We start from the raw sequence: 286,443 nt of genomic DNA, 5'->3' as shown, positions 1-286,443 counted from the left end.
GAAGGAGGATTGCCAGCAGATCAAGGGAAGTGATCAGCACTGATGAGGCCACATTTGGAGTATTGCGTCCAGTTTTGGTCCCCCCACTACAGAAGGGATGTGGACAAATTGGAGAGTCCAGCGGAGGGCAATGAAAATGATTAGCGGGCTGGGGCACATGACTTATGAGAAGAGGCTGAGGGATCTGAGGTTGTTTAGTCTGCAGAAAAGAAGAGTGCGGGGTGGATTTGATAACAGCCTTCAACTACCTGAAGGGGGGTTCCAAAGAGGATGGAGCTAGGCTGTTCTCAGTGGTGGCAGATGACAGAACAAGGAGTGATGTTCTCAAGTTGCAGTGGGGGAGGTCTAGGTTGGATATTAGGAAACACTGTTTCACTAAGAGGGTGGTGAAGCACTGGAGTGGGTTACCTAGAGAGGTGGTGGAATTTCCATCCTTACAGGTTTTTAAGGCCCAGCTTGACAAAGCCCTGACTCGGATGATTTAGTTGGTGTTGGTCCTGCTTTGAGCAGGGAATTGAGCTAGATGACCTCCTGATGTCTCTTCCAGCCTTAATATTCTATGAATACAGGGGAATAATCACTTCCCCCAAGCTGAATCATAGAATATCAGGGTTGGAAGGGACCTCAGGAGGTCATCTAGTCCAATTCCCTGCTCAAAGCAGGACCAATCGCTAATTTTTGCCCCCAGATCCCTAAATGGCCCCCTCAAGGATTGAGCTCACAGCCCTGGGTTTAGCAGGCCAATGAGCTATCCCTCCCCCTCTGCTGGCAATGCTCCTACTAATGCAGCCCAATATGCCGTTAGCCTTCTTGGCAACAAGGGCACACAGCTGACTCATATCCAGCTTCTCGTCCACTGTAATCCCCAGGTCCTTTTCTGCAGAACTGGCGCTTAGCCAATCAGTCCCCAGCCTGTAGCAGTGCATGGAATTCTTCTGTCCTAAGTACAGGACTCTGCACTTGCCCTTGTTAAACCGCCTCAGATTTTTTTGGTCCAATCCTCCAATTTGTCTAGGTCACTCTGAACCCTATCCCTAGCTTCCATATTATCTACCTCTCCCCCCACTTTAGTGTCCTCTGTAAACTTGCTGAGGGTGCAATCCATCCCATCATCCAGATCATTAATGAAGATGTTGAACAAAACTGGCCCCAGGACAGACCCCTAGGGCACTGCCGCTGCCAATTAGACATTGAGCCATTGATCACTACCCGTTGAGCCCGATGATCTAGCCAGCTTTCTATCTACCTTATAGTCCATTCTGCCAATCCATACTTTTTTTAACTTGCTGGCAAGAATTCTGTGGGAGACCGTATCAAAAGCTTTGCTAAAGTCAAGATATATCACATTCACTGCTTTCTCCATTTCTACAGAGCCAGTTATCATAGAAGGCAATCAGGTTGGTCAGGCATGACTTGCTGTCAAGGCTGGTTCCCCATTCTGGCAATTTGAGCGCAGAAGATGGGGACCTGCAAGGATTCTAAAAATTAATACTGGCCACTCCAGGTTGGTATTAAACTCCCAAGCTTACAGCTTCTCTCTGACCTTGGATGGGTAGATGCTGCCAGCACCTAAGTGCAAAAACCCCTTTGAACTCAGGAAGGCACACTTGGGAATTCCTCCCTGTGGGGTACCCTAAAGCCCTTTCACACACACACACCCCTCTGGGGAACAGCTGAGAAAGAAAACAAAGGAAATCAGCTGTTGCCACCAGCTAATTAAACAACATGCACAAACCTCTTAGGACACACAAATTCTATCCTGTTCTTAAAAAAAAGGTACACTTTATTAAAAACAAAAGAGAGAAAATACATCTGGAATTTAGGCTTTTTTCTAGATTTTTTTTAAACCAATTACAAGGATTAAGCATCAAGATAACTCTCTTGAGGTCCAGTTTAAAGGTTAGAAGCAAAACAAAAGCATTTGGGCATTAGCACAGAGGAGTCCAGGAGCCATAAAGAAAGTAAAAGAGAGAATAAATAATAAAAGAGAATAAAATAAAATCGAGTCTTTCGAGAGAATTCCAAATCTACCTACATATCTAGGGTTTCAAATTGAGCAGTTTCTAAGTATGGTGATTTTCATTCCTGGTTCACAGCTTTTTACAGCATAGCTCCAGCCCTGTTTCTGCTCTCTCCCTCTCTCAGGAGAACAACAGACAGACAAAGGGAAAGTTTTTTCCCAATTTTAAAAAGTTCTAGCCCTCCCATTGGCTCTTTTGGTCGGGTGTCCACTCCCTTCCTTTTACTTATGGGCATTTTTAACCCTTTACAGGTAAAGCAAGTGCAGAATAGCTACCAACAGGGATTTTGTAGCTAACTGGCTGGCTGGGTGCCCATAAAAGGGAGATCCCCTGGCCTTCATTTATCGCACTTGCCCTTGGTGAATCCATGTTGACTGTTCCTGATCACCTTCCACTCCTCCAACTGCTTCAAAATGGATTCCTTGAGGACCTGCTCCATGATTTTTCCAGGGACTGGGGTGAGACTAGGGACCGGTCTGTAGTTCCCCATATTATCCTTCTTCTCTTTTTTTAAAGATGGGCACTATATTTACTCTGTAAAGCATTATAGTTGCAGCTTACCTGTTTCCACGCTGGGACTACAACTACTCACAGGAAGAGAAGTACAAGAACAAGTCAGAGGAAGAAGCAATGGTCTCAAGTTGCAGTGGGGGAGGTCTAGGTTGGATATTAGGAAACACTATTTCACTAGGAGGGTGGTGAAGCACTGGAATGGGTTGCCTAGGGAGGTGCTGAAATCTCCATCCTTAGAGGTGTTTAAGGCCCAGCTTGACAAAGCCCTGGCTGGGATGATTTAGTTGGTGTTGGTCCTGCTTTGAGCAGGGGATTGGACTAGATGACCTCCTGAGGTCTCTTCCAACCCTAATCTTCTATGATTCTAAGTAAGGGTACATCTACACTAGCAATGCTACAGGAGCACAGCTGCAGCTGCAGCTGTAGACACTCACTCCAGCGACAGAACTGGTTCTTCTGTCACTGCAGTAACTTCACCTTGCCGAGAGGCCATAGATAGGTCAAGGGAAGAATTCTTCCGTCAACCTAGCATGGTCTACTCCAGCGCTTAGATCCATGGTCAAGGGGACCCACCACAGGTCCCCACACAATTGTCATAGGAGGGCGCCCCTCCGCATTTACTACATCTGATTTTCCCTTTACATATATTTGCCACATGTCCAAACCTTTGGTATCTGTAGCACCTCACTGGGAGGCGGGGGTAGATGGTTTTGTCTAAACCATCTGGTATCCTATTGTTACCCTATCTGGAAGGGGTTCTCCTTCGAATGCAGCTAGCACAGCTGTTGACAGCTTTCTTTCCCCTCCTCCCTCTTGCTAGTTAGCTGGTTAGCATACCTGATCACGCCCTGTGCCTTGCTTTACTTCATTCTTAGTCATTTTGATTGGCATCCCATATGTAACTCCTCTTTTCTCCATCAAATCCTTAAGCAGTTGGCAGCTTACTTTCCATTTTCCTAGCATTTAATCTATAATACTTTCCTCACTTGTTCCTTGCTTTTACATTCAATTGATAAATTTCTTCCTTGTAGCTTTCTAGCTCTTTCTATGTCACCAGCACTTTCTTAATCCACTCTGCCACTTTCAGAGGGTCAATGTCCTCATCTTCTCATCCTTGATTAGTGAGTTCATTATTCTAACACTTAAGAGTTTCCTCTTTACTCTTTCCTGTCTTTCTCTCTGCTGTTTCTCCTAGTTCTACAATGTCCTCCCTTTTCTTTTTCCTAAGCTGTTAACTGTCTTCCTCTCTGTCATCTTCTTCATCATTTTCCAGACTAGTTTCAGTATTCTCCATTACATCTTCTATCACCCCCGAAAGTATAGTTCAGCCAGAGCAGCTCAGCTGCCTAACCAACCTTCCTCCAGCCCAGCCTGACTGGAGCCTTCACCCCTCCACTTTCCATCATCTCCTCCTTGCTTACAAACATGGCTTGATCTCCTTCACTCAGCCCCTTCAATCTTCCCATCACTTTTCTTTTCTTTTCTTTTTCATGGCCAAGCAGACTTGACTCAGTAGTCTGTAGGCACCAGCAACTGTAATTCCTCAATCCTTAGCAGTTGATGTCCTCACGCTCTGCCCTGTATCTTTCAGGTAATGTAACAGGTAACATAACAGGACCTGTTTAATAATACTCCATTTCCCCAATGTTTTTATAAAATAACTGTCATTTTTTTGACTATAAGATATTTGAATTTCTCAGAAAACTTTTCCCTTTCTTTATCAAAGCTCTTACATACCCATCAAAGGGGATCAATTTTTTATTCCACCTCACACAGTGCAGAATCCATCTTTGTGTCTACGTATTTGAAAAAGATTTTTGTTTAAGCCACAATGGCCAGTGAATACTCTAAACAAAAGCACTTCACTAGTCCTGTCCAGGCCCTGAAGTATGTTGCAATGCTGATCTCTCGGGCACAATTCAAAAAATCTTCTTCCTCTTTTTCCATTAATTCAAGTGTTTGGCCATTCCTCCTTTCAATGTTTGTGTGCTAGGCTTGTGATTCCTCTGTACTCAAAGGTATGTCTATGCTAATCCTTCCTTACAGCGGATTTAGCTGCTGTGTCCGCCATTTCATTTCCAGTTACCCCCGGATGTGCTGGGATCCAAGCTAACGCAACATGTATCCCCATCTGTACTATCTCCGTTATTAGAAATATAATTCCATTAATTAAATCACGTCTCCAGCCCAAGACACCCTTTTTTAATCAAGATAAGGCCTGAGACTGAATGCAAAAAATGACTGCTGCCGCTGGGGGTACATCCCAGCTCCAGTTTAATGCTTGCATTACTGCTACTAGGTCAGCTGTCATGGCAGCTACACAGTCAGATATTCTTTTCAATTTACTAATTCCCAATTTTGGTATTAAATATGCCACCCCTGCTCTCCGTTTTTTTGTTTTTGGACCCATCTGTATTGTGACGGGGCAAGGCCAGATGGCGATAGAAAAGTAGTGGGAGATAGATATCTTAGCTCCAGGCTAAACAAATCCCTGGTACGAGGTGAAATGGAAGCTGCTCCAGGTCAATTAAGACACCTGGGGCCAGTTTAAGAACTTTCCAGAAGGCAGGGAGAATGCTAGGTTGATTGGGACACCTGAAGCCAATCAGGGGCTGGCTGAAACTAGTTAAAAGCCTCCCAGTCAGTCAGGTGGGTGTGCATGTCAGGAGCTGTGGAAGGAAGTTGCGCTGTTGGAGAGGCTGAGCAGTACACACCATATCAGGCACAAGGAAGGAGGCCCTGGGGTAAGGGTGAAGTGGAGCTTGAGGAAGTGAGGGCTGCTGTGAGGGAAGTAGCCCAGGGAATTGTATGTGTCATGTTTCTAAAAGGTCAGCTACCATAGCTGATACTATTAGGGTCCCTGGGCTGGAGCCCGGAGTAGAGGGTGGGTCCAGGTTCCCCCCTCAACCCCCCACCTTTGCCCCCTGATTAATCACTGAGACTGGGAGACAACAGAGACTGTGCAAGGAAGGATAACTTCTCCTCACCTCCCTTGCTGGCTTATGATGAAAATGGCTCAGTAGACTGATCCTTGTCCCTAGAGAAAGAAGGGTTACGTGGAGGGTCACAGTGAGCCTCTGAGGCTAGCGAAATCGGCCAGAAAACGCGGGACCCACGGAGGCAAGGACAGAGCTTTGTCACAGTATATATTTGACAAAACTTACTCCACTTTTCATCTATATACTGGTAATGCTACATTTTTAATACCTACTGCCTCTTTTTTACCCTTACATTTATAAAATAAATCTAAATCCACACTTGGACATGTGACTTTCCATCCATAACTAATTGTCACATGACTAAAACTTTGCTCAGCTTTTCCATGTCTTTCAACTCCTGCAACCACACTTCAACTCAGATGGCATGTGAAGTTCTAACATCAGGTGCCATAGTTCGCCTCTTACATTCCCAACAACCCTCATAGATGTGTTTTGATTCTTTCATCATTGCAGTGCCATTAACTTTGGCTCAGAAAATTAGGTTCGGTAACTTAATTCATAGTGTAACTGGCATTTCACTAGCATACAGGTGTTGTAATAAATGCACTGCATGCAATTCGTAGTGCTTGGGCTTGTACTAAATCTAATTATTTGTGCTATATTTTTGTTGTATTTTTCCACTGCCCTTGCTATAATTTTCATTTTTTCTCCCAGTTTGTGGTGTACAATTTATCACCTCAATCATAAATGCAATAAACGTTTTTTATTCATTACGAGTATATCATCACCTATTCCTTCCATGGTGTTTAGCATATTCTTTATAGAATGAGGCTGTCTGCGGTTCCCCTTTTCCTGTGATAATTCACTCCTTCCCTCATCACCTAATGTTTTGAGAGTCTCCTTACAGTTTTGGCATAAGATATGTTAACAATTTTTGTCCTTTGTATCTCTTTAGCTTGCCTTGCCACAGTACACTCTCTATATGCTGGACTATGATTACCACCACAGTTACTACATTTCCCATCTATACAGTTTTTATAGGAATGCTCTCCTCCCCACTCACTGTGTCCTGTTTTCCCTTTACAAACAACTGCTATACGCCCGTGCCTTTGGCACTCATAATACGTTAGGGGAGGAGGGATATATGGCTGTAAGCGTGTATTTGGGTAAGATCTGGAGGATTCATTAACCTGGGAGATAATGTGCTTGATCCTTTGGGATTGGTAGAACTTTTTCATATGATGAATAAGATTTTCAGTAATCCTCATCATATTTGACTTGGGTGTCTGGGTGGTGGCCTGAGTCTGGGTTGCTTTAAGGGAACTGTGTTGTTGGCTTCTGGGTGACCAGTGAGGTATTGTAGAAGCTGTTTTATGCTGGTTTGGTAAACCTAAGTATAGAAATATCCACCAACTTTGGGGATTGTCATCCCCATTCTTTGTAGTTCTTTGTAGTTTGAGCTCAGCTGGCTCCCCTGGGACTCCGGTCACCAGGGCCAGCTCCAGGCACCAGCGAGCCAAGCAGGTGCCTGGGGCAGCAAATGTAAAGGGGCAGCAGGATGTCAGGCTCTGGGGCGGCAATGCACCCTCGGCGGCAGCAGGAGTTCAGCGGCCACTCAGTGGCAATTCGGCGGCGGGGACGCGACTCTTCTTTGGTCGCCAGCAGCAATTCGGCAGCCGCACCATCACTCCGCCTCCGTGTTCGGTGGGCAGGATTCCACCTCCCCGTTCGGCAGCAAGTTGGGTTTTTTTGCCACTTGGGGTGGCAAAAACGCTGGAGCCGGCCCTGCCAGTTACAGCCTGTGAAAATGGTACCAGCTCAGTCAGCAGTGGGAGTCTCTGCTGCCCCCTGGGCTGGACAAAGGTGCCCCTCCATATCACACTCCTGACATGGCCAGTTACCGACCCTACACCTTGGACATCCCCATCCCGTCACATCGTCTCTATTTTAGTCAGGTCAGTGTGTTCCTATACGATCTCCCAGGAATGTGTTTACATGAATATCAAGTGCCTGTTTTTGCCATACCTTTGCCAAGTTCATGTACCAGGCAACGAACGTGTAAGCAGGTGTGAGCTTCATGACAGGGCCTGACTTTTGCTGACTTTGGTTCAGGCCTCAAACCTTGCACAGAGCCCCATGCTCCAGGCTTGCTCTCCCTACACAGAGGGGACTGAAAATCTTCAAAACTTTCCATGGACAAGAGTAAAACATTGGCAAAATTTGTCACAGAATAATTTTAATGGACCATCCTCAAAGAAACTAACTCTCTTGAGGAAGGAGAGTTCAGTCTCCTTGACCTTGGAAACAAATTCTGGATCCTGGAGACACTGATCAGAATTCCTTCCTGGAGGCAGAGTCAAGCGAAAATTGGACATGTGTAGAGAGCAGGCTATTGACAGGCTGGTGTGGCCTCCTTGCAAGGGCTTGAGTGAGCCTGCAGTGGCCAGCCAGTTCCTAGCAAGGAGCAGTGCAGTCACACAACCTGGGGAGGGGGGCGGAGAAGCAGAGCGGGGCGGTGCGTTCAGGGGCAGAGGCGGAGCGGAGGTGAGCTGCCGGTGGGTGCTCTGCACCCACCAAATTTTCCCCATGGGTGCTCCAGCCCTGGAGCACCCATGGAGTCGGTGCCTAAAGTACCACTTTTGATGTGATCAGTGGGGGGAGCGGCCGCTCCCCTTGCTCCCCCCCTAGCTACACTCCCCCGCCCCTTGGAGCCAAAGGGACCTGCCAGATGCTTCCTGGGAGTCGCCCCAGGTAAGCACCCTCGGGACTCCCCACCTTGCCCCTGGCAGGTCCCTCTGGCTCTTAGGGGCGGGGTGGGCACCCACTACGGTGGCCCACAAGACCCTCCTGCCCAGTTCCGGGGCAGTCAGGGGATAGGGGAGGGGGGTGGATAGGGCAGGGGTCCCGGGGGAGAGGGGGCAGGCCACGACCCCCTCATGGGGTGAGGAGGGAACCGATTGTTAAGATTTTGGCAGCTCATCACTCCCACCCTTGCTAGCACCTGTGGCAGGTTTTATGAAAAATTCCCATGCATCCAACGTCCTGTGTCTGCACTGGGGAAGTTAGGACATGTCATTAGCCACCAGAGCAACCCCACAGGTAGGAGCAACAGGGGGAGTGGTCGCTAGGGCGGGAAGAGACATGCTTTTCCCATCCTGCAAGAATTTTCACCATTTTGAAATGTTCTCCCTCCATGCCCAATTGGAACAAAAAGTTGAAATCTAAAAAAATTTTACAAACTGAAAAAAAAAATCAGTTCAAGTCACTTGAAATGTTTAATTTCAACTTTTATCTTTTAAAAAAAATCCTTATTCGTGAATATTTACTAATTTTTTTTTAATTGTTTTGACTTGAAAAACCAAAACTTTCCAGGTCACCAATGTCAGAATGGTGAAATTTCAACAATTACAAACCAAAACTGTTCTGAGCTGGGGTTCAGTCAAACCCAACAGTTTTGTGAACGGTTTGGGTTTTCATAAATCAGCATTTTCTGACCCAAAAAGCATGTTCATTGGAAACTTCCTGAGCAGCTCTAGATCGCATAGAGAGGACCCACTGGCGAGCCACTCACACCCTGTTTGCCATACTGCATACTGCCCCAGCCCGTCTCAACCCCTGGTATGGAGTAAGAATAGCAACAAGCTACAGACAGAATAAGCCACTTTCATATTTATCTGTTCCCAGAGACTGCTCCCTTTTGTTGAATTCCATGATGAAGTGGGCTGAAGCTCATGAAAGCTTATGCTCAAATAAATTTGATAGTCTCTAAGGTGCCACAAATCCTCCTTTTCTTTTTGCGAATACAGACTAACACAGCTGCTACTCTGATACACCATAGAGACACCTACTGGCCAATTAGCAGAACTTCAAGGGCATATCACTTTGTCTACAGTACAGCTTTCCCCACCTCTGCAACCAGTAGGGCTGCAGCAGCAGAGAATTACACACTGAATTTTCCCCGTCTAGACAAGCCCTTACAGTGCAGCAGCAGAGGTAGGAAGTGCTTATGCCACAGCAATGGGTAACTTTCATTATTCACTTGCTGCCAACATTCCCTGAAACTGGCTTAAAATTTGCTATACTGCCAGCAAACTTGTCAGCTGGACTATCAGCAGCAGCTACAGGTGGACACAGGGCCACAAACAGCAGGAAATGTGTTCTCCATAGGCTGGGGGCTTTCCAAGCCCATATATGTGGGAAAGTTTTTGAGAAATTAGCCTGGCTCTCCTAGGTCCCCACCAAACAGAAGCTGACACACTTGGGGACCATTGTTTACACCAAGTAGTAGCTTACTCCCCGAGTAAGTAGGTGGGGTGATTTCTGGATTCAAAGCATTAACAGAGTGTTTCTCGACCTTTTCCAATTGGCCACCCTTTGCTCAAAGTCAAAAACATAGCAGGATATGCACCACTCTTGCCTTCTTGCACCACAGAAACCAGCTCACACGCCATTGGTTGTGTACCTACAGCATGCTGTTCATTTATGGACCCTCCACCAACACCTTTACAGTTCCATGCAGTGATGCAGTTTACAGTGTCCCCTGGGCTTTCAGCCCTTTCCCCAGCGCCTGAGAGGAGCAGAGGTCTCCCTTCTCTGAGAGGGGGCTCAGCTACCCCTCTTCTTCTCACTTCCTTCCTGTGCCCTTCTTATCAGCCATGAACTAATGGGCTAACTGGGTCATTAGCTCACCCAGCCCCACCACACCTGATTAGGCTCCTATTTGCTATATCCCCCATAATAGCTCCTAGCCATAATCTTCATACAAGCCTTTTCTGAAAACCCACTAGACTGTTGGTCTCCATGATAGATTGTGTCAGTGAGTTCCACAGGTTAATTGTGTGCAGCGTGAAAAAGCATTTCCTTTTATACCACCTGTAAACATGCTGTCTTTCAGCTTCATTCCCTACCCCTTTGTTCTTGCGCAGGAGCGGAGAAACAGACAGGTCCCGTCTCCCTTCTCTGCACCACACGTTATTTTGTATCCCTTTACCGTGTCCCCTTCACCCATCTCGTCCCTCAGGCAGCTGTCCCAGTCATCAGCCTCTCTCTACACTGATGACTTTCCAGGGCGCTGCCATTCTCCTCCTGGGCTTGATACGGGAACAGACGAGGGTGGGGGTGAGAGACAGAAGTGGCTTTAAGCCCCCTTTGTGGTCCCCATTTTCCCAGGGCAGCTGGGAGCCAGCACATGGGAGCTCTACCTGTGGCCGATGACCATGTAAGGAACAGGAGGAAGCAGAGACTAGCCCTGTTTAGATTTCCCTTCCCCTCCCCCTTGAGCCTTGTCTTGCCCCTGCAGGAACCGCTCCTCCTTTCCACTGCCATGAATGGCCCCACTGCCATGACCACTGCCATGACATTTGGAACATTTGGTCATGACATGGTCAGCTTCACTCTGACCTTGGATGGGTAGATGCTGCCACCATTCAAGTGCAAAAAACCCCTTTAGACCCAGGAAGATGCACTTGGGAATTCCTCCCTGGGGGGTACCCTCAAGCCCTTTCATCTCCTCTCCCGGGAAGAGCTGAGAAAGAAAAAGCAAATCAGCTGATGCCACCAGCTAATTAAACAACATATGCACAAACCACTTAGGACACAAAAAACCCAATCCTGTTCTTAAAAAAGGTAAATTTTATTAAAAACAAAAACAAAGAATGAATCTGAGAAAATAGTCACATCGTAGGCTACTGCAAATTCCCCAGATCCAGCCAGAAGGTTATCTACCAGTCTCTAGAAGGGGGCGGATACATTTCACAGTCCGAAAGGGAGCACATGAAATTCACACAGCCCTACATGGGTGATGAAGGCTGACCTTTCCTTGGCTGGGTCATCTAGTGGCACTTGCCAGTACCCCTTGGTTAAGTCTAAGGTGGAGATGAATTGGGCACGTCCCAGTTTTTCCAATAGCTCATCTGTGTGTGGCATTGGATAGTTCTCTGGGCGAGTTACAGCATTTAGCTTATGGTAGTCCACAGAAAAGCCGATTTCCCCATCTGGTTTGAGAACCAGAACCAATGGAGAGGCCCATGCACTCAGAGGGACAGATTACACCCATCTGTAACATGTCCTTGATCTCCCTTTCTATTTCAATTTTGGCTTGAGGAGCCACCCAGTAGGGTTGGGCTCTAATTGGGCAAGCATTACCTGTGTCAATGAAGTGGTACGCCCATTCTGTCTGTCCTGGAGTGGCTGAAAACATTGGTGCGAAGCTGGTGCACAGCTCCTGGATTTGCTGTTGCTGCTTATGCCCAAGGGTGATGCAAAGGCTCACCTCTTCCATGCCACCACTGCTTTTTCCTTCATAGTAGACTCCTTCAGGCCACTTAGAGTCATCTCTCTCCTGGGCTATAAACTGGAGAATTTCTCAAGAATTGATTTCTCAGGAATAAAAGGGCTTTAGAGAATTAACATGGTATACTCTAGGTTTTAGGGTAGGGTCTGGGAACTCTATGAGGTAATTAACAGCTCCCAGGCACTCTTGGACCATAAATGGCCGCTCCCATGATGCTTCCATCTTATTGGCCTGGAGCACTTTCAGGACCATGACTTGGTCACCTACTTCGAAGGAACCCTCTTTGGCATGTTTATCATACCAGGCCTTTTGCTCTTGTTGAGCATCCTGTAGGTTTTCTTGAGCAAGGGCTAGAGAGTCCTTGAGGATGTTTTGCAGGTTGGTTACAAAGTCCAAAATGTTAGTTCCTGGAGACGATGTAAATCAACTGGACTTTTAGAGGCCCGGTCAGGAGTGCTGACCAGAGCTGCCAGGGTCCCTTTTCAAATGGGCATTCTGGTTGAAAACCGGACACCTGGGAACCCTAGTGATGGGCCACGCTGAGCCCAGGACAGGCTGGCAGAGTCAGGTGAGGGAGCCAGAAGTGTGTTAATGCCCCCCCCCACCCCAGCTGAGCTGTCTTATTTTGCTGAGGCTGTCTCTTGGTGGTTAGGCGTTTGGCCAGGCTCCTAGGTGCCCCTGGTTAGTCTCGGGAGCACTGGGGTAGCTACAAAGCAGTCAGTAGTTAGAGCGAAGATGGCTGTGAGTGATGGACATAGCGCAGATAGGGCTGACATAGATGTTGCTGCTCAGGAGAGTTAGGCTGAAGCTACAGAGACTGGCAGCCTGTCTGAGGGACTGGATCGTAATGGTCCCTTCGGGCCTTAGAATCCATGACTCTGGTGCAGGCCTCCCTACCCGGCACTCAGAGCTAACATCATTCCCCCTGGGGAGAGCACTTCCCTTTGGGGCTGCCAGCCGGCAGAATTCAAGGACTCTTCAGCCCTTAACAACAACCTGTCACCGCAGGAGCTGGGAAGAGTGGAAGTGGCTAGGGCCCAGCTGTGAGGGGAGGGCTGAGGCTGGGACTATTACTTAGCCATCCTGCGGGTTTTGCCGAATACACTTACTGTATCAGCCAAGTTTATTCCATTGTCCTCCCTTCTTCTCCCCCTCCACCCCCAGGGAATTTCTTGGTTTGAAATCCCAGACTTAGTGCTTGTGCATGGGGATTTGTTGCCCATCAAGGGTGCCATAGGGGTATTTCACTAGGAGGGTGGTAAAGCACTGGAATGGGTTACCTAGGGAGGTGGTAGAATATCCATCCTTAGAGGTTTTTAAGGCCCAGCTTGACAAAGCCCTGGCTGGGATGATTTAGTTGGTGTTGGTCCTGCTTTGAGCAGGAGATTGGACTAGATGACCTCCTGAGGTCTCTTCCAACCTTAATTTTCTATTATTAGTTTTCCAGGTTTCTGGGGAGGGTTTGAGCCAGTATTGTCATCAGAAGGAACAGCTCAAAATCAAACCCAGCCCTTTGGGCTGTTGAGAGCACCTGGCAGAAGATTCCAAAAGGACAGGTCTTCTTAGTAAGTCTGTTCCTGCCAGTCCAGACTCTGACTCCCAAGAGGCTGGCAATCTGTGGAGACCCCGTCATGGCCTGCAGTGTAGCCAGCAGCCTAACCACCCGCAGACAGACTCCAAATGAAGTGTGCAATTTGCTTTAAACTCATGAGATTGATGAATATAACCTCCTGATTGGGGATCTAGCTCCAAATTCTCTGCTCCTCCCTGAACCATCCTCACTCTTCCCCCCCCAAAAAATGCACGCGACACAGGAACCTCCCTCCCCTCAAGCAAGTGTACACGTGACACAGAAACTGCCCTCTCCCGAGGCAAGTGCACGCATGACACAGGATACAAACAACCTAAAATAGACAAGATGCGCTCATGCAAATGGGGCAAGGGGCCCCTAGCTTCCTCCTGATGTGGACTTTCCCGCTCCCTTTTAAACACCTGTGGTGGGCCCTTTCTTTTGCAGGACCCTTCACCAGGCTTTCCTGGAGCTCCCCTCAGTTTTAGGGCTGGCCTATACCACGTTAGGTCAGTGTAACTATCACCCAGAGCTGTGAAAATGTCATACCCCAAGCGACGTAGTTAAGCCAAGCTAGGCACTGGACTAGACAACGCTAGGTTGATGGAAGAATTCTTCCCTTGACCTAGCTACAGCCTCTCGGCGTGGTGAAGTTACCGCAGTGACAGAAGAGCCCGTTCTGTCACTGGAGTAAGTACCTACACTGTCATGCTACATGCTGCAGCTGTGCTCCTGTAGCATTGCTAGTGTAGACATACCCTTACTTCCCTTCCTGTGAGCAGTGCAGATACTCACACCTCCCTTGCCAGCCCCAGCTCCAAAGGTACCCACATCCTCAGCCAACTCCACTTCCCCCAGCCCCCTCCCAGCAGGCTGCTCCAGCCCCCATTACCTGCTCCAACCCCTACTCCTCCCACAGCTGGCTCTAGCAGCTGCCCTTGTTTCCATTCTGCAGGGCCTGCCCATGTTCTTTCCTAGGTGCCCACCTCCTTCACTTCACTGTGACAGGGTGGGGTGGCTGCAGCCCAAGGCCAGGAGAGGGGGTAGGGAGAGAAGGAGTTCCAGGGCTCTGCCCTGTTCAGGGTGCACAGGGCCTTTAGCAGCCAAACCGAGCTCTTGCAGGCAGCTCAGGCAGGATTCCAGACCTGCCGTTGCAGGTCCCAAGGTTGTGATTATCCACCAAACGCAGGCCCATCTGGCAAGAGTGGGGATGTTTCCCTGCGTTTGCATGATGCTGTGTCCATTCACACAGCACATCCCTGGTGGGGCAGCAGTTCTGTGAGCCCAGCCGCCTCCAGGAAGGAACCCAGACCTCCCACAGCTGTGGAGGACACCTAAATTGCTCTGACTGGAGCCACTGTTGTTCGCAGCCTGGATCATTGCTCGTGGGCTGCAAGAACGTCTTTTGCACCAGCACTGCAGTCAATTTAATAACAGACAGTTCAGGGCCACGGAAACCAAACAAAGCAAAGGCCAGGCTCCATGCCGGAAATGTAGCTTTATAATCAGGGGACAATTGCCCTAGGCACAGCTGTAATTGGTACCAGAGTTCAAGGTGAACAATGCAGCTTTTCAAAGGTAGCATCTAGTACCCTAGAGCACTAGCAAGATGATCTGGGCAGTCCAAAAGGGTCTGAGTAGCAGCGGACCCTGGAAGTCCTACAGCAAACAGCTGCACCCTTCATTCCTAAACAGAACCCACGATCAGCACAGACATGCCAGTGTCACCTCTTGTGGGACACCCAGGCATTTTACTGGCTTATCACACATTCCTGAACAACTCGTGAGATGCCCCACCCATGGTCCCTGCCTGGCGCAGGACCTTGGAACAGAGGGAAAGGTGCACTGAGCTACTGGCCATGCTTTTCTGCTGACTGTCCTTAATACTGCAGTGCCCTTTACTACTCTAAATAGGCCTCATACCCCTCCCTAGCCAGGAGGCAACTATCATTCACTCATCATTAGCACTGGCTGCAAAATGTTGTTCCTCCTCCCCCCTATTGAAAATTTTGACTTTGTGCCTCACCCTCCAACCAGATCACTTAAGTCCTCCCCTTCTGGGGAAATCACAGTCTTTCCAGACCCTGCTGTCTATCTAACATCTCCCACACCCTTAGCCACACCCCCAGTGGCTGGTGGGGGGACCCTGGCCTGCCCAGGGACCCTCCAAACCACAGTCACCTACTGCATTCCTTTGCCTCACCTACTGCTGCCTGGCACCCTGGACCACTTCCCCACAGCCCCAGCACCCTACTCAGTCCCAGCAGCCCATCTGTTACCTGCACAAAATTCTCTGTTAGTCACACTCTAGGGCACCAACCCTTTCCCAGTTCCTAGGGCTCCAGGCAAAAGGCACCTAACTTTACCCCTCCACAGGCTGTGGGCAAACACCCTTTCCCTGTGGAGTCTGGGCTCTTTTGTGAGTTTACAGGGTCTTTTACCAGGGAAAGAGCCTTACTTAGTAATATCCTACATAACCTCGATTTATTATCGCCAAAAACCAGAATGGACATGCTACACATAAAATGCTCACCACTTCCAATGAGACAGACTAACTTTTCTGGATGGCCAGTCAGGATCAGGTCCATGTGGGGGACTCCAGTTTCTGCACAGCGTCAGTGTTGATGTTTGGCAACTCTGTTTAAGGCTGTGTCCTGGAGTTGGTTCCCATAGAACTTTCTTTTGGACCCATTTATACAGTGAAACTTGAGCCCTGCTTAGCTATACCTTAACCAATCATTATACTAAAATTTTTACTAACTAAGCCTAGTAAAATTCTCTAACCAATTATATCCCATCCCCTTAATTAATTTACACCTAGCAAAATTACATAATAGGCAGAAACAATCAAAGAACCAGACAGAGCTCATACAAACAACAGAGAAGTGGGGACCGTAATGACAAGCCAATAAGGAAATGAGGGTTTCACAACCACAACTATTGATAAGTGATTTCTTGACAGACAGAATGCTATCAAACTAAGTTTTCTTTAACCATCTTAAGATCTGTTTCTTTATCCGGTGATAGTGGGTGCCATTTGGACGGGGTCTCCTTCGTAACAGCCGGATATTACATTGTTTTAATGTAATTTAGATAGAATGTGAGGATGTGACTTCCTGCTTCTCAGCTAATGGCTGCTGCTCTTTTAATCTGGCCACAGACAAAGGCTTTAAGCTTACACATCCAGAGCTCCTAGTCTACTCCCTGGGTCCCTGCCTGCCCAAGATACTACAAAGGGAGGGGTATCACCTACTAAAAACACCATCTTCTCTCCTCCAGCAGCCACTGACCCTACTCTGTCCTGCGGCTCTTCTTATATGGGCCTGCTGGGCCCAGACTGGCTGCTCCTCACAGCCTCTCTCCTATTGGCTGTTTTCCTGTGCAGCCTCCTTAAGCCGCTTTTAACTCCTTACACAACAGTGTGGGGCAGTTGCCCCATCACACATGCCAAAGGGATCTTAGTCATCTGGGGAAATTTCCTCCTGGTCAGGGTCTGTGCTTGCCTGTGTAGTTCTGAAGCTGTGTCTGCCCCATTATGGATCATGGCCAAACTGTCTACAGTGCTCTGGGGTGGCCTCTCAGTGAAAAACCCAGCCCACCTCCTCCTAGCACACACAGCTAGCTCTGCTAGCTGCTGGTAGATTCTTGCACTCTAACGACTACTAGGAGTAAACTGAATCTGCTCATCTCCCCAGGGGACAAGGAAGTCCAGGATCTCCTGGCACAACCATGTGGAAGTGTAACCCACAGGCCTAATAGGGAGATATCTCTTTAGGACATCTCTTGGGTGGGCTGGGTAGGAGTGAGTTGTGTCTGAGTCACTGTTGCTAGGTGGATTGAGCACTCCACATACAGAAGCTTCTGGAATTGGGTGTGGTAGATTTGAGTCTGCTCCAATAGGTTCCCTGTTGCTGGGGTCAGAGTCCTGGAGGGCAAGCAGTCAGGGTAGCTGCTTTACTAAGAGCCATGTGCCCTGTGTGAGTTGGGAGAAGCTGCCCAGGAGCAGAAAGCGGGCTGTTGTCCCTAACTCTGAAGCATTTTGCAGCAGTGATTTCAGCAGAGGAAGAGTCTGCATGGATTCCAGTTGAAGATTCCTACAAGCAAGTGGAGGGAAGATGTTTTAGACTCAGCAAACTGTATAGATTTGGTGATCAAAGACTTTAACTGATACTTAGGTGAACTAAACCTAAGCTTTTGGGAACTCTGAATTTCTTCTCACTGTGTTTCTGTGGGGACTGAACTGTTCAGATTTTAATTTGTTTTCTTTATTTGTGTTTCTGTATAACTGTGAAGGTAATGTCTGGGGGTTATAAAATAGCCATGTTATGCTGTAAAAATTAAATTATTATTTGTTTCTCTCTCATAAGATTTTATAAAGTTATTTAATTAAATTCATTCCTTTAGTTCCTTTTGGGACTTGGAAGTAGGGAGGTTGACCCTGTGCAATCCTAGCTGAAACTCCTCAGAAGCTGAATTCTGGGTCTCCAGCTGCTTTTCTATGGGAGCTGGGGGTTTTTAGGCACTAAATAAGGGCAATGAAGCATTCTCTTGCCCACCCAAAGGCTACAGAAGCACTGGAGATGGTGGCTGTAGTGGGCCCACGGTCTGTGAATTTGCCACGTGCTGGAGTCACAAACAGCTATGCTTGAATATGTGCCAGCATTGGGTGTGTTACAGACAGGAAGCATGGTATAGTGGTTAGGATAACCTGGACCTTTGGAAATCTGTATGTTGGTCCCCAGTGTGCTAGAGACTAAGGCTGCCCCTACACTAGGAGCCAGGGGGTGTTTCCCAGCTGGTGTAGACATACACCCAGGGGTGAGCTGGAGCTGGTTGTTAAATTTAGAAGCCCTTTTACAACTGGTTGTTCCGCGAGGGACAGCCAGTTCTAAAAGGGCTTCTAAATTTAATCTGCCAAAAGTGGTGCCTTAGGCGCCGACTCCATGGGTGCAGCACCCAAGGGGAAAATTTGGTGGGTGCAGAGCACCCACCGGCAGCTCCCCGCCCCACCCCTGGCAAGGTCCCAGCCACAGCTCACCTGCGCTCCGCCTCCTCCCCTGTATGCGCCGCCCCGCTCTGCTTCTCCGCCCCCCCCCCAGACTTCCCGCGAATCAGCTGTTCGTGCGGGAAACCGGGGCGAGCTGAGAAGCAAGCGGTGGCTTCCCGCTCAGGCCCAGGGAGGCGGAGGTGAGCTTGTGCCGGGGGGGCGGCGCGAGGAGGGCTGCCCACGCTGCAGCAGGTAACCCGGGCGGGGGCGCATGCAGGGGAACTGCTCCCCGCCCCAGCTCACCTCTGCCACCCTGGGCCTGCGCAGGAAGCCGCCATTTGCTTCTCAGCCCTCCCCGGCTTCCCGCCGAACAGCTGATTCGCGGGAAGCCGGAGGGCAGAGAAGCAGAGCAGGTGGTGCGTTCAGGGGAGGAGGCGGAGCGGAGGTGAGATGAGCTGGGGCCGGGCATGGGGTGGGGAGCTGCTGGTGGGGGCTCTGCACCCACCAAATTCTCCCCGTGGGTGCTCCAGCCCCGGAGCACCCAGGGAGTCAGCGCCTAAGGCGCCACTTTTGACATGATCAGTGGGGGAGCAGCCGCTCCCCCTGCTCCCCCCAAGCTACGCTTCCCCACCCCTAGGAGCCAGAGGGACCTGCCAGATGCTTCCTGGGAGCTGCCCCAGGTAAGCACCTCCGGGACGCCCCACCTCGCCCCCGGCAGGTTCTTCTGGCTCTTAGGGGTGGGCACCCACTATGGTGGCCCAAGAGACTCTCCTGCCTGGTTCTGGGGGCAGACAGGGGAGGGGGTGGATGGGGCTGGGGAGGGCATCAAGGAACGCGGGGGGGTGGATGGGGCAGGAGTCCCGAGGGGCGGGGGTGGGCAACGACCCCCTCGTGGGGTGAGGAGGGAACCCGTTGTTAAGATTTTGGCAGCTCATCACTGCATACACCTTTCAGCTGAGCTAGGATGCTAAACAAACAATGTACCTGTGGTAGCACAAGCAATGGTGGGATGGGCTAGCAGCTATAAGTACGTTACCCTGGGGCCCAAGTGGGTTGCTACATCGGGTGGCTAACCCATGCTACCATGGCTACACTATTAGTTTTAGCATGCTAGCTTGCTGAAAGCTAGAATGAGTTTGTGTGTGCAAGCTGCAAATCACACCCCTAGCTTGTAGTGTAGGCAGAGCCGAACCATGCTTCAGGCAAATCACTTAATCTCTCTGTGCCTCAGTTCCCCATCTGCACAATGGAGCTATAGCCCTGCCTCCCAGGGGTGTTTTGGGGATGGGTCGTGGAAGATTGTGAGGTGCCCAGAGACTATGGTGATAGGGGCCAAATAAGTACCGAGGGGAGCATTTAAACAGTGAAAACGTGGTCAAGATGAACCCAGATCAGAGGAGAGCACATGGGTACCCAGACAGGCCAGGCTAGATGTGAAGAAGGGCAGTGTGGGTAGTGGAGGGAGGAATACCTGAAGCAGTATAGCTCATTTGAAACCACACACCTCTTATAGCACTATACCACCTTCTGACACAGAGTGATGTTACAGCTGGCTAATTACAGTGGACGGGTATCGTGTGTAGGCACGAGGCAGTGTAAGCAGAAAACCCTGTCCTGGGCAGGGATGGCCTGAGACATCTAGCACCCTTGGCCCCAGGCTGTTCTGAGCCATATGATTCCAAAGCTCTTAGCACACACATTGGTGCAAGTACTTGGGCTGTGCAAACTGCTCAGGAAGGGGCTGCCATGGCTTTTATGCTCCATGAAATGGAGGCAGGAAGTGATCCGAAATCAACCTGATTTATCACAGTTTCAATAATAATAATGAGCAGCGAGGAAGGGGCACCTATTAGTTTTGGTGCCAGGCAATTATCTGAGTTCCGATTATACACTAATTGCTGCATGTAGCCATCACACTTCTCGCACTGACAAATAATTGCCGCGTCCTGGACGCTTAGCGCAAGATGAAAATGCAGCTCACTGCTCTCAAGACATCTTATTGCTCAGCTCTTAAAACACAAGGAGGGGGACGGGGGTGAGACATTATTTCCCGCACTCTCTCTCAAGTGAAACGCTGTAGCTAATTGGAATCACTATTGATATGTCTGTAATTTGCCAAGGCTTATTTGCTGTATAATCAGACACATAACCCTGTCCTTTAATTGCCTTGTAAACTGACAGCCTGATTCATTCTGACTTCTGAATATTTGCTGCAGGGTGAAATGTGGTGGCTTCTCGTGGCATCGTGCTGAGATGTCCGAAGAAGCCCAGCTGAGAAAGGGCACGTGGTCCGCACTCAAGACTGGGAGCCAGGCTGTTGAGAAATATCTGGTTTCAGAGTAACAGCCGTGTTAGTCTGTCTTCGCAAAAAGAAAAGGAGTACTTGTGGCACCTTAGAGACTAACCAATTTATTTGAGCATGAGCTTTCGTGAGCTACAGCTCACTTCATCGGATGCATACCGTGGAAACTGCAGCAGACTTTATATACACACAGAGAATATGAAACAATACCTCCTCCCACCCCACTGTCCTGCTGGTAATAGCTTATCTAAAGGACAGTGGGGTGGGAGGAGGTATTGTTTCATATTCTCTGTGTATATATAAAGTCTGCTGCAGTTTCCACGGTATGCATCCGATGAAGTGAGCTGTAGCTCACGAAAGCTCATGCTCAAATAAATTGGTTAGTCTCTAAGGTGCCACAAGTACTCCTTTTCTTTTTGAGAAATATCTGCTCCAACCTCCATTGGGGCTGGGCCGCTAAAGATGAGGGAGCTGCAATTAGTTCCCTGCAGCTGTCCCCTCCAGGGCAGCTCAGATGTGGTGGAGAATCAGGGCCGGTAGCTGTACATTGGTTCTCCCTCAGCACAGGCAGCTGGACTAGGTGACCTCTTGAAGTCCCTCCAGCCCAACGTTTCTCTGGCGGTATGACTCTAAGCAGCCCAGGCACAGCCCAGGCACACGTGGCTCCGAGAGTGTCTTTTGCCCTTTGTGTGAATATGTTACTGTGAGCTTTGTTAAACATCGAATCATCCTCAGCCCCTGCTTTTGGATTTCCCTTACCAATGCTTAGAAGCAAAGAGATGCTTGCAGGAGGGAGAAAAGGAGCAGGAGTGGTGCTGCTGCTTTCAGGCTCCTCACAGGGCCCATCACTGCCTAGGGCACAGGCTGCCATTGAATCAGACATTCTCTCATCAGGGCTCAGTGTGACCCTCGCACTCTGTCAGGGAAGACAATTGGGCTCATGCCCTTTTGTGTTTTTATGGGCTACAGAGAGAGCCCGAAGGGGGTTTCAAACCACCTTGTTTTTTCCATTAGAAATAACAGACCTTGACTTCTCTGTTGTTGAAGGAGGACTCCATGGAGGAGTGGAGAGCTGGAGCAGGAGCTCTCTCAGCTTTAGTGCAAGATGCAATGGAGGGCTGGGGAAGAGTGGGCGTGGAATCTCACTCCAAGAGCTTTTCTCTCTAGGGTTACTAAGGAAACATGAGAACAAAAATCTTGTAAACAGTCTCACTAAAATCTCTCTATTGCTTCAGTGTCTTGCAATGACATCCTAGCCCTGGACCCTCTCCTAGCAGTTTGTGGGCACATTCTGTTGAATTTTGGGTTATTTTTAACACAGATCTCATTAATCAAGATGTTGAATCTGATTCCCTCATATTCCTCACCCATGTGATAAATACACATGAGATAATGAACAAAAAGAGAAAGAATGTTGTAAGAAGACACAACAACGAAACGGTGGGAGAACCTGAGGCTTGGATTAGCATAAAGGGTGTTTCCTGGCACCGCACTATACCCCAGATATCTGAGAAGATACCATGGTGACAGGCACATAAAAAAATCTCTGCAGGCAATTTAAACTGCACATGCTGCCCATCCCACTGGTGCAGGGAATTTTCCTATTTTTAAATAGAATTTGGAAAAACAAAAACAAGTGCTAAGGCAGGATGAGTGGTTGAGCCTCCAGGGATCACAGACGCTGTAAATGTCTGCAGCAGCAGAAGCATCTAAAGTGCCTGAAATCTTTGCAGGGGACAGGCAGGTGTACAGGCAATATTTAGGCGCCCTATATTGCAAGATGCAGAGTGCTTCCTGGGAGCTGCTGACGTCAGTGGAAAATGTGGGTGCATGGGGCATGCTGCACAGCACTCAGTGCCTTGCCAGAGGAGCCCATGGGGAAGCATAACATTTAAGCTGCCTCAGATTCCAGAGCCATAAAACCCAGCATGCTAGGTGGGGGGCTGCCTAAGTCAGCCAATGGGGGATTCATAGATGCATAGATTCCAAGGCCAGAAGGGACCATTGTGATCTTCTAGTCTTAGCTCCTGTATAGCACCCGCCAGAGAACTGTCCCAAATAATTCCTAGACCCGATCGGTTAGAAAAACAACCAGTCTTGATTTTAAAATTGTCAGTGACGGCGAATCCACCACAACCCTTGGTAAATTGGTCCAGTGGTTAATACTCTCACCATTAAAAATGCATGCCTTATTTCCAGTCTGAATTTGTCTAGCTTCAGCTTCCAGCCAATTGGACTGTGTTAGAACTTTCTCTGCTAGAGTGTAGAGCCATTTATCAAATATTTGTTCCCCATGCAGGTGCTTACAGACTGATCAAGTCACCTCTTATCCTTATCTTTGTTCAGCTAAATACACTGAGCTTCTTGAGTCTATCACTATAAGGCAGATTTTCTAATCCTTTCATCATTCTCATGACTCTTCTCTGAACCCTCTCCAATTTATCAACATTCTTGAATTGTGGGCACCAGAACTGTGCACAGGATTCCAGCAGCACTTTCATCAGAGCCACGTACAGAGGTAAAAATCACCTCTCTGCTCCTACTCAAGATTCCCCTGTTTCTGCATCCCAGGATCACATTTGCTCTTTTGGCCACAGCGTCGCATTGGGAGCTCATGTTCAGCTGATTATCCACCCTGACCCCCAAATCTTTTTTAGAATCACTGCTTCCCAGAGTCACCCATCCTCTAAGCATGGCCTACATGCTTTGTTCCCGGATGTATACATTTACATGTAGTCATGTTAAAATGCATATTGTTTGCTTGCCCCCAGTTTACAAAGGGATCCCGATTGCTCTGAACAGTGACCTGTCTGCTTCATTATTTACCACTCTAATTTTTGTGTTATCAGCAAACTTTATCATCCGAAAAATCATCATCTGCAAACTTTATCATCTGAAAAATACAGTAACTCCTCACTTAACATTGTAGTTATGTTCCTGAAAAATGCAACTTTAAGCAAAACGATGTTAAGTGAATCCAATTTCCACATAAGAATTAATGTAAATAGGCGAGATTAGGTTACAGGGAATTTTTTTTTTGCCAGACAAAAGACATATATATATAAACACACATACATATATATACACACACACACTATAAGTTTTAAACAAACAATTTAATACTGTACACAGCAATGATGATTGTGAAGCTTGGTTGAGGTGGTAGAGTCAGAGGGTGGGATATTTCCCAGGGAATGCCTTACTACTAAATGATGAACTAGCAATTGGCTGAGCCCTCAAGGGTTAACTCATTGTTGTTAATGTAGCCTCACACTCTACAAAGCAGCACGAATGGAGGGAGTGGAGACGGCATGACAGACGGAGACAGTGTGTGAGAGAGAGATGAGCATTTCCCTTTTAAGTACGCAGACACCACTCTTAGGTAAACTACCTGGTTAAGTTAATCAGCAAGCTGAAACCCCAGCAGCAGCTGCCAGGAAGCTCCCTCCAACCTGAGCCCTGTCGTGTGTTCCCCCCTGCTCTATGGAGATGGGGTAAGCAGGGTGCAGGAGCGGGGGAAGGGGGACACCCTGACATTAGCCCCTCTTTTCTTCCCCCCCACCAGCAAGCAGGAGGTTCTGGAGAACAGCTCCAAGCAGAGGGCAGGAGCAGCACATGGCAGTGGGGGGAGGGACAGCTGAACTGCTGGCAATTGATAGCTTGCTGGGCAGCTGCTGCACAGAGAACTTAGGGCAGCGGGGAGCTATTGGGGGGCTGCTGGTCCACCCTGGTTCCAAGCCCCCACCAGCTGCAATGGGATGCTCTTCCTGCAAGCAGTGGACAAAGCAGGCAGCTGCCAAACGACGTTATAAGGGAGTGTGGCAGGTTTTGTACCTCATCAACCCCTTTGATTCCGGGGCGGGGCGGGCGAGGTTAACCCCGCCTCCTGGCTTCTACACCGGTTCTACAACCTCCCCGGTAGTCAGGGCTGTATGCCCCAATGGCCTGAGTCCCTCTAAATCTTTTTCCCCTGATGAGATAGCACGGCCTAGCGGCCAGAGTACCTATAGTGCACTCCTCAAGCAGTGTGGCCTGAGGGCCAGAATCCCTCTAAGTCCTCTTCCCCTCGTAGGCTAGTGCGGCGTAGTGGCCGGAGTTCATCTATCTCCTTTGAGGTAAGAGAGGGGTCAGTGAACTATGTCATCACAAAAAGGGGTGGGGGGGGGTTAGAGACCCCCTGTAGGGGAGCCCGGGCCCACCTGCTTTCACCGGGCTCCAACCCAGGACCCTGTCATTGACGGCGTGATCCGCCCAGGGTCAGTGGGGAATCCTACTGCAACACACTGCCCTCAGATTGGTGGGAGATACCACTCCCTTCCCTTTCCTGGGTCACTTCCTACCAGTTCTCCAAACATAGCAGTCCCTGTGGCAGGTTCCTCAGCCCCTGGGTCTCCCTGGGGTTCCCACAGCTGCCAGTTTCTGGTCCCACTTCCTGGCCCCTCAGCTCCCTCCTGTATGAGTCGCCACTGCTCCTGGGCTGGAGCCTCCACTCGGTGTCCTCCTTCCTCAGCTGCCAGCCCTGACTGAGCAGCTCTGCAGGCTTTTATACTTCACTCTCTGTTGGAGCATGCCCAGCAGAGCCTCAGGGGCGTGGCTTCCTCTGCCAGCAGGGAAGGGTTGACCCTCTCATTCCCAGTGCGGGGCCAGTCTGTCCCATCAACGGGAGCATTGCACAACTTTAAACGAGCATGTTCCCTAATTGATCAGCAACATAACAATGAAACAACGTTAACCAGGACGACTTTAAGTGAGGAGTTACTATATTATGTTTTCATCCAGGTGTGATGGGTTGAGTCACAGAAAGCCCTTTGGGACTGCCACCTGATGTGCTGAGACTACCTCTGAGCCCGTTTTCCCTGCCAGCGTGGGACTTCAATACCTTGCCTGGTTGTGCCAGACACACTAGCCTGCTACAAACACAGACCCAGGTCTGAACCACATCCCCCAAAAGATCCAGGATTAACTGAAAACAGCTAAAGAAGTGCTCCTGTCTCCAACACACAGATGTCCAGTTCCCAATGGGATCCAAACTGCAAATAAATCCGTTTTACTCTGTATAAAGCTTATAAAGGGTAAACTCATAAATTGTTCGCCCTCTATAACAATGATAAAGAGATATGCACAGCTGTTTGCTCCCCCAGGTATTAATACTTGCTCTGGGTTAATTAATAAGTAAAAACTGATTTTATTAAATATAAAAAGTAGGATTTAAGTAGTTCCAAGTAATAACAGACAGAACAAAGTAAATTACCAAGCAAAATAAAACAAAAACATGCAAGTCTAAGCCTAATACAGTAGGAAACTAAATGCAGGTAAATCTCACCCTCAAAGATATCCCAATAAGCTTCTTTGACAGACTAAACTCCTTCCTAGTCTGGGTCCAGCAATCACTCACATCCCTATAATTAGTGTCCTTTGTTCCAGTTTCTTTCAGGCATCTCTTTGGGGTGGAGAGGCTATCTCTTGAGCCAGCTGAAGACAAAACTGAAGGGTTTCCAAGAGCCTTATATAGTCTATCTCTTGTGGAGAATCATAGCTACAAGATGGAGTTTTGGACTCACATGGGCAAATCACATGTCCATGCATGACTCAGTTCTTTACAGGCCGATGCCATTGTATACATGTTAGTTTGAACGTTCCCAGGAAAGCTCAGATGTGGATTGGCGTCTCTCAAGGTCCATTGTTAGCTAAGAGCTCCCAATTACTTGAATAACCCCTTCAGACTATGTTGACTAAATCTGCCTTATGTGCTTCCTACAGCAAACACTTTACATACAAGCATAGAGCCAATGCTCATAACTTCAGATATAAAAATGATACATGCATACGAATAGGATGAATACACCTTTGCAAAGATACGTTACATGGCATATCTAGCATAAAACATATTCCAGGTATGGCATATTTACACTCATAAGCATATTTCTATAAAGCATTATCGGGTGCAATGTCACACCAGGTCATTCATAAAAATGTTAAATAACATAGGGCAAAGACCCCACTAGAAACACACCTTCTTGATGATGATTCCCTATTTACAGTTGCATTTTGAGACTTCGGTTAGCCAGCTTTTAATCCATTTAATATGTACTTTGTTAATTTTATATCATTCTAGGTTTTTTAATCAAAATGCTATGCAGTACCAAGTCAAATGCCTTACAGAAGCCTAAGTATATTACACCAATACTATTAAATTTATCAACCAAACTTATCGCCTCATCAGAAAAGGATATCAAATTAGTTTGACAGGATCTATTTTACATAAACCCATGTTGATTTGCATTAACTACATTACCCTCCTTTAGTTAATTATTAAACGAGTCCCATATCAGCTACACCATTATCTTGCCCAAGATTGATGTCAGACTGCTAGGCCTATAATTCCTTGGGTCATCCCCTTTACCCTTTTAAAATATTGGGACAAAATTAGTTTCCTTCAAGTCTACAGGAACTTCCGCACTGTTCCAAGACTTACTCACAATCAATATTTATGGTCCAGCAAGCTCCTCAGCTGGCTCTTAAAACTCTTGGGTGCAAATTATCTGTACCTGCTGATTTCAAAATGTCTAATAACTTCTGTTTAACATCCTCTAGAGATACTAGTGGAATGGAAAAAGTGTTACCATCACCATATGATGAGACTATATCCTCTGTTTTTCCCCCAAATACTGAAAAGAATTATCTATGGAACATGTTTGCTTTTTTACATTATTATTGATAATTCTACAATTTCCATCTAATAATGAACCAATCATAGAATCATAGAAATGGAAGGGACCTTGAGAGGTCATCTAGTCTAGTTCCCTGCAGGACTAATTATCTAGGCCATTCCTGACAGGTGTTTGTCTAACCTACTCTTAAAAATCTCCAATGATGGAGATTTCACAATCTCCCTAGGCAATTTATTCCAGTGCTTAACCACCCTGACAGTTAGGAATTTTTTCCTAATATCCAACCTAAACCTCCGTTGCTCCAATTTAAGCCCATTGCTTCTTGTCCTATTCTCAGAGGTTAAGAAAAACAGTTTTTCTTCCTTCTCCTTGTAACAACCATTTACATACTTGAAAACTCTTATTGTGTCCCCTGTCAGTCTTCTCTTTTCCAGACTAAACAAACCCAATTTTTTCAATCTTCCCTCACAGGTCATGTTTTCTAGACCTTTAATCATTTTTGTTGCTCTTTCTCTGGACTCTCTCCAATTTGTCCACATCCTTCCTGAAATGTGCCGTCCAGAACTGGACACAATACTCCAGTTGAGGCCTAATCAGAGTGGAGTAGAGCAGAAGAATTACTTCTCGTGTCTTGCTTACAACACTCCTGCTAATACCATATCATGGTCAGGATTCTTTTTGTTCCCAATGTATTTTAAAAAGACTCCTTATTGTTCTTAACTCTGCTGGCCATAGAGTTCTTCTTTTGTCCCTTTGCTTCCCTTATCAGTTTTCTACAATTTCTAACTTCTGATTTGTATTCATTACTGTCAACTTCCTTTTCCTTCCATTTGTTATATAGTTCTTATTTTTTTATAGCTGCCTTCAATTCCCCTCTAAAACGGGTAATTTTTTTTAACCAATACAACCTTCTTCCTCAGTTGTGGCTTTTGGGGCATCCAGTAAGGTATTCTCAAATGGTTCGTAATTGTCATTCATATTTTTCTGATTTGGCTCACTATTGTTTTCAGCTTTGTAAAATTGGCCCTCTTGAAGTACCAAGTATATATATTACTGATCTGTACTTTATTCTGCTTGCACATTATAAATGTGACCAAATCATAATCACTTGTACCTAACCTACTATTAATTTTTAGTTCTGTGATCAATTCCTTTTTATGTGTTAGGGCAAGGTCTTATAAAGATTTCCCCCGTGTTGGATGCAACACTTTTTGAGTTAGGAAATTGTCATCTACAATGTTTAGAAATTCCAAGGATGTTTTAGTACCGGCAGCATGAGACTTCCAGTGTATGTCACTCAGATTGAAGTCCCCCATAGTCACACAGGTGTTTTTTTTCCTGCATGTTAGTGACAGGTGCATAAGAAGGAGGTCATCCTGTTCCTAACGTGATTTGGTGGATGGTAGCAGACACCAACATGTAGTACCCCATGTGCTTTATCTGATAGGACACTGATCCAGAAGCATTCAAAACCATTTTCTTCTGAGTTTTCAGTGCCTCAGAAACCGTTGATGCCACTCACCCTCCACTTTTGCACACTCAATCCTTCCTAAATAGGAACCATTGATATTAACATTCCAGTCATGTGAATCATCCCACCATGTTTCAGTAATACCATCTTGATCACATTTATGTTCCTAAATGAACAATTACAATTCCTCTTGTTTGTTACCCACAAGTCTAGCATTAGTGTATAGGCAATTAAAGAATTTTTTCTCTTCATGTCTGTGGTGTGGTGTACCGGGACACTGGATAAGAAGGAGTTAACCCCAGTCTGGGCTGACCACTGAGGAAGGAAGACACACAATGCAGGCTGCTGGAGCCCGAGACGCTGGAAGCCAGGTGTGCCGAGACCCAGGCAGATACATGGCTGCCCACCGAAGCCCAAGAGGAGTCAGAGCCATCAGGAGTTTCACCAGCCAATGACCCCAGAAACCCAAGAGAGCTGTGGATGGCAGATCTGGAAAACAGGGTAGGATCCTGTTGTGGAACCAGGAAAAAGGCAGCATGTTTTTGACGGATCTCTGCCAACCTAGTGGCAAATCCATTCACTGCTACCAGGGCCCTGGGTTGGGACCGGTTCAGGTGGCAGCCCACTTCCCCCTGGCCACAGCCCTCCAGAGGAGGGCAGCCATTTTGACCCTGGCCGCTAAGCCTCACAGCCCTGTTGAGGAGGACTGCCTTATTGACACGGGTCATTAGGCCATGAAGCCCTGCGGAGGAGAGCAGCCATATTGACGCCAGTCATTAGGCCATACTGCCCTGAGGCTAAGGGCGGTCATTTGGACAGTTGGAGAACTCTTTGCAGGCAAGCCTGATTTTCTTACAGTTTGGGTTGAGCTGCCCTCCACACATGTGTCCCATACATCTCTCCTTTCCTTTGGAGCTGCTGGATCTTTGGAGGTCTCTTTCATAGTTTCCGTGTTGAGGACTTTGTACTGATTTGACGGTTCTAGTTGTGTGGAATTCCTCTGCTTCTTCTCTCTCTGGGGGCCACAGCCTGCCCATCCTCATCTGTATCTAGCTGTGTAGAATGCTGCCGTGATATCTTGCAGTTTCAAGCCAACGGCCTTCTCTCTGACTTTGTCTGACTCTGATACCTTCGTGGCAAGCTCCATTCTTCCTTGAACCTGGGGTACTTGTGTTTTCTGAACCTGGTTGTCTAGGAACTCCTCAACTTCTCTGATTCTCAGTAGCAACTCAATTGCCTCTCCAATCCAAGAATCTTTCCCTCCAGCATAGCCACCAGTTCGCGCATGGAATCCCTTCTGGCTTTAAGCAGGAAAGAGAACAGGACACGTCCATTGCAGGTCCCTACCACTGCTGTAAACGCTCATGTTCCATAATCTTAACTTCCTCACTCTCCTGTCCCACCCCGACACCAAGTGGCAGGATCTCCTATCCCCTGAGGAGGGTGAGAAGCCCCGGCGGGCCAGTCTGTATTCCACCCTGGGCTTGCGGCCTGCCGGGGATATTAGCTGGCGGCTCCTTCACTAAGCCGTGAGCATGGGCATGTGTCTGGCGTGGGTCACTCCCCTCCCTGACACCTGCCATGTCTGCAGCGAGAGGGAGACCCTGGTGCACATCTACCTGGAGTGCACCAGGCTGCAGCCCCTTTTCCATCTCCTCTAGAATCTTCTCCTCAGGTTCTGGCTGCACTTCTCCCTGCACCTCCTGCTCTATGCACACCCCATCCATAGCCCCACGAAGTCACGAGACCTCCTTGCCAACTACCTCCTGGCGCTGGCCAAGGTGGCCGTCCATTGCACCAGGAGGAGGCTGTTGGATGAGGAGGTGCTCTGCACCTGTGGAGCCTATTTCCGATCCTCTCTCTCAGCTCACATCTCCGGGCAGAGTTTCTCTGGGCCACGTCCACTGGCTCCCTGGATGCCTTTGAGGAGCAGTGGGCTCTGTCCAGGATTCTCTACTCTGTGTCCCCCTCTGGCTCCCTGCTTATCATCTTGTGACCCTCGCTCCCATCATTGTTTTTCATTAGTTGTCCCTCGCATTCACTTGAGTCCTGGATTCAGTAGCTCCTCTCCTTAGGCTGGGGGCGGGTGGTCTTTAGATTCAATAGGAACAATGGCTCACTCCTGCAGTGATGCATTTCTCAGGCATGCTGCAGCAACTCAGCTGCACTGGCTCACCTCTCCAGCAGAGCCTGCAGTGGCTCAGCCCTCAGGCCTACTGCAGCAGCCTGTCCTTGGGCAGGGCCTGGATCAGATGACCCCAGGCACGGATTTCACTCTTACCACCAGAGCCACAAGTTAGCCTGTGTTGCTGCACCGCTCTGCTAGGAACCCTCCTGCTGCCTTACAGTGGTACAGATGTGCTAGGCTTCCAGCCTGCCCTCAATCCTGGCTCTGTCCTGCCTGTGCCCCAGCCTTGCCAAAGTCTTGTTCCAGCCCACTGCGGCCTGTTCCATGCCATATTCTGACCTGACTCCAGCCTTGCATCCACCTCCTGACTCCTTGACCCTTGGACTGACTCAAACCCCACTTTGGCTTTTGGCCTGCTTCCAGACTCCTACTATGATCCTGATTTGGCTTGTCCAAAGACTTTGATCCTGGTTCTGACCCACAGCCTGTCCCTGGACCTTGGTTTCAGTGCTACCCTTGGCTCAGTCCTGACTGTACATCCAGCTTTGACCCTTGGTGCTTGTTCTTGACCACTGCTCTAACCATTGGGCATGACCAGTATAACCCAGAGCCTGACACCCCATGTTCTGAGTAACTAACATTTCTTTATTACCCACTGTACTCTCCTGCCTAGTGGAGTGTGACTATCAAAAATCAGTAACTCAGAATATCAAGAGGAGGATTAAAATACCATTATGAACTGTTTGGTCTTTCATAATTAAAGAGACTGTGTATTGTAATATTTCCCCCATGATTAAATGTCAGTACAACAATGGAAATGTCACCTAGGCAGAAGCCCAGGAACCAATGGCAGTTTCTGACACTCAGCTCTCTCCATAACACTAGGTATGGCTTGAAGTTTTTTATCTGTTCTTGAGGACAGTGTGAATCCTGAGTCTCTCTGTGACAAGGAAGTCACTAGATTGACACCTGTCAAAATTGAGCCCTCTGTCTCTCTTCTCTGCAGACAGCTCTGGTTTCTTTTTCCTCCTCACATAGCTCCCCTTTTGCTTGGTGTGCTGTGGCCATTGGCAGGCTATGTACGTTTCCTTTGCTGGTATGACATGACAGGCATATTCCCACATGGATCCTGCTCCCTTTGAAGTCAATGGCAAAGCTCCCATTTGGTTCCACGGGAATGGGATGAGGTCTGATCTAAGCAGGGATCCAGGTGGGCCAGAAGGTGGCATTTTCGAAAGCACCAGGGTGACTTGGAGCAGGAGTCTCATTGACAGTCACTAGGACACAGGCTCCTGAGTCAGTTAGCGGCTTCTGAATCCCAACCAGAAGCTTTAGCTGCCCCCTTAATACAAGCACAACACCTGCAAACATCATGACCCAGTTCTGTCATGCTCCTCTCTGTCAGCGGGGTGCGTTGTGACCATTGGGGGGGTGGGCATGGTCCGGTGGTCTATAGCAGACTCAATGCTTTTTTTGCCTCTGTCTTCACGAACAAGGTCAGCTCCCAGACTACTGCACTGGACAGCACAGCATGGGGAGGAGGTGACCAGCTCTCTGTGGAGAAAAAAGTGGTTCGGGACTATTTAGAAAAGCTGGATGAGCACAAGTCCATGGGGCCGGATGCGCTGCATCCAAGAGTGCTAAAGGAGTTGGCGGATGTGGTTGCAGAGCCATTGGCCATTATCTTTGAAAACTCATGGCACTCGGGGGAGGTCCCAGATGACTGGAAAAAGGCTAATGTAGTGCCCATCTTCAAAAAAGGGAAGAAGGGGAATCCTGGGAACTACAGGCCAGTCAGCCTCACCTCAGTCCCTGGAAAAATCACGGAGCAGGTCCTCAAGGAATCAATTCTGAAGCACTTAGAGGAGAGGAAAGTGATCAGGAACAGTCAACATGGATTCACCAAGGGCAAGTCATGCCTGACTGATCTAATTGCCTTCTATGATGAGATAACTGGCTCTGTGGATGAGGGGAAAACAGTGGATGTGTTGTTCCTTGACTTTAGCAAAGCTTTTGACACAGTCTCCCACAGTATTCTTGCCAGCAAGTTAAAGAAGTAAGGGCTGGATGAATGGACTATAAGGTGTATAGAAAGTTGGCTAGATTGTCGGGCTCAATGGGTAGTGATCAATGGCTCCATGTCTAGTTGGCAGCCGGTATCAAGTGGAGTGCCCCAAGGGTCGGTCCTGGGGCCGGTTTTGTTGAATATCTTCATTAATGAGCTGGAGGATGGTGTGGGGTGTGGATTGCACCCTCAGCAAGTTTGCAGATGACACTAAACTGGGAGGAGAGGTAGATACACTGGCGGGTAGGGATAGGATACAGAGGGACCTAGACAAATTAGAGGATTGGGCCAAAAGAAATCTGATGAGGTTCAACAAGGACAAGTGCAGAGTCCTGCACTTAAGACAGAAGAATCCCATGCACCGCTACAGACTAGGGACCAAATGGCTTGGCAGCAGTTCTGCAGAAAAGGATCTAGGGGTTACAGTGGACGAGAAGCTGGATATGAGTCAACAGTGTGCTGTTGTTGCCAAGAAGGCCAATGGCATTTTGGGATGTATACGTAGGGGCATTGCCAGCAGATCGAGGGACGTGATCGTTCCACTCTATTCGACATTGGTGAGGCCTCATCTGGAGTACTGTGTGCAGTTTTGTGCCCCACACTACAAGAAGGACGTGGAAAAATTGGAAAACGTCCAGCGGAGGGCAACAAAAATTATTAGGGGACTGGAACACATGACTTATGAGGAGAAGCTGAGGGAACTGGGATTGTTATAGTCTGCAGAAGAGAAGAATGAGGGGGGATTTGATAGCTGCTTTCAACTACCTGAAAGGGGGTTCCAAAGAGGATGGATCTAGACTGTTCTCAGTGGTAGCAGATGACAGAACGAGGAGTAATGGTCTCAAGTTGCTGTGGGGGAGGTTTAGGTTGGATATTAGGGAAAACTTTTTCACTAGGAGGGTGGTGAAACACTGGAATGCATTACCTAGGGAGGTGGTGGAATCTCCTTCCTTAGAAGTTTTTAAGGTCAGGCTTGACAAAGCCCTGGCTGAGATGATTTAGTTGGGGATTAAACTTTGAGCAGGGGGTTGGACTAGATGACCTCGTGAGGTCCCTTCCAACCCTGATATTCTATGATTCTATTCTATGAAAGGCAATGGTGGGAGGGGGCACAAGGCACTAAAAATGTTGGATTAATCTAAATCAAAGAAAATCTTCTCTATGCTGCCTGGCCCTTCAAGGTGATGCTCTGTCAGCCTCCGAAGCACACCGGCGTCAGCTGTCTCAGCTTAGCGCTGTTAGCAGTGAGACTCTTTGACTTGTAGAGCGCAACTGTGACAGAGTGCAGCAAGTTAAGAGATGAGCCTGCACTCTGACCACTCTGACGTTCATTAGCCCCCCTATTATGATATAGCTAGTAGCTAATAATAAGGAGCTGCCCCCCACCATGATTAGGAATGTAAATTCTCCTGCTTCAGGGAATAAGCCAGCCAGGACCTGCCTTGGGAATTCAGCATCTCAGCAGCTCAGGCCGACAGGATGCTGTGGTAGATGGTGAACTGGCATTCAGTGTTCTTACATCATTCTTGCTGGTGAACCAGAGGGGCTGCTTAACAGTTGGTAACAGCCCATTATGGGGGTTGTGATAGCGTGCTGAGAGCACACCCCATCTCCACCCTCAGTCTCTCTCTCAGGGGGTGGGCAGTGGGACCTAATTCCTGACTCCAGGCCAGGAGTGTTTAGGCATCCCCTCTACATCTGGGCCTTTGCCTGAAGTGGGGCATGGAGCGGACTCAGGCCCTCCCTCTCCACCTGGGCCCTGTGGGAAATAGCACCAGCAGACTCCTCCCTGTTGAGGTTCCAAATCTGCCCCCTTGGCTACTTCCTACCTCTGTGCTCCCTCATTTAACATCTTTATTAATGACCTGGATGTAGAACTAGGGAGCATATTGATAAAATTTGCAGATGACCCTAAAATTCAGAGGGATCTTGATAAATTGGAGAACTGGGCTATAGACAACAAAATGAAATTCAACAAAGACAAATGTAAAGTGCTTCACTTCAGGAAGAAAAACCAAATGCACATATACAGAATGGGGGATAACTGGCTTTGCAGCAGCACTGCTGAGAAGGATCTGGGAGTTGTGGTGGAACATGACCTCAGTATGAGTCGTCAATGCAATGGTCTTGCAAAAAAAGCTAATGCAATTTTGGGTTACATTAACAGAAGCATAGCATGCAAGTCATGGGAGGTGACAGTATCACTCTACTCAGCGATGGCTAGGTCTCAGCAGGAGTACTGTGTCCAATTTTGGTCACCAATGTATAGAAAGGATGTGGGGAAACTAGAAAGGATCCAGCAGTAAGTGACAAAGATGATTCAAGGGATAGAATGCAAGCCATATGAGCAAAGGCTGAAGGAACTGGATATGTTTAGTTTGGAAAAGAAGAGATGCGGGGGGGGGGGGGGGGAAGGGACATGACAGCAGTCTTCAAATGCTTGAAAGGCTGCCATAAAAAAAGATGGAAAAAAGTTGTTCTCTCTTACCAAAAGGCAGGACAAGAGTCAATGGGTTCAAAGTACAGCACAGATTTAGCTTAAATCTCAGGAAAAACTTCCTAATTGTAAAAACAGTAGGACAATGGAACAGACTGCCTAGGGAGGTTGTGGAAATGCCTTCACTGGCGGTTTTCAAAAGGAGGCTGGACAGCCATCTGTCTTGGATGGTTTAGACACAACAAATCCTCCATCTTGGCAGGGGGTTAGACTATCTGACCCGTGCGGTCCCCACAACCCTGGATGAACCAGATGATTTAGTTTGGGGCATGGCCCCTATGTCCAAATAGTCAATAGCTTCACAGAAAGTCTAAAGGAGCAGGGCCAGACCTGCTGGATCTCAGACGGGTGCTGGTTGGAGAAGGCCCTGCCTGAGGACCTGATGTGCTCTGTGGTCCCTTCTGAGGCTCCACCTTCTGTCTGGCTTCCTGAAGAGGGATTCCTCTCCTGCAACCTGGTCACCACACTTTGCCTGGGCTTCTGAGTTCCTTTTAACCCAATCCTCCAGCTACAGCATGCTCAGCGGGTCCAGAGGGGTAGGGCTTCCTGGCCCAGTATTGCCCACTGCGGAGTTGTGTATCCCTCCACACACCATCCCCTCAACCCTTGAGTCAGTGTGCCTGGGGCTGCTCCAGGTCTCCTCCTTCCTGTGAAATAAAGGAATAAAGGATGTCCGATGAAGTGGGTATTCACCCACGAAAGCTCATGCTCCAATACGTCTGTTAGTCTATAAGGTGCCACAGGACTCTTTGCCGCTTTTACAGATCCAGACTAACACGGCTACCCCTCTGATGCTATTCACCTTATGGAAATCGATACAGAACTGCCCTGACCCATCCTGCTTTGGCACAAGCCCAGCGGGGCTCCTCTAGTCACTGTGCAATTCTTCCACAACCCCTAGATTTAACACGGCCTGGTGGTCCTCGTGCACTGTCTCCCACATCTTCTTCTGAAGTGGCTGCTGGCTCTTGCCCCCCATTCCAGCCCTGTTAGAATGACCTCAGTCAGGAGAATATTTGCATTGATTTCCATGGGTGGCGAGTTCTATAGGCCTGTGGTGCCTGGGCACCAGCACTGTCTGAGGCCGGGTCTCTCCATCGGCCCCGCCCTCCACCCCGGGAGCCCCCAACCCGCACCATTTAAAACAGCCCGGGGCCCCCCACTCACCACTATAGCGCAGCAGAGCTGAGCGGCTTCCTGCCTACTCGCTCCCCTTGGATGCCGGCCCCTCCCTGCAGCCCCTGGGCAGGGTAGGTCTGTGTCCCTCCCCAAGCACCCCTGCGGCCAGTGGGAAGCTGTGGGGGTAGTGCCTGGGGGTAGCAGTACATGGAGACTCGCGGCCCACCCTGCCTAGGAGCCCCAGGTAAGCGCCGCACCCCCCAACCCCTCCCAGAGCCTGCATTCCCCCCTTTGGCCCCCAAACTCCCTCCCAGAGCTTGCACCCCCTCCTTCCACACCCCCTCCCATCCCCAGACTCCCTCCCAGAGCCTGCACCCCCCACCCCCAGCCCAGAGCCAGCACCCAAACTCTGTCCCAGAGCCTGCACCCCTCACCCCCTGCCCTAGCCTGGAGCCTCCACTCAGCACCCAGACTCCCTCCCAGAGCCTGCACCCCCACCCCCACCCCTTGCCCAAGCCCAGAGCCGACACCTTCTCCAGCCTGAACTACAACCAGTATTTTGCTCCCACACCTATAAGCTGCTTTGATGGATGTGGGGCAAGCGCCTCCAGAGGAAGCAGCAGCAGGGTTTGGGGAGGCAGAACATCACTACCTGGAGCTGGAGTCTGGCCAAGCTATCGGGGCAATCACTCCCACACTTGCAAAAAATGCCACCGGCTATTTCAAGAGCCATGACCTGACCTGCTCCACCCCGCAGTTCACCCGTGCTCCGAGGTACAGCACCTCCAGAAGCACAGTGCCCCTAGTACTCCCCTGAGACCACCAGAGGAAGAGTGTCCCCTACCACAGTGTTTCCCAGTGGGCAGTCCTGACCCACCAGCAGGTCGTGGGAAGGTTCTAGATAGGTCACCACATCCAGGGCCAGATTAGCCCATCACTGACCCTGGCCTAGGCAAACACCACTTCTTCCAGCGCAGCGTGGAGGAGAGGCTGCGGGGGATCGGGATGCTGGAGAGCAAGCCTACCCACCTCACACTCATCTCACAATGGCAGCTCCTGTCCTTGGCAATCTGATGCATGGATCACATGAATCCGGTGCTGGGGCAGAGAGTACACATGTAATGGTGGGTTGCAAAAAAGGACAAAAGCCTTAGCAAAAAGTTTGGGGACCACTACCCAACCAGTACTCGTCCTGCAGTGTTCGTGCTCCAGGGACGTCTCCTGGGCAGGTTCTGATCGCTCCCAGCCCCACTTTGCACCGGAGCCCAAGAGACTTACAAGGTTTAGCTATTTGTAAATCAGGCTGATGATGAAAAGCCCTTTACTTACCAGTGGTAAATATTAATTGTTATTAATAATTTATCATCGTTGCTATTTAACAAGCCAGTGGGATCAGAACAGGATCAATAAACGAACATCTGTGTCACAAAGTGTTCTCCAGACTGACCCAGCAACTTCCTTTTCCCCAGGAACCTTCTGGCCTCTGCAAACTACTTTGAAAATGGACCCTCACCATGTGTCTACAAAAAATAATAACTTGAACAAAACAAGAGCAAATTGACCCTGGCTGAGCTTCTTTGTCTCAGCAGAATACTGTAAATTAGAAAATGCCAGCAAATTCCTGATTCAACCCAGCTCAACTCGCCACTGTCTTATTCCTGGGGCTTTTGCTTCTTGTCTGACATTTTCTAGTTAGTCACTAAACATGAGCTTTTATTAGATAGAACAGGCACTGGCTTACCGATGCCTGGCTAATTATCTTGCATTAGGCCCTTGTAGGTGACTGGGGTAGATGGCATTCACTGCCCCGCTACATTAATAAATGCTGAGGAGATTACTTTGAAAGGAAACAATTTTCATAGAGACATTAAGACTTTGGTTGCCACTTTCCTACCAGACCCCTGTAATAGATCAGGATACGGTGTGCTCTTTAATTTCAGTCTGTGGAAGTATAACATTATATAAGTACAGGTTTCAGAGTAACAGCCGTGTTAGTCTGTATTCGCAAAAAGAAAAGGAGTACTTGTGGCACCTTAGAGACTAACCAATTTATTTGAGCATGAGCTTTCGTGAGCTACAGCTCACTTCATCGGATGCATACCGTGGAAACTGCAGCAGACTTTATATACACACAGAGAATATGAAACAATACCTCCTCCCACCCCACTGTCCTGCTGGTAATAGCTTCACTTTAGATAAGCTATTACCAGCAGGACAGTGGGGTGGGAGGAGGTATTGTTTCATATTCTCTGTGTGTATATAAAGTCTGCTGCAGTTTCCACGGTATGCATCCGATGAAGTGAGCTGTAGCTCACGAAAGCTCATGCTCAAATAAATTGGTTAGTCTCTAAGGTGCCACAAGTACTCCTTTTCTTATTATATAAGTATAACGTTGTATAAGGGGACATGCTGGATACATTGTATATGAGAGGGCATGCCAAAACATGTTACAAAGTATCTGAGGGATCACACATAGGGACAATTAGCTTTTGAATGGAGAAGCAATTAAGATAGAGCCAGCACGTCTAAGAAGCAGGCATCAGAATGGAAGGTGTGAAGGGCAATTAGTTAAGTTAACTGGAAGCTGTTAAAGAAGATTGTTAAGGGTGGCAGGTAATTGAAGATACGTGACTGGTCTCAGGGATCTCGAAGGGTGGTGACTAAAATCTTTTTCTTCTTTTGTCTGTAACTTCTCTGTAACTTGTTCTCCAAAAAATTGTATAAATTAAAAGACACAAGCCCCACTCGGGGGGCTCACTTCTAAATGTATTAGCAGAGCAGCTTTGCTAATAAAACAGAGTGGTCTGATAAATTGTGAGTCTGAGTCAAACTTTGACAAGTCCTTAGACTCCTGCCACCCTGTCAGGCACCATCAAAGGGCTCATTGCTATTAGAAAAAATGTCAAGTATTTACAGCAAAGAATGGTAATTGGCTCGCATCTTTCCCATCTCAGGGCTGGAGCGAGAATCAATTTGCTTTACAATTTATTACTTAGAACTGTAAAATCACCCATCTGTTCATTTCCTTGCACAATTGTGGTCTAACATGTTTCACACATGCACCAATATCATAAAAATGTTTCCATCCCTGTATGAAAGCCTTCTTTTTATTCTTGCTTTTTGGAGCATTAGACCTTCAGAGTACATGAAATCTGCAATGTGTTTTCACATAACTATTTGTACCATGCTATTGTGTATATGTGGCAAGTATATTAGAGATGCACTGGGAAATAACTAACTGTGGATAATTTGGATGATTTGCTTTGAGTGCCTTAGCATTAGGAAGAGAGGGTTATTGGTTTCATTGTCTGATGGTAAGCAATTACTGTTGTTTCATTTATGGATCCTGATGAAAATAAATCTAATGTAGCACTTTCTCTCCCACTGCAGATTGTGTGTTGTAAGAGGAATCGGTATCAGATGGAGCAGTGCTTCTCAGAATAATTAATACTTTGAGATCCCTGCATGAAAGGTGCAAGAAGTACAAAATGCTACACAAACATGAGGGGCTAGATTCACAAAGGGACTTAGGCCCTGTTGTGACGGGTTCGGTCACAGAGACTCCCTTGGTACTGTCACCTGATGTGCTAAAATTACCTCTGAGCCTGTTTTCCCTGCCAGCTTGGGACTTCCAGACTTGTTGAGCCAGACATGCTAGCCTGCTGCAACACAGACCCAGGGTCAGGTCCACGTCCCCAAAGCTGCAGACTTAACTGAAAACAGCTCAGCAGGTTACCTCTCCAGCACGCAGACACCCGGTTCTCAATGGGATCCAAACCCCTAAATAAATCCGTTTTACTCTGTATAAAGCTTATACGGGATACATTCATAAATGGTCCACTCTCTATAACACTGATAGAGAGATATGCACAGCTGTTTTCTCCCCCAGGTATTAATCCCTTACTCTGGGTTCAATAATAAATAAAAGTGATTTTATTAAGTATAAAAAGTAGGATTTAAGTGGTTTCAAGTAATAACAGACAGAACAAAGTAAGTCACCAAGCAAAATAAAGTAAAAACACGCAAGTCTAAGCCTAATACATTAAGAAACTGTTTACAGGTAATATATCACCCCCAGAGATGTTCCAATACACTTCTTTCACAGACTAGACTCCTTCCTAGTCTGGGCCCAGCCCTTTTCCCGGTACAGTCCTTGTTAGCTCCAGCAGACATCTCAGGTGGTAAGCAGGGGTTTTCTCATGACTGGCCACCTCTTTGTCCTGTTTCATTCCCTTTTATAGCTTTGGCACAAGGTGGGAATCTTTTGTCTCTCTGGTCCCCACCCCTCCTTCTAAATGGAAAAGTACCAGATTTAAGATGGATTCCAGTGTCATGTGACATGATCACATGTCCTGTGAGACCCCAGCCTCCATTCTTCCTGGGCTGGCCCACACGTACACAGGAAGGTTTGCAAGTAAACAGAGCCATTTACTGTTCATTGATTCTAAAGCACACTTAATGGCTTCCATTTAATGTTTACATCAATAATACAAGTGTATATCTTATTCTCTTAACTCCGGACATAGAAATAATACATGCAAACAAATAGGATGAACACACTCAGGAGAGTATAAGCTTTGTAATGATACCTTACAAGAGACCTTTTACATAAAGTATATTCCAGTTACATCATATTCACATTCATAAGCATATTTTCATAAAGCATATGGAGTGCAACGTCACACCTGTGTCCCAGACTTAGGCTATGTCTACACTACCGTGGTAAGTCGACTAAGTTATGCAACTCAGCTACATGAATAACGATGTAGCTTAGGTCGACTTACCACAGTGTCTACACTGCGCTGGATTGATGGGAGATGCTCTCCTGTCGACTTAGCTTACTTTTCTCATTCCCAGTGGAATACCGGGGTCGACCAGAGAGCACTCTGCCGTCGATTTAGCGGGTCTTCACTCGACGCGCTAAATCGACCCTTGCTGCATCGATCGTTGATCCGGCAGTAGTGTAGACATAGCCTCAGCTGTTGCTGGTATTCACAAAACCCCTGCTCTGCTGCAGTCAAACCCTGTAGGTGCATTAATTAAATAAAGAGTCATTGGGCCAGAGAGAGAGAATGACTCTGTAACCTTTCTAGGTAGGACTTCCACCTGGAAGGCCCAGGAATCAATCCCCCTGCTCCAATGACTCTTTCATTTAAATATCCACAATGGAACAGGTTCCACAGGAGAGACTGAGGGAGCCCCCTCCTCCCCCCATCAGAATGTCCCATAGCCCAGTGGTTAGGGCACTCTCTGAAGAGATGGCAGATCCCTGTTGAAATCCCTTCTCCTCATCAGGCAGATGGGGGACTAGAAGCAGGCATCTCCTACATCCTGAGTGTGTCACCTTGCCACTTGGCTGTACGTTAACTGCTACAGCTGTGCTGCTTCTTGCAAGCAATGCCTTAGACACCTGATTGCAGGAGTGGGTTCACAGCTGTGGATTGCAAACAGATTTAGGCACCCCACTCACTCCTATGGCTTGAGTAGGCCAAAGGACAGTGTGGGAAACTGAGGCAGACTTGCTGCATCAGTATATCTGGCCACAAGGGGGTGTGCTGAAGAGGCAACTTTGTTACAGAGAGTTTTGCTATTGACTAGATAGGCCAAAGCCAAACACTTTTAAACCCCCACTCCCTGTGCCCAGGAAAAGTGGGATTTCTTGGTAACTGTTTATTACAGCTAGAAGGAAACCCATTCTTTTCTTTGGAGATGTGTCCAGGATTTTGTTGCACCAACTTGTGGTTTGAGATGCATTCTGGGCTTAAAGCGCAAGCTGTCTGGGGCACAGAGTGTATTTGGTTCCTCATGCATGCAGCACCCAGCACCATAGGCCCCAATTCCTGTTTGGCGCCTGTCATAAATATAAAGGGAAGGATAAACCCCTTTGAAATCCCTCCTGGCCAGGGGAAAGCTCCTCTCACCTGTAAAGGGTTAAGAAGCTAAAGGTAACCTCGCTGGCACCTGACCAAAATGACCAATGAGAAGACAAGATACTTTCAAAAGCTGGGAGGAGGGAGAGAAACAAAGGGTCTGTGTATCTGTCTATATTCTGTCTTTGCTGGGGATAGACCAGGAATGGAGTCTTAGAACTTTTAGTAAGTAATCTAGCTAGGTACGTGTTAGATTATGATTTCTTTAAATGGCTGAGAAAAGAACTGTGCTGAATAGAATAACTATTTCTGTCTGTGTATCTTTTTTGTAACTTAAGGTTTTGCCTAGAGGGGTTCTCTATGTTTTGAATCTAATTACCCTGTAAGGTATCTACCATCCTGATTTTACAGGGGGATTTCTTTATTTCTATTTACTTCTATTTTTATTAAAAGTCTTCTTGTAAGAAAACTGAATGCTTTTTCGTTGTTCTCAGATCCAAGGGTTTGGGTCTGTGGTCACCTATGCAAATTGGTGAGGCTTTTTTATCCAACATTTCCCAGGAAAGGGGGGGTGCAAGTGTTGGGAGGATTGTTCATTGTTCTTAAGATCCAAGGGTCTGGGTCTGTAGTCACCTAGGCAAATTGGTGAGGCTTTTTACCAAACCTTGCCCAGGAAGTGGGGTGCAAGGTTTTGGGAAGTATTTTGGGGGGAAAGATGTGTCCAAACAGCTCTTACCCAGTAACCAGTATTAGTTTGGTGGTGGTAGCAGCCAATCCAAGGACAAAGGGTGGAATATTTTGTACCTTGGGGAAGTTTTGACCTAAGCTGGTAAAGATAAGCTTAGGAGGTTTTTCATGCAGGTCCCCACATCTGTACCCTAGAGTTCAGAGTGGGGGAGGAACCTTGACAGCGCCTATGGGTGCTCCTGCAATACAGATATTACAAGGTGATAAATAACAATTAGAAATGAGTCCCACTGTCTCTGCTCCTTTTGCGGTGTTTCTTCAGCCATTTGAGTAGTGAGGCTCAGTAGCCACATCTAGACGTCATTTAAACAAGGCTTTAGAGGAGAGTCACAGCTTCCCACAAGCCCACCTGTTTCCCACTCTCCATTGCTTTCCCCTTTTACAATGGGATACCCTGCTCTCTGCAGCACAGGTGGCCTGGTCCAGCTAGCCTGCCATGAAGGCAATGCTGATGGCAAGCATCATTCTTGTATTAGCCCCACACAGTCGTTTTTCCTTCTCCGCCATCTCTTCCTTTCACCTTCTGCCCTGGAGGCAGCAGGTGCAGAGGTAACTGGGGTGGTGTCCTCTACATCCTCAGACTTACCAGGTCATGCATTGCTTTGGTTCTCTTCCAAACTTGCTAAAAGGAAAAGGAAAATTGATTGTTTCATAAAGATTTGATCCTCTCTGCTTCCTGGGCATCAGTAAATAACACTGGTGCTGACAGGATCCCACAATGGGCTTGTCCCAGAGGAACTAGCCCACTAAAAGAGCTAGGACCAGCCCCACCTTTGGCACACTTAGCTCCCTCTCCCAGGGGGACACAATGAGCAGTGTTGAATGACAGGAAGGTCATGTCTCAGGGGTGGAGACAAGAGAAGCCTGTAGCCAGGCAGATGGAGGTTCAGGTAGGAAGCTGCAGAAATTGCTGCTTGATGGAGGCCAGGAAGATGCTCAGCAGAGTGGAGGCTGCGTGAGATGTGCTCCCCAGCGAGACTCCCAGGCAGAGGGTCGGGGGGTGCAAGCCTGTAGGAACCTGGTAGGAAGGCTGGAATGTGGGGAAAGCCTCAGCAGGACATGGCTTAGAACCCTGGCCCAAGGGCTGGTAGCCAGCTAGGATGGCTGGTGGGGAGTGCGTGTGTCCCTGTGAACTTTGTGAATAAACCCAGCCCCCAAGAAGGGGTGTCACTCAACACTGGAAAGTCTACATCACTGAGCTGTTGGGGGACCCAAGAGGAAGAGGCTGAGCCAGCGGCTAGCCCAAAGCCAGACTGCTTAGGCAGCACTGCTATAGGGATGCATTACCTGGGGGGAACATTTATGTGCACAGGGGCCTCGCATCTCAATGTGACCTAGCAGCCGGAGAAGAGTCGAAGGGGACAGCACCACCTGCCCCTCCAGCTCTCCACACACCACCCATAAGTGCTTGAGAGGGCACAGCTTGGGAACCTCGGGAATAAAGGACACATCCATGCTGCTGCCCATCCAGCCTGGACACTGGGATAGTGTTCAGTGCCTGGCCAAAAGGTGAGTGTCTCTGGCAGAAGCAAAGACCTTGCTCCCATGATCTATGCCTTTGTCACCTCGAGACTGGATAACTGCAGTGCCCTCTGCATGGGGCGGCCCCTGAACCCTATCTGGGGCAGAGCGCTGGGCCTGCTCGGTAAAAGGTTCTCTTTGCGGGGAGAACATGGCTCTAGGATCTGCTGTGGCTGCCTCTTAGTTTCTGGGTGCAGTTGAAGGAGTTGGGTTTGACCTCTGAAGCTCTAAAGGGCCCTGCACATTGGTCAGACCCCTTCTGTCCCTGGCTGATGCTACCACAGCTGTGCTCAGCTATGGCCCTCAGCTGGATTCTCCTTGATGTGACGGAGAGGGAACTGGTGGCAGAGTGTTCTCCATGGGGGCCCTCCACTGCAAAGCCAGCTACTGCCCTTGGCCTCTGATATCCTGGGACTGCTGGCCTTCAGGGTGGGCTGCCCAAGTGGCAGAATTGGCTGGGCCTTGGCATGCGTGGATCTTCAGGAGTGGGAGGAGGTTTGGTGGGGAAAGGCCCCTCAGTGGGGCTGTGGTGAGGGTGAAGTTTGCTGCTTGGTTTGTTCTTTGAATAATGGCTAAAGCAGACAGGGTGCCAGCTGGGACCTGGGGATATGCTGTTAGAAACCATATTAAACAACAAAGTGGTTATCTCAGCAGGAGATCTGCTCTGGATCTGACAGGGATCTGCCTCTCTTGCTCTGGTAAGTTCCTCCCTCCAGGATCAAAGAGTGGGATCTGATGCTGACTTCAGGCTTCCCCTGCTGTTTGCTAGAGGCAGACAGTGATAGGCTAGAGAAGTAGCTATCAGCTACTGATCAGTCATGGCTAGGCCCCTAGCCCAGGGGAGATGGCCTAAGCCCTGGGATAGTAACCAGCTCTCCACAGCAGGATTGTGCCCTCAGATCTTGCACCCTGCTCTGCTGCCTGGTCCAACAAGGTTTGTCTGTCATCTGGGGGTTCTGTCTTTCAGCTGGGAATGTGCTAGTCTCCATGGCAAGAGAAAGGGTGGAACCCCCACATGAAGGTGACCCCCACTACACTGGCTTCGCCGCTGTGTTGGGTAGGACTCCCAAGCAATGCTGGGTTTTGGCACACGTCCTGCACTTCAGCTGATGTGAGCTCCCTGTTCCACCGGGTCAGGCAAACTTCTGTGAGCATGAGGAAGAGGCTCCCTATCAAATATATTGAAGCCAGTGGGATGTTGCTCGGGGTTTGGAGCCAGGAGGCCATGAGTTCTGGCCTCACCTCTGCTCATGCTGTTTGCATTGCTGTGCACTTCAGCCCTTGCCACTGAGCATGGTCTCATACCTCAGCAGCAGACAGGTGAGTTAACTGAGAGGTTGCACAAGGTCACTTCAGACAGAGCTGAGAAGAGAACCCCAGTGTCTAAGTCTTATCCATGCTGCCTTTCAGAATAAATGTACCAGCTCTATGTGCTTTGCAACCCTGACTTCAACAACCTGCTCCACCACACTTCTCTCCAGGAGCCGAGAACAGAACCCAGGAAAGCTGCTTTCCAATGTGCTCTCCAGCTGTCTAAGAAACTGCGGTGCAGCCCACTGGAACAACATGTGTTGCGTTCCCTTACAGTGGCTTGCCCAAAGGAAGGCTACCAGGTAGCCCTTTAGCTCCAGTGACAGAGGTCTATCCTGGGAAGCTGAAGGCCCTGGATTCAGCTGCTGCTGCTGAGTCCTGTAGGCTTGTTAGGGTTTGCATAGGGTGGAATTTTGTTTCATTTCCTTTTTTGAATTCACACCATGAGAAAGCACCCTTAAAACACTGCACCATTAAAAAAAAATATTCAAATCTCCAAATTACTATGCGACACTCGACAAAGCACTGGTGTCCTATCTTGTAGTCATTTGCCGCACATTTCATCTTTGGCTCTTTTTTCTATGGATTCGCAGTTCTGACTTTGGGGGTTCTGTTTCAGGTTCAGAATGCACTGCAGACTCCCTGACCACAACAAATCTTCTGGGCTCAGATGGGGGCAATTTTAAAAGCCTCTTCAGGCTTTTGGAGTGCTGGAGAAGGGAGATAGCCATAGCTATTTTCAGGAAGCAGATTTTGAGTTCTTTTCTATGCTGCGTTTGGTTCAATTCCCAGCAGGTGGTGCTGATGTATCACAAACACATTTCCAAATCCGTAGCTAACAAGAGGTGCACCTCTGCCAAAAAACGCTGGAGGTGTTAGCCGGAGGTGGGTTATGTGGGTTAGGATGACTAGATAGAAAATGTGAAAAATCAGGATGAGGATGTGTTAGAGGGAAAAGACTGGAAGGCAAAGGAGGAGTGTGTGTGGGGGGGATAAGGCAAGAAACCCCCATACTTTCTGTCTCCCTAGGCTCGGCCTCCCTGTCCAACGTCTGTCATCTGGTGGGTTCCCTTCTCCTGCAAGGAGGGCCCCTCCCACCCCAAATAATGAGGAGTCAATCAGTAAAGGTAAAATCAAATAAAAGGTATTGAAGGGTTTACAACAAAGAATGAGACAAATAAGGAGGGAATAAACGGCAAAATTGTGCAATACAGTGATTACCCCCAAACTCAACCCTATAAAAACAGATATAAAAACCTTCTTCATAGATCAAAGTGACAGCGGGTGCTTGGGACCTCAATCCTCTGGCTAATGGCAAGCCTTTGGAGAGGAGCTCCAAGGAGTCCCTTGATGTTCCTTTGGGACCATGGGAATAAAACTCTCAGGAGAACAGCAACAGATGATGACAAGAGTAAGTGTTGTCTCTTCTCCTTCTCCCTTTTCTTTACAGGTGAGGAAGCTGTTGGAGGAAAATCTCTAGCTCTTCTATCTCTAGAATGGATAGATGTCTGCAAGTAAGACCTGTGATCGTCCCTGGCTGCCACACAAATGGACAGCCCTGAGGCCATGTTTGCGTCAGCTTTTTATACACTCGCCTGGGAAACTCCTCAGAAAGGGCGTGAAACTCCTTCTGGGAAACCCCATAGGAAAGAAAAAAAACAGTTCTGACTGGAAGTTGTTTACAACTCCAGGAGAAATTAAAGAGCGGGAAAATTAACCTATAGCTCACGTGGGCACAAAACTCCATTTTGAAACCAACATGGATTCCTGTAGTCACAAAACATACATGAAAGTGGACCCAACCTAACAATCCCCTTCTTGGGGATGTTATAGCCTAATAAGGCATAGCAGCTCTAAATAACGTCACTATTGAGCTATTAAAATATCAAACTAGTAACCCTAGAGCATTAATATCAAAAGGTAACACCTTCTTTTTCTTACTCTTATGCTTCAGTCAATACAGGCTAACGTTAAGGCCTATTACATAGATTAGCAAAATACCCTCAATGATTAACAAAACCACAATTGGATGTAAAAGGATGTACCATGCTGACCTTATGTTTCCCATGTCAGTGCTGAAAATTGTTCCCACCAATAGGCAGGGGTAGTCTCATCCCTAATTCTCTGAGATACGTTTTATCTCCGAGATAGAATGTTGAACTGTGAGAAGGGTTTTTTCCCTTCAATCTTCAGGTTATTTAGGTACTGAGCTACCTTTTGGTGATGTAAAAGCTCGCAAATGGCTTCTAAATTTGCCCCAATATGAATTGGTGTTAACACATTATACAGTTTATATACATCATACATGTTATCGATATATACATTATGTACCATTACAGTGATGTCACAACCAGTAATCTGCATAGCTTGACATATACACAAAAGTTTCCTATCCCTAGGTTACTGACTATATAGAAACCATTCACCAAAAAGTGTGAACACAAACTTCGAATACAAAAACAATGAGTGTCTGGACTATTTCTGAGGCTTTGCTGAGGGAATAATGAAATACCTCATAATGACAGGCTCCCTCAATGGGATTTAGACAAGTAGAGTCTTCTTCCCACACCTGAGTAGTACAGGTGTATCCCAAATTGGGTTGATCTACACACGCTTGGAGGTTAATGGGGACATAGAAATTGTTGGCATTTACATGCACCCATTTGTGTTCCTCCACAGGAACCAATAGAGATTGATTGGTATATATCCCTAAAGCAACCAAAGGATGTATCATTTCCTGGTTGGCTGATTTTAAGGTAAGTACCAATGCCATGATGGTATCATTATGCTGGTAGTAGGTAAATGTTAGTAACTGCCACCATTGATGATGAGCTCTCTCAAAGTCATTGGCATCTTCATAGATAATCTTGTTCAATTCCAAAGGCAATTGCTGATTAAAGCCATCCCTAATGATAGATTTAGCTACTGTAATTAACCACTGTTGGGCTTCTGTACAGGCCAGAGCTTTGGAAAGATTTGACTGAAGAATACCCAATGCACCTACTATCTGCATATGATCCTGTTCTTGGACCTGGAGCCAATAGGGAAGGATCTTGGTGATGTTGAATGTAGTAGTCCCCAGGGCTTGAAATGCAGATGTTAATGGCTCAGAAAGAAAGAGAGGTAGCATCATGTCCTAAATGTCCAATTCGCTGTGCCAAGAGCTGTTGATCCACTGCATTCAATATACCTAGCCTGGCTCCGACCCCTCCTACGATCTTTGCGGCTAAGTCGCATTTTTCCCTTTGGGAGGAACTGGAGGAAGGAGGTAGCACTCCTTGCACCCATGCCCTCCACTCCACTAACAGTGGCTCAGTATATTGTGCACATTGGTGTAATTGATAACTGCAAGGGCATGATGATTCTTGTGCTAGAGTACTGAGGGCCTATCGTTAAGATTCTTGCCACATCCCTTTTCACTGTCAGTGGTCCCACGCAATGAATAGAAGGTGGTGTCACCACTTGTATCTCTATGTTCAAATTCTAGTGGGCCTCGTATAGTCCATAGTCCAGAGTGTATCAAGGTAACATTTATGGTAAAAACACTCATACACAATTCTTTAAACTCATTATTTTCATTATCTGAGATACAAAAATTTGAATTAATGTGATCCTTCAAGGAGATATTATAACCAGATGTGAGAGAGTTACAGGTCAACCTTCGCACAATGTCATTGCAATTAGGAGGTTTTATATAGCTATCTACAAAATTCGTGTGAGTTTGTTGATGATACATTCGAATGCATAAGCTCATTTCTCCAGGCATTACCATGGAGGGAGAGGAGATATTTAATAAAGTGCACCTAGTGAGGTCCCTAAAACTGTTCGAAAAAGTCTTTGTGGGGACCTGCCATATACGTTCTGGGAGAGATTTGCATATAGGGCCAAAAACCTGGGTTGAATTCTGCAGCTGTTTGGTGACAGCTAGATAGCACACTCCCTTTGATTTATATGCGGATAACGTGGCCCATTGCCTTTCCTCATCTCTTATTTCTCTTTCAAATCTCATCTCTTTTCTTAGCCCTATATCCTCTATTTTTCTTGGTTTTGCTGTAGCTTTCCATCCACGTCTCCAATCCCTTAGGGGTGTGGTAGTAGGAGGGGAATTTGTTGCGATGGAGATGCTTTCTTCCATGGTTTTTCCAGATTTTGGAGTCCTGCTTCATTATAATTGATCTGACACATCCAATCTTCATTTTCCCTAATCGAAAAGTGCATCTCTTCAAGGAGTATAATGGGAATTCTTAAAAGAACTATGTACACTGTTACGGTTGAGAGGGTCATTCTTCTTCTTTATAACCTTAGCCTGAAAGAAGAAGAAGAAGAAAAAAATATATCAATCACCTCCTCTTATGGAGGCTTCAGATCATTCGCTTTTCCTGCTTCCAGGCGCTTTACTCCTTTCCAAACTTTTAACTGAGAACTATGGAACCATTTAGTTGGCTTGCTCTTTTTCCTATTATTGATCTCAATTTGGTACACAGTGGGTCCAGCCTTTTGCACAATGACTCAGAGCATGGTCCTTTTCCGAATAAGATTTTAAAAGTACATAGTCTCCTCTGTTCCACTCCTGGAATTTCAAGTTATTGTTTAAACAGTCATCTACTGCCTTAATGTTGCCTTTTAAGTGAACTGCAGCCACCTTTTGAGTTTCGGTGATAGTTTTAAGGAGGTCTTTGATATATTCATCTGTTGTCTGTCTTGGCTTAAACTCATCTGGGGGAACCCCTCCTGGCATCCACCATGCCTCTGGAGTTCTCATTGGCCTTCCAAAAAGCACTTCATGGGGTGTAAATCCATGAGCCCCTATGGTCGATCTTATAGCCATTAAAATCATGGGCAGATGCCTGTCCCAATCTCATCTGGATGATTCTATCACCTTTCAAGTAGGGCAGTTTTCAGGGTTCAGTTTGTTCATTCAACAAGCCCAGATGACTGTGGGTAGCCTGCAATGTGAAATCTTTGCTTGATCCCAAGGCCTATACATGGTTGTTTCATTACCTCTCTGGTGAAGTAACTCTCTTGGTCCGAATCAACAATGTTGGGAATCCCGAACCGACTGAAAGCATGTTCTACCAGCAACTTAACATTATTTAATGCAGTACACCTTCTGGTGGGATACGCCTCTCTCCATTTACTAAACGAATCCACCACAACTAGGCAATGAATATTTCCGTTTCTTATGCGAGGAAGAGACCCTATGTAATCTATTTGAATACAGTGCCAAGGACCTCCTGTAGTTTGATGTAGCAGAGGGCCTTTTCTGATACAGGGGTGGGCGTTATTTGTGGCACATTGAAGACAGTTATTAATATGATATTCTGTGTCCCGTATGATACTAGGCCACCATGCTACTGAAGATAGATGATGTAGGGTCTTCTGTAACCTGAAATGTCCCTGGGCGTGCGCCAGTTGAATCAATTCTCCCCTCTGTACTGATGGGATGACCAATACAGGAAGTTGCATTTCATTATCTTTATCGACTCCTTTTTCTGCCATCACTAGACCTGAACTATGTTGATTAATAGTCCACAGCTTACTTTTGCCATTCTTGAGGAGTTGTTCTATGTTTGGGTCCTTTTGTTGCAGCTTGATAATGTCGCTACAGTCTGGTGGAATGGAATTCGTCAAGGCCTGAATGGTAGATCCTACTTTGTCCCATAGCGATTCAGGGCCCATTTTAGCAGCTTGCTTGGCTAATTTGTCTACTTGGTTGTTAAGTATGGCTATCTCCGCCAAGTTTCTCCAATGTGCTCGAACCTTGAACAGGTAAGTATCTCCTGATCTTTGCTCCGCCAATTGCCAGGCATAGTGAAGACACCTGGCACAGACCACTGCGTGATCATTGCTAGTCTTCATGTCCCTTGTTTTCCATACAGGCATCCAGTCGACGAACACTCTGGTAACCCAATCCGAGTCTGTACAGATGGTAATGTTGACAGAGGGATCTGCATTTTCCAGTGCTGATATTAGTGCCACCACTTCTGCAGCTTGAGGTGAATGTTGTTTGATGGTGCCTTAAAACACCTTGCCTGATGCAACATGCATGGCTGTGAATCCCGTGGCTGCCAAGTGCAATACAGTGATTACTCCCAAACTCAACCCTATAAAACAGATATAAAAACCTTCTTCATAGATCAAAGTGACAGCGGGTGCTTGGGACCTCAATCCTCCGGCTAATGGCAAGCCTTTAGAGAGGAACTCCAAGGAGTCCCTTGATGTTCCTTCGGGACCATGGGAATAAGATGCTCAGGAGAACAGCAACAGATGATGACAAGAGTAAGTGTTGTCTCTTCTCCTTCCCCCTTTTCTCTCGGGTGAGGAAGTGGTTGGAGGAAAATCCCTAGCCCTTCTAACACTAGGATGGATAGATGTCTGCAAGTAAAACCCATGACTGTCTCTGGCTGCTGCTCAAATGGACAGCCCTGAGGCCGTGTTTGGGACAGCTTTTTATACACTCGCCCGGGAAACCCCTTAGAAAGGGTGGGAAACCCCTTCTGAGAAACCCCATAGGAAAGAAAAATAACAGTTCTGACTGGAAGTTGTTTACAACTCCAGGAGAAATTAAAGAGCAGGAAAATTAACCTATAGCTCACATGGGCACAAAACTCCATTTTGGAACCAACATGGATTCCTGTATATGAAAGGCACAAAGCTCACCTGGGCACAAAACATATATGAAAGTGGACCCAACCTAACAGATGTGGGGTAATAGGCACCTATAAAAGACAAAGCCCTGAATATCGAGGCTGTCCCAATAAAATCGGGACATCTGATCACCCTAATGTGGGTTGACATGTGGAACATTACCATGGACAAGCTTGGCCCGTTGATACCATTCAGGTTGCTAAAAAGTCTCATCTTTTATGGAACATCCTTCAAGAACGTCCTTGTAGTTCTTTTAGGGTTGCACAGGCCATTTCTTAATCTCTTGTGCATGGGGATATCTGGACATAGCAGGCCTTTGGCTCTGCATGCAGCAGACAGGTGAGGCAGCCCAATGTTCATACAGCATCATACCCTAGTGTTTACGCCAGAGTAAACTATATGGAGTTAAAACCAATGAGACCAGATGTATGGAGTTAAAAACCAGTCAGATTGGTTACACCACTTCAAAGCAGCCCTGCTAGTGCTTTGAAGTATTGATTATAGGGACAAAAGGCTTCTGATCTGAAATGAAAGGTCTGAGTATAAGAAGCCAAATTTCTCCTGGAGGAATGGTGGATTTGCTAGAAGCCCTGCAGCAAGCAAGAAGAGACAGGCATGAGTCACCTGTGGGGCCTGGGCTATGCTAGGAAAATTAACAGTGATTTGGGTTCATGAAAATCCACCTCATGTCTGGATTTCAGCCTGATTGCTGCCTGCTAGACCATCTCCAGAAGCAGGCTGGGTAAGCTGCCTGCAGTACTACCTGTGGCCCCTGCAGGCTGCTCTTCCTCATGCTGAGCTTGTAGCAGCTGCTGAAACATTGGAGTCATGCACCTAAGAGATCAAAAGTCAATCTAAAAAGGTGACTCGGGTTAGTTATTTAGTTAAACAACATCATTTTAAAGTCAGTCTCGCTATTTGCCATCTCATAGAATCATAGAATATCAGGGTTGGAAGGGACCCCAGAAGGTCATCTAGTCCAACCCCCTGCTCGAAGCAGGACCAATTCCCAGTTAAATCATCCCAGCCAGGGCTTTGTCAAGCCTGACCTTAAAAACCTCTAAGGAAGGAGATTCTACCACCTCCCTAGGTAACGCATTCCAGTGTTTCACCACCCTCTTAGTGAAAAAGTTTTTCCTAATATCCAATCTAAACCTCCCCCACTGCAACTTGAGACCATTACTCCTCGTTCTGTCATCTGCTACCATAGAGAACAGTCTAGAGCCATCCTCTTTGGAACCCCCTTTCAGATAGTTGAAAGCAGCTATCAAATCCCCTCTCATTCTTCTCTTCTGCAGGCTAAACAATCCCAGCTCCCTCAGCCTCTCCTCATAAGTCTCATGGTTTTTGAGTTCAGCTTGGAAACCACTGAGCAGTGCTGGGTTAATGAGAACACCCACCATCACAGTCGTGAGGAGCCAAAGGAGCAGACTAAGAATCCTCATGCCTCCAGGCATCAGCTGACCCTGAAAGCTGGGGTCAGGAAGAAACTTCCCCATGACCAGGCTAGTCCATAATTACCCACTGAGGGGCTATCATAGCATCTTCTGACACAGCCAGCCTCAGGCCTACTGCAGCAGCCTGTCTCTGGGCAGGGCCTGGATCAGATGACCCCAGGCACAGATTTCACTCTCACCACCAGAGCCACAAGTTATTCTGTGTAACAGCACTGCTCAGCTAGGAACCCTCCTGCTGCCTTATGGTGTTACAGATGCGCTAGGCTTCCAGCCTACCTTCGACGCTGCCCTGCGTTCGATCGGTCCATGCTTGGAGTCTACTGGGCAAGGATGCAACCCCATGCTCTAAAGAGTCACTAGCCTCTGTTTGCCAGAAGCTGGGAAATGGGCGACAGGGGGTGGATGACTTGATGATACCCGTTCTGTTCTTTCCCTCTGGGACACCTGGCATTGGCCAGGTGTCCCAGAGGGAAAGACAGAATACTGGGCTAGATGGACCATGGGTCTGATCCAGTATGGCTGTTCTTGTGTTCCTTATAGGTCTGATTTGCGCTGGCAGGTCCTGGGTTTGTCACTAGGGGCTTCGTTGGTTTGCTGGACACCACAAACCAGGGAATTCTCTTTATTAAAGACACACCAAGAAAGTCAAGAAAAAAGTAAAACAGGCACAGACATTTGAAAACTCATGAGTCACATCAACTCATGCCATAAACTCCCTCTCCTTCCTGCACCCCTGGGCTATCAGTTTAGATGGCAGCTCTCAGCTGCTCAGATCCCTCTGTTCCTTGAGGAAAAGGAGCTGAGAGACTGGAAAATGCAACGTCTATCTCTGCCACTGGCAGTTCAGTTGCTAGAAGGTCCCAGGCACGGCAATGGCACGCAACCCAGTTAGCCCCTCCTGGACCCCAGCCTCTCTCACCTTGCCTCAGCAAAACATCTCAACCCCCAAACTTACTCTGATTTTTCGTCATGGTCACGGCAAATCTCTCCTCAGCGTTGCCCTTAGCTTGCCATGAATGGTCACAGTTGGCAAGGTTCAGTCTGTGCTGGCTGGCTAAGCTGGACACTTACTAAACCAGGGGTCTCAAACTCAAATGACCACAAGGGCCACATGAGGACTAGTACATTAGCCCGAGGGCCACATCACTGACCCCCCAGCTGCCCCAGCCTCACCCCCACTCCACCCCTTCCATGAGGCCCCACCTCTTCCCACCAATCCCAACCTTTTCCCCCGGTGCGCCCCGGGCCAGGCCAGAGCCCCTCTAGGTAAATGCTGGGGGGGGTGAGGCGGGGGGGGCGGAGAAAATAATCCCACAGGCTGCCCCATGTGTTTGAGACCCCTGTACTAAACAGAGGGAGTTTGGGAAGGGCAGGATGGGATGTAGGCATCCAGCTGAGAACACAGCGAGGTCACCTGGTTCCCTCTCTGGTCATACAGTATCAGGGTTGGAAGGGACCTTATCTAGTCCAATCCCCTGCTCAAAGCAGGGCCAATCCCCAATTTTTAGCCCAGATCCCTAAATGGTCCCCTTAAGGATTGAACTCACAACCCTGGGTTTAACAGGCCAATGCTCAAACCAGTGAGCTCTCTCTCCCACCATGGTCTGTTTGGAGCATCCTTGAAGATCAGGAAGAAGGAGCCAGGTGGAGATGGGTGTGAATCCCCATCATGTGATCATTGTAGTAAGTTGGTCGGTGGGATGAAACGGTGGCATGGCCTCTGCAGAAGTACCTAATCCTTACTCGCTCAAGACTGAGACACTTAGGAAGGAGCCAGTCAGCCCCTCTGGGATGGTGCCCAGTGCCGTGTGTCTGTGTGTTGACAGACCTTCAGCCTGAGGAGATAAGGTGAGGACAAGAGCAGGATGCCTGCTCAGAACAGGGACAGAAATTTGCTTGTCCGTGCCTGCTGCATTCATCTCCACATTGAGCTCCACAGCACAAATGTTCATGGGAACCTAAGGTGAAACTCTCAAAGCAGCTCAGATTAGAGGAGTTCTGCTCCTCCACTATCCAACCAGCCCCAGGCCTGGAGCCATGAGCTGGCACCAGGGGAACCTGCACAAGTGATTTCCCCTGAGGAGCCACCTCAGTCGAAACAAGATGGCTAATCCAAGCCACCATCCTGTACTGTGCAGAACTGTCTCGACTCACCACCCCCACCATTACTGTCAACTCCTTGGGGACTGCTGCTCTCTGCCCTGCCCTGAACTGGAGATCCCTCTGAGCTGGGACAACTCCACACAGAACTGGGGGAGATGGGGAGGGACTTGCCACTGCCATTCAGCCTGGACACAGAGTATCTTGGATACACAAGCCCCCTGCACCCCAGCTGTAACCACCCTGTGACACATAGTGGGCCTGTACCCAGCTGGCCCCTGCAGCATCCCATTGACTCTGGGCACTGTGACCTCTCTGGAGCTCTCATTCACTTAAAAGTGTCTACAATCTTCTTCCACTTGGGAGAGCTGTTCCCAAACAAAGCCGTATGTTAGACTGGAATGTCCTAGGAAGCGGCCCCATTTGTACCAATATCCCTGTTCCGTAGCCAAGGAATGGTGCCTTCAGTATTCCAAACCGGCTCTTTCAGTGGAGCTCCCACAGCTGAGAATCCAGCCACAAAAGCCAGTGAGGCTGTGGGAACATCAGGTAGACATGGCATGGCTCAGACAGGTAGACATGGCATGGCTCTTTGCAGCTTTCTCTTCAGAAAGGAAGTTTCCATCTTTTCTCCTGGTGTAGATCCTTGAAAATGTCACAAAAATGCCATGGGTGTGAGGGCTGAAAGCAAACACTCCTGGGCTAGTCCCAGTTCCCAACTGGCACCCACATCTGGTCTTTGGGACCCAGGACACTCACAGAAAGGGTTTCTCATTTGGGGGAGAAAAGGATGCTTCCTGAGCTCCTGCTCCTGACATTCAGTAAGATCAGCCTGGCCTTTGGCCATACAGCAGGCTAGTTTAACAGCATGAGAAACAGCATCGTCAGCGGACTAAGCCCAGCACAGAGAACAAGGGATTCCTGTTTGCTACTGCCAGATGAGTCACTTAATTCCAGAGCAGCCCTGATCGTGTTGATTAATCTTTCTGTTCTAGTTTCCTCGTCTGTAAAAGGGGGGACAATACTATTGAGCCTCTGGCCTCTCCCTCCTATGTGGGTTTTGATGAGTAGCTGAGGTTTGGAAAATGCTAGTGTGATGTTATTGACATAAACTGTGACCATATAGATCATTGTTGCAACCACTGTTATATATTTGCTGCAACTATTGTACAAAGGTTGTCATGTGATGAGTCTATAAAAAGGTTATGATTTGCTGGTTATGATTACGCTATCTGTATGTGTATCATTTTGTATTTGAAGTTATAAATATTGGTTATGTACTTGTATCTCAATATGTTTGATGTGTTTTGATTCTAAGTAGCCTCAGTGAAGCATTTGATCAGCTTCTTGAGAAAGGACTATTCTCAATAAGAGCCCAATCAAGAAACATTTAACTGACAATGAACTTTGGGAGACACCAATCCACATCTGAGCTTTCCTGGGAACTTTCAAACTAACATGTAAACAATGGCATTGACCTGTAAAGAACTGAATCATGCATGGACATGTGACTTGCCCATGTGACTCCAAACTCCATCTTGTTGCTGTGATTTTGCACAGGAGAACCAAAAGGTTTCTGCCCACAAGAGTATAAAAGGCCCTGAAAACCCCTCCATTTTGTCTTCAATCCTACTTCTTACTTCTGGAGGAACCTTGCTACAAACTGAAGCTCTGAACAAAGGACTGAATGACCCATCCCAGCTGTGGATGTACTCCAGAGACTTGATTTGAACCTGCAGTTTATTCTATCACTGCTACTAGCCTGAACCAAGAACTTTGCCATTACTGTATGTAATTGATTCCATTTAACCAATTCTAGCTCTCATCCGTATTTCTTTCTTTTTATGAATAAACCTTTAGATTTTAAAGGATTGGCAACAGCGTGATTTGTGAGTAAGATCTAAGTTGTATATTGACCTGGGTCTGGGGCTTGGTCCTTTGGGATCGGGAGAACCTTTTTTCTTTTACTGGGGTATTGGTTTTCATAACCATTCATCCCCATAATGAGTGGCACTGGTGGTAATACTGGGAAACTGGAGTGTCTGAGGGAATTGCTTGTATGACTTATGGTTAGCCAGTGGGGTGAGACCAAAGTCCTCTCTTTTTGGCTGGTTTGGTGTGCAAGAGACCCCAGTCTTGGGCTGTGACTGCCCTGCTTTAAGCAATTTGTCCTGAATTGATTCTCTCTGTTGTGTTCCACCAGAGGCAGCATCATTACAGCTAGTAGATGGGCTAAGACTCCCAGAATGCCATACAACCCTTCAGTGGTGGGGTCCCAGCAACCCACGACTCCCTGTTTTATATTTGAAAATTGTCTCTTGAAAATGCTACCACAAGCCAGTGCAAGCAACTGGGCTCCAATTCTCTGCACTGGGATGTCATCAAATCCAGCACTCTGTGCTGAGGCAGGACCAAATAAACCTAAATTACCCCAACAGGTGTTTGTTAACCTGTTCTTAAAAACCTCTAGTGATAGGGATTCCACCACGTCCATTGGAAGCCTGATCCAGAGCTTAACTACCCTCATCGTTAAAAAGTTTGTCCTAATATCTAACCTAAATCTCCCTTGCTGCAGATTAAGCCCATTACTTCTTGTCCTTGCCTACATTTAATGGATAGGAGAACAATTGATCACCTGTCCCAGATACCCTCTTTACATAACTGAAGACTTATCAGGTCACCTCTCAGTCTTCTTTTCTCAAGACTAAACATTCCAGTTTTTTTAAACCTTTCCTCAGAGGTCAGGTTTTTTAACTCTTATCATTTTTGTTCCCCTCCTCTGGGCTCTCTCCAATTTGTCCACATCTTTCCTAAAGTGCAACATGCAGAACTGGACACAGTACTCCAGCAGGGGCCTCAGCAGGCCCAAGCAGATTGGGACAATTACCTCTCATGTCTTACATATGACCCTCCTGTTAACACACCCCAGATTTACATTTGTGACAAAGCTCTGTCCTTGTCTCCATGGGTCCCACATTTCCTGGCAGATTTCACTAGCCTCAGAGGCTCACTGGACTCTCCACATAACTCTTCTCTCTCTAGGGACAAGGGTCAGTCTACTGAGCAATTTTCATCATAAGCCAGCAAGAGAGGTGAGGAGAAGCTATCCTCCCTTGCACAGTCTCTGTTGTCTCCCAGTCTCAGTGATTAATCAAGGGGGGGGGGGCAAAGGGGGAGCTCAGGCCCACCCCCTACTCCAGGTTCCAGCCCAGGGACCCTAATAGTATCAGCTATGGTAGCTGACCTTTTAGAAACATGACACATACAATTCCCTGGGCTACTTCCCCACAGCAGCCCCCACTTCCTCAAGCTCCACATCACCCTTACCTCAGGGCCTCCTTCCTTGTGCCTGATATGGTGTGTCTTGCCTAATCTCTTCAACAGCCCAACTTCCTCCCACAGCTCCTGACCTCCACACCCAGCTGACTAACTGGGAGGCTTTTAACTAGTTTCAGCCAGTCCCTGATTGGCTTCAGGTGTCCCAATCAACCTAGCATTCTCCCTGCCTTCTGGAAAGTTGTTAATTGGCCCCAGCTGTCTTAACTGAACTGGAGCAGCTGCCATTTAACTTATCCTGGTACCAGGGATTTGTTTAGCCTGGAGCTAAGATATCTATCTCCCACTACTTTTCTATAGCCATCTGACCTTGCCCCGTCACACATTGTTGACTCATATGCAGTTTGTGATCTTCTATAACCCCAGGTCCTTTTCAGCTGTACCACCTAGCCAGTTATTCCCCATTTTGTAGCTGTGCATTTGATTTTTCCATTGTAAGTGAAGGACTTTTCACTTGTCTTTATTGAATTGAATCTTCCTGATTTTGGACCAATTCTCCAATTTGTCAAGGACCAGCCTGGTACCTGAGAGACAATATTTTGCTAAGTAGTATTCAAGCTATTTATAAAACTTCATTCCTGGGGCATAGAAAAAATTGTGGCTTTTTTCTGGTAGATGGGGTACCCAAATATAATATGTAACAGGATCCAATGAGGAGCCAATCGGAAATGTATGACTTGTAGAGAGATTAAGGAGCATTATGGCCTGGGAAAGACTCATTGAAGATGCTACAGACACATTAAGCAGTCAGCAACAATCATGAGAGCCTTGCCTTGCTTTGCCCTGGCACCTCAGTGACATTACAATTTAAAAAGAAAAGAATAGTCTATTTTGTATCCTAGTTTTACTCCTATGGTGGAGCCCCTGCAGTTGTTAAACACTGTGGGAAGGAGGGTAGAGTGGAGGAACAATACATGAATATTGGTGAGCTATGGAGTCCAATAACTCCCTTATCCTACAACTGGATCAATGCAAATAGATTCCATCACGTGTGGGAATCCTAATGGGGCTCTGACTACATGGACTGGGTCTAACAACAGAATAAAAGCCCCCATCCCTAGTGCATGACTGAGATCTGGCCAGTTCAAAATCTTCAGCACAGGTTACTTTTCCCTTTGCAGACTGTCAAGGCAAAAATCATGAATTTTCACAAATACTGGAGATGTAATAACAGTTCTGGAATCTGAATCATTGGTTTTAAGGCCAAAAGGGACTATTACAATTATCTAGTCCGATCTCCTACATAACACAGGCCAGAGATTTTCATCCAGGAATTCTTGCATTAAGTCTATAACTTCTGGTTGCGCTTGAGCATCTATTTTAGAAAAATATCTAATCTTGATTTAAAGACTTCAAGCAATAGAAAATCCACTATCTACCTATGTAAATTGTTCCTTTGGTTAATCACCTCCACTATTAAAAAAATGCACTTTATTTCTCATCTGAATTTGTCTAGATTCAACTTCCAACCACTGGAAATGGTTAGAGTACTTTAGAGTTCTCTACCATGAAAAATTTTCTCCCCAAGAAGAAGATACTAATAGACCATGACCAAGTTGCCTCTTAGGCTTCTCTTTAATAAACTAAATGGATTGTGCTCCTTTAGTCTCTCACTGTAAGGCAGGTTCCTCTTTGAGTGCTTGCTCATGTTGATTCCAAGTAGGCATGTGTGTGCCGCGTGCACAATCGTCAGTCGTCAGGTCGGCTCTGGAGTCCCCTGGAGTCACTCCTTCATGGCGATGTATATAGGTCCCTGCTGATCCGCCAACTCTTCAGTTCCTTCTTACCACTTGTGATGTTCGTTGGAGCTGCTTCTTCTCTCCCTTGCTACAGCAAGCAATCCCCTAGTGGACTTTTCCTATTTGTACCTGTAAAGAGTTTTTACTTAGAATTAGTGTTTAAGTATTTTTATAGTTAGGTAAGTTTCTGTTGGGGTTTCTCCCTACCACGTTCTTCCCCTCCCAGGGACCGGGGCATGCCTTGGTCTCAAGGCTTCAAACTGTGTGGGTCCTGGCAGAAGCCTATGCCCAGGGGAGACCCTCATAACTCCTTTTTAAAGTGTTTGGGAGAAGCCCACCAGACTGACAAGTGTAAGATCTGCAGAGACTTCCACCCAAGAACCAAGGAGAGGGACTTTAGGTTAAAACGTCCCCCAGTTTGCACAGCCCGTGTTGGGCCCAAAGCCCAACACTTCGATGCGGCGCACGCTGGCCTCAGTGAGGGAGGCTGCAGCGCTGACAAAGGACTCGGGGTCCAGAGACCCGCAGCACCGCCACTCTCCGGCAGCGAAGATGAGCTCTGCAGCTTCCCGGCACTGCTTCCACTCACCAGTGCCACACAAGGAGCAGAAGGGAGCTGAAAGGGGGTGTTTGCCCGCAGTTAGAGCAGTGGAGCGTGAATACACCCATTGAGTGCATCCCGTGCTGGGACACTCAGCCCCTGCTCCAGCAAAACTGGCACCGTTGACTCCGGCCTCGCAGGGAGGTCTGTTGAATTTGGTCCCATTGGACTCCCCTGAGCGGGAGTCACTTCCATCCACTCTGGACACATTTGAGGTGGCCAGGGACCCCATAGCAATGATATCTCTGTAGTCCCTGGCACAGGCAGTACCAGCATAGGCAGCACCAGCACCATGCAGAGGAGCCGTGCTTTCTAAGGGCAAACCAGCCATGATGCAGTACTGGTCGCCCTCCCCTTGGCACCGCTCTCCGGCACCGTCCCATTCGGCACTACCATAGTCACCAAGGTCGGACTTGTCTTCGGGGTCAGAACCAGAGTCATACATCTCAAGGCAGAGCTGACACCACTCTTACCGCCATTCGAGGCAAGAGGAGAGGCAGCAAATCCCCATGATGCCCTGGCCACCACAATGGCAGGTGCCAATGCAGTGACCCTTCTGGGCCTGTGGGCATATCACCAAGCCCAGGAGCCGAGCTCCAGATCTCTACCTATTACCTTGAATAGGTGGGGGCCCCCCTGTCTTCCTCCAGGGTGAAGGAACCTCCAGGAGGCTCAGAGCCCAGCGAGTTGGGAGGGATCTATATACACCACCATGAAGGCATGACTCCAGGGGGCTCCACAGCCGACCCGATGGGTACCGCTAGGGGAAAAACCTTCCGATGACTGTGCATGCGGTAAGCACCCACCTACTTGGAATGGACATGAGCAACACATCTCAAAAAAACAACAGTTACGAGAGATAGGTAACAGGTTTTTTTTCCAGACCTCAAATTATTTTTGTGGCTCTTTACTGAACCTTTTCTAATTTTGTAACATGTTTTTTAAATGCTGACACTAGAACTGGACACAATATTCCAGTAATGGTCTCATGAATGCCATATAAATACCACCACCTCCCTAGTTTTACTTATTATCTCCTGGCTTATACATCCAAAGGATCACATTTGCTTTCTCAGACACAGCATAGTGCTGGGAGCTCTTTTTCAGTCAAGGTTCATGGTGGAAACCTTTCACTGCTTTCCAGGATTGAGTCCTCCAACCTGTAAGCATGACCAGCGTTCTTGATTCCTCGATGCCTGACCTTGTATTTGGCTGTATTAAAATATGTGTTGTTTGAATGAACACAGTTTACCAAGTTTCAGAGTAGCAGTCGTGTTACTCTGTATTAGCAAAAAGAAAAGGAGTACTTGTGGCACCTTAGAGACTAACAAATTTATTTGAGCATAAGCTTTCGTGAGCTACAGCTCACTTCATCGGATGCATTACCAAGTGATCCAAATTGCTCTGGATAGCTGAGCTGTCTTTATCATTATTTACTAGTTCACTAATCAATGTGTCACCTGCAAATTTTATCAGCAATATTTTATATTTTCTTCCAGATCATTGATAAATATATTGACTAGTATTCATCCAAGAACAGATCCCTGTGGGATCTCATTAGAAATGCCCCATTGGATGATGACTCTCCATTCCATCTAACATGTGCCACCGTAAGTTTGTAAAATGTTTATTTTTTAACAAACATGTTGTATGGTACTAAGTCAATGCCTTACAGAAGTCAAAATATATTTGGTCAACAGTTACCTTTATCAACCAAACTTGAAATTTTATCATAAATGATACCAAGTGCATTTGACAAGACCTATTTTCTGTAAAACCATGTTGTGAATGGAGTTGTCCATGCACTGGGAGATACTGCAATACATATCTCATGTATCTTAATAATATACAAGTTATAAGTAGTTATATTATCCCTTCACAGAGGTCAGTCTCATTGGGCTATAAATGGGTGTGGTACCAATGTGCCAGTGCTTCTGTAGCTGGTTGGGAGAATGAGTTATTCAGTACAGTGGCTGCCTGTTACAGAATCATAGAATCTCAGGGTTGGAAGGGACCCCTGAAGGTCATCTAGTCCAAGCCCCTGCTCAAAGCAGGACCAATCCCCAACTAAATCATCCCAGCCAGGGCTTTGTCAAGCCTGACCTTAAAAATATCTAAGGAAGGAGATTCCACCACCTCCCTAGCTAACACATTCCAGTGCTTCACCACCCTCCTAGTGAAAAAGTTTTTCCTAATATCCAACCTAAACCTCCCCTGTGCAACTTGAGACCATTACTCCTTGTTCTGTCATCTGCTACCACTGAGAAAAGTCTAGATCCATCCTCTTTGGAACCCCCTTTCAGGTAGTTGAAAGCAGCTATCAAATCCCCTCTCATTCTTCTCTTCCATAGACTAAACAATCCCAGTTCCCTCAGCCTCTCCTCATAAGTCATGTGTTCCAGTCCCCTAATCATTTTTGTTGCCCTCCGCTGGATGTTTTCCAATTTTTCCACATCCTTCTTGTACTGTGGGGCCCAAAACTGCACACAGTACTCCAGATGAGGCCTCACCAATGTCGAATAGAGGGGAACGATCACGTCCCTCGATCTGCTGGCAATGCCGCTACTTATACATCCCAAAATGCCATTGGCCTTCTTGGCAACAACAGCACACTGTTGACTCATATCCAGCTTCTCATCCACTGTAACCCCTAGGTCCTTTTCTGCAGAACAGCTGCCGAGCCATTCGGTCCCTAGTCTGTAGCGGAGCATGGGATTCTTCCGTCCTAAGTGCAGGACTCTGCACTTGTCCTTGTTGAACCTCATCAGATTTCTTTTGGCCCAATCCTCCAATTTGTCTAGGTCCCTCTGTATCCTATCCCTACCCTCCAGCGTATCTACCTCTCATCCCACTTTAGTGTCATCTGCAAACTTGCTGAGGGTGCAATCCACACCATCCTCCAGATCATTTATGAAGATATTGAACAAAACCGGCCCCAGGACTGACCCTTGGGGCACTCCACTTGATACCAGCTGCCAACTAGACATGGAGCCATTGATCACTACCCGTTGAGCCCGACAATCTAGTCAACTTTCTATCCACCTTATAGTCCATTCATCTAGCCCATACTTCAACTTGCTGGCAAGAATACTGTGGGAGACCATGTCAAAAGCTTTGCTAAAGTCAAGGAACAACACATCCACTGCTTTCCCCTCATCCACAGAGCCAGTTATCTCGTCATAGAAGGCGATTAGATTAGTCAGGCATGACTTGCCCTTGGTGAATCCATGCTGACTGTTCCTGATCACTTTCCTCTCCTCTAAGTGCTTCAGCATTGATTCCTTGAGGACCTGCTCCATGATTTTTCCAGGGACTGAGGTGAGGCTGACTGGCCTGTAGTTCCCAGGATCCCCCTTCTTCCCTTTTTAAAAGATGGGCACTACATTAGCCTTTTTCCAGTTGTCTGGGACTTCCCTGGATCGCCATGAGTTTTCAAAGATAATGGCCAATGGCTCTGCAATCACATCCGTCAACTCCTTTAGCACTCTCAGATGCAGCGCATCCGGCCCCATGGACTTGTGCTCGTCCAGCTTTTCTAAATAGTCCTGAACCACTTCTTTCTCCACAGAGGGCTGATCACCTCCTCCCCATGCTGTGCTGTCCAGTGCAGTAGTCTGGGAGCTGACCTTGTTCGTGAAGACAGAGGCAAAAAAAGCATTGAGTACATTAGCTTTTTCCACATCCTCTGTCACTAGGTTGCCTCCCTCATTCAGTAAGGGGCCCACGCTTTCCTTGACTTTCTTCTTGTTGCTAACATACCTGAAGAAACCCTTCTTGTTACTCTTAACATCTCTTGCTAGCTGCAACTTCAGGTGTGATTTGGCCTTCCTGATTTCACTCCTGCATGTCCGAGCAATATCTTTATACTCTTCCCTGGTCATTTGTCCAATCTTCCAATTCTCGTAAGCTTCTTTTTTGTGCTGTTTAGCCAGAAATGTCAAAAGCTTTCTCAAGAGAAATAGACAGTTTGGGTGGCTGAAAGGGAGAGGTTGATGACTCTGTCCAGACATATGATACTGCCAGAATCAAGCGTTCAAAAGCACAAGTTGGGATCATGAGACTGGCTTAAAAATCAAGAGATTTTAAAAAAACAGATGTAGGGTTCCTTTTATTTGCCTGCTGTTTTCTGACCCTGTAGGAATCACTTGGATCATATTTTCTAACTTCTTATGTAACCCCATGGGCTAGAAAGTCACATTTTTTACATGAAAGCTGAGATTCTCTCATAATCACAGGGTCCTCAACTTGTCATAAAATCATGAGTTGCCAAAACTGTAGGCAGCATTTTCAGCAAGTGGGTGTAAGTGGTATAAAGGTGCCAGGTGAGAGAGAGCAGAAGGGCAGAGTAGTTAAAAGAATGACAGGGTCAGGTGAAAGCAGAGGTACTCTTTTTCCATGCCTAGAGCCCCAGCTCCTGGAGTCATGTAATCACAGCTTTAATTGAAAGTAAGTGTGTAACCATGGCTGAGCCTATGCGTTTTGTTGCTCAGGTTTCGGGTGACCCCTGAACGGCCAAAGGGTGCACAGGCAAGACGGGACTAAACCACTCCTCAACTCTGATCTGATGCCTCCCGAGGGTGATGTGGTGCTTCGAGGCTGGGGGGGCAGCGTGGCTGCCCCAAGGCTGACTCTGTTTCTGGCCTTAAGAGGCGCTGAGAGTGTCACTGGTCCCGGTTCATTCACTGGGAGATACTGGGAGCCCCACGCATCGCAGTGGGGGCTAAGCCTAACTCCCTGCTCTGGGCCCCCCTCCCCGTCCGGAGAGGATTCTGGGCATTCCCTGGCTGCTGGGGGGCGCTCCTGCCCCGCGGGGCTGGGGAGAGGCGATCGCTGCCGCCGCCCGCACCAACGCTCCGCTCCGGGGCCAGAGAGCCGGCTGGGGCGGGCCTTAGGCTGCTTTCCACTCCCCGCGCGGGGCCCGCCATGCACCCCCCGGCCCCAGGGCCCGGGGGAGCCGGCAGCGCCTCGCAGCGCCCGGCCCCGGCTGACCGCAACGGAACGGGCCGGTAGCAGCCTTGCCGGGACAAGCGGCTCGCCACTGCCCGCTGGGCCCATTGCCATGGCAACCGCCACCCCAGCAACACCAGTGACGCAGTCCCGTGGGGGAAGGGGCTTCCTGGCCGATCCTGCAACGGCCCCTCCCCACGTTCCGGCCCAGGTGCCCGTCCGGCCGGGCTGGTACTGCGCATGCGCCCCGCCCCAGCCCTCCGCCGCCGGCCACTGGCTGCTGGGGCCGGGCGGGGGCTGCGGTCGCCCCGCCCGGGGGAGGAGGGAGCGCGGCGCCGGGCGCGCTGAACAGGGAGCCGGGCGCTCCCGGCCCCACCGCCGCCACTATGCCCGGCAAGTCTCGCTACAACCTGGTCGACGACAGGCACGACCTGCGCGTGCCGCTGCACAATGAAGACGCTTTCCAGCACGGCATCTGCTTCGAGGCCAAGGTGAGGGGCTGTGCGGTGCCTGGAGCGGCTCGGCTCGGGGCGGGCTGATGCACGTCCAGAACCTAGCTGAGGGAAAAGCCCGTTTCCTGGTCCCGTGCCACTGCGCCTCCCCAGGCGGGGCCGGGAGCCGCCCTCAGGTGGCGGGGTGCTGCGGCGGCGGCGCCCTGTCCGGAGCCGTGTGCGGCCCGCACCCTTCCCGGCAGGCTGGCGGGTTGCCTTCCCTCCAGCGCAGAGCGCGGCTGTGGGCCGAGCCCGCAGCGCCCTGCGCCTTTCTCCTGGAACGGGCTGGTGCCGCGGGCCGGGGGTCGGCAGGCGGGGAGCGGCGGGCCGGGCACGGCGAACTTCAGCAGGTCGCCAGCGCAGCCATGATCGTAGGACTCGGGCTCTGGCTTATGGTTGATATCAGGTGGAAATGTGCCCTGCTTTGCCTCTCCTAAGCCAGGAGCTCGGCTTGCATTAGGGGCTCGTAGCGCGGTGTGACCTGCCACTTCCACTAAAACGTAAAAGGCATTAGAGGACAAGGCTATCTCGGGAAAGGTCAACACCCCCAACCCCCTGGCTAGGCCAGGATGGTTTGCTATGGAACATTATTAGTCTACTTTTTTAAAAAAGAAAAGGAGTACTTTGTGGCACCTTAGAGACTAACCAATTTGTTTGTCTCTAAGATGCCACAAGTACTCCTTTTCTTTTTACTCTGAAATCTACTTTTTAAGTGACTCAAGAAGCTGGGCTTCCACCACTTCTCTCCGGAGTTTATTCCTCAGTCTAGCTCACACCTTAGGGTAACTTGTACTTCCCTTTGTCCTTGTATCTAGACACTGAAATGTGTTAATATTCCTCTTTCTTATTAAGCTGTTGGCCCAGAACATCTATGGTCTGGCTCAGGTTTGGAGTAGGTGCAAAGTAACAGCTGAATTGGACAGTGACCATAGAAAGATCAGTTTTGCTGCCCCTGTTTAGACTATTGGTTCATTTAGTTTTGGATGCTGTTTCTGGCAATGGCCAGTGCTTGATCTGAATGTTTTCAGAGGAAACCAAACTTTCCCTATGCTCCATTATGTACCTGGCCAATTTGTATTAACTTTATACAAGGTTGAATGGGGGTGGGGGTTGAAAGATTTCAGAGGAACAGCCGTGTTAGTCTGTATTCGCAAAAAGAAAAGGAGTACTTGTGGCACCTTAGAGACTAACCAATTTATTTGAGCATGAGCTTTCGTGAGCCACAGCTCACTTCATCAGATTATCATTTCAGCCCTGTTTTTTGCCTCAGTGGCCAGTGACACTGCCCTCCGCATCACGGGAAGGACTGGCCATTTAAAAAATATAATGCATTTATATAGTGTCTTTTCTTCTCAAGGAATCCCAAAGTGCCTTGCAAACTTAACCCAAACATGTAGGAATTGTTCCTTCCACCTCTGGCTTAGAACATGGCAGGAGTACATAGTAAAGCATACTGTATCGACTTGGAGCTGCAAGGTGGATTCTTGAGAAGGCAGAATGGAACTGCCTGGATTGAAATTTTACTAAAACAACTAGGTGAAAATGGCAACAGGAGATTTCACAAGTGATCAGGATCTCTGCTGTCTCTCTTATCTAGATGACCCTGCTGAGGACAGGACAGTTGTTCCTCACCACACACACTGTTGGCATTTGTTCCATCTGGACTCGGAGCAGAGTGCTTCCTGCAGCATCCATGCCTGCTTCTAGATCAGGGGTGGCCAACCTGACCCTGAGAAGGAGCCAGAATTTACCAATGTACATTGCCAAAGAGTAAAAGTAATATGTCAGCAGCCCCCCATCCACTCCCCAGCGCCTCCCGCCTGCTGGCAGCCCCCACCAATCAGCGCCTACTCCCCCCTCCCCACCACAATCTGCTGTTTCACCTGCACAGGAGGCTATGGGGGGGGGGGGGGGGAAGGAGCATGGGCATGCAAGGCTTGGGGGAAGGGGTGGAGTGGGAGCAGGGCTTGGAGCAGAGCAAGGGGTTGAGTAGTGAGCACATTGGAAAGTTAGCATCTATAACTCCAGCCCCGGAATCAGTGCCTAGGTAAGGAGCTGTATATTAACCTCTGAAGAGCTGCATGCAGCTCTGGAGCCACAGGTTGGCCACCCCTGTTCTAAATACTCCGTCCAAGTGCTGCTGACCAACTTGGCTCAAGAGCTGGCAACAACACCACAGCTCTTCATGATTCTGAACTTCTCTGCCCCATTTCCACTCTCTCCCACTCTGAACAGGCCTATGGCAATTTGTAACTTATATCTATCCTGATCTAACTACTTTCATTGCCCTCTTCTGGATTAATTCTGTCTCTGCTACACTCATGGAACTAAAGCTTAAGCCTGTTCTTCAAATAAAGGTGCACAATTGGTTTGCAGCAATGTGGTTACAACAGTTTTAGTTCTTCTCCCTTTTTCATGCATCACTTTATGCTCTTTGGTTTTTAATTGCTGCTGCATTGTAAGTGTATGTTTTCACTGATAAAGGACTTGCCTCCATATGCATAGCTCCTGCTGACAGTGGGCTTTGGATCAGGACCCATATATTTTTCCCATGGGTTCCTTCAAGTTCCAAGCCCCTTGGTGCATAAGGGAAATTTAGTTTGTTTTGGCAAATGAGCTCTGCCCTAATTTCATCTTCTGTCCTGCTCTTTTAACATCCATAGCTGCCTAATCAAAACTGCTCAGTGAAATCTGCCATGGATACTGCCTTGTTCATTCTCTTAATCAATAAAATGTCCCATCGTGCTGAGTGCTGTACAAACTCAGAGTAAGACTTTTCAAAAACACCCAAGTTCCATTTACAAAATCATGTAGGTGCTCAGTCTAAGCCCTGTGGAAATTAGGAGCCTAAGGACATAAGTGGTTTTCACTGTAGAATTTAGGCTCCTATGTCACTTAAGTGCTTTTGCAAATTGAACTTCCATCCCTGTCTCAAAGCTGAGATTCTAACACTCTTGCAGTCTAATTTCTAAGACAAGGCATAAGTGGATTTAAAAATAGAGAGGATGAGGGTAAACAGTGATAAGTGGTTACACAGGTTGCCTAATACACAATTTAAGGAGTCTGATTCAGTTTCTCTACCTTTCACTGGTCCCCATTTTTAAACGCTTTATTTAGTAGTGAATTAATCCCCTGCCTATTTCCACTGTTACTAACTTCCTCCTTTGCTTAACTTTACTGATTTTTAAACCTTTCTGCTCTCCATTTTTAAAACACTTCTTATAAAAATATTTTCATGTCTTTCATTTAAAAAAATATTGCCTCTACCTTTTTTCCCCTGTTCTCACCCATCCCAAAGTCCAGCTGCATCCCTCTGCGATTTCAAGTCCCTTTTACCAGATACAGTTTCCCACTGTAACATAGTGATGTCGGTGGGGCTTTTGAGACGCTGAAACTGGGTACGCAGGGCTCAGGGCTGGATTAAGGCATAGTGACTGCAGTCCCATGATATGCTGGGACCTGTGTTGTGGTGTATCTAGGACACTGAATTGCCTTAATCTGATGGTGGGAGAATTCTTCTGGCCTTAACTCACTCTCCCTCCTGGGCAGAACTGGGAGCTGTTATAGACCACTCTTTGGAAGGGGTAGGGTCCTGGTCCCATGTGATTGGAGGCAGAGGAGTGCTTTAGTCCTGCTCCCCCACCCCATATTCCCTCTTTGTTGAGGCACCTTTTCTGCTGCCACTGGACAGCCCAGAGGAGAGGTGGGGCCTTCTGCCAGCCTCCTCTGTTCCCAGGGAGGGGCCTAGTGGACTCCTCCCAGGAAGTGTGGGGAACAGTGGGAGCCTTTCTGGCTGGGACTCCTTGCTACTGGTGATAAGATCCTTGCTGTTTCTTCAGAGTGGTGCATATTAACCTTGCTCTCTACAGATATTCTCATTTGCTTCTCTTTCCTTGAAGTATTTTGTGTGCTGTGATTTGCATTTACACCAAGGAGCATCCATTTGACCCTGTCTTCCCAAATTTGTGTGCTGCTCAAGAAACTCCTACTGCCATATTGCCTGAGCCATCTGTGTTCTGCATTTCTCCATCCTCTTATTAGATTGGCAGAGATTAAGTACTTATGCTCCTCTAATTGTTATCCTGAAGGATCCCAAAGCACTTAAATAGCATGGCTCATCCACCTCTTAGGGGAATGCAGAAGGTGTTCTGCAGTAGCTTCCCTGCCCAGGAGGGGTGAGAATATCTCTGAATAGTACGGCAGGGGGAATATTAGTGTGCTGGAATGTAATTACCCATGTAGGAGTTTAGCCTGGAGGCCAGGGTTAACATGCCTCTCTTTCTGAGGAGTGTCCGGGGGTTGTTAATAACTGCTAGCAGTCAGGATCTGTGATTTACAGCCCCTAGGAGGGCAGAAATGGCTCTCTGTGCTTCTGTAGATTAGAATTCTTAACCAGCTTGCTTGGGACTTTGTAGGAGGTGAGCGCAGGCCTGAGTCTGTATTAATTGATTTTTACACTCAGACTAGTGCTATCTGCAGCTGCCTGCAAACAGCACTTGTGTTAAGATACATCTCTTACCTGAAGTAATCAGTACTCTGTTGTACGCTGTTACACTCTATTTTTAATACTGATCAGTAAGCTCTGCCTGAGCGAGGGCCTAGCTGGGCCATTGGGGTGGGGGATTTGAACCCCGGCCTTAGGTCACCATTGAAAACCAGTTTTTTTCGCTCATCCAAGTCCCAATTTGTCTCCTTTGTGAGCCCACTGCAGGGCCTGATGTATCGGCTGCTGGGGGTCCCACAGCTGGACCAGCAAGAGGTGCCGCAGGCCGCTCTGGCTGCTGGTATTGACTGGCCAATGGGCAGAGCCCCACCTTGCCTTTCTTTAATAGTACTGCTTAGCTCTGGTGTAGCACTCTTTGTCACGAAGGCCATCAGTAGACCGCTTCCGCCCCCCCCCCCCTTTGAGATGGGGCATTTCTTTTCCCCTTCTCTCCAGCAGCACCCTGGGGAGAGCAGCAGGCGGTGGGTGAGGAAAGGAGAAGGGCTGGCAGATTGCAGCACCATGGGGCACATATATGGGCCTCTAGCTCCTGGGGGGAAAAAATGAGGAGTACTTGTGGCACCTTCAAGACTAACAAATTTATTTGGGCATAAGCTTTCGTGGGCTAAAACCCACTTCATCAGATGCATGCAGTGGAAAATACAGTAGGAAATTATATATACACAGAGAACATGAAAAAATGGTGTTGCCATACCGACCGTAACAAGACTAATCAATTAAGGTGGGCTATTATCAGCAGGAGAAAAAATAACCTTTTGTAGTGATAATCAGGATGGTCGATTTCAAACAGTTGACAAGAAGGTGTGAGTAACAATGGGGGGAAAAATTAGCATGGGGAAATAGTTTTTACTTTGAGAGTGGATGGGTCATTACACAGTCTTTATCCAAGCTTAATTTAAAGGTGTCCAGTTTGCAAATTAATTCCAATTCTGCAGTTTCTCATTGGAGTCTGTTTTTGAAGTTTTTTTTGTTGGAGAATAGCAACTTTTAGGTCTGAAATTGTGTGACCAGGGAGGTTGAAGTGTTCTCAGACTGGTTTTTGAATGTTATAATTCTTGGTGCCTGATTTGGTCCATTTATTCTTTTGCATAGAGATTGTCCAGTTTGGCCAATGTACGTGGCAGAGGGGCATTGTTGGACATGATGGCATATATCACATTGGTAGATGTGCAGGTGAATGAGCCTCTGATGGTGTGGCTGATGTGATTAGGTCCTATGATGGTGTCCCTTGAATAGATATGTGGACAGAGTTGGCAACGGGCTTTGTTGCAAGGATAGGTTCCTGGGTTTCCGTCCTACCATCAACCTCAGCCTGGACCAGTCCACAGAAGAGATCCACTTCCTGGACATTACAGTGCTAATAAGCAATGGCCACATAAAAGCCACCCTATACCGGAAACCTACTGACCGCTGTACTTACCTACATGCCTCCAGCTTTCATCCAGACCACATCACATGATCCATTGTCTACAGCCAAGCTCTAAGATACAACTGCATTTGCTCCAATCCCTCAGACAAACACCTACAAGATCTCTATCAAGCGTTCTTAAAACTACAATCCCCCCTGCGGAAGTGAAGAAACAGATTGACAGGGCCAGAAGAATACCCAGAAGTCACCTACTCCAGGACCAGCCCAACAAAGAAAGTAATAGAACGCCACTAACCATCACCTTCAGCCCCCAACATAAACCTCTCCAGAGCATCATCAAGTATCTACAACCTATCCTGAAGGATGATCCCTTACCCTCACAGATCTTGGGAGACAGGCCAGTCCTTGCTTACAGACAGCCCCCCAACCTGAAGCAAATACTCATCAGCAACCACACGACAAAAACACTAACCCAGGAACCTATCCTTGCAACAAAGCCCATTGCCAACTCTGGAATTAATTTGCAAACTGGACACCATTAAATTAGGCTTGAATAAAGACTGGGAGTGGATGTGTCATTACATGAAGTAAAAACTATTTCCACATGCTAACTCCCCCCCCTCCCCCACTGTTACTCACACCTTCTTGTCAACTGCTGGAAATGGACCATCCTGATTATCACTACAAAAGGTGTTTTTGTTTTTCTCCTGCAGCCCACCTTAATTAATTGGTCTCGTTACAGCTGGTATGGTAACAGCCATTTTTTCGTGTTGGGGGTGTGTGTGTGTGTATAATCTTCCTACTGTATTTTCCACTGCATGCATCCGATGAAGTGGGTTTTAGCCCACGAAAGTTTATGCCCAAATAAATTTGTTAGTCTCTAAGGTGCCACAAGTACTCCTGTGTGTGGTGTGGGGTTTTTTTTTTTTCTGATACAGACTAACACAGCTACCCTCTGAAACCTAGCTCCTGGGAGAGCTGCTCCCTCCTTTGCCAGTGTGCAGTAGTGCTGAGAACTGCACGTGCTCACAGGGTGCCCTTTCAGTCCTCCTGGGGGCAGAATCAGGCTGGCCCCAGAGCTAGTGCACCGGTGTGGAATTCACCCCCACCTCCCAAGCAGTACTGGGGCCTAAGCAGGGAAGAGGAGGTGGAGGGAGTGAGGAGCTGGCCATCCTGTGATTGCCATGAGGCAGCAGGTGGCCTGGGAGGGCAGGGGCTGCTGGTGCTGGTTGTCAGAATGAGCAGTGGTGGGAGAGCAGTGGGTTCACAGGAGCTGTTGGGAGAGGGAGAAGAGCCTCAAACTCATTGAGTAGTTGATCTTACTTGGGAGAGCAGAAGTATGTGGGGCGTCCCCAACTGCCAGCTGTAGCTCCACCACTTATTCTGGGCACCAGCTGCTACTGATAGGCAAAACTGTGGGCGGGGGGAGCAGGCTGGAATATCAGCAGGTCAGGACTGAGTTGCATTGGCACAATGATGAGAATGCCTGCCTGCATTTCAGCCCCTTACTATTGTTCTGTTTGTCAGAAGCACCCACAGATTGATCCACCGATTGTGATGACTTGCTGCTCCCACCCAAAACCAAACACAGTACTAGTACACCAGCTCCAAAGCAAACTGCAGCGTCGGAATGTGGCATAGTCAGGGCAGAGCTAAAGAGATTTAATTTGAGTTCCTTGCATCTTCTGAAGCTGCTTGCAACCATATGGTCTGGTTTGGGAAGTCAAACTAGAGTTAAGTATCTTCCAGGGATTATGCTAATCTATTTTCTAGAGATAAATCCAATAGTTGACTAATCCTGCTCCATCTTCTCAAGGACAGCAATACATTTCACACCTTTTGATATGTTTTTATTGTCCATGTCCCCTAGCATCACAGCTCTTAGTGCCTCTGAATTTTTCTTGATCAGGCTGATGGGAAGCAGAAAAGTTGGCTCCAGGGAAAACCTTGTGAGTTTTTAGTTTTGATCTGCACACCGTGGTTTGCATTCTTAGCATGAAATCAAAAGCCAGACCTTTTAAACTGCTGAAGCCTTGAGATAAAAGAACCCTGACCTGCACTTTGTCATGGGGGAGCTGGCGCAGATTCCCCACTCTTAAAGATTCCTTGTTACTCTTTAAATATCCATTTATTTATTTAACAGTGTCTTCTCTGCTTCTCCTTCCTCTTTCTAGCTCCCACAGTTCCTCTAGAGCAGTGGTTTTCAAACTTTTTTGCCTCCAGGCAAAAGGCTCTGTGTCTCAAGGCATCAAACCCACCTATATGTGACAGTGTGACATCTTTCGGAGGGAGGCTACTTTCTGGAAAGAGATGTTTATTAAATCCAGTTCTGACCTTTGTGGAGCTGACACAGACAGGATCTCGACCCTTTCTGCACATGCTGCTGGGAGTGGCAAAATATCCCCCTCCAATGCGCCTCTCAGTCTGGCAAGCCCTTGATTAAATGGACAATTCCCGTTAAAGAAATACAAGTGAATATGCAATAGTAAAACAGATGCCTTCTAAATTGGTGGTCTGCAATGTAAAGTCCTTGTAATAATACTCCAAGGCTCCTGTGCTAACTTGTATACCTAGATGTAATTTTTTTCATTCTCACGTGGGTTATTAGCAGGGTTTGAACCAACAGCCTTTAGATGCCCAGCCCTCTTCTACTCTAGCCACAGCAGGGGGAGCATGCTTTTATCCTCTATCCAGGCAGCCCATACAGGGAGACCCAGTATGGACAATGCCAAGTGGATAACACCAGTGCATAACAGCAGTGAGACACTGGGTAGCAGGGTTCTTGATTTTTCTTCCTGGCTCTGGGAGCATTTTGTGGTCTTGTGGTGACAGGCAGCATAGCCAGTGTAACAATGCCCCTCTTTGGGACAGCTGTGGGGTCTGAACCTAGAACCTCTGGATATAAAAGCAAAGACCTGTATCACCTGAGCTAAAGAACCAGCTTCCTAGTATGATTATGGGCTGACCACAGTTTGTAGGGACTAATTGCTGTTGATGTTTGGTGGCCTGTGTTTTGTGTAGACCGTTGTGTGAGGAAACCACATACTGCCAGTGCTGAGCCTGTTCTGCAGAGAGGACTGCAGGCTTCAGTGCTGCCACCGAGAGGGATGGAGGCTTCCTACTGGCAGGAAGGAGATGCCTGGCTGAGAAGCAGCAGTACAGTTGGCAAAAGGCATGCCAAGTTGGGCCCCAGGTTACCAGGTGAATGGTGGAAATGGCTTTTTGGAGTAGGACATGAATTTATTCAGAGGTTAGTATTATTTATTGTGAGGCTGGAGTGCATAGGAGTCCTAGTGCCCTGCTGGACCAAGGCCCTGTTGTGCTAGGTGCTGTACGAACACATAAGTTGATGGTCACTGTCCTAGAGAGCTTAGATTTGTGAGAGTGGTGTTGGCTGGGCAGCGGGAGAGGGATTCGTGTGATAAGGGGACCTGGTAGCATCTCTGTGTGGCAGTGAGCAGGTCTGCCTAGTATGTGGGACTTTCAGAGACATCGAACATGGGTGTCGGCTGTATGTTCTCAGCCGTGGCTCTTTGGTTAGCAAGGGTCTTTGGCTACACGACTCAAGTAAAATGTGTTTTTTAAAGCCACCCCCAAGGTTTATGTGGGACTTCCATGCCCCCCGCCTCCCCAAGACTTAGCTCCCCCCCCACTAAAGTGAGCGGATCTGGGGGTGGGATGGTTATACTGCATGGGCTATGGGGTGGTGGAGGAGAAAGGGAGGGGTTTTTTGTATGGGAGATGTTAAGCTCTCTGTCTCCCCAGGTGACATGCACGCTCCTTGTAAGCATGACCCACTTCCCTGCTGTCTCCTCCTGGCCCCCATTCTAGGTACACTTCTTGCTCCTGGGGTTCCCTGCACTCTCCATGCTTTGCTTTGGTGTCCTGCCACCCCTAGAAACCTCAACTTTCTGAGAGTGCTGCTCTTTCATCTGCCCCTGTCTCTCCCATGCCCCATTCCTCGCTGCAGATTCCTCCCTCTCAAATCTCTGGGCTGAGCCCAGAAGCCAGGTTACAAACATACAGAAATACATAATGAGGAGACAGGACAAGAAGAAATGTTATCTCTTAGCCCCCTCATTAACTCTGCCTCAAGTACTGAGATATCTGCTCCAGGAGTCCTATGGAACATAGCAAGTGTGGGGCTTCAGGCCTGGCTGCTAGAGACCAGGAGCCCAAAGCGTGTAACGTTTGGAAGATGGAGCTGTAGTTTACACATCTGTATCTTCCCAGGAAGACTCAGGCCTGGGAGGAGATGCAACAGGCAAAACCTCCAGAAAGCTGGATTATTTTTGGAGCGGATGCAGGGAGGGGGGTTTGAAAAATCGGGCTTATAAAGGAGAGCTAACTGCTATCTCAGCTGTGGGGGGAGAGCTCTACACCTAATGCAGGCATTGTGCTTCAGCACTAATCAAAATAGAGTGCAAACCCCTAGAAGCTGCTCCATGCCGGTACAGAGAAGTGCATAGACATGTCCTACTTTAGCGTGTGCCCTTCCTGTGCCCCTTTGTAGGTTTCTCTCTTTTCCCCACCTCTCGGCTCAGCCATGAAGCAAGGGTCAGAAGGGGTCCGAGGAACCCAGGAAGGGAAGGGGAATGGAGCGGGACCTGGGAGGGGCAGGTGAGTAGATAGGTACCTTCGAGACCGAGTCTATTACAGTCTAATGAACAGGGATTAAACTCATATTGAACTCGGGGACTCCTTTGTCTACCTAGGTTTGTTCGGGCTCTTGTATTATGCCTATCTCTGTGTATAGCGAGACATAGTGACCGAGGGAGCCTCTGCCACTTCTGGTCCTCGTTTCTTTTTCTTCTTCGCCCTTCCACTCCCAGGGGGAAAACAGGGTGTGGATTTACAAACCAGCCCTGTTTGTATTAGAGGAGGTAGATGGAAGAAGTGTGATGTGCTAAGGGCAACTCATGTTGCCGAGGAGATGCAATGCTAGTTGGAGTTTCCTTAGATGTGATGGTTGTACGCCCAGATACATTGCAGTGGTGTAGTCCAGGTGTGCGGGGACCAAGGCCTGTATCACTGAGGCCAGCCAGGATAGCACATGCTCTCCTAGCCAACCAGAGATGACCCAGCGCATTGCTCATGGATGCTGCTATGTGGGAGTCTTGCATCAGCAGGGAGTCTGGGAGCTGCCTAAATTGCAGACTGGCTTGTCCATGTGTGACTGTCTTAACTCAGCAACCGGACCATGGCCACAAGCTGCTCCAAGTGCTTTCCTCTGACACCCAGCATCTCCTCTAACTCCAGCCAACTGTTCTTCATCTATGAGCTGACGTGGCCAAGTTTGAGACCAGCTTGTGGTGGGTGGTGTCACAGGACGGGAAGGATAGATAGACTGGTGGGCATTTGAGCCTCTGATGTCTCCCGAGTTCTCACAGCTGGCGCATATAGGCGGTGGATAAGACCAGAGAGAATTTATCCTTGTCGGATTCTGCAAGTGAGGGCTCCTTTAGCAAACTCTGCATCCATTGTAAGGACCCTCCCCACCCTTAAAATGGGCACTATAGAGCAGTCTAATGTAACTTGGCAAGTAGTATGTGACTGAAACCCTTCTCTATTTTGTACTGGGTGTGCACAGATAATGGGATGCCCTAATATTAAGCCGTTAACAATCTTTCAGCCATCGCTCTATTTTCCTTGGGGAATGTTTTTGTATCATCCTTGATATTGGGATGTTTTGGTACCACTTGATATCGGGATGTGTTTGCGTGAGTACTCTGTGCTTAGCACTTCTTAGGAATATATATTTCTGCAATATGAGCCCTGTTCTTGCCAGATTCTCTGAGCAGATCCTGCCTCACACCAGGCCTCTGATACAAGGACTTATGTCTCAGGCTCTCTTCCTACTACAAGGGGGGAAAGTATTTTGAGTAGCTTGAAGTCCCAGTGATCCATGCTGCTTCTGGGAGTCGTTGGCAAGTCTACCCATCTTCCAAATGGTGGTGTCAGGAGACCTACCTGGGCCTGGCTTGCCCTGTGGAGCAACGCAAGGGGGTTGTGCTTTGAATGTGTGGGTTGCTAATTGGCAGCCGTCCATCTCTGGGATCTAGGAGCTGTGTTGTCTGTTCTCTCCAGCTGCTGTACCTCTCCTTCTCTGGCACTCTCTATGGCCTAATGGACCACCTCAAGAGCCAGACTGTAGGAGAAGGCCCACCCACTCACTTGGCTGGGAGGAGGACATGCTTTGTTTCTAGCATCAGGGAATGGGGTTTGCCAGATGGGCATGTGTGATGAAGTGGGACTGTTCTTAATGTTTTCTCTGAATACTGTAGGGGTGCCTCAGTTTCCCCTATGCATTTCCTAAGTCTCTAGGTGGTGGGATAAGGGAGTGTAATTGTTGCAGAGCAAAGGGCCAGTGTACATAAATGGCAGATACTCTATCTCTTGGCAACTGATGGCCTGGGTTCTTCCCCCCTGCAAGGTGATAGCTAAAGGTGTTGGAAAACAAAGGAATCAGGTGACCTCCTGGCCCGGGAAAGGGACAAAGCCCAGAGGAGGAGGGGCTAGAGGGTGAGTCAGTTTGGGCTGTCTGGGTATGTGGAGTGCAATGCAGAGGTGGTTGTCTGGCTCACTGCCCCCCAAAATGGACCCAACTGAGGGGTCCTGTTCTCTGTACATACAAGCTCTGTTCTAGACAGTGTTCCTGTCATCTAATAAACCTCTGTTTTACTGGCTGGCTGAGAGTCACGTCTGACTGCGAAGTTGGGGTGCAGGACCCTCTGGCTTCCCCAGGACCTCGGCTGGGCGGACTCACTATGGGAAGCACACAGGGGGCAAAGGATGCTGAGTGCTCCAAGGTCAGACCCAGGAAGGTGGAAGCCATGTGACCTTCTTGCCCTGAGAACAGTCTGCTCACAGAGAGGAGACTTCACCAGAGTCCTGACTGGCTTCACAGGGAGCAGTTCCAGAGCATCGCCCGGGGACTCCGTGACAGCATGTGCCTACACTTCACTAAGCTAGCTGCATTCTTCCCCGCTGCGAATATGTACACTCTGCTGTTAGTCCAATTTAATTCCTCTGAGGCCTGGAGACCTGCCCTTGGCTGGACATCAGCAAGGGGTGCAGCAGGGGTACTCAGCCAGGCCATTCTGGTAGCAAGCACAGTGGTGATGTCAGCAGCGAGTGGGGCTGCAAGTACACCCTGCAGAATTGGTGCTTTGTGTTTGCTTGTCCGTGTCTCTCGGTGATATAGCCCAAAGCAGCTCCTGGGGTTTGCAATGTGACTGCTGCCTTTGTAGCATTGCCAGAGTGCCTCATTATAGAAAAGATTCCCCCCACGGCCCATTCATATGGGGCTTCCTTCTAATTGGAATGAGGGGACGGCTGAACCAGGCGAGGCCTGTGTGGAGAATGTCGCTGCTGGAGACCGAACAGGAGTGCTTGAACATGCCTGGCACTGTGCAGATGAACCCATTGATGCGGCCTCTCTTGGCAGCGCAGGCTGCCAGCTAAATGTGCCTGGTGGCCCTGGCTGCTGTTTTGGTCCAGCAGAATTGCTGCCTGGGGAAAAGCCAAGTACTGCAATAGCAGGTGTGACTCTGGGTTGGGATTGAGCATTGTTGGCAAAGCTGTGTGCAAAGAGTCCTGCCATGCCAGAGTGCCCCAAACTCCCTGCCAACATTTTGAGTGCCTTTTCTGCCTTTTCACTTCCTGTCTCCCACAGCGAGCAGCTTAGAGCTTGGCCTCTGCGCCATGCTCCTGGGCAGGGATTAAATTTCAAAGCCTGGTGTCTGTGCTGACTGACAGGAGGTGCCACGCTCTGGGAGCATTGCATGGGCACAGACCTGCCCCATAGTGTGCTGGAGGTAGAGTAGGCCTAGGGGGCAGGGACGCTACTTGGATGCCCCAGCATTGTCCAAGTGACAGCTGCTGCCTGGAGAGATGAGCATGAGGAGTGCTGATGGAGAAGGAGATGCCCCAGCATTGTCCAAGTGACAGCTGCTGCCTGGAGAGATGAGCGTGAGGAGTGCTGATGGAGAAGGAGATGCCCCAGCATTGTCCAAGTGGCAGCTGCTGCCTGGAGAGATGAGCGTGAGGAGTGCTGATGGAGAAGGAGGTGCCCCAGCATTGTCCGAGTGGCAGCTGCTGCCTGGAGAGATGAGCGTGAGGAGTGCTGATGGAGAAGGAGATGCCCCAGCATTGTCCGAGTGGCAGCTGCTGCCTGGAGAGATGAGCGTGAGGAGTGCTGATGGAGGAGGAGATGCCCCAGCATTGTCCGAGTGGCAGCTGCTGCCTGGAGAGATGAGCGTGAGGAGTGCTGATGGAGGAGGAGATGCCCCAGCATTGTCCGAGTGGCAGCTGCTGCCTGGAGAGATGAGCGTGAGGAGTGCTGATGGAGAAGGAGATGCCCCAGCATTGTCCGAGTGGCAGCTGCTGCCTGGAGAGATGAGCGTGAGGAGTGCTGATGGAGAAGGAGATGCCCCAGCATTGTCCGAGTGACAGCTGCTGCCTGGAGAGATGAGCGTGAGGAGTGCTGATGGAGAAGGAGATGCCCCAGCATTGTCCGAGTGACAGCTGCTGCCTGGAGAGATGAGCGTGAGGAGTGCTGATGGAGGAGGAGATGCCCCAGCATTGTCCGAGTGGCAGCTGCTGCCTGGAGAGATGAGCGTGAGGAGTGCTGATGGAGGAGGAGATGCCCCAGCATTGTCCGAGTGGCAGCTGCTGCCTGGAGAGATGAGCGTGAGGAGTGCTGATGGAGGAGGAGATGCCCCAGCATTGTCCGAGTGGCAGCTGCTGCCTGGAGAGATGAGCGTGAGGAGTGCTGATGGAGGAGGAGATGCCCCAGCATTGTCCGAGTGGCAGCTGCTGCCTGGAGAGATGAGCGTGAGGAGTGCTGATGGAGGAGGAGATGCCCCAGCATTGTCCGAGTGGCAGCTGCTGCCTGGAGAGATGAGCGTGAGGAGTGCTGATGGAGAAGGAGATGCCCCAGCATTGTCCGAGTGGCAGCTGCTGCCTGGAGAGATGAGCGTGAGGAGTGCTGATGGAGGAGGAGATGCCCCAGCATTGTCCGAGTGGCAGCTGCTGCCTGGAGAGATGAGCGTGAGGAGTGCTGATGGAGAAGGAGATGCCCCAGCATTGTCCGAGTGGCAGCTGCTGCCTGGAGAGATGAGCGTGAGGAGTGCTGATGGAGGAGGAGATGCCCCAGCATTGTCCGAGTGGCAGCTGCTGCCTGGAGAGATGAGCGTGAGGAGTGCTGATGGAGGAGGAGAGTCGGTAGGCTGCCAGCTGGAGGTGAAGCTCATCCAGCCATCTCTGTCCTCCCAGCACCTGGGTACCTGCTTGTCTTGCCGTAGCCACAGGGGCTGCTCTGACCGAACGGGGAAGGCTTGTGTTTGCCCTCCGCTCTCCTCACGCGGGGCTGAGATGTCACCGTGAAGGATCATTTGTTCACAACACATGAAAGGCGTGCCGCCACTTGGCTTTTGCTCCCTCCTGAAATGGGGCTGCGGATTTGAAGGTGATTATTACTAAAAGCCCAGATGTTGGCAAGCCACATCCTGAACCTTCTCTGTGTGCTGTGCACATATGGCTCCTCTTAATGCCCTGCAGGCTTTGCAGAGGGCTGGTTCTTTGCTGGTTCGCTTTGTCAAACCACTTACACACAGAGCTTTATGGTCCTACCTTTTTTCCTGAGCTGCTCCTCTCCTCCTCCTCCCCCAGCCCACTGAGTCCCAGTTCTTCACAGCTCCCTATCTAGCCAGGTCCCTGAAGTCTACAGCTCCAACACTCTGCACACAGTGCTGACGGAGTCCAACCAGAAGAGGATCAGGGTCACTGTGAGCTTGTTGAGCCCATTCTTGTCCTGTGTTTACATAACTGAAAGCAACAAGGCATCCCTGGGAGCTCCAGAACCCCGGGCCAAGGTTCATGAGTGTCAAAGGGCAGGGGCCTCCCATCTTGTAATCTAGCACTAAGATAGAGTGAGCTCTTCACCGGCCCAACCCCACTTTCCGTGGTGGGGCCAGCTAAACCTGCATCCCAGGTGCACCTGTGGCTAGGATATGGACTTTCCTGCATGATCTGGAGCAATGGTTTCTTTTATGGCAGAAGGCAACTGAGAAATTAAGACTGCTACTTTGATTGTCCCATATGGTACTCTGCGTGCCACCAACCCAAAGTCAAAGCGTTGTACAAACACTAGTGTTCTGTCTCAAGCACCCTGTGTGGTAGATGAATTAGCAACAAAAAATGTCGACCATAGTTACAGGACAGAGGATTCTATCCTGAGAAGCAGGGACTCTGACAAAGATTTGGGCATCGTGGTGCATAATGAACTGAAGACAAGCTCCCAGTGTGACATTGTGGCCAAAAGAGCTAATGCAATCCTGGGATGCATCAACAGGGAATTTCGAGTAGGAGCAGAGAGGTTGTTTTACATCTTTGGTTCTGGTGCTGCTGCTGCTGGGAATCCTGTGTCCAGCTCTGGTTTCCACAATTCAAGAAGAATGTTGATAAACGTGGGGAAGGCTCAGAGAAGAGCCATGAGAATGATTAAAGGATTAGAATACCTGCCTTATAGTGATAGGCTCAAAGAGCTCAATCTATTTAGTTTATAGAGAAAGCTAAGGGGTGACTTGTTCACAGTCTACAAATACCTGCCTGGGGGACAAATATTAAATAACTGGCTCTCCAGTCTAGCAGAAAAGGGTATAACAATCTGATGGCTGGAAGTTGAAGCTAGACAAATTCAGACTGGAAAAAAGGCATACATTTTTAATAGTGAGAGTAATTAACCACTGGAACAATTTACCAAGGGTTGTGGTGGATTCTCCATCACTGACAATGCTTAAATCAAGAAGGGATGTTTGTCCACAAGATCTGCTCTAGGAATTATTTTGGGCAGTTGTCTAGCCTGTTCAATACAGGAGCTCAGACTAGGTAATCGGAATGGTCCCTTCTGGCCTTGGAATCTATGAATCGGTGAATTACACATTACAGATGGGGAGGAAAGTGTCAATCACTCAGTATGAACATGAACAAATCAGAGCTGGGAATAGAACTGGAGAGTCCTGACTTGCAGTCCTGTGTTTCAACCACTAGACAGGCGGTATTGCTATGTATGTACATCTCCTGCTTTGGGACATCTGTCTCCAATTTCAGGGAGGGAGATCAGATTTAAAAATGAGAAGCCTCGTTTTATTTTTTTTGCTGCTCATGATGTTCCCATGTCTCTCCTTTCTGCCCCAGCCACGTTCCTGGCTCCTCACTTCAGTCCTTATGCTTGTGTCTTCCACACCACTTGCTCCCTCTGTGCTGCCACACCTCTTTCCAGCTTTGAGATTCACTGTGGCCAGCGTGAAACCTAAGGGAGCAAAGAGCTGGAGCAGCTGTGTGTATATGATTATCAAATGCAATTTGCTAGTAAACATAGGTGGTTCCTCAGGTGCCCCTTCCCCTTCTCCCAATGATATCTTTTGTGAGTAAATATCAGTTTGGATCTCCCCTTGTTGCATTTCTCACCTTGTGCATTTCTCTGGTCCTTGCTTATGATGAGGCATCCATGGCCAATAAGAAGTAGCCCATGTTTGTAAGCCTATTAACACCCATCCTCGTTGTAGCTCTAGCTTGCTGGTGGAGGCGAGAGAAGAGGTCACAGAACACTTTCCATTCTAAGCTTCTGTTTTCAGAGGACTCCTAACTTTCTGAAACATTCTTTATCGGAGATGAAATTTCTGTGTGTGTTCTCTGTCCTAAAGGCCTTTTCTTTGTTTAAAAATACTTGGGAAATTGAGTTCAGTAGCTGGAGTTTATGGAGCGCAAAAGATAACCTCTTCTTATTTTCTAAGTTCTAACATGATTGTGTACAGGTGTTCTGGGCCATGGGGGCAGAGGAAGAGGCATAGGTAGGCTTGCAGGCAGGTGGTGATGCTGCCTCGCTGTAAGTTAATTCCCAGGATGACGGGGGGGGGGGGTCTGTGAGCAAGAATCATAGAATCTTAGACTTTAAGGTCAGAAGGGGACCATTATGATCATCTAGTCTGACCTTCTGCATAGCGCAGACCAGAGAATCTCACCCGCCCACTCCTGTAACAAACTCCTAACCTATGTCTGAGCTACTGAAGTCCTCAAGTTGTGGTTTAAAGACGTCAGAGTACAGAGAATCCTCCAGCAAGTGACCCGTGCCCCACGCTGCAGGGGAAGGCGAAAAACCCCCAGGGCCTCTGCCAATCTGCCCTGGAGGAAAATTCCTTCCCGACCCCAAATATGGCGATCTGCTAAACCCTGCGCATGTGGGCAAGACTCATCAGCCAGACACCTGGGAAAGAATTCTCTGTAGTAACTCAGATCCCACCCCATCTAACATCCCACCACAGGCCATTGGGCATATCTACTGCTAATAGTTGAAGATGAATTAATTGCCAAAATTAGGCTATCCCATCATATCATATCCCTTCCATAAATTTATCAAGCTTGGTCTTGAAGCCAGATATGCCTTTTGCCCCCACTGCTTCCCTTGGAAGGCTGTGCCAGAACTTCACTCCTCTGATGGTTAGAAACCTTCGTCTAATTTCATGTCTAAACTTCCTGATGGCCAGTTTATATCCATTTGTTCTTGTGTCCATGTTGGTACTAAGCTTAAATAATTCTTCTCCCTCCATGGTATTTATCCCTCTGATTGATATTGATATATGTATATATATAATCAGAGGGATAAATAGCATGGAGGGAGAAGATATGGTTGCGTGCACTGTCTCTCTGTCTCTCATTTGTATTAGAGAGTGCGCACGCAATCATATCTCCTCTCAGCCTTCTTTTGGTTAGGCTAAACAAGCCAAGCTCTTTGAGTCTCCTTTCATAAGACAGGTTTTCCATTCCTCGGATCATCCTAGTAGCCCTTCTCTGTACCTGTTCCAGTTTGAATTCATCTTTCTTAAGCATGGGAGACCAGAACTGCACAGAATATTCCAGATGAAGTCTCACGGTACTAACACCTCCTTATCTCTACTGGAAATACCTCGCCTGATGCATCCCAACACCACATTAGCTTTCTTCATGGCCATATCACATTGGCGGCTCATAGTCATCCTTTGATCAACCAATGCTCCGAGGTCCTTCTCCTCCTCTGTTACTTCCAAGTGATGCGTCCCCAGTTTATAACAAAAATTCTTGTTGTTAATCCCTAAAAATGCATGACCTTGCACTTTTCACTATTAATTTTCATCCTATTACTAATTTACAAGGTCATCCAGATCTTCCTGTATGATATCCTGGTCCTTCTCTGTATTGGCAATACCTCCCAGCTTTGTGTCCTCCACAAACTTTATTATCACATTCCCACTTCTTGTGCCAAGGTCAGTAATAAAAAGATTAAAGAAGATTTGGTCCCAAAACAGATCCCTGAGGAACTCTACTAGTAACCTCCTTCTAGCCTGACAGTTCACCTTTCAGTGTGACCTGTTGCAGTCACCTCTTTAACCAGTTCCTTATCCACTTTTCAATTTTCATATTGATCCCCATCTTTTCCAATTTAGCTAATAATTCCCCATGTGGAACCGTATCAAATGCCTTACTGAAATTGAGGTAAATTAGATCCACTACATTTCCTTTGTCTAAAAAATCTGTTACCTTCTCAAAGAGGGAGATCAGGTTGGTTTGACTCCAGGCCTCCTCCGCCTTTAGATCCACAAGTTCTTCAGTCCAATCCACTTCCCTAACTAATTTCCTTTAATTTTTTTAAGTTAGCCCTTTTGAAATCAAAAACCCTAGACAAGGATCCATTTTTGTTTATCCTTCCATTTAGTTTGAACTGAATTAGCTCATGATTGCTCGAACCAAGGTTGTCCCCTACAACCATTTCTTCTATGAGGTCCTTATTGCTCACCAAACCCAAATCTAAAATGGCATCCCCTCTTGTTGGTTCAGCAACTACTTGGTGAAGAAATCCATCAGCTATCGCATCCAGGAAAATCTGAGCCCTATTATTATTACGGGCTCCTGTCCTTCAGTCTATATCTGGGAAGTTAGACTCCCATAATCACACAATTCCCATTAGTATTTACTTAATTAAAAACATTACAGAGGACTCTATCCATATCCAAATCAGATCCCGATGGTCTATAGAACACCCCAAGCACTATCCCAGGGGAGACTCTAGTAGCTTTCTTTCCCAATGTGATATTTGCCCAGACAGACTGTCTTATCCATTCCATCACTTCTTATTTCTTTACAGTCTACCTCACCATTGATATACAATGCTACTCCACCACCTTTGCTTCTATTTCTGTCTTTCCTAAACAGCACATACCCTTCAATACCTGTAGTCCAGTTATGACTATTCCACCATGTTTCTGTCATCCCTATAATACCTGGTTTCACTTCCTGCACCAGTAGCTCTAGTTCCTCCATTTTGTTACCCAGACTCCTTGCATTAGTGTACAAACATCTTAATTTTTGCTGTTTGGCCTTGCTCACATTCTTTACCTAATTAGGCACAGACATTCTACCACCGGTATCATCTATTAGACTGGTATGTACACTACCCTTCCTCCTTATGTCCATTCTCCTACCCACAGCTGTATCCTTTCTTACTTCGTTTTCTTCCCTCTCAATGTTAAAATCTGGCGTGGAGATTACCTGGACATCTCCCAACTATCTCCCGCAGATTCCTAGTTTAAAACTCTCTTGATGAGTTGTGCCATCCTAGAAGTCTTTTTCCCTCTTTACTCAGGTGAAGTCCATCCCGAGAGAACAGTCCTCTGTCCATGAATGCCTCCCAGTGGCCATACATCCCAAAGCCCTCCTTACAGCACCAGTGCCTGAGCCATCTGTTGAGCATCATAATCTTGTCACACCTTTGTTGCCCTTCTCTAGGAACAGGCAGAATCCCACTGAAGATCACCTGAGCCTCGATTTCCTTAAGCGTCTTCCCCAGCCTGGCATAGTCTCCCTTGATATGTTCCAGCGAGAATCTAGCCGTATCATTTGTTCCCACATGAAGGATAATTAGGGGATTCTTTCCTGCTCCCTTTAGGATCTTTTCAACCTCAGGTCTACATCCTGTATCTTAGCACCTGGAAGACAGCATACCCTTCTATTCTCTGGATCAGCTCTGGTTACAGTCCTGTCTATTCTTCTTAGTAAGGAGTTCCCAATCACGTAGACTTGCCTTTTCCTGGTGATGGTGTGATTCTCCAGTCTATCCCCTATTCCCTCTGGCTGCAAGTCCTCCGATTCCTATTGTCCCTTGCAATCCTCTGCAACCCATCCCGTATCCTCCTGGGGCTCATATTTGGTGTTATCTCCATTGACTCTTGCCCTCTTCCTATAGGACTAGCTGCTCTTCTCTTCTTCCTTGCCCTCTCACCTTCAGTGACCACCTACTGTGCCACTTCATTTTCCAACTCTGCAAACCTGTTCCTGAGCTTTTTCTCCTTCACTAGCCCGTCTTTTCCTCTGCCTGGTTCTCTTAGTCACATGCTTCCACTGTCCACATTCCTCACCCAGCAGTCTCCACTCAGAGTTCTTTGGTCCTGCTTCCATCTGCAAATCTGAGCTTTTCCCTTCAACCTCCTCATGTCTTTGCTCCATCATCTGCTCAAGCCCCCTTCTAAACCAACTAGAGTTTCCACCTGTATCTCCAATCCTCAGATCTTTTCTTCCATCAGCTCTATCAGGCGGCACTTCATGCAGACGAAACTCTTTTCAGGCACCCCCTCCAGGATCGTGTAAATGCCGCAGCTTCTACATCCAGTATCTTCCACTACTTGAGTTGCTACCACTGTTGTCTTTGTATCTGTCACAGCCTTCCCACCGAAGTCCTGTTAGTCTGGGAAACACAAACCAAACCAAACCCCAAACGAGCACCAAAACGCTGCTAGACCACCACACACTCCCTTCACTAGCGTGTCTGTTCCTGTGCCTGGCTCTCTTAGTCTTCCCCCAAAATCCCCTTACAAACTCCCACTCAAACTCCCACGTTTACAGCTCTGTGTGCTGGCTCCTGTGCCGCTGCAGCTGTCCTCCTCTTTGGTCCACGCTGGTTAATGCAAGGTTGGTCTTTAACAGAATATCTACCACCCAGGATCTGGTTAAGGGGGAGACCCGGACTTGCATATATAGCTGCAAATCTGATTGGATGGCCCTGCTGACCTACCTTGGTGTAACCATGTCCAGTTTGGGATTCAATGCAGCTTGAGCAAAGGTGGGACAGAATGGGCAGTGGTGTGGCTGTGCTGCTCACATCCACCCTGAAGTGGAGGAGACCTCCTGTTCCAAAGCTAAATCTTATTGTGTCTGTGGTGCATTGGAATTCAGGCCTGGGGTTGAGAGTGATGAAGTTTTACGAGTTCTGGTGCACAGTTCTCCCGGCTGTGCTGCACTGCACAGTCCCAAGCCTGTTGTTTAAGTTCCTCTCCACGATGGCTTTTGAGTCACCAAGATGATCTGCACTTGGTGATGTAATGGTCACGCTGCTGGCAGTAGTTTTAAGTGAGCTTCTGCTTCCATGGTTGCCATGGGATATCCCATATGGTTGCAGGTTCAGCTCCTATAGCAGCTCGTGCATGAGGTAGGTATCAGGAACTGTACTGCTGTCATGGCCTGATCTCTCCCACCTCTGTTCTGAGGTCAGGGCATCCTTCCCTTGGTTGGGTGAGAGACCTGTTCTGGATGGCTTTGAGAAGAGTGGTGTTCTCCCGCTAGGTTGCTCAGAGGCTTGGATGAAGCTTTCCAACAATCTTTTATCTATCACTACTGATAGTATGGTCGCTAGAGGCCCTTATCCCTGGCTCCATCCTCACCAGGCGCTGTAACTCAGGGATGGCCTATGACAGAGGAAGCAGAGGGGAGGAGGTGGTGGCACAACCAGGGTGGAAGACTGTTACTGAAGCAGACAGAGTGTACCATAGTGATATTCCACGTTCTGTGCCATGGCTGTGTGGGAGGCATAGGAGAGACTGAAACAGGCAGGGCCATCGGAGTGACCTGTGAGCTGGGAATGCCAGTCTCTGAGGCTCTGTGTCTTTTCCCAGCACAACATTCACTCAGCAAAAGGAGAGACGGTTCAAATATTACAAAGATCCTTCTTAAAGCCAACCGTGGGAAATGATGTGGGCCAGGCATCGTGGGAGGAGGTGGATTCTCAGGGCCATGTTCTGCCCCTAATCCATGCTTGCATGTGCACCTGCTGTCAGTATCAAAGGCAGACTATGGCCCTACAGGTCACACTGTCACATGTTAGAAGCAACACAAGCGGCTTCTGTGCATAAGAACTGACTGTGTTAAAACCTCCAGGACTTGGATTCTAGCAGGGTGGATTTGATTTAAATCACTAGTCAGGAAGGCTTGATTTCATCATGGATTTCTACATTAGTGCATTCTTGTTATAACCTTAATACATATTCTTCACAACTCAGAGGTAGATGTAGGTTTCATTTTTAGAAGGTACACTATACATTTTTAAGTGATTTATTTAAAACTTTTCAGATTAGTTTTACAGCTATATCAGAAAATGAAGAACTGATTATTTCATTTACCAAAGGTAATTGAAGCAGATATTTATGAAGTCTTTGGGAGGTGAACTATCTCCAATTCAACAGGTTAATCATTAATATTTGGGGGATTTTCTGGCCATGCTGTATTAGGAGGAGAACATCACCAGGCAGACATTTACATTGTTTTATTTAACTAAAACAACAACGTTGTGTATTCTGGATATTTTTCTTCAACAGCAAACATAGAATATTTTAACAAAACAAGCATATGAATTTTTGAATTAAGTTAAATGTTCAAGTTTTTTTAAATCAGGTTTGTTTTTGTTAAAATTGTTTTTGCCTAAAATAGTTAAATGAAATATTTAAAAAAAAAATCATAAAAATTAAATTGAGACTGTCAGCCACGTCAATACAAGAAACTTAAAATATTGGCTTCTGCAGCTCACTAAGTCGTCTTTAACTTCATTTTCCTGTTTGTTCATAATCTGGAAAAGAAAAACAAGCTTTCTTGCTTTTTCAGGTCCCAAACGATTTCTCAATTTGGAATGAGTTAGTCCAAAGGAAGAAAATATTCTTTTTACACCAGTAGAAGAAACTACTTCCGTTAAAAGTGAGATTCTCTCTTCAACAGTCTCTGAATCCAAGTGCTTAAATGACTTCCACCAGTTCACTGGTGTGACTTTCTTTAAAACATCATCAGCAAACATATTTCTTGAATGGTTCTTATTCCCAAACTGGGTCTCTTTTATGGCCTGCTGCCATTTATAGGTTTTCCCTTCTAGTGAGAGAATGGCATGGTAGATCTCAAATCAATGAACGCCACACTCAGAAAGACCTCAAGACTTCTGGAGTATGCTGCTCAAACAGTTTCACTTTTGTTTCTACTGCCTGTCCCTTCCTTCTCACATTTATCTCCAGACATCTTCTTGTCCAGATCTATTCCGCCCCCAATAATCTTCTGTTCATTGAACTTTCTGAAACTTTGCACTTTAGTGAGAGGTAAGGGATTGACTCTGTGTACACAAATTTGCAGCAGGACAGTAGGGTTGAGGTCTGTTATTTCTCATCTCTCTCTATATATAATTTATTTATTTCAAAACATTTTTGCTCTTAACCAGCATGCTACCTCTGGAGACACACATCCACAGTTTGAGAACTGCAAAAGTAAGCATCTCTGATGGTATCTTCTAGACTGAGCACTGAGTCCCATTGGGTAGATAGAAAGATTAACCTAAATAATCTATACAGAAGCCCCTGGAACCCCATAAGCTTGGGTCCCTAATCCATGAACTATTGGAACTCATTTAGAAAACTTTTGTTAAACATTACATGAATATGTTGTCTAATACTATAGAATTAGAATTTATAATCCTTATTCCATGATGAGATATCTTTGAGCTATAATGTATCTTAATTAAAACTATCTTTAAGTTTTTTTTCTCAAAGCATTTTATCAAAAAAATCCGATTTTAAATAAAAAATAGATTTTTATCCAGCCTGGATTCTGGCAGATCTAATAGGCAGGGCTGGAGTTAGGGGATAACAAAGCTAAACCCTTGGGGAAAAAACATATATTGAAACAGAAGGCCTCTTCTCTGGTGGCTTTGTTTAATATTGCAATCGTATTTTACAATGCTAGGCCACTATTCTGGCACTGCAAGGGAATAGCTTCAATGTTCACTGGCTGGCTGCCTTGCTACTTGAACTCTGGCTACTTTGATTTAAATTAAGAATTCCACTTTCAGGGGAAAACCCCTCTGTGATGCTTTCTTGGGGTGCCCAGGACTGCTTCGCCTTGTTACCCCACTGCCTCCCACAAGAGAGAGAGACAGATTTGCCAATGCTTAGCTGGGTCTCCATTCCCTGATTCTACCAGCCTGTTAGCCACCCATCTCATAGACTTTAAGGCCAGGAAGGACCATCATGATCATCTAGTCTGACCTCCTGCAATAGGCCCATAACCTCTGGCTGAGTTACTGAACTCCTCAAATCATGATTTACCAACTTTCAGTTAGAGAATCCACTATTTACTCTAGTTTAAACCTCGCAAGTAATCCATGCTGCCGATGAAGGCAAAAATTCCTCCCCCACGGGTCTCTGCCAATATAACCTGGGGAAAAATTCCTTCCTGACCTGAAATATGGTGATCAGTTAGACCCTGAGCATGTGGTCGAGACCCAGTAGCCAGACATCTTGGAAAGAATTCTCTGCCATAACTCAGAGCCCTCTCCATCTAGTGTCCCATGACCGGCTGTTGGAGATATTTGCTAGTAGCAGTCACAAATGGGCCATATGCCATTGTCCAAACAATCTCCTCAGGGCAATGCTCGCCCTCACTTTGCTTTGTAGCAGTCCTTGAGCCCCCGTGAGATCCAACCCCTGTGACTAACTACTCAGTGATATCAGGTAAGGTATCCCCAGGGGGAAGGTATACACACCAGCTTGTTTGATTCAACGGAGGATCAGCTCCTATGTAACATTACAGCACTGAAATATATTTATAGTGAAAACAATTATCAGTTTATCAAAGGTTAAGATTTAAGAATTAGGAAGTAAGGGTATGGGAAAAGGAAAGGTTACACGCAGTACAAAACCAATACCTCCTTTTTGGAGATTAACCTTAACTTTCACAGGCTACCCATTTGTGTAAACCAGTCTGATCTCTCTGAAACCTGATCTCACTCAGTGTCCTCTTGCAGCATTTCCAACCAAGCCTGCTTGGGATCCTGTTTTCATGGATGTAATCACACTGCCCGATTATGTCCTCAGGCACAGGTGTTATACCAATAAAATAAAAACCAACAGGATCTTATTAAAGGGGAAAAGGCAAAATGCCTCTTTTATTGTGAATACAGAAAGAATCATAGTAAGCAGTTAGTTATAGCTATAACATTCCATTCAATTTCATATTTATTCACACATTCTCTCACACACACACACACACACAGGTTCTGCAAGGTGGTTGTCATAGTTACCAGCCTTAGAGTTGCTCATGCCAAGCCACTGGCCAGGTGGCCTGGACATGGGGAGGGAGCAGGGCCTTGTCAGATGCACATCTGATGCTCCTGGACGTGGGTTTGCAGAATCAGACCCCAAAGTTCTCACTTTCTAGAGTCCCTTTTTATAGGAATTTATTCCTATGCCAGGTTATGGGAATTGCTTCATCATGCTGTTGCTGAATCAATCAGCAGATGGCACATTCCTGACAGCTCCGTGCTGCCAGATGTTATCTTGTTCTTTGGTTCGCCCATCCTTGAGGCTGTTGGGTGGATTCCAGTCTGCCTTCCAGGGGTCCTCTGGTTATTTCCACTTGACGCCTTCTTCAGCTGATGGACACTGGATTCTTAGGCTGGCACCTCCCTGATCATTCAGTTATTATCCACACCAAGCATCCATCCACATACATCTTCTATCTCTATTTTAATCACAATTGTTAACAAAGCGAGATAAATACAACAAAAGGTCAGGGATTCTCTGTGTGCTGTTTCTCTTGTTACAAAGTATCGCTTTGAGTCTCTCTGAGTAGTTGTTACAAAGTATTGCTTTGAGAAGAGACTCTGTTTTAGGATGTACTAACACAATTAGCAGCTTGCAAGTTTCACACAGGGAGGGAAACCGTAAAAATAAGAGACCAAGAGAACTCTTAATTAGTAATACCCTGGAATTTAAACTATGGGGAATCAAACTCATTTGTGATTTTAATACACAACTTCTTTAATATGATCCAACACAGGCTGCTTGCTTGTATGTGTTACAATGCAGTCGCTAATTACATAACATTTTTTACAGAAAAACAAACAACAAAACAGGAGTCTGGTGGCACCTTAAAGACTAACTGATTTTGGGCATAAGCTTTTGTGGATAAAAAAACACTTCAGATGCATGGAGTGAAAATTACAGGATCCCTGTCTTGTTAAAGCACAGTTGGATGGAGTGCAGCGAATAGAACAGCTGTTGGATATGTATTTATATCCACAGGTTCAATGTGTGTTCACTGTATGCCAGCCAATCTCCACAGCGAGTGAGACATTCTCCATCCAGCCCTGCAGAAAAAGCAGCATTCAGGCCTGCTTTTTAATGCATATGCACAAGGACACAGAGTTCAGGCTGCCTGTGTATTTCCTGGGTTGGAGTGCTCCCGGTTGTATACATTTTATCTGGAGATTGTTGGTGGGTAGGGTTTTTAACAAAAATTATAGAACAATGGAGCCCCATCCTGTGGAACTATCTGCTAGAGAGAAATGGAAAGGGTTTGTCCTGCAGAGCATGAGCACTTGGTGATGCAAGGACTCCTGCAGTCTCCTGAAGTGCAACATCTGAGCACTGATCATATCTGCTCACCTTCACTACTGTGAAGAATGGTACATGGCCCTGCCTGTTTCAAACACATCTTCAGATACATTCCAAAGGTCTGCATGCTGCTCGCCTGCATCTGTGTGAGTCCCCTCAGCTGTAGATGTGTACGGAACCAATAGTATGTTGAGAGAACATATATTGAACCTGAATTTCCACATGGCTTACATACCACACACAGGCACTGCCCATAGTAAGAAATAAAACAACGCTTCCTCAACCACCCCCCGTATAACACACTCACTCGTGCGCATGCATGCACAGTACACTTCTGAACCCTCCTAAGCTTGGCAAATTGAAGTAGCTTTTCACTAGGACACTAGAGGTTGCAGCTATGATCTAAGGGCTGCCAAATGGCAAGCGACAACCACGCATTACTGAGATGCTTGAGCTGTTGCCCAGAAGGTCAAGCAAGCATTACTGTGATGGCAGAGGTTTGTCAAAACCAGTTTTCAGTTAGACAAGTTGTTTTGCAGAAAACTTTGACTTTTAATTGTAAAACCAAAATCTTCTTGGATTTCAGGTTTTCAGTTTTTTGATGAAAAGTCTCTACTTTTCATGAACCTGCCTCCCCTTCTGCCCCCGTCTTCTGACCAGTTGTCTCCTCCCTTCCCACCCCCATGCTCAACCACAGCCAAGTTTAAAAACAAAACTCTGTTTCAGGAGTTTAGACTGAATAAGCAAAATTTTAGCAAAAACAGTAACTTTTTGAGAAAGTTGTTATCAAATAGAAATGGGGCTGTTAGGATGGGAATGCACTAGAGCTGTTGCTACACGCTCTGCTGATAAAACACCTGTAATGCATACATTGTCCTTTATAACCAGCTTTTAGAAGGAAATTAACCTAGACACATTGTTGGTGTCTCAGATTATATCTGTTGACTTTGAGCACAAGATGGTAGGGTGGGTGAATGGTTCCTGGTGGAAGGATAATTTTAATTAATAATAAAATCTAATTTTAGTGAGGGCTGCCAGAACATTTGAAATATTGTGGTAAGCCGATTCATAGCTGTAGGTACTGTGGTGGCATGAGGCCAAGCCCGTCAGTGTGAAAGAGTCATTGCTCCATATTTCATGCCCTGTTGTCTTATTGCTTAATTTCAGCATTATGATTCATATACCAGGAAATATTGTAACATAGTTCAGGCTTTGGGACTTAATCTCTCTAAATCCAGGATAGTAACAAAGGGGGTAAGGGGAGCTGTGCAAATCAGAAGTTTACTGTATGTTACTCAAAGTTCATTTATTTGCTCTTGCCTATGATAAACCAAGTCCAGATAACATCATTCCAGCACCGCCATACTTCTTGGGGACAAGAAGCAGCATCTGCCCAGAATATTCTTGGTTCTCTGTCTTTCAAATGTTTTCTTCCAGTTTGGGAAGAACTCTCTTACCAAAAGTCCGTGCCAGCTTTTGGCTATGGTGCAAAACTAACATCCTGATTTCTTGGGTTACTAAAGTTCCCGTGGCACTTTTCTGAAGAGTTAAGGAGCTAAGTTCAGTATCTCAGCCAGGTTTCCTCCCCAGTGATTGCATTCTGCCCCTGTACGTTCCCCTTCAAATTCCATTGGATATCAAATGGCTTTTCACTTCTGTCCAAAAGTGTTGTATCGTGTTGCTATGCCCTGTTAGTCAGCTGACATGCTGAACCCCCAGAGATGGCTGCATTTCACTGCTGACTAAAGTGATAGGATGGTTTAGGCGGTGTTTTAGGATCCTTCAGGATGCAATTTGCTATAGCAATATACTGTAAGACCATTTTCCTTCTTGGAGTTGTGGAGGGTGGGGGATAGAGGTGAAAGGGTATTGCTTATGAATGCACAGTGTTCCCCATGGATTTTAGCCAGCCAGCCAGCTGAGGCTGCCAGGTGCCCAATAACCAGGCACGTAGACCTGTGCAGGCCTCTGTTGTCTAACTTTGTCGAAAGCAATCTGTATGGCTCTTTTCATCAGCTTGGGGTGGGGGGACCCACCAAAGCAGGGCAGGGCTCCCGGGTGCTTCCTGAAAAAGAGGGGAGAAAATTAGAGCTCCCTGGGAGATACACATCAAGCTTTGTCCAGGGGCAAGACAGTGCACAGAAAGTCATGGACAGCACCACCGCTGAGCTAATGGTGCAGGGGTTTTGAAAGGGTTACCTAGGTTAGGAAAGTCTAAGGCAGCTTCTTGCGGAGATGGTAAAGTCCTCTTATCTGTCCCAATCCCTAAATCAAAGGGTAAATCCTCCCAGGGAGATATGGGGAGGAAGTGCCCTTTGTACTACATGGGAGTGGCAGGCTAGTTCCAGACCATTAGTGGGATGACGAAAATGATTGCCCAGCTCAGGAGAGGGAGCAGAGCCCCTGGGGCAGGGGATGGAATCTGGCTGCCTGTGGCGAAGACCTGTGCACTCTAATTCGGCAGGCGTGTTGCAGGGACAGGCTTGGTCTCTGTAACCCAGCCCTGCAGGAAATTCTGGAGCCTGCCAGATTCCCACAGAAGCACCCTAAGAGAGGCTGCCAGGTGGTGTGGTTGGGAGACTGCATCAACCGTCTTGGGGTCAGAGGCCAAAACGTCCTGCCTGGACACACAAGCCCTCTATAGAGAGGGAAGAGATGCCTGTGGCTGCTCCCAGTGGCTGATTTGAGGGAAGGCAAAGCTCCAAAGGGACGGGAGAGTGATGCCATGGCACAGGATTGGTTCAGGGTGGATATGGTTCAGCCTTGGAGCAGACAGTTGGCTGGGGGAGTCTCTGTTGATCTCGCAGGGAACCCAGGAGCAGCAGTGGGGGCCCAGGGTCAGGGAGGAGCAGTGCCACCCCCTCTGAGGAGGGGACCTCTGTGCACAGAGTAACATTGCACTTCCAGACAGGAGTGATCTGTGGTGTGAGGCATTGAAGTGGGAGGGATGCATGCAATGCACCCAGCATCTCAACTCCCACCCCTGGGTGCTGTGTGCATTGGGTTGGGAGGAGGAGGAGGGCAGTGCTGTATTGGGGAAGCATTGCCATGGATACGGGGGCGCCCACACCCTCAAAACGGGCCTGTGTGAGTAATTCCTCACCCCTTCCCCCTCATCCCCAGAGCAGCATTCCCTCACCTTGTTTCCATGCCCTCAACAAGAGAATAGGATGGGACAAGGGGGCATGCATCTGTGGCCTGAGCAGCTGTTACTGTATTTAATCTCCAGCCTGATGCCAGGCTGCAGACACCGAGATACAGCTGCAGGCATCATCCCCCAGTCTCGCAGCTGGAGACATTTGGACTGGCCACTGAACCGGGGCTTTCCTTCTTCCAGGGTGGCTGCATCGTCATAGCACAGAGCCATAAAAGCAGCCATTGTTTGTTTGGCTTCTTCTTTCATCCCTCAGTGAGAAAAGCAGGCAAAGAAGGGTTAATCAAAGGCAGTGTGAGGTCCCTAGTACTACCTGGTTAGTGCTATCTGTGCGGTTCTGGACTCAGCATTGGTAGCCGAGGAGACTCGGCTTCTACACATACCGAGATGGACAAGCCACTTAGTCTCTGTGCCGTCGTTCCACCTTTGTGATGTGTAATAGCACTGCCTTCCCCCCCAGGAGGTTGTCAAGTGCTCAAATACTACGGTGATGGGAGTTGAATAGCCGACTGCTGCATCTTCCCAGATAATACAGGTCACCCCCTGGATAAGGAAAAGCCAAGGCCACCAGACCATCTCTTCGCTCTTCAGATCCAAATCTCTGCCTGAGTTTCCAAGATCAATCCAAGTTACAGATGGCAGTACTTAGGAGTTGGCAGTGCCAGAGTTATGGGCTCTGTGCTCCCCGTGCGTGTGCCTGCAATGCAGGCTGTGACCACATACTGTTTCTCTTTCAGGACCCCAGTCTGGGCTGGGGCTGAGCTATTTCAAAGCTGTCCAGTGGCTCATAAACATTTTAATGGGACTTCGGTGCCCAAATCCCTGAGGTGGCTGGAAAAATCTCAGCTTCCATGTGTGTCTCTAGTTTCGGATCCCTGCCCCTCACCTCACTGTTGCTTTGTAATGTAACTGGTCCCATTTACCTCCCTCTGTGCCCAGCCCTGGTGAGCATCTGTGTCCAGCTGTATCTGTTGGATAGCTGCACTGGCAACTTAGGCCTGGTCTACACTACAGGGTTAGGTCGAATTTAGCCACGTTAGGTCGATTTTAAAATGAATGTGTCCACACAACCAACCCCATTCCGTCAACTTAAAGGGCCCTTAAAATTGGCTTCTGTACTCCCCGGCGAGGGGAGTAGTGCTAAAATCGACCTTGCTGGGTCAAATTTGGGGTAGCGTGGATGCAAATTGATGGTATTGGCCTCTGGGAACTATCCCAGAATGTTCAATTGTGACCACTCTGGACAGCACTTTGAACTCCGATGCACTACCCAGATACACAGGAAAAGCCCCAGGAACTTTTGAATTTTATTTCCTGTTTGGTCAGCATGGCGAACTCAGCAGCACAGGTGACCATGCAGTCCCCCCAGAATCCCAAACGAGCTCCAGCATGGACTGAAAGGGAGACACTGGATCTGATTGGTGTATGGGGAGAAGCATCTGTGCAGGCAGAACGCTGATCAAAAAGAAGAAATGCTAATATATTTGCCAAAATCTCATAGGGTATGTTGGAGAGAGACTACAACAGGGACACACGGCAGTGCCACGTGAAAGTTAAGGAGCTGAGGCAAGCCTAGCAAAAGACAAAGGAGGCAAGTGACCTCTCCGGGTCAGAGCCCCATACATGCCACTTCTATGATCAGCTGCATGCCATTCTAGGAGGGGACCCTATCACTACCCCACCACTGTCTGTGGACACCTGCAAGGGGGGGATTTCGCACAACAGGGAGGAGGATTTTGTGGATGAGGAGGAGGAGAATGCTCCTGTATTCCGAGAATGTAGATTGTGAGCTCTTCTGGTCTGGTGCTCTGTGTGGATGCTACTAGAATGCAAGTAGTAATAGCACCTGACCAGAAAACAGTGCTCAAGTGGGAGCACTGTGCTCAAGGGCTGAGGGGAAGGAGAAGGATCACAATACTGCTATTAGCCTCCCCTCAGTCCTTGAGCACTGTTTTCCCATGCCATGCAAACTCCAGTTCTTCTGTGTCGTAGGGCATGTCTACACTGGCAGAGTTACAGCGCCTCTCAGAGCGCTGAAGGGAAACCACTGTTGTGTGTTCACACTGTCAGTTTGACTGCGCATTAGTGTGTTCACGCTTGCGGCACTTTCAGTGATATTTGAAGAGGTGCGCTTTGGGCAGCTATCCCACAGAGCATCTCTTCCTCTTCTGCCACTAACCGGTTTGGTGTGGGAAAGTCAATCGTTGGACTCGTGTTGATGGAAGTGTGCAGGGCCATTAATCGCACCCTGCTCCAAAAGACCGTGACTCTGGGCAACATGCGTGACATTTTGAATCGCTTTGCACAAATGGGCTTCCCTAACTGGGTAGGGGTGATAGATGGCACGCATATTCCAATTTTAGCACCGGACCACCTAGCCACAGAGTACATTAATCGCAAGGGGTATTTCTCAATGGTTCTTCAGGCGCTTGTAGATCACCGTGGGTGTTTCACAGACATTAATGCAGGCTCGTCCATAAAGGTGCATGATGTACGCATCTTTCGGAACACTGGCCTGTTCAGGAAGCTGCAAGCAGGGACTTTCGTCCAGGACCAGAAAATCACTGTAGCGGAAGTTGAAATGCCCATTGTGATCCTGGGAGACCCCCACCTACCCCTTAATGCCGTGGCTTATGAAACCATACACGAGGCAACTTGCTCAGCCTGTTGTTGAACCATTCCTTGCTGCTGTCAAGTGCAGAATGACTGAGTGTGCTTTTGGTCGTTTAAAGGCCCGCTGACGCTGCCTCTCTGTGAAGCTGGACCTGGCCGATTACAATATTCCTATGCTTATAGCGTGTACTAAACGCTCCATTATATTTGTGAAGGAAAGGGTGAAAGCTTCACTCAAGGCTGGACCACTGAGTCTCAGCGCCTAGAGGCTGATTTCGAACAGCCAGAGACCAGGGCTATTAGAGGGGCGCAGAGCCTTAAGGATCAGGGATGCCTTGAGGCAGCAATTTGAAGCTGAAAGCCACTAATATTTGTTGCTGTGCTCAGGAGTGCAGTGTTTGTAATGCTAGGAGGTGATTGTGATTGGTGCGGACGATGCAATATGAAGGTCTGTTGCTTTGCAGGACTCTGTTTGCTTTCAAGTAATAGAATAAAGATTGCTTTCAACCCAACCCAATTGTTTTATTCAACAACTGGAGGGGAGAGTCAAACAAAAAAAACACATCCCCAGTGAGGGGTTGGGGGAAGGGAAGGTCCCAGGAGGAGGTGGGGTCCCAGTATGGCGAAAGATTTGTGTATGTCCAGGGATCATATCCAGCCTTCTCCTTTGGAGTACAATGCAGCAGGTTTTGTACTTCAGCAGGGCCAAACTGCAGAGGGATGGGTGTTGAGTGCAGTAGGTAGTGGGAGTCCACAGTGCTGAACTGTGAGGAGGGAGGAGTGGAATGCTGAGGGTAGAGAGTGGAGCCAGGAGGTTGATAACAGTGTGGTGGTGGTGTGCATGGGGCGCATGGGAAAGAGTTTTGCGACAGTGACTGCAGGGGAGGGCGGGCACGGAGCTGCTCGGTTTGAAGAGCTAGTATTGCCTGGAGCATGTCCACTTGGTGCTCCATAATGTTCAAGAACCGTTTTGTGGCTTCATTCTGGCTTGCCACATTCTCCTTTCATTCCCTCTTCTCTCTGTCCTGCCACTCCTTCAGTTCCTGTTTCTCGGCAGCGGAGTGCATCATAACCTCACACAGAAAGTCCTCCTTAGTTCTTCGTGGCTGCTTTCTAATTCTGTGCAGCCGTTCTGCTGCCGATAACAAAGAGGAGGCTGGGCTCCCAAGGTCATCTCTGTGAAGTTTAAACACAACATTGTACAGAAGCAGTATTGTTTGCAACACAGAGACCACTGATTCAGCGATTTAAAACACAGCCAGTACTCTCACACCTGTTACTAACTGGCTGACCCCAGGCAAGCACACATGAGCTACAATACCCCCAAAATGGTGAGTAGCCACAGGGGCAGGGTCAATCGCTCTTCCTGGACCCTGCTGTACACTGGGCACGTGGCTTTTGGGAGAGCCAGCACTGTAGGGGCGGCTTGATAATCATTCCTGTCCCCACATTTTCCACGGGATGTGATCATTATGGAAGATATCTCACTGATGAGGGTGAGCAGGGAATCAAGAGAGGGTCTCCTCCAAGACGGCGGCTTCTGTCCTGGCCCTTATGCAGCTCTCCTGTGTGCAGCAATGGTTTTTCCCTCCACCTCACCCCCATGGTGGCACAGGAAAGTTACCGTTAGTGGGGCAAGAAACAAAGCAGCTCTGCCCAAGAACCTGTGGCAGCGGATTGCCCAGTATCTCCACGAGAGTTTCCTGGAGATCTGAGGCAGATTCCCATAAAGTGAGAGAGTCAATCAACACCCTGTTCCATCGCTCAGACTAGGCATGTGGTGGGAGACAAGCCTGCTTTCTGCAACCCTCCTGCTGCCAACAACATGCTTCAGCGATTCCCAAAATCAAATCCACTTACCAGGGGCTTCCTCTCCTGTTTGCGCTTCGCCAACATCCAACAGCTGTGACTGGCTGGCCTCCCCCAGAGTAGAAAAGAGCTCCTGGCTGCATGCATCTGTGACCTCCAAGTCATCCTCTGCCTCTGGGTCCCCCTCCCTTGCCACATCCTCTTCCAAGATTTCCTCCTCCTGGCTTGGTCTACTCTCGACTGGAATGTGAGCCACCGAAGTATCCACAGTGGTCTTCGCAGTGCAGGTGGGGTCACCGCTGAGTATCACGTCCAGCTCTTTGTAGAACTGGCAGCTTGTGGGCACAGCATCGGAGTGGCGGTTTGCCTTGTGGTAGGCATTCCACAGCTCCTTCACTTTGACCCTGCACTGCAGTGTGTCCAGGGCATGGTCCCTTTCTGTCATGCATCATGAAATCTGTCCATAGGTATCATAATTCCTACGGCTGGAGTGCAGCTGGGACTGCACAGCCTCCTCTCCCCAAATGCTGATGAGGTCCAGCAGCTTGGCATTGCTCCAAGCGGGGGATTGCCTGGTGCATGGAGCAGGCATAGCCATCTGGAAAGATGCGCTGAGACCACTGCACACGTCACCAACCAAACAGGAAGGGGACTTTCAAAATTCCAAAGGAATGTACGGGGTCCAAAGGAATGTACAGTTGGTCATCTGAGGGCAGGGCAGTAGAGTTCAAACTAGAGAGATAACAGGCATTGTGGGACACCTTTATCCCCTTGCAGCCAGAGGTCTAAGGGCACCCAGATCATGGGGTTGCATCCCTGATCATCTTGGCTAATAGCCATCAACCTATCTAGTTCTTTTTTGAATTCTGTTATAGTCTTGGCCTTCACAACATCCTCTTGGAAAGAGTTCCACAGGTTGACTGTTATGTGAAAAAAATAGTTTCTTTTGTTTGTTTTTAAACCTGCTGCTTATTAATTTCATTGGGTGACCCCTAGCTCTTGTGTTATGAGAAGGAGTAAATAACACTTCCTTATTTACTTTCTCCACACTAGTAATGGTTGTATAGACTTCTTTCACATCCCCCCTTAGTCGCCTCTTTTCCAAACTGAGAAGTCCCAGTCTTATTAATCTCTCTCATATGGAATCTGTTCCATACCCCTAATCATTTTTGTTGCCCTTTTCTGTTCCTTTTCCAATTCCAGTATTCTTTTTTGAGATGTGGCACCCAGATTTACATGCAGTACTCAAGGTGTGGGTGTATCATGAATTTATATAGAGCCCATATGATATTTTCTGTCTTATTATTTACCCCTTTCTTAATGATTCCCAGCATTTTCTTAGTTTTTTGTTTGTTTGGTTTTTTTACCTGCAGCTGCACACTGAGCGGATATTTTCAGAGAACTATCCACAATGACTCCAAGATCTTTCTTGAGTGGTAACAGCTAATTTATACCCCATCATTTTATATGTGTAATTGGATTATGTTTTCCAATGTGCATTACTTTGCATTTGTCAACATTGAATTTCATCTGCTATTTTATTGCCCAGTCACCCAGTTTTGTGAGATCTCTTTGTAACTCTTCACAGTCTGCTTTGGACTTCACTATCTTGAGTAGTTTTGTATTGTCTGCAAATTTTGCCACCTCACTGTTTACCCCTTTTTTCAAGATCATTTATGAATAGTACTGGTCTCCATTCAGATCCCTGGGGGATACTGCTATTTACCTCTCTGTTCTGAAAACTGACCATTTAATCCTACCCTATCTTTTAACTAGTTACTGATCCATGAGGGGACCTTCCCTCTTATTCAATGACAGCTTAATTTGTTTAAGAGCCTTTGGTAAGGGATCTTGTCAAAGGCTTTCTGAAAATCTAAGTACACTATATCCACTGGATCCCCCTTGTCCACATGCTTGTTGACCCCCCTCAGAGAATTCTTGTGTATTGGTGAGGCATGATTTCCCTTTACAAAAGCCATGTTGACTCTTCCCCAACAACTTATGTTCATCTCTGTGTCTGATAATTCTGTTCTTTACTATAGTTTCAACATTTATCTGGTACTGAAGTCAGGCTTGTAATTGCTGGGATCACCTCTGAAGCCTTTTTTTCAAAAATTTGGTGTCACATTAGCTGTCCTCCAGTCATCTGGTTCAGAAGCTGATTTAAATGATAGGTTACAAACCACAGTCAGTACTAGTTCAGCAATTTCACATTTGAGTTCCTTCAGAACTTCTTTCAATGGAAGACTAAAAAATTAACACTATACAAAATGACATTGGCTTATAGTAAAGGAATTAAAAACTGTCTGGCTGAAAGATCTCATCAAACCATAATTTTACTTGGGAAATCCTCATCCCATGGGGTGGTGGAGTAGTCTGTTCTTGACATAATGCTACTCAATGTCTTTATCAATGATCTTGAAGAAAATGATTGCAGGTAAAGTTTATAGAGGATACATGTTGATGAAGTAGTAAATACTGAGGACCGGCCGGTTTTAGAGTGGTCCGGATCTCTTTATAAGCTGGATGCAATCAGGTAATGTGTTAATACTGCCACCTGCAAGGAACGATATCTAGGAACAGAAAAGGCCACTTACAGGACAGAGGACCACATCCTGGAAAGCAGGGACTCTGAGAGACTTAGAGGTCATGATGGAAACCAGATGAACATGAGATCCCAGTGGGATGTTGTGGTTAAAAGGGCTTATGCAATGCTTGGCTATCTAAGTGGATGACTATTGAACTGTATATAGTACTGGTGAGATCATTATTGGATACTGAGTCCAATTCTGGTGTCCAAATTTCAAAAACAATGTTATAAAATTGGAAGGAGCTCAGTAAAGAGTTATAAGGACGATTTGAGGTCTGGAAAGCCTTATAGCGAGAGACTAAATAAGTCAAATATGGTTTATACAAGGGAAGTTTTAAGGGGTGACTAGATAATCTCCTATAAGTACCTATATGGGGAAGACATTTCTGAGAGCAAAGGGCTCTTGAATCTAGCAGGCAAAAGTATAACAGGATCCAGTGACAGGAAGCTGATGCTTAGCACATTCAGAATCAAAATAAGGCACACTTTTTTAGCAGCAAGGGTAATTAACCATTGGAACAACTTAGCTAAGGACATGGGGGGGCTCTCCGCACTGGGGATCTTACGGTGAGAAGTCTTTCCAAAAGACCTGCCGGACGATATGGGTTTGATGCAGGAATCACTGGGTGGAGTCTCTGTCCTGTGCTATGCAGGACCATTATGACTAGGTTGTCATAATGGTCCCTGCTGGTCTTAAAACCAAAAATGAAGACAGTTAACTATGTGCTTTGATGAAACGCCTTGCATGGTAGGGAGAATGAATAATCTGCAGATATGTGAAAGATGAAAACATCAGGCCAATAGATGGGGGGGGGGGTTAGGATGACTCAGCCTAGGAATAATGGGATGAAATTAAGAAATGGAAAATTTAGGATGAATATCAAGGAAAATTTCCTGACAGACGGATTAGACTGTGGAATAGTCTCCCAGGGAAAGTGACAGAACTGTCATTGTTTAGGACACGTAAAATAGACTGGACAAAGTGCTGTGATGTCTAAGGAGAAATGCTTCTGCATTGGCAGGGGGTGGTTTAGCTGCTTGGTGGAAAAGTCCCTGCATGTCTGTGCTATTTTACAGACATTGGAGCTGTACTAATCCTATATTCTTCTTTTTGCAGTACATTGGAAGCCTTGATGTGCCTCGGCCAAACAGCAGGGTGGAGATTGTGACTGCAATGCGGAGAATCAGGGTAAGTGTTGCAAAGGGTGTATCTTTCCTTGTGTGTGCCACATGGTTAAAGAGCCCAAGAAGGGGCACTGGAGGGCATGGCTGCCTGATGGATTCTGTGCTCTTGACGAAACATTAATGTTTCTCGTAAGTTGGCTTCTTTGATGATCTTTCTGACTCCACATGTTCTCACTGTAGGTTTCATGTCTTTGTCTATGTTGTCTTGGATGTTGGAAGACTCCCATAAAATACAGTTTCTTTTTTTCTTGGTGGGGTATTGACTGGCATGGAGGCATCCAGTGCCTACCATGTGCCAGTGTCTTGACTTGGGTTTGGTGGGGTTTGAGTGGCTGTCTCAGAAGCTGTCAGCTGATAGGGAGGGAAGTGTAGAAGGAGAGCGTGGTTGTGCATGTCTGTCTTGGTTCCTGAAGCACAGACAGATGCATGCACAACTCTTAGATGAAGCAGGGCATGTGTTGTGCAGAAGGCTCTCCATGAAGCATATGTGAATGGTTGAGCCCATTGCATTTCCAGAGTTGTTGTGCTATTGCATCACTTCATTATCAGAGAGGAGTGGTGGCCCTGGAATCACAAGTGGATCTGTTCTGGGTACCTGTGTTGTTATCCCTGTGATTTGTGCCTAGTTTTTTTTATCATTGAAGGCCAATTTTAACCGTGTAGTCGGCTGGCCAGTGGCAGTAAGGTGGTGAGTGGTATTTACTCTTACAATTATGACACTGTCATGTTTGGAGATTTCCCTGGGATCTGCAGGAATGACACCTAAGTTATACCCCAGAACCACAGCCTGGCACTGCTCTGAATTTCTCCAAAGGTGGATTTGATTGAAATCATGATTTAGATCACTAGTGAGGAAGACTCGATTTAATCATGGATTTCTACATAAAAGTGCATTCTTGTTGGTTGTTATAACCTTAATACATATTCTTCACAACTCAGATAGATGTAGGTTTCATTTTTAGAAGGTACACATTATACATTTTTAAGTGATTTATTTAAAACTTTTCAGATTAGTTTTATAGCTATATCAGAAAATGAATGATTGTTTGGTTATTTCATTTACCAAAGGTAATTGAAGCAGATATTTATGAAGTCATTGGGAGGTGAGATTCAACAGGTTAATCCTTAGTATTTGCGGGATTTTCTGGCCATGACGTATTAGGAGGAGAACATCACCAGACAGACATTTAAATTGTTTTATTTAACTAAAACAACAATGTTATGTATTCTGGATTTTTTTCTTCAACAGCAAACATAGAATATTTTAACAAAACAAGCATATGAATTTTTGAATTTAAACATTCAAGTTTTTTAAAATCAGGTTTGTTTTTGTTAAAATTGTTTTTAACTAAAATAGTTAAATGAAATATTTTTAAAAACAAAACAAATTAAATTGACTGCTTTTTCAGGTCCCAAACGATTTCTCAATTTGGAATGAATTAGTCCAAAGGAAGAAAATATTCTTTCTACACTGGCAGAAGAAGCTACTGCTGTTAAAAGTGAGATTCTTCTTTGAGTGATTGCTCATGTGTGCGTGCTTGCCACGTGCACCGGTGCTGGAAGTTTTTCCCCTAGCAGTACAGGTAGGGGAGAGCACCCTCCCCGTGACCCCTGGAGCGGCGCCTGCCTGGCGCGGTATAAGGAGGGCTGTGTTCCCCCCACCCTCAGTTCCTTCTTGCTGCCAGTCAAGGTGCATCGGAACTGCTCAGCTCCAGCTTTGCTGCAGCTCGTCCCCAGAACTCTTCATTTGTTCAGTAGTACCTGTAGTTAGCTAATTCAGTTAGTTTAGTCATTCAGTTAGTCATTGAGCCTGGGCCAGGGCATGCCCCACGCCCCAGGCTTTGTCATGTGGCTCTTGTAGGCGTTCTGTGCCAAGGAGCGACCCGCACGCAGATTGTCCATGCTGCTTGGGAGAAACCCATGTCAGCGAAAGGTGCAAGATCTGCAAGTCTTTCAAGCCCTGGACTAAAAAATAAAGGGACTTTAGGCTCCGGGCTATCCTAATGGAGTTGGCGCTGGCCCCAACCGTGGAACACTGCTCCGAACCGGGACCTGGCACCGCGGCATTGGTATGTGGAGACCCTCTGGTACCATCGTCCAGTCGGCACCACTCCCTGTCCACCGGGCACGCCAAGAGGACCGGAAAGACTCCCTCTTTGTAACGGCACCGAGGGAAGTCTGGGACAGAGGCTAGGCCTATGTCGGGTAGTCCTTGATCCCCATCGGGCCCGAGGCCTCCGACTCATGTTGAGCGAAGTAGCCCGGCCCCTTCAGAGCAGACCTCTCTGGTTGCCATCTACGTCCGAAGCCCTCCAGGCAGCCTGGGACGTCATGTCTATGCCGGTGCCCAGAGCTCTGCCAATGTTGACCCCGCGCTCCAGAGGCAAACTGCCACTGGGATCGCCGCAGTCGCCACCGGCCCAGTACCAGTCTCGGTCAAGGGAACGTTCCCGACACCGCCCAGCGACCGTTCAGGGCTCAGTCTATGTGGATCGCCCTCAACACCGGCCAGACTGTCTGGGTGGGTGCCGTCCAACCGGGACTCCCAACATTGCTCGTCTTCGCAATGAAAATATCGACGGAACCATGGTGGATGTCGCCAACAGTCCTAGTCTCTCAGGAGATACTGCAGTCAGTCGTGGCACGATTGTTGACACCGTTCCCGCTTGGACTCCCGTTCCAATCTCCTTCCTTAGATATTTTTAAGGTCAGGCTTGACAAAGCCCTGGCTGGGATGATTTAGTTGGGGATTGGTCCTGCTTTGAGCAGGGGGTTGGACTAGATGGCCTCTTGAGGTCCCTTCCAACCCTGAGATTCTATGACTCTATGATTCCAAGTCTCCACCAAGGCACCGTAGCCCCGGGCATCGATCGCTGGCATCCCGCAGATGCGGGTCCGCCCATCGAGGCCGTTCGCGGAGCAGCTACTACCGTCAGTGCCGCTCCTCCACGTCAAGATCGTGGTCCCGTGGCCTACGTTGATCCCGGCACTGCAGTTCAGAGGCAGCCGTGGATCATATGCTAGCCCGGTTCAGAGGCAGCCGTGGATCATATGCTAGCCCGGCCTCCCCTCACAGCCGTCCATCTACAGGCCAAGCCAGTCAGCCCAAACAGCCGGCTCTGCCGGTGCCTCAGTGAGCGCAATGGCACCAAGCATCGTGGCCAGCCCAGTGGAACCAGTGGGCACCATGGCCTCCAGTGCAGCCCCCAGTGGGGGCTCGCTCGGTGGCCGGGACCTCGGAAGCACCATTGGCGTCCATCTTTAGACCGCCAGAAAAAAGGTGCCTGGTCTCGCCCCGTCCGGAGGAGCTGATTGTGGCCCCATCCCTCTCTGTCCCGCAGGAGGACTACCAAGCCCACCAAGACCTTCTAAAAAGCGTGGCAGCGAGCCTCCACTTCCAGGCTGAGGAGATGGAAGAGCCCTCAGACTCCCTCTTCAATGTGCTGTCACCGTTCAGCACCGGTCAGGGTGGCCTTGCCACTCCATGAAGGGGTGGCAAGAATTTTGAATGCCCTGTGGCAAACTCCAGCCTTGTTAGCTCCCATCTCTAAAAAGGCGGAGAGCAAGTACTTTGTACACATGATGGGACACAAGTATCTGTATACCCACCTGACGCTCAACTCCTTGGAGGTCGAGTCAGTCAACTACAGGGAGCGGCAGGGGCAACCAGCCCCGACCCCCAAGAACAAAGACTCTCGGGGCCTGGATACTTTTGGGAGAAAAGTTTATTTGTTGTCAAGCTTTTAGCTACGAGTAGCAAAACCATCAGGCTCTCCTGGGTCGCTATGAGTTTAACGTCTGGGAATCTCTCCCCAAGTTTGAGAACTCTCTCTGGGAGCTCAATAAGGAGTTCAAGGCGCTCGTGGAGGAAGGGGCGGTGGCTGCAAGGTATCCCTGCAAGCCGCTTCGGATGCAGTGGCCTCGGCCACACGGTCCATAGCCTCAGCAGTGTCCATGAGATGGGTGTCATGGCTTCTGTTCTCTAGGCTCTCCAGTGAAGCACAGTCATCAATGCAAGATCTCCCTTTCGACAGGAAGGCTGTTTGTTGAAGAAATGGACACAAGGCTGCATGGCATGAAAGACTCCCGCTCGACCCTCCAGACCATGGGCCTCTATGTCCCTCCTCCAGCAAAACCCAAGTTCAAGCCACAGCAGGCTCCTACCCAGGCCGCCCTCCCGAAGTACAAGGCCACCCACAAAAATCAGCGGGACTGTAGAAAGCGCCCGCAATGGCAATCCCAGCCTGCCCCCCAGCCTGGATCTTCTAAGGTCAAGCAGGCGGGCAAAAGACGTTTTTGACGGGATGTTTGGGGGTACCCTGCCAGTTCTCAGCAGGGACCTACCCACAATAAAACTCCCTTTCTCCAATCGGTTGTGTGCTTTCCTCCCAGAATGGTCGCAGCTCACCTCGGACCAATGGGTCCTCAACACCATCTCCCGAGGTTACACCCTTGAGATTACCTCCTCCCCACCCAACTGCCCTCCGCCCCCATCCCTCCTGGGGGACCCCTCTCACGATGCTCTGCTCGAGCAGGAGGTGGGGCGGCTCCTGGACCTAGGAGCAATAGAGGTGGTGCCCAAGGAGTTCCTGGGCAAGGGGTATTACTCCCGGTATTTCCTTATCCCTAAAGCCAAAGGGGGGCTCAGGCCCATCATGGACCTGCAGGACCTGAACCAATGCATGGTGAAACTCAAGTTCCACATGGTTTCCCTGACCTCCATCATCCCCTCCCTGGATCCCGGGGACTGATCCTTCGATCTGCAGGACGCGTACTTCCACATCCACATATTGGAGGGGCACAGACGCTTCCTTGGTTTCATGGTGGGACAGAGTCACTACCAATTCATGGTCCTACCATTTGGTCTGTCCACTGCCCCAGAGTCTTTACAAAGTGTATGGTGGTGGTAGCAGCCTACCTCAGATGCCAGAGGGTCCAGATATTCCCATATCTGGATGACTGGGTCAAAGGCACCTCCCAGTCACAGGTGAGGGATCATGTGGCGCTCCTCCTGTCCACATCTACTGCCCTAGGCCTGTAGATAAACAACGCCAAGTCCACGTTAGTCCCGGTCCAATGCATACAGTTTATCAGGGCACTACAGGACGCAACGTCGGCCAGGGCCTCTCTCTCACCAGACAGGTTTGAGACCCTGAAAGGGCTCATCGACTCTGTCACAAGGTTCCCGGTGACGACAGCCAGGGCTTGCCTGTAACTGCTGGGTCACATGTCTGCGTGCACATATGTGGTCCGTCATGCCAGACTCAGAATGAGGCCCCTCCAGCTCTGGCTGGCCTCGCAGTTCTCCCAGGCCACAGACAGAATGGACAAAGTCCTCACTGTGCTGAACACAATGATCACCTCCCCGCAGTGGTGGTCCGCCCCAAACAACATGCTCCAAGCGGTTCAGGGACAGGGCCCCGTCGTTGGAGCTGGTGTCCAACATGTCAGACCTGGGTTGGGGGGCACATGTGGTGAACTTTCAGACCCAAAGCCTGTGGTCTCTACAAGACCTACCCCTTCATATAAACCTCAAGGAACTCAGGGCGGGTGTGACTGGCATTGTATGGCCTTTCGCTCGCACCTGGAGGGCAAGGTGATCCGGGTGCTCACGGACAACACGACCTCGATGTTCTATATCAACAGGGCCTCCACCACGAAGCCCTCAGTCTGTGGGACTTCTGTAGAGCCCCCAACATCTACCTAAAAACCTTCCACCTGCTGGGCACCCGGAATGTGAGGGCCGATCTCTTGAGCAGGGATTTTTCCTCTCAGCACAAGTGGTCTCTACACCCGGAAGTGGCTCACCAGCTCTTCCGAAGGTGGGGTACTCCCAAGGTGGACCTATTTGCAACCGGGCAGAACCAACAATGTCCCCGGTTCTGCTCCGGGGGGGGGCTTAGGGAGGGGCGCTATCTCGGATGCCTTTCCCCTGTCCTGGTCAGGCCAGCTCCTCTACACCTTTTCCCCCCGTTCCATCTGATCAGCAGGGCCCTGGAGAGAATAAAGATGGACAAGGCCAGGGTCCTCCTCATTCTGCCAGCTTGGCCCAGGCAGCACTGGTACGGGACCCTCTCGGGGCTGGTGGTAGCTCCACCCGGACCTGCTCTCTCAGGACCAGGGCCGCCGCCTCCATCCCAACCTAGCAACGCTTCACCTCACGGCATGGCTGCTCAGTGGCTAGGTGGCAAGGAAAGGACATGCTCGAAAGTAGACTGCCCTCCACTTGCCGCTCCAGCTTATCCTTGATTACCTCCTCCACCTGAGGGCCCAGGGACTGGCGCTCTCGTCAGTCAGGGTACACTTGGCGCCCATATTGGCCTTTCCCATGCTATGACCGGCCGGTTCCTTAAGGATTTGGATCGTGTCTAGCCATATTCCAAGCTTCTGGTTCCACAGTGGGACCTAAACCTGGTGCTGGATCATCTCACTGGCCATGTGTTCCTGGTCGCACCTCTTGTGGAAGGTGGCCTTCCTGGTAGCTATCATGTCGGCCAGGCAGGTCTCGGAGCTCAGGGCCCTAACCTCCGAACCACCGTATACGGTTTTTCATAAGGACATGGTGCAGCTCCGCCCACACCCCATGTTCCTCCCGAAGGTGGTCTCCGCCTAGCATATGGGTCAGGACGTTTTTCTGCCAGTCCTCTGCCCCAAGCCTCACGCAACTTGTGAGGAACGCCATCTCCATGCGCTCGACGTGCGGCGAGCTCTGGCTTACTACCTCGAGCGGACCAAGCAGTTCAGAAAGTCTTCGCAATTGTTCATCACCTCGGCTGAGTGCGTGAAGGGTCAGCCGATTTCCACTCAGCAGCTTTCTAAGTGGATCACTTCGTGCATCCATTCCTGTTTATGAGCTGGCGGAGGTTCCCACACCGCCCATTTTGAGGGCACACTCGACTCTGGCTCAGGCCTCGTCGGCTGCCTTCGTGGCCCATGTCCCCATCCAGGACATTTGCAGGGCCGCCACATAGTCTTCGGTTCACACGTTCACCTCGCACTTTGCGATCATCTCCCAGGCTAGGGATGATGCCGGGTTCGGCAGGGTGGTACTCCGTCCCGAGAACTTGTGAACGCCTACTGACCTCCAACAGATATAGCTTGGAATCACCTATTGTGGAATACACATAAGCAATCACTTGAAGAAAAGACAGTTACCTTTTCTGTAACTGGTGTTTTTCAAGGTGTGTTGCTCATGTCTATTCCACATCCCACCCTCCTTCCTCTCTGTCGGAGTTGTCTAGCAAGAAGGAACCGAGGATGGGGGGAGCGCAGCCCTCCTTATACCGTGCCAGGCAGGCGCCACTCCAGTGGTCGAGGGGGGGGCGCTCCCCCCTACGGGTACTGCTTGGGGAAAAACTTCCAGCACCAGTGCACGTGGCGAGCACGCACACCTATTGTGGAATAGACATGAGCAACACATCTTGAAGAACATCACTTACGGAAAAGGTAACTGTCTTTTATCACTTTAACAGTCTCTGAATCCAAGTGCTTAAGTGACTTCCACCTGGTGTGACTTTCTTTAAAACATCATCAGCAAAAATATTTCTTGAATGGTTCTTATTCCCAAACTGGGTCTCTTTTACTGCCTGCTGTCATTTATAGGTTTTCCCGTCTAGTGAGAGAATGGTATGGTAGATCTCAAATCAATGAAGGCCACACTCAGAAAGACCTCAAAACTTCTGGAATATGCTGCTCAAACAGTTTCACTTTTGTTTCTACTGCCTGTCCCTCCCTTCTCACATTTATCTCCAGACATCATCTTCTTGTCCAGATCTATTCCGCCCCCAACAATCTTCTGTTCATTGAACTTTCTGAAACTTTGCGCTTTTAGTGAGAGGTAAGGGATTGACTCTGTGTACACAAATTTGCAGCAGGACAGTAGGGTTGAGATCTGTTATTTCTCATCTCTCTCTATATATAATTTATTTATTTCAAAACATTTTTGCTCTTAACCAGCATGCTACCTCTGGAGACACAAATCCACAGTTTGAGAACTGCAAAAGTAAGCATCTCTGATGGTATCTTCTAGACTGAGCACTGAGTCCCATTGGGTAGATAGAAAGATTAACCTAAATAATCTATACAGAAGCCCCTGGAACCCCATAAGCTTGGGTCCCTAATCCATGAACTATTGGAACTCATTTAGAAAACTTTTGTTAAACATTACATGAATATGTTGTCTAATACTAAAGAATTAGAATTTATAATCCCTATTCCATGATGAGATACATTATAGCTCAAAGATATCTTAATTAAAACTATCTTTAGATAGGTTTTTTTCTCAAAGCATTTTATCAAAAAAATCCGATTTAAATAAAAAAAATGTGATTTATTTATTTATTACATTGATTTTTCTCCACCCTGATTTCTTCCAAGAGTAGTTGTTCCCAGTGCATTGCTAGCCAGTGCCAGGGGGTTGGGGGTTGTGTTAACGTTTTGTCGTGCTATACAAGGGGGGCTGTGCTGCGCAGACAAGGATGTACGCAGAAGCTAGGTGTAGTAGAGAGAGTGAGCCTGGAACATAGGGCCTGGTGCAAGGCCTGAGGCCTAAATCAAAGTTAAAAAAAAGTCAGGCCCTGTCATAATGCAAACACCTACTTACAGCTTCACTACCTGGTATGTTAACTTGGCAAAAGCCTGGCTCGCATTGGTAAAACACAGGCATTCTAAGTACTACTAGGTGCTGGGTATTCATGTAAACACATTCTGGAAGGTTAGCACAGGTCCACCCCAACGTGGAGTTATGGCATAACCCCAATCATGGGTGATGGCACAGGAACACACCGACCCCAAGTAACACAGGGATGGGAGGATGATGGTGGGGGATGTTTTGTTTGAATGAGCTGGTCCAAGGTGTGGGGTCAGTAACTGACCGGGTCAGTAACTGACCACGTCAGGAGTGTGATACGTAACCTGTTCCCATCCATGTATACAAGAGAAATCCTTGGAGGGGCACCTTTGTCCAGCCGAAAGTGCCATTGCTGAGTGAGCTGAGCCCATTATGACGGGCATACCTGTTAGTGTCCCTGTAGCTCCTGCGGGGCACTAGGACCATGCTCTGTTGACAATAAATCTGGCTGAGCGCCTTTGCCACAGAACTCAGATTGTGGTCTTTCTGGGCGATGCTGTCGGGTTTGCTGAGCCAGCTGTCTGCGCAGCTTGGTACAGCTTACTGAGAGAGCATGTGCGCACACCAGCTGCCAACAGTAGGCACCTGAGGGTAGACGTATTGGACCTGTATATTGGGTATATGTAATACTGAGTGCTGTTTGACTCCCCTTTAAATAGGAAATTAGTCAAAGGAAATGAGCAGTGCACAGGAGAAGGTTGATTACTACTTCCCTGCTGGATGAGCGTTTTAGCTACACAAAAGACACGGTCTTGATGTTGTGCTTATGGATGTGGGAATATGCCTGTGCAATGACTGGTAATGTGCTAGTTACTGTATCCAATTGGAGAATGCACAGCAGGGGGGTCTGTAGGGACCCTACTGGGGTTTTGAGGGTGTTCCAGTTTTCCTGATGTTAGTAGTGACTGGGGATAGGTTCAGACATCTTCTGGGTTACCGTGGCCGAAGATGTTTGGGTATTTGTCCAAAGATCTCATGTTCTGTTCTGGCTGAATTAGAATGGCCATGAGAGAAGTCTGCCTTCTGGCGGCTCTGCTGTCTGCCTCACTTGAAACCAGAAAGTGCAGAGGGGCATGTACGTGGAAGTGGGGTGGGGTAGGGTGGGCGGGGGCTAGGAAGCAAATGACTCAGCCCTTTGGGTTTGGTTTGATTCTGCCATATCCAGCCTGCCCTCTAAGCTGGCAGCTCAACATCTCCCGCAGCCTTCATGGGATGTGGTGCTAGGACTTGGAGTGGTTCAGTCCAGCTGTTACTTCACAGATGTTGATGTTTCAGAATTACCACAACTGGCAGTAACCACCACCCCCTCTTGTTGGCAGCCTGAGCCTAGAAACCAAGGACTAGAGAACGCTTGGGAGGGAGGCATCCTATCTCCCCTGGAACAATGCTATCTCCCCGGCTCCTTGAAGTACCAGTTCCGTCAGTCTCTGTGCGTGTGGCTCATACTGAGAACTTGCTCTGTTGGCAAACAAGCAAGCTCCTCTCACCATCCGGGAGCATTACCCAGTGGCAAGAATCCTTCTAATTAAAACACAGTGGACACATCTCGCATCACTGACTTATTGGATTCTAAGCAAAGTTATACGTAGTACCCTGGCTTTTGATTTGTTCCCAGTAGTACCTGCAGCGTGCTTAGTGCTATACAAGCATAAAGGAAGGGCTGGTCACTGGCCAGAACAACTTAAGACTAGAATGTACTCCCCACTGGGGACTGATTTAAAACTTGTCCTGTCCACTGATCAGTGAGATGAACGCTGATGAGAGCCCACCTCCCCTGGGAGAACCACAGAGGGAACAGCGCTGCGATTCCAAAGAGCTAATAGATCTCCCCCGAACCTCTGCTTTGTCTGCATTAATCTTGCAGTGGAGTCCTCAAGTCTTCCTTCATTTAGTTTATTTCAAAATGTCCCAAAGTCCATCTCTGATGGCCTAAGCCAGTGAAGCTTCTCATTGGAACCTGACAGATAAAACACATGCCCCTTCCAGAATGTTGCACAACAGGTGAATCCTCTGTACTTCACAGATCAGTCGTGTGTAAATACCCTGTGGTGAGGTGTGGAAGGGTGCTGGTTGAGAAGCCCCTAATCAGCTCCTGCCAGTCCAAATCAAGGGGAATGGCTTGGGGCTGGGTGAATTGCCCTATGTTTGCCTGGTAACTGACCACATCTGTCAGCCTCATTAGCAGGCGCTATAAGGCTTGAAAGAAGTGAGAGAAGGGGAGCGGGGAGACTAAGAGTGGGAGGTTAGGCTCATAGGGAGTAGGAGCCTCCTAGTCTGTTGCTAACCAGGTCTGTGGTAGGCCAAGCAGTGGTAAATAGTCAGAAACTGGTGGTGGGGAACTGATCACAAATAAAGAACACGGGTGTTGCACCAGATTGAAGTGCATTCACTCCCCCATTCACAGAGGAGTGAGGCCAAGGGGCCGAATACCCAGGGGTGCAGCGTGAACCCCATTACATGAAGGTCTGCTTCTATCCTGATCAAATATCATCTTATGCAGTGCTGGACTTTGCCATTTTCTCCTGTGCTAAAAGGCCAGGTTGTCTGCTCACTACAAACCCCAACCATAAACAATGGACAAAGAAGAAGAATTTAATGCCCTTTAGACACTGATTTTGTGGGCACTTCATTGACGTTTCCATCTTCAGCAAGACAAAAGTGGTGGAGGACTGACTTTCGTCAAGAAGGCTTCTTTTCACAGCTCTCTTCAGTCCATTAACAATTGACACCCTGACCCAGCCACAACTTGCAAAATCATTTTAATGTGAAATTTGTTCTCCTTTTTCAGTATGTCTGTGCAGCACTGAATGAATGGTTGTTTACTGCTGGAGGAATTTTGCATCACTGCACATGCACAGAATTCATGGCCCCCCCCAGATTTCTTTGCTTCCCCACAGAAAAATGACTTCTGACCAGGAAGTAAAGGGAACCCACAAGAGTAGTCACCACCCCTCCCCAGCAGTGCAGGCAGGTTGGTTTGGGCATCTGGAGCAGCCGGTAGAGATGTAAATCACCGCCAGAGCTGGGGGGCTGGGCAGTCATTCCTTGCTATTGTGGCACGCTCAGGGTGGAAGATCAGGGCTTTGGGGCGTTTCTGAGGAGGTAGGAGTGGGGCAGGCTCTGTCCCCTCAGGCAGAGCAGAATGTAGCAGCCTGTTGGCTTAGTGAATTGTTCCCGTTGTCCTTAGTGAATTCCCCAGGAGTTTAAAATGTGTAAAAAATTTTAAGGCTCCTTTACATTGCCAGAGTGGTGTAAAGGAGCCTTATTGTAAAGGACAGTATGGCCTTATAAATGCTTATGGTGCTTTAGTGATTAGAACCGGTCTAAATTTTTGGACTGAAAAAAATTCTTATCAAAATGTGCTTCGTGAACTGTTTGTTACTGACCTTTCTGGAGATGGTCAGAAGGTCCAGAGACATCTATATTGAGCACATCACCGGCCACCGACAGTACCAGGAGGAGTGAGCCGGTACGACATTGTGCACACACTGTGGGAAAGAGACTGAGAGGCCTTCCCCATCGTACCGTATGAACTGGAACCGTAAACCCGCTGAACATTAAACCCCACCAAATGAGGGTAGACCCATCCCCACCCTCGTATTCACTCACTATACCCAGCATACTGAACATAGCTGTTGTGTGGATAACTTACCCCATATCTCGATATCTGTACTCTGACCGGTTAAACTTTTCCCCCAGTCGGGGAGATTGCAGATTATTATGTGATCCTTGCTCCACCAGCTCCTAAATCGAATTTTGCACCCCTTGATAATCTGTACCTTATCCCCTGACAACCAGAAACTTCTATGCTTGAACTCTGTACCGTTCCTTATTTCAACATTACCTCAATAAAATTATTAAGTTGTGAGTTTGAGTCCCCAGCCCTCGCTTGCTCCTCAGTTACCTATGATGTAACACTGATCATATGGCTGCATATATTTGTTGACTGATAACTAGAAATAAAGGGTCAAACCTAGCTACATTACTATTAGAGGGAGCTTGGGGATTTCCTCCAATGCTCCCCACTTCCATTCTCCACGCATTGTACTGTAGTTGAAATAAATTACCAAAGTAATTGAAACCAGCGTGATTATATTGCATTATTTTAACAAATAAAATATGCAGAATTTTAAAATATTGTGTGCAGATTTTAATCTTTTTTTATGCAGAATTCCCCCAGGAATAACTGTTATAACTTGTTTCAGAGTAACAGCCATGTTAGTCTGTATTCAGAAAAAGAAAAGGAGTACTGGTGGCACCTTAGAGACTAACCAATTTATTTGAGCATAAGCTTTCGTGAGTTACAGCTCACTTCATCTGTAGCTCACGAAAGCTTATGCTCAAATAAATTGGTTAGTCTCTAAGGTGCCACAAGTACTCCTTTCCTTATTGTAAGGAGAGTGATCACTTTACATAAGCTATTACCAGCAGGAGAGTGGGGTGGGGGGGAGAGAAAACCTTTTGTAGTGATAATCACCCATTTTTTCATGGTTTGTGTGTATAAAAACATCTTCTGTATTTTCCACAGTATGCATCCGATGAAGTGAGCTGTAGCTCACGAAAGCTTATGCTCAAATAAATTGGTTACTCTCTAAGGTGCCACAAGTACTCCTTTTCTTTTTGTTATAACTTGTTAGATCCTGCAGTGGTATGTGTTCATGGAAAGATATCTCTACTTGTCTCTTTTCAAATACTCTGATCCTTAGCCTTCCTTCTAAATGATCTCCCACAAAGAAACCCTTAATGAAAAGTGTTCTGAAAGGAGTATGGACACCAACCTAAAAGAGACCATGAAATGTTCATAATTATGAGGGGGTGAGTGCAGGTGTTTGATTATGAAAATTAATAAACTAAAACACAATAAAAAGTACAAAAAGGTAAATGACTTACAGCAGAGTTTCTCAAACTGAGGGTTGTGACCCCTTAGGTGGGTTGCAGGTGGTTACATGGGGGTTGCAAGTTGTCAGCTCCATGGGGCTGACAGCCCCAATCCCCCATTAAATTACTCGCTCCCATTTTTAATTTATATGGGGAGGTGTCATATTCAGAGACTTGCTATGTGAAAGGGGTCACCAATACAAAAGTTGAAAAACTGACTTACAGCCTGTATGTGTTTCCACATACCATGTGGCTCTCCAATGGAATTACGTGATTACAGTTGTTCAGCTTGTCAAAGCTGCAAGACCAGACAATACAAAACCAGATAAAACTCCATTGATGTAGCACGTTAGGGTGGGAGTTACAGTAATAAAGAGAGGTTTCAGAGTAGCAGCAGTGTTAGTCTGTATTCACAAAAAGAAAAGGAGTACTTGTGGCATCTTAGAGACTAACAAATATATTTGAGCATAAGCTTTTGTGAGCTACAGCTCACTTTATTGGATGCGTTCAGTGGAAAATACAGTGGGGAGATTTATATACATAGAGAACATGAAACAATGGGTGTTACCATACACATTGTAACAAGAGAGAGTGATCACTTAAGGTGAGCTGTTACCGGCGGCGGGGGGGGGAACGGGACGGGGACCTTTTGTAGTGATAATCAAGGTGGGCCATTTCCAGCAGTTGACAAGAATGTCTGAGGAACAGTGGGGATTGGACGGGGGGAATAAACATGGGGAAATAATTTTACTTTGTGTAATGACCCATCCACTCCCAGTCTCTATTCAAGCCTAAATTAATTGTATCCAGTTTACAAATTAATTCCAATTCAGCAGTCTCTCGTTGGAGTCTGTTTTTGAAGTTTTTTTGTTGAAGAATTGCAACTTTTAGGTCTGTAATCGAGTGACCAAAGAGATTGAAGTGTTCTCCAACTGGTTTCTTATTGTTATAATTCTTGACATCTGATTTGTGTAATAAAGAGGAGGCAATACATGTGAATAGAGAAGGAGGGGGCTGGGACAGGAGAGCAATGGGGTTAGGTGGGATGGCAATCTGGCATTCTTTGAGCAGTCTCAACATTTTAATCCAAATGTGGCTAGAAATGGAGGGCAAATGTCTTTAAATTCATATACTTGCTCTCTGCAGCAGCAAGTCATCCTTTATTTGGGTGATAACTCGGACAGATCTTGAATACCACTGTCTGGGCATGATCCTACTCTTCCATTTTTGTAAAATCACACGCTTGGTGATGATTGCAGCTTTCAAGAAACGAAGTTTTCCCATGGAGCTAAACCCAGGTTAGCAGTTAAATAACCGTTATCTAGGATATAATCTCTGGCTGAGGTTTGGATACTGAAATAAAGCACCACTTTAACTCTTGTTTGGTGCTGTAACAAATTAAAAGGAACCCTGATGCATATGCCATATCTGTCCAACACTAGGGCAACTGTGGAAAGAGGGGGACATAGATTTTAGAGGACTAAATCAAAAAGGAATATGCTTAAATCCTCCTTGAACAATATAAATGGACTGGCGAACCAGTTTGGCTGTCCATGGGCAAATTTTGAAGTGTAGAACAGCCCGAGAGATCGCAGTAAAGAATAATAGGGATTTCTGGTGAAAGGTGTGAAATTTAAACGAGAAAGGGTCATGTACCTATGGTCTAGTACAGCCTGGGAAAAGAAGAAAGATATTAAGGTGATATCTTCAGCTTACAGATCACAGTTCTGCCAGCGATGCATTTACCTTTCATTGCTACAAGTTAACACTCAGATGGCAATTGCTGAAAGAGGTCCGAGAGAGCAAATATTAATTGAGTTTTTTTCAGTTTGTGGCTTTGGCAGCACAGTATATATAGCCCTTTTCCTGTTTCCCCATGCTCTTTGTGGGTCTTTCACACAGCAATAGTGGAGAGAGAAATTCTAACATGTAGGATAACCACAAAAGTTAGCAAGAGGACTCTAGGGGCCAGCATAATGCCTAAGACTGCTTACAACTGGATAGATGTCAAGGTGACTTGTGTCCCTTTAGAAAGGGCAGCGTAGTCATATGCTGTGCTTTAAAGAATTCAGACTTTTCTTTTCCAAAGAGTCAATGAGCAAAGGACTATGTGGAAAATTATGGAGCAGCTTGGGGATCTCAAATGCAAGGAATCATGCCGGCAGGTGCTCTGGTGTGTGGGCTCAGGAAGAGATGGCAGCTAGTCTAGTGAGACTGTGTACAGTATCTGAACACAGTAGCTGGGCTTGAAGCCTGGAAAGTTCTTAATGTGACACTTCATTTAGAGGAGTGCTTTGGAATTGGACCAATGAGACAGGGAGCTGTACAAGCCTGCAGAACAGCCTCCTAAGGGAAGCACTGGGAGCCCATCCCTGGCCCCAAAGTACTGGCCTCCTGTACCAAAATATGCTGCACTTGCTGCCCGGGCTGGGCTCAAGCAGCTGACAGGCCTCTATTCCCAGGATCCTATTGTGAGGTCTCTCATAAGAGACTAGTGAGGTGCTGTGCGCAGTGATGTCTCCTGCAGGGCTGCTGGGCGTAGCTCTGCTGCTGTCATCACTAGGAAGGGGAATGGTCACAGGTGAGCTGTGCTGCGACCTGTTAGGAATCCCCCTTTGATAGGGAGCGGAAGTCATGTTCCAGTGGAATTCTTGGGAAACATGGGCACTATCTTTAAAGTCAGGACCCAGAGAGGGAGAGTGGAGAGACTGCACCAAGTAGGGCCTTGGGCTAAGCCACTGAGATCCTAAGGGTACATATTCACTACCCGCCGGATTGGCGGGTAGTGATCGATCCATCAGGGATCGATTTATCGCGTCTCATCTAGACGCGATAAATTGATCCCCGAATCGATGCCTGTACTCCACCTCTGCAGGAGGAGTAATCGGAGTTGATGGGGGAGCTGCCATGGTCAACTCGCCGCTATGAAGACGGCCAGGTAAGTTGAACTAAGATATGCAACTTCAGCTATGCTGTTCGCGTAGCTGAAGTTGAAGTATCTTAGTTCGATCCACCCCCACCCCCACCCCCCGTGTAGCCCAGGCCTAAGTAACATGCCAAGGGAGGCCAGGAAGGAGCATATGAACTTCAGTGGGGACCAGACATATGGCTCCTCCAGAAAAACAGGTAGGCTGTGCTTTGGTCTGGCATCTTCTGGGAAATGTTCTGTGCCATGCTGAATGCAGTTGGGAGCTCTATATGAGGACGGCACATTGGAGTGAGGCAGGGAACAGTCCACACCTGAGCCAATGCAGTTGTGTTAGAGGTTTTCTTAGGCCTGCCTGCTGGCTCTGGTATTGAGCAGGGTCGCACCTTGATCATCGGAAAGGGCACTGAAGATCGAAGGAGGCAGGAACCTGGAGGTGAAGGGGTTGTTGAGCTGGAAGTGTTGGATTCCAGCATGCGTTTTGGTTTAACAGGACTCTCGGAAGTCTGACAAGGTTTTTGCCATGAAGTTACTGGGGTGGGTTCCTGAATGGAAAGCTGCTTCCTGGGCTCTGCTGAGAGGCAGTGGGGAGCTCAGCACAAGTCAAGGGCCCCAGGAGAGGAAATGCAGCCCTGGACGCTGGCTGCCCTTGGGAAAAGCTGTGTGGCTGTGAGGAGCACTGGGAACGGGGGACTGGAGAAATTTGCTGTGTCTGTCTTACTCTCCTGTTGGATGGGAGATGCCCTTAAAAGGTTGGATGCCCTTAAAAGGTTAACACTGAAAAAATTACATGGTGTAAGTTCTCCTTTCTGTCTTTTTCCAATGTGTCCTGTGTTACGGGGCAGGAATGACTGTTCCCAAAGTGGGAAGTGTTTAACTTGGTGGCTTCTGAAGAAATGAGGAACTAGGCAGAAGCTGGCTCCTGGACTAGTGGGGAGGCTGTAAATGCTCTGGTTTTCAGCTCTTCCATGCTTTCTCTGCAAATCTCTTTTCCATCCTCCCCATTATGAAGAGAAGACCCTTCATTATGTATTTCTGTTCTCACATCCTGAACTCCAGCTCCTACTTCATCTCTACCACATGCCCAAGGAGAGTCTAAATCTGTCAGGTCAGTTGGAAGAACATAGGAATTGCCCTGCCAGATCAGACTAGTGGCCTATCTGGTCCAGTATCCTGTATCTGACGGGTCAGTATTTGCCGCGTCAGAGGGATATTCAAGAACCCCCCCGGGGGCAGCTCTGACCACCTTGGCTGGCTGGCTTAGGTGCCTAGAAGCCTACCTGGCACTGAGCGGGCATAGTGGAGTCTCCCACCTGCTTACCCTTCCGATGAAAGCAATTCCTGTCTCCCCATTCCTGTGGGGAAGCCTGGCCCTGCTCTTGCTCTTGCTCTGCGTACATGCCTGGGAGGCTGGGGTAAGTTGTGCTGTGGGGGAGTCACAGAAGCCGCCATTTTGTTCTGTGCCAGGTACCTAAGCACACGCTGCACTGTGTCTCATGGGTTAGGTGGCCCTGCTGCCTAATGAACGCATCCACCGCCTGTAGGCTTAGGCGCCGCTCTTAGACCCAGCCCCCCAGGTGAGTGCTATGAGTGCTGAGCCACAGGCAGGAGTTGGAGAAGGAACAGCCAGGCACCCCATGCCCTACTGCCTGGTACCCCATAACTGCTTTCCAGCTGCTTTGAGACCTTTTCTGTTCTCTGGGGAGCCTCTCTAAGTGGGATGAGTTCTCCCAGTGCCTGGGAACCAGAGTGATCCCTTCTGCCCCCAGCAGCTGGATTCAGGGCTGTCACTCTTCAGCATTAAGGGTTAGTATCATTCTCCCTGAGCTTGGGATCACTGTCTGCTGGGAGCTGCCACCCACTGGAGTATGGGAGACATGTCAAACACTTCTGCCCTGCCCCTTTCCTTCCCTGGGGATCCACGTGGTTCCCAGCTCTGCCACTCACACTAAACTCGGGCAACTTATAGAACAAATCAGCAGCCACCTGTCCCTGCTGCTGCTGCTCGTCCCTCAGCACTCCTGGCCCTGCTGCTTCTCTGCCCTGACACTGTTCTTCCTGGTACCTGCTTTCCTTCCAGCGAGTTTTAACCTGCTATTGAAAACACTGCTGGGAAGGGCTAGCTTACCACTGGGCTGAGCACTGCATGGGGAGGGGCAGCAGTACCTGTTGGAAACTACTCCTTTGGCAGGGTCCTGGGGCTGTCAGGCTGAAATCAAGGGCTAATAGCACTGCACCTGGCATAGGTGTCGAAGCAATGCCTTGCTGCTCTCAGAACACAGCAGCAGCCCCAGACTGGGCCCTGCGTGATGTTGTCTCCTCCAGGCATGAGGAAGAACCTGGAGGAGCAGCAGCCAGGCTGCTTCACGTAGACCAGGAGCCGTAGAGTGGAGCTGGCAGCCAGCTGGGGCGCGGCCGGAGAGACAGGACTGAGGCAGCATGGAAGCCCTGAGTGGGGGAGAGGGGTGTGGGAGCAGGACAGCACCACTGAGCATGAGGAGCAGGGCCTGGAAAGCAGCCCAGTCACTGTGTGATTAGCTCTCTGAGAAGGACATGGCACATCACCTCAGGTAGTCACAGATGAGCACCTCCCAGGCGGGGATTTTCCATGTAGCACAAGCTGTGACTGTTATGGGAGGTGGTGTGACTGGAATGGGCGGAGATGGTGCCTGCTGTTGTGGGGAAGAGGGGACGGGCTCCAGCAGACTGTCTGATTACTAGCCAGAGCATGAACTGGAAATCTAGTCAGTGTTTTACGGTGCTAACACGCTCTGCCTGCCTGATGTACTTAACTAACTTCCCTTATGGTCACTCTGCAAGGTACCAATCCTCCCCACAGTCCGGCAGGGCAGGGCTGTTAGCCCCTTGTGCAGAGGGGAATGGAGGTACAGACTGAGTGACTTGCTCCACAGGGAGACTGCTGACAAGCAGAGACTTGAGTCCAGGTCTCCCTATCCCAAGCTAGTACCTTGCCCGCTGGGCCAGCCTTCCTCTGATCCTGTGGCTGTGAGGCCTACCCTGGGCTTCCTCTGCCGGCTTTGAGGCCTTACAATCACATTTCTTTATCTCGTGCTGTTTGGACTTCTCACCTGAACAGAAGAGGAAACTGACTTAGGGACCCACCCCTGCCACAACCTGAGCAGGAGCTGTCACATTGATGTCAGTGAGGCTGTGCACAGCTTGCAGGGTGCCTGTGGGTTGGCAGAATTGTGGGATAAGTGCCTAATGGGGGGCAGTGAGCAGGATTGCTCCCGAAGCACTGTCACACGTGCAAAATAACAAACCCACATGCCAGAGGCAGGGTTTTCTCTGACACCTTTCAGGTATAGGCATGACCGGGTTTCTTGTAAGGACAGTAGGACAGAGGTTCCCAAACTATGGGGCACACCCCCCTAGGGGGTCGTGGAGAAATGTTTGGGGGTCATGGCTGGGGCCTGGGCCAGCCCTCATGTGGGGTTTAGAGGAAGTGCCACCCAGCTCCGCTCCTGGCCCCAGCCCCAACTGCCAGCTCCACTCCCGGGGCCCCAGCTGCTGGCGTCAGCCCCCGTCTGAGGCTCTGCCCCTGCCCCCACCCTTGTCCCTAGCTGTGGCCCCCGCCTTGGCCCCCTTACCCCTGTCTGACCCCCCCCCTCCCGGAGCTGCAGCCCCGCTCTTGGCCCCAGCTCTCACAGGTAGTAAAGGTAAAAAGTTTGGGGACCACTATAGTAGGAGGTAATTGGCCAGAGAAAAAGGCAATTTTTGAGGTGAGGGTGAAGTCTGTCACGTGACCAAAATTTCTTTAGGTTAGTCAAGAGCAACCAGTGCCACCCCTCGGATGAACAGTGATATCTGTGTAATAGTCTCCTGAAACGCTGCCCAGTCATGGACAGGAGGAGTTAATTTGTGGAGCACAATGTAAGGCTCCGATCTGGGCAGGGGATGCGGGCAAACACCCTTTCTGGAGGAGTAGCACCATCAGATCTTTAATATGAGCAGGAGTTGAGATTCAATGCCTCATGGGGGCCATGGCCCATCTCCTTGCAATGTCCATCCCTCTATGTCCAGGAATCTTGGGTTCCATTCTGGGCTGTAGAGGGGAGTGTGGTCTAGTGGTCACAGACCTTTCTGCCTGTTCCTTGCCTCCAAGCTTGATCCTTTCTGCTCCAACCTGTCCCTGTCCCAGGTCTGTCTTTTCCCCAGCCCAGCCCCTTATCCCTGTTCCATTCTTGCTTCCCCAGACCCATTCTCTACTCCTGTCTTCTCATCCCCATCCCCTTGCCCAGCCAATGCCACTTCCTCCTTCCTCATCCTATCTGGCTCTCTCCTCCCCATGGCCTCCAATCATCCTCTCACCCCCCACTGGCTCCCAGTCCCACCCGCTGCTCCTTGTCCTTGTTTCTTTGCCCAGCTGTCCTTGTCTCCCTCCATGCCCCCAGCTCCTAGTCTAATCAGTGTCACCCCCCAGCCAACTGGCTTCCAGTCCCCCTCCTGTTTCCTTTACTGGCTCCCAAATCACCTTTTTTCATTATATTTTTTTATTCTTCAAGTGATTGCTCATATCCATTCTAAGTGGATAGCAGCAGGAAGCCCTTCACTAAAGCCACGTATCTGGCAAAGTGGAAAAGATTTTTATGTTGGTGTGACCAGCGTAGCACACTCCCCCTCCAGGCACCAGTATCACTCATCTTGGAGTACCTCCTGTGCCTGAAACAGCAAGGCCTGGCGGCACCCTCCACAAGTGTTCACCTCACTGTCATCTTGGCCTTCCACCTGGATGTGTCTGGCCGCTCGGTCTTCGCCAACCCTATGTTTGGTCGCTTTCTCAAAGGCTTGGACCGTTTATATCCTCAGCTCTGTCAGCCTGTCCCTGCGTGGGACCTTAACCTGGTCCTTTCGAGGCTCATGGGGCCCCCGTTCGAACCATTGGCCACATGCTCCCTCTTGTCTCTCCCCCTTGTCTCCCTCTTGTCAGCATCATTCCTGACCTAGGTACCGATCCAAGAAATCTGCAGGGCAGCGACTTGGTCCTCAGTGCATACCTTCACCTCGCACTACGCCATCGTCCAGCATGCCAGGGACGACACTGCTTTCAGTAGAGCAGTGCTACAATCAGCATTCCTTAACTCCCGACCCCACCGCCTAGGTAAGGCTTGGGAGTCACCTACTTGGAATCGATATGAGCAATCGCTCAAAGAAGAAAAAAGGTTACTTACCTCTCGTAGCTGTTCTTCGAGATGTGTTGCTCATATCCATTCCAAACCCACCCTCCTTCCCCTTTGTCAGAGTAGCCGGCAAGAAGGAACTGAGGGGGCACCGGGTCAGCAGGGTCATATATTGAGCAACATGAAGGTGCCACTCCAGGGGGCTCCACAGCTGACCCGACGGATGCTGCTAGGGGAAAAAACTTTCCGACGGCCGTGCACGTGACGTGCGCACGCCTACTTGGAATGGATATGAACAACACATCTCAAAGAACAACAGTTACGAGAAGTGAGTAACTGTTCTTTCTCTTTGGCTGCTTTCATTCCCCCTCTAAACCAGGATTATTTTTTAACCAATATAGCTGTCTTATGTGATTGTGGAATGGTAGCTTTTGGGATATCTAATAAAAGTTCTTAAACAATTCCTGATTATCCTTCATATTTTTCTGTTTTAAGTTTTTCTGCCCTGTCAGTTTTACTCATAATTATTTAGCTGTGGTAAATTGGCTTTTTTAAAGCACCAAGTATAGGTATTGTCACAGTTCCTGCGCTAACTATACCTCTGACCCCTTCTTGCTCCCCACATGTGCATCCTCCCTGCTCAGGCTTCTAGGCATCACGTGAGCTGGTGCTGGGGGGAATTGCATGATTCTCCTCTCTGACCTGGTCTTGGGCTGCAGTCTCCTAATACTAACCGTGATTGGCTCAGCAGGTCTGACTTTTGACCAGACCCTGTAATTATGTTCCTTGGGGCTGGGACAGTGGTAACCAGTGACCAGACAGCCTTCTTCAAGCAAAGAATTATTAGAACCAAATATTTTTAAAAACAGATCTTAAAAACCATAAAACACCCTCTGGGCATGTCGAACCTACCAGCAGTTAAACTGTCTCCCTAACTCCCCATAGACTCCTTTGCAGAGCCTCACCCTGTCAGAGCTCAGTCACATTCTCTAAGCTGCCCCTGGTGAGACTCGGCCCCTGTCAGGATTCCCTCCCCACTCTGAACTCTGGGGTTCAGATGTGGGGACCCACATGAAAGACCCCCTAATCTTGTATTCTACCAGCTTAGGTTAAAAACTTCCCCAAGGCACAAATTCCTTTTCTTGTCCTTGGATAGTATTGCTACCAGTACCAAGTGATTTAAACAAAAATTCAGGGACAGGTCACTTGGAATCCCTATTCCCCCAAAATATCCCCCCAAGTCCCTTCACCCCCTTTCCTGGGGAGGCTTGAGAATCATATACCAACCAATTACTTACATTAAAGTAAGTACAGACCAGACCCTTTATCTTTAGGACGCTAAAATCAATCAGGTTCTTAAAAGAAGAACTTTATTATAAAGAAAAAAGTAAAAGAATCACACCTGCAAAATCAGGATGGAAGGTAACTTTACAAGGTAATAAAAAGATTTAAAACACAGAGGACTCCCTTCTGGACTCATCTTCACAGTTACAAAAACAGGAATAAAACTCCCTCTTAGGGAAAATTCACAAGCTAAAATAAAAAATAACCTAATGCATTTCCTTGCCTTACTTACAATTTTTGTAATCTTAGATGGTTCATTTCCGGTATGTTTTCAGGAGATGTTGTACCTGCCTGGTATCTCTCTCCGTCTGGATAGGGAACAAACAAAGAGAGCGCAAACAAAACCTACCCCCCCTGCAGATTTGAAAGTATCTTCTTTCCTTCTGGTCAGGTGCCAACCAGGTTATTTGAACTTCTTAACCCCTTACAGTTAAAGTGGTTCAGTACGGCTGCCAAGGAGGGATTTTATGCTACTCTTTCCTTTATATTTATGACAGCCCCCCATCTCAGGAATCAGGCTACTGTTTAACCCAGTGGCTCTCAACTTTTCCAAACTACTGTAGCCCTTTCAGGAGTCTGATTTGTCTTGCATATCCCCAAGTTTCACCTCACTTAAAAATGACTTGCTTACAAAATCAGACATAAAAATACACAAGTGTCACAGCACGCTATTACTAAACAATTGCTTCCATTCTCATTTTTACCATAGAATTATAAAATGAATGAATTGGAATGTAAATTTTGTACTTACATTTCAGTTTATAGTATATAGAGCAGTAGAAACAAGTCATTGTCTGTATGATGTTTTAGTTTATATTGACCTCACTAGTGCTATTTATGTAGCCTTTTGTAAAACTAGTCAAATATCTAGACGAGTTGATGTACCCCCGGAAGACCTCTGTGTACCCCCAGGGGTATGTGTACCCCTGGTTGAGAACCACTGGTTTAACCATTCAGAGCCTGTCATAAATATAAAGGGAAGGGTAAACCCCTTTGAAATCCCTCCTGGCCAGGGGAAAGCTCCTCTCACCTGTAAAGGGTTAAGAAGCTAAAGGTAACCTCGCTGGCACCTGACCAAAATGACCCATGAGGAGACAAGATACTTTCAAAAGCTGGGAGGAGGGAGAGGAACAAAGGGTCTGTCTCTCTCTGTATGCTGTTCTTGCCAGGGACAGAACAGGAATGGAGTCTTAGAACATTTAGTAAGTAATCTAGCTAGGTATGTGTTAGATTATGGTTTCTTTAAATGGCTGAGAAAAGCATTGTGCTGAATAGAATAACTATTTCTGTCTGTGTATCTTTTTTGTAACTTAAGGTTTTGCCTAGAGGGGTTCTCTATGTTTTTGAATCTAATTACCCTGTAAGATATCTACCATCCTGATTTTACAGGGGGGATTTCTTTATTTCTATTTACTTCTATTTTTTATTAAAAGTCTTCTTGTAAAAACTGAATGCTTTTTCATTGTTCTCAGATCCAAGGGTTTGGGTCTGTGGTCACCTATGCAAATTGGTGAGGCTTTTTATCCAACATTTCCCAGGAAAGGGGGGGTGCAAGTGTTGGGAGGATTGTTCATTGTTCTTAAGATCCAAGGGTCTGGGTCTGTAGTCACCTAGGCAAATTGGTGAGGCTTTTTTTACCAAACCTTGTCCAGGAAGTGGGGTGCAAGGTTTTGGGAAGCATTTTGGGGGGAAAGACGCGTCCAAACAGCTCTTCCCCAGTAACCAGTATTAGTTTGGTGGTGGTAGCAGCCATTCCAAGGATAACGGGTGTAATATTTTGTACCTTGGGGAAGTTTTGACCTAAGCTGGTAAAGATAAGCTTAGGAGGTTTTTCATGCAGGTCCCCACATCTGTACCCTAGAGTTCAGAGTGGGGGAGGAACCTTGACAGAGCCCTTTGATCTGGGAAAACAAGGTTTGCAACTTGTTGGAGACAGAATCTTTGAATATAACAGCTTACCACATTGTGGTGTGCAGTGTAGTTGTAGCTGCGTCGGTCCCAGGATATTAGAGAGACAAGATGGGTTTACTGGACCAACTTCTGCTACTGAGAGAGGCAAGCTATGGAGCCACACGGAGCTTTTCCTCAGGGCTGGGAAAGGTACTCAGAGCATCCCAGCTAAATGCAAGGTGGAACAGATTGTTTAGCATAAGTAGTTAGCACATATTCTAAGGCAGTGTTTTTCAAAGTTCGGGTTGTGAACCAGTACTGGGTCTCGACATGTAAGGCACTGGGTTGCCTTGCTCAGCACCCAGGGATCCCAGGGGCTCTGGTCAGCATCACCGACCAGGAGGTTAAAAGTCCCATCAGTGGTGCTGCCCACCTAAGGCAGGCTAGTGCCTACTTGTTCTGACACTGCGCTGCGCCCCAGAAGTGGCCAGCAGTGGGTCTGGCTTCCAGGCAGGGGGGCAACAGGGCTCTGTGCCCTGACCCCACCCCAAGCACCAGCTCTGCACTCCCATTGGCTAGGAACCAGCCAACGGGAGCGGGGCAGGGGGGAAGGGTGGTGCCTGAGGGCGAGAGCTGTGCGGAGCCACCTGTGTACGTCTGCCTAGGAGACGGACCTTCTGCTGGCCAATTCTGGGGCGCAGCGCGATCCACAGTGCCAAGACAGGCAGGAAGCCTGCCTCTGCACCCCGGCTGCACCACTGACTGGGAGCCACTGGAGGTAAGCTCGCACCCCAACCCCCTGCCCCAGCCCTGGGCCCCCCCCAAACCCCTCATCCCCAGCCCCACCCCAGAGCCTGCATTCCCAGCCAAGAGCCCTGACCCCCTCCCGCACCCCAACCCCCTGCCCCAGCCCTGAGCCCCCCAAACCAGAGCCCCTCCTGCACCCCAAACCCCTCATCCCACGCCCCAACCCGGAGCCCCCTCTCACACCCTGGACTCCTCATTCCCAGCTCCGCTGAGTCGCGGGCATCAACAATTTTCTTCAACTGGGTCCCCAGAAAAAAAGTTTGAAAACCACTGTTCTAAGGAACCATTCAAGGTAAAGTTACCCATTAACACCCCTGCAGTCATAGGACAAAAAGAGGGGGTTAATGGGTAGTAGATTGTTGTAATGAGCCATAAATCCAGTGTCTCTGTTCAGTCCATGGTTTTTAGCATCTAGCAGAATTATGAATTTAAGCTCCCAGACTCGTCTTTTGAAAGTGTTGTGCAGGTTTCCTTTGACTTGAGGATGAGGACTGAGAGATGTTCACCCACAGGTGTTGTGGTGTCTTTGTCTTTTATCACTTTCCTGTGTGAGTTCATTTGAGGGCGGAGTGACTGACTGGTTTCATATACATAGTTTTATTGGGGTGTTTAGGGCACAGGATGAGGTATACCACCTGTTGTGATAGGCATGTGTAGGACCTATGGATTTTGAAAGGTGCGTTGTGAGGGTGTTGATCATCCTAGAAGTGGAGATATGTCTGCAGGTTTTGCATCTCTTGTTCTGGCAGGATTTGGTGCCGCTTTAAGTTGGTGTGTCCTAGTCTGTGGGGGGCTTGCTTCCGAAGCTGAGCTTGGAAAGGTTGGGTGGTTGTTTGAAAGCCAGAAGTGGGAGTTCAGGAAAGGTTTCTTTCAGGATGGGGTAGTAGTCGATGTGCAGAGGGAAGGCCTGGGGGGAAGGTTGGAGTGTGAGCCCCCCTCACACTCACCCTGCAGTGGCAGCTCCTGTGTCCTGCGGGGCTGGGCTTGGCTCCCTGCTCCAGATGTGGCAACCTGGTGCATGGGGTCGCAGTGCCGCTCACTCAGATTTGGCCCAACCCCCCCACCCATCATAGTGCTGGGGCAGCAGGGCTAAAACTGAGCGATGCTATGACCCTGTGTGCCAGGTCACAGTGCCCAGAGGGGGGAGCTGGACACAGAAGTCACCACTGCCCATGCCTGGGACAAGTGAGGGATGAGTTTGGTCTCTGGCCCACCCCTCACTGGGCAAGGATTGAGGGCAAGGCCAGGGCAGAGAGTCGGGTGGTTGATGGCCTCTCATTTGTCAGGACATTTTTATCAAAAATCACAGAGAAATCACCAAATCCGGACTTTCTCCTAACTTCACCATCGTGCTGTGTGATTTTGATTTAAAAAAAGTTGTGACAAACCTGCAGCCCTACTTGTAACCCACCCTAGTTATGCAGTAACTTCACCCCACTGGCCAGGTGACGTACAGTGATCATAAAAGGGTTAAATCTCTGTATTTAGAACATGACCTGTTGCCATGTCTGTCACACATATAGTATTGGCCAGGGCTTCTCTGTTCACACATAACAGTTGTAACCAGGTCATGACCATTTGCACCTAGGCATCCACTAATCTGTAACTCCATGCTCAGTCCACCTCTGTCAGGCGGAATGAAATAGAAGTAGAATTACCCCAAGTTGAGTGCAACATTTTTTTGTGTTAGGAAATTATTTATCTTTCAGTTTTAGACACTCTAGCTTTACTGCTGGCAATATCAAGCCTCCAGCACACTCCCCCCTGCATGCCTCCCCTCCCGTTTCCAATCATAAAGTTTTTTTTTAGTTGTAGATAGAGGCTTAAGGAGCTATTTTCGACTCTCCTTTTCGCTTGCTGGTCTGTGATGAACCTCGGCTCCTGCCCCTTCTTGTGCTTTCTCACTTAAACATTGATCCATTAGCATCCCTGACCCTGTGTTGTCATTAACTCCAAAGCAGGGAATGGGATCTGTGATAGAATGTGCCTCCTCCCTTCCCCCATTGGCTCATCTGTGCTCCCCAAGTAGAGTGTCCCAGTCATTTTCACGTTCTAGTCATGTGATTCCTCTCACCACAGTAATGTCAAGTAGGTCAGATTTCTTCTCAAACATGGTTATTTCCGGTTCTTCCTGTTTATTACCCCAGCAACTGCTATTGCTGTGTGGATAGCTAAAGGATGTATTCCTTTCCACCCCTGACACCTTGATTTGTTACTCTCTGGACACCAGGAGTCTGAGTTGTCTGGGCATTTGTCCAGTGCTTTCCATGTGTAGCTGGTCTAATGCTCTCCCTTCTCATCTAGCTAGGTGTGACCCAGAAGACTGGTTCTCCTACTGTTAAGATGGAGGCTGCCTGAACTGTACAGCCCCTCTTCCAATAAAACCAACCTGCTCTGTTGGGCACCACTTCCCAGGCCTCTGGGTCACCTCTGGTGTCCTCTGTGCTCCCTCACTTGTGGAACTGGAGAAGGAAGTGCAGAAACCTGGCGCCCAGCCCAGCCAGCAGACCCAAGCTTCTGTAGAGGGTTGCTTACAGCTGTCTGCAGTGAGGATGCTGGTGTGATTGAAGGCTGCTGGGAAAGCTAGCTTACAGGCTTAGGTCATAGATTCCAAAGCCAGAAGGGACCATTGTGACCTGCATAGCACAGGCCAGAGACCTGCCCCGTGTCGTCAGATGTTGGCTGTGTGCGTGTGTTCTTTCTACGTGCTGCACTGGCTTCTGGCCAGATAGCCCGTACAGCAGGCTCCAATCGAACTGCCCAATAAGCCCATAAGACTTGGTTTAGTAGCAAAGGCACCCGGGCCGGTTTATTGCCAACGAATCATGGTGCTAATGCCCCAGCTCAATGGTTACAGGTCACACTAACACATGTATGCCTGTGACAATAGACCAGCTCAGTCAGTGGCGGGACTTTCCACCGCTCCCTAGGCCAGTCGAAGGGTTAAAGCAATGTATCCCAACATTTATAGACTGAGACAAACAATCTGGGATAAACAACTTACCTATCACTTTATACGTTTCATGACATGTTTGTTATCTCCTCATGTACTTTCCTCCTGATCTTTCAGACAAAACATCCCTATTCACCACGTCTTTGTACCTTTAATCCTGATGTTTCAGACAAAATATCACTATTCATCACTTTTGTCAAACCATGCTAGGCTGGGGGGTGCTTGTGCTGGCCTGCTGGAATGTGTTTACACAGTCAGTGTGTTTTAGCACTGCTAGCAATACCAGTGCCGAGTTCGTGTACCAGACACTGACTTGTTGGCAAGCACCCGCATTTGACAGGGCCTGGCAGTTGCTCATAGCATAACTTTTGCTGACTTTGTTCAGGCTCAGGCTTTGCACCAGGCCCATGCTCCAGGCTCTCTCTTTCTACACCCCAAAATAATTCCTCGAGCAGAAAGAAATCCAATCATATCTTTAAAATCCCCAATGCCAAGGAGTCAAGCACATCCCTTGGCAGGTTGTGCCAGTGGTTGGTTGCTCTCACTGTTAAAAATTCACGCCTCATTTCCTGTCTGAATTTGTCCAGCTTCAGCTTCCCACCCTTGGACCACGTTATTGCAGGGCTTGCAAAGCACCATGTAGCTCAGAGCCTGTGCCAGCTCCCTCTGTGTAGTCTGTCGATCCCATAGATGTCCCTGGGCTCTAAGATAGGAGAGCTCTCATTAGCCTCCCCTGTCTGGGAGGGCTACCCTGCAGGCTTGTCCCTGGAACAGGGTCTAGCCCCCACGTTCTGTCCATGTGTGCTGAGGCAGTGCTCCGATGCACCAAAACAGTCATGCTGCTTCTGAAGGCTAGTGACACTGTGCCAGCAAAGCTCACCAGAGGGGTGCTCTAACTGCCCTGTGGAGACCCTGCCGGTGCTCGCTGAAAGATACCGAGTTTGGGATGGCATAGGCCTCTTTCAGACAGGACTTGGTACCTTTTAGAAAGTGCTGGTGGGTCTGCGTAGGGCAGGGAGAGGACAGCAGGGCCCAGGCCCCACCCCTGTGGCGCACTTTGCAGCTGTGTAGACAAGCCCTGATGTCGGGTGCTGGTGGCTCCCAGCGCACCTTGACTGCCACTGCTGGGTGTGACTGAGCCCTATGGGCTGGGGGCATTGAGCAGGGTGGGAACGGCTTGTGGGGAGAAAGCCTCGCTGGAGCTCTCCTGGAACATGGGGCTTGCAGGAGAGACCAAAGGTCAGTTCTAGCCATACTGTCTGTGCTGGGAAGTGCCCCCGTGTGAGGGATCCAAACCAGACTGTGGTGAGAGCCCTCACCAGTATGAGGACAGCTGTGCCGTGAGGGCCCGTTGCTGCCCTTCTCCGGTGGAAGTATTGCTGTGCATTTGGATCTTTCCTCTCCTCAGTTCTCTATTCCTGAGGCCGTGCTCTGTGAGTGACCTGAGCCATATTTCACTCCCTGTCTCTATCCCACGTTGTGCAGCTGCTACAGCTCTGGGTCCCTCATGGCATTTCAGAGCCATGCTTTCACTGCCCTCACGGAGCCCCTGGGATCCCACAGGAGCAGAACATGGTGCTGTCAGTGCCCAGGGCTACTCACCAGAAGTGTCAGAAAGCAAAAGGCCCTTGCCCCAGGGTGGGGTCCTACTGGCCTGGGCAGGGCATGTGGCATACTGCCATGGTTTGGCAGGGAGTGTGCTTTGGATTCTTAGGCTGGGATTTTCAAAGCTGCCTAAGGGTTAGATGCCCAGTTCCCATTAATTAGCATCCAGATCTCCAAGGCAGCTTTGGCCATGATGTTAGGGTGAATGTTTCCAAGTGGCGGGCAGTTCTATGCTCCTGAGCCCCTCGAGCAGGCTGGGGGCAGGGCTGGGACCTGGGCCCTTGCGAGCGGAGCACTGAGCCAGGTTACAATGCAGCAGTACTCCCATCAGCAGGCCTTTGGGAAGGAAGCGGCTTGTACTTGTGAATGTGTTTTGACGACTCCTTTGTTGGAAGCACCGGGGCCAGTGTGTCCCTGGTCATGAGGGAGAGTGTCAGGGTGGGGTGTTGCCAGGGCCAGGCACCCAGCAGCACCTACTCATTTACTCCCCTTCCTGTACCAGCTCCAGCCCCGTGCTGCCACCCCTGCAGTGAGAGGTGGCTTGGCTGGGTCCAGGCCACTGGGAGCGCCTGGCTCTGTGGGAGAGGCTGAGCTTTGCCGATGGAATGTCCCAGGATGCAGTGGAGGGGGGGGAGCACGCATCACTTTCCTAAGCCCTTCCTTACCATGCTGCAGGGCGCAGCTCCAGTGTCAGGAGAGCCAGCCCCTCCTCTTCCAACCAGGAAAAGCACTTGCCTCCCCTTCCTGTTCCCTGCCATCTGTCTCTCCTCCTGGCCCCAGCTCCAGCCCCTACTGGTCCTGGCAGAGCAGGAAACATGCTCCCTGCCTGCTGCTGAGCAGTGCTCATCCTGCTGGAATGTCTCCATCCCCGCTGTGTACACAATCAGACCTTTCACCTTCACCTGCGTCAGGAGCCTCCGCTTCCGCTTCCAAGCCACTCTCGTGTTCCCTGGGGCTGCATGGCCCAAGACAGTTCCTGGATTTTCTGGCTTCTGCCTCTTTCCCCCTCCCCCCATCCCCGCCCCGCCCCTGCTTTGCCTCAAGGGAATTTTACTATTCCTGATAAGTCAAAGTGATGCCTAGAGGCAGGAGCCGTGCCACTCAGTCCTAACACACTGCCCTGGGATTCCAGACCAGGGAATGGGATCCTCACAAACAGCTCCCCACCTTCCCTTCCATCCTGCCCCAACCCCTGCTATTCCAGGCCCAAGGTCCCCTTCCACCCAGCTCTGCCAGTGCCCCTGCATCCTGCCTCAAACCCCTGCTATTCCAGGCCTGGGGTCATTTCCACACAGCTCTGTCATTTGCCATCAGTCCTGCCAAACCCGCTGCTATTCCAGGTCTGGGGTTCTTCCACACAGCTCTGCCAGTGCCCCTCAGTCCTGCTGCACCCCCCTCTGCTATTCTAGGCCTGGGGTCACTTCCACACATCTCTGCCAGTACCCTCCATCCTGCCCCAACCCCCAGCTATTTCAGACCTGGGGTCCCTGCCACACAGCTCTGCCAGTGCCCCTCCATCCTACCCCACGCACCTGCTATTCCAGACCTGGGGTTCCCTTCTACACAACTCTGCCAGTGCCCCTACCCCCTGCCATGCTAGGGGCTCTGTGTAACTTCCATCTCCCCCGGCCATGCCAGGGGCTCTGTAACCTCCATTCCCCCCCACATACTCCCCACTGCTATTAGGGCCTCTTTTTATCCTCCTCTCCCCACTCCATGTCAGGGGCTCTCTAAACTTCATCTCCCCCGCATGCCTGGGCCTTTGTGTAACCACCCTCTCTCCCCCCGCATGCCAGGAGCTCTGTAACCTCCCACTCCTCCCCCATGCCAGGGGCTCTGTGTAACCTCCAACTCCTCCCAATACCAGGGGCTTTGTGTGACCTGAATCTCTCCTCCCCCACGCCAGGGGCTATGTGTAATCTTCCCCCTCCCTCCATGCATTGGGCTCTGTGTAACTTCCATCTCCCCTGCATGCCAGGGCTTCTGTGCATCCTCCATCTCCCTCCCCCCCCCCAATGCCAGTGGCTCTATAACCTCCATCTCCCCTGACCCTCCTCCATCCCAGGGCTTCTGTGTAACCTCCATCTCCCTCACCATGCCAGGGGCTCTGTAAGCTCCATCTCCTTCCCACGCCAGCAGCTCCATCCTCCCCCTGTGTACCAGGGGCTCTGTATAATCTCCTTCTGCCCCATGCCAGGAGCTCTGTGAAACCTCCATCTCCTCCCCCCATTCCTATGCCATCGGCTCTGTGTATCCTCCATCTCTCCACCCATGCCATCGGCTCTGTGTATCCTCCATCTCCCCCCCACTTCCCCCCGCCGTGCCAGTGGCTCTATAACTTCTGTCTCCCCTCCCCCGATGCCAGGGGCTCTGTGTAACCTCCATCTCCCCCACCATGCCAGGGGCTCTGTAAGCTCCATCTCACTCCCATGCCAGCGGCTCAGTATAGCCTCTATCCTCCCCCGCATACCAGGGCTCTGTGTAATCACCCATTGTCCCATGCCAGGGGCTCTGTGTAACCTCCAACTCCTCCTGATACCAGGGACTTTCTGTAACCTCCCTCTCCCCCATGCCAGGGGCTCTGTGTAACCTCCATCTCCCTCTCCCCCATGCCAGGGGCTCTGTGTAACCTCCATCTCTTCCCCCCCCCCCACCCCATGCTCGGGGCTCTGTGTAACTTCCATCTTCCCTGCGCCTCCCCCGTGCTAGGACCTCTGTGTAACCTCCATCTCCCCCACCATGTCAGGGGCTCCGTGTAGCCTCCATCCTCTCCGCGCATGCCAGGGGCTCTGTGTAATCTCCCCCCACCCTATGCCAGAGGATTTGTGAAACCTCCATATTCGCCCACCCCCACATGCTAGGGGCTCTGTGTAATCTCGCCCCATGCCAGTGGCTGTGTGTAATCTGCATCTTCCACGCATGCCAGCAGCTCTGTGTATCCTCCATTTCCTCCCCCTCCCCCCGCCATGCCAGGGTCTCTGTGTAACCTCCAACTCCCCCACATAACAGGGGCTCTGTGTAAGCTCCATCTCCCCCCCATGCAAGGGGTTCTGTGTAACCTTCATCTCCTCCCCCCTCCTGATGCCAGGGGCTCTGTGTAAATCTCCCCTATATGCCAGGGGCTCTGTGTGAACCCCTATCTCCCCACCCCATGCCAAGGATTCTGTGTAACCTCCATCTCCCCTTCTCTCCCCCCCACCCCCCTATGCCAGGGGCTCTGTAACCTCCATCTCCTCCTACTCCCGTGCCTGGTGTTCTGTGTAACCTCCATCTCTTCCCCCCTCCCCGCCATTGGCTCTGTGTAACCTCCACCTTCCCCCCCCATTCCAGGGGTTCTGTGTAACCTCCATCTCCTCCCCGCTGCCCCGTGCCAAGGTTGCTGTGTAACCTCCATCTCCTCCCCCATGCCAGGGGCTCTATGTAATCTCCCCCTCCCTCCATGCCACGGGCTGTGTGTAATCTCCCATTGGATCTGGCTGTGTTCTGAAGGTGGCTGTGCTGTGGGTTCTTGTATCTACAGGGTGTCTACACTGTCACCGTGGCACTGTAGCCCTGGCGCAGAAAGCCGTACGCCTCTCGATGGGGTGGTATTTTTACAGTGCTGCAACTAAGCAGTTTCTGCACACTAAGTGGCTTGGCAGTGTGTATGCCTCAGGAGTTACAATGGAGAATGCTGCTTTACTGCGCAGAAACTTGCCAGTGTAGACAAGGCCTAATTATACACACCTTCAGCTCTCATTTTATAATAATGTTTAATTCATCACATAGATAAAGTATCTTTTCAAAGAGCTGGAAGAATCTCTTCAGATCTATGTCCTCCTATATCTCAAAATGACCTCATCTTGAGTTAGGGTTAAAGTCTAAATTTCTCTCTGTGGCATCTTTGGGAATGGGAAGAAGTTACACTTACTGGATGTCTCATCAAAAATGTTCAAGTTGTACTGATCCATGCTCTGGTGAAGCAATATAAACATTAGCATCCATCGGTTTTACTTAGCCACATGGCCAGAGGACTGTTTTAGTCGGGGCCATTCTACCTGGGACTGGGACATTCATTCCCCTGTTTATATGGGTTTCTTTGTAACCAGTCAGTTACTGATTAGTGAGGCACCTCTGTCTGGTAAAGCCATCCCCTCCTTGTCTTTATGTCTAAATAACATTAAGCTGTTTCCCTAATGGTGTTCCTTTTCCCATATAAAATCTAGTAGTGTATTTTGTATGTCATTGAGATAAATATTGATAAAATCTGGGCAGCATGATAATCTCAGGAGAGATATGCCTCCCAGCCAACATTTTGTATAATTTTCCCCAGTTTTCTTTTGAGACTATGATGCATAATGTGTGTGCATGTGATTTGAATAATTAGCTGTTATATAATAATTTATAATTACATAATATATAATATAATAAGCTGAACAATAATTCAAAAATTGTTTATTTTTTATTATTTTTTATTTAAAATATCCCTAAATATTTTACTACAATTTTGCAGCCATCAAAATCTGAATGTTTCACTCATATCTTGTCCATATCATTCAGTTAAATTTGCCCTTAGCATTTCTGATTTAACGTAGTTGGCATTAAAAGCTAGAGACTTTTCCAAAGCAGTGAATGTCCTCCATCAGTGATGGGAAAGTTTGGTGTGGGTTACATTTATATGCATTCAGGTATGATACAGGAAAGTATCAAGTATTAAGCTTTTGCTTAATTTTAAGTATGTGCTTAAATGCTTTGCTGAATCAGGGCCCAGTTCCTTGGCTAGGATCCTTACAACTGAGTTTATTAATGCAGAGAATGGCTTTCATGATGAACATCCTATAAGGTCCTTTCCAGGTCTAGAACTAATGATGGTCAGAGCCTAGGACCTAAGTTCCCTCTAAGCTGTGCGGTTGCACAGCAGCTCATTTAAGTGCCGCACAGGCACTCAGGGGTGCGATTAGGAGAGGCAACCCTCCCCCAGCCCCATCTCAGTCCAGCCCGGACAGTACCGGGTTTACAATGGTGTCATGACACCAGGCCCACGCTCAGCAGCAACCCCGACGGCCTGGCTTGGCACTTCACTTCACTTTCATATTGGTGCACATAACAAAATTCAATCCACATATGTGTGTGAAAAATTAGAGGGAACATTGCCTAGGACTGGTATTTTTCTCTGTTAAATTTATTTATGAGAGGACCATGGAAAGCTTTTTAGAATATCATTAAACATTTAAACAGTAATCTGCCCAGGTCTAGAGCTTTGCGATTTTTCATACCATTTACAGCTGATAAAACTTTGGATTGTTCAAGCATATCTATGGTTAATTGAAACATGGAGAGTTCGCTCTATTTAAGTAATGTGTAATTATTTTTTTACTAATGCTGGGTAATCCACTCAGATTTTTATAACAGGCTGAGAAATACCTTCTGCTTCTCTGTAATGTATAACCATTTACCTTTCTGCTTTCCGAATTTGGGGGTTGATAGAACCAGGTTGCATTCCTTTACATTTCTGTAGTGCAGGGGTGGGCAAACTTTTTGGCCCGAGGGCCATATCAGGGAATAGAAATTTAATGGCGGGCCATGAATGCTCATAAAATTTGGGTTGGGGGGCAGGATGGGATGTGAGCTCTGGCTGGGGATGAGGAGTTCGGGGTGTAGGAGGGTGGTCTGGGCTGGGACAAAGGGGTTCGGAGGGCAGGAGGGGGATCAGGGGTAAGGAAAGAGGTGCAGGTTCCGGCTGGGGGTGCAGGCTCTGGGGTAGGGCTGGGGATGAGAGGTTTGGGGTACAGGAGGGTGCTCTGGGCTGAGATTGAGGTGTTTGGAGACACTAAGGGGGATCGGGGCTGGGGCAGGGGGTTGGGGCATGGGGAGAGGCTTAGGGGTGCAGGCTCTGAGTGGCGTTTACCTCAAGCAACTCCCGGAAGCAGTGGCATGTCCCTTCTCCAGCTCCTATGCAGAGGTGCGGCCAGGCAGCTCTACATGCTGCCCCATCCGCAGGTGCTGCCCCTGCAGCTCCCATTGGAGCAGGGCCCAGCCACGTAGTGCAGCCCTGACCCAGCGCCCCGGATGGCGTGCCGGAGCAGGGCCGAGCTGTGTGGTGTGGCCCCTGATCCAGCGCCCCAGCTGGAGCGGGGCCAAGCCGCATGATCCGGCCCCCGACCCAGCGTCCCGGCTGGAGTGCCGGACCAGGGCCAAGCCGCTGGTGCGACCCTGACCAAGCGCCCCAGCCAGTACCAGATTTACCATGATGCCTTAGCACCTGGCCCAAACTCAGAAGGGGACCCATAGCACTCGCTTCCTCCCCTCTCCCAACGCTGCAGAAGCGGAGCAGCAGGGATCCAGCATGGGAGCTGAGAACCCAAGGGGCCCTGGGAGCTGTAGTTCCTTGGCCAGCTCCCTGCCTAGAGAGCCAGCCTTGGAGCAGGGACGGAACTACATTTCCTAGCATTCCCTTGGCTGCTATCAACAGGAAAGGGGAGCTGGCTGCTAGAAGGGGGTGGCACTGTGAATGGGGAACAAGTATGCCCAAGGAGTAGAAGGCTTTGGCCCAGATAGCACCCTTAGAAGACTTCCTCAGATTGGCTTAAGGATGCTGGTGTGACTTCACCTGGCAGCCCCCAAAGAAGGAACTAGGTGGAATGAATGGACAGTGCACCTCTCTATCTGAAGCCTAGCAGGCGAGGTATGGGGACCCCACCAGGAGAAGTTAAAATGAAAAGTAAGGGAGGGGAGGCTCTACTAGAGGACCTGGGCAGCTTTAGGTACAGTACCAGGCACGCAGGAGGATTTCCACTTCTGAGCCATGGAAGCAGAAATTGACTTCTCTTTTCCAGATTTATCCAATATTCAGAAAGGGAATCTAGCATATGCCTTCCAGATTTGAACACCCTCAAAATTCAGGAGTGCTCAAGCTCAATTTGGGCAGCTGTTACTTCATTTGTCCCAAATCAAATGTACTGATCCACTGTAATTTGCTGTAGAAAAAGTAGGATAAAATTGAGCAACAAATGCTCGGGTCTTCCCAGTGCTAACTAGGACTGGAATTGCTATCTTCAGTAGCCATTGCTTTTTTTTTTTTTTAGTTTTGTTTGTTTAAAAAGACGACCATGATGAAGACCATGATATTGCATTGGCAAATTCCCCACGTAAATGAAGAGTGGAAGAAAAGAATAACGAAGGCACCTCAACTTTTCCTCATTTATGTAGGACAGTCTTACAATACGGATCAGATATCCTCCAGTCACATAAGCCGAAAATTGTTCCACTTGACTGCAGTTCTGTAACCATGCTGGAACCAGTCCTGTCTGTGTTCTGTGCACATCCAAAATTCTTGCTGAATTCAAAAGTGCCTTGCTTTTGTAACCATACTACCTGATATTTTCAGCCCTGGTAAGCTAAGCAGGAGGCCTCTCAGAAAAAGTTAGGTGCTGTAGGAAGTGTTGTTTATTCACTAGGTAATGTGAGACCTTCCTGTTACAATAGTAAACCAGTGGAGCATAGAATGCACTTTGCTCCTGGAGTCTAGAACGGGGTCCTTTACTTCTATACGCAGCCCATTAAAGACAATGAAAAGACTCCCATTTACTTCAACAGGCTTTGGACAGAACTGGTTATACACGGAGTAACTCCACTGTCTTCATAGGGTCCTGGTCCCACAGCGGAGGGGGGGGGGGGGCATGTGAGCTTGTTGCAGAGCTGCTGCTCAGGGATGGGAACCTCCTGGCACTCCAGCTTCCAAAATCATTCAGGCTGCACTTTCTGCATGACTATGTGCTAGCTGAGGGGTGTGTGGGAATTGGTGGCCTCTGCTGCAGGTGATGGGCATCTCAGGTACTTTAAGCCATGGCCTAGAGAAGGGAAGTGCCTAACTCCAGAGTCTGCAGCTGCCTAGGGCCAGAGCTGAGAATTTAGAACCCCCTAATGCTGCCATTGCAAGGTTCAAGCATGCTCAGCCTTGGAATTGCCACCCCTCTCTTGCTAGCAGCTGTAGCTGTCTAAGGCTGGCCTCTGGCAATTGGCCACATGGCTGTAGCCAGAGAAGCTGCAGGTGGCTCTGTGACTACTGGGGGCCATTAAGCTAGGAGCGGATAAAGAAACTGGAGTTAACCTCAAGGAACAGAGGTCACCAGTAGGAAAGGAATGTCAAGGGGATCAGGGAAAAAGGAAGCAGATCAGGCTTGCAGGGGGAGAATAGCCCCAGATGGCTAGGGAGCATGTCCAAGGTAGCAGGGAAACAAGCATAGGGAGAGGTGGTGGTGACCAAGTAGTAGACTAGTATGTAGATGGGAGCAGAGGGAGAAAAGCTGGTGACTTCAGGTTCCCAGGGGTTAAGTCCTCACTTTGGGGAAATGGTGTTTGCAAGTGGCTTGCGCAAATGGCAGGATGAGCGTTGAGGGAGGGATTTGTCAGAATTGATCAGGTATCTGCTGGCTATGAAACTTTATTGAGCTGAGGCCAGAACCACATACAGTGACAGGAGACATAGGGTGGTACTGGAGACATGGCTATAGAAGGTCTGAATGAGGAAGGAGATAAATCTGTGGGGAGTTTCCCCTGATCACTGTGAAATTACTGCTCATTGTGGACACTGGTAAACCCGCATATACAGCTTAATGGGAAAAACTGGGGGCTGAGGGAGCTGTGTATAGCAATGCATATAGTCATGCAGAGGTGTGTGATCAAAATGAAAAATGTCTCTGAGATTCAGTACCGGGTATACACCAGGCCCACACTTGGAGCCCACAACGACTACATGGGGGCCCACAAATATGTTTGGCGCCAGGGCCCACAAAAGGTTTATCCACCCCTGGCCCCAGCCGGTGGTGCAGCTCACAGGCCAGCTTAAAACGGCTCTGGCCCATGGGCCGTGGTTTGCGCACCCCTGCTGTAGTGCATGAGAATAAGATTTTGTCCCTTTAATTGAGAGCCCTCTAGTGGCGTTCGCCATGTTCCATGTTTTAGAGGTCACCAAAGCCCAGTCATATCTAGGACTTGCACATTTATGTATATTGGGCTCCAGTTATGCATCTCTGATTTCTTCAGATTGTTTTGTTGGGTGAAGAGCAAAATAGAGAACAATGTCCTGGTCAGAAGTTTATCCCCTTTATTTCCTTTCCATAAATTGTTAGATTGTCTCCCATGCTAGTAAGCTGGCAAAGGATTGTATTGGAATCATTTGTTTGTAACGATGGAATTCTCATTCTGAATCTCCTTTTCCAGCTGCAGTCTGTCTTGTAGACTCTTTGTTTTTTAATTGGGAGGCTCTGATAATAAAGTGATCTCCCATTATTAATAATTTGTATCATTTATTTGTATTTCATTAGTGTCAGAGGCCCCCAACAAGCTTGGTACCCCATTATGCTAAGTGCTGTGCAAACACACCACTTTTCTTTGACTCCTTTTGCATACTGTCATTGTGTTCAAAATATTGGGTAATATTTTTTTAAAATAGCTATGTTCTATCTGGATCCTAGATCACCTGCAAAGTTTAAGTAAAGGGAGTTTTTCACCCAAATGAAGAATCGGTGCTGTTGGAGCATGGTCTGACATATTTCTAATGTTTGTTTGTGCTTATAATTTATTGAGGGAGAGCATTCATGATTAGAATGAAATCTCCCTTTCTACATTTTATATGGAGGAGAATAAGATGAGATCATTTTTATTCCGGTGAAACTTTTTTCAACTGTCTGTAAACACATGACAATGAATCTAAAATAGATGCTGTCCTACATTGTCATCTCTTTTGTTAGTGTCTTATCTACCCAATCTAGGATTTACAGTAGTAAAATCTCTGTCTAAATTTATTTCTTCTTCACAGAAGGAGTCCAGAAACAGTCACGGAAGGGGAACACATTTTTAAGTGTGTCGATTTTGCATAGTTTTGACACATACTGTTCAGTCCCAGATGCATACGTAATTTTAATATAAATTGCCACTCTTATATACTTTCTTTATTAAACTACATATGTAACTGTATGCTTACCAGAATATTGTGCTGTTAATTGATATACAGTCAAATCTGCCTTAGCAACCACCTGTCACGAGCGACTACTTGCAGAGGCCACAGAACTTTTCCCCCTATAATTTAACTGTGAAGAGCGATGACCTGTCATCTGCAACCAGTGACCACATTTTCTTACACCCTTCAGAGCTGGGTACCTAGCCAGCAGCTGCCACGCTTGGCTCTGCCCAGCTCTGAAGGCAGCGCCGCCGCCAGCAGCAGTGCAGAAGTAAGCGTGGCAATATCATACCTTTGAAAAAAGACCACCTCTCACAAGCGACCACTTTTGCTAACTCCCATAAGTGGTCTCTCTTGGCAGGTTTTTCTGTATGTATCAACTGAGAATAGTTCCTACTTAACAGTTTCCCTTTAAAGAAAAATATTTAAACCCTAAACTCAAGATACAAATGATACATTTTAAAAAAACCCAACCAATCCGTGAGTCAGAGTTCAGGTGCTTGTGTTTTGATGAAATATACACTTCCTTCTACTTCATATGGATAATGTATTTATTATGTGGGTTGTGTAGGCTATAAGGTACACTTAATAATTCATTTCCTTGCTTTTAAGTGCTTGGATTTTGTAAGTGATCAGATGGGTGAGTATACTTTTGTCCCTGAGGCCTGGTCTATACTTAAAAGTTAGGTCGACCCAGCTGTATTGCTCCGGGGTGTGAAGAGTCCACCTGACCTAACCCTTCCCATCAGCGTAGGTAATGTCTACACTGAAGTTCTCCAGCGGCACTGTGTCTCCAGAGACAAGCCCTGAGACAGCCTGAAGTCTTCTTTGAACCAAGAAGTTTGAGCTTGGAATAATCAAATTCTTCCTATAAACCATCAGTCAAAGATTTTAGCTAGTTCTAGTTTGTGGGAGCTTCACCCTGAGATGATAAAGATGTAGTGGCCCTGGGAACAAATAAATTGGATTTTTCTTCCTTGATTTGGCCTCTTTTTAGTGTCTCTTGCTAATATTTTTGGTGCAGTTGTATTCCTGTCAAGACTGAATCCCCACTCTGTCACTCCGAGTGCAGAAGTGGGGGCCTGCAAGGATTTTAAAAATTAATACTTGACACTCCAAACACTCCCAAGGTTACAGCTTTTCTCTGACCTTGGCTTAGTAAACTCTGCCACCACCCAAATGCAAAACCCTCCCCTTTGAACCCAGGAAGGAGCACTTGGGAATTCCTCCCTGTGGGATACCCATAAGCCTCCCCCCCGCCACGCCCCCGGGGAAGAGCTCAGAAATAAAACAAAGGAAATTAACTGTGGCTACCAGCTAATCAAAGAACATGCACAAACCTCTTAGGACACCAAAAATCCAATCCTGTTCCTAAAAAAGCTAAATTTTATTAAAAACAAAAAGGAAAAAATTACATCTGAAACTTAGCCTTTTGCTAAATTTTAAAAGAGCAATTCCAAAAATTAAGCACCCAAAATAGTTTTCTTGGGGGTTCAGCTTAAAGGTTACAAGCAAACGAGCATCTGGGGTTAGCACAGAGGAGATCCACAAACCAAAATAAAAAAGAAACCTGATTTGTGTCTGTCTAAACATTTCTTATCCAAATAATTTTTTCTAGGTATGAAAGATGAATGTTCATACCTGGCTCAAGCCTTACACAGCATTGCTGCTCTGTCTCTGCAGCCCAGAGAACAACAGACAAAGGGAAAGTTTCTTTCCCAATTTTAAAAAGTTCTACCTTCCCATTGGCTCTTTTGGTCAGGTGCCCACTCCTTTTCTTTTACCTGTTGGCTTGTTAACCCTTTACAGGTAAAGCAAGCAGAGAACAGACCAAGAGGGATTTTACAGCTAACTGGCTAGTTGGGTGTCCATCAAAGGGAGCTACCCCCCACCCCCACCCCCATCACAATTCCGTTGAGTTTATTGTGCAATTTTACACAGAAATTGATATGATGGTGCTTTCTGTAGTATCATCAACCTCAGGTATTCAGGAATCTTGCCTCAGAAAGTCATGAGATTGGTTTAAATAGCATGAGATTAAAAAAAAAAACTTACCTTTTGGGTTCTATGTATTTGGCTGTCTGGGTTTTGAGCCTTTAGGATCACACTCAGATTACATTTTCAAGCTTTTCTCCCCAATCAGGAGGGCTAGGAGTTGATTTCTTATAAAATGAATGTGGAGATTCTCTTGCAGTCACCTGACTCCAGGAGCCAAAGTTTTAAAAAAAAGCACCAGATGGTGTGAGATTTGCTTTAAAATAGCGAGATTGGTGGCACGCAGGATATCAGTATTGCATCGGGGGTGCAGGAGGGGGCTCCAGACTGGGGTAGAGTGTTGGGGTGCAGGAGGGGGTACAGGGTGCTGGCTCTGAGAGGGGGCTCAGTGATGGGGGTTGGGGTGTGGCCTGTTAGGATATCGATATTCAGGCCTCTCTGCAAAGCCTGTACTTTAAGAATTTAGGTATGTGTTTATCATTTAGCTAGTTATAGAGGTATAAAAGAAAGAATCAAAATCACTGTCTGCCTGTATAAGGCCTTTTCTCACTATGACAGTCTGAGGCCCTGTTCTTAGGCTAAGGCCTCTGGCTAAGCAGCAAGGCAGCCATAAACTGGGAAGCATATGGTCACATCCTTATATTCCAAACTGGGCACATTGAAATAAGGTTCTATTGGGCTGTTAGGCATTATCAGGACAGGACTGTATTCCTATCACCTCCAGAGTAAGGGAAGTGCCTAGAAGATGTAAAAGGAAACTTAGTTTAATAACATCCTGTCTGGCAAGAACTCGCTTATCAATAGCTGGGATGTGAAATCCTCGTTTCTTTTTCTATCACTGTAGTCCCCATTTCCCCATTGTTTGTCTGTAATATCTTTGTCTGGTTCTGTGATTGTTTCTGTCTCCTGTATAATTAATTTTGCTGGGTGTAAACTAATTAAGGTGGTGGGATATAATTGGTTAAATAATCATGTTACAATATGTTAGGATTGGTTAGTTAAATTTCAGTAAAATAACTGGTTATTTTTGGTATAGCTAAGCAGAACTCAAGTTTTACTATATAGTCTGCAGTCAATCAGGAAGAAAAGGGGGGAATGGGAACGGGGAATGGGGAATTGGAATCATATTTTGCTAATGGGGGGAATGAGACCAAGGACACAGGCAAGGTTCTGTGGTGTCAGAGCTGGGAAGGGGGACACTAAGGAAGGAAACTGGAATCATGCTTGCTGGAAGTTCACCCCAGTAAACATCGAATTGTTTGCACCTTTGGACTTCGGGTATTGCTGCTCTCTGTTCATGCGAGAAGGACCAGGGAAGTGAGTGGGTGAAGGAATAAGCACCCTAACACGGCCTCCCACTGGGCAGCACTTACCTCTGGCGGCTCCCGGTCGACAGCGGGTGCAGCGAGGCTAAGGCAGGCTCCCTGCCTACTCAGGCCCCACACAGTTCCCGGAAGGGGCCAATACGCCCCTGGGAGGGGCAGTGGGCACGTGGCCCTCTCTGCAAGCACTGCCCCCGCAGCTCTCTCGGCTAATGGGAACTGCAGGAGCGGTGCTTGCAGGCAGGAGCAGCGTGGGGAGGGAGACCCCTGGCCACAGGGCTGTGCTGTCCACTTCTGGGAGCAGTGTGGGACCTGAGTAGGCAGGGAGTCTGCCTTAGCTGCAGCCACACTGCATCACTGGAGATCACGATCGACTGGGAGATCCTCTAGGATCGATGAGTTGATCGCGATCAATCGGTTGGTGACCACTGCTTTAGAGTGGTAAGAGTGGGGAGCTTCTGCTTGCTACTCTCTCCACCCCATCCCACTGACTGCCCCCCTTTCACAAGTCTGTCCCACCTTGTGGATTTCTCCTGCAAACATCTCTGGTGCAAGCTGAAGAGGAAGCAACAGTTGCCATGGTAACTGCATCTGCATAGTGTCCTTGGCTCCTGAACAAAGTTTTCTCCTCTCTGGACTGGCTGAGGCTGATTTTGCTGGGTTTGCTCCCAGGCAGCCTGAACAAGGTGTGTGAGCCTCGCACATGGCCAGCCCCGGGCTTGCTTTCCACTGGGTGCTGACATAGGCACAGCATTAGTGGAGGCATCTTCGCCCAGGACAGTGCTTGGCTGGCATCTCTCTGGCCCACCAGCTGAGTGTGACTGGCTTGAGCCATTGACTTAACCACCCTGCCTGCACAAGCGTGGCCTGGCCTGGCCCTGATAGTGTTTTGCTGTTCAAAGGGGGTCTCAGAGCACATTCCATGGGTTGTAACAGCCTTATGCCTTGTCGGGCAGGAGATTATCATCAGCCCATTTCACAGAGGGAAGACGGGCATGGAAAGGCTGAAATCAGTGGTTTTTGAAGACATTTCTGTGGCTGCTCAGTGGAGCTATTGATTCCATCAGGTCTTTCCCAACAGCCTGGCAGCGAGGCATGTACTCAGCCACAGAATTGCATTGTCCTTCCATGCAAGGCTGACCACTCTCTTGCCTCCTTCCCTACCTGTCACAATCCCCTGCTCTCACCATTCCCTTTCCAGCTTCTCTTCCAAGCATCCAGATCCCCGCTCCATGTGGCACCTGTGGACCACAGTAACATCTCAGGCTCTAGCAGTAGCTACCAGGAAAGGGCACCCTGGAGAAGAATGGCAGGGCAGGGGTTCTACAGAGTGCATCTTGCAGCTCATCTGTTGCTCTGTGCCCTACTGCTGCAGCGTTGGAATGTGACCGGGACAGGGTGGGTTCCTGGCTGGAATGACCAGACTGGTACATTTTCAACAAACACTTTCACTACAGAACACTGACTCCATGGTCAGCACAGCTGCAATGAGGAAATGTCCCCAGAAGAGAGAGCTCATCGTAGTAGGTGAAGATGGGGTTTTACTCCAGTTATTTGAATTGGGCACTGGAACCAGGGCATCCCGACGTGCTTCGCTCAATGAGGCACACACCAGAGGGATGTGCTCAGACATTTTTCTTCTGAAGATGCCAGTGTCCGAGAACCAGACTGGGAAATAGCAAGTGATGCCCTGTCCCAACTCCCACTCCTTTGTGTTGCCCAAGTTACATGCTGTTCACATTGTTAGGCAGCTCTTCAGAATGCAAGTCTCTCCTCTCTCTCATGTTCTTTGATTAGCAATTGAGAGTTACCCCCTGCCCAGGTGTTTAATACCCCCATTCAGAGATGGTACCGCTGTGAGCATCTAGTCCAACCTCCTGTGTAACACAGGCCACACACTGGAGCAGTTCAGAAAAAGGGAGTGTCTGCCGCCACAGGCCACTGGATAGGTAGAGAGCAGTTGTTTATTCTGCAGAAGAAAATCCTAACTGTACCAGGGAACTGACTCAGAGCCTTTTGCTGCCTTAGGCCTTGTCTACACTGCCACTTACAGTGCTGAAACTTTCTTCGCTCAGGGGTGTGAAAAAACACGCCCCTGAGCAATGCAAGTTTCAGCGCTGTAAAGTGGCAGTGTAGACAGTGCTGCAGCACTGGGAGCTATTCCCCTCGCTGAGGTGGTTTGATTACAGCGCTTTAACGTCGGCCATGCAGACGTACCCTTAGTAGAGGCCAACTGTACCAGAATCAAACAGAAATGTCTATAATGAGACTGAAACCCTCCTGATCAGGTCCGCAGCTGGTGTGCATTCATCTCTCTCCACCCAAGTCCGTGTGCCTTCTTTGCACTGCCATCTCCCCAGCTGCATTGGCTAGTGTCTAAAAACCCCTCTGCTGCACGCTTGGGCATGATGAACATGGGAGCAGGCTGCAACCACTCTACTGAATTGCTGTATTATTTAACTCTCTTCCTGGTTGATTTGTTATTAAATTATGGTTAGTGTTTCATTAGCAAGCCCCCTTGGGCATGTGGCTTATTAGTGAAATATTGGCTAGATCTTCGCATGTGTATCCCTAGAGCTCAGCAGAGGGATTGTGCTGATGAGCTGCTGGAGCAGATGGCTCTTTGGGCATTACAAGCCAGATTTGCAAGACAGCTCAGCTGCCACTTAGGCATCTAAGTAAGGAGCCAGGCTTGCCAGGGAGCTTGGCAAACTGGGCTGCTGAACTCCTTGGAGAACATGGCTCACATCGCCCCCAGCAGTTTGGTTGGAGATCTGTCACAGCCCCATCTTCCCGAAGCTTTTGGCACTTGCTGCAGCAGTCTAAGCACCAGTGACCTGGGGCATGAGTCCCTTTACCACTAAGCATCCTTGTCTATGGCACTCTGTTGAGCCTCTCTGGAGAGCTTCATATCCATTGTATCCTGGTAACCTACCATGTGCTTCATTAACACCTTTGCCATAACAGTACACTGCCCTGGACTCACCACTTCTGTGCGACCCAAGCAAAATAAAGTCTCAGTAACCCAACAATCATAGTAACGTCAGGCTGAAAGGAACCTCGAGAGGTTGTCTAGTCCAGCACCTTGCACCAAGGCAGGACTGAGTAACCCTAGACCAGCCATGACAGCTGTTTGTCTCACATAAATGTTTGAGAAAGCAAAGTTTCTCAGAAGTCTGTCTCTTATACAGAAGAAGCCCAAATTAATCAGCACTGTGCATAGGCCAAGACAGGAGACATCGGACCCCACCATGTAGGTATCTGAACTCTACTTGTGTCATTACCCACTAAGAGCAGTGAATCAGAAAGATGGGTCCTAGCACTACACCATGCAATTTTGTAGCTTGTACAGTGCACTGCAAAGCAGCCAAGATTATGCGCAGAGGTGGTCTTTCGCATTGGTGCATCAATCACCAGATCCTCTTGTCCACAGCCTATCCTCCTGGGACACAAAATGTACTTGCAGACTCGCTCAGCAGAAATTTTGCAATAGACCACAAGTTGGAACCTCACAATTCCATAATTCAGAGATCAGACCAGAGATCACTTTGCATTGTAGATGAACAGCAAATGTTCTACATACTGCTCCAGGGGAGGCCTTGGTCTGGACCATCACTCCCAGGGTGTCACTCTCCTACTCCCCTGGTCAGACCAACTCAGCCATGCCTTCCCTCCTCTACCACTTCTGTCTTGGATGCTGCACAAGGTCCAACGAGACAGAATGACGGTCATTCTGACCACAACATGCTGGCCCAGACAGTTCTGAAAAAAGAAAAGGAGTACTTGTGGCACCTTAGAGACTAACCAATTTATTTGAGCATAAGCTTTCGTGAGCTACTGCTCACTTCATCGGATGCATACTGTGGAAAGTGTAGAAGATCTTTTTATATACACACAAAGCATGAAAAAATACCTCCTCCTTACCCATAACTATTTTACATTTGGGGACAATGTATACCTTCAGATCAGCGGCACTGCTATGGGTACCCACATGGCCCCACAGTATGCCCACATTTTTATGGCTGACTTAGAACAACGCTTCCTCAGCTCTCGTCCCCTAACGCCCCTACTCTACTTGCGCTATATTGATGACATCTTCTTCATCTGGACCCATGGAAAAGAAGCCCTTGAGGAACTCCACCATGATTTCAACAATTTCCATCCCACCATCAACCTCAGCCTGGTCCAATCCACACAAGAGATCAACTTCCTGGACACTACAGTGCTAATAAACGATGGTCACATAAACACCACCCTATACCGGAAACCTACTGACCGCTGTTCCTACCTACATGCCTCCAGCTTTCACCCTGACCACACCGCACGATCCGTCGTTTACAGCCAAGCTCTGCGATACAACTGCATTTGCTCCAACCCCTCAGACAGAGACAAACACCTACAAGATCTCTGTCAAGCATTCTTACAACTACAATACCCACCTGCGGAAGTGAAGAAACAGATTGATAGAGCCAGAAGAGTTCCCAGAAGTCACCTACTACAGGACAGGCCTAACAAAGAAAATAACAGAACGCCACTAGCCGTCACCTTCAGCCCCCAACTAAAACCCCTCCAACGCATTATTAAGGATCTACAACCTATCTTGAAGGATGACCCAACACACTCACAAATCTTGGGAGGCAGGCCAGTCCTTGCCTACAGACAGCCCCCCAACCTGAAGCAAATACTCACCAGCAACCACATACCACACAACAGAACCACTAACCCAGGAACCTATCCTTGCAACAAAGCCCGTTGCCAACTGTGCCCACATATCTATTCAGGGGACACCATCATAAGGCCTAATAACATCAGCCACACTATCAGAGGCTCGTTCACCTGCACATCCACCAATGTGATATGTGCCAGCAATGCCCCTCTGCCATGTACATTGGTCAAACTGGACAGTCTCTACGTAAAAGAATAAATGGACACAAATCCAATGTCAAGAATTATAACATTCATAAACCAGTCGGAGAACACTTCAATCTCTCTGGTCACGCGATTACAGACATGAAAGTTGCTATATTACATCAAAAAAACTTCAAATCCAGACTCCAGCAAGAAACTGTTGAATTGGAATTCATTTGCAAATTGGATACAATTAACTTAGGCTTGAATAGAGACTGGGAGTGGCTAAGTCATTATGCAAGGTAACCTATTTCCCCTTGTTTTTTCCTACCCCCCCGCCCTCCGTTCCTCAGACGTTCTTTTTAAACCCTGGATTTGTGCTGGAAATGGCCCACCTTGATTATCATACACATTGTAAGGAGAAAAGGAGTACTTGTGGCACCTTAGAGACTAACCAATTTATTTGAGCATGAGCTTTCGTGAGCTACAGCTCACTTCATCGGATGCATACCGTGGAAACTGCAGCAGACTTTATATATACACAGAGAATATGAAACAATACCTCCTCCCACCCCACTGTCCTGCTGGTAATAGCTTATCTAAAGTGATCATCAGGTGGGCCATTTCCAGCACAAATCCAGGTTTTCTCACCCTCCACCCCCCCCCCCACAAATTCACTCTCCTGCTGGTGATAGCCCATCCAAAGTGATAACTCTTTACACAATGTGCATGATAATCAAGTTGGGCTATTTCCTGCACAAATCCAGGTTTTCTCACATCCCCCCCACCCCCATACACACACAAACTCACTCTCCTGCTGGTAATAGCTCATCCAAACTTGGGATTATTTGAGCTGAAGTTTTACTGCTAGAAATCACTAGCTTAGCACCTGGAACTAGAGTCTGCTGAAGGGCTAACCTAGCTTTTCACACCAGTTACAGAGTGAATATTTTCGTCATTTTAGTTTATTCAGTTAGTTCAGTTTAATGATTAGTAAAGTAAAGAAAACAATTGAGAATTGAAAAGGCAGGAAAGCTTGTTTTCCTCTTCCAATCTATGAATAAAAATTAGGTGTGAGAGGATGAGCTCTACTAGTTCTAAAATATTGAAGGACGTGGTAACCAGAAACAATCAGTGAAATCTGCTAACTATAGATAACACTGAATTCAAATTTCCATCTGAATTGAGCTGGACACACATGAGAAGTAAAAAATTCATTATCTAGTAAATGACAAATGCATCATTCGCCATAATAAAAATATAAAAATGAAGAATCTGAATACATAGAATTTAAGCTTTATAGTTGCTTAAATAAATGTGTATAGATACAGTGTATCCTCCTGGTACCCAAAGAAGCACCAAATTTGGTGTAACGGCTGTATGTAGTTGCAAATCAACATGTTTTAATGTCTACCAGACAACGAGAATCAGCCTTTCATTAGGAAAATAACTAAAAGTACAAATACAAAACAAGATTAAAACTAATTATTTAAATCGAGGTTTCCTGCTTACTGAATTAAATCATAATTAAAACTCGTGACTAAAATCACTTTAACATAAATCAGTCTGCCCTGTGGGATAACCCTGGCACCTGTTTGCCGGAGAGGGTACAAAAGATGTGTGCGCGCTTTGGGGGCAGGGGAGTCTGTGCTGTAAGCTGGGCCCTCTTCTCTCTCAGTAATGGGCCACTCTTCTTTTTGCTCCAGTTACTGTGGAGCTTTGGCTTTGGGACAGGCTGTCAGGGCAACAGAGAAGTTGTGTGGCACTTACTAGCCAAGGGTTCTTTCCTTTAGTTTATGGATTTGCTTTAATTTAGTCCCCACAGCAAGTATCTGAGCACAACATTCAAACTCCCCTTCACACAGGCACGCACACACACCTCTGCCCTGCCTTGCCTGGTCCTGCCTTCTCTCAGCTCAAGATCAGACTGCTTCACTAGCTCTTCCTAGCACAAAACACAGGGGCTCCTCCCCTTCCCTCTCACTTAGAGCCCAGCCATACAGTGACAATTAGGCCATGTCTATTCCCCCCCCCCCCCCCCGAGCAACATACATTTCTCCAGCGTAGGTGGTAGTGTGCTCCGCACTATGTCGGCAGGAAAGTTTCTCTCACTAACAGACCTACCACCGCTCGGTGGGGGTGGTTTAATGATGCCGGCGGGAGAGCTCTCTCCCATTGCAATAGAGCGGCTACACAAGAGGTTTTACAGCGGCGCACATGCATCAGTACAGCTGTGCTGCTATAAGCTCTGTCGTGTAGACATAGCCTGAATCAGTCTCTTCTGTTCCTCATTCATTTCAAATGCTCCCTGGCACTCACAGACATCAGAAAGAGTGTGTCCTGCGGCCAGCTGGGCATGAAAGGGCTTTGGGGCTGGGGGTCGCAGTCCAGGTCCAGTGGACAGGTCTCCGTGTCATTTGAAATCTCACCCCAGCTGGCCCCTTTGTTGGCAGTCTCAGCAGAGAGGTCAAGGGTCAAGTCTGAACTGCCCTCCCCCACAAAAGGTGTCCCAGGAGGGTGAGGTGTGTCAGCAGTGAGCAGCGTGTAGGTGGGAGTCAGACTGTGCTGGGGTAGATCGAGGCCCTTGCGATGCAGTCACGCCAGGCTGGCAGCACTGCACCACGCCAGGAGCTGCTCATTTGCTCCAGCCTCCTGGCTGGCTGGAGGCAGCAGAAAGGTTTAGAAGCTGTCACTCTCATCTGTCAGATTCATCTGTATCTTGCGTCCATCAGTGGGTATTCAGTGGTTTTGGGGAATTGTACTTTAGTGCTGTTATTGTGAAATTGCAGGCTGAGCCGGGGGTGGTTTCTGCCTTTCAAGTACTGGCTGTCGAAGCCAATGCCTCAGTGCACACTGCTAATGTCTCAGGAAGGTGCCTACTGCTGGGGGCAGCCTTTGAAGCTGGGCTGGGGTTTGTATGGGTGACTAACCAGTGCTCTTTAATCTGGGCCTCTTCTCCCTGCAATGGGATCAGTTCTGAAATACACCATGCACCAAACTCCACTTCCCGGTGTGCTCTTGTAACAGGGGTGAGCATGTGAGTGCAGCTGTGCTGCCCAGCTCACATGGTGTGTGTGTGTCTGTGTGTGTTTGTGTTGGGGACATGAGCAACAATCTACCTGTCCCTTACCCCATACTGCTCTACCTTCTTCAACACTCAGCCAGTGCGCAACATGCAGGGTACTCTGGAACAGTGGTTCTCAAACTTATTTGATCACGCCCCCTTCTTTGTGTTCGCCCCTACACAAGTACATACACTAACAAAGAACATCCACATTCAGCTCTCACGAAATATGAAAACCACTAAGGCACTGATTCAAACAGAGCCATTTAAGTATACAGGAAAGTGAGATGCTGCTTACGGGCATTGATCACTGTTGCTAGTAGTGTGATGGGTGCTCCTGATTTTTGGAGCAGAGCAATTCCACAAATAATCCAGCGATCCATTGTAATAGGAGCAAAAGCAAAACTCTGATTGTGGTCGATGCTGGGGTGACCAGATGTCCTGATTTTATAGGGACAGTCCCAATATTGGGGGCTTTTTCTGATATAGGCGCCTATTACCCACATCCCCTATCCCGATTTTTCACACTTGCTATCTAGTTACCCTAGTCGATGCTTACAATTACATGTGCACACTGTGCCATAACAAACGGATTAATGTACAGATAGCAATGACTTTGTATAATGCTATGCACGCTTAACAGAAATTCATCAAAATGCACAGCGCCACCGGAGGACATGGTATATCTGGAGGAATCAGCTTTGCTAGTTATTCATTGCTGTGGGTAAAATGCGTGCAGTACGGTTTTTTTCCTATGCGTGCCCCCCCACCCCCAAGAATACATTGGGTGCATTTGAGAACCTCTGCTCTGGCACACGCTGGAACGACCAGGGCGATTGCCTCTCGGCTTAAGGCATGTAAATGTGTTTGAGTCAGACTGTGATTTCCTGAGACAAGGCTCAAATAATCCCAAAGGGGTGGGGACACTGACCAGCCTGCACCAGATTCGGAGTTACTCTCTGTCGGTGACATAGCGATATACTGTACTACCCGCCTTCAGCCGTTAGTATTTTGTATTTATGTTGTGGAGTCCCTAGCGACCCCCAGGCCTGAACCAGGACCCCATTGTGCTAGCGCTGTACAAACACAGCACAAAGAGACAGTCCCGGCTTCAAAGAGCTGGCAACCTAAGGACAAGACGAGACAGACAGACAGATGGGGAGAACAAGGACACAGTGAGACGGATTGGTCACCACGATAGCCCGTGGTCTCAGATAGCCCGTGGTCTCAGCGCGCCAGAGCCTGACAGTTGTCAATACCTTCCGTCCCCAAGGACCTCCAAGTGCTTACCACGCAGAAGTGCACGTCAGCACCCCAGCACAGCAGTGTGGGCCGAGAACTGCTTACAGTAGAACCTGCAGGGGGCTTGGAGAGGCCGAGCAGGAATTTTCTGGGTCTGAGTGGCTAGTTTAACAACCAGTCAACCCCCCTTTCCGTTTGTAGAGATCAATGTCTGAGGGGTTCTTGCTGTGCCACATCTTTCTAGAGATCAGTTCATGGAGCTCCAGTGCTACCCGACCCACAGTCACACGGACCCCTTCCCACCATGCTGACCCACCTCTGCCCCTGTTGGTGCTCACATAATGTCCCTGCCCTGTGGAGATGTGAGAGCTGGGACAAGTTTCGTATAGTTCTCATTGCCTCTGTGCTGGTCAGTGTAGCCAGTTAGTTCATTCTATCATCCACATATCATTGTATTAAGTGATGTTATGGTCAGTTCATATACAATCAGTGTTAAATAGATTGACATTGTAGGATTATAGATGTATAGCATTGACAAGTATTTAGCAGTGATGAGTGTGTATTAGGTGGATAAAGAAAGCAAGGCTGAAATGCATGGCCTACAGGCTGAGACCTGTAAGATGTCAGCTTAGTCATAGGCATCAGAATACGTAACATGAGTGAGTGACCTAGGGATAGCCCTATGCCCATAAAGTCATAAGGTTACTGTAAAGATGGGCCAATAGGTGATTGCAACAGACCACAACGTATTGTCTGAGACCACAAGACACCTGATTGTAACATCAAGGAAAGTCTGTGTTGACCATATGGTATACTTGGTGCATAGATGCTAATGAGAATAAGAGGAACTATAAACAACCTATAAAACAGGGCACCCTAATGTTCCTGGGGTATAGAAGTACAGATTAGGAAAAGAGGGCTGACACCTTCATGCATATGCATAAGGCATTAGGCATAGGTAGAATTGCAATGTATAAAGGGTTCCTTGGTTGGGTAAAAATGGGAATATTCACAGGCAAACCCCAGCAGTAGCTCACCCCCTACTGATGATCAGTTGGTGAGAGGTAGCATCGTTCCCACGAATGTCATTGAGGACACGAGGATGACTGCAGGTATAATTACTGCATAGGTTTGTGGAGGGTTTCTATAGGCTTGAGTAATTGTAACTTTGTTTAGTGCTTTAATAAAACTTTGTGCTGGTGATTGTCTCTGCGGTTGGTATCCTTGGACTTTGCGTGTCCCTAGAGCCTCCCCTTTTGAGAAAAGCACCAGAGGCAATTTTGCTATGTTGAGCTTGAAACTGTTGTGGCTAGAGCCAAACCCACGGTGGTATAAGACAACATCACTACATTCACTTTAAATGAAAGGGTACATTAGCCACTGGTCAAAGCCAGCTGCGTGGGGCAAAAGACCAGCAAATGCTCCAGGGACACATAGTGATCATTGGATGGCAGTTTGGAAAGCAGCGGGGTGGGGTGTGGATATGGACTAGCCCTGGAAGGGTATGCGTGCTCTGTGGTCCTGCCCTGTGGGCTAGTACCCCAATTTATGAGTGACTTGCTTACATCTTTGCCTAGGTACTTTTTTTCTCTGAAGATTTGCAATAAAAGTGGATGATGAATGTAACATCCCATCTCCCCCAAAAAGGTGTCACCGTGTCGTTAGTGCAACCAGGAGTTGGCATTGCAGCCAGCCAGGGTACGGAGGAGGGGGCTGTCTTTCTTGAGCTTCCAACACAGGATACTGGTGTAGTGGTGGTGTTGGTCCCAGCTGGTATGGCATACAGTCACTCTTCGCTTAACGTTGTAGTTATGTTCCTGAAAAATGTGACTTTAAGCGAAACAATGTTAAGTGAGTCCAATTTCCCCATAAGAATTAATGTAAATGGCGGGGTTAGGTTCCAGGGAAATTTTTTTCACCAGACAAAAAAATTGTGTCTGTGTGTGTGTGTGTATATATATATATACACACACACACACAGTATACATTTTAAACAAACAATTTAATACTGTACACAGTGATGATGATTGTGAAGCTTGGTTGAGGTGGTGAAGTTAAAGGGTGGAAGAGGGTGGGTGGGATATTTCCCAGGGAATGCCTTACTGCTAAATGATGAACTAGCTTTTGGCTGAGCCCTCAAGCATTAACACATTGTTGTTAATGTAGCCTCACACTCTACAAGGCAGCACGAACGGAGGGAGGGGAGACAGACGCACACCCTGTGTGTGGGAGAGAGAGAGAGATGCACGTTGCCCCTTTAAGTACCCTGACCCCACTCTTAAGTACATTGTCTTTTTAAGTCGATCAGGAAGTGGAGACAGCAGCTGCTGCCCCAAGCTCTCTCTGTCTCTCTCTGTCTGTGTCCCCACCCTGCTGTATATGGAGAAGGGGTAAGCGGGGTGCAGGAGCAGAGGGACACGCTGACATTAGTCCCACCCCTTTCCCCCCTCTGCACAGCAAGCAGGAGGCTCCTGGGAGCAGCTCCAAGGCAGAGGGCAGGAGCGGCACATAGCGGTGGGGGAGGGACAGCTGAACTGCCGGCAATTGATAGCCTGCTGGGCAGCTGCTGCACAGGGAACTTAGGGGAGCAGGGAGCTGATAGTGGGGCTGCCGGTCCACCCTGGTTCCAAGCCCCCACCAGCTAGCTCCAACGGGCTGCTCTTCCTGCAAGAAGTAGACAAAGCAGGCGGCTGCCAAAGGATGAGGTTAAAAAGGAGCATGTTCCCTAATTGATCAGCAACATAACAATGAAACAAGTTAACCGGGAGGACTTTAAGTGAGGAGTTACTGTATTGTGTATCAGTGTCCCTGTCGTACACTCTGTGTGTGTGTGAGAGAGAAGCAGGGAGCAGGAGACTGACAAGGAGAGCAAGACCCTTGTGGGCTAGAATGTGCGTGCTTCTTTTTGCACGTGTGTGTGTGTGTGTTTGTATTTATACATGCATGTGTGGGTGTGCCTGTGTGTGCGAGTGTACGAGAACCTTCCTTTGCCCTCCGCCCCCGCGCCGGCAATTGGGTGCTGCTTGGTGGGAGGGCGCAGGCAGGTGGTGCAGGGGGTTCACTGGCCTTTCCCTTGCCTCCCCCAGTACGAGTTTAAAGCCAAGAACATCAAGAAGAAGAAAGTGAGTCTCCTGGTGTCAGTGGACGGGGTGAAGGTCCTGCTGAAAAAGAAGAAGAAGGTAAGAAGCTCCTTCCCCCCACCCCCCAAGCCAGTGGTGCCTGTGTGGTGGGGTCCCCTCCACCTGCGGGGACATGTCTGGGCCCCTTAGTGTGAGTGATGGGACTATGGCTGTTGTAGGCTCTCGAGTACGTCCTGCCAACTGGCCTCTTGGGAAGAGGGGTGGGGGAGTTGCCCCTGCAGCCCAGTGCAGAGTTTTGGCTAGCTGTGCACCTGGCGTGGAAAGGGCCTGTCTGTTTACTGAGGCTTTGCAGGGAACAAGCCCTTTGGCTGCAGGGGGCCTAGAGGGACTGCAGGGATTGACCAGGCCCAGCCTGCAGCAGACACACTACTTGCCTCAGGCTGCAGCTAGTTCTCTGTGGGAAGCGAGTGGTCACTGCCCTGGTACCAGGCCCAGAGGGAGGGGGAATTCATACCCAACTCCTCTCTTTTCTGCCGGGGCAGCCTGTGGGGCTGTGGATGAGGGAGCTGCATTGTCATGAGCAGAAAGCGGTGCGGGGGAGGGAGCGAGCCTCAGCCCCCAGGGTTACACTGGTATCTCCCCAAGAGCACCCGGGTTAGTATGGGCCAGCCCTGGCCTGGGGGGGACACACCTTTCGCATCGCCCCATTGGCTGAGCCCGGGAAGTACCAGTGTCTGAGCAGCACCGTCTGGGAGTGGTGGCTAGTCAGCTGTGGCCGGCCAGGCAGGAGTGAGGGACATGGTCTGCCGCTGACCCCTGCGAGGCCTCACTTTGCTGCCTAGCCCAATGTCACCATGGGCACCAAGGCAGAGTGCCCATGCAAACCCTGCCCCCTCCCCCCCCCAGCTGGCTGCATTGTACCCTGCAGTGCCCAGGTGAGAGTGGGGATCCAAGGGCTGAGTAGTGTGGGGGGTCCAGCCCAAATAGCAGGATTCACCTTCTGCCATGGCTACACTAGTGTGAAGGGGCAGGAAATAGCCCCTGTGTGGCTGGAGAGTAAGTGCTGGCTCTGCCCTCGGGCAGAAAGTGTCCTGGTGGGCGGGTGTGCTGGTGGGAGGAGCTGAGGCAGTCCAGCGCTGCAGCGGCTCAGACAGGGCCCTGGCCCTGGTAGCCCCTGGCTAGCAGTGGTGTAAGCTGCCTCCCCTCTGTTCCAGTCCTGGAGTGAGTGAGGCTCAGGGAGCAAAGAGAGTGGGTTTGCACTGGGGAGCCCACAGTGGGCCAGCTGTGTCCCTCCTCCCCAGAGCAGGGCTGGCCATGCACACTGGAAGGGAGCAGTGCTCCACTTTGGCCCAAGCAAGCTGGCCCATTGCATGCTGGGAACAGCACCTTGGTAGTAACAATGAAGGTGCTGACAACCTGCGTCTGTGGATCGGCCAGGACTAGGGGGCCCTGGCCAAAGTGGACCCCACAGAGGAGGCCAATAAGCCACAACCAGTGAGACCTGTGGGACGTGGCCTGCGTGCCGCAGGACGGTATGAAATATGTCCCAGTGAGCTGTACAGGGTTGGGGAACGGTCTCCACAAGGGAAGTGATGGAGGCAAAATATAAACATGATCATCAATACCTTTTAATGGTCCATGGCTCATGGGTAGTGCCCTACCGAATTCACAGCCAAGAAAAACCCATCACAGAACGAGAAATCTGGTCTCCCCCCATGAAATCTAGTCTTTTACCCTATACTATACAGATTTCACCAGTGTTTCTCAAACTGAGGGTCTTGACCCAAAAGGAAATTGCAAGGGGGTTGCAAAGTTATTTTAGGGGGGTCGTGGTATCGCCACCCTTATTTCTGCACTGCTGCCTTCAGAGCAGGGCGGCCGGAGAGTGGTGGCTGCTGACTGAAGGCCCAGCTCTGCAGGCAGCAGCGCAGAGGTAAAGGTGGCAACACCATACCATGCCATCCTTACTTCTGTGCTGCTGCTAACGGGCCTCTGCCTTCAGAGCTGGGCTCCTGGTCAGCAGCCGCTGCTCTCCAGCTGCCCGTCTCTGAAGGCAGCGCCGCCACCAGCAGCGCCGAAGTAAGGGTAGCAGTACCGCAACCCCTCCTCCAATAACCTTTTGACACCCCACATGCTCTTTTTGGGTTAGGACCCCTACAATTACAACACCATGAAATTTCAGATTTAAATAGCTGAAATCATGAAATATAATTTTTTAAAAATCTTATGACCATGAAATTGACCAAAATGGACCGTGAATTTGGTACGGTCTGTAACGATGCTGCCTCTGGTGGGACACAACTGAGAGCATTAATTCAGGACAAATTGCTTAGGGCAGGGCAGTTACAGCCCAAGGTTGGATTTCCTTTACTATCAAGGCACACCAAATCAGCCAAACAGAGATGACCCTGGTTTTACCTTACTGGCTAACCAGAAGTCATACAATTAATTCCCTCGGACACTCCAGTTTCCCAGTATCACCACCAGCAGCCACTTCTTATGGGGACGAATGGTTATGAAAGCCAATACCCCAGTAAAAGAAAAAAGGTTCTCCCGATCCCAAAGGACCAAGCCCCAGACCCAGGTCAATATACAAGTCAGATCTTACCCACAAATCATGCTGTTGCCAATCCTTTTGAATCTAAAACCTAAAGGTTTATTCATAAAAAGAAAGAAATATAGATGAGAGTTAAAATTGGTTAAATGGAATCAATTACATATAAAAGGAGTACTTGCGGCACCTTAGAGACTAACCAATTTATTTGAGCATAAGCTTTTTGCGAATACAGACTAACACGGCTGCTACTCTGAAACCTGTCAATTACATACAGTGATGGCAAAGTTCTTGATTGAGGCTTGTAGCAGTGATGGAATAAACTGCAGGTTCAAATCAAGTCTCTGGAGTACATCCAAGGCTTTGATGGGTCATTCAGTCCTTTGTTCAAGTTTTAGTGTAGCAAAGTTCCTCCAGAGGTAAGAAGCAGGATTGAAGACAAAATGGAGGGATTTCCAGGGCCTTTTATATTCTTTCTCTTGTGGGCGGAAACCCCTTGGTTCTCCTGTGCAAAGTCACAGCAACAAGATGGAGTTTGTAGCCACCTGGGCAAGTCATATGTCCATGCATGACTCAGTTTGCAGGTGGCAGCCATTGCTCACATGCTACCTTGAACGTCCCAGGAAGACTTCTCATATGTGGATTGGAGTCTCCCAAGGTCCATTGTCAGTTAAGTGTTTCTTGACTGGGTACTTAATCTTCAAATTCCTTTCTCAAGAAGCTGACCAAATGCTTCACTAATGCTACTTAGAATCAAACACATTGAAATACAGGTACATGGCCAGTATTTATAACTTCAATTACAAAAATGATACACACATACAGATCGCATAATCATAACCAGCAAATCATGACCTTTTCATAGACATCTCACACGACAACCTTTGTACAATATTTACTACAAATATATAACAGTGGTTGCAACAATGATCTGTATGGTTACAGTTCATGTCAATAACGTCACAGGGCCCTACTCATTGGTCCATTTCAGGAGCAAGAAACAGGAGCAGCTGAGGGAGAGAATTAGCCTGAGGTGCCATGGACATGATTATTTAATTAACACTTGTTAATGAGGATAAAAGTAGGCTCCGTTCACATAGCAACCCTGAGACATTCATACAGCAACATTGGGAAGGGGCAGAAGAGAGAATTTTTCAAACAGAGGTGGGCTAGTTCCAACGGGAAATAATTGCAGTGTCCCAGCAGCACCCAATACGGAGCTGCCTGAGCATCCACGCGCCCAATGCAGGCCCCCAGAGGAAGGGGAATGCATCATCAGTGTCATAGCAAACACCATCATGGCCTTGGCATCAACCGTCATGGACCACCTGCTTCCTTGGGCAAAGAGAGGACATGGCTGGGACTGGGTGTGTGTGAGGGTGACGGGGACATGGCTGGGACTGGGGTATGTGTGAGGGTGACTGGGGGACAGGGCTGGGACTGGGGTATGTGTGAGGGTGACTGGGGGACAGGGCTGGGACTGGGGTATGTGTGAGGGTGACGAGGGGACACAGCTGGGACTGGGGGTGTGTGAGGGGGACTGGGGGACATGGCTGGGACTGGGTGACCCCTTGGAAGGGGAGGGGACACAGCTGGGACTGGGGGGGGCAGCCATGGGTGAGGAGCAGAATCCCACCCCATGCCACACAGCCCCCCAGCCCCAGGCTGTGCCCCTGTCAGGGTTCCCTTCCCACTCTGAACTCTGGGGTACAGATGTGGGGACCCACATGAAAGACCCCCTAAGCTTATATTCTACCAGCTTAAGTTAAAAACTTCCCCAAGGCACAAATTCCTTTCCTTGTCCTTGGATGGTATTGCTGCCACCACTAAGTGATTTATACAAAAATTCAGGAAAGGGTCACTTGGAGTCCCTATTCCCTCAAAATATTCCCCCAAGCCACTTCACGCCCCTTCCTGGGGAGGCTTGAGAATAATATACTAACCACTTGGTTACAATGTGAGCACAGACCAAACCCTTTGGTTTTTAGGACACTGAAAATTAATCAGGTTTCAGAGTAGCAGCCGTGTTAGTCTGTATCCGCAAAAAGAAAATGAGTACTTGTGGCACCTTAGAGACTAACGAATTTATTTGAGCATAAGCTTTCGCTACAGCTCACGAAAGCTTATGCTCAAATAAATTCGTTAGTCTCTAAGGTGCCACAAGTACTCATTTTCTTTTTGCGGATACAGACTAACACGGCTGCTACTCTGAAACCTGATTAATTTTCAGTGTCCTAAAAACCAAAGGGTTTGGTCTGTGCTCACATTGTAACCAAGTGGTTAGTATATTAATCAGATTTTTAAAAGAAGAATTTTATTATAAAGAAAAAACTAAAAGAATCACACCTGCAAAATCAGGATGGAAGGTAACTTTACAGGGTAATAAAAAGATTTAAAACACAAAGGACTCCCCTCTGGACTCAGCTTCACAGTTACAAAACAGGAATAAAACTCCCTCTTAGCATAGGGGAAATTCACAAGCTAAAACAAAAGATAACCTAACTCATTTTCTTGCCTCACTTACAATTTCTGTAATTCTTAGATGGATTATTTCAGGTACATTTTCAGGAGATGTTGTCCCTGCTTGGCTTCTTTCTCTGTCCGGAGAGGGAACTAACAAAGAGAGCACAAACAAAACCTCCCCACCGCAGATTTGAAAGTATCTTCTTTCCTTATTGGTCCTTTTGGTTAGGTGCCAACCAGGTTATTTGAGCTTTTTAACCCGTTACAGATAAAGAGATTCAGTACAGCTGCAAGGAGGGATTTTATGCTACCCTTATCTTTATGGCATGACCCCCAAATCACAAACGGTGCTGGACAGCCTGTTTCACACTGGCTGTGATTTCTTCCTCGAGCTCTAGGACAGTGTTTCCCAAACTTGGGACGCCGCTTGTGCAGGGAAAGCCCCTGGTGGGCCGGGCTGGTTTGTTTACCTGCCGTGTCCACAGGTTTGGCCGATCACGGCTCCTACTGGCCACAGTTCGCCACTCCAGGCCAATGGGAGCTGCGGGAAGCAGTGGCCGGTACGTCCTGTGGCCCCATTGGCCTGCAGCAGTGAACCATGGCCAGTGGGAGCCGTGATAGGCCGAACCTGTGGATGCGGCAGGTAAACAAACTGGCCGGGCCCGCTAGGGGCTTTCCCTGAACAAGCGGTGTCCCAAGTTTGGGAAACACTGCTCTAGGAGAAAACAGAGTTAATGAGACACATGCATCTTTAGCCATACTACTGATTATATAAAAACTAACAATATTTTTACATTTTAAGGATGATTTTAACCAGTTGATTCTGGGAAACTTTCACGGGAGAGTGCATCAGCCACTTTGTTAGAAGCCCCTGAAATGTGTTGTATTTCAAAATCAAAATCTTGGAGAGCTAAACTCCACTGAAGAAGTTTTTTGTTAATTTTTTTTGACTGTATGAAGCCACTTCGGTGCAGCATGGTCGATTTGCAGGTGGAAACGCCATCCCCAAAGGTATGGGCGTAGCTTTTCCAGAGCATACACAATGACCTAACATTCCTTTTTGGTGATTGACCAGTGGCTTTCCCTCTTAGACAGTTTTTTGCTGAGAAACACGACAAGATAGAATTCTTGATACGGTCCTTCTTGCATTAAGACTGCTCCCACACTACACTCAGACGCATTTGTGGTTACTAGGAAAGGTTTGTCAAAGACTGGGCCCTTAGCACAGGGTTAGACATGAGTGTCGCTTTAAGCTGATTAAAGGCCTTCTGACGCTCTTTAGTCCACTGAACTGCATTTGGCTGTTTGGTTTTATTTGGTCAGGTCTGTCCGTGGTGTAGTGATTTGGCAGTAGTGCAGTACAAATTGCCTGTAATATCCGGCCAAGCCTAAGAAGGATTGGACCTGTTTCTTTGATTTTGGGACAGGCCACTTTTGGATAGCATTAACTTTGGCCTGTACGGGGTTGATAGTTCCTTGACCCACCTGGTGTCCAAGGTACGTTACTCTGTTTGGGCTTATTTGACACTTTTTAGCCTTAACAGTTAGTCCTGCCTCCCTTATGCGCTCGAAGATGTTTCGTAGATGCTCTAGGTGTTCTGTCCATGAATCAGAAAATATGGCCACATTGTCAAGGTAGGCGACTGCAGATTCTCCCAATCCCGCTAGGAGACTATCTACAAGTTTCTGGAAGGTGGCAGGTGCATTTTGCAGCCCGAAAGGGAGTACATTAAATTCATACAGCCCGACGTGTGGTGAAGGCTGACCTTTCCTTGACGGATTCATCTAGCCGTACCTGTCAGTACCCCTTGGTTAAGTCCAAGGTAGAGATGAACTGGGCCCGTCCCAGTTTCTCTAATAGTTCATCTGTGCGTGGCATTGGATAGTTGTCTGGGCGAGTTACAGCATTTAGCTTATGGTACTCCACGCAAAAGCATATTTCCCCATCTGGTTTGGGAACGAGAACCACTGGAGATGCACTTTCAGAGGGGCGGATTACACCCATCTGTAGCATGTCCTGGATCTCCCGTTCTATAGCAGTTTTGGCTTGAGGAGCCACCCGGTAAGGTTGGGCTCCAATTGGGCAATCATTACCTGTGTCAATGGGGTGGTATGCCTGTTCGATCCGTCCTGGGGTAGCTGAGTACATCGGTGTGAAGCTAGCGCACAGCTCCTTGATCTGCTGTCGCTGCATACGCCCAAGGGTCATGGAGAGGTTCACCTCTTCCATGCCACCGTCACTTTTCCCTTTTGTAGTAGACACCTTCAGGCCACTCAGCATCATCTCCTCCCTGGGCAGTTAACTGACAAACCTTTAATTCTCTGGAATAAAAGGGCTTTAGAGAATTAACATGGTATACTTTAGGCTTTAGATTTGAGATGGGGGATGCTATGAGAGAGTTAACAGCTCCCAGAGGCTCTTGGACCGTAAATGGCCCTTCCCACAATGCTTCCATCTTATGGGCCTGGAGCGCCTTCAAGACCATGACTTGGTCCCCTACTTTGAAGGAACGCTTTCTGGCATGTTTATTATACCAGGCCTTTTGCTCTTCCTAAGCATCTTTTAGGTTTTCTCTAGCAAGGGCTAAAGAGTTTCAGAGGGTGTTTTGTGGGTTGTGGTCCAGAATGTTACTTCCTGGAGAAGGCGTAAACCCCTCCCATTGCTGTTTCACCAACTGTAATGGGCCCTTAACCTCGTGGCCATACACAAGTTCAAATGGTGAAAACCCCGAACTGGGGTGTGGTACAGCCCTGTAGGCAAAAAGGAACTGCTGCAACACTAGGTCCTAATTGTTGGAGTGCTCATTTACGAATTTACATATTATGGCCCCCAAAGTTCCATTAAACTTCTCCACCAGGCCATTTGTTTGATTGTGGTAAGGGGTGGCAACCAAGTGGTTCACCCCCTGAGCTTCCCAAAGGCTTTTCATGGTCCCTGCCAGGAAATTAGTTCCCAAATCTGTAAGGATGTTGGAGGGCCAACCTGTCCTGGCAAAAATGTCTGTTAATGCCTGGCACGCACTTTTAGACCTAGCGTTGCTTAGAGATACTGCTTCCGGCCATTGGGTGGCAAAATCCATGAAAGTCAGTATGTACTGCTTTCCTCTGGGTGTCTTTTTTGCAAAAGGACCCCAAATATCCAGAGCTACTCACTGAAATGGAACCTCAATGATGGGGAGTGGCTGGAGAGGGGCTTTGACCTGGTCTTGGGGTTTTCCCACTCTTTGGCACACCTCACAAGACCGGACATAGGTAGAAATGTCCTTGCCCATTCCCTTCCAGTGGAATGACCTCCCCAAACTGTCTTTGGTCCTGTTAACCCCAGCATGGCCACTGGGATGATCGTGGGCTAAGCTTAAGAGATTTACCCGGTACTTAGTTGGAACTACCAACTGTCTTTGAGGATGCCAGTCCTCCTGGTGCCCACCAGAAAGTTTCCTTGTATAGAAGTCGTTTTTCTACAACAAACCAGAATTGATTAGAAGAGCTGAGAGGCGGTGGGTTGCTCCGAGCCGCTGTCCAAGCTCCCTGGAGGCTTTCATCTGCTTATTGCTCTGCCTGGAACTGTTCCCTTGATGCTGAAGACATCAGTTCCTCACTGGATTGTAGGCTTGGGCTTGGTCCCTCTGGAAGCGATGTAGGTGATGGAGCTGTTTCCGTGGACTGTGAACCCCTCTCTGTTGGTGCACTATGTTGTATTTCAGCCTTTTGTGCAGGTTTAGCTGCTGCTCCCAGGTCAGGCTCGCTGGTGCCCTCTGGCATTGGAGGTGTAGATGGGGTTGCAAGCGCTGGATTCAGTGCTGGCAATGGTTCTGGTGCTGTTTGCTCCTCCTGTTCCAGTTTTGGGGCTGGTTCTGGTTGAGTCTCTGCGACTGGATTCACTACTGCTGTTGCAGTCATTGGCAGGGGATCCGGTTCCACCACCTCAGTTTGGGGCTCTGGTAACACAGACTGGGCCCTTGTAGAAAGCTCAGGAACAGGGATAGATGTGAAGGCTTGCTTAGCCTGGCTGCGGGTGACCATTCCCACCCTCTTGGCTAGCTTCACATGGTTGGCCAAGTCTTCCCCAGCAGCATGGGAATGGGATAATCGTCATAGACTGCAAAAGTCCACTTTCCTGACCAGCCCTTGTACTGGACAGGCAACTTGGCTGTAGGCAAGTGTAAAGAGTTTGACTTGAAGGGTTGAATAGTCACTTGGGCCTCTGAGTTGATGAATTTGGGTCCACTAAGGATTGGTGGATAGCTGACACCTATGCTCTAGTGTCCCCCCATGCGATAACCTTCTTCCCACCCACACTCACAGTTTCTCTTCGCTTTGAGGGTATTTGGGAGGCATCTGGGCCTGAGGACCTTTGGTGTGATTCTGGTGTAATGAACTGCAATCTGTTGGGGTACTTGGGGTAGTTGGCCTTTACATGCCCCAGCTCATTACATTTAAAACATCGCCCAGCTGACTGGTCACTGGGGTGGGGTGGGTTTCTGGAGACTGATGTGGTGGGACGATAAGGTATTTGGGCCTTGGGCTGACCCCGGTGGTAGGGTGTTGTCTCGGGTTGCCCCTTCTGATATCTGCTCCAACTGCTACTAGCTTTTTTCTTTTCTGCCACCTCCACCCATTGGTTCCGATCTCCCCCATCTCAATTAGTTTTGGGCTTCCCATCTAGGATGTACCTTTCTATTTGCTTAGGAACACCCTCTAAGAACTGTTTTGTTTGCATTAGGAAAGACAACTCTTCCAGAGATTTAACACTTGCTCCTGATATCCAGGCATTCCAATTTTTTACAATGTGGTAGGCGCATCGGGAAAATGCCACATCTGGTTTCCACCTTAGGGCTTTGAACCGCCAACAGGCATGCTCGAGTGTTAGCCTCATTCAAATTCTGGCCCTTTTTAAAACAAGTTCTTAGCTGTTCATGTTTTCTTTAGGCATTTCAGCTGCCACCTCTGCTAAGGGTTCACTGAGCTGCGGCCTCAGCTCCACCATATACTGGTCTGTAGAGATGCTGTACCTAAGGCAGGCCCTTTCAAAATTTTCTAAGAAGGCTTCTGTATTATCGCCTACCTTGTAGGTGGGGAATTTTTTGGAATGGGGAGTGGTACCTGGAGAAGGACTGTTAGGGTTATCTGGTAGACCCAGTTTAGCCCTTTCCAGCTCTAAGTGCTTCAGCTCTAACTCTGTATCCAAGCGTTTTGCCTCTGTATCCAATTGCTTTGCCTCTTTTTTCTCCTGCACCTCCAACTCCAAGTGCTTGAAGTCCATTTGTCTTTTATGTTCCTTCTGTTTCGCTTCAGCTTCCAATTTGGCTAATACCGTTTCTTTTTGACCTCACTTTCCATCATCTTTGCTAGCCTTTCTGCCCCTTAGCCTAGCCTAGCCTGAGAGCTAGGAAAAAAAAAAACAGCTTGTGAATTCCCTTGCTATAGCTTAACTACTCTGCCCTCAGGCAAAGAGGAAAAAAAAAACTCCAGCTGCTCTAAGCTTGAAAAAAAAAGTGTCCTTTAAAAACAAAAACAACAACAACAAACCTCCCTGGTTTTCAAGCAGCTAAAAGAAAAAATGTGTCCTTTTAAAATCCTGAGGTCTGTGCTTCTGGTTCAAAATGATCCCACCGCGCTGCTGTCACACCCCAATGGCCCCCTGTAACGATGTTGGTTCTGGTGGGACCCAACTGAGAGTGCCAATTCAGGACAAACTGCTTAAAGCAGGGCAGTTACAGCCCAAGGCTGGGGTTTCTGTGCACACCAAGGCAAACCAAACTAGCTGGACAGAGAGGACTTTGGTTTTACCCCACTGGCTAACCACAAGTCACACAAGCAATTCCCTTAGACACTCCAGTTTCCCAGTATCACCACCAGTGCCACTCGTTATGGGGATGAATAGTTATGAAAACCAATACCCCAGTAAAAGAAAAAAAAGTTCTCCCAATCCCAAAGGACCAAGCCCCAGACCCAGGTCAATATACAAATCAGATCTTACCCACAAATCATGCTGTTGCCAGTCCTTTAGAATCTAAAATCAAATGGTTTATTCATAAAAGGAAAAAGATATAGATGAGAGCTAGAATTGGTTAAATGGAATCAATTACATACAGTAATGGCAAAGTTCTTGGTTCAGGCTTGCAGCAGTGATAGAATAAACTGCAAATTCCAATCAAGTCTCTGGAGTACATGCACAGCTGGGATGGGTCATTCAGTCCTTTGTTCAAAGCTTCAGTTTGTAGCAAAGTCCCCCCAGAGGTATGAAGCAGGATTGAAGACAAGATGGAAGCGCTGCAGCAGTCTTTTATAGTCTTTTGTCATGTGGCCTCCTTTCTTTGTTCCAAAGACATGCATTGGGGCACATGGCAAGAAAAAACCTTAGAGTTCTGTCCATAGGCATGTCCCTGCATGCCTTGCTGAGTCACAAGGTGTATCCGCCTTCTTTCAATGCGTCAGTTGTATAGCTGATGGTCCTTAATGGGCCATCAAGCAGGCTAGACAGAGCTGACACCAACCTGTCTGGGGTGTTCCCCAGAAGCATAGCACAAGTTTGAAATACAGACAGTATAGAGCCAATATTCATAACTTCAACTATAAAAACAATACACATATACAGATAGCATAATTATAACTAGCCAATCATAACCTTCCCGTAGACACCTCACACCTTTGTACAATATTTGCTGCAAATATATAACAGTGGTTGCAACAGTTACAGATTCTGTCAATAACGTCACAGCAAGACACATGGAAAAGAATTCTCTGTAGTAACTCAGAGCCCTCCCCATCTAGTGCCCCATCTCTGGCAGCTGGAGATATTTGCTGCTAGAAGTCACTAGGCAGTCCCATCAGACCATCCCCTCCATACACTTATCAGGCTTAGTCTTGAAGCTAGTTAGGTTTTTCACCCCCACTGCTCCCCTTGGAAGGCTGTTACAGAACTTCACATCTCTGATGGGTAGAAACCTTCATCTAATTTCAAGCCTAAACTTGTTGATGGCCAGTTGATATCCATTTGGTCTTGTGTCCACATTGCACTTAACTTAAATAACTCCTCTCCCTCCCTTGTATTTATCCGTCTGATGGATTTATAAGAGAGCAATCCTCTCTCCCTCAGCCTTCTTTTGGTTAGGCTAAACAAGCCAAGCTCTTTGCTGATATATCCAACACTGGTGGCAGAGAATCTACTGCCATAGAGCCCTGGTGGGATCTTCTCGGGAGCCCAGGAAGCACTCTCATATGCCTGAGACTAAGTCTGCCTTGAAATCCACTTCGAAGAAGTTAGGACATATGAAGCCCTCTTGGGCTGAGGTGCTGGGCTTGCTTAGAGCCACATCTAAGTCCCAGAGGCTTGACAAAAAAGCCCATAAACATCAAGCTCTGTCAGTGCTGGAGCACGACCCATGAGTACTGTCAACCTTGGCACCTCCCAAACTTTGGGTCCCTCAGCCCCAATGAAGACTGTTCACCGCCTGCACCATCCTCATCAGCACCCTCTCCAGTTATGATGGTCTGGACAGAAACAGCCCCTCTTACTCCAGGGAGAATTGAGTCTTGTGCACCTCCACGTGACATCTCCGTATTCCTGGATCCAGAATACCCTCCATCGGGTCCGTTCCTGTCCAGTGATGTCAGAACACCACCTGGGGAGTCGACAGCTCAGAGAAAAAGTTTATCACCTGGTTCTTCCTGGAGATACAACTTCCCTCCAGCCACTGAAAAGACTTACGCTACCTTGGGATGAACCTCAGCATTTAGCTCAGCGTAGCTGGTACCCCATGAAATGGGGGCCTCCGCATCCCCCTTTTGATCCTTCCTCCTGGCCATATTGGGACCCTGGAACCAGTACCCCCCTGAAGAGAGTCTTGTCTGCTAGAGAGTAACTCCTCCTAAGGAGGCACTTAGGCCCCTCCGCCCCCTGGATCCTTTCAAAGAGGAAGAGCAAGACGTATTGGATCCAGTGGTTCCACTGGAACCTGCAAAACTGCCATCATCATCTCCAGACAAAGCAGTGACCCCTATGTCTCTCTCCTCTGCCGATGATGTCAGGTAGTTCCAGGATCATCTTCATAGAGTTGCTAGTGAGCTTCAGATTCTTCTGGAAGAGGTTCAGGAATCCCAGCACAAACTCCTGGACATCCTTCACTTATCTGGATCCAACAAAATAGTGTTCCCTGTTAATGAGGCTATAATGGAGCCAGGTAGGGCTGTTGGCACACCCCCCGCTACCTGCATTCCCACCCCCAAGAGGGCAGAAAAATATTCTTATGTGCTGGCAAAAGGGGCTGAGTTTTTTTGTTTTCTCACCCCTCTCCCAACTCTTTGGTAGTCCAAGCAGCTTCCAAAAGGGGTAGACAGCAACACCCCCCACTCCCCCCCCCCCAGTCTACCCCTGTGAACAAAGAGGGTAGACGTCTAGACCTACTGGGGAAAAAGGTCTTTTCATCATCCAGCTCCAGTTTAGGATAGCCAACTACCAAGCACTACTGGCCGAGTATGGCTTCCTGAGCTATTCCAAGTTGGCAGAGTTCACAGACAGCCCTCCACAACAGAACAGAGCTCGTTTCAAGGCACTGATAGATGAAGACAAAGACCGCTCTCCAATCTGCAGTGTTGCCACAGACATCTCTAGAGCCATAGATATGGCCATTATTATGTGCAGAGTCATGGCACCATGTGTCAGGGTTCCCTAAAGAGGTTCCAGAATACTGGGGAGGACCTCCCCTTTGGTGAATCATAGTTGTTCAGTCAGAAGTCAGACAAGTCCCTCCATACCTTAAAGGACTCTCTGTGGATATACACACCTATCCCCAAGGGAAAGTTCCATTGACAGTCATATAGAGTCTAGACTTAGACCCATGGCTCAACAATTTTTTCATCAGAGGCCCTACAAACCACCACTCAAAAGGCAGAAGGTTCAAGGGACCCGTGTCCCTACATCTGTGGCAACAGGCTCAGCTTCCCAATCTCAGCCCCCAACAAGGCACTGTTTTTGACAGGACCTCAGGAGCTGCTGCGAGCCACTGAGTCTGACATCGCCCAACCATGTCACACCACTTGGAGGTCATCTAACACTCCAACACCTGGAGTGCAATAAGCACAGACCAATCTGTGCTGAATATCATCCTCTCTGGTTATACGATTGAGTTTGCATCTCTGCACAACCCCACTCTCAAACAAGAGGTACACTACCTATTAGACCAAAGAGCAATAGAACATATCCCTTCTCAATACCAAGTGAGTGGCTTTCACTCAACTTACTTCATGATACCCCAAAAGAAGGGCAGATGGAGACCAATTCTCAACCTCCACCAACTAAACGGCTTCAGGTCCCGGAAAAAGGCAAATATAGTGCCCATATTTAAAAAAGGGAAGAAAAAGAACCCAGGGAACTACAGAGCGGTCAGTCTCACTTCAGTCCCTGGCAAAATCATGGAGCACGTCCTCAAGGAAACCATTTTGAAGCACTTGGAAGAGAGGAAGGTGATCAGGAACAGTTAACATGGATTTACCAACGGCAAGTCATGCCTGACCAACCTGATTGCCTTCTATGATGAGATAATGGGCTCTGTGGATATGGGGAAAGCAGTGGATGTGATATATCTTGACTTTAGCAAAGGTTTAGATACCGTCTCCCACGGTATTCTTGCCAGCAAGTTAAAAAAGTATGGATTGGCAGAATGGCGTATAAGCTGGATAGAAAGCTGGCTAGATTGTCGGACTCAATGGGTAATGATCAATGGCTTGATGTCTAGTTGACAGCTGGTATCAAGCAGAGTGCCCCAGGGGTCGGTCCTGGGTCCAATTTTGTTCAACATCTTTATCAGTGATTCAGATGATGGGATTAATTGCACCCTCAGCAAGTTTGCAGATAACACTAAACTGGGGGGAGAGGTAGATACGCTGGAGGGTAGGGATAGGGTCCAGAGTGACCTAAACAAACTGGAGGATTGGGCCAAAAGAAATCTGATGAGGGTCAACAAAGCAAGTATTTGCATTTTAATACATTCCATAGCTATAGCAGTATGGTTTTTTATTTTTATTTGTTTTTGTATTTTTGTAGCTGGGACAGAGACCTTAATTTATTTTTAATTACCTGCACTTAGGAAGGAAGAATCCCATGCACCTCTACAGGCTGGGGACCGACTGGCTAAGCCGCAGTTCTGCAGAAAAGGACCTGGGGATTACAGTGGACGAGAAGCTGGATATGAGTCAGCAGTGTGCCCTCATTGCCAAGAAGGCCTGTCAGTAGATCTAGGGAAAGATGATTATTTATTATTGGTCCCCTCTATTCGACACTGGTGAGGCCACACCTGGAGTATTGCGTCCAGTTTTGGTCCCCCCACTACAGAAGGGATGTAAACAAATTGGAGAGAGTCTAGTGGAGGTCAATTAAAATGATTAGTGGGCTGGGGCACATGACTTATGAGGAGAGGCTGAGGGAACTGGGGTTATATAGTCTGCAGAAGAGAAGAGTGAGGGGTGATTTGATAGCAGCCTTCAATTACCTGAAGGGGGGTTTCAAAGAGGATGGAGGTAGGCTGTTCTCGGTGGTGGCAGATGACAGAACAAGAAGCAATGGTGTCCAGTTGCAGTGAGGGAGGTCTAGGTTGGATATTAGGAAACACTCTCTTTCACTAGGAGAGTGGTGAAGCACTGGAATGGGTTATGTAGGGAGGTGGTGGAACCTCCATCCTTAGAGGTTTTTAAGGCCCGGCTTGACAAAACCTTGGCTGGGATGATTTAATTGGGGTTTGTCCTGCTTTGAGCAGGGGATTGGACTAGATGACCTTCTGAGGTCTCTTCCAACCCTAATATTCTATGATTCATTCACAAATTCAAGTTTCATGTGGGCATGCTGGTTTCTATAATATCATCCCTAGAAAAGGACATGTGGTTTACAGTTCTGGATATGAAGGATGCCTACTTTCATGTCAATATTTATCTCACTCACAGGTGCTTCCTCAGATTCATGGTGGGCCCCGACCTTTTCAGTGCAGCATACTCCTTTTCAGTATAGCAATTAGGACACCTGTAGCCAATTGGGAAGCTGCTAGAATTAATTAAGGCTAATCAGGACACCTGGTTTAAAAAGGCTGTCACTCCAGTTAGTCAGGTGTGCGCCTAAGGAGCTGGGAGTGAGAGGACGTGCTGTTGGAGGACTGAGGAGTACAAGCATTAACAGACATCAGGAGGAGGGTCCTGTGGTGAGGACAAAGAAGGTGTTGGGAGGAGGCCAAGGGGAAGTAGCCCAGGGAATTGTAGCTGTCACGCAGCTGTTCCAGGAGGCACTCTCGACAGCTGCAGTCCACAGGGCCTTGGGCTGGAACCTGGGGTAGAGGGCGGGCCCAGGTTCCCCCCAAACCTCCCAACTCCTGACCCAACACAGGAGCTTCCACCAGAGGTGAAGGTCTCTGAGCTGGTCCCCGACCCACATGATGGATCAGCAGAAACTGCAGGGATTGTTCTTACTCTTTTTTCCCCAGGCTGGCCAGTGATGAGGTTATCTGAGTGAATGGCAGATTTGAGCCACGAAAGTGGCCAAACTGAGGGCTGCCATGAATCTCTGAGGTGAGCAAAATCCACCAATAAGCGCAGGTCCCACCAAGGTAGAGGAGGAACCTTCTCTCAGTACATTCTTTCTCTAAAGACATCTGGCCTATCCATCAGCTCCTCACTAGTCCACCTGGCAGTGATGAGTGTGTGCCATTCTCCCGTTCAAGAGCACTCAGTCTTCACTCACCCACTGACCACCAGATTTTGGAATAATCAAAACCATCCCCCCCTCTTCCCAAGCCTGTCCCTCAGTGGGACTTGAACCTTGTTCTGTCTGCACTCAAAAGGCCACCCATAGAGCCCCTAGCTTCCTGCTCCATGTCCCTACTCTCAGTGGAGGTTGCATTTAGCCATCACCTCAGCCGGAGGGTTGGTGCGCTTGGAGCAATGATAGCAGATCCTCTGAACTCCGTGTTCCATAAAGATAAGGTTTTGTTATGTTTACACCCCAAATTTTCTTTCAGTTTCACTTGAACCAATTGATCCACTTACCTGTGTTCTTCCCTAAACCACACACTTCCTGACAGGAGCAGAGATTTCACACCCTTGATGTGTGGCATGCCTTGGCCTTTAACCTACACAGAACATGACCCATCAGGAAGTCCCCAAGACTGTTCATTGCGATAACAGAAACTCAGGGGACAGGCGAGCTCCACCCAGAGGATCTCCAAATGGATCTCTGGCTGCATTCTGCTCTGCTATCAGCTCACAGACTCTAAGGTCGGAAGGTGTCATAAATATAAAGGAAAGGGTAAACACCTTTAAAATCCCTCCTGGCCAGAGAAAAAGCCCTTTCACCTGTAAAGGGTTAAGAAGCTAGGATAACCTTGCTGGCACCTGACCAAAATGACCAATGAGGAGACAAGATACTTTCAAAGCTGGAGGGGGGGAGAAACAAAGGGTCTGGGTCTGTCTGTGTGATGCTTTTGCCGGGGACAGAACAGGAATGGAGTCTTAGAACTTAATAAGTAATCTAGCTAGATATGCGTTAGATTATGATTTCTTTAAATGGCTGAGAAAATAAGCTGTGCTGAATGGAATGGATATTCCTGTCTTTGTGTCTTTTTGTAACTTAAGGTTTTGCCTAGAGGGATTCTCTGTGTTTTGAATCTAATTATGCTGATTTTTACAGAGGTGATTCTTTTTACTTTTTCTTCTATTAAAATTCTTCTTGTAAGAAACTGAATGCTTTTTTCATTGTTCTTAAGATACAAGGGTTTGGGTCTGTGGTCACCTATGCAAATTGGTGAGGATTTTTATCAAACCTTCTCCAGGAAGGGGGCTGCAAGGTTTTGGTGAGGATTTTGGGGGGAAAGACGTTTCCAAACGACTCTTTCCCAATAATAAACCCGGTTAGACGTTTGGTGGTGGCAGCGAAAGTCCAAGGGCAAAAGGTAAAATAGTTTGTACCTTGGGGAAGTTTTATACCACATTTATACCACTCAAAGGATGTCTTGTAAGACGAGCATGTCATTATCTTGTGGAACTCACTGGCACAGGATGTCACTGAGGCCAGGAGCTAAGGAGGATTAGAGATCACAGGGATAGGGGAAACACCCATGGTTACAGGAGATGGGACCCTCCTGCTTCGGGCACGAGCCCACTACATACTGGTGGGGTCAGGAAAGCGTTTCTCTGAGGGGCAGGGTAGTAAATAATTGTCCACCAGCCAGCTTCCTGCCCTGTCCTTTGAAGTAGCTGGTGCTGGCCACGGTCAGAGTCAGGACAGTGGAGCAGTGGATTGTGGGTCTGACCTGCTTGGGCACATCCTAGCTTCCTACTCCAGGCCTGGGCTCGTATGCCTCAGCTGCTGGGAAGCAGTGTGTCCCACTGCAGGAGCCATCATATCTGGGCACCTTGACTGCTCACCTCTTCCTAGTGTTGACTTGGCTTCATTGGCCTTCCTGGGAGCAGCAGGTGCATTGCCTCATGTGCTGTTTCAGTGCTGGGGCTGCGACACCCAGAGCTGTGGGCAATGTGTGAAATCAATGGACAGGCCTCTAGGCAGTCCCTTGTCTGGGGTGGGTTTGGAAAGCACCTGGCACACTTTGGGGTCTGCCCAGACCCCTCGCAGAGCTGGGGATGTGGCAGCCAGTGCTCCCAAGAGGCTCAGAATGGGGACAGTGGGCTGCTGCGGGTCAGAGCTGTGGGGCACTGGCATTGCTGTGTGTGTAAAGGCTCAGGGCTCTGGGTCAGCACTGAATAGCTCAGCAGTGCTGAGTATGTGGAGCCCAGGGCTGGAATGGTGGGGGGCTGAGGGGCATTGCCAGAGCTGTATATGTGGATCGCAGGGCTGAAATAGCAGGGCAGGATTGTGGTGCGCCAGTAGATCTCTCTTTGGGAGTTGGCACAGCACCTGGCTATGCTGTCTGGCTCTTTGCAGCACTCCCACCAGTCATATCAACAAGCACGGAAGTGCCCCCCCCCCCCCCCCGCCACCTTTTGATTTGCCTCTCAAAGCCGAGAGTGCCTTGGAGCGCAGGCTGGCCCAAGGGATGCCTACAACTCCGCTGACACCTGCCATCGGAGTCAGAGGGGGAGAACACAGGAGAGAAGGCAATTGCAGAGAACAGGAGTGATGCCTGGGCAGATTGGAAGTGGGCCCAGGTCACACATTGTAAAGAAGGGGCAGGAAGATTAAATGTAAAAGGAAGGCAAGATTTAGAGGGCCCTGTACTGCGCCGTGCTGATGAGCTATGGACAGCACCTAACATCCTCATTTACAGATGCCTTCATTGCAGAAAAGAGAGTGGACCTGGGACGAGAGCAAAATGCTGGTGATGCAGGATCCCATCTACAGGTAAGAGCCCCTCAAGGTGGAATGCAGCTCCCCTGGGCTCTGACGCTGCCCAGCGAGTGCCCGGGGGTGCCTGGAGCTGCCCTGGGCTCTGACGCTGACCAGCCAGTGCCCTTGGGGGTTCCTGGAGCTCCCCTGGGATGTGACGCTGCCCAGCCACTGACACACAGCCCACTGGACCCTATACATAGAACCCAGAGGGGGATTGTCTGCAATGCAGATGCTGGAATTTTAGGGCCCCCAAGGTCGCCCCAGACAGGCAGCTGAATCGGAGCCAGGCCAGGAGTCACTGAGCCCCTGTGAACGAGCCGCTTCGAGGGAAAACCGTTCTCTGTCAGGGATTAGAGCCGCCCACTGGTGCCCCTCCAGACCTGGGGCAGGGGAGTGGAGTGGCCCTGGACCCCAGCAGGCCTTAGGCCCACTGGGCCTTGTGTCTGAGACAAGGAGCTCCTGCAGCGGGAGGGAAGGGCAGGGCTCCATGCTCTGCCAGCGACTAAGGCAGGGGTTAGCATGTGCTCTGTGCCAACCCGTTGCCTTCCCCCGCTGGGCACCATCATTGCCCGACTCTTAGCTTGCCCAGGGAGCTGGCTGCTGTGGAGAGCTCCTGAAAGGCACATGCCCCAAATCTGCCCTCTGGCCCGGCAGGGGCAGGGCTCTCGGGGGCTTCTTCCCCCATCTCTGCAGCTGCACTGGTAGGGCTGGGCTAGCGGATGCTGCTGGCTCGACGAGGGGCAGAGCCCTGTGGATTGGCTCAGTCATGCGTACTCCACCTGCCCCACAAGTAGCGTGGGTGAGGCCTCCGGCCTGCTGAGCACCACAGATGGGGCTTGGATTACAGATGTCCCTCCCCTCTCTCCCTGCAGGATATTCTACGTGTCCCACGACTCCCAAGACCTGAAGATCTTCAGCTACATTGCCAGAGATGGCTCCAGCAATGTCTTCAGGTGTAATGTCTTCAAGTCCAAGAAGAAGGTACCTGCGGCAGGGATGCGAGGTCCCTGGGAGGTTGCAGGGAGGGGTGTGGCAATGCAGCTGACTCAAATGCGCTGTGCCCATGGGGAGGTCCTGGGGAATGGCTGTTTCTTGGATACCCTGTAGCTCCTGGATTCTCCCTCCAGTGCCACCACCAGCCTGGGGCAAGGCAGAGCCCCAGGAGCTCCGGGTGTGCCTTGCCTCGAAGGCATGGTAAGGGCAGCAGCACTCAGCCCCCTCCTCACACGCTCTGCTGCCCAGAGCCTTCTGGCCACTTCCTCAGGGACTGGCCAGCAAGGAGCTGCCCAACCTCCCCACAGCCATTGTCCCACCATGCACTGGGCAGAGCCAGCAGGGTCCTCTCGCTGCAGTGGAGGGTTCTTTGTGCCGCACCCCCAGGGTCAGCTTCCTCAGCAGATTGGCCTGGCCTGGGCTGCAAAGCCATCCCCGGCTCCTCACTGCTTCTGTCCCCTCCCATCGCCTGATGCAACTCACCATGGGCAGGGCAGGGGTGCTGATGCTGTGACTGATGGGTCAGAGGGTGCAGCGGGTGGCCAAGCTATTCCCGTTGCACAGGAACTGCAAGGCTCGGGCTCTGCTCTGGCGAGTTGCCATTCCCCAGGCCTCGAAGGGACTGGCCATGCCGGCTGGTTTGGATGTGCAGGAACACAGGATGTGAGGCTGACAGGGCTGCGAGACCCCTTAGGGCAGGACCATGCTGCCCTGGCCTGCTGTTCTCAGAGAGCTGTGGTCACCTCCTCTCCTGTCCCCTCCCTGTCAGGGCAGCGGGGAAAAGCCCCCAAGCTGTTCTCCCCCTCCTCCCCCACCCTGTGCACCAAGGCAGAGCCCCTCACTGAGAGGGGATGGGCAGCAATGGATCACACTGTGGGGCTGCACCAGGAGCCTGTGATATTTAACATCCTGCTAAAAGTGATCCTCGACAGCTGGGAGTTGACACCCACCAAGTGAGGGGCGGAGTGCTTAGAATGACACCTGGAGCCAAAGCTGGACAAATGCCAGCAGAGGCCAGTGGAGACATGATCTGAACTGCGCAGAGGGCAGAGCCAGGCAGCGGGGGCCAGAGGCATTCGGGACAGAAATCACCCACTGTTGCGAACTCAAGTGCAGCTCCTCTGAAGGTAGCACTCAGGGCTGAAAGTTTGTTCCTAGGAGCCTTGCTGGATCGGGGCCTTAGAGACCATGACGCCAGAAGGCCCCAAAATAGATCAGAGCTCTCCCTTTGTGCATGGACTGCGGGGGCGGGGGGCTGGGACGCAGCCCTTTGCAGAGCCCTGGGCCCTCGAGCCATCCAGGGCTCCGGCTCAGCCTCAGGGTTCCCCCAGGGGTCTTGGTCAGCAAAGCCTCCCATGCTGTCAGCAACTGCAGCGGTTTGATGCACGGTCCCTACAGCCTGTCATCACAGCTCCTCTCTCCCCACTCCAGAGCCAGGCCATGCGCATCGTCCGCACTGTGGGGCAGGCCTTTGAGGTGTGCCACAAGCTGAGCCTGCAGCACACCCAGCAGGATGCGGATGGGCAGGAGGATGGTGACAGCGAGGACGTGGGTGGTCCAGGTACGCCGCAGCAGGGGGGAATGGCTCTGTGCTCGGGACTCCTGCTGAGGGCAGGCCATGGCCTCCAGTCGTGCTCTTGGCCGGCAGGTGTTTTGTGGCTCGCGCAGGGAGAGAGCCACCCCCCGGAGTTGGCGCCACCCTCCCCCCCCCCCCAGAGCAATGTACAGGTGCCGGGTATTGTAGGGACGCCGCAGGGGTGTGAAGGCCAGCAGTGTCTGAAAGTGCCGTTCTGCCCCGGCTAATGGAGCACTGTGAGAACAAGGCATGCATGCGTCCTCTCCTTCTGGGATGTGGGCCCAGAGCAGGGAGTGACATTTGCTAGGTCCTGGCCTTCATCCTGTGGACCTTCCACCCCACTGGGAGCCCATTCACAGGGCTGCGGATTGTGCCAGCTGCGAGTGCTCAGGGTAGACAAGCCCCTGTTGGGGATGGTTTAGATGTGCCTGGTCCAGCCTTGGTGTGGGGCAAGGAACTGGATCGAGGGCCCTTACAGCCCTGCAACCCTGGGATTCTCATTTGTAGCCTGTAAACATTTACTTGGTGCACACGTAAAGCGAGAACATTGTATTAAAGCAACTCCTGGCCCCGAGCAGCCCTTCCACCTCCACCCTGGGCCTGGCCCCAGGGAATTCTCTGCTCCAAGTCGCAGTGAGCACCAAACAAGCAGCTCCTGAGCCGACAGAGTCTCAGAGGAGTCGCCTCAGCCAGGGCCCAGAAAACGAAGTTACACCGGTCACTGGGGTTACAATATGGCAGTGTGTGGGGAGGGGGCATGCTCGTCTCCTGAGGAGGTGCCAAGTGCCAGTGCCGTGGGGCGGTGAGGATCTGGGAAATGGGATATGCCCCTCCCCATATGATGGACAGAGATGGCACAGACTGGTAGAGGTGACGTGTGGGAGGCATGCGGGGTCACATGCCCCCGCAGATTGCTCGGTCACATGGTGTGGCTGGGCCCCCTCCCTGTGGGGCAGCTGAGCCTGTGAGCTGTGCTGGGCAGGGAGAAGACGAGGCAGGAGGAACAGCTGGGAGCTGCAGGGAGGGGCTGCTGCTTTCTAGAGGGGGCGTAACTTGAGCTGTTCCAGGATTGTGCCCCCCAATATCAGCAGGCACAGGTCATCTCTGCAGACTGGATTTGGGGTGTACCACAGGTTGGGTTTGAGGGTCGTCAGCAGAGCTGTGGGGGAGGGAGGCAGCCCAGGGCTGGGGTAGCATGGGGCTGCAGGTCAGGATTGAGGGGCATTAGCAGAGCTGGGGGTGGGGAGTCCAGGGCTCAGGTAGCAGTGGGATGTGGGTCAGGATTGAGGGACAATGACAGAGCTGGGGGTGGGGAGCGCAGGTCTGGGATAGCAGGGGGCTGCAGGTCAGGATTGAGGAGCGCTGGCATCTCTTCTAGGCATGGAGCACGCCATGGTTAAGTGAGTGCATTTCATGAGGAGTCAAGCCGGAGCCAGTTTGGCCTGTTCTTCCCCATGTGCCAGGCTGGGCACTGCATGCATTTCTCTCTTGTCCGTCACCCTGAGGGATGGCTCCTGTGATGCATTTGCCAGGGCCCCCCGAGCACTCAGCTTCAGGCCCATCCCCCGGCTCCGCTCCACCTCAGCACCCTGGCTCCTCTCAGTTACATGCTACACCAAAGTCCCAGACCATTTGGAGGGTGCCCAGTCCCCCATCTGTGCTGATCTCCTTGCCCACCCCATCCTTCTCTCTCTGGAACTAGGCCTGCAAGGAGACCCAGCAACCTCTGCTCTGTGTACTCTCTGTCCCACCTGGTTCTCTGCTCTGCTCGCCCTCCTGCTCACCCTGCCAGTGCTGAGACAAAGCATCACATGGGACGTCCCCTCAGCACAGACCTGTGCCCTCAGTGACCCACTGACAGGCAGCCCTGTTGCAGACTCGTCGCCTCTTTCTCCCCCTCCTCCTAATACTGAGCTCTTACCGTGGGCTGAACTCAAAACAGCATCATTAGGTTTCAGAGTCATCCCAGCAGGACGTATGGGGCAGTTCCTACGCTCAAACCCATTGACATCCAGTCGGACAAGGGCCCCACGCAGAATAGGTTCTTCACGCTGTTCCCCTAGAAGTTATGTCAGCAAGTACTTTAGCTCAACTGCCAGCTCCAGCGTCGGCCAGCACTGATGCCTGCTCCTGCCCTAATGTTGGCCAGAGCCCATGTATCCTGCTCTCCTGCTGCCCAGTGATTGTCTGTGCAATCCCTCTGCTGTACAGCTGCACTCTGTGGAAAGTGGCTGCCTGCCCTTCTCAGAGGAGAGTTCTCCAGAAAGTGAGCCAAGCACAAAGCAAGATAGGGCTGCATCCTGAGCCTGCCCACAGCCTGAAATAGTCTTTTGGAGGGCTGTGAACCACCCACCCACCTCCGTCTCAGAGGGGTGACCTGGAAGCCTACTGCTGACAATTTGAATTTTGCCATGAAATGTTCACCATCAATCGTTTCTGCAGGAACAGCCAGTGAATGTGTTCCTCTTGCATGCCCTGCTCTCCTCTCCTGCATTTCCAGGAGCCAAGAGCCCAGGTAGTGATACCGTTCCTATCCAAGGGCATCGAGAGACCTGCATGCGGTGCCAGCCATTCCCCGTACTTCCGCTCATCCTGGGTCTCTTGTGGCTGGCTCACCGTAACGCCCTTCTCATTTGGCACAAGCTAAAATCTCACAATTCTGTCAACAGCACTGCTTGACCCCAGGAAGTGGGCAGCACGCAGTACCCCAGCAGTCACACACCAGGGTAGCTGGCCCCGCAGAGCCGCCCACTGATTCCGGTCCTCGACTTCCATCCAAATACAGCAACTTCAAAGATGTCATCAAACCGCCTGCAGGCACCTTGCCCCACACAGGGACTATGGTTGCCCAGTCGAGCTACATTCCCTTCAGGTGTATGGACACCATGTCGGAGCCTGAACTGGCCACACTCTGCTCCAGCTAGCCAAGGGCTTTATTCCTAAATCCACTTTGCCTGCCAGAGCCACAGTCCTTTTTCTTATTTAAAAAAAATGTTGGGGAAGCCTCAGACTATCAGGCCCTGAATCAGGTCACCATTAGAAACCGATACCCATTTCCACCAATCCCCAAGCTAATGGACCACGTGAGCACTGCCTGGGTACACACAACGCTAGCCCTGCAGGGGGCACGCAACTTAGTACAGGTTAGAGCTGGGGACAAATGGAAACCCTCCATTCGAACACATTATGGGCACTTTGAATATCTCGTGATGCCCTTTGGTTTGACAAATGCTTACAATGTTTCAGCATTTATTAATGATGTGCTCTGGAACATTGTGGGCCAGTACGTGGTAGCATACCTGGGTGACATACCGATCTTTTCAGACAGTGCCAAACAACACAGCATGTACATCTGTTCCGTCTGGTCTCTATATGAAGCTAGAAAAATTTGTCTTTGATAGGGTGACCAGATGTCCTGATTTTATAGGGACAGTCCCAATATTTGGGGCTTTTTTTTTATATGGGCTCCTATTATCCCCCACCGTCCCAATTTTTCACACTTGCTATCTGGTCACCCGAGCCTTTGACCAGTCCTCCATAGAATTCCTAGGCTCATCCTATCTCCCGCGGGTACTGAAATAGACCCATGGAAGATAAAGGCAGTCCTCGAATGGGGGAGCACCATGGAACGTTCGTGAACTACAGTATTTCCTGGGGTTTGCAAACGTCTGTCACCAGTTCCTCCTAAAGTTCTTGGAGCGGATCGCCCCTCTCACTGCCTTGCTCCTCAAAAACACCAGATTCCTGTGGTCTCCCAAGGCCCTGCAGGCCTTCAAGCAATTAAAACTTGCGTTTACCACCACTCCCAAAGTGGTCCATCCTGACACCACACAAGCCTTCATCATCAAAGCGAGAGCTTCCAACCTGGCAGTCAGAGCAGTTCTATCGCAAAGGCACAATCCTCAACAACTGCTGCACCCACACGTCTTCTGTGCCAGGAAACTTACCAGCGGAGCCAAACTATGAAATTTTGGACAAAGAACTCCGGCAATTAAGATGGCCTTCGCAGAGTGGCACCACTATCTAGCAGGGGCCTGATATTCTGCCCAGATGTACACCGATCATAAGAACCTCACATATCTGCATAGGGCCAAGGCCTTCAACCAACAACAATTTTGGTGGGCCTTATTCTTTTTGCACTTTGATTTTGCAATCTCCTGTCATCCAGGAACCCAAACTAGCAAGGCTGACACTTTGTCCCAGAAGGGACGCTGATCTTAAAGATTTGAACCCAAAAACCTCCTCCATCCTCAAGCCTCAGAATTTTCTGGGCCCGGCTCCCCACCAAGATCTGCTCACCCTCATATGATCAACCTTCACCCAGGGAATCCCTCCAGTCGAGCAGAAAGCCATAAATAAGGACCCCCACGATGTCTGAGACAGGGTAACCTACTAAATGAGCGTATATATGTTCTCCTAGGCCTCCAAGGACTACAGCCCTACCAGTATGCCATGACTCGCCTGGCAGGACATTTTGGCTATTTTAAAACTCAGCACCTTGTCTCTTATATCTTCTGGTGGCCTCACATGCAGGCCATAGTGCAGGCCTGTGTTGCAATGTATGTACCCACTCCAAGGCGCCACACAATAAATACCTGGGAACCCCTTGAACTCCTGCAGCCCCTTGAGACTCCCCCGGCCCGTGGACAGTCATTGCCTTAGATTTGCTAGTAGAACTATCCGAGGCCGGTGGGTTTTTTACCACTCTGACAGTAGTGGGCCACTTCACCCCGGCACTGGCCTAACCTTCTCCCAGGAAACGGCCCAGCTCTGTGTGGACCAAGTTGTCTGCCTCCATGGCCTCCCACAGCACATGATCTCTGAGCACCATGTGTGATTTATCTCTCGCTTTATGTGAGAAACTCTCTGGATTTTGGGCATCTGCTCCTGCCTCTCTTCCACCTACCACCCTTAGACAAATGGTCAAGTGGAGAGAACCAACCAGATCCTGGAGCAATATCTTCGACACTACATAAACTTCCACCAGAACAACGGGTTCTTGCTGCTACCTCGCATACAGTAACGCAGAATATGCTTCTACAGTGCAAAGCCATTTTTTTTTCAAACTATAGATTCCATCCTTGGTTTTACTTGGAGCTAACCACAACTTCCCACAACCCAGCAGCCCTGGACTGGACTGGACTGGACACAAGATATGTCAAACCCAAGATGACCTAAAAGTTTACCTGGAGGACACCTAGAAAAAAGAAACAACATGCGGACCGTCAATGACAGGAGGGGCCTGCCCTTTTGCTTGGCCAGAAGGTATGGCTCTCAACAAAAAATGTACACACAAACAGGCCATCCCGTAAGTTGGACTACCAGCTCTTTGGCCCCTACCGCATTCTCCAGCACATTAGCCCAGTCACCTTTGAATTCAACTTGCCCCGTTCTCTCCAAATACACCCAGTTTTCCATACATCACTCCTGAAGCCCCACATTCAGGACCCATTTCCTCACCGCTCCCAACCATCGCCCCACACCAGTACATGTTCACAACATTGATGAGTATATTCTCCGTGAGATCCTTGATGCCAGAGTCAGACGGGTTAGACTCTGGCATCTTATGGCTTGGGAAGGCTACAGTCCTGAAGAGCACTCCTGAAGAAGGACCTGGCGAAGAATGTCCACACTCCTGACCTGGAAAACACATTCCACAAAAAACAGCCTGGAAAACCAAGCCCCTACCTCCCAGGAGAGGGGCTGATGTGAGGGATCCTGGGCCTTGATCCTCGACCTGGGGGTCCCCAGGCAGGGGTCACACCACAACCACCACTCAGCAGCTCACCTGAATGATTGCAGAAGGGGCCAGCAAAGCTCTGCCTCACAAAGGGCCCCACAAAGCTCCAGACTGTGGGAGACTTCTGCCCCACTGATTGGCGGTGATGCCCTATTTAAACCAGAAACAGGAAGTTGTCTGAGCAATTAGGTCAACCCCTGGCTGACTGCTGCTGCACTGGCCCCTGCCTACTGCCCTGAGCCTTGCCTCCCAACCTGTTCCTTCCCCCTGCACTCCTTCTCCCAGACCCCCACCTCTGCCTGGTTCCTGTCTCACTCCTGGTCCCAGCTCCTATGGCCTACCCCTGATTCTGACTCCAACTTCAACCCCTGGCTTGCAAAGACTGTCTCTGGCTCTGACCCCGGCTTGGCGCCTAACTCCAGGCCCCGGACTCTATCCACTAGGTCTGATTGCCTATGCCCCAGTCCCTGCAGAGGCACCTTCTCAGAGCAGTTATGCCGTGACACAGCAAACATTGAAAACAGGATACTGTGCTCCAGCATAAAATGACTGGAACTGAGCATCAGATAACAGCAAGACTGTGGTACCATGGCATTATCGACACCACACCCCACGGAGCTGGTCGGGAATTTAGCTGACACTTCCCCCAGCACTCCCTCTGCCACCCAGAATGCAGGGTTCTGACTGGAGTGGTAAGAGCAGTCCGGGGGCCCTACAGGCTTGGGGGAAGGGATCCTGTGGATTGACATGCTATATGCCAAGGGTGGCCAAACTGTGGCTCATGAGCCACATCTGGCTCTTTTACAGTTAAAGTGCAGCTCGCAGAGCCCCCCATTCCCTTCGCCCCCATTCTCCGCCTACCAGACTGGCGGGAGGGGGGCCTTGGGGATTCTGCCCTGCAGTGGGGTGGTGGGGCTAGGAGCTTCTGCCAGAAGGGACTGGTGCCTGCTGAGAGTGGGGGTGGAGGGGGCACAATTTCAAGGTTAGGCCTCCACTCAACAGCTTGAGTCACAGGCTCCAGGCACACCCTCCCTATTACTCTCAGCAGCCCCACCCTGCAGCTCCCAGCTCCACATGGAGAGGCGCCAGCAAAAGCAGCAGCTCCCCCTGCAGCTCCCAGCTCTTAGCTGCTGCCTCTCCCCAGGCTGCAGCTGCCATACAGGGAGGGGGCCCAGCAGCACCACGTGACCGAGTGGGCCTAGCAAATCCTGGCAAAAATCGAGGGGGGGATGTGACCCCACATCACCCCACATGTGTCACCTTTGGCTTCTGCCCAGCAGAGGTGGGGGGGCTCAGGGCTTCAGCCCTACAGGGCACGTCAGCCAGGGCTTGGGGCTTCAGCAGGAGTGGGGCTGAACCAAACCCCAGCGTGCACGCCCTGGCTCCCGAACATTTGAAGATTGTCATATGTGCCTCAGAGGGTCAGTAGGCTTGGCCACCCCTGGGCTATGCCATGTGCCCCAGCCTGGGGATCGGAAAGGCTGGGTATAGGGAATCCCGCGGGGACCATATGGGCATACAGGTATTGGGCGTTTTCCTTTCTCTGCCCATTCCCTTCCCCATGAACCCGTTCTGTCCCTCGCTGCCCCCACCACTGAGCTCAGGGTCCATGTTACCAACCAGGCAGTTGGCAGCTTGGCAGGAAGGTGGAGACAGGCTGCCCTTTGTCCCAGGGGATGCTGCTGCCCTGGCACAATGAGCTGCTATCACAGTTGCTGGGCCAAACCTTCCGACTCTGGGGAGATGCTCTCAGGATGCAGTTTAGATCTTTTGCTCTGCAGCCCCTTCACCACAAGAGTTCTTTTGACCTCCGGCACAGCTGAGCAAACCCCAGCCATGGCTCCTGCAGCTCTGTGCCTATCATCTGGTGCAAATTAGTAAATGAGCTAATTTACACTTTTGCAATGTTTGCATGTGGCCAACAACTTCAGCATAAGTCATCGGCGCCTCTGTGGAGGTGATGGGGGCCCTGAAATGACTCCCTCACTGAGACTGACAACGGTTTTAACCTCAGCTGGGAAGAACAGAGGCCAACTGAATGGGATGAGTGAAACCATGTGCTCAAGGGGGCACCAAGCGGGGATATCTACCAGCACCCACTGCTCCGAGAAGAGGGGAGGGAGCTAGCAGGCAAAGTCCAAAGGACTTCCCCGGTGTGCATGAGAGAGCTGGGGTAAACAGCCCCCTGGTCCCAGAGAGCCTCTTCGGTATCAGGCTTTCTCTTCCTGGATGAAACCTGGCCAGTGCCAGGAGCATAGTGGGACCAGGATGGGGTGACTATAAAACAGGGGACAGCGAAGCTGAAATCTGAGGCAGAGGAGAGGCTGCAGTCTGTTGCACTGTTCCTGGTTCTAGGAGCAGAGTGCAGTCCAGTGATGAGAAAGCGTAGCTAGGCACATAGACTTGACAAATTCATTCTGAAAGGCACTATAGCAAAGTGGGTGAGATTTGGGTCTCCGCTATTAGAGAGCTGAGTTCTGGTCCAAGCTGTGCCTTCAGTGACCAGTCAGCTACCTTGTTTGTAAAATGGGGGTGATACTTGCCTGCCCCCTTGGGGGTGAGGCCTAGGGCAGGAAAGAGGGCTGAGAACTGCACAGAAATATTGACCCTCGCCAGTAGAAGAGATGGGCCCAGATTCCCTGGTTCAGACCTGAGTGCACTTTCCCCTAGGCCTCAGGATATTTGGAGTGTCCTCTCAGCTCTGTGCAGACAGGGCTGCCTGCTAGGGATGCGTGACCCATGGCAGGTGTGCAGGTGCTTCCCCCACAAGGAGGAATGGGCCTTGTCTGCTAGCCAGGCCGACGTTCTCTCAGCCCAAGGAGGTGGGGGTAGGGCAGTGTTTCCGTTGTCCCCTCTCACCTCTGACCATGCCGTTGCTGCCCCCTCCCAGCCTGCGACCCAGCCAGAACTGAGAATGCAGCTGCCCCTACAGAGGAGACGGATATCGATGCAGTGGAGATCCCTCCACCAGGGAGCAGCACCCTGGAGTTCAGCCGGGGGGTGACAGACCTCGACGCCGTGAGGAACGACTCCGGGCACTCTCTGGACACCAAGGTATGCCAGCCCCAGCCAAGAGCAGCTGTGCCCCAAAAGTGGCCTTTGAGCCGTGGTACAGGCCCAGGGTCCCCCCAGATAGCATGGTTTCCCGAGCATGTGTCCAAGCTGCTTTGCTATATGGCTTCAGGAGCAGCTCAAAGGAACCTTTGGGTTTCACACTGCCCTCCAGTGGGGTAGGGAGGGAGCTCATGTCTAGATATGGGGCTGGAACAGCCTGTGGCAGCTCTGCGGGGGTGATCAGATGGGGGGACCACGGCGTGAAGCTGGTGCAACAGCATATGTCCTCATGGCAGCAGCTGGCATCCCCCCCAGCACTGCCCGGGCATTAACAAGGGGAGCCGAGGGGCTGGCCACAACATGGGAAATGCCTCTTCTCTGAGCCACCCCGCAAACTAGGGCAAATTGCCTTTGCTGGGGCCCTGAGGGAGGCCAGGTTCACTCCCCTCTGTGCACTCTCATGTTAAGAGCTAGTGTGTGTGCCCCACACCCAGACAGGGGGAACCTAGGCACCACAGTGTCCCCAGCAAACACACACCTTTCCCCATTGCCGGTCAGCGCAGAGCTCTGAAAACCCTGGGAGGTACTGAGCCCTGAGGACACAGGCTGTGGTTCTGCACGTGGCAGACCCAGCTCCGGTCCCTGAGGGTGGCAGTGCCCAGCTCTTGTTGTGGGGTGTGCTGGGCAGCGGCAGCGCAGGACGGGAGTCCAGCTATCATGCTCCGTTACTCACTGTTAGGGGCAGTGGCCCTTCCTTGATCCCATCTCCCAGTAGGGGAGGAACCCCTACCCCCACCCCTCCAGTTAGCCCCTGACAATAAAAGAAGCTCATAGTCACTGGCTCCCCCTCATCCTGTTCTCCCCCGAAACTCCCCCAGCACTCAGCCTCTCCCCTGTGCCCTGCACTGCTGCAGTCCAGACACAAACTGGTCCCTGTGTCGCCCCCTCGCTCCTGTTGGCTGTGGCATTTCCTGGGAACAGAGCAATGTTGGTTTCCCAGGGAAAGCAGCAGGAGTGGAGCTGCGTCTCCCTCTGCCTGACCACACAGCTGCTGGCAGGAGAGAATCACCTGGTGCATTAACCCAGCACGTCTGGACAGTGTCAGAGGCCAGCAGAGCAGAGTCGCCCTTTACCCAGGAGTTCTGCTTGTGCTTCAGAGACCAGGCAACCAGCAAAACCTAGGACATTGGCTTTCCACTCGCCCTGCAGAGGCTCCGAGCATCCCAGAGCCATCCCTGCAAGTGGGCAGCCGTGCTGCTAATCCACCTAGGCAGTGGTCCTGCGCATTTGTCCCACCCGCTCAGCCCTGCCAAAGCTGAGGCTCGGTCCTTGGCCAGGACACATCAGGACTGAGCGAGTACCATGGCGAGGGAATTGTTGGCCAGAGCACATCTTGCAAGGGGGGTTCAGAGAACCAGGGGCACCCCAGGATGATGATCCTCTCCCCACCCCTATCCCCGCTTCTCAGAGATCACACAACAGTGTACAAGCTTGCCCCAATTCAGTCAAACAAACCCCATCCAAGGTATGTGAGTACCCACTGGAGTGTGGGGAAGCCGAGACACGGAGCAGGCCGTGGCTCACATGACAAGTTGGTAGCAGTGCTAGGAATAGAAGTCAGATGTCCTGGTTTCCAGTCCCCTGCTCTAGCCAGTGGGCCCGAGTCCTCCTCTGTCAGCTGACAGTGCTCTGGCACACAGAGAGGTACTGACGAAGGGATGGTCCCATCGCTCCTGCCTGCACTGCATCCCCTAGAATGGCTACCCTCGGGGAGTGAGAGCTGAATAGTCGGGGTGCAGATACATGGGCCCTGTGTTCATGGCACCGATGTAGCCAGCTATGTGGTTTGTCTGGTAGGGAAAGCGCCATGTGAATCCCCAGCTCACGACCACGCAGCTCTGCTGGGCTCTGCCAGTGGTCCCCCATCGTTCCTGGCTCTCCCCTTCCCTCGTGTTGGGGGGGCTGAGCCTGCGACCGCTGCACTGTACTGCTTAGAACCGCTCTCCCAATGCACCAGCGGCTGTGGAGCCCTTCGCACCAATGCTCCCAGCAGTGAGCCTCTTGTGAGTTCGGCCAAGTGCATTGAGGCTTGAACCCTGTGTCATTAGTGGGGTGCCACGGGGTTAGGGGAGGTAAGACTCGTATGGCTCCTCTAAGGCTGGGGGCCATCTGCTCCACCCAGGGTGGGGCAGGGCAGTCCCACTGCTGCCCAAAGTGCCGGAGGAGAGAGGAATGGTGCGACGTAGCATGTCACGGAGCCAGCAGAATGGCTGGCGTGAAGAGTCAGGGTGCTGCCTATGTGATCCAAGCCTGCTTGGTGTGGCACTCTGTCCCACTCTTGTGGCACCTACACCAGCCAAAGTAGCGGTTCTCAACTTTTCCAGACTACTGTACCCCTGGAGCCTGAGCCCTGCTTCTGGGTGCTGAAACATGGAACAGCATTACAGGGCCCTCTATGGCGTGGTGTCTACCCCCCAACTCCAGCGCTGCACTTGTGACCTCCCCAAAGCCATCCCACAACCCCCAGGTTGAGAAACACTGACTTAGATGAGTTGATGTACCCCCTGGAAGACCTCTGGGTAGTCCAGGGGTGCTCCTGGTTGAGAACCACTGAGCTAGAGAGTGATGAGCTAGCTACAGCCTTGGCTAAAAGAGCTATGTTTGACCCCGTCCTCCAACAACTGAGTGTGTTGGCATTACACATAGCCGTGAGACACCAAGAGCCTGTCTGGGAGCCAGTCCCCCAGGGATCATCTTGCCAGTGGTGCCAGCTCTTGCTGTTTTATCACGAGTCTCTCGCTATTTGGTGTGTTTGTAAAGCCCCAGCTCCTGGAGGCCTGTGAATACATGACAGTCTCACCTTCCATTTGTTCAGAAGAGGAAGCTTCTGGTCTCCCGGGTTGCAGAAGAAAGTCAGAAAATCCAACCCAGGGAATCCAAGGGCTCACAAGCCAGAAGGCGAAGAAACAGGTTGCTGAGGAGGGTTCACACAGGGAGCTGCCTCCTGCCCCCAACCCTGGCAGCTGCCAGCAGCTAGAGCAAGGCTGTGAGCCGAGGTGCAAATCTCTGACCTCCACCCACCCCAAGTGAGGTTGGGCCCACCCTTCTGGCTCTGGCTTTGGAGCATGTGTTGGCGGCCGCTGGCTCTGTGCACAAAGGTGACCCAGGCTGAGAGCATCGTGCTCAGGGCAGCTCACCAGGCTGAGTGGCTGTTCAGGGGGCAGCAGTGAGCGCCTGCTGGAGCAAAGTCAGCCTAAGCCACCGAGCCAGCCCCAGCAGCAGGGAGAGCGAGCACCTATGTGTCACAGTCTGTTACAGGGTGTCTGCCTCCTGCTGGCCTGGCCAGTGGGTTGCTCTGCACACAGCTGGAGGACAGAGCTGCTGCCCAGGAAGGTCAGTTCCTTAGGCTCCTAGCTTGCACTGAAGTCAGAGGTTAGAGACTAAGCTCCCTATGGTTGTTCTGGCTCAAACGCATTAGCCTACAGCTGTGTGATGCTTTGGAACGGCAGAGCTGTGTGCCTGCTAAGGATTAGTGTTGTCATTGTGATTAGCTATTAATGCTGTTCTCGCACACAGCAGGTCTCGCTGGTGTGTACTGGTGTGGGAGGTAGGCACTATGTACCCCTGCAGGTCTGGGCTACAGTCCCTGGCCCAGAGAGCTGATAATTGAAACAGATGGCTACAGACAGATGGAGCCAGGGGAGTACAAAGAATGAGGCACCGACCCGCCCGGCCCTCAGGGGTCTCAGCTCAGCTGGGAGCGAGTTACTGGAGTGTCTGTGGGATGTTGAGGGGCAGCACGCAGATTGGATCAGGCTTTGCTTTTCTCTATATTTTCCAGGGCTCCCTCCACCCCGAGAGTATCCTGACTGCATCGCCCAAGCTGCTGCTCCCCTCCTCATCCCAGCTGCCGGACCTGGGGACTCCCCTCTCCACTCATCACCAAATGCAGCTTCTTCGGCAGCTTCTGCAGCAGCAGACGCAACAGACACAAGTGGCCGTGGCCCAGGTACTGCCCGCATGGTGGTTGTTGCCCCAGCATGCCGAGCACGAGCGGGGCGCGGGGCTGTGCAGGCGGCAGCATGTGCGCAGGGGGCCATGTGGAGGGGTTTGTGAGAGGCTGGTGTGCTGGGAGGAGTGGGGTGGAAATGGACACAGGCGAATAAGCCAGAAGTGGCAGAGCCCTGGAGGCAAAGCCAAGTTGCTCGGCCTAGATGCAGGAAGGGAGGAGCAGGCAGAGGAGGGGGTCTGAAACTGGGTGGAGATGGAGGGAGGGTAGCTGTGTTCTGAACGTCTGGAGTGACAAGTGGCCATTGGGTTATGGTGATGCAGGCGGGCCTCGGCGTGGGCCTGGACAAGGGGATAGGTCTGATTTTAGCCAGGGCTGAGGGGTGGAAGTCAGGTATCACAGGAGGAGAGAGCCCAAGGTCACCCCGGGTGGGGGAAGGGAATTCATCAGGGACAGTCCGCGGGGAGGGAGAGGGCCTGGCAGATCCAGGTGGGCCACGGCACCGGTCAGTTTGAGGGGAGGCAGCTAGGAAGAGAAGTCAGGGAGACAGCGAGAGCTGTGGGATTGAAGGAAGGAGTAGAGCTGTCCCCCATACGCACTCTGCCAGGGCCATCGGGGAACCCACAGACATCCTTCCCCACACCACATGCCCTGCCCCTGGCCCAGCTGCCCCTGCAGTGACTCACACATAGCGCTCCGGGAATCTCACTGTGCTGCAAGCCAATCCCCTGTGCTATGGGTAGGGGCAGGCAGCACAACAGGCCCCAGCACTGCTGGCCCCACGGTGTGGAGGCACACAATGGGACGCCACACCCCAGGGGCCAGAGGGGCACACAGCCTAGCCCGGCCCAGCCAGCCTACTAGGACTGACAGTCAGGGGCTGGCTAATGTGTGCAGAGTGTACTGACCCTACTGTCTAGGTCTCACACCTGATGAGTGCTGAGGGCTTGTTTGCTCTGTGTGGTGCGTGGGCCAGTGAAATATCATGGGTATCAACTGTCCTTGTCTCCTGGGCAGGGGCCCGGCCCAGCTACGACCCTCATTCAGAACAGCGCAGCTCAGCAGGAATGTAAATGCAGCCAGGAATTGTCCAGACTGCCATGGCTTGGACTGGGCTGGGCAGGGCTCTTCTGGGGCAGGGCCCCACATTCTCCGATGCTCAGGGTTGGCCATGGACCTAGAGGTCAGGGCACGCTGCTGCAGGGGGGAATCAGCTTCAGGTCTCAGTGGGTCTGTCTGCACTGCATTTAAAACCCCACAGCCGGCCCGTGCCAGCTGACACAGGTTGCAGGGCCAGGCTAAGGGGCTGTTTGCATTGTAGACATCTGGACTTGGGCTGAAGTCTGGACTCTAGGACCCTGCGAGGTGAGAGGATGCAAGATCCCAGCATCTACATTGCAAATTGCCGGTGCCTAACTGCAGTGTGGACACACCCAGAGAAACTTGTTTCACTGGCAGCTCCAGGGAGCCATGGTTAGGGTTCCAGGGAGAGTCTGTCTCAAGATGAGCTAGCCTGGCCCTCACCTGCAGCTGAACGGCCTTTGAAAACCATGGGGCTGCCCCTTTATGTGGGGACAGGCAGCTGTCCCACTGGGAACTTCCAGCTCCCCTGCTCCTGACAGCACGCCTTGGTGCCTGCAGCTTTGAACTACAATTCCACCACTGCCAGCAGGTGCCAGTGCTCCTGCTTCCCCTGCCCAATCTCAGCACAGCCTCTGTGGGAGTTCTTTCTGCTTGGGCCAGACAGATCTGTCCCATGGCTAGGCACCCTGGTATGAAGCAGAAGGGACTCCATGCTGGATGCAGTGTGGACGGGGGACAGATGCTAGCATGCCCCCTGTCCCATGCTGCCCTGTGGCTGCAGGGTCCCTGTGAGACTGGAATGGGGAATGGACTTACTAGCACTCTGGGCAAAGTCTGGAAGGGCTTTGTGGGTCCAGGACTTCTGCAGACTGGTATAAATCTCTCCCTCCTTCTCCTGCTTGCTGTCCTAGAGCAGAGCAACTGGCGACATCCCCAGCCCAGAGTAACAGCTCCCAACACTGGGATGGCTCCCAGGGGAGAGTCTCTCTGAGCTGGACCTGAGGTCCCGCTCTGCCAACAGCCACCACTGTGCCTGGCTGAGAGAACAGGTGGCTAAGGGGAGTGGGCATCTGACTGGCGGCACTGCAGGCTGGGGCTACGGGCGGGCTTGCTCTAGCAGCAGGCTGGGGGCGCGGGCAGGATGCATGAATCTCAGTCTAGCAGCAGGCTGGAACTCCAGGCTTGGACCCCCGGCTCGGCGCAGGCAGCCTGTCCTGGCACGCACACACCCACTCGCTGTGTCTCCACGTCTCTCCGACAGGTTCACTTGCTGAAGGACCAGCTGGCTGCAGAGGCAGCAGCTCGGCTGGAGGCCCAGGCGCGTGTGCACCAGCTCTTGCTGCAGAACAAGGACATGCTCCAGCACATCTCGCTGCTGGTCAGGCAGGTGCAGGAGCTGGAGCTGAAGCTGTCAGGAAGCAACACCAGTAAGAGCTCCTTCCCCAGCCTTGCTGCGGCCCCCAGCCAGTACAGGGACCCAGGAGCACAGCATGGAGGTGCTTGTTGCTGAGCTCCGTGCTGATTCACCAGGGCACAAGGGACTTCCGATCCCTCCCCGTTCTGCCCCGCTCCGGCGGTGTGCCCGTGCCATGGTCCCCAGCACTCCCTGGAGAGGGGATCCCCGTGAATGCCAGGGGGAGGGGGTCACCGCAGAGTGTGCATGACACAGCCCATGGCCAGGGTGGGTGTGCCATGCACACACATCAGTCCAGTTCCCAGGGGTCAGTGCCCCGACTCACTGCCTGACTCAGGCCTGCAGTGACCACATCCCCTTGTGGGGTGGGGGGGTGACCCACGGCAGCTAGACAGCCCCACCCCTTTGCACCCCAGGGTTTGTGGCATGCAAGAGACTGCCCCATGTCTCCTGGTCCCTGCGCCAGGATGCCCAGGGAGAGAGAATTTATAATGGGCACCCTGCGGGGAGAGTCCCTGCGTGTACTTTCCTCAGCTGTGCGGGGGCAGCTGTGGGCGCAGGGACTGGGTGTTATTGGGGCAGGGTCATGTCAGGGGTGAGGGGGTGTTTCTGTGTGGTGGGTGTGCGGCATCTGGGTGTTACCAGGATCATGTGCACATGTCAGAGGTGTGGGGGAGGATGTTTGTGTGTGGTGGGCATGGGGGGGATGGGTGTTATTGGGGCAGAGCCGTGTGCACATGATGGGAGTGTATGGGGGTGTTTGTGTGTGGTGGGGATGCGGGGGCTAGGTGTTTTCAGGGCCGTGTGCATATTTCAGGGGTGCAGGGGCAGTTCACGGTGGGTGTGAGGGGGCTGGATGTATGGGGCAGCGCCATGTGCACGTCAAGGCTATGGTTGTGTATGGTGGGCGTACAGGGGCTGGGTGTTATTGGGGCAGGGCCGTGCACACGTCATGGCTATGGGGTTGTGTGTGTGCAGGTGTTGGGGGGGTGTTATCTTTGGGGGCTGTCCATGCTTTTCCCTGTTGCTGTTTGTTCAGCTAGATCCTCACCTACCCCTCCACCCTCCATCAGCTTCAGCTCCCCATGTGAACAGCACTGATCGGGGTGGGCTCTTGGCCATGGGTTGAGATCTAGAGCAGGCCTGTGTGCCTGGTGGCTGTCTGCCAGCCTGTGTGAGGGGTCAGTGATGCCCTAGGCCGTGCCCGCTCTGACTGCCCTCCTCTCTTCCAGTAGGTTCCCAGGACAGTCTGCTGGAGATCACTTACCGCTGCAATGCCATGCCAGTGCTGTGCGACTCCATCACCCCGAAGCCTGAGGACCTACACCTGCCGCTGCTGGGCCCTGGCCCTGACTCCACCCATGCCCTGGGCAGCCCCATAGGTAGGAGTGACTGCTTGGTGAAGCTGGAGTACTTCCGCTTCCCGCCGGGCACCACGTCACCGTCAGAGCCGCTCCTGGGCAGCCTGGAGCTCATCAAGTTCCGCGAGTCGGGCATCGCCTCGGAGTACGAGTCCAACACGGACGAGAGCGAGGAGCACGACTCGTGGGCCCAGGAGGAGCCACTGCGTCTGCTCAACGTACGGCACAAGCAGGGCCTGGGGGACAGCCTGGATGATGAGATCGCTGTGTAGGAGGGTGGCTGTCTCCAGACCGAGACAGGGAGGAGACAGTCTTGGGGAGGGAAGCAGCTGCTGGAGGCCAGTGCTCAGTTCAGGGCTTTAGGCCAGGGTAGGCAGTAAAAGTTCCCTCTCCGCCCCTGTGGCAGGACAAAGCCAGGGCTGTGCTCCCTGCAGCCCACGCCATCCCAGCAGGCTCTCAGAGCTGTCAGGGCATGCCCTGGCCTTGCTGTGAGAGAGGAGGAGACTGAGTGTGCACAGGCAGGTATCCCTCTGCTAGAACAGTCAGCGAGCAGTCCCACCCACCCAGCCAGCCACAGAGCGGGTACAGACACATACCCTCCTTCGATGTGCAGTCACTTTCGCAGGACCCTCACCGCGCTGCCCCAAGGCTCTGCCAGCCTGGCACAGCTTCTGCTCTGATCAGACTCCATAGGCTATGGCCAGCAATGTGTGGCTGTAAGTCCATGGCATGGCTTTGTCCTCTGTAGTGGAACTGGGGATATTTTCATTAGCCATAAAATCTATAACCCTTTTCTGAATCCTACCAAGTTCTTGGCCCTATAACATCCTGTGGCAAGTAGTTCCACAGGCTCACTGTCCATTTCCCTTGGTCAGCGTTAGATTCATTGCCTTTCATCATCAGTGTACCTCCCCTGGTTCTCACTGGGACGGCATTCCCACCTGCTTTCTTATCCTATTCAGTCTTTGACGTGGCCCTGTCATGTCCCCTCCTGTTCATCCCCTCTCCAAACAGAGCAGAGTCAGGGGGATGGTCACAGGAGCTCAGTGTAGGGGTAATCACCTCTGCTCCCAGCGGAGTCGAGCTATAGATTTCAGTGAGAGGCCACCCAGTACTTGAAACTCCCCATCCTCAGATGGAGCCTCTTGGCATTGTGGGCACTTGCCTCTGGGGCCCCTTTGATTCCTGGGGGCCAGACCTGATCTCACTATTGCAGGTCAGGGAATGCCCCCTGTCTGTATAACAGATCCTAGCTCTCTGAGCTCCCCACGTAGCCAGTGGCAGCGGAGCATGTCCCAGCCGTAGTGTATTCATGCCCACACCCCCCTGGGAGGCCAGGCAAAGCTATTGCCCACTGTACAGATGGGCACTGAGGCACAGAGCCCAAGTCTGTGCTGCACAGGGAATTGAACCCGAGTCTACCAGGCAGGTGCCAGCCTCGCTCTCCATGGTACCGGTTTTGGAGTTGGTCTCCCTTCCAGTCTTGTGCAGCTGTTCTGCACACTGCTGAGTGATGAACTGGGATACTCGCTGTTCCAGTCATGCCCGGGTCGAACCTGAGCCATTCAGGTCCATCTCAGCCCCCCGTGTATTTTAAAGAAGCCTTATTGAGGACGCAGGAACAAGCCATCGCCAAGTGCAGAAAGAATAGCAAATATGGCAGGCAACCAGCATGGCTTAACATGGCTTAATTTGTGGCAATTGGGGGAGGTCCCGGACAGTTGGAAAAAGGCAAATATAGTGCCCATATTTTAAAAAAGGAAAAAAGAGAACCTGGGGAACTACAGAGCAGTCAGCCTCACTTCAGTCCCTGGCAAAATCATGGGGCAGGTCCTCAAAGAATCCATTTTGAAGCACTTGGAGGAGATGAAGGTGATCAGGAACAGTCAACATGGATTCACGAGGGGCAAGTCATGCCTGACCAACCTGATTGCCTTCTATGATAAGATAACTGGCTCTGTGGTGGATGTGATATATCTTGACTTTAGCAAAGCTTTTGTTATGGCCTCCCACAGTATTCTTGCCAGCAAGTTAAAAAAGTATGGATTGGATGAATGGACTATAAGGTAGATAGAAAACAGGCTAGATTGTCGGGCTCAACTGGTAGTGATCAATGGCTTGATGTCTAGTTGACCGCCGGTATCAGGCGGAGTGCCCCAGGGGTCAGTCCTGGGGCTGGTTTTGTTCACCATCTTTATTAATTATCTGGATGATGGGATTAATTGCACCCTCAGCAAGTTCGCAGATGACACTAACCTGCGGGGAGAGGTAGATACTCTGGAGGGTAGGGATAGAGTCCAGAGTGACCTAGACAAATTAGAGGATTGGGACAAAAGAAATCTGATGAGGTTCAAAAAGGACAAGTGCAGAGTTCTGCACTTAGGAAGGAAGAATCCCATGCACTGCTACAGGCTGGGGACCGACTGGCTAAGCAACAGTTCTACAGAAAAGGACCTGGGGATTACAGTGGACAAGAAGCTGGTTATGAGTCAGCAGTATGCCCTTGTTGCCAAGGCCAATGGCATATTGGGCTGCATTAGTAGGAGCATTGCCAACAGATCAAGGGAAGTGATTATTCCCCTCTATTTGGCACTGGTGAAGCCACATCTGGAGTATTGCCTCCGGTTTTGGTCCCCACACTATAGAAGGGATGTGGAGAAATTGGAGAGAGTCCAGCGGAGGGCAACGAAAATTATTAGTGGGCTGGGGCGCGTGATTTACGAGGAGAGGCTGAGGGAAGTGGGGTTATTTAGTCTGCTGAAGAGAAGAGTGAGGGGGGATTTGATAGCAGCCTTCAACTACCTGAAGGGGTTTTCCAAAGAGGATGGAGCTAGGCTGTTCTCAGTGGTGGCAGATGACAGAACAAGGAGCAATGGTCTCAAGTTGCAGTGGGGGAGGTCTAGGTTGGATATTAGGAAACATGTTTCACTAAGAGGGTGGTGAAGCACTGGAATGGGTTACCTAGGGAGGTGGTGGAATTTTCATCCTTAGAGGTTTTTAAGGCCAGGCTTGACAAACCCTGGCTGGGATGATTTAGTTGGGGTTGGTCCTGCTTTGAGCAGGGGATTGGACTAGATGGTCTCTTGAGGTCTCTTCCAACCCTAATCTTCTATCATTCTGTGAATCACAGATCAGGCATTACCATGCACTTGTTGAGACACTTTCCCCTGCCGTCACACCAGCCATTCTCACTCGAATAGGGCTTGCTGGCCTTCCTAGTCTTGACTAACCTCAGTATTGTGTCATCTTCCAGCACACTTTCTTTGTCCTCAGCTCTCTAGGGGTGTGCAGCGAGAGCAGGGCGGAAGCAGGAGATCCCGGCAGCAGAGCAGCTCCGCATCACTGGCTTCTTCCTATTTTCTTTTTCCTTAAGTAAATCCAGGGAAATGAAATGCCAAAGCTGATGTTAATGCAGTGATGAAGTCAGGAAATTCCACAAGTTCAGGGAGCCAAACTCTTCAGTGGCGTGTACCCCACACACTCCTGGCAGGCCAAAGTCTCAGGGCTTTTTCATGTTTTGGGCAGATTGGCTGCTCTGGCTCCCTAGCAGATAGGCCCCACTTCCCCCTGTTTGCTTTCAAGCTGTCTGGTAAGTTCTCCAGGCTGTGCGGCCTGGCTGGGTCAATGGTGTGGAGAAGGCTGTACTGATGGGCCTTGCTGTCATGGGAGTGGTTGCTTGCTGTCCCCATGGGGCTGCGTTAACATTTGATTGGAGGGGCAGAGCAGATTCCCAGGGAAAAGGCTTTGCTCGGAGGGCGCAAAGGCTGAATGTGCCTGTCAGTAACTCAGTAAAGCTTGGCGATCTCAGAAAGCAGATGGGAGCAAGTTCATTAGGATGGACTGTCTAGCTGTAGCACCCAGGACCCAGGACAGGATCGGGCCCTGTTGTGGCTGCACTGGCTATGCCCTGAAGAGGTGGCAGACTGAAAAGACAGGAAGTTGACAAAAGCAGGTAGAACAGGGCTCCAAAGGATTGCATGAGGGGCTCCGGCAGTGCCCTACCCACAGATCTGACCCCTCTCTGGGGCTTGGAGTTACCTCCAGTCGCTGCCTGCTCTCAGCTTTCCCCTGACGATTCGCTGTGATGCCATTAGCCCTGACACTAGGGCAGGGCCATGTGCAAACTTCCTTGCTGGGCCTCCTGACCGTCCCCGGAGTCCTGCGAGCCTTTGGGGTTCAGAGCTGGCTGGGGAGCAGCTTCTCTCTGGAGCCACTAGTAGGGAGAGCGCAGTGAGCAGGGAACCTGGGTCCGTCTGCGGGAGGGTAAGGGGTGAGTTCATGGGGCATTAGCAGGTGGGTTCCAGGTGTGTGTGGCGGTGACGCGGGAAGTGGGGGGGGGGTGAGTGCAGGGGTGCTGGCCATGGAGAGAGCTGTGGAGTGGGGGGGTGAGGGCAGGACTGGAGGACTGGAATGGAGACAGGACAGGAACCTTAGACTGGCTGGGGAGATTCTACGGGCTCAGAGCAGAGACGTGCTAGAGCAGGAAAGCAGGGCTCCAGAAGAGCAGCACAGTGATGGGAAGCAAAGGCTGCTGCATCCTTTCCCCTCCTGGTCCCAGCTTGCCCTGCCTCACCCCCTTTGGGCCCCAGGCATTGCCTGCTGGGCCCCCCTCTCCTGGCTGCCTCTGCAGAAAGCCCGGCCTGGACATCCACATCAGCTATGCTTGTTCTGTCTGAATTACCTGGCACGTGCAGTGCGAAACTCAGAGCCTGCAACCCCAGGGCAAGGCCACCATGTCCCCAGCACTCTGGGTTCATTTACGACGCTCTCAAGGGCAGCTGTGAACAGTTCACTCCGCTCCCAAGGACTGACACGTCACCATAACACTGTCGATTAGCTCACCCACTAGCTGCTGGCTGGAGGGGCCTTCGGCTAAGGGCCATTCTCCCCATCTCTGTGCCCGACACATGCTGTGTCTTACAGCCAGCAGTCGGAGCTGCACTGATGGGTGGAAGCCAGGAAAGGCACCAGTCATGATAAGGTTTCTTGAGGATGGTTCTGGTTCCACTGGAGTGGATCTAACTGGCCTTTTAGACTCATATCAACACCAGGACAAATGGGGCCAAAATCTCTAAAGATTCTGCCTCCCAGTGGTCAAGAAAAATCTGTGATAAATCGTGAAGGTTTCTGCAGTCTGGTCAGCTGCCCGCATTCAGAACTCAGGAGGCAGGCTCCAGAGACCATGAGATTGGCTTTCAAAAATAACTAGGGCTCTTTTTCTTTGCTTTCTGATTTCTGAGCCTTTAGGGGGCACTTGGATCCTGTTTTCAGGCTTTTCTCCACAACTGCGAGGGCTAAAAGCTTGCTTTTTTTTGTAAAGGAAAGCTAAGGTTCTCGTGTCATCACATGCCTCCAGGATCTGGAGCTTTATGACTCAGATTATGCGAGCTGACAACTCTGTTTGTGCACACAAATGCACTTGCAAATGTGGATTTTTGTTTATGCAAAACGATGCCCTTGCAAGTGCAGATTTTTGTAACTGAAAGGGGATACACTTGTGTGCATGCAAATAAATGTGCTCTTAGCCACTGTGAAGGCAGTTTGGGATAACCTTTGGGAATGTGGCCCTGAGATCTTTGGAATGCTCACTCGCCTAAGGGAGTGTTTTGAAAACCAGTTTCCTGATTACAATAATTAGTTGGCTTTTGTATACCCAATTTCTGTGCATTATTTTGATTTTGAATGATGACTTGAACATGCAGGTGATTGAAGTCTGTGGGGGCGTAAGGGGCCCTCTCCTAAATTGGCTTCTAAATAAGTTACAGATGGTCATGAAATTCCAGTCGTGCCCTTGCACGCCCAGTGCTGCCGTGCCCCAGTGCTGTGAGCTGCCCCCTTGCCTCATATCACAAGCTGGGACGCTCAGTGTTTGAGCTAACCCAATACAGGAGGAAACCAGCCAGAGCGCCAGGGAGGATGCCAGGCCAGGCCAGGCCGGGGCCAGGTTGACAGACCCTGTTGACAGAGCCCTACACGGGTGAGGGAGCTGTTCCCCGCCTCCTCCCCTCCTGCATCCTGGTGAAAAGCTGTTACATCATACCACTGTCTCCACCAATCAGGTCTGGGACCCTGCTGACCAACAGCCTGTCCCAGTGATGTCCCGCCAGAGTGCCCACAGTGGGATGGCTGTCCCGGGGCCCCAGGCTGGAAGGTGACGTCTGCCTGAGACATCCCTCCAGCCCTGACACTCCCATGTGACCTGCGGCTCTCCCTGCCTGTTCCTCAGGCTGTTGGTCGCAGGACCAGGAGTCAGGACAGACACTGACATTCCCTCTGCTCCCCTGAGGACATGGGGGCTGGGGAATGGATTCTTCCTCTCTTCCCCTCTGCTCCCACTGCTCCTCTGATCTCTCTTCCTTTTCTCCTGCACCTTCTGCCTGCTCCTCCTGAGCCCACCCCCAGCACCACCTGCCACAGGCACCGTCTGGTGGCACCTTTGGGGAACGCTAACGGGCAGGGCCCCTGGCAGTGAGAGCCACTATCTCTGGCACAGGGGGTGTAGAAGCCACTGAGATCTGGCCTGTGAGCTGCTGTTCTGTGGGGTCAGCGCAGTGAGGAGCACAGGGCTGATGGGCCCCCCAGCAGGTGGGGGCTGCAATCCACACTAACTACAGTGCAGGCACGGGGGGGGGGGGGCCTGAACCACAGTCGTCAGCTGGTGTCTGGAGCTGGGGGCAGCCATAGGTGGGAGGAGTGTTTAACTGATGTCTGTGTGTTGAGCTGCAGCGAGGTGTCCAGGAGCGCCCTGGCTGGGGCTTATTTGACCCACTGGATGGAGGGCGAGGTGGTGGCAATGGCTGTGTCTTCCCACCAATGTCCCCTCCTCTCACCAGGGCTGGGATTGGACCAGGTGCTGTCATTCAGACAGGCAGGGTAGTGGAGAGGAGGGCCTCCTGGCCAGATGGGCTTCTGAGGGACTGTGAAGCTGCAATGCCTGGCGTGGTCCCGCTCAGAGCTCAGCTGGGCTGTTGGGCTGCCGGGCAAGAGGCAGGGGTTGGGTGGGTTGAGCTTGCACCCATCCCCTGCAGGCCTGGAAGGGGCAGGTGGGCACTGGCAGAGGGGGTGGGAAGTTGGCCAGGCAGCACTTTAGGTGGGAGGGGATGGGGACACCAGCAGCCTGGCTAGGCCTGATGCATGGATAGGAGATAGGTTGCGGAGCTGGTTGCAGCTGGGAAAGGGAAGAAGAGAGAGATGAGAGTGCAGGGGGATAAGGGTAAGAATGGCAGCGGGAGCTGAGGGGACTCCCTGGGACCTTTGGAGGGGCTGGAGAGGGGACTTGGCATGTGAGAGAGTTAATGCAGCAAGGCCTGTGGGGGGTGGGGTGGGCTGGAGAATGAGCAGCATTACCAGATGCAATAGGCAGGAGTCAGGGTCTGGCTGGCTGACACATGAAGGAGGGGCAGAGAGCAGGGCAGCGGGAGGGAGGGAGGGAGGAAGGAAGGAAGGACCTTATTGTGAGGCTCTCACCCTCCCTTTTGCTTGTGGCAGGATCAGTCCTGTTCCCCTCTCCTCCCCTTGCCCCAGGCCTCTGCTCCCTAGCTCAGACCTGCTCTGCACAGCACAGGTAGGAGCAGGAACAGCCAACCCGGAGGGAGCAGGCGTCCTAGTGAGAGACCCATGCCCCTGGGAGTCACTCTTGGAGCCATGGCACTGGGACACCCCCACAGGGACTAGGTGCCTGCAGGCAGCTGGCTCACTTGGCCTGCTTCCAACTCATCCTTTTTCTCATCACTCTTGTCTGCTTCCTCTCAGGATGGGGGTAGGGACAGGGTGGCTGCTGTTGGTTCTGAGAGCTGCCCCTTCTCTTGAGGGCCACCTTTGAACGTGGTGTGAAGCAATGTGAAGGGGCATTGCTGGAAGGCTCCAGTGTGCATCTCATAGGCGTCCCAGGGCTGGGCTGCAACTCTTTCCTGCATCGTGCTGGGCCCTGGAACTGGACAGCTGTAAATTCTCCTCCTCCAAACTCCATGCTGCCTAGGAACCTCCTCTCCAGCCTCACACTGTGGTGGTGGGTCTTGGCTGAGGATCAAGATAGATCTATTTTTTTGTCCTTTCCTTTCCTACAACTGTTGTGTTACTAACTGTGTATTCAGTCGATCTGGAAAGCCAGCCTGTCAATGTAAGTGCACTTAACCCCTGGGTGGTGGTGTTTATCTATTGGCTTTTGCTAAATAAATCTTTCTATTTCTCAAGGCTTTCTGTCGTCTCTTCTTTCTCTCTCTGTCTCTGGATCACTCCTTCCACCTCCCAAACTTCGGGGCCCAAAGCAGGGAAACCAGTTATACCCCAGCGGCCATCCCTCTTGGGAACGGACCTTTCCAGCAGGGGGCTGGAGCAATATGTAATGGGGGTGCTGAGAGCTATTGAACCAAATTGAAAAGGAGTACTTGTGGCTCCTTAGAGACTAACCAATTTATTTGAGCATAAGCTTTCGTGAGCTACAGCTCACTTCACTGTAGCTCACGAAAGCTCATGCTCAAATAAATTGGTTAGTCTCTAAGGTGCCACAAGTACTCCTTTTCTTTTTGCGAATACAGACTAACATGGCTGTTACTCTGAAACCTGAACCAAATTGTAAACCCTGTATCTGATGGAAACCACTTTAAGCCAGGGGGCAAGGCACCACCCCTAGTTCTAGCCCCTATGCTTTCCAGGCAGTGAAATGTGTCCCCACAGAGCAGCAAAAGGTAATTGGACCCAGTCCCTGGGGCACTGCCAAACACACACAGCTGCTTGTCAGAGGTGGGTCTCGGTACAGATTCTGCCCCAGATACAGGCCCCTCCCATACTGCTGGTGATGACAGCCTTCCACCCTGCTTCAGTTATAATGCATTGGAATGGGTCTCTTTGAGGCAGGGACTGTGGGGGCCCCGATATCACTCAGGATTTGTGCAGCGCCCAGCACAATGTGGGCCCTGATCTCCATTAGGGTCTATGCAGCTCCCAGCATAATTGGGGCCCTGATCTCGGTCAGGGTCTGTGCAGCACCCAGCACAGTGGGGGCCTCATCTTGGTCAGGATTGGTGCAACACCCAGAACAATAGGACCCGCTCTCATCTGGAGTCTCTGCGCAGTACGGGAATACACATAGTCCAGTACAGTAATGATGAAACACTTGTAGGATCCCCCTTCCTTGCCCCAGGGAAGCAATTTCTGTCTGTCCCCTCTTCTGCTTGCTACTGACATCAGCAGCTGTTGGGCTCTGGGAGAGAGAGCCTTCTTGCCCTCCTGCCTGGCATGGCCCCACTGCCATTGTTCCAGGGCCTAGGTCACAGAAGGGAGGGCTGGATCGTTATTCAGACACGTCTCCCAGCAGACTCTGGGGAGAGCAGGCTTGGCCCAGTGCCTTCAGCCACTGGCGATATGAAGAGCCCAGTCTGCTGACCAGGCACTGACCTGTTTGAGAGGAGTAAGGGGCAGCATCCCAGCATGGTGAGCGGAGAACAGGCAGCATCCCAACATGATGCCCTCATCTTTGCTGAGAGAGAGCTGAGTTTAGATTGCCATGAGTACTGCTCTGCACTGGCACGGGCCCATTGGGCCAGGCATAGTCCGACAGCACACTGGGCTCCGTGCTGACCCTTGTGCAGGCTGGTGCTCATGCTCTCCGTTCAGTGGCGTGACCCACACATCCCCCTCTGTGCCAATCACAGAGGCTGGGAGCCTGCCAGAGACCCAGCTGGGGAGCTGCAGCTGCTCATGAAAGGTTAATGTTGTGCCAATATTTAAAAAGGGTAAATGGGGTAACTCGGGTCATTATAGGCCTGTCAGTCTGACATAGACCTTGGGTAAGATAATGGAGTCGTTGATATGGGACTTGATTAATAACGGAGGGTCATTTAATTAATGCCAGTCAGCATGGGTGTATGGAAAATAGATGATGTCAAACTAGCTTTATCATTCTTGGATGAGATGACAAGTCTGGTTGATGAAGGTAATAGTGTTGATATAAGAGATTTAGACTTCTGTGAGGTGTCTTGGAACTGCACAAAATTATGGTTAAAAAACTACAAAGATATAAAATGAACATGTTCAATGCTGGCTAACTGATGGGTCTCAAAATGTAACTAAACGGAATCATCACTGATCAGGGGTGTTTCTAGTGATGTCTTGCAGGGATCAGTTCTTGGCCCTACACTATTTAACATTTTCATTAGTGATCTGGAAGCAAACATAAAATCATCACTGGGAGGGGCAGGGTGGTAAATAGTGAAGAGCAGTATAGGTGAAGGTCACGGGTAAAGAGCAATCTGGATCACTTCATAACCGGGGCGCAAACAAACAATCTGCATTTTAATATAGCTAAATGTGTACATCTGGGAACAAAGCATGCAGGCCATACTTACAGGCTGGGGGACTCTAACCCTGGTAGTAGGGACTCTGAAAAAGATTTGGGAGTCAGGATGGATAATCAGCTGCACATGAACTCCCAGTGCGATGCTATGGCAAAAAAGACTAATGTGATCCTGGGATGCAGAAACAGGGGAATCTTGCGTGTGAGTAGAGAGATTATTGTACCTCTCTATCTGGCACTGCTGCGACCTCTGCTGGAATCCTGTGTACCGGTCTGGTGCCCACAGTTCATGAAGGATGTTAAGAAGTTGGTAAGGGTTCAGAGAAGAGCCATGAGACTGACTGAAGGATTAGAAAACCTGCCTTATAGTGATCAACTCAAGGAGCTCAATCTATTTAGCTTAACCAAGAGTGGTTAAGGGGTGACTTTCTCACAGTCTATAAGTCTCAACATGGGGAGCAAATGTTTGTTAATGGGCTCTTCAGTCTGGCAGAGGAAGGGGCAACACGACCAAATGGCTAGAAGCTAAAACTAGATACATTCAGACTGGGAGTAAGTGAGAGTTATTAACCACTGGAACAACTTACTAGGGGCCATGGGGGATTCTCCATCCCTGGCCATTTTTAAATCAAGACTGGGTGTTTTTCTAACAGATCTTCTCTGGGAATTATTGTGGGCTGGTCTCTGGCCTGTGTCCTACAGGTCAGACTAGAAGATCACGACAGTCTTGTCTTGCCTTGGGGTCTATAGATCTGTGCTTTTAGCCCTGGCGGTGCCCTGTTTAGTCCCAGGGGGGCGGGCTGGCCAGAATGGTGGCCATCACCCCAGCAGAGCTCCCCAATCAGTGCTGAGGGCCTGCCGAGCTGCTCGTTGTCACTGTTCAGCCAGGGCCGCTGCCATTCAGTCCTACACAGCACCTGGCTGGTGTCTAGAGTGATACAGAACAGGCCCCCTTCTAAGCATTTACTGCCCTCACATGGGTGACTGCAAACCACGATGGCTGAGGAGCTGACCTCAGCAAATGGGAGATCCAGCTGGGACCTCCCATTGCGTTCACTTCATGCCCTGCCTTTGTTACCAGAGCGCCGTACCTGGTAGATGGGAATATACTGCTACTGCTTGTCTGTGTGTCTCATAGCCAGCCCTCCAGTACCATCTTGCCTGTCCCCAAGCCAGATCCCCCAGTTCCCAGCACAGGGCAACCTTGGTCCTGGAGAACAACCTCTCCCTTGGCCTGTAAAACTACGCGGAAAAGGACAACTTCTTATAAAACAATGAATTTTTTGTTTCCAAAGCCAAAGTGCGAGTGCACTGTGGAAAGGCACCAGGCCATCTTCTCCCTGCTCCCCGCTGGCCTAGACATCTCAGACAGGGAGTGGGCTTTAGAGCCACCCCAGTCATCCGTTACTGGGAATCCAGATTGCAGGAGTGAGGAATGAAAGCAGCAGCCTCCCTCGGGCTCCCCGTGCATCTCAGACCCACACCCTTCCCAGGGCTCCCCAGCTCTCCCTGGAAAGCCAGGCCAGTCTGAGACTGGGCAGCAGCTGGGACAGTGCACAGAGAGGCTGCTGTCTGAAGCCCTTGCAGGATCTGGCCTCACCCCTCTGCTCTCCGAACCAACCTGTGTCTCTCCCTCCCCCCCCCCCCCAGCGACCCACCCGCCAGCGGATCCCAGCATAGCTTGTATAACATTTTGACCCTTCCTTTCAACTAGCCTGGCGTTGCCCACCCTCGCTTGTTCAGGGGACCTCTCGGGGAAGGCTCTTTTCTCTCATGTTTGGGAAGCAGCCCAGACTTTGGCTAAAGACGTCCATTCCCTCGCGTTCGATGTAAGGGTCCTTTGAAGTCTCTGCCTGGTTTTCGGAAATGCCCCTCCCACACTGGGCTAGTTCTGGGGGGACACACTTCCCTCAAACAGGTCCCGTGGGATCGGTCGCCAGCACGCAGCGGCTCAGCTGTTGGCACTTCCGGCCCGGGCTGCTGGGTGATAGCGAAGGCTGTTGAGAGTGGTTTCTCTCCCAGGGTGTCTGGAACGAGCAGCCCCAAGAAGCAGGTACCTGAGCTGTCGAGAAATGGCTTCCCGGAACCGCTCCTGAAGGGATGTTGGCTGGGGGATATGTGGGGATCTATGCCTGGACTCTGATCAGCGCAGAGTGACAGGGGAACAGGCCTTTTCACCTTAACAAAACTAGGTGCAGACAGATCCCTTGGAGCGGGGCCTCGGGTGCTGGCTCTGTGTCAGGGTGTGCAGGAGTCACTGTGCTAGAGTGGGGGCCTGCTGGGAGGGTGGGTGGAGGGCTGCGGGGCCATGGAGGGGCTCACCCTTAGGGGCTCATGGAGGGGCTCAGGGGGGAGGGCCAGGGGCCCATGGCAGGCTGACTAGGGGCTCACTCCTTAGGGGTCCCACAGCTGGGGAGGGGAGGCTGTGATCCAGCAGGGAGAGGCGGGGGTTCACCCAGTCACATTCCAGGAGGAGGGCCGGGGCTTGTGTATCCCTGCAGGGTGGCGCCTGCCGGGCCCTGTTTAGCCCACGGTGGCCCCTGCCACAGGGTTCTCTGCAGAGTAATGTTGGCTGGTCCTAATAATCTGCTTTATTCAGGTTCTGCTGTAGGGAGCGTGGAGCGCTGGCTGCCCCCAGGCGGCACAGGCTGGGGGCTGTGCATCCACTGGGTCACTTGGGCGTTTTGCAGCTGCTGAAGGCCGGCCAGTTGTTGGGCTGGGCCACGCGCTCCTTCTCCCACAGCACTTTGAGCCTGTGGTAATACACCTGGCAGCTAAAGCCCTCCTTGAAGCCACACTTGACGTGGGTCTTGAGTGAGTGCAGGGTGGGGAAGACGCGGCAGCAGGCCACGCACTTGTAGCCGTTCTGCGGTGCCGGCTGCCACTTGGAGGCCATGAGGATATCCCGGGACGTGATGCAGTCCCTGGCCTCCACGCCGGGGCTGGCTCTCCTGGTGCCCTCGGTGGGGCGAGCCTTCTCCAGGGAGCAGGAGGAGGAGCAGATGCTCTCTGGGAGCTCGTCGGGCTGGCCAGTGTCCCTGGCGCTGGTCACCAGCATGTCCGGGAAGCTGCAGGCCTCCCGCTGGCTGGCCTTGTCCATGCACATGAAGTAGCTGTAGGGGGAGAACCAGGGCCGGTAGATGGTGCAGTTGCGCCCCAGGGGCTCGCTGCTCTGGCCGTCGCTGGGGACACAGGCTGCCAAGAGAAGAGGCTGGGATGAGCCCCTGGCCCAGTGGAGGGCTGGCTGTGGGGAGCAAGGCCATGGTCTGGGTTCACCTTGCCCACCCCCTTGCCAGTTTCCCTCCCCTTTGGGCACCGCTTGGGTCGGTGTTCACCCGGGAAGGGAGATCTCCAGTGGGGGCCTCAGGCCCTTTCCCCTCCTCATCTGAAGGCACATGGGGAGCACCCGCCTTGCCAGCTTATTGGCACTGGCCTGGCGCTCTGTCCTGATGCTCCTGACCCGCCTGCCCCACCCCCGATCACAGGGCTCCTGCTGGGCCAGACAGTGTGGACATGGGCTGGCAGCCATGTCTGTCACACATGGGTAAGGCTGCGAGTCTGTCATGGAGGTTGCAGAAGTCATGGATTCCATGACTCTCTGCGACCTCCGAGGGCCTGGGCAGCGGCTGATGCGGCTGGCCCCAGGGTCCGCCCGAGTAGTGACCAGTGCGGCTGGCCCCAAGTACAGCCCAGAGAGCGGCCACTGTGCCTGGCCCCAGGATTGCCCAGAGCAGCAGCACCCTGGGGCCCCCAGCTAAGATTTAGTCAGATATTTATAGTAAAGGTCATGGACAGGTCACAGGCTGTGAATTTTTGTTTACTGCCCGTGACCTATCCAGGACTTTACTAAAAATACCAGTGACTAAATTGTAGCCTTATACGTGGGAACTGGCAGCATCTCCTGGGGTTTTCTCTGTGCATCCCAGGAATGAGCATCACCTGCAGTTCCTCCGACACCCCCACATGCTCAGAACCCAGAGGGACACAGGCACAGGCGCTCAGAGAGCACAGATAGATACACAGACAGTGGCTGTCTGAGTTTGAACGCACACAGAAGGCCCCCACCACATGCTGCTGTTGTGCTGTGCCGGGGGGTGCTGGATGGGCACAGGGGGCATTGCTTGTCCTGGGCTGGGCCCCTCCGGGATAGATGTTTTGGAAATTCCTGTGTTACAAATACACAGAGAAAAGCCAGTGAACCAAAGGGGCACCAAGTGTGTGTCTTGGGGGGGCAGAGAGGCCCCAAACAAAGGGGTAGCATGGGTCATGGCAGCAGAGAGGGGACCCTATGGTGCCAACAACTGCTCTGGGCTTGTCTCCAGCAGTCAGTTCCCTTCCCAGAGAGCCACGCTGGAGAGCCACACTGGTGCTCTCCGGGATGGGAAGCTGGGTCAGTGTGATACAAAGAGCCCCTTCCTGTCCCCAAGGGAAACGCACATCTTGTGCCTCTGCTCCTGCCCCACTGTGTCTTTGTGCCCCCAGTCATCCCCTGCTCGGCTCTACTTCGGTGAGCACTGTATGGAGCCTCTGTAGTGTAATGGAAGAGATGGCTGGGCCTGTGTGGGGCTCAGTGTTTGTGGCCCCAGGGCTGCGGAGCAGGGGGTGCCGTGTGGTGCAGGCCCCCTCAGGAAGTGGTCAGACCTTTCCTCTCCCTGCATGTGCCACGGGCAGGGCAGGGACAGAACTGTCCAGCTGCAGGTCCTGGCCATTCACCCGCTGGGAGGCTTAAAGGGCAGCGCTGATGCCGAGCAATGGTGGCACATGACAGGCATCAAGGCCTGGCTCAGGCACAAGCCTGCGGTGGGTCAGAAAAGCATATGAGCGAGGGGGGTTCTGTGGATGAATAGCTACCGCCCTGGCCTGAGGTCCTGCACAAGGCATCTGGGCACATGAATGACAGGCCCATGCATTTTCCCTTGCCCCTGTTTTACAGCTGGGGAAATGAGGCCCAGAGCAGGGTGGTGCCTTGCCCAAGGTCACCTGCCAATGCCTAGCTCTGCTGGAAGTAGTTCACTGGTTTCCTGACTTCCTGGACCTGGCCTGATTGGCTGTGTTTTGCCTAGGAAAGGTGGCATGTGTGACCCAAGGCGGGGATCAGAGCTGGCTCATCTCCCGGCCTCTGCTGCTGACTCACTGTAGGACCTTGCCCAACTCACTTAGGCCACAATTTTCAAGAGAGGCTTCTGGTTTTGAATGGCCAGTTTGGGACAGCTGGCCCCTGATTCCAGAATTGCTGGGGACCCACAGCTCACATTATCTCAGTGAGTGCTGTGAGCGCTCAGACCCACTGCAAATCAGTCCCCAGGGCTCTAACAATGAGTACCCAAAATCAGAGCACACTTTGGAAAACATCAGCATCTGTGTGCTTCAGTTTCCCCACCTTCATATCCCTCCTCCACCTCATGGGCTGTCCTGGAATGCTGCTGGTAAAGTGCCCTGGGGCAGATGGTGAGGATGCTGGAGAAGTGTAATGTCGTTCTGTTCCATGCCATGCGAGATCTGGCTGCGGGCTCTCACTGTGGCCCCATTACCTGGCAGGCTGGGTGTGCTCCTGGGGGATGGCAGCTCACGTACGCTCTTCATGGCACAGCTGGGCAGACGAGGCCCTGAGATCGTCAGCAGGGAGAAGTTCTCCATTCCCTCTTGAGACGGGTGCAGGGAGCAGAGTTTCTGGGGTTCTGGACAGCCTCTGGCTGGATTGCCCAGGGGCTTGACTTTGTGACATCACCAGCTGACCTCACAGTCACCAGGTGGGTCCCCCAGCTCCAGGAGGGGAGCATCTGGCCTGGGTGTTTGAATGGGTTTAAAGAGGTTTTGTAGCAGCTGTTCCTGGGACTCGGCTCTCAGTAAGTTTTGGGGCCTTTGATAGTGCGTACAGCTGCCTAGCAATGACCACGCCACAGCCCTGAGGTATCAGTGACTGCATCTGGAGATGGGCAGAGACAGGCACATTCCAGTCTCATGGTACACACATTGACTGCATCCAAAGTACTCGCGTTCACTCTGCCCCATGCACCCAGCACTCCCGCACATGTACAGCCACTTGCCATTATTTCCTGCAGCCCCTTTCATCTTGGACCATTTGTTAGTACTCAAGCACTTGGATTATCCTGGAGCAACTCTCTTCAAAGCCACCTGCCGGCCTCCGGTGCAGGACCCTCCGGCTTCACACACCTGATCGTAAAGAGGTATTTGAAAGGGCTCTTGCTTATTTTCCCAGCTGCTTGTGAGTCCCCCCAACCCCTCTTGGTTTAAATCTAACCCTCAGGAAGCTGAGGGAGGCTCTGTTTGCACAATGGGGAGAGTGCTTGAATAGTCTGTCTCTAAAGACTGCAGCCAAGAGTTTCAAAAATGGGGGCCCAAAGCTAGGTTGTTATGTCCCTATGTAGGCACCTGGCTAAGCAGCCAGATTTGCACAAGTGCTGTACCCGCCAAAGGCTGACTTGAGACCCCCTGGTTGTGCAAAGCTGGCTCTGCCCCCTGGGTGGCCATGGTATCAGCCTGGAGAGTTAAGGAGATGCGAGCCGTGATGATGAGGCCCCCCACGTGGTGGTCCGTGGGGATGGGTGTCCTTCCCCCACAATCTGCCATTCTGACTTTAACCATCTGTATTTTCCCTAGCCCAAGCACGTACCCAGAGCAAGCTACATTGCACCATCTATAGGTTAAAAAAGCTGGCATCTGTTACCTAGTTAGGACTAAACCTATTTACAGATCACCTAGGGCATTTGTGCCATGTAGAGAGAGCTGCAGGGAGAGAGTTGGTCTCTGCTCAGCAGTTGTCTGAGTGGATCAGATTTCACTAGGAACTTACAGGTATGGGTCACAGGCCAAAGGGCTTCAGACACCTTGGACCAGGTCCAAAGCTGCTTCTGTAGCATGTCTCAGAAACACCAGTCTCTGGGTATTGCTACGCTGCAATTAGACACCCACGGCTGAGATCTGCCTGGAGTGCAAGTCAGACTTTTATGCAGCGTTGCTCTCAGCTTCACAGGTAGATCTGCTTCCAGGAGGAGAACACTGGTGCCATCCTATTCCTTATTCATAGAATGGCCAGGTGAGGTACATGCCAGCTACAGCAGGCCTTTGAATAGCTTGCCCCTTTAGAAGGGCAGGGTTCCCTCCCCCAGCACTCATTGCTGCAAGCCGTCCTCACACACTCCCCTGGCAAGTGCAACACCATGTGCTTTATTGACAGTGTGCCATAACAAGTGCTTCTGCCCTGTGAGGCTTTTACACTTTCCCCAGAGAGAGAGGGGAGAGCTCATCTCCCTCAGATCCTGAGCTTCTCTGGCCCTTTCTTCCAGCAGCTCTTCCTGCCTCTCTTTTAACTGTTTCCAGCTGACAAACTGAATCACCAGCTAATTAGCTAATCACATAACAACATAAGAATGACCATACTGGGTCTAGCCCAGTATCCTATCTTCTGACAGTGGCGGGTGCCAGGTGCTTCAAAGGGAAGTGAAGAGAAGAGGGCAATGATTGAGTGTTGTCCAGTCCCAGTTTCTGGCAGTCAGAGGTTTAGGGACACCCAGAGCATGTCCCCCTGACCAATAGCTATTGATGGACCTATCCTCCATGAACTTATCTCGTTCTCTTTTTAACCCTGTTATAGTTTTGGCCTTTACAACATCCCCTGGCAAGAAGTTCCACAGGTTGACCATGCGTTGTGTGAAGAAGTACTTCTTTATGTTTGTTTTAAACCTGCTGCCTGTTAATTTCATCAGGTGACTCCTGTTTCAGATGCTATTGAAGGGATAAATAACACTTCCTTATTCACCTTCTCCACACCAGTCATGATTTTATACACCTCTGTCATATCCCCCTAGTCATCTCTTTCCTAAGCTGAACAGTCCCAATCTCCCTCTTGAGATGGAAGCCGTTCCATACCCCTAATCATGTTTGTTGTCCTTCTCTGTACCTTTCTCAATTCCAATATATCTTTTCTGAGGTGGGGTGACCAAAACTGCATGCAGGTACATTCAAGGTGCAGGTGTACCAGGGATTTATATAGTGACATTATGATATTTCCTGTCTTATTATCCATCCCTTTCCTAATATTCCTAACATTCTGTTATTTTGGCTGCTGCTGCACATTGATACTCCTAGGGAAATTCTGCGCCACTGCAGCGCAGCAGAAAAATGCCTCCGCCTACCCACCCGCCTCCTGCAGCTTTTCTTTGCTTCCTTGCAGAAAATGGTTTCTGTGGGGAAGCAAAGAGAAGCTGCACCAGTGCTCGCTCACTGCTCCCGGCAGGTCTGTTTGGATCTGTGCAGCCAGGGGGAGAGGTAAATCGCTGGGGGGAAAGGGGGGTCTGGGGATGCCCCGGCCACCCAGGGACATTAGTCCCAGCTGGGTGGAGGGGAGATGGAGTTCCTTTTCCCCCTTCCCTGCACATAGCAGCCAAGACTGGGTCAGATCAAGCCCCAGAAACTTCCCCTGGCTGCAGGAAGCTCTGCACCTCAGTGGGGGTCTGGGGGGGGGCGGGGTTCCAGGTGCGGGGGTTGAGGCTCAGTGGAGGGGTTGGGTGCAGGGGGGTTGGATGGACAGGGGGAGCAGCTCCCTGTACAGTGACTCCCTCCCCTCACGCACACACCCAGAACCCTCTCACACCAAGCCCCCCTGCATCAGGAGCCCCCCGTGCCCAGAATCTCCCCTTCAAGCCCCCCAAACCTCTACTCCACTGAGCCTCACCCCCTACTACAGGAGCCCCCCACACCTGTACTCCCACCCCACTGATCCCCAACTAACTGCACCCTGACCCCCCGAACCTAACAAGCCCCACTCCCCCCACTGAGCCCTAACCACCTTCACCTGGACTTGCCTATAGAGTTCCATTCCCCATGCACCCAGAACCATGTACTGAGCCCCTGTTCATCCAGATTCCCCCCTGTATCCAGACCTCCCACTGAGCTGCCCGCACCCAGAGTGTGCCACACAGAACCCTAGTACTCTTGAGGGAATTCTATGCCAAAAAATTAAAACATTTAAAATTCTGCAAAGTTCTGTACATTTTAATTGTCAAAATAACACAGAAACACAATAACAATATAATCACACCATTTTCAATTATTTTGGTAATAATAGTTGTCAGCAGATTGAAAATAGTGTGATTATATTGTGTTATTCTGACAAAATACGCAGAATTTTGCAGAATTTTTAAATATTGTGCACAGAATTTTTAATTTTTTGGTGCAGAATTCCCTCAGGAGTAACATTGAGCAGATGTTTCCAAAGAATTATCCGCCACTCCGAGACTTTTCTTGAGTGATAACAGCTAATTTAGAATCCATCATTGTGTATGTATAATTGGGATTATGTTTTGCAATATTCATTACTTTGCACTTATGAACTTTGAATTTCATCTGCCATTTTGTTGCCCAGTCACCCAGTTTTGTGAGATCCCTTCGTAACTCTTTGCAGTCCGCTGTGGACTGAACTATCTTGAGTAATTTTGTATTGTCTGCAAACTTCGCCACCTCACTGTTCACTCCCTTTTCCAGATCATTTATAAACAGCACAGGTCCCAGTACAGACCCCTGGGGGACCCTGCTATTTACCTCTCTCCTTTCTGTAAAGTAAACATTTATTTCTACTCTTTGTTTCCTGTCTTTAAGCAATTACTGATCCATGAGAAGACCTTCCCACTTATCCCATGACCTCTTACCATTGTCAGTTCTTGGCTGTGTTGTGTTCTATCTGTGTACTGCACCAGCTCTGTGAGGTAGCTGGCCTAGCAGACCTTGATCAAACTGCCCAAGAAGACCACAGACTCAGTTCGGTAGCAAAGGCACTTGGCCAGATTTATTGTCAACAAAGTACAGCCTAGTGTCTGGCAGACTCTACAGGGCCACTAACACGCCTGTGCCCATCACAATGGACTCGGCTCAGTGAGCGGCTGAACCTTCCTCTCCCACCTCGGCCAGACAAAGACACCCCCTCAACGACCCCTCTTTTATACAGTGATACAAACCAGTGACATATTGGCCCTCTGACGTGGCTAGTTATCATTTACCTTGTACCTGTTGGTTCGATCAAAACATCTCTCTCCATCACACTGTCATCCTGACCTTATCTTTAGGAGGGGTCAGTGCGTCCCTGTTATCTTCAGGGAGTATGTTTATACCATACTAGGTATCGGGGTGTTCTGGCACCATCCTTCTGGAATGTGTTTATATGCACCCCCTGTACCTAGCACTTCTTCGCAGTTTTTGCAATACTAAGTTTTTGCCAAGTTCATGTATCGGATAGTGAACCTTCAAGCAGGCATGTCTTGTAACAGGGTCTGGTTTTTGCTCATAGCCTGACTCTTGCTAACATTGCTTTATAGTATCAGGGCCTGACTTTAATTCAGGCCTTAGGCCTCATACCAGGCCCTTTATACCAGGTCTCATGTATCAGGCTCTCTCTTTCTACTGCATTTACTTTGCTTAAAAGCCTTTGTGAGGGACCTTGTCAAAGGCTTTCTGAAAGTCTGAGTTCACTAGATCCACTGCATCATCCTTGTCCATGTGTTTGGTGACCTCCTCAAAGAATTCTAGTAGATTGGTGAGGCATGATTTCCCTTTTAAAAGCCATACTGACTCTTCTCCAGCAAAACATGTTCATCTATGTGTCTGATAATTCTCTTCTTTACTATAGTTTCAACCAATTTGCATGATACTGAAGTTAGCTTAACAGCATGTGATCTGTAGCTGTTAAAAAAGCATCTGGAGCCTTTTTTAAAAATCGATGTTACATTAGCCACCCTCCAGTCATCAGGTCCAGAGACTGGTTTAGGTGATAGGTTACATACCACAGTTAGTAGTTCAGCAAGTTCATATTTGTGTTCCTTCAGAACTCTCGGTTGAACGCTATCTAGTCCTGGTGACTTATTACTGCTTAATATGTCAGTTTGTTCCAAAATCTCCTCTAATCTGGGACAATTCCTCAGATTTATCACCAAAAAGAATGTCTCAGATGTGGGAACCTCCCACATAGCCTCTGCAGTGAAGACTGATGCAAACAGTTAGCGTCACTGCAATGGCCTTGTGTTCCTTAGTACTTAAACTATTGCCTCTCACTGTCACACTCCTACAGACCTGCACCCTTGGTTCTCCTTCCCCACTTCTTCAGAGCTTGTTCTGGGGTTACTGACTATGAGGCAGGAATAGAGAGGCCGCCCCTCCAGATGTGGTCAGGGCATGGCCCTTTCTGTGTTCTGATCCGTGCATTGAGATTTCATGATTCGGTCCATGGGCTGTGCTCACTCGGTGTTCTGACTTGGGACCTGGGTCAGAGACATTGTGGGGGCAGGGAGCTCCCTCTGGAGGCTCCTGGAAGAGCTGCAGTTACTGCCCAGGGCCTGTAGCCCTGGCTGGGGAGGGCTCTGCGGCAGACCACAGCTCCACCAGGCTGGTTCCTGCCCTGCTGGGGAGAACTGCCCAGTGCTGGTGGGGCCGGGGTGCACTGGGCTGCATGGAGCCGGGTGCATGCACTTGAGTGTGTGTAAGCGTGCCAGCAGGTGTACAGATAGGGCCTCATGGCTGAGTTTTTAGAAGCCCTTAGTGGTAACTGTGGAACAGGCAGAGTCATTTCCAGCTCCCCTGGTGTGGGCAAGGCTTGGTACCAGCGGGTGGGGGGAGGGGGGCACTGCTGACAGCTGTGTTAGGGAGCAAAGGGCAGGCTGCTGGCTCCAGAAGAGCTAGAGCACCCCCGACCTGCCCTCAGTCCTCACCTGGAGGGAGCCCGGGAAAGGCGGAAGGGGGGTCAGTTACCAGTTCCACTTCACGCTGGCTCCTCAGAGGCACATGTTCCAGCTCCTCCCCACAGGATTGAGTGGCTGAACAGGCCCAATCCCAGAGCCGCTCTGGGCTCACTGCGCGGACAGGCTGTTGGTCAGTGTGTGGTTGCACCATGCCATGCTCAGTGTGGCAGCTGGTATCAAGCAGAGTGCCCCAGGGGTCGGTCCTGGGCTGGTTTTCTTCAACATCTTTATTAATGATCTGGATGATGGGATGGATTGCACCCTCAGCAAGTTTACAGATGACGCTAAGGGGGGAAAGATAGATATGCTGCAGGGTAGGGATAGGGTCCACAGTAACCTAGACAAATTGGAGGATTGGGCCAAAAGAAATCTGATGGGGTTCAACAAGGACAAGTGCAGAGTCCTGCACTTAGGATGGAAGAATCCCATGCACCGCTACATGCTGGGGACTGACTGCAGAAAAGGACCTGGGGATTACAGCAGATGAGAAGCTGGATATGAGTCAGCAGCATGCCCTTGTTGCCAAAAAGGCTAATGGCATATTGGGCTGCATGAGTAGGAGCATTGCCAGCAGATCGAGGGAAGTGATTATTCCCCTCTATTCGGCATTGGTGAGGCTACATCTGGAGTATTGCATCCAGTTTTGGGCCCCACACTACAGAAAGGGTGTGAACAAATTGGAGAGAATCCAGCTGAGGGCTACTAAAATGATCAGGGGTCTGGGGCACATGACTTATGAGAAGAGGCTGAGGGAACTGGGCTTGTTTAGTCTGCAGAAGAGAAGAGTGAGGGGGGGATTTGATAGTAGCCTTTAACTACCTCAAGGGGGGTTCCAAAGAGGATGGAGCTCGGCTGTTCTCAGTGGTCGCAGATGACAGAACAAGGAGCAAAGGTCTCAAGTTGCAGTGGGGAAGGTTTCACAGGGTTCCCGCAGGCTTTCTCCCTCTTGAGCCTGTGCCCTGTGTTTAGGCTGGTATAATAAAGACTCTTCCATGCCTTCTTTTGCTGGATCACCCAAGTGTCTTTATTTACAGTGTTTGTGCAGTTCCCAGATCCCCCAACAGCTAGTGCCCCACAGACCCTCCCCAGGGTCTCCTGGCTTTTGAGGTTCCGTCTTTGGTAAGGAGACAGCGATACCACCCTCCTGTCTCCTCCCAGACTAGCCTCCCCACTGAACTTTGCCCAGGGCTTTTATAGCTCTCTCATGCCTCAGCCAAGCTGTCAGCACTTAGCTCAGCATGTTCCTCTGAGCCAGCCCTCATTAGGGCTTGCAGCTGGGCTCCCTGCTGAATACCTGTGTCTCTATCCCGGCCTCCTGTCCAGAGAGCAGGCTGCAGCCAGCATTTTGGCAGGGCCTTAAAGGGGTTTACCCCTGCCCTGCCACAGAGGTCTAGGGTTGGATATTAGGAAACACTATTTCACTAGGAGGGTGGTGAAGCACTGGAGTGGGTTACCTAGGGAGGTGGTAGAATCTCCATCCTTAGAGGTTTTTAAGGCCCGGCTTGACAAAGCCCTGGCTGGGATGATTTAGTTGGCGTTGGTTCTGCTTTGAGCAGGGGCTTGAACTAGATGACCTCCTGAGGTCCCTTCCAACCCTAATCTTCTATGATTCTATGCTCTGAATTCAGTTTCAACCAGGCTTAGTTAGGTCGACTGGGAGTCACTTGTATCTAAACCCAGCCAAGTGGCGAACAGAAGACAGGCAAACAGAGGGAGTTTGCCTGGGAGTTCACCTCAGGGGAGTTCCCACAGAGTGTTTTTGCCTTTCAGGCTTCTGCGAGCAGTAAATACAACATCTGAAGAGGCTCTTAGAAGGAAAACCTGGATAGTGAGCAATCAGCTGTTGTGACCTGCACAGGATGTACCATGTTCATCTTTCTCCCAGAGGATAGAAGCGACTTTGTCTATACGAAGTGTAAGCTTGTCTCCATATTGGAGGAGAAGGTTAAAAGACTAGAGAATCAAGTATCAACTCTCCGTTGCATCAGAGAAAATGAAGACTTTCTGGATAGAAGTCAACATCTGGTACTGCAGGCACAGCATGCTGAAGAATCAGAGAATGCGGTGCAGAACGGGGAAGAAAATTGGCAGCATGTGGCCTCCAGAAGAAGAGGATACCCCATACACCCCCAATGCAGACAGACGTAAGAAACCATTTCCAGGCGCTCTGCACAGGTACTACAGCAGAGAATGGTTTGGAAGAGTCCTCTGAGGGAAGGGGTCAGAAGGAGACCCCATCGACTGGAAGGCATGGGATGCGTTGTCCTAGGGATCGGCGTTTCACGACCACCACTTCCAACAGGAGGAGATGGATGATGGTGGTCGGGGACTCCCTCCTACAGGGGACAGAGTCATCCATCTGCCGTCCAGATTGGGAAACTCGAGAAGTGTGCTGCTTGCCTGGAGCTAGAATTCAGGATGTGATTAAGTGTCTGTCGAGACTGATCAAGCCCTCGGATCGCTACCCCTTCCTACTTCTCCACGTGGGCACCAATGATACTGCCAAGAATGACCTTGAGTGGGTCATTACAGACTATGTGGCTCTGGGAAGAAGGATAAAGGAATTTGAGGCACAAGTCGTGTTGTTGTCCATCCGCCCTGTTGAAAGAAAAGGCCCAGGTAAGGACCATCGAATTGTGGCAGAAAATATGTGGTTACACAGATGGTGTCAGAGAGAGGGCTTTAGATTCTTCAACCATGGGATGTTGTTCCAGAAAGAAGGATTGCTCAAAAGAGATGGGATCCACCTAATGAAGAAAAGGAAGATCATCTTCGCAAGCAGGCTTGCTAACCCAGTGAGGAGGGCTTTAAATTAGGTTCGCCAGTGAATGGAGACCTAAGCCCTGAAGTAAGTGGGGAAGTGGGATACCAGGCGGAAACACAAGGAGGAGGGTGCAACACGGGAGGCCTCCTGATTCATACTGAGAAAGTCAGCTAGTTATCTTAGATGCATGTACAGGAACGCAAGAAGCCTGGGAAACAAACAGGAAGAAAAAGTTCTGGCACAGTCAAGGAACTATGATGCGATTGGAATAATAGAGACTTGGTGGGCAAACTCACATGACTGGAGCACTGTCATGGATGGGTATAAACTGTTCAGGAAGGACAGGCAGGGGAGAAGAGCTGGAGGAGTTGCACTGTATGTAAGAGAGCAGTATGATTGCTCAGAGCTCCAGTATGAAACTGGAGAAAAGCCTGTTGAGAGTCTTTGGGTTAAGTTTAGAGGCAAGAGCAACAAGGGTGATGTCGTGGTGGGCATCTGCTATAGACCACCAGACCAGGAAGATGAGGTAGACGAGGCTTTCTTTGGACAATTAACTGAAGTTTCCAGATCACAGGCCCTGGTTTTCATGGGGGACTTCAATCACCCTGACAACTGCTGGGAGAACAATGTAGTAGTACACAGACAATCCTGGAAGCTTTTGGAGAGTGTTGGGGACAACTTCCTGGTGCAAGTGCTGGAGAAACCAACTAGGGGCCATGCTCCTTTTGACCTGCTGCTCACAAAAAGTGAAGAATTGGTAGGGGAAGTAGAAGTGGGTGGCAACCTGGACAGCAGTGACCATGAGATGGTTAAGTTCAGGATCCTGACAAAAGGAAGAAAGGAGAGCAGCAGAATACGGACTCTGGACTTCAGAAAAGCAGACTTTGACTCCCTCAGGGAACTGATGGGCAGGGTCCCCTGGGCGGCTAATATGAGGGGGAAAGGAGTCCAGGAGAGCTGGCTGTATTTTAAAGAAGCCTTATTGAGGGCACAGGAACAAACCATCCCAAAGTGCAGAAAGAATAGCAAATATGGCAGGCGACCAGCTTGGCTTAACAGAGAAATCATCAGTGAGCTTAAACACAAAAAGGAAGCTTACAAGAAGTGGAAACTTGGACAGATGGCTAGGGAGGAGTATAAAAATATTGCTAGAGCATGCAGGGGTGTAATCAGGAAGGCCAAAGCACAATTGGAGTTGCAGCTAGCAAGGAATGTGAAGGGTAACAAGAAGGGTTTCTACAGGTATGTCAGCAACAAGAAGGTCAGGGAAAGTGTGGGATCCTTACTGAATAGGGGAGGCAACATAGTGACAGATGATGTGGAAAAAGCTGAAGTAGTCAATGCTTTTTTTTGCCTTGGTCTTCACAGACAAGGTCAGCTCTCAGATTGCCGCAGTGAGCAGCACAGTATGGGGAGGAGGTGAGCAGCCCTCAGTGGTGAAATAACAGGTTAAGGACTGTTCAGAAAAGCTGGATATGCACAAGTCCATGGGGCCAGATGCAATGCATCCGAGGGTGCTGAAGGAGTTGGCTGATGTGATTGCAGAGCCATTGGCCATTATCTTTGAAAATTTGAGGCAATTGGGGGAGGTCCCGGACGATTGGAAAAAGGCAAATATAGTGCCCATATTTTAAAAAAGGAAAAAAGAGAACCTGGGGAACTACAGAGCAGTCAGCCTCACTTCAGTCCCTGGCAAAATCATGGGGCAGGTCCTCAAGGAATCCATTTTGAAGCATTTGGAGGAGAGGAAGGTGATCAGGAACAGTCAACATGGATTCACCAAGGGCAAGTCATGCCTGACCAACCTGATTGCCTTCTATGATGAAGTAACTGTGACGCGTCACATAAGCCGCCTTGGGACTGCCTCCTAATATGCTGAGACTACCTCTAAGCCCATTTTCGCTGGTAGCATGGGACTTGAATACCTTGCCTGGTTGTGCCAGACATGCTAGCCTGCTACAGACACAGACCCAGGTCTGAACCACATTCCCCAAAAGTTGCAGGCTTAACTGAAAACAACTTAAGAAGTGCTCCTGTCTCCAACACCCAGATACCCAGCTTCCAATGGGATCCAAACCCCAAATAAATCCATTTTACTCTTATACAGGGTAAACTCATAAATTGTTCGCCCTCTAGAACACTGATAGAGAGATATGCACACCTGTTTGCTCCCCCAGGAATTAATTACTTGCTCTGGGTCAATAAGTAAAAAGTGATTTTATTAAATATAAAAAGTAGGATTTAAGTGGTTCCAAGTAATAACAGACAGAACAAAGTAAATTACCAAGCAAAATAAAACAAAAACACGTAAATCTCAGCCTAATACAGTAGGAAACTAAATGCAGGTAAATCTCACTATCAGAGATGTTCCACTAAGCTTCTTTCACAGACTAGACTCCTTCCTAGTCTGGGTCCAACAGTCACTCACACTCCCATAGTTACTGCCCTTTGTTCCTGTTTCTTTCAGGCATTTCTTTGGGGTGGAGAGGCTATCTTTTGAGCCAGCTGAAAACAAAATGGAGGGGTTTCCCAGGGCTTTATATAGTCTTTCTCTTGTGGATAGAAACCCCTTGTGTTCTCCTGTGCAGAATCACAGCTACAAGATGGAGTTTTGGAGTCACATGGGCAAGTCACATGTCCATGCATGACTCAGTTCTTTACAGGCCAATGCCGTTGTTTACATGTTAGTTTGAATGTTCCCAGGAAAGCTCAGATGTGGATTGGCATCTCTCAAGGTCCATTGCGAGTTAAGTACTCCCAATTACTTGAATAACCCTTTCACACTATGCTGACCAAATGTGCCTTTTGTGCCTCCTACAGCAAACACTTTAAATACAAGCATAGAGCCAACGTTCATAACTTCAGATATAAAAATGATACATGTATACGAATAGGATGAATACATTCAGTAGAACATAACCTTTGCAAAGATTTGTTACATGACATATCTAACATAAAATATATTCCAATTATGTCATATTTACACTCATAAGCATATTTCTATAAAGCATTATGGGGTGCAATGTCACAGTAACTGGCTCTGTTAATATGGGAAAAGCAGTGGATGTGATATAAAGCTTTTGATACAGTCTCCCACGGTATTCTTGCCAGCTAGTTAAAAAAGTATGGATTGGATGAATGGACTGTAAAATGGATAGAAAGCTGGCTAAATTATCAGGCTTAATGGGTCGTGATCTACAGCTCCATGTCTAGTAGGCAGCCAGTATCAAGAAGAGTTACTCAGGCGTTGGTCCTGGGGACAGTTTTGTTCAACATCTTCATTAATGATCTGGATGATAGGATGGTTTGCACCCTCAGCAAATTCACAGATGACACTAAGCTGTGGGGAGAGGTAGATGTGCTGGAGGGTAGGGATAGGGTCCACAGTGACCGAGACAAATTGGAGGATTGGGCCAAAAGAAATCTGATGAGGTTCATCAAGGACAAGTGCAGAGTCTTGTACTTAGGATGGAAGAATCCCATGCACTGCTAGAAGCTGGGGACCGACTGCCTAAGCGGCAGTTCTGCAGAAAAGGACTTGGGGATTACAGTGGACGAAAAGCTGAAAGCTAACAGCATATTGGGCTGCATTAGTAGGAGCATTGCCAGCAGATCGAGGGAAGTGATTATTCCCCTCTATTCGGCATTGGTGAGGCCACATCCGGAGTACTGCGTCCAGTTTTGGTCCCCCCACTACAGAAGGGACGTGGAGAAATTGGAGAGAGTCCAGTGGAGGGCAAGGAAAACGATTAGGGAGCTGGGGCATATGACTTATGAGGAGAGGCTGAGGGAAGTGGGGTTATTTAGTCTGCAGAAGAGGAGAGTGAGGGGGGATTTGATAGCAGCCTTCAACTACCTGAAGGGGTTTTCCAAAGAGGATGGAGCTAGGCTGTTCTCAGTGGTGGCAGATGACAGAACAAGGAGCAGTGGTCTCAAGTTGCAGTGGGGGAGGTCTAGGTTGGATATTAGGAAAAACTATTTCACTAGGAGGGTGGTGAAGCACTGGAATGGGTTACCTAGGGAGGTAGTGGAATCTCCATCCTTAGAGATTTTTACGGCCCTGCTTGACAAAGCCTTGGCTGGAATGATTTAGTTGGTGTTGGTCCTGCTTTGAGCGGGGATTGGACTAGATGACCTCCTGAGGTCTATTCCAACCCTAATCTTCTATGATTCTAAGCTGCTCTGAAATCCGAATCAGAGTATTCACATGGGGCTTTGCACCAGTCTGAACAGCAGTATAAGTGAAACTGGTGCAGCTCTCCCATACTGACGTGGTCTTAGCCCCAGCTAGTGTAGCACGTTGGCACTTTCCCACTTCTCCCTGACTTCTGCCGGGCAATTGTGGTTGCAGACAGCGATCTAGGGAGGGACTTCCCGCCCTCAAGCGTCGGCCCAGTAAAAAGAGCAGTCTCATGGCTGCACCACGATGCCTGCTGCATGACGTGCTACAGACGTGTCTGTTCATCACTGATGCCCAGCTGCCAGCCAGAACAATCTCGCTGGGTCTGCCTAGCCCACTGAGCAGTGGTACCAGCAGAGGGCACTGCCGGGGCTGGCTCCGGGGGAGGTGTGCCACACAGACAGGTTCCTCATTGCAGGAGACTCGTGGGTGCAGTGGGGGGAGACTGGGGACTTCCCTCCAGAGACACCAAGCTGTCTGCTCTGGAAATCGCTTCGCTTTGTTTGCAACCTGCTTCCCGAGTCATGTTCAGTGTCAGGGAAGAGCTGATCCTGCTGAGCCCCCTGCGCCCGTGTGTCTGTATCAGAGTGAGCATGCCTTCCCCCCTCACCGCCTTCCTCCTGCCCTGCCCACTCCCACCATTCACCCCCGGCCCCAGGTGGCACTGAGCCACAAGCTGTCCATTGCAGTGCCCCAGGGTGCCTGTCTGTTCCCAGTCAGTCTGAGATGGGGGCCCAGGTGCAGTTCTCTGCTCCTAGGAGGGGGCGTCACCAGCCAGCCAGAAGTCTGGAGTTCTTTGGGTACACACCCAGCAAGGGGCAGGCTGAGAGCGGCCCAGCCTAGCTCAGAAAGGGGCTAGCCCGAGGCCCATCCTGTGGCTGAGGCTAACTGGCTGGTGCACTCTGGGGAACACAAGAGCTCCCTGTTCTGCTGGCTTGTCTCTATCCACGCTGGGTTTCAGAGACAGGGAAGCTGCCTGGAAGAGATTTGGCCAGTCTCGGCTAGGCCAGAACCCCAGGAGGATCTCTGTGCTTAACGTTGTCACTCCCCGCCCCCCACACACACATCCGGCCCTGCTGAAGGTGCCCCATTGGAAACAGCAGCTCAGCAGTTAGAGCAGCAGCAGTGCGCCCCCCCACCCACCCACGCCCTCCTATGCTCCATGGCTGTCTGCCACAGGGACGTCGGGGCAGCTGCAGGCTTTCAGATCAGCGGAGGCAGGGAGCAGGGAGAGGACAGAGGGACCTAGAGGCAGGGAGAGACCAGAGACTGATTTGTCATGCAGAGACCCTTTCTCCCTAGGAAGGTCATGGGGCCCTGGGCTGTATGGGAGCCTGGAACAGGCTGCCAGACATTACAGCAGCCAGAGGCCACTCTGATTTCTGCCAGGGGGCATTTTGGCAGCCAGCGCAGCCTAAAGATGTATGTGCAGTACAGTCCGATCCTGGCCCTGGGCATGTCCTCCTTTGCCTGGATGGCTCCTGCCTGGACCAGGTCACTTGGACAGAGCCCAAGGGCTGTGCTTGGGGAGGCGTTGCTGCTGTGAGTGGCCAGGCTGTTCTCAAGCAGCTGAGTAACCCACAGGCTGATTCCCCGCTGCAGACTCTGGGCTGGCTGAACTGGCCCCTGTCCTGTAGCACTGAGTCTCATTGTTGCCAAGGTCTTGTCCGCTGGCTTGTTTGTGAAACCCAGGAACAGATGCTGAGAGGGGTTGCTGAGTGGGAGCTGTTTGCAATAACACTCACAAGCCAGACTCTTCTCCTAGCGCCCCCATGGCCCTCTACAAAGAAGAGGAAGGAGCACATTTCCCATGTTACAGATGGGGAAACTGAGGCACAAAGCAGGGGAGTGACTTGCCCCAGGTCACCTGGGGGTTGGTGGCCAAGTTGGGAACAGAATGCAGGCTGCATGACTTCCAAGCTAGCACCTAGCTTGTGAAGCACGCCACCCCTTCCCACAGGAAGTCTGTATTCACCAGTGAATGGAGGGGAGTGAAGAGTGTGTCTAGTGGCTGGCGCAGAGCTGGGTGCTGGGTCCCCTGGGCTCTGTCACTGACTCACCATTTGGCCTTGGGCAAATCCTGAGGCCCACCCAGATTTTCACAAGTGGCCAGTGGTTTGGGGTACTGCAGTGGAGTGCTCTCAGGCTCTGTTCTGCGCAAGCGCCCTCCTGCCCAGCTTCTGTGGGCACCTCAATGCCACTGAGGAGCAAAGCCTGGGTACCAAGTCTCCATGCCTGTTCCTGACCCTGCTCATTCCAAGGGAACAAGCACCCTCAGCCAGTGCCAGGAGGCCCTCCAGGGGCCCAGAACCCCGCCCCAGAAGCCAGGGCCGGGCTGAGGGAACCAGAGAGCTTTCTGGGAACATCAGCCTCTCAGTGTTTGTCTAATGGGGTATATCTCTAATGCCAGGCTTTCATGGGCTGCTGGCATGCCCCTTAGGGCAGTGCCTGGGGCAGGGGCTGTGGGAGCTGGAGAAGGGCCGAGCACCACACAGGTCCATGCCATGGCTCCTCTCAGCCTCGCTGCCTCCCACAGTGACCCCCGTGCTGCCTGGCACAGCCCTGCCTGGCACAGTGCAGCTACCCTCTTGCCCAGTGTCACTGGTCACAGGCCCCACCAGTAACCCTGGCTGTGGGACCTGCTGTACCAAGGAACCGAGCTGAATGTCCTTACATGCATCCTCCAGTTCCCCGGCATGTCAGCAGTGACACAAGAGTCACTGCTCTTTTCTTTCCCTGGCCCATGGCTCATGCCCACCAGGCGGGTAAATCCTCCTAGGGCACCGGAGTGCCTGACAGTGACACTAGCGCTCGAGCTGGTAGCACGAGGCTCTGCAGCCATGGGGCAGGGCCAGCCTCTTGGACTTGGGGTCTGCCACTGGGCATGGAGAACTGAGTGACAGGGAGGGGTGCAGAGCCCCAACTAGGGGGCAGTGGCTGCCACTGACATTAGGGCTCTGCCCTGCCATGTACTGGGCAGAAGCGTTTGTAGCCTCTAGGCCCAGAGCAATGCGCCTCTGTGTCTGACAAGAGCCCCATCTCGCTGGGAAGCCTGCATGTCCCTGGAAAAATCATGGAGCAGGTCCTCAAAGAATCAATCCTGAAGCACTTGCATGAGAGGAAAGTGATCAGGAACAGCCAGCATGGATTCACCAAGGGAAGGTCATGCCTGACTAATCTAATCGCCTTTTATGATGAGATTACTGGTTCTGTGGATGAAGGGAAAGCAGTGGATGTATTGTTTCTTGACTTTAGCAAAGCTTTTGACACGGTCTCCCACAGTATTCTTGTCAGCAAGTTAAGGAAGTATGGGCTGGAAGAATGCACTATAAGGTGGGTAGAAAGCTGGCTAGATTGTCGGGCTCAACGGGTAGTTATCAATGGCTCCATGTCTAGTTGGCAGCCGGTATCAAGTGGAGTGCCCCAAGGGTCGGTCCTGGGGCCGGTTTTGTTCAATATCTTCATAAATGATCTGGAGGATGGTGTGGATTGCACTCTCAGCAAATTTGCGGATGATACTAAACTGGGAGGAGTGGTAGATACGCTGGAGGGGAGGGATAGGATACAGAAGGACCTAGACAAATTGGAGGATTGGGCCAAAAGAAATCTGATGAGGTTCAATAAGGATAAGTGCAGGGTCCTGCACTTAGGACGGGAGAACCCAATGCACAGCTACAGACTAGGGACCGAATGGCTAGGCAGCAGTTCTGCGGAAAAGGACCTAGGGGTGACAGTGGACGAGAAGCTGGATATGAGTCAGCAGTGTGCCCTTGTTGCCAAGAAGGCCAATGGCATTTTGGGATGTATAAGTAGGGGCATAGCGAGCAGATCGAGGGACGTGATCGTTCCCCTCTATTCGACATTGGTGAGGCCTCATCTGGAGTACTGTGTCCAGTTTTGGGCCCCACACTACAAGAAGGATGTGGATAAATTGGAGAGAGTCCAGCGAAGGGCAACAAAAATGATTAGGGGTCTGGAACACATGAGTTATGAGGAGAGGCTGAGGGAGCTGGGATTGTTTAGCCTGCAGAAGAGAAGAATGAGGGGGGATTTGATAGCTGCTTTCAACTACCTGAAAGGGGGTTCCAAAGAGGATGGATTGAGACTGTTCTCTATGGTAGCAGATGACAGAACGAGGAGTAATGGTCTCAAGCTGCAGTGGGGGAGGTTTAGATTGGATATTAGGAAAAACTTTTTCACTAAGAGGGTGGTGAAACACTGGAATGCGTTACCTAGGGAGGTGGTAGAATCTCCTTCCTTAGAGGTTTTTAAGGTCAGGCTTGACAAAGCCCTGGCTGGGATGATTTAACTGGGAATTGGTCCTGCTTCGAGCAGGGGGTTGGACTAGATGACCTTCTGGGGTCCCTTCCAACCCTTATATTCTATGATTCTATGTGCCAACCCTGTGCGTGCGCCCCTCTGCCCCATGTGCCATCCCCTTCCATGCCCACCACCTCGCCACACGTCAACCCCTCCATGCATGCTGCCCCTTGCCTGCATGCCAACCGCTCCCTGCATGCCAACCCCTGCCTGCGTGCTGCCCCCTGCCCATGTGCTGCCCCCTGCCTGTGTACCAACTGCTCCCCGCATGAAGCACATAGAGGAGAGGAAAGTGATCAGGAACAGTCAGCATGGATTCACCAAGGGCAAGTCATGCCTGACTAATCTAATTGCCTTCTATGACGAGATAACTGGCTCAGTGGATAAGGGGAAAGCAGTGGATGTCCTTGACTTTAGCAAAGCTTTTGATATGGTCTCCCACGGTATTCTTGCTGGCAAGTTAAAGAAGTATGGGCTGGATGAATGGACTATAAGGTGGATAGAAAGCTGGCTAGATCATCGGGCTCAATGGGTAGTGATCAATGGCTCCATGTCTAGTTAGCAGCCGGTATCAAGCGGAGTTCCCAAGGGTTGGTCCTGGGGCCAGTTTTGTTCAATATCTTCATTAATGATCTGGAGGATAGTGTGGATTGCACCCTCAGCAAGTTTGCAGATGACACTAAACTGGGAGGAGTGGTAGATATGCTGGAGGGTAGGGATAGGATACAGAGGGATACATAATACAAATTAGAGGATTGGGCCAAAAGAAATCTGATGAGGTTCAACAAGGACAAGTGCAGAGTCCTGCACTTAGGACGGAAGAATCCCATGCACTGCTACAGACTAGGGACCGAATGGCTAGTCAGCAGTTCTGCAGAAAAGGACCTAGGGGTAAAGTGGACGAGAAGCTGGATATGAGTCAACAGTGTGCCCTTGTTGCCAAGAAGGCTAAAGGCAGATTGGGCTGTATAAGTAGGAGTATTGCCAGCAGATTGAGGGACGTGATCGTTTCCCTCTATTCGACATTGGTGAAGCCTCATCTGGAGTACTGTGTCCAGTTTTGGACCCCACTCTACAAGAAGAATGTGGAAAAATTGCAAAAAGTCCAGCAGAGGGCAACGAAAATTATTAGGGGGCTGTCTTATGAGGAGAGGCTGAGGGAACTGGGATTATTTAGTCTGCAAAAGAGAAGAATGATGGGGGATTTGATAGCTGCTTTCAACAACCTGAAAGGGGGTTCCAAAGAGGATGGATTGAGACTGTTCTCAGTGGTAGCAGATGACAGAACTAAGAGTCTGAAGTTGCAGTGGGGGAGGTCTAGGTTGGATATTAGGAAAACCTTTTTCACTAGGAGGGTGGTGAAGCACTGGAATGCGTTACCTAGGGAGGTGGTGGAATCTCCTTCCTTTGAGGTTTTTAAGGCCAGGCTTCACAAAGCCCTGGCTGGGATGATTTAGTTGGTGTTGGTCCTGCTTTGAGCAGGGGGTTGGACTAGTTGACCTCCTGAGGTCTCTTCCAACCCTAATCTTCTATGATTCTAAGCTGCTCTGAAATCCGACTCAGAGTATTCACATGGGGCTTTGCACCAGTCTGAACAGCAGTGTAAGTGAAACTGGTGCAGCTCTCCCATACTGACGTGGTCCCTTCCAACCCTGATATTTTATGATTCTATGCCACCCCCTGTCTGTGTGCCAACCGATCCATGCGTGCCACCCGATTCATGCGTGCCACCCACTGTCCATATGTCACCCTCTGCCTGCATGCCAGCTCCTCTGCCTGCATGCCAACCACTCCATGCATGCCAGCTGCTGCCCACATGCCATTCCCTCCACACTCACGCCAGCCCCTTCCCACACACTGCCCGTGAGCCACCTACTCCTCACAGGCCAACCACTCCATATGTGCCACCCCATCCCCGCACGCCACCCCCTGCCTGCGCACCACCCACTGCCCACATGCCACCCACGCACCAGCCCCTCCACACGTGCCACCTCATCCTCATACACCAGCCACTGCCCACATACCATGCGCTTGCCCCTCTGCCCAAGTGCGCCCTTCCCCTGTGCACCAACCCCTCCACTCTTCTCTTCTTTTCCAGTTGACCAAAGCATGTTTGAGAATTCAAACACAGACCCCATGCCAAAGCTGCAGCTCAGCCAGTCTGTCTCCAAAGCCTTGCTGGGTCCCACCCTTGAAGGTCTGCCAGCTGCGGCTGAGCCTGGACTGCGGATGGGGAGCAGCCAGCACCTCAAGAACCTGAGCAAGGCTGTCGGGGCCAAAGTCAACGACTTCCTGCGACGGAAGGAGCCCGCCAGTCTGGGAGAGGTGGGAGTGACCGAGGTCAATGCCAGCGCGGGGGCCAAGCTGTCGGGCGGGACGCACGCACTGCTGGGGGACCAGGCCCATGGTGCAGGGTGAGTCTCCCCTCAGGCGTTGGCTGGCTGACTGAATGCTGATATCTCCCCTCCCCACCCCACCCCACCCCACAGCTGGAGTATACGCTGGGACTGCAGGGCAGTGCTGCAGCCACAGCACAATAGCCCTGGCTGGGGGAGGCTGCGCATTGCTGCTCCCACCTCTCTGAGCCCCTCCTGTCCCACTTTCCCCCTCGTTCATGCCCTGCCCTTCCCCCTCCAATGGCACCTGGGACAAACTGGCTGTGGGGAGCTCTTCCTGCTGAGAGGGGGTGGCTCCTGGCCCAGATTGGGACTTACTGCAATGTCCGAGGAGGAGGGGAGCTGCCGCACAAGGGCAGAGCTGTGCAAGGAAAGCTACAGGGTCCTGCCCTTTAGCCCCTTTCCCATGAACCCATCCCTACATTGAAACCCCGTCTCTCCAGTTGGAAGCGAGGGCTGTACCCCTTTCTAGGGCCGGCAGCAGGAACAGACGCATCCCAAGATAGCAGGGAGGGATTTGAAGCAGTGGGTGGACGCAGTGAAGAAAAGCAGCCCTAGGAACTATTTGACTTACCAAATTATTTCTACACCAGTAGTTTCTGCTCCCAGAGCCTGCCTGTCCAAGGGGCCTTCACAGCAGCACCCTACAGATGGGAAACTGAGGCACAGAGTGGCTGAGTGACTTGCCCAAGGTCACACAGGGAATCTGTAGCAGAGCAAAGAATTGAACCCAGGTGTCCTAAGATAGCATCCTCTCCTGGCCCTCTTTCCTCTCTGCCATTCAGTCTGTGTGGTCAACACTCAGCAATCACGAGTCGTCCTGCTGCTGGGAGTGTGCTTGTGTCTGTGTGAGCTGATACCACACTGATGCCTTAGACCAGGGGTGAGCAAACTACGGCCTGGGGGCCACGTCCGGCCCTCCAGACATTTTAATCCAGCCCTCAAGCTCCTGCTGGGGAGGAGGGTCAGGAGTTGGCCCCCCTCCACGCATGCCACGGCTCCACACGGCTCCCAGAAGCAGCAGCATGTCCCCACTCTGGCTCCTACACGTACGGGCAGCCAGTGGGCTCTGCACACTGCCCCTGCCCCAAGTACAGCCCTCGCAGCTCCCATTGGCCAGGAATCGTGGCCAATGGGAGCTGCAGGGGCGGTGCCTGCAGGAAGGGGCAACATGGAGAGCCGCTTGGCCATACTTCCACGTAGGAGCTGGAAGGGGGACATGCTGCTGCTTCCGGGAGCTGCTTGAGGTAAGTGCTGCCAGAGCCTGCATCCCTGCCTCCCTCCCAGGCCCCAACCCCCTGTCCCAGGCCTGATCCCTCTCCCACCCTCCAAACCCCTTGGTCCCAGCCCCACCCCAGAGTCGCACCCCCCAACCAGAGCCCTCACCACCCCACCCCACCCCAACCCCCTGCCCAGAGCCCCCTCCTGCACCTTGAAATCCTCATTTCTGGCCCTACCCCAGAGCCCGCACCCCCAACCAGAGTCCTCACCCGCTCCCACATCCCAACCCCCAATTTCATGAGCATTCATGGCCCACCATACAATTTCCATACCCAGATGTGGCCCTCAGGCCAAAATGTTTGCCTACCCTGCCTTACACCCCATCAAGCTGGCTCAGCCCTTGGATGAGAGCGCATCCAGGGAAACCCCGGGCAGCTGTCAGCGCCGTATCGGGTGTTATTGTCACTCACCGAGGGGCCGTTGTGCTTGCAGGCGTATGCTGTTGGAAACCTTTCCCCGGCTCGACCCGCCACCCCCGGCAGCCAAGAAGCGCACACCCCGGGCTTTGAAGACCCCTCTGGACATGCTGATCTCCTCCCAGCCGGTGGTGGGCAGCCTGGAGTGCAGCACCGAGGCGCTACCCGAGCAAGGCCAGGAACATCCCAAGCAGGCTGCCCAGGGGGAGCAGTGGAAGGTGGCGTGGGACATGTCTCAGCCACAGGGCAGTGCTGAGCTGAGTGCTCATAGCACAGCAGTGCCAAACGGGGATGGGCCCTCCCACAGCAGGGTCCTCTCAGTGCCTGACCTCATCCATGAGGAGAACCTGGAGGGCAAACTCAACGCTGCAGACAGGCGGACAGCCTCCCCGCCCTGCCCAGAGAAACCCGCCGTCAGACTCAGCTGCCTGCTGGAGTACCAGCCCGCCGTGGACGATGGCCCGCCTGTGGCACAGCCCTCTGGCCTGGAGAATGAGGGGGCCCACCCAGACCTCCTGTCCTTTGAGTAGTAGCCCCCATGTACCAGGGGAGTCAGCCACTTCCCCACTCAAGAACACCCCTCCCCCTCTGCTGCATTGTGCCCCTTTGCCCTGCAGGCGTGGAGGTGGAGAGGGAGCATGCTGACTGCACTCTGGGGGTGCCCAGCAGTGTCTCCTGTCCAGGGGGCTTGAAGAAAAGCCTAGCCCCTGCCCCTTTGTCCCCTCAAACAATGGCAGGGTGTGGGGGTGATCCTCGAGGCGGTCCACACAGTTACAGCCTATCCTCCCCGGGCCTTAGTGCAGGCCGTGCCAGTGAGCACTGCTCACCATGGCCAGGCCAGCACAGACACCCTGGGAGGGACTTCTGTTCTCTCCCATCAGGGTCTCCAGCCACGCCCTGCGCTCCCTGCCGCCCTTCTGTCCCAGTGCCTTTCTCTCAAGCAGCCCTGGGGCTGATGGCAGGGGCAGGAGGCCATGTGCCATTTGCTGCAGGTCCCTCTCAAGTCCCTCACTAAACGGTTCCTGCTCCTGCGCTGGCCGGCGGCAGTACCTGCATCTCCAGCAGCTCCTTTCCCTGAACTGTGCAGGGCATGGGGCACTGGGCCTGGTCTCTCAGGGGGAAGCCAGTCACCCCTTGCACACAGACCGCCCCACTCTAGGGCTCCCTTGGGCTGCTCTAGTCCCTCTGGGCCACACCCCGTCTGTAGCAGGGGCTGGGAAAATGGAAATGACTTGATGATGGCTCACATGCCTTGAAGGCCATGGCCCTGAGGCATAGCCCACAGACGTGGTGTCTCCCACTTGTGCTGTAAAACGCCCGGCAGCTTTGCAAGCTGGGGCATGTGCTCTCTGTCAGCTACAGAGGCAGGGTATCCCATTTCTGCCTGAGGGAAATCTCCTCCCACTTGATCCATTACTCTCCCAGCATGCACTGGGTGCCACTGACAGGGCAGTCTCTGTCCTATGCCCCTTTCTTACACTGCACTGGTGCTAGCGTGAGCTCCCCTCGTTAGGGTTGCAACTTTCTAATTGCAGAAAACCAAACACCCATGCCCTGCCCCTTCTCTGAGGCCCTGGCCCTACCCCACCCCTTCTCTGAGGCCCCTTCCCCCCACTCACTCCATCCTCCCTCCCTCCATCACTCGCTCTCCCCCACCCTTGCTCACTCGCTCATTTTCACTGGGCTGGGGCAGGGGATTAGGGTGCAGGAGGAGGTAAGGGCTCCAGCTGGGGGTGTGGGCTCTGGGGCGGAGCCAGGGATGATGAGTTTGGGATGCAGGAGGGAGCTCTGGGCTGGGGCTGGGGCAGGGGGTTGGGATGCGGGAAGGGGTGCAGAGTGAGGGCTCCAAGATGGAGTTAGGGCACTGGAGGGGGTTGGAATGGGGGCAGGAAAGGGGTGGGAAGAGGTGGGGCAGGGGTGGGGCCTCATGGAACGGGTGGAGTGAGGGCAGGGCAGCGGGGGGGGGGGAGGGTCAGTGATGCGGCCCTCGGGCCAATGTACTAGTCCTCATGTGGCCCTTGTGGTCATTTGAGTTTGAGACCCTGTATTAACCACTTACTCTGGGTTTATTAATAAATAAAAGTGATTTTATTAAGTATAAATAGTAGGATTTAAGTCAGGGGTGGGCAAACTTTTTGGCCCAAGGGCCACATCGGCGTGTGAAACTGTATAGAGGGCCAGGTAGGGAAGGCTGTGCCTCCCCAAACAGCCTGGCCCCCCGCCCCCATCCGCCCCCTCCCACTTCCCACCACCTGACTGCCCCCCTCAGAACTCCTGACCCATCCAACCCCCCTGCTCCTTGTCCCCTGACCGCCCCCTCCCAGGACCCCCCGCCCCAAACCACCCCTCCGGGACCCACCCCCTATCCAACCCCACTGCTCCCTGTCCCCAGACTGCCCCAACCCCCATCCGCACCCCTGCCCCCTGACAGGCCACCCGGGACTCCCATACCTATCCAACCCCTCCGTCCCCTGACCGCCCCCCCGAGAACCTCTGCCCCATCCAACTGCCCCCTGCTCCCTATCCTCTGACTGCCCCTCCGGGACCCCTGCCCGTTATCCAACCTGCCGCTGCCACCTCCTCTTTATCATGCAGCTCAGAGCAGCAGGAGCTCACCGCCCGGCCGGAGCCAGCCACACTGCCCATGCGGTGTGCTGAGGCTGCAGGGGAGGGGGAACAGTAGGGGAGGGGTTGGGGGCTAGACCCCAGGCCAGGAGCTCAAGGGCCAGGCATGACAGTCCCGTGGGCTGGATGTGGCCCACGGGCCGTAGTTTACTCACCTCTGATTTAAGTGGTTTGAAGTAATAACAGACAAAACAAAGTAAGTCACAAAGCAAAATAAAACAAAACACGCAAGTCTAAGCCTAATACATAAAGAAACTGATTACAGGTAATATCTCACCCTCAGAGATGTTCCAAGAAGCTTCTTTCACAGACTAGACTCCTTCCTAGTCTGGGCCCAATCCTTTCCCCGGTACAGTCCTTGTTAGTTCCAGCAGACATCTCAGGAGGTAAGAGGGCTTTACTCTAGGCAATTTCATTTCCGGTTCCCATGCACTGGCACAATGCTGCAATGTCTCGGTTGCAAACACCGCATGGAGAAAGTTTACTTCCAAACCAATCAAACTGTTTTAATTGAAATTTATTTTAGATGTCATGAAACATTTCTATTAATATCCCATTTTGAAAAACCTGTGATCATTATTACTGTTAAGCAAATCTTCACTTTTGTGCCTAAACTACTTATCAAGTCCCTCTGAAGGGCAATATTGAAGCACTAAGCAGTTCATTGGTTATTGTCTTCTCCAGCACTGCTAGCCTTCCCTCTGATCTGCCTTGGTTTTTATGCATTTATGGATAAATGCATTTTATGGACTGACAGCCTCTTGAGACTGAAGTTTTCCATTAATTCACAGAACTGTTACAGTACAGGCAGCTGCTGCACCAGAGGGCCTTACCCTGACCTGCAGGAACCAGTTACGCAAGCCAGACAGGCATTCGGTTTGCCTGGCCTGCTCAGTCCTTGGTCTCTTTTTGTTGCAATTGCCTGGAACTTTGTCAGCTGGTACCAGTGGGGGGATGGGGTTTCCATGTGACATGGATTCCTGATCACTAGGAACTGGATTGAGACCCACTAAACTGCATACAGGCCACTGAGCAGCATAGATCATCCCACTATTGATTCAGATAGCTTCTGCTCTGTTCTGGTTTCCCTGTGTCCAGCAGTTGTAGAAGTGGGCTGCCTCTTTTGTCCTGTTCCACCCCCTTTTATAGCACAAGACAGGAGTCTTTTGTCTCTCTGGGTCCTCACCCCTCCTTCTAAATGGAAAAGTACCAGATTTAAGATGGATTTCATTATCAGGTGATATGGTCACATGTCACTGTAAGATACCTAGTCTCCATTCCCCATGGTCTGGCCCACATGTACACAGGAAGGCTTTCAAGTAACTAAGGCCATTTACAACTGATTGTTTCTGAAGCACCCTTAATGGCCTCCACTTAATATGTTTACATCAGTGATACAAGTTTATATATTGTCCTAACTCCAAATATAGAAATAATACATGCAAACAAATAAAATGAACACACTTAGTAAATTACAAGCTTTCTAATGACACCATACGAGGGGTATTTAGCGTAAAGCGTATTCCAGTTATGTCATTCTCATAAGCCTATTTCCATAAAGCATATGCAGTGCAACGTCACACATTCCATCCACATAAAGGCCATGCACATCCCGGGGGAACAGAACTTGCTAGCAGATCGCCTCAGCAGGTCCTTCTCTCACCACAAGTGGTCTCTCCACCCGAAGGTAATCCAGCAGTTGGGGACTCCCCAGGTAGATCTGTTTGCCACAGCAAAGAACAAGAAGTGTCGCCTCTTTTGCTTGAGACTTGGCCTGGGCAGGGGCGCACTATCCAATGCCTTCCTCCGTCCATGGTCAGACAGCCTGCTGTATGCTTTTCTGCCAATTCCTCTGGTTCACAAGGTGCTCCTGAAGATAAAAGCGGACAAGACAAAGGTCATCCTGATGGCCTCACCAGCGTTGGTTCAGCATGCTCCTGGACCTTGCAGTCTCAGTCCCGTGCACTCTCCCACTCAGACCAGCCTTAATCTCACAGGATCAAGGATGGCACCTCCATCTGAACCTTGCAGGTCTACACCTGACAGCAGGGCTGCTGCATGGCTGAATCTGGAGGGGTGAGTGTGCTCTGAGCAGGTGCAGCAGGTCTTGATAGGTAGTAGAAAACCCTCTATCAGGGCAACCAACTTAGCTAAGTGGAAACGCTTCTTGTGCTGGGCAGTCGAGTGGGGTCTTTCTCCGATGCAGACATCATTGCAGTCCATCCTAGACTACCTTCTCCAAGGCCTGTCACTGTCTTCTATAAAAGTACAATATTAGCATTTCATCCCCCATTTCATCATGGCAGGTCAGTCTTCACACAGGAAATGACGGGCAGATTTATCAAAGGGCTGGAAAGACTCTATCTGCAGGTTCGTGCCCCCATCCCGACTTGAGACTTGCATCTGATGCTGTCTAGGCTCACCGGACTACCCTTCGAGCATTAGGCATCATGCTCCCTTCTGCTACTCCACTAGAAGGTCACTTTCCTGGTGGCGATCACTTCAGCAAGAAGGGTTTCTGAGCTATGGGCTTTAACCTCTGAACCCCCTTATACCACCTTCTTCAAGGACAAGGTCCAGCTGTGTCCTCACCCAGCCTTTTTGCCCAAGATGGTGTCGCAATTTCACATCAAACAGGATATCTTTCTGCTGGTCTTCTGCCTGAAACCGCACAAGTCAGAAGAAGAATGGCGTCTGCATTCTCTGGATGTAAGAAGGGCCCTAGCCTTTTATATTGACAGGACAAGACCCTGTCGCAAATCAACACAGCTTTTTGTTGCGGTAGCGGACAGGATGAAGGGCCTTCCAGTGTCAGCCCAGAGGATCTCCTCCTGGATCACAGACGGGATCTGTGCCTGCTACAAAAAAGGGGTCCCCGCCTCCGACCATTAGAAAGGCACATTCCACAAGAGCGCAGGCATCCTCAGCGGCCTTCCTGGCATGTATACCAATACAGGACAACTGCAGGGCCACAACTTGGTCGTCAGTGCATATGTTTGCACTGCACTACGCCATCACCCAGCAGGCCAGAGATTACGCCAGCTTCAGCAGAGCAGTGTTGCAAGCCGCACGTCTGTGAACTCAGAGCCCACCTCTAGGGATGCTGCTTGTGAGTCACCTAACATGGAATCAACATGAGCAAGCTCTCAAAGAAGAAAAAATGGTTATGTACCTCTCGTAACTGTTGTTCTTCGAGATGTGTTGCTAATGTTCATTCCAAGACCTGCCCTCCTACTTCGCCATCAGAGTTGGTGGCAAGAAGAAACTGAGAGGGTGCAGGGGTGGAGGCACCCCTTATACCACTGCATGAGCGCGGGCCTCCAGGGGTTGCGAGAGCCAGCCCTATGGATACCACTAGGGAAAAAATCTCCAGCAGCGGTGCACGTAATGCACGCATACCCAGCATGGAACTGACATGAGCAACACATCTAGAAGAACAACAGTTACGGAAGGTAGGTAACTGTTTTTTACACACAAAACTGTGTTACAGACACAGATAGGAAGTGCCTGTGTAACCTATTGCCTGGGCACTGCCACTGTCACCGGACATTGCTGGTGCTGGATATGCCTACTCTTTGCTTCCGAGAGAGTTGCATCACACTCTACACACATACACATCTCTGACAAGATGTCCTTTTGGGTGGGTGGAGGGAGGGGGAGAAATTCATCAGATCCAGTTTTGCTGATGAGTTCAAACTTGCACATGTGAGTAAGGGTGGGTAGATATCTCAAACTAACAACAACAGACTCTCACTGAGGCCTCGATCCCAAGCTTCACTTCATATGAGTCACCTCATTGCCTTCAAATCCTGTGGTGGTGTTGCACTGGGGATGGGGGAACATACAGCAGCTCCCCAAACTTGTTCTCTCTGTCTCACACACACAAGCAGATCACTAGCTTTCAGCCAGTTCAATAAAGCAGACAGCTGCATGTTCAGTAAGTACAGGACAGTATTGCCAACCTGATCCATTTCAAAATAGTGAGTTGGGTACCAAAAAATCATGAGGTTGCTTAAAAATCATCAAAAAAAAAACCAAACCGGAGTAATTGTGGCATCTTAGAGACTAACAAATTTATTTGGGCATAAGCTTTTGTGGGCTAAACCCATTTCATCAGATGCATGGAGTGGAAAATACAGTAGGAAGATACATATACGTAGTACATGAAAAGATGGGGGTTGCTGATACAGACTAACACGGCTACCGCTCTGAAACCTGTTAAAAATCATATTTAAAAGAAACCATCAGTGTTGGGCTCTTTTTCTTGGTGTGCAGATTTCTGAGTCTTTAAGGATCGCTCGGGTCATGTTTTCAAACATTCCTCCACCACCTGGTGGGCTAGAAACTTATTTTTTAAATGAAAGTGGACACTCTCCCCTAATGACAGGCCTCCAGAACCTAAGGCCTTAAGAAACACAATTACCAGAATTGGCAACATAGGAGTCTCTGGAGGCACAGCGGAGATGGGAATTGCAGACAAGCATAGGGATGGATGAGGGCAACAGGGTATTGGGGTTTATAGGCACCTATGGGTAGTGTAGCAGGTATGGGGTTCTAGGGTGGCATAAGTGTAGGTGGGTGCTACCTGAAATTGGGCCAGCTAGTAAGCTCAGGGAGGACTAATGACCCACCAGAGTTTGGCAGAAAGCAGCACGCTTATTATACTGATAGCTAAGCTCAAAAGAAATTGGGGGGTCACACTCACACTCACATACTCACGCTCCCAGGACAGGCACGACACTGGAGATGTCAGGATCCGTCAAGGTAAGTCTCCCACAGCGCAGCAATGGATGGTGCGATGAAGGGAAGTCTTCCCGGGGCACGATGGAATGCAACGTGGCAAACCACTGGCCAGGTGATCCGGGCAAAGGGCCTTTACGGGAGGTACAATTTTGTGAGTGCACTCCTGAGCACATGGCCCCTTCCCCTTTTAAGGACCTGCTCCTTCTTGACCTGCTCACCGGCTCAGATCCGTGACCGCAGGCGGACACACCAGATCTACTATGCTTCAGCTTCTCAGCTTCCTATGCTGTCTCCGGTAACTCTCCACCTGTGTGAGTGTGTGGGTGCATGAGGGTATGAATGCGGTGAAAGTGTGCATGCATAAATAAGTGCCAATCTTTTCCGTTTGATCCAATAGCGGCATTTAATAAAACCAATATAAGTGGGGAAACTGAGGTAACAGTGGGGTTATAGGATAGTGTGAGGTATAGGGATCTGAGGGGATGCACCTATAAGGTGGTATAGGATGGATATTGGGGTGCACAGCAAGTACAGTAACTCCCCACTTAATGTCCTCTTGCTTAACGTTTCGATCTTACATCCCTGATCCATTACAGAACATGCTCATTTAAAGTTGTGCAATGCTGTGGTATAACGTTTGGCCGTCTGCTTTGTCCATGGTTGGCAGCCCCCCTATCAGATCCCCTATGCCCCCCTTCCCAAGCGCCTCCCACCCGCCGGTGGACCCCACAGATCAGCACCTTTCCCCTGCTCCCCCTGCCTCCTGCCTGCGGCAATCAGCTGGTTTGCCGCGGGGGGAGCAGGGGGAAGGCGCTGATCTGCGGGGTCCGCCGGCGGGTGGGAGGCGCAGGGCGTGGGCTTAGGGGAGCTGATAGGGGGGTCTGCCAGCCTGTTTAATACCTGTATTAAATAGCTTGTTTAAAATGTATATAATGCCTTTTGTCTGGCAAAAAAAAATTTCCCTGGAACCGAACCCCCCCATTTACATTAATTCTTATGGGGAAACTGGATTCACTTAACATCATTTCGCTTAAAGTTGCATTTTTCAGGAACATAACTACAGCGTTAAATGAGGAGTTACTGTATGGAGCTTATGGGAAGTCGAGGGAATACAGAGGTTATAGGGGTTATAAAGGCAGGCAGGAGCTATGGAGTATTGGAGTGTATGGGGGCTAATGGGCATTTTAGAGGATATGGAGGCAGTTGGAGCTGTATTGAGGGATATAGGTGTGTAAGTGGAGGGCAGAATATGGAGGTATATAGGGGCTGGTGGAATTTATAGTGGGTTATGGAGTTATTAGGAGTATAGGATCTGGTGGTGAGGGTGTCAGTAGAGTTAGGCAAGGGTCCATAAAGTGTACAGGTCTGGTGGTGAGCCTATAGGACCCAGTTGGGGGCGTATAGGCTCTGGCGAGGGATCTATAACGTGTATGGAGCCTGGTAAGGGATCAATATGGTCTGGTGTTGGGGAGTGTATAAGGTGTTTAGGGTCTGGTGGTGGGTGTCCAGGGTCCATAAGGTCTGCTGGGGGTATAGAGCAGAGGTGGGCAAACTACAGCTTGCAGGCCAGATCCGGCCCAAGGGACCCTGCTGCCTGACCCCTGAGCTCCTGGCCCGGGAGGCTAGTCCCCGGCCTCTCCCCCGCTGTCCCCCCCGCAGCCTCAAGTGCTACGTCACTGCCGCCGCAACGCTCTGGGCGGCCGGGCAGCGCAGGTGCAGAGCCACGGCCTGACCTGGTCCTCTGGGCTCCCCCATCAGCCGCCAGTGCTCCAGGCAGCGGGGTAAGGGGGCAAGGGGAGGGGGTTGGATAGAGGGCAGGGCAGTTGAGGCGGGGGGTTGGATAGAGGGCAGGCAGTTGGGGCAGGGAGCGGGGGGGGGTTGGATAAAGGGCAGGGCAGTTGAGGCGGGGGGTTGGATAGAGGGCAGGGCAGTTGGGGCAGGGAGCGGGGGGGGGGTTGGATAAAGGGCAGGGCAGTTGAGGCGGGGGGTTGGATAGAGGGCAGGGCAGTTGGGGCAGGGAGCGGGGGGGGGTTGGATAAAGGGCAGGGCAGTTGAGGCGGGGGGTTGGATAGAGGGCAGGGCAGTTGGGGCAGGGAGCGGGGGGGGGGTTGGATAAAGGGCAGGGCAGTTGAGGCGGGGGGTTGGATAGAGGGCAGGGCAGTTGGGGCAGGGAGCGGGGGGGGGGTTGGATAAAGGGCAGGGCAGTTGAGGCGGGGGGGTTGGATAGAGGGCAGGGCAGTTGGGGCAGGGAGCGGGGGGGGGGTTGGATAAAGGGCAGGGCAGTTGAGGCGGGGGGTTGGATAGAGGGCAGGGCAGTTGGGGCAGGGAGCGGGGGGGGGGTTGGATAAAGGGCAGGGCAGTTGAGGCGGGGGGGTTGGATAGAGGGCAGGGCAGTTGAGGCGGGGGGGTTGGATAGAGGGCAGGGCAGTTGGGGCAGGGAGCGGGGGGGGGGTTGGATAAAGGGCAGGGCAGTTGAGGCGGGGGGTTGGATAGAGGGCAGGGCAGTTGGGGCAGGGAGCGGGGGGGGGTTGGATAAAGGGCAGGGCAGTTGAGGCGGGGGGGTTGGATAGAGGGCAGGGCAGTTGAGGCGGGGGGGTTGGATAGAGGGCAGGGCAGTTGGGGCAGGGAGCGGGGGGGGGTTGGATAAAGGGCAGGGCAGTTGAGGCGGGGGGTTGGATAGAGGGCAGGGCAGTTGGGGCAGGGAGCGGGGGGGGGTTGGATAAAGGGCAGGGCAGTTGAGGCGGGGGGGTTGGATAGAGGGCAGGGCAGTTGGGGGAGGGGGCGTGGATGGGGTCGGGGCGGTCAGAGGGCGGGGAACAAGGGGTTACATAGGGCAGGGGTCTCGGGGGGGGCAGTCAGGAAGGAGGGGTGGTTGGATGGGGCGCGGGGGGCCCTCAGGGGACGGGGGGGTCGGATGGGGCAGGAGTCCCAGGGGGGCCGTCAGGGAGCAAGAAGCGGAAGCGTCGGACAGGAGGCGAGGCCGGGGCCCTGCCCTCTATCCAACTCCCAGCCCCTAGCCAGCCCTCCATACAATTCTGGAAACCCGATCTGGCCCTCAGGCCAAACAGTCTGCGGCAGCCGGCAGCCCGCACGCTCGGACGAGGGCGCGGCGGGCCCAGTGGGAGGTATCGATAGGGTCTGAAAGGGGGCGGGGCCAGTGGGCGGAGTCCTGGGGGCGGGACCAGGGAGGCAGGGCTGGGCCTTTGGCGGGGGCGGAGTTCCGGCTCGTTCCCGGCGGGCGCTGAGGCGATGGCTGGGGTCCCGCTGCTGGAGGCGCTGGGCCGCCTGTGGCAGGTGCAGGCCCAGCTCGGCAGCGGCGCCTCCGCCTCCGTCTTCCGCGTGCGCTGCTGCGGGGACCCGCGCGCCCCGCTCGGCGCCGTCAAGGAGTTTGTGCCTCCGGCGCGGCCCGGGCCTGCCGCCCGCAGCGCCCCGGAGTACGGCTTCGGCAAGGAGCGCGCCGCGCTGGAGCAGCTGCGGGGCCACCGCAACATCGGTAACGGGATCCCCCCTCCCCCCGCAGCATCGGTAACCGGATCCTCCCCCTCCCACACACACACACATCCTCCGCAGCATCGGAAACGGGACCCCCCACCCTACCCCACCGCAGCATCGGAAACGGGATCCCTACCCCCCCACCCACACACACCTCACCACAGCATCGGTAATGGGACCCCCCCCTCCTACCCCGTCCATCACAGCACTGGTAACAGGATCCCGCCACCGCAGCATCGGTAACGGGATCCTCCTGCAACATCGGTAACGGGACAGCCCCACATAGGTAATGGGACCCCCCAAACTATCCCATCCATTGCAGCATCGGTAACGGGATCCCCCCCCTGCAACATTGGTAACGAGACCCCCCCATCCTACCCCCTGCAACATCGGTAACAGAATCCCTACCCCACTACCTCCCACAGTATCGGTAACGGGATCCCCCATCCTACTCCCGCCACTGCAAGATCAGTAAGAGGACCCCCCCACCGCAGCATCGGTAACGGGATCCCCCCAACCTACCCCCTCCACTGCAACATCAGTAACGGGACCTTCCCACCCACCCCCTCAACATCAGTAACGGGTTTTGCTGAGACAAGCCCCACACTCCCCCAGCAACACCAGTAACCAGGTTCACCCTGAATTCTCTGGCCATGACCGCTGAGTAACTGGGATTGGAACAGGACCCCCATGCAGCACAGGTAACCAGGACCCCGGCATTCCTCTCCCAGGCCAGGACCTTCCCCCCCCCCCCCCCACACACATACACACATCAGTAATCAGGACCCCCAGCACTCCCTACAAGCCAGGCCTCCCTGATCATGACCCTTTCCACAACATCCGTAACCAGGATCCCCCACGCAACATGGATAACCAGGACCTCCTCAGACCGGGACCCCACTTATGGCAACCAGGACCAGCTGGGGCCTCCTGCATCCCTGGACTCTCCTGCAACATTTGTAACCAGGTCCCTCCCTGCATCCCACAACCTGGACCCCGCCCTTATACTCCCCCACCCCAGTAACTGGGACCGGATAGGACCACTTCTCCTAATCCCCACAACATCCAGGATTCCACCATTGACCTCCTGGCCAGCACCCCACCCCCCCATACTTCCATCCCCACAACTTCAGTTACTGGGCTCAGACCCATCCCCCAGCACCTCCAGCTGGGCCCCTATGCAGAATTGGTAATCAGAACCCCTGCTAGTCCCCTGGGCTAAAACCCTCTTGGGCCCACTACTTCCACCCCCACTAACCAGGACAGGGCTGGGACAGGACCCCCTTTTCCTCCCCCACAACATCAGTGATCAGGATTCAGGACCCCTGCATGCCAATCCCCCCAGAACACTGCTAACTGTGGTACCCCACCCTCCAGGACAGAACCCCCTGTCCCTACTGCAATATCAGTAACTGGGGTACCTGCTGCTTTGTGGACCCGAACCCCACAGGCCTACCACAGCATCAGTAACCGGGATCCCCCAACCCCACTCCACAACAGTAGTAACGGGGACCCTCTCAGCCCTGGCCCCCCTCTTTCTGCATCCCCATTGCATCAGTAACCGGGACCCTGGCCCCCCTCTCCCTGCCCCTCCACAGCATCAGTAATGGGGACCCTGGCCTATGCCAGCCCTGGTCCCCGTCTTCCTGCCCCCACTGCCCACAGCATGTAATGGGGACCCTGGCCCCTGCTAGCCCTGGCTCCCCTCTCTCTGCCCACCCCACGGCATCAGTGATGGGGACCTGGCCCCTGCCAGCCCTGCCCTTCCCCCTGCACCACCACAGCACATCCTTCTCTCCACATGCTGCAACATCAGTAACTGGGCCAGTCCAACTGGGCTGGAACCCCCACCACCACAGTATCGGTGACAGGGCCAGTACCCCCACCAAGCCTGGCCCCCTCCCCATAACATCAGGGACTACGACCCTTCAACAGCATTGGTAACTAGGACCGCCTCCCTCACCAGCTCACAACCCCGTACTGCCAGGCCAGCGGCGCTCTATCTCCAGCTATAATGTCAGTAATTGGAACAGGACCCCTCTTACTGCATCATGAGGTAACTGGGACCCCCTACATGGACTGGGACCTCCCCAAGATAGAGACTGCCACTCCCCCACTGCAAAATGGGCAACCAAGAGTGCCCCCCCCGTCCCCCTCCGGTCTTTGATCCTTCACTGCAGTATCAGGAGCCAGGACCCTACTGCTCTGGGACAGAGATCTCCCCCACTATAGCAACACAAGTAACCCGGACCCCCTCCATTCCCTGGGATCTCTCACCAAGCCGAGACATACCCCAACTGCAGCATCAAGAGCCAGGACCCCTCGACAGCAATGACAGGGACCCTGGCTCCCCCTCACCCCTGGCCTGGCCATGCTTCCCATCCCCCTCCACAGTGCTGGTAACTGGGACCTCCCGCAGACTGTGTTAGGGGCCCATAGCCCCTCTCTCCCAGCAACATCTATAACCGAAACTCTCCTGAGCCAGGATGGGGACTCCACCGTCCCTGCCCCAGCGACATCCTGTTGGGGCCCCCACTGCAACATTGGAAATGGGCTGGGACCCCTTCCTTGGGAACTGGATATATGCGCTCCCCATGGCAGCCTGAGGAACTGTGCCAGGGTCACCCCCTAGGGCTACCGACCAGCTCCCTGCAGCACTAGGCATGGGAACTCCCTCTGCACAACTCCCCCACTGCAGCAGTGGTAATCAGGTCAGACCAAGGACAGGCCACCCCACAACCTCCAGTTACCGGCCCCAGCTCTCCATGTGGGCGGGCTGTGCTTTGGGCCAGGGTGGGAGCTGGAGCTGGGGGGCACTTTGTACCCTCCTGTGTTCTACGGCTTTTCTTTCTGCAGCATCTGGCAGATTGATGTGGAGGAGGGTCTGCCCTGACACTAGGTGCCACCTATATGGCTGCTGCAGGCTGCTATGCCCTGCCTCCCTGTGCTGGGTGGGGGAAGGGAAGAGTGCTGAAGTGTGCATCCAACCATTTTGTAGAACCAGTAGGAGTTTTGAATAATCTGCTGGCTCCTTGCTTGGAGTCCAAAGTGCAACTGTAGCAAGAAAAGGGTTAGCAGGCTGGCTCTGTATGCTCCCAAACCAGCCTGTTCCCTCTTCCCCTCCCAGCCATGACAGGGCAGGTGTCCTGTGTGGGGAGAGGCAGGCATCAGAGGACTGTCTGTACTGGGGGTTTTCCAGGTCCAGCTGAGCTGCCCTCAGACCAGGCGGGAGCTGTGCTGCAAAGCAGGTTTGAATTAAAAGGATGGTAATCCAAGTCTGCATGACAGCTCTAGGGATCCACCACCAAGCCACTTGCCCAGGGCGGGAGGTGCTCAAACACTGTGGGTCATGGAGGGGAGCCTGATCCTTGTGAGTAGAATGAAAAGCTGTTGGTCTGTGGGGCCCTGAGCCCATCCCTGCGTCTCCTGCACATTCAGCCACGTGCTTGGAACCCACAGGGTCGTGCTCCAGTGTGGGAATGACAAGGTTGGGGCGGCGTGGAACCGTGTGTGGGAAGAGGGCCTCTCCCTCTCTTCCCCCACACCCCCATGCAGAGTCGCACCTCATCCCAGCAGCACCTCCCGCAGTTGCACATGTGGGCAGTACAACTGGGAGAATATGGAATGTCTTAGCTAGGTGCCTCACTGGAATATGTCTGCCTCAGGGTCTGCTTCTGCTCTTTGGCCCCCCCCTCCCCTTTCCTGCTCTTGTTGTGTTCCCCTGCTGCTTGGAGGCCTTCTCTCCTGGGCATGCTGCCCAGCCACCCAAGCCTCTCCCCCTCAGACAGGCTGGGGGACTGCCCCAGCCCCTTCTTTACTGGCCATTCCTCTGCCCACTAGGCATGGTGCCCCCCCCGCTTCCCCAGGCTTGCAGGCTCCTCTGCAATGAGGCTGCGTTTGAGTAACCATGCTCCTGGTAGGTTACACCTTCAATCGGTCATTGAGTCTCTTGACTTAACTGTTTACTGTAGCTCCTGGAGGCCCAGCTCCCATCAGGGCTGGTGCTACACAGACACATAGTGAGAAACCTTTCCTAGAAAGCTTACAGTGGGAATGGACATGATGGGGGGAGAAGTGCAGAATTGGCCCTTTTCTACAGATGGGAAACTGAGACTCTGGCTAGACTAAGTGACTTGCCCAAGGTCACGCAATCTGGCTTAGTCCAGTGCCTTAACCATAAGGTGACTCTTCCCTCCCCAGTAACCCATTCCAGACAGCTGCAGAGAGCCCTCTCACAGACAGCGCCATTCTAACTGTGTTGGGATTTGGAACTTACAATGGGACGCGCTCTGACGCACGTTCTATGCTTTTAGCCTCTGTACGCTCCCTCACTGATCTAAAGGGAAGCGGAACGGGTATGATGCACAACTCGGAGTCACTTTGAATTCACCAGCTTTGCCCTTGTCTGATTCCAGTGACGCTGTATGGAGTGTTCACCAACCACTTCTCTGCGAATGGCCCTTCTCGCTGCCTCCTGCTGGAGCTGCTGGACATCAGCGTGTCAGAGCTGCTTCTCTACTCCAGCCATCAGGGCTGCTCCATGTGGATGATCCAGCACTGTGCCCGTGATGTGCTAGAGGCCCTGTCTTTCCTTCACCACAAAGGCTATGTTCATGCAGACCTCAAGCCACGCAACATCCTTTGGAGCGCAGAGGAGGAGTGCTTTAAACTCATTGACTTTGGGCTTAGCTTCAAAGAGGGGAATCAGGTTTGGAACGCTGTTTATAGGAGCACTTAATTCTGTTTCACGTCACTGTGCTGTGCTCCTGCCAACTCTCTGCAGCTATGTGGATTTGCTTGGCTGGGAATATTGAGGGGACGGTGACTCTTTAGGGGTTACCCGTCTCTGTGGATCATTACTGGGCCAATGGTCCAGTTCGGTAGGAATGTAGGGATTGCAGACCCAGTCGGACCAGTGGTCCATATTGTGACCGATAACCAGATGCTTCAGAGGAAGGTGCAGCTAGGAAGTAGTCGGTCCCTAGGGTCAGTTCCTTCCTAAGCCCAGATAGCTAGTGCCTGGCCTATGCCCTGGAACATGAGCTTGTATCTCGTCTAACAGAATGCAGATGTTCCCATTATCCATGTAAATATCTAATCCTTCTCTTGATCTTAGTCTTTCGATACCTCGTGGCTGTATATTCCTCAGGGTGATTAAACATTGGGGTTAAATGCCCTTTTTAAGTGTGTTGCTTTTCAGTTTCACTGACAGTCCCTTGTTCTTGTATTGTGCAAGAGGGTAAATGAGCGCACAAATATACAGGCTCTCCTCTAGCATTCATTATAGGCACTGACTCTGTGGGTGCTCCAGGGCTGGAGCACCCCCGGGGAAAAATTGGTGCGTGCGCTGCACTCCCCGGCAGCTCCCCACCCCAGCTCGCCTCCGCTCTGCCTCCTCCCCTGAGCGCGCCGCTGCGTCCTGCTTCTCCCCCTCTCTCCCAGCGCTTGCACTGTGAAACAGCTGTTTCGCGTGGCAAGAGCTGGGAAGGAGGCGGGAGGAGGAGGAATGTGGTGCGCTGGGGGAAGAGGCGGGGCTGGAGTGTGGATTTGGGGAGGGGCCTAATAAAGGCAGGGAGGGGGTGGAGTCGGGGCAGGGCTAGGGGCGGGGGGGTGCAAGCACCCACTGGCACCAATGAAAGTTTGTGCCTGTGACGACCATTACCTATGTCCCTTCTTATTCACCTCTTCCTTAACAACCTTCATCTTTTCAGTCTCTCCTATGAAAATCTCACTGTCACTCAGTTTTCACCCATCTTTTGACCTCTTTTTCTGCTATGTTCCTTCCAAGATAGGGTGATGCTATTAATGAATCCTTGTGTTCTGTTTGATCTTTTGACTGCCGCTTCACATAGAGCAGATTTTCATTGAGCTCTCTGCAAGGATGCCCTGGTTCCTTTTCCATATGACTAGCGTTAATATGGAGCCCGCCCACCCCTGCCCCCAGTATATGGGCAGTTCAGATTATTTATCCTGATGTGCACTACCATGCATTTATCAACACTGACTCATCTGCAACCATGCAGCCTCCATTCAGCCAGCTCTGTTAGACCCTGTTTGGTGCTTCAGGCTTTACATGTCTCAGCTAACTTAAACCATGCTGTCATCTGTAAATCTTGTTCTCTTCCTGGGCAGCCCCTTTTCTGGACCATTCATGTGTTAAACAGCACTAGTCCTCCTAAGAAGCTGTAGAACACCTCACTGTTAACATATGACACTAATTTACCTTTCATCCAGGACTACTTAGTTTCCTTAATAGCCTCCTCTGAGGGGTCTATCAGAGGGGTTTTGAAGTCCAGATCGCCTGTCAGCTGGTTCTCATTCATCCACGGTGTGGCTGACACCCACTAAGAATTGAAGTAGACAAGACGGGCATGATTTTCTTTTTCAGAAGTGGTGCTGGTTTGTCCCTGTTGTATCCTGTTCATCTAGATGTTCTATGATTCAGCTATTTCAACCACTTGGCCTGATACTGAAAGCAAGGCTCACTGGTCTGTGATTGCCAAGGTCATCCATTTGATTTGCTACCTTTGAGCTCTCTGGTACAGTAGCTGATTTTAATGAGCATATTTTAGTTAGCAGCATGGCCAATCTGCTCTGAAGTGCTTTCGGGACCTGTGGCTGTGTCCCATGCTGTGCTAGTGACTTGTTACTCTGCCTAGCAGAATGTGTTGAGGTTTTCCTGTCCTTGTCTGTTTGCTGTGCTAATTCCCTCTTAACCATCTTAATTCGCTTCTTGTATTTGGGCCTTTCTGTTAAGCTGGATTTCCTGGTTTTGGGAGCCATCCAGGCTGACCTGAATAACCTTAAGTCTTGCCATGGAAACAGACTGAAGCTGGCTTGTCCTCTTTCCACCGTTGTTTATGTGCGTAAATGCCTTCTGTGACCACTAGGGCTGCTTGTCTGTGATTTTTAATTTCCTCACTTCTGACTCTTGGGCCTTTTTGACAAGATTCTCCTCTTTTAAATAAAAATATCTCTTTCTATCACTTAAAGCTAGGGGGTGCTAGGCTTTTGGAGAGGTTCTCTGGTAAAATGAGGTCTTGATCACTTGTGGTTACCAGCAATCTTGGCTCTTCCCGATGGCAGGGGTGGCTAAATTCCAGATTTGGGGATAATATTTGTCCTATGTCCTCTTGGTTTTAGCTAGCCACTGTTCTCTTTCTGCCCTAAGATGCTGTTTAGTTGGGTGGTTAAACCTCGGCTGTGTTTTGCTTCAAACCTGTCTGCACTTAGTGGTGGGTGAAGAGATCCTTTTATACAGCTCATATGTCAGTTTGAAGTTTACAAGGCACTTTGTGAGAATAAATCTGCAAGAGATGTACAGTCAACTAGTTGAATTGAAATGAATTCTCTTTGAATGGGTTCCTGGTAAGGTTGGCTGGCTCCACGCTTTGCCTGGAGAATTTAGTTTCAAACTCCTCTCTTCTGCTGTAATGCCCTGGCTTGACTCTAAAATGATGCTCCTGAGCAGCCCTATAAAAGCAAGGAGGCATTTAGTTTATTTCCTCTGCTGCTACCTCTCTTTTCTTTGAACAGGTAGCCTATAGGCATTTTACTTTCTCTTCAGTAGCAAAAAGTGGAGCTTTCGCTGCTGAGCGGGAATTGATTGCTACAGATTTTTCTGACTGCGGGGAAGAGGAGAGGTGGGGGGAAAGTATATTTAAGTTCCCTGCCTGCATATTACAGATGTCTGTTTAATATTTTAAAGCTAAATACTAGTATTTGAACAGAAGTCTTTATCAATCCTCTCTGCTCTATGACTTAAGCTGATCGTGAGCTAGGCCCAGAAGTCCTCCCTGTGCTTTTCTATTAGCTTTTGGAGGAGCATTATGCGGACTTGACACCTTACTCTGAAGCATCTAGAATTCTCCCTGGCAAGAGACTTGATACCTGTTCAGATGGATCATTGAGCTGGTCTAGGATGACACAGTTTGCATTGATATTGGTGCTCTGCCTTTCACTTTCATCTCCAATAGAAATCATTCATGTGAAAATGAGCCACTAGTTTTCTTACTGAGAGGTGGTTCTCTTTTCAAGTGTCTCACCAAACTGCTGGCTGGGCTACCAAAACAGACTGAACTTTCTAAACTTGGCTGGCTGTTTAACACCTGGAGATTTAGCAAGTTTTTGTTAAGCTGCCTTTCTGGAAAGGAATCTGGAAGCTGGTATAAAGGGGCAGGGGCGAGTGATTGGGGAATTGGCTGAATCCTGGTTCTAGTAGCATATGTTTGATTTTCCTTAGGATGTGAAATACATTCAGACAGACGGGTATCGGGCTCCAGAGGCAGAGCTGCAGAACTGCCTGGCTCAGGCGGGGCTCCAGAGTGAAACAGAATGTACCTCTGCTGTAGATCTGTGGAGTCTAGGAATTGTTTTACTGGAAATGTTCTCAGGAATGAAACTGAAACATACTGTCCAATCTCAGGAATGGAAGGTGAGAAAAAACTGCTCTTTGGATCCCCAAATCCAGGGGTCATTGTTCATGCTGCAGGAGCTTGTGCTCCCTTGTTTTATCCTGCTTATATGATGCTATTCCCAATGCCCAGAAAATGCACTGGAACCATCCCTTTAGTTCTTTCTTCAGCCTTCTTGGGAGTTGCTGTTCTGGAGCACTAAAATTGCACCTGTCCACAGGATGGGGATGTCTTTTTGGGACCTGAATTCGCACTGTGGGACGGGTGAAATGCTGAGGCTCCAGGACTGTGTTGGAAGCCTAGGGTCTTGTCTAAACTGCAGAATTTTGTTGCCAAAAGGCAGCTTTTGGCAACTAAACAGCAAAGGTGTACACACTGCAATGCCACTTTTGGCAACAAAACTCTTCAGTTTTGGTGACAAAACCAAACCACTTGGACGAAAGGCAGAGAGCTTTTTGTGGCAAACTTAAAGCAACAAAGCGTCAGTGTAGATGCTGCTGTTTATTATATCACCCGAACTAGCTTCCCCCAGTATCCCACAATGCCCGCTGTGACTGCTCTGTTCACTATTTTGAACTCAACTGCTGTACAGGCATGCACCCCTCCCTTTTCAAAACTACAGGAAGTTCTGACAGCTGAGCATGCCTGCAACAAAGAGAAAATTATTAACATAGAATGCTGCTGTTTCCCACACTACACACAGAGGCAGGGGCGTGTGTGTGTGTGTGCGTGCATGTGAGAGAAGGAGACTGCTGTGAAGAGCCAGGGAGGGAGACGAGGGCTGAGGTTGGGGATGTCCCCCTGCATCAGGACTGGTTGCTTCCGGCAGCTGTCTGAACTTGCACACCCTGTCACACGCTGCCCCCCCACCCACAGACACATTTCAGTTGAAAAGCGGCTGCCAATCTAGTAGGATGCCCAAGGAACCTGCATCATATGATGCTGTACCTGCCCCAGGAGGCATTGCAAACCCTTCCCAAAGCACCCTGCAGCCAGTTGCACAGAGGGATAGCTACCCACAGTGCACTGCTCTGTGTCAATGCAAGAGCTGCTAGTGTGGATGCGCTCCACTGACACAAGGAGCATAGTATGGATATGCAACAGCAGCTTAATTAGAGTGGCATCACTTTTGTCGACAAAACTCTGTAGTGTATACTTAGCCTACGTCTTAGCTCTGTTTGTAAGACTGCCAGCTTTGGTGTAACACCAGAATGGAAAATGAAATAGATCAGTTAAGTTTCTGCCAACTAGTTCAGTGGCATGGTGACAAAGCAGTAACTTTCTCTGGCTTTTAGTGCGACTCTCACAATGTAGGGCTGTTTATTAACTCTAGAAGTGTGCTGAGGATGGGAGAGGGCTGCAAGGCATGTCTGACTGACTCCACATTTCTGCTCTGAAATGGTCACTTTTATTTCCAGCTCCTCTCTTGGCAGTAGGCATCAGTCAGAAAGACTCCCAGTAAAGAACTGAAAAATGTGTCACAGATGGTGAAATAAGCCCTTCCCTGTGAAATCTGATCTCCCCATGCCACTGGAAGCGTCCCAGCTGGAGGCTCCTAACTGCTAGTCCAGGCTGGCCTGGGAAGGGACAGGACTTGGTCCTTCCCCTGCACAGCTTCTCTCAGTGGGGAGATCAGACCTACCTCCAAAGGCAGCACAGAAGTGTGTGTGGTACACCCTCACTTCTGTGCTGCAGCAGCCGTGTAGCTGGACTCGGGGCTTCCACCCCCCGTGGCTCAGCGTGCTGGTGCTTGCCCCCCTCCCTTTGGCTCATGGTGCCCAAATTGGCCAGGACCCATGCTTTAATCCGCGACTGGCCAGTGCTAGCCTCTAGTAGCCCCTGGCTGGGGTGCTCCCACTAGCACAGGGAGATCAGACTTGCCTCCACTTTTGGGAGCCTCCTCCTGCTGCAGGAACCCCTGGGGCTGCTGCCTTCAAAGCCCAGCTCTGCAGGTAGCACAGAAGTGAGGGTGGCAATCCTATGACCTTCCTACAACAGCTTTGCGACAACCCCCCCCCCACCCCCCCAATCCCCTTTTAGGTCGGGACCCCCATGGTTACAACAACAAGAAATTTCAGATATAAACTTCTGAAATTGTGAAATTGACCAATTTTAAAACCCTCTAGCCATGAAATTGACCAAAATGGACCATGAATTTGGTAGGCCTCTACCCATAGGAAATGCCTCCTCAGTCTCCAGTGTTTTGGTGAATGTTCACCCCAGGATTTTATTTTTCTTCTAACCCTGGCTGCCTTTGCTTTCCAGACAAACAGTTCTGCCATCATTGATCACATTTTTGCCAGTGAAGGTGTGGTAAATTCAGCCATCCCAGCCTATCACCTCAGAGACCTTATCAAGAGGTATATTGCAAATAGCAAATGTGTTACATGTTACTCTGAGGCACATGTATGCTGATCCAAGCAGTACTGTTCTACTTGTAAGGGTTTGTCTTGCATTCAGATACCGAGGAGCCTTGCAGTGCTCGCCTAGGCTACCTGCTCTCCTGAAACTTTCCCCCTGTTGTGTTGGCAGTGCAGCTCCAGGAGTGCCTGACTCCTGGTATTCTAACTACTGTGTGAGCAGGGCTGCACAAGTGAGTGCAGAGAATATTGGTGGCCTGCCTATGCTAGCACTCCCATTGTTGCCATCCAGGAAGTGGGATGATGGGGAACTGGTATAAAAATATCGATGGTGATGAGGCTTTGGCAGCATCTCTTTAAGCCAGTAGATGAAACATGTTTGGAAAAATGCCTTCCCCCTGTGATGTCAGTAAGGTCCAGATAGGAGCATCTGCATATCCTAAGTCAGTAGAGGAGAGGGCTCAGCGCTGCTGCTGCTCAGATATTTCCCAAGTAACAGCAGAGTAAATGAATAACTCTAGCAGCAAAGAAACTGACTTGACCACCTGGTGGGCTGCAACAGAGCTCCAGTCATGTCACTTAGCTGCTGCTCAGAGCTTCCCCCACTAGCAGCAGGGGAGTCAGAACTCCCGTGGGGAAGAGGACATAAATATGGAGGCTGGGAGAGGGGATGGAAGTTTGTCCCTGAGCATCCAGTGTTGTGAGCCCCAATGATCGCAGCTTTCCCAGAAGGTTCTAGGTCACCGTGGTACAGTCGCCTGCCATCCCATAAATGGGAATATGCAGAGGCTTTTCAGAGACCAGCCATCTCACTGTGAAAGGGTAGACTCTGGAGCAGCCATAGGGCAGCATCTGTAGGAGAATATTCGATCATGGACCTGTAGCTAGAAATGGTTATAACAGATTATATAAATGAAACCACTCATCAGCGTGGGCCTGTGCTAAAATCTAAGTGTCACTTTCCAAACTCAATTTTGGTAGAGGAGTCTGGAAAAGTTACTCACCAAACATTCCTGTAAGAAGCCCTTTAAGGGGCTTGTAACACCTAAATTCTCACCTTATGGACAAAAGAAAATGCACAGAAATCCCACGTGTGTGAGTGTTGTAAGGGGGAAGACATGCTGTGGGGTTTGTATATGTAAGGTTCCAGCCTCACTTGAAATGCAGATCTCATCACTGCCTTTACTGTGGGGCTGCTGTGTGCAAAAACTTAACGTCTCCCTTTGTCTTCTAGCATGCTTCACGGCGACCAAGCAAAAAGAGCCACTGCTGCAAAGGCTCTGTGCAGCCCCTTCTTCAGCATTCCCTTTGGTAAGTTGTGTAGTTCCATCCACCTCAGGCTTCTAACATCCAGGGCAAGGAGCCCGTGTGTCCAGCTGGAATTGTTTTGCCCCTCAGGTTTTCTTCACTTATTCTCCCTGGGTTGGTCTTTTGTGCCTGATGGCAGCCACCAGTCCTCTGCAACACAGCAGCTTCAAGCTTTGCCCATGCTTCACCCCATGCACAGGGCCCGACCATGGCCTGTCTCCCCAGCTGGAGGCCACAGAGCATTGGTCTCCCTCCAGAAGGGCAGGCAGGCGCTTCTCACTGATTCTGCTTAACTTAGACAAAACCAGCATTTACTGACCATCTTGGGGAACAAAGAAGAAGGGTAACCAGTAATACGTGCCTGTTATGGGTACTACGAAAAGCCCTTTCGGGTAGTCTTGAGCTCTAGATGCCAAGATAAACAGATAGGTTACCTTGTTCCCCACTTAGGCCTGGTCTACACTAGTAAATTAGGTCGGTATAACTACATCGCTCAGGTGTGAAAAATCCACGGCCCCTGAGCAATGCAGTTAAACCAAACTAACCCCGGGCACAGCCGTTAATGGGAGAATTCTCCCACTGTCTTGGAGAGGTGGATTACCTACATCAGTGGGAGAAGCCCTCCCATCAGGGCGTAGGTAATGTCTTTACTGCACTACAGTGGTGCAGTTACAGCGTTTTGAGTGTAGACAAGGCCTGAGTATGAATCTCGGGGCTTTTGAAGCACCGTGGTGGTGGTGAGTAACTGTCTGAGTGTGTGAGCAGTGGGGGGCTGACTGACTTTGGGCAGGGGGAGGGGGGGCTTCTGACAGTGGTTTCTGTTAGTGCCTCATCAAATTAAACTTGTTAGCAGCTGAGCAATGTCAATACACTGCTAACTGAAGGCAGCAGTGTGGTCCAGTGGATCAGGCACTAGTGGGAGTCAAGTCCTCCTTCTGGGGACTGCATAGCAAATCACACTGCATGCTGGTGTTGGGGTCACTTTGTTGCTCAGTCAGCACTGCCCCCTCGGATCCAACAGTGTGATTTCCTCTTCAGTTGAAATGGAGAGGCCATCTGCGCCATATTGCACTCCTGGGTCACAAGCTTCTAGCTGGAGAGAAGTCGGGAACACTCCTGCCTCTTTGGAGTCTTGACCCTCCCCATGTTATGTCCAATTACCCTGCCTCAGCCCCTAGTCCTCCCCCAGTATGTCTGTCAGTGTCTGTGTCCCCCCCGGTCCCCTCCGGAGCTGCACACATGTCTTTGCATTCTGTTGCTTTAACTCTTTAGGCAGCACAGCTGTACCCCTTATTCAATAGTGCCTGTGTAAATTATTAGCAGGTGTGGAGCCTCTCACCGCTGGGCTGGCAAGTGGCTTCTGCTGAGTCTCTGCAGTTTTTCCTGAGCTGCATGAAGTGTGGGGTGGAGAGGCTCACAGAAGAGGAAACTTCTCAAAGCTCTGAGCAGCCTTGGAACATAAGAACTGTCATATTGGGTCAGACCAAAGGTCCATCTAGCCCAGTATCCTGTCTTCTGACAGTGGCCAGTTCCAGGTGCCCCAGAGCGAATGAACAGAGCAGGTAATCATTGAGTGATCCAGTCACTGTCACCCATTCCCAGCTTCTGGCAAACAGAGCTAGGGACACCATCCCTGACCATCCTGGCTAAAAGCCATTGACAGACCTATCCTCCATGAATTTATCTAGTTCTTTTTGAACCCTGTTATAGTCTTGGCCTTCACAACATCCTCTGGCAAAGAGTTCCACAGGTTGACTGTGCATTGTGTGAAAAAATACTTCCTTTTGTTTGTTTTAAACCTGCTGCCTATTTCATTTGGTGACCCTAGTTCTTGTGTTATGAGAGAGTAAATAACATTTCCTTATTTAATTTCTCCACCTCAGTCATGATTTTATAGATCTCTATCATATCCCCCCTTAATCATCTCTTTTCCAAGCAGAAAAGTCCCAGTCTTATGAATCTCTTCTCATACATTCCATACCCCTAATCCATACCCCTTTTTTGAACCTTTTCCAATTCCAATATATCTTCTTTTGAGATGCGGCGACCACATCTGCATGCAGTATTCAAGATGTGGGCGTACCATGGATTTATAGAGAGGCAATATGATATTTTCTGCCTTATTATCTATATCTTAATGATTCCCAATATTCTGTTCACATTTTTGACTGCCGCTGCATTGAGTGGATATTTTCAGAGAACTATCCACAATGACTCCAAGATCTCTTTCTTGAGTGGTAACAGTTAATTTAGACTCCATCGTTTTATATGTATAGTTGAGATTGTTTTCCAGTGTGCATTACTTTGCATTTATCAACATTGAATTTCATCTGCCATTTTGTTGCCCAGTCACCCAGTTTTGAGAAATCCTTTTGTAGCAATTCACAGTTTTGCTAGTTTTGTATCATCTGCAAATTTTGCCACCTCACTGTTTACCCCTTTTTCCAGATCATTTATGAATATGTTGAATAGGACGGTCCCAGTACAGACTCCTGGGGGACCCCCCTATTTACCTCTCTCCTTTCTGAAAACTGACCATTTATTCCTAACTTTTAACCAGCTACCAATCCATTAGAGGACTTTCCCTGTTATCCCATGACAGCTTACCTTGCTTAAAGGCCTTTGGTGAGGGATCTTGTCAAAGGCTTTCTGAAAATCTAAGTACACTCTATACACTGAATCCCCCTTGTCCACATGTTTATTGACCCCCCTCAAAGAATTCTCGTAGACCTTGGTAGAACACGTTGGTTTATGAGGGCTCAGGCCAGTAGCTTCATTCGAGCCGGCAGCCTTGACCTGAGGACAGCTGCTCTAGCTGGGCAGTCTCAGTGCCTGGCTGGTTGGGGAGTAAGTTAACAACTTTCCTGTTTCGTGAGGGATTTGGGTTCTATTTGAAGTCTTATCTCCCCAGCTAGCTGGGAATGCTCTGCCTGTCAGACTCCTTGAGCCAGGGCCCCTTTCACTTGTAAAGAGTACAACTTCTGCATCTCAGGGTCATTTTTGGCCCTTTCCCGCTGAAAGATAGCGGCAAGCTCTCGATGGCTCTTCTGTCCACCTGCCTCCAAGGGCATTACAGTCAGACTGCGCAACAGTTCTTGAGCCTGGAAGAATGAAGGCATGTGGTGACTCGGGGCTTTGGGAAGGCAAGGAGCTTTGATCATTGACACTAGGGCGTTGTGGTTAAAGCACTGGACTGCGACCCAGAAGATCCAGGTTCGGTTCGTGGCTGGCCGAAGGTTTCCTCCGTGACCCTGGGAAAGTCTTGTCATTTTTGTGGCCAGTTCTCCAGATGTAAATTGGGCTCATACTTCAGAAGGATAAAGCTATGACTGTTTGCAACACTACAGCACTAGGGCTGTGTAAGTCCTAGTGTGGACTCATAGCGTTTTAAGGCAATTAGGACGCCCTGGGCTGCCCACCTGATAACACAGGCCATACAGTTGTGCTAGAGCAGGTATTTTAGAAGGCTGTCACTTAGTCATGCTCTAAAGACTCCAAGTGCAGAAGACCCCAGTGTGAGGTGTTCCAATGGCTCAGCACCCGAGGTATTTCAAAACCCTTGTTATATTTTCAGTTTGAAATTTGCTGATTTCCATTTCCAGCTGGAGAATCTTGTTCTGCTTTTGTCTGCTAAATTAAAGAACCTGCTGCTCTCAGGAGTCTTCTCCGTACGCAGGGTAGATCTACGCTGCACTGAAAAACCTGCAGCACAGAAGTCTCAGAGCCCAGGTCAACTGACTCGGGCTGCGGGCACACTAGGGCAATCCAACCATGCGGAATGTGGGCAGCCCTGGCTGAGTCTGGATCAGTCACTTCTGACAGTACACTTAATTCTCCTGTTTTGTCTGCGTACACCAGAGACTGTCCCAACGTTTGAGTGAGCTGGAACCTGGTCAGAGCTGGCTTAGCGGTGACCGGGCTAAGACTGAGAGTATCCTGGCAGGGAGAGAGAAGGCGTGCCAGGGGCTGGACAGATAGTGGACTTGCCCAAGCACTAAGCCAGCACTGGAGAGTTCTCATGATGGACATGATGGGCTCTCTGCCCCCTAACCCCCAGGGGCTGCAGGGATGTGGTGTGGCCGCTTCCCGGAGCAGTACGGTGCCATGGAGGTGGCAGTCCCACGGGCCCGATCCAAAGCCCCAAGGGGCCGGATCTAGCCCACGGGCCAAAGTTTGCCCACCCCTGCCATAGGGACTTGCAGACCATGATCCAGTCATCTGCTAACCTTTTCTTCAGTAAACTAGACAACTGTTAAATTGGCTTTCCAGACCGCAGATTATCCTTGTAGCTCTGTTCTGAACTGCTCCATTTTGTAGCATCCTTGTTGAGGTGTGGACACCAGAACTGGATGCAGTATTCCAGTAATCATCTCACCCATGGCTTGGTGCCGTTGAACATGCGGTGGTCCAGGGCTTTTGAATTGTGTCCATGTAGGAAAGACACTGGCACACCAGCTGAGGCCTTCTGGCAGGTTGGCATGTTGGTGCCAAGCAGCAGAGGCGCTTCATCACAGCAGTGTTACTGGTCTCTAAAGTGGTGAGCCTCTGGAGAAATGCCCAGGGGCTGAGGTCTGAGCTGTCTTCTGAGACATCTGGTAGCTATCACCATTTAAAGCATCATCCTCACTTCTCCAGTGCTCTGAGGTGCTCACCAGCTGAGGCTTTTATTGTCACAGCAGTGGTACAATGTCCTTTGAAGTGCTGGACAATGGAAGGCAGCACAGATACATCTGACTCTGCATACCAGCCAGGCTGAGCTACAGTAATGACTCAACAGGAGAAGTCAGCTGAGCCCCTAAGAGCCAGGTCACTGCACCCAGCTCTGTCGGATTCTGCTTTCAGATGAGCACGGAAAGCAGAGAGGTAAGGCTTTCCAGCACCAGGAAACAGGCTGCAAGAAATCCACCTTCCCTGAGCCACCACCACATAGGAGCTATGTAAGCTCTCCAGAGGTCTAGGCCAGTGCATATCTCGTTAACAAAGCAACTGAACAGTATTAGCTGGCTAGTGCTAAATAAAAGAACTTGCATCTCCACAGCCTGAGATGCAGAAAAGCAGCACTTCTGCCAACTCTGACCTGCCAGCTCAGCCCTGGGTCCCATTTCAATTAGTGGATAAGTGGCAGCTCTTCACCGTCAAAGCTCCTGGTGCCTGATTCACTGACGTCTTGGACACCATTATGGAGGCAGAGCCTCCTTGGAATGATAGCAGTGGGAGTCCAGGAGGGCATGGTATTGAAAACTTCCCAACAGGAAGAATTGTTGATTTCCTTTGCTTAGCAAAGCGCAGATGCTTGCATTCTGGAATTAGGAGTTGCATTCCACAGCATTGTTCAAGGGGCTGCGCATTGTGGGGTCTGCAGGGGCCCCATGTGGGATGAAGCATTGAAGATTTCAACCTGGGAATGTTGTAGGCTTGGTATTTGATGCTTTTGTCCTATTGATGGAGCAGCAGAAGCACCCCTTCCCCACCAAGACCCTGACTCAGGATAGTAGACCAATAAGTTCTTCCATGTCCTGATGCCATGCAGGGTGAAGTTTTAGGAGTATGTGTGTCTATGCCGCCCTGGGTCACTGGCAGAACTCCAGGGGGACCAGCATCTCAACAGTGGGCTCCAGGCACTGTTTTACTCAGTGACCCCTCTGTCTTCTGGGATCACTGTGTGGCTGATAGGTCAGTGCTTCAGATTGTGATTCCTATATTGCAATTCAATTATAGCTTAGTTCCTAGCTCTGCTCCTTGTGACTATCTGGTGGTATTCAAAGCCTTCCTCTGCCTGTTTGCATGGTGTGAGGCGGTGCTGCAGAAAGGAGCATTTATTGGTGCTTTCTCAGGGAGTTAATCTAGAAGATCTCTTGAAGCTTTCACTTTCGACACAGTTGGGTCAGAGCTCCCTACAGTTCAGTTCTTCTGGGAAGTTTCATAGATGTTGGCTGCACTGGTGACAGACTTGTTATCTATAATCACATTGTGATACCCTCACTCCACAAGTCAGTTCATTGTGCTGGAGCTACCCAAGGGTAGGGCCCTACCAAATTCACAGCCATGAAGTATGCGTCACAGACCATGAAATCTGGTCTTTTGTGTGCTTTTACCCGATACTATAAAGATTTAATGGGGAGAGACCAACGTTTCTCAAAATGGGGGTCCTGACCCAAAAGGGAGTTGCAGGGGAATCACGGGGTTATTTTAAGAGGTCATGGTATTGCCACCCTTACTTCTGTGCTGCTGCTGGCTGCAATTCTGCCTTCAGAGCTGGGCTCCCGGCCAGCAGCTGCCGCTCTCCAGCTGCTCTGCTCTGAAGGCAGCGCTACCAGCAGCAGTGCAGAAGAGTAGCAGAACTGCAACCTCACCTACAGTAACCTTGTGACGCCCCACCCCCCAAGCACAACTCCTTTTTGGGTCAGGACCCCTACAATTACAACAGCCTGAAATTTCAGATTTAAATAGCTGAAATCATGAAATTTACCATTTTTAAAATCCCATGACCATGAAATTGACCAAAATGGACTGAATTTGGTAGGGCCTTACCCATGAGTATGGTACTGTTTGCTGTGAGCTGTATTGTGGGCTGGCCCCTCCTTAAGACAGGGACTGGGGTTGGAGACACTTAGTAGCTAGCTTCTGAACTAGGTAACAGTGGGTCTCTGGAGAAATGCCATTTCTCTGTCATTTACCTGTAGGAGGAGCTGCTAGTTGGCAGTTCATGGTGCTGGGCTGTTCCATGCAGTCTGTGTCCTCTGTCCAGCAGAAAAAGATGCACCTGTATACCTGTTCTCCATTTCTTTGGTAGCAGGGGTCCTGTCCAGGAGTGAGAGACCATCTGAGCAACACTTCAGTTCTGTACTTACCTGCGTGTTGCCTCTCAGTTCAGTTGCAGATGTCAGTGACTGGTCCCATAGCAATGAGGGAATGATCACAGCGTCATTCAGCATCTGGCTACTCCAGATCGGCAGTGCATCCTGCCAAGACAAAGCTCTCTGGGCATGGCTCAGAGTGTTACATGCCTTGTAGCTTCCTGCCACCCATGAAGGAGTCGTCCAGGTCACAAGAGAGAATTCATGGGGTGTGGTGCCACTCAGCCATGTCTGACTCGTTCCAGTGAGTCAGAACCTCGCAAAGATGTTGAGCGTCTGGTTTGAGAGGTTCATAGTCCTGTCTCAGCAAACTCAGAGCTTGTCTACAGGAATATTTTATTTATGGCAAGTTGGGGTGTGACTCTACCCCATACTAGCCTACCGCAGAGTAACTGTCCACATGGACCCTGCTGAAGCACATGAACAGTTTATTAGTGCACTTTGATCTAGTCCACTTTGAAATGGGACTCAATCAAATCATGCTAACGAACTGTTCATGCGAATCAGCAGAGTCCACATGAACATTTAGTCCATGGCAGGCTAGTGTGGGGGTAGATTCACACTCCAGCTTGCTGTGAATTAAATGTTCACATAGACAAGCCCTCTGACCAGTAGTTTATACAGGAGCTCTTCCCCTTCTCCGCTGCATTCGGAGTGACTCTTAAGTGTTTGTTCCTAAATTGATCGGCTCCCTTTGGAAGCAGCCATTGCCTGTTAACTCTTTGTTCCTTCCACTCATGCTCTAGACTGCAGCACCTCCTGACACAGGCCTAGCAAGGTGGTGGTGGTCTGGAATCATTCTAGGACAGATAGCTGCTTAGCTGGTTAACGTTCTCCTTGACACCTCTACGCATCCATCCTAGAGAGGCTGCCCCCTCCCACTTTAATTGGGAAGGCCCTATGGGTATGTCTTACATGGAATAGGGCCCTTAAAGGAGCTCATCTCCAAGCCTTTCCTGGACCCCAACTAGCTGGGCAGAGTTAGAGCTGAGTGAAAGCTCCAGGGACTGCCTCCTTGCTTTCTTGGCTGCTGTAACCTACAGATCAGGGCCTTGAGGGAAGGTGGGCCAGACTGCCATGGTCTCAATCCACAATCCGCCTTGTGGTCTGTTATGGAATTTACCCCACCTCATACCTTTGAAGGTATGGGAGGTTCTTGTTGTTTTAGGGTTTGTTTGAGGTCTTGGTTCTCTTTTGACAACAAACCATTCTTTAGGGTCTTGCTATTCTGTGCTGGCCTGCTGTCCTAGCTGGTCACACTGCAGCAAGAGTGCACATGGCAGGATTTCTAGGCATCCCTTGAGCTTCTTGTTCTCCAAAAGTGGGACTCCTTTGGCAACTTGCCTTTAAAGAAGAGAAGCTTACTTTGCTCAGTGAAGAGCTCACACAGGGTTCTCACTCACCTGTCCTTCCACCTCCCCAGAATACACTAAGGCAAAGGGTTGCATTTAAAAAAAACCAGCACTTTTCTTTCACCCTTGATACCATAAATTGTGCAGTTCTCATGCTGTAGTTGTGCACAGCTGGATTTGGAAGGGAGCTCTTACTTCACATGCATTCAGGAACTGACAGCAAGTATTCTTGGGGGAACTGAGGCCATGACATTGAGAATGGAAGGAGCTTGTGCTGATCAAGGGAGTGTGTAGGCCCTCTCCTGCTTGAACATGTTTCTTGACTTTAGCAAAGCTTTTGACACGGTCTCCCACAGTATTCTTGTCAGCAAGTTAAGGAAGTATGGGCTGGATGAATGCACTACAAGGTGGGTAGAAAGCTGGCTAGATTGTCGGGCTCAACGGGTAGTTATCAATGGCTCCATGTCTAGTTGGCAGCCGGTATCAAGTGGAGTGCCCCAAGGGTCAGTCCTGGGGCCGGTTTTGTTCAATATCTTCATAAATGATCTGGAGGATGGTGTGGATTGCACTCTCAGCAAATTTGCGGATGATACTAAACTGGGAGGAGTGGTAGATACGCTGGAGGGGAGGGATAGGATACAGAAGGACCTAGACAAATTGGAGGATTGGGCCAAAAGAAATCTGATGAGGTTCAATAAGGATAAGTGCAGGGTCCTGCACTTAGGACGGGAGAACCCAATGCACAGCTACAGACTAGGGACCGAATGGCTAGGCAGCAGTTCTGCGGAAAAGGACCTAGGGGTGACAGTGGACGAGAAGCTGGATATGAGTCAGCAGTGTGCCCTTGTTGCCAAGAAGGCCAATGGCATTTTGGGATGTATAAGTAGGGGCATAGCGAGCAGATCGAGGGACGTGATCGTTCCCCTCTATTCGACATTGGTGAGGCCTCATCTGGAGTACTGTGTCCAGTTTTGGGCCCCACACTTCAAGAAGGATGTGGATAAATTGGAGAGAGTCCAGCGAAGGGCAACAAAAATGATTAGGGGTCTGGAACACATGAGTTATGAGGAGAGGCTGAGGGAGCTGGGATTGTTTAGCCTGCAGAAGAGAAGAATGAGGGGGGATTTGATAGCTGCTTTCAACTACCTGAAAGGGGGTTCCAAAGAGGATGGCTCTAGACTGTTCTCAATGGTAGCAGATGACAGAACGAGGAGTAATGGTCTCAAGCTGCAGTGGAGGAGGTTTAGATTGGATATTAGGAAAAACTTTTTCACTAAGATGGTGGTGAAACACTGGAATGCGTTACCTAGGGAGGTGGTAGAATCTCCTTCCTTAGAGGTTTTTAAGGTCAGGCTTGACAAAGCCCTGGCTGGGATGATTTAACTGGGAATTGGTCCTGCTTCGAGCAGGGGGTTGGACTAGATGACCTTCTGGGGTCCCTTCCAACCCTTATATTCTATGATTCTATGGTACCCGCGAGTGGGGATTCTGCAGCAATGGAACGTACAGAGAGGTAGAATTACAAGATGAGTAACTGTCCTTTCATGGACGGGGTAGAAGGGCTTTATATCCTGCTATCAAGGCTGAATCCCCACTCTGTCACTCTGAGTGCAGGAAGTGGGGGCCCGCAAGGATTTTAAAAATTAATACTTGTCACTCCAGGCTTGTATTAAACTCAAAATTAGCTGTTGCCCCCAGCTAATCAAACAGCATATGCACAAACCTCTTAGGACACCAAAAATCCAATCCTGTTCTTAAAAAAGGTAAATTTTATTAAAAACAAAAAGAAAGAAAATACATCTGGAACTTAGGCCTTTTGCTAGATCTTAAAAGAAACAATTACAAAAATTAAGTATCCAAAATAGCTTTCTTGGGGGTTCAGCTTAAAGGTTACAAGGAAACAAAAGCATCTGGGGTTAGCACAGAGGAGATCCACAAGCCAAAATAAGAAATAAACCTGACAGTGTTTAACTAAACATTCCCTATCCCAAATTATTTCTTCTAGGTATGGAAGATACTTTTTCATACCTGGTTCAAACCTTACACAGCATTTCTGCTTATAGCATTGCTGCTCTGTGTCCCTGCAGCCCAGAGAACAACAGACAAAGGGAAAGTTTATTTTCCAATTTTAAAAAGTTCTACCTTCCCATTTGCTCTTTTGGTCAGGTGCCCACTCCTTTTCTTTTACCTGTGGGCTTGTTAACCCTTTACAGGTAAAGCAAGCAGAGAACAGACCAAAAGGGATTTTACAGCTAACAGGCTAGCTGGGTGTCCATCAAAGGGAGCTACTCCCCCACCCTTCATATATAGCAGGTGTGATACAAGTAACATCTGGTCCAGCTACCTAGGCCATGGGGGCCCTTGTCAATGTCTGAATCCAAGATGAATAGCAATAATTTCAGACTTGATTCACACTGCTTCTGTGCCTTTAAAATTACTTTCAGCCACTGTCTCTGGACAAACTAACCTTTGGGTCTCAAAGGTTGCACTCAAAGCCTTCCTCTGGAAGGGAGGTTGGTCAATCTGCAGATTGAGGCCAGATGCACATAGCATGGCTACAGGGTGTAATGCATGTATGTGGTGAGGGGAAACAGAACTGTAGCTCCAAAAGTGTAAATACTGATACAGCCTTTCTCCCCTCTCCCTGCTTTCCCATTTAATGCCTTTCCTTCCATGGAACTGGGTGGTGGCAAAGCAGCTCCCCATATTGAAGATCTGGTGATGCTTCCGACTCCTGTGCTAAGGCTGCTTAATGTCTTGAATGACACTTCTCTTCAGAGTGAAGAAGAATATGAAGGTTGGTATCTGTATTACAGACTGCAGTGCAGTAATGTTGTCATACAAATCCACATCCCAGAGTGCTGTCAGGATCAGAGTGGGGTGAGAGTTTAGAGGCATAGGGAAAAGGGAGCTAAGAAACTTGGCTGGGATTTGAAACAGGTACAGGAAGGCTATTCCAGATGGCAAGAGTTGCAGAGAATGCTCTGAGAAGAGACTGGGCCTAGCTGATTAGAGAGGGTGACATGGAGACTGGAGTAAGTTCATGGATGGCTAGAAGGGCAGCTTGAGCACATAATCAATGGGTCAAAGTGGTGCCAGACTCCTGCATGAGCAGAACAGGGCGGAAGGAGGGGGGTTTGCTGAAATGCGTTGTCACGTCATTCAGACATCAGCAAAGATTTAAAATAACCTATTTGTATTGTGAGATATTAGCAATGTTGTGTACAAAGTGCAGACACTCGGAGAAAGCTAGGAGAGCCCCCTCTGGGGGGTAGGGTATGGGATGAGCTCTCCTCACAAAGAGCCTGGCTTGTAGCAGCCAGGTTTCCTCCCTGCTTTAAGTGACATTATAACCCAGTATAGAGCACTCATGGAACTTCTAGCTGTGCGAAACAATCAGTGAGTGCACACACCAGGGAACAGGACTGGGAACACACCAGGGATCCCCATTCCTTTGAGCAAGCAGTGCAGCCACTGGTGTCTAGTCCATGGCACTAGTGCCCCAAGTGTTTCCCCTCTGGGGGACCCAGGCTGTCACCCTTGTCTTAGACAGTGCTTGTTTCTACTGTGATGTAGCAGAGACTTGGTGACTGAAGGACATAGCGCTCTGCTAGACCCTCTAGGTTGTCTGTCTGGAACAGAGACCCCTTTAAATAACAAGGTTTTTCTGCTGATGCTTCTGGGACAAGTAGAATCAGTGGGTGGCCCACTGAGTGCAGGCCATTTCTGGGGGCTGGGAATACTCCAGGTACAAAAGCCCCCTTGCCGTGTATTGGGAACAGAGAGCAATGCCCCCTCCCCAGCCTCCATGCTCCTGGGTCTGACACCAGGTTGCCGCTGCCTCCCAGAAGCAGCTTTGTCTAAATGCTCCTGTACTTCTCCTGTGGCAGTCTTCCAATCGCCTCCCTCTCCTGGTGGGCAGGCATGGGGACAGTCAGCACCAGGGGAGGCAGACAGCAGCATGGCCTTTGCCCCCTCCCAGGTAGCAGGGCAATGGAGCAGAAAAGTCATTGAGACACCCCAGCTGCTAGGGAGAAATAGCAGTTCCCCACCCCCACATTGAGGCTTTCCCTGCAGTGCTTGACTTCTGGTGGGGAAGGTGAAGTTAATGGGGTTCAAGAAGAGCTGGAGGATCATGGGATAAGTACTTTCCTGGGCACCATGATGGGATTGCTGCCTCAATCCCTGAGGGGGCCATTTAAGGATCTGGGGCAAAAATTGGGGATTGGTCCTGCTTTGAGCAGAGGGTTGGACTAGATGACCTCCTGAGGTCCCTTCCAACCATGATATTCTAGGATCTACTATTCATGCAAGAGTGTAGGGTGCCTCAGGACCACCATGTGCCCAAGTGGGTAGCAGGAGGGAGCTGGAGCTGGACTTCATGCTCCCCGTAGCACCCCAGAGATCCTGTGCTCCCTAGGGCCTCCCTCCCAACACAGTGCAGAGTTCATGGAGAGCACGCTAGCTGAGCAGACTCCCTGGCTCCCCAGCTGGCCTCCCTGTTTGCCACCTGCTTCCCCAGGTTCTCTCCCAGGACTCTTGTTTTTGGTCCCAGACTGGCCTCTTTAAAATCTGTAGGAGCTACTGTGGGCCACATTGAGCACTTGGCTGCTCCTGCGCCTAGTGAGATCTGCAGAAGATCCTATAGATCGGGGGAAGTGGAGTAGGTATGAAGATATGAAGGGTGGGGAGAGCTGGATGGCTGCTCTCTGAAATTCCCTCCTGTAGGCCCAGTGCGTCCTTCCAGTATGTGTTCTTAAGGACCAATGGCAGACGTTCTGTAGGCTAACCCTGATATTGCCCCTTCCTCGAAACTTGCAGCAGAAGTTCTGCCAGTTTCAAACCAGGGGCCAGCAGAGAATTTTTTCACCAAACTGGAGGGTATTTGGGCAAGTCATTTTTATTGAGGTGGCATTTCAGTCCATCATGAGAACTCTCCAGTGCTGGCTTAGTGCTTGGGCAAGTCAGTTCACTATCTGTCCAGCCCCTGGCACGCCTTCTCTCTCCCTGCCAGGATTCTCTCAGTCTTGGCCCGCCAAGCCAGCTCCATCCAGGTTCCAGCTCACTCAAACGTTGGGACAGTCTCTGGTGTACGCAGACAAAACAGGAGAATTAAGTGTACTGTCAGAAGTGACTGACCCAGACTCAGCCAGGGCTGCCCACATTCCGCATGGTTGGATTGCCCTAGTGTGCCAAGCACAGGCTAGAGTGAGACCACGCACACCCCCACCCCGCCCATACACATGGCTTTCTCTTCCCTCAGATGTGCTGGAAGACATACGAGAGGAGTGTCAGAAATACGGCCCGGTGGTATCCATGCTTGTTCCAAAGGAGAATCCTGGCAAAGGCCAAGTAAGTGTGGAGGGGAAAGGGCTTGATATTTACGCTACCAGCCTCACTGTCTATCATTAATGTTGGATGAGGGCAGTGCTGTGCAACTAGAAGTACCTGGTTCTGTTGTGCAGCAGCATGAATTTGGCAAGGTGGGTCAGTGTTTCCTAGCCTAGGAGATGCCAGACTAGTTTTAGGGGAGGGTTTGGGGTACAGGGTGGAGGATGAGGAAAGTGGGGTGAGAAAGGGGTGTGTTAAGATGTTCAGCACCAGGTAACTATCTCCCAACTCGCTAAATATCTAGTCCAGAGAAATGAGGAATGGTAGGTAGAATCTTAACTGTCCCTCCCTACAGACTCAGGAACTGTGTGACCCCCTCCCCTGCTGTTCTAGTCCCATGGGGTCTGCTGAGGGCACTCTGGAGCTACAGGCGAGGAAAGCAGTTCGTTAGGGATAATTCCTCACTAAGCAGGAGAGGAATAAAGCCAAACTTAATCAATGGGTGATGGATGAAATCCCTGGGGTCTGTGACACAGCGGCAGTGACGGTCTTGTCTCTGTCTTTCCAGGTCTTTGTTGAATATGCAAATGCTGGTGATTCCAAAGCTGCCCAGAAATTGCTCACTGGAAGGACATTTGATGGCAAGTTTGTTGTGGCTACGTTTTACCCCCTGAGTGCCTATAAGAGAGGGTATCTGTACCAAACATTGCTCTAGCAGCAGCAGCCGCCATCAGGAGGGTCGGCAGCGTCTCTTCCTCATTTCAGTGTGTTCTGCAGTTGAATGTACAAAGAGCTTCCTAGCCCTGCTTTTGAGTAGTTTTGAAAGGAGATCTGCACAGGACAGAACAGGGCTTGTGCCCTCTAGTGCTGCTTTATGCTGTACAAAGGTAGCCCATGTGACTTCAAAATGATCTGTGTTCTGCTTGTTTGGTTACATTAGAGACGTGGCTCTTGGCTGCCCTGGACGGCTCTCGAGTGACTGGAGTAAGTAGTGGCATGGCCATCACAGGAGACTCCCTATCTAAGCAATTGAGGTTAAGTCTGGTTCAGACGGTTAAAAATCTTGCTTCAGTGTCTTGACACGAACGACTGACGAATGTTTTGGGGAGGGATCTCTCCGTTAAATATTCATCATCGTGGAGTGAGAGCCCCCCCATACGCATGCTCTGAGACACCCAGGAGGCCCTCCAGCAAGAGCAGGGAAGACTACACTTTTTTTCCCCCTGTTATCTAAGGTAAAAAGACAAGCAGAAGCCCCTGTATCTCTGGAGGCTTCAGGTCTTTCCACCCCATAAAGTAGTGACCATCTGGTCTCTGGGGTTACCCTGTCACTGACAAATGGCCCAGGGAGACCCATAAAATTTCCTCTGCTCTAGTGTCAGCTGTTGTCTTGTTGGGAAACTGATTGTCGGTGTCAGTGAAGACAAACTGCTGTCTGAGATCAGGGCACCTGCAGCAACGTGAGTTCACTTGTATGGACAGGCTGGGTGAATGTGGAATCCATTAAGCATCTTTGGGGAAAGGACCAGTGTTAGTCCTGACCCCTGTAACACCATGTAATCTAGAGGTTACGCATTGCCTGTAGTATGGAGTCATCTATCACAGCTGCCGTCCATTGCTCTTAGTATCAGTGCCAAAGAGTGCATAATGTGGAGGCATTCCCCAGCCAGCAGGATTCTTTAAGGGTGTGCTAGAGTGCACAGCATTCCTTTCAAGAACTCAGCAGGATGTCTAGTCTGAAGACTTTAAAGGGGGAGCAAATTTGTACCTGTTGTCGTTTCCTTGTTTGGCTTCTGTTGTAGCATGTGTGTTGTTTTTTTGCTGTAGCCAGTGTTGATCTGTTGGAATTGTGGTAGTAAGCAGGAAGCACTGACACTTTTGGCTCTCCATAGGGTACACAAAGGGCCTGAGACAATCCAAGATCCTTTAGAACAAGGATCCTTGAAATAATCCTACTTGACTGCTAAGGGCCTCCTCCAGGGTGATGCATTCTAGTGCCAGAGGGACTGTGGGGTTAGCAAGCACACTAGTTGAATGCTGTTAGGAAAGAAACAGATTGAATGTGGACCGCGTCACTGCTTCTCTCTCTGAACAGGAAAGCTAGTAGTTTAAACTGCAGTGCTACTGTCCTGTCTGCTGCTGTCTGCCAGGCTGAGCCACAGGGGGAGGACAACAAGAGCTGTCTGCACTGATGATATCATCCTGTTAATTAACACAACATTCCAACACTCTGTATGTGAAGATGGCCCTGTTCAAATCATTGTCAGCTGGCCTGACTTCACACTCATGTTCACACTCTGCTTAGACCCAGACCATCCTGTTTAAATGTGACCCTCCCCAAGGCTGACTAGCTCTGGCTGGGCGAGCTGTGCTGTGATGGGAGGGCTCTGAGGAAGGATGGGGGTATGGACTGGAGAGCACATAGAGGGGTGGCATGGGCTTGGGAAAGGGCATGCATGGGGGAACGGGGTGATGGGAGCACAGAAAGGGGCCGTGAGGAGGAGACAACAGGGCATGCACAGGTGTGGCAGGAACCCAGGATGGGGGTACCCAGGAGTGCAAAGGGACCATGGGGTGCCTGGCTAGCACAGAGCAGGGGTGGGGAAGATGCAATGTTTTGTCCATGGTACCTTTAGGTGCTCCGTCATCTAGATACCAACCTTGAGATGCATAAAGTGTCCCCATGCTAAACCTCTCCTTGCCCACCCCCAGCCCTGATGGGCACCCAGGCATAGCCACAGCACACCTTGCGGTGGCCTGAAGCAGCTGGCTCTGGAGGGAGCACTGCTTCACCAGCCCCATGGAAACGGGCCTTGTTTGGGAAACCCAACACATCCTTCCTGGGAGAGTGTCAATGGGATCCAGCCACACGCCAGCCCCGATGTCGCAGGGACAGGAGCTTTCCTTGGGGAGCAGGTCACTGGTGTCTCCTCAGTCTGCCTGACGAAGGGGGCAATTCGGCCCCACAGTCCAGCGAACCTTCCCCCCCACCCCTTGGGATTTGCTCCCTCTCAGCCAGTCTCCATGTCAGAGAGGCCCCCAAGACTCCCTCAGGTCTGTCCATCTCTCTGGCTGTCAGACCATGCCCCGCCCCTTAGGGGCCTTTTCGCCAGCCATTGGCTGACCCGAGGGCAGTCCACTTGTGTACCCCATGTGGGCTGTGTGGGAGACCTTGACAAGCACCACCACTCCCCCCAGCTCTCTAGCAGAAAGCTCCCAGAGGTTGTGCCCCATCATGGGTCTCTCCCTTGCTGGGAAGGAGGCAGTCTCTGTCCCCCAGCTTTGCCCAGCATTCCTTGATTTCCAAGTCCCCATTCTGACTGAAATTTGGAACAGGCTGTGCTGGGTCTGTCTCTTCTTCTTCTCCCCCCCCACCCCCCCAATACCCCATTCAGGGCTGACCATACCCTGTCAGAGTTACAGGGTTCAGCCACTCCCCCAGTGCCAGACATGCCTTCGCTCACTCACTGTCTCGCCCACCTGAACTCTGTGCCCCCTACAGGATGCAGAAACAGAAGCAAAAGTCAAAATAACAATTTATTAGGAGACTGCAATCCCATTTCCTGTCCCAGGGGCCCATCTCCTATGACCTAGAGACTCACCTTGACCTTGGAGTATCTTACAGATTCGGAGGCCCAGCTAAGCCTGTGTGGGATGTAATGAGTAGGTGAAGGATTGTACAGCGGGGTGGGCGACAGCGGCTGCTTCCCAAAACTGGCCATTTCCAGGCCACACAATGCTGGGGCTTGGGTGCTTTGCTAACTGGATCCCAGCCTTCACTCCTTTACAAGGCCCAGTTTTGTTAGGCGCCTGTTCTAAGTAGTAGAGCCAAGCCGTTACTAACCCCTAGAGGGTAGATGGGGCTTCATGGTGGAGCATAGAGGACATTCTTGTTCATCTTGGCTACCAAAGATGCTGGCTGGGTCTTTGTTTAATAGCTTTAATATATTTGAACCAAATAAACCCGCAAAATGCAAACCACTTTTACAAGCTTTTGTCTTTTGGATGCCCTGGGAAAGCAGGGCCTGAGCCAGTAAGGATCCTAGGAATTTGTTTCTGGATGTTAGTCCTGGTCACACCCCAGTGTGAGCCTTTACATTCTGCTCCCTAACCTCCCTCTGCGACTTCAGCTACATACAAACATTGCTAAAGCAGAACCAACACTGTGTTGGAGGGAAGCCTTCCCAAGCACCCACCGAGTAAGCCCTTGGTCGTCTTTACACATGGCTTTCCTGTTTGCCTTTGAGCCTTGCTGTGGAGCCGTCGGGTTAAAACCAGGTCTCTCGGAAGAGCATGTTGATGGGTGCACCTATGACTGTGGTGGCACTTGAGCATGATTAAAGGCAGCAGGAGTCTGTCTCCTGTACTGATGGATCATAGCAGAGCCAGGCCCCCATTATAAGCAAATGCATTAGCTCTCCTGTTCATTGTCTGATCCCTGGCAACTCTCACTTTCTCTGGTTTCCAAACAGGCTGTGCACACAGGCTACGTCTACACTACAGACCTTACAGCAGCACTGCTGTACTGCTGCAGCTGCACTGTAAGGCCTCCTGTGTACCTGCTCTATGCCCGCAGGAGAGAGCTCTCCCGTCAACATAATTAAACCAGCCCCAATGAGTGGCAGTAGGTAAGTCGGCAGGAGCGCGTCCACACCGGCGCTTCCGACAGTGTAACTTATGTCGGTCAAGGTGCTGTTTTTTCACACCCCGATGGACAGAAGTGCTAGTGTAGACATAGGCAAAGAATGCTGCTGCCAAAGCACTTTTCAGCTGAGCTTTTTGCTCAGAGCTGGGGTCCGTGTAGACACAGCTCTCTTGGCAGCCAGATTCCTACCAGTGTCTCTGGCCTGCTCTCACCCTGGTTATATGCCATGCAGAACCCCAGCTTGCTGGGCACAGTCTGTATCTCCTTGGAGCTGAACATGGCTCTAGGGATGGAAGAGAACATTTAGCACCATTACAGCCTTGTAAAACATCAGGGAAACTTACCACACTGCCCTTATCACAAATACCATCAGCCCCCTCCTGGTCTTCTATCTCTTCATCGTTCACTCACTGCTACTAACTCCCCACTCGCTCAGACACACTCCACCACACTCCCCTCCCCTTTGCCCCAGGTTCCCCTTTGCCCCTTCCCCCCCCTCCCCCCCAAGACAAAGCAGTTCTCTCCCTGGCCCCACCAAATCACCCGCCTCTGTGTCTTCAGAGCTCAGCGGCCACCATAGCCTACTGGGACTCAAGGTTTCCCTGCTGGCAGGAGTCTCCTGTCTCCTCATCCCTGCTCTGCTTCCTCTGGCATGGTGGATTCAGTGTCATGTACCTACAGTAACTCTCCTTGCCTGGGCCTAGGGAGGGGGCGCCAGCTAGGAGGAGTCTGGGGTGGGTAGTAAGGGCTTGCCATGACTCCTCCATTGAATAGTGCTGAGACAAGAGATGGAGCTCCCCCTAAAGGCCCTGTTTCATAACAGCAGCTGCTGCACTATTCACACTTCATTCTCATTTAAGGTTTTCCCTCCAACCAGCAGGACTAGAAAAATACTCTAAAATGAAAACGTAGTTTCTGCTGCATCGGCCATGCTCAGACTGGGCAAGTGGGATTCAGCCAGGCGGGACTATCATGTGCTACGTGCGTACATCAATCAATGTTACAATGCTGTGTGGCCACTTCAAGGAGAGCTGATTGCTGAGTCAGGTACTTCAGGCTCTCCAAAGAAGAAACCAGGACTTGATTCTGGAGATCTTGGATGCTCTTCGTTGATCGCCAGTGCCTCAAGTCTCTGCCCTGTGAGCTGTCATGTTCTCATCCCAGCCCTTTGCAGCCTTTTGTTCTGCTCTGGCGTGTGTAGTTCTGTGCCTGAAAGTATCGTGTGCAGACATCACAGCTTCAGTCCTAACCTCTGGGAATTCTGGGACCACATAGAGCAGGTGTACTGGGAAATTGTTGATCCTTTATCTGTGCCATGTTTGTTAGATCCTGCTGGCCATCAGACATTCAGTGGCGGCTCAGACTCTGAAGTTCCCATATTATATACCATGTTCGTGCTCTAGAGGGCTTTGTAGTGCCCATAACCTTCAGCTAAGACTGTTCTCCACCAAGAACCTCTAGCAATTTCACTGATTGCTCTCAGGGTGGTGAATGTGGAGTAGAAGATATTTATTCACGAATAGCCATACGTAAAATGCATTCCACTAATGTAGTTTAACATGGGCATGATGGGCCTAGGTATAGGTATAAAGCTGGCTAATAGCCATGGCACACAGTCTTTAGGGACTTATGGTCAATTAGACGTGACCTTTGGGATAGTGCAATACTGCGTCAGCAAAGAGAAAAGAATGGTGCATCAGCTCATGCGCTGCCAATGTGCTGAGGAAAGATGTCCGCCATAGATGCAATGCTATGCTTGTAGCACAATACTGTTGGAATATGTAGGAGACTTCCAGGGGTTCAGTGAAATGGGGAGAAAATCAGGACAGCAGATAGAGTTCACTTTCCATGGTTGTGCTGAGACAGTCAACAAAGGAGTGTTTGGGGCAGAGGGATACGTGCACGGAGAGGGAGTGGAGTGAAATGCTGTCACCAGTTTGTACAAGGGAGACTGGGTCGGCAGAGGGAAGCTCTCAGCCGGGGCAACAGTCTCCTGGCCAGTCAGGACAATGGGCATCACCCAGCTCCTGCTGCAGTTTGTACAAGAGTTGTCTGGACTAGAGCAGAACAATGGCCGAACCTCCCCACCCCTCCCAATCTCTGCAGCACGTGATGCTTCAGGCAGGATTTTCACATGTCACTGGTGGGGTTTGTATTGCTGGGGTAGTGGGGAAAGGATACCAGGTGACCTTTGAATGAAGCTCTGATTTATTCTTTGAGGTCCTTTGAATGGAGTCTGACCTGCGTGAGGGGCAGGGAGACTTCACCAGCAATGAAGTGCACTTTGGATGGATTTCTGACAGTGTTTGCACTAAAATGGGCCTGGCGCTGGCATGCAGCGCACTTCTGTAATACTATCACTGGGTTGGTGTTTGCTTTGCCTGCTAGAGACTGGAACAAGTGGAGACCATTGCTCTTATTACGCTAAACTAGCTAACTAACAAAATACCTGTGCTTTCTTAACCACTCTGTCCTCTAGGCTACCTTGTCCATAATGCGGGACTTAGTGTACGAGCAATGTGACTGGTAACTGTGAAGCAGCAAGGCACAAGCTGTGGGCAGTAAACAGTGTCTTGGAAAAAATCTGCCTAAGTGTAACTGTAAGTAGAGGTGTGTCTACTTTAACAGCTCATTGCTTGTGGGGTTCAGTGCAGCTGTGTTAGGGGAGAGGCAGAAACTGGTGTTCCCTAACCTGTCCTCATATTGATGAGGGACAAGGATGGGGAGGTAATATTTTATGGGACCAACTTCTGCTGCTGAGACACAAGCTTCGGAGCTACTCAGAGCATATCTGAAAAGCCCTGTGCAGCTCTAAACCTGTCTCTCACCAAGTGGAGATGGTCTAATAAAAGAGATTCCCTCCCCCACCTCCTCTCTCTCAGATCCTGGGACCAACAAGGCCACAAGCCTGCAAACAACAGAAATATTGGTTCCATGTCTTTTTTCTTTTTTTTTTTTAAACTGCTGGGCCAGTGGAAATCCCTCCCCAGAATATTTTGGGGCCCTGTCTAGTTAGTATTGAAGTATGACTCTAGCCTTGAAATGATGAACGTGCTCCTAGCTTAGGCTATGCCTACACTTAAACCACGTCAGCACCGCTGCAGCTCTAGAGCAGTTTAAGAGCAGACCCTTACTACAGTGATGGGGGCGGCTCTCCCATCGAGGTGAGTACTCCACCTCCCTGGGAGGTGATAGAAGAACTAGTGAGCTGAATACTTTTCCTCTTTGTGCAGCAACAGAATTGACTCTGCTCTTGTCACTAGCACCTCTGCCAATCCATTGGAGGTTGTAGCATTGCTCGTGTAGAACTGAGACCCTGGTTTGGCCTACAGAGCCATTGTCACGGTGCTGAAGCAGGAGAGGGAAGGAGCCCATCTTGGCTCTGAACCCAGGCACGATTTATAGGGTTACCTGTTGGAACACTTTCCTTGTAAACTGTTTCCATAGGGAAATCAAGGCAATGGTGTGGGACCAGCAGTATCACTGAGTCCTGGTTAAGAAGAGAACTTGAGGGAATGTGCAGTGTGCTCTTGTCTGTGTAGATTTCCTTGGGATCATACAACAGGAGTGTTTGAAACCATCTGCTCCCTCCAAGTGTGCGTTGACATTAAAATGTTTGGTTGTAACTGTTTCTTGGCCTCGTCCAAATCTGGCAACCTAATCAGGCAAAAAATGTCAAACCTGAGCTGAAGGCAAGCCTCTTCTGTACGTGATATGAGAGCACGGCCCTGGTTTTGCTCTGATTTTCTCACGTTGCTTCCGCCCATGCATGGTGTTCAAAAATATTTGAGAGCCAGGGGTGCTCCCCTCTCTGGGGTCACATGGCATTCTGTGAGCTTGTGCCATCTCCAGTGACCAGCAGGCTCCTGGAATGGAATTCTGCTACCTGTGCTCAGGCAGTCCAACTGCTGATACAGCAACTGGAGAGAGATGATGAACCAAAGCCAATGGGAGGGAACCTGCTTGTGCTGTACAATCCTCAACTACACCGCAATGTGCCACAGCTCATGCTGGAAAGATCCATTAGGTCCAGCTTGGTTTCTGGCTGATGTTCCTAAAGAAGGGGAACCTGCCTTAGCTCTCCATTATGTGGTACTGACTAATGACCCCCTGATTACTCCTGTGCCAGACTGTGACCTAGAGGCTACTCCACTGACACCCCAAGGTAGCTGTATAGCAGCACTCAGAGATGCAAACACTCTGCAGCCTGTTTGTCAGGAGATGCAAAGGCTGTGATTCTGGTTGAAGAGCAGTGTAGCTGTTCACTGCCGGTTACTCCTCAAACCAAACACAAGCCCGAGCTGGTTTAATTTTGCTCCGCACTAGCCTCCATCCACTCTTCATGGGAGCACTACATCTACTGTGATAGTCTCTTAGCCTGTTCCTTATCTTTCCTTTTTGCTGTAATCTGGTCTGTAAACACATGCCTTTGTTCAGATTAGATCTAAGCTGTTGTACCCCGTTATGCACTTTTGCTGAGCTGATGTGTGCTTGATAAAGGTGTTTTAAAAAAATAAAGCTTCACTACAAAGAAGTTAATTCATTCAGTCTTTCTGAAACCAAGCATTGTTGAAATACCATGTTATGGGCTCTCTGATTGGCTAGCTTCGGAGGTTCCCTGCCTAGTGTGCTGGCTTTTTGCAAATCCCCTTCTTAGGCTCCTCTCTCCCCCCCCCCATTCCTTGTACAGGGCGTGTAGATGCCAAACTCAGGCTGTGAGGATCCCAGTGTGTTCCTGTGACTTTTGTAGGCACCTATATAGTTAGTCATTGCAAAGCAGTCACAACACCTCAGTCCCTTTAGGGAGCCAGGCCTGCCTTTTCAAACTTCAGCTTTAACTCTGCCCTGTAGTGGTGGGGGAAGGGCAGTGAGGAGAGAAAAGCTGCTGGCTCTAAAACTCAGGGCAGGTCTATACTACAGTGAGGATCACACTCTGAGATCGATCCACTGGCGCTTGATTTAGCAGGTCTAGTAACACCCACCAAATTGACTGCAGATTGCTCTCCAGTCGACCCTCTGTACTCTACCCCCGACAGAAGAGTAAGGTAAATTGACAGGAGATTTTCTCCCATCGACACCCCCCACCCATGATGTAGGCCCCGCAGTAACTAGACCTAAGGTACATCGACTCCAGCTACGTTATTTACATACCTGGAGTTGCGTAGTGTAGGTCGACTTACTGTGGTAGTGTAGACATAACCTCAGTGTGATCTAATCTGGGACCCCATATGCTAAATACCTTCGTCCTAGTCATTCATATGGCTGTAATGGGAAGTCACTGCAGAGCAGAGCTAAAGTTGTTTGGCTACCCTGACTGTGCAGTTCTAGACCTTGACATGTTTGGATTTAGGTTTTACCTCAGCTCTCAATTTCCTGTATTTGTAGTCCTTGTTCTTGGGTTAATTACATTAGTTATATTTTACCCTAACATTTCTAATGACGCATGCTTTCAGTCATACCTCCATCTGAACGTGGTGTGTCAAGGAATATTCTAGTACAAGGAGGGAGAGTACCCTCTCCACTAACAGCAGTGGCTTTGCTGAACACACCTGAAACACAGTGGGCATGTCTGTGCGGACCACTACATTCACTGGGCAATAAGAAATGCAGCCCTAACAGCTGTATTTCCTCCCCCTCTTCTAAAACAAAGCACCATTACACGGTTCAGTCACTGAACAAAGAAACTGAAGGGGGAAGAGGAGGGATTGATGCCTTGAGTTTCAGCTGTAGGGATTAAATCAGCGCGCTGTAAACATGAAGCAGGCCCTTGGGGTGGTACATGCACCTGAGACCAGAATAAAGTGCACAGCAAAGGGAAGCTTCAGCTGAGAAGTCAGCTTGTAAGCTTTGTATGATTTTTTTTTTCTGTCGCATGGTTGATTTGTGCTTTGTCCTTGTCTTTTGGCTCCTTAACTCGCGACTGTCCCTGTGTACTAGGACAGCCCAAGAAGTGGTGTTGTGAGTGGGTCACTCAAAGAGCAGCACTGTACTAGGTGTGTGGTCTCACCGTGGGTAAATTCCTCTTCTTGCCTGAGGAAAGCCGGATTCTGCAGGGTGGGTGGGTCAGGTCACAGAGGGGCCTTTTGCTTTCTGGCCACTTGGTAACTAATATTACTGCTGTTCTGTACAGGGCACTGCCCTACCACTGAGGAAGCAGAACGTTCGGAATATCTGCAGCAGAACGTCAGTGCTGGGACAGCGAAAGGAATCATCCAAGCATGGGCGTGTTTGGCAGGCTCAGACGGGCAGCCCAGGCAGCAGCCCTCAGGCAGGCAGGTGCTTGCTGACCATGGGGAAAGGTTGCCCAGTTTGCTGGAGAAGCAGCAGTACTGGAGAGCTTTCTCCTTACAGCCAGAGCTCAGGCAGCAAATCCCACAACTGGAAATTGCCGCAAGGCAGAGCCACAGCAGTAACTGGCCGTTCCCACCCCCTGTGGGGCCCAGGGTGCACTTTAATTCCAACGTGTGGGGGGGAGTCAGCACCATGCCAGTGTCGGAGCACTCCTGGCTCTGTCCTGCATGCTCTCAGCCCTGCTCCTGCGGCCCCAGCAGAGTCTGCACAGCTGAGTCTGCCCAGCCACATTATCCTCCTGCGTCACCAATAGGATTGTTCACTGGCCAATGCGAGGCCCCGACGGCAGGGGGCTGGGTGTGTCCCCAGCTGGAACTGGAGGCAGTTTGCCTGCAGAGACAGTATTACGGTATTTGAGGAGGGAGAACCAAGCTTGACTGTTTCCAGGTAAATTGACATTTGGCCTGGCCCCAGTCCTGAGCAACTGGGCCTCCTCTGCCCTTTTCCCCAGCACCAGTGAGCCAGTGGCTCCCCTCCTTCACAACCCAAATGGCTCTGGTGCCCCTGCCCAGAGTTGTCCCACAGGGTTCTTTTGGCTCTGCCCTAGAGAAAGGCTCCAGCTCAGTCCCCTCCTCCCAGCAGCTGGGCTCTGGCTGGCTGGAAGACAACAGCTTAGAGAAAGGCTCAGCCTGCCTCAGCCCACATAGTCAGTGGGGCACATCTCCTGCCTTTCAGGCATGATCCTTGGAGCAATCAGTAGGGACGGGAAGAGCAGCAGCAATAGGGAATGAGAGCACTTGTTCATGCTCCTGCCGGGGGCAGCTGGTGGGTGCTTTGGGGAGGTGAGCATGAGCAGGTCCCTCACGCCCATCCTGAGCAGCAGGTCGCATAGCAGCACCAGCAGCCAAGGTGTCTCATCAGCATGCCCAGAACCAGCACGGGCATCAAGGAGGGAGGAGGCCTCTGGTGTAGTGGTGCTGAGAGACTGGAGGTAGGGGGTGGGCCCCAGCCCAAAGGGGACAGCATGTTGACTGTGCTGTGTGCAAGGAGCGCAGCCTGTGACTCGGCCAGACCCTCTGCACCTGTGAA

At 50.1% G+C, this 286,443-nt stretch overlaps 3 protein-coding genes and 1 long non-coding RNA gene across 12 annotated transcripts; 2 read left to right on the top strand and 2 right to left on the bottom strand.

The window, feature by feature from the left end:
- Positions 1-61,121: 61,121 nt before the first annotated feature.
- Positions 61,122-67,790, bottom strand: LOC142072987 (uncharacterized). Its single transcript, XR_012669628.1, has 2 exons — positions 67,263-67,790; positions 61,122-61,433 (listed from the first exon to the last, which is right to left on the bottom strand). It is a non-coding gene; the product is annotated as an uncharacterized LOC142072987 (long non-coding RNA).
- NOS1AP (nitric oxide synthase 1 adaptor protein) lies at positions 67,125-239,729 on the top strand. 9 transcript variants are annotated; one of them, XM_075131432.1, is made up of 12 exons: positions 67,125-67,343; positions 106,234-106,305; positions 161,972-162,064; positions 181,247-181,320; positions 182,181-182,289; positions 183,733-183,862; positions 192,508-192,671; positions 196,513-196,680; positions 199,025-199,259; positions 200,410-200,559; positions 235,942-236,257; positions 237,953-239,729. In XM_075131432.1, the coding sequence occupies exons 1-12, from the start codon at positions 67,239-67,241 to the stop codon at positions 238,464-238,466; spliced, it is 2,130 nt and encodes a 709-aa protein (XP_074987533.1). In that variant the 5' UTR covers positions 67,125-67,238; the 3' UTR covers positions 238,467-239,729. The 9 variants fall into 9 exon arrangements, with proteins under 9 accessions (XP_074987533.1, XP_074987537.1, XP_074987536.1 ...); XM_075131434.1 differs by having other exon boundaries at positions 67,126-67,343; positions 181,262-181,320; XM_048859977.2 differs by having other exon boundaries at positions 67,126-67,343; positions 199,025-199,190; positions 200,413-200,559.
- SPATA46 (spermatogenesis associated 46) lies at positions 213,504-216,499 on the bottom strand. The gene is made up of 2 exons (XM_048859986.2): positions 216,364-216,499; positions 213,504-214,027 (listed from the first exon to the last, which is right to left on the bottom strand). Exons 1-2 carry the CDS (start codon positions 216,467-216,469, stop codon positions 213,504-213,506), a joined length of 630 nt encoding a protein of 209 aa, XP_048715943.1. The 5' UTR covers positions 216,470-216,499.
- An 8,799-nt stretch (positions 239,730-248,528) lies between the features above and the next one.
- Positions 248,529-283,597, top strand: UHMK1 (U2AF homology motif kinase 1). Its single transcript, XM_048860536.2, has 8 exons — positions 248,529-248,797; positions 253,212-253,504; positions 257,039-257,230; positions 259,476-259,570; positions 260,805-260,881; positions 271,786-271,884; positions 274,351-274,439; positions 274,987-283,597. The coding sequence occupies exons 1-8, from the start codon at positions 248,554-248,556 to the stop codon at positions 275,131-275,133; spliced, it is 1,236 nt and encodes a 411-aa protein (XP_048716493.1). The 5' UTR covers positions 248,529-248,553; the 3' UTR covers positions 275,134-283,597.
- The last annotated feature ends 2,846 nt before the right edge of the window (positions 283,598-286,443 follow it).

Source organism: Caretta caretta, chromosome 8 (assembly GCF_965140235.1).
Source record: "Caretta caretta isolate rCarCar2 chromosome 8, rCarCar1.hap1, whole genome shotgun sequence".
Classification (NCBI taxonomy): Eukaryota; Metazoa; Chordata; order Testudines; family Cheloniidae; genus Caretta; species Caretta caretta.
The sequence above is the reverse complement of the archived record's forward strand: the minus strand, read 5'-3'. Positions and strand labels throughout refer to the sequence as shown.

What these genes read in the sequence shown, in the direction of transcription:
- NOS1AP (XM_075131432.1), top strand. Translation starts at nt 67,239, where the DNA reads ATGCCCGGCAAGTCTCGCTACAACCTGGTCGACGACAGGCACGACCTG. An exon ending in TCTTCAAGTCCAAGAAGAAG is followed by an intron (nt 182,290 to 183,732) that starts GTACCTGCGGCA and finishes TCCCCACTCCAG; the next exon opens with AGCCAGGCCATGCGCATCGT. An exon ending in CGAGGACGTGGGTGGTCCAG is followed by an intron (nt 183,863 to 192,507) that starts GTACGCCGCAGC and finishes GCCCCCTCCCAG; the next exon opens with CCTGCGACCCAGCCAGAACT.
- SPATA46 (XM_048859986.2), bottom strand. Translation starts at nt 216,469, where the DNA reads ATGGAGAACTTCTCCCTGCTGACGATCTCAGGGCCTCGTCTGCCCAGC. An exon ending in GAGCACACCCAGCCTGCCAG is followed by an intron (nt 214,028 to 216,363) that starts GTAATGGGGCCA and finishes TTCTCTTGGCAG; the next exon opens with CCTGTGTCCCCAGCGACGGC.
- UHMK1 (XM_048860536.2), top strand. Translation starts at nt 248,554, where the DNA reads ATGGCTGGGGTCCCGCTGCTGGAGGCGCTGGGCCGCCTGTGGCAGGTG. An exon ending in CTCAGAGACCTTATCAAGAG is followed by an intron (nt 259,571 to 260,804) that starts GTATATTGCAAA and finishes TTTGTCTTCTAG; the next exon opens with CATGCTTCACGGCGACCAAG. An exon ending in CTTCTTCAGCATTCCCTTTG is followed by an intron (nt 260,882 to 271,785) that starts GTAAGTTGTGTA and finishes GTGGCAAAGCAG; the next exon opens with CTCCCCATATTGAAGATCTG.